The 246,406-nt window shown below is 44.4% G+C and overlaps 2 protein-coding genes across 6 annotated transcripts; both read right to left on the bottom strand.

Annotated features, from left to right (window-relative positions):
* Window positions 1-86,638: 86,638 nt before the first annotated feature.
* Window positions 86,639-239,600, bottom strand: LOC147621385 (uncharacterized). Of its 5 annotated transcripts, none has more exons than XM_086824139.1 (11): window positions 238,037-239,600; window positions 225,462-226,109; window positions 208,418-208,918; window positions 193,924-194,028; window positions 192,638-193,815; window positions 165,223-165,749; window positions 145,694-146,045; window positions 117,702-117,776; window positions 117,351-117,583; window positions 87,110-87,214; window positions 86,639-87,005 (listed from the first exon to the last, which is right to left on the bottom strand). In XM_086824139.1, the coding sequence occupies exons 1-11, from the start codon at window positions 239,210-239,212 to the stop codon at window positions 86,764-86,766; spliced, it is 5,142 nt and encodes a 1,713-aa protein (XP_086680265.1). In that variant the 5' UTR covers window positions 239,213-239,600; the 3' UTR covers window positions 86,639-86,763. The 5 variants fall into 5 exon arrangements, 4 of the variants coding, with proteins under 4 accessions (XP_086680265.1, XP_086680264.1, XP_086680266.1 ...); XM_086824138.1 differs by having other exon boundaries at window positions 193,903-194,028; XR_015269820.1 differs by lacking the exon at window positions 145,694-146,045 and having other exon boundaries at window positions 193,903-194,028.
* LOC147621386 (uncharacterized) lies at window positions 176,142-178,197 on the bottom strand. The gene has a single exon (XM_086824552.1). It carries the CDS (start codon window positions 178,050-178,052, stop codon window positions 176,364-176,366), a length of 1,689 nt encoding a protein of 562 aa, XP_086680678.1. The 5' UTR covers window positions 178,053-178,197; the 3' UTR covers window positions 176,142-176,363.
* Window positions 239,601-246,406: the final 6,806 nt, after the last annotated feature.

The raw sequence follows: 246,406 nt of genomic DNA on the forward strand, positions 1-246,406 counted from the left end.
CAGGTACCAAGAGTGCCACCAAAGCCTGCAACACCACAAGCCCCCTCTGCAAAGGGAGGGTCACTGGAGAGGAAAACGCAACAGTGAAAAGGTGCTATCCTGTAGAAAACAGGCCGCCTACAGTCCGTGCAGTCCAATCTCCAAGTGGGCAATGAAATGCTGATCAACAAGAGCTAGATGGCTGAATTGGTGAAGCCAATCTGAAAGAAAAGCGACCAGCAAGGAGCTGTCCAGAAAATGCAGCAGTAAAAGCTATGGATCTGGAAGAAAATGCAGAGGAGTAGGTGCTGAAAACAGGGCTGAATCTGGGACAACAGAAAGGTTGCTAAACCGGGAGCGATGATACCATCATGAAAGAGTACACAGAGCGGAAGCAAAGTGGCACTAGAGTGTGCTGAACAGAGAGTGCAAGAGAGAGAGAGATATGGAGCAAACTATGCTGAATATACTGAACCAAAACAGTCCCAAGCAAGAGACACTGTTAGTCTCATAAGTGAGGGAGCAAAATATGTACAAGGCTGAATGAGAAATGAGAGGCCAGCACCCACTATTTATAGTGGGGGAGTGCTGGCCGACTGGAGCTCATAAACAGGCCAACTGGAGCTGTTGGACATGGCCGACTGGAAAAATGCCAGAATGGCTGGGAAAAATCCCAGAAAAATAGTAAAAGGGGGTGGCCAGCCCACAAGCAAGGGCCATACAAAAGGGGACCAAATGGGCACCATAAAAGAGCAGAAACTGGGGATGAAAGTGCTAACATGTCATCTATAAACTCTGAATCAAGCGGCTCCTTCTGAGTGCAGAGGAGGAGACGTAGTCCCTGGGGATCCCGGTCTCCTGGGCTGAGAGAAAACAACTCATGGCCTCGGCGACAAATAGGACGAGGTAAGGTGCCAGAGGACAACCCTGCTCGGACCGAGCGAGAGAGGGGGAATATGTCACCATGGGCTCCTTGAATGAGAACTTGGCTGTGTGAGGTTGAGTAAAGTCCTGATACCCCACGAATGCACTCTGTGGGGAATCACATCCAGCTCATTGTGCCCTCCAGAAAGCTCCAATCCACCCTATCATAGGCTTTCTCAAAGTGGAGAAGAAGCACTATGAGGTCCTGTGCCGCATCTTGGCTGAAGCAGTCGCCTCCTAGAAGATGGAAGATGTTGTCTAGAATGCTCTGATCCTGAAGAAAGCCTGTTTGAGTGTCATGAATCAAATCAGGGAGGAAACGCTGAAGTTGCCCGTTGCTGCTCATGGCCTTGGCCAAGATCTTATAGGTGGTCCCTAGAAGAGTGATGGGTCTCCACTACTGGATCTCCAATCTGTCACCACCCTCCTTAGGAATCAAGTGTATCAAACCCTCTGAGAACCTCTCTGGCATGGTACCAATGAGCATAATCTCATTGAAGGCAGCACGAAGACCACCTTTCATGAGGTCCCAATGACGAAGAAAGAAAGAGACTGGAAGCCCATCGGCCCCCTAGCATTTTCCCTTGGGAAGAAGTGCCGTCAATGCCTCCACTAGCTCCTCAACAGAAAATGGAGTTAATAAGAAGGCCCGGAGAGAGGGAGGAACCACCTCTCTCGTGTGTCGCCAAACTCTCTCGCATGCGTCCATCACCTGCTGTGGGGATAATGGGGCACCAGTGAGCAGAGATTGAAAAAAATCGTGGCGATAGCTCTCACATGGGGAGATCAGAAACAATATTTGCAACCTAGCCATGCAGCCTACGAATGCCGTCTCTCCTCCTGGGGGGGCCAGCTATCTCTAAGAAATCTCCTGTGACTCTGTCTCGCTGACCTGGGTCCAAAAGGAAGCTCTGACATGGTACCTGAAGTCCACCCTCATCCCCTCTATGGATCTAAACTTCATGCGGGGGGTGGCTATCTGACTCTTAATCTATGGGCTATCTAGGAAACTCTCCTGAAGCCGTTGTAGAGAAGCCATACCCCTCCTCAGACTCCTCTCTTGCTCCCAAAATCCCTCCAATCTGCTCTGAGTTGCCTCCTGTAAAAAACAGTTGATCTCCTCCAGTTCCACATCCAGTGTGCATGGAGAAGAGCCTAAAACAAAGTCAAGTCCCGCCCATATCTTCTCTATCCTGCTATCTCAGGGTCCTGGATGAGGCTATCTGGAATCCTAGAGCTCGCATGCCTGTCCCAGGGGTCCTCCAAGAACAAAATAACTGGAGCTTGATCAGAGAAGGTAGTGTGTGCCAAGATGCGGATCATGCCCCCCATATCCAAAAGCCCACTCGTCAACATAAAACCTGTCTAATCTGGAGAGGTTGGGGCCGGTGCTCCTATCCTAGCGCGAGAAGCTAAGGCTTCCAGGGCTTCGCCCAAACTTTGGAAGATGCCAAGGGTCTTGTCCCCTAAGTGCCAGAATCATCTTCTCCCAAGTGGAGTACTCTACTCTTGAGACTGTGGCCGTGCCTCCTCCAAGTCTGCCTCTATCATGTTAAAATATCCACCCATGCACCAAAAGTCTACTTGGGGAAGGGCCTACCAAACAGTGCTTCAAAAAAGGGCTCTACTTGCAGCGATGTTTGGGGCATAAACATTGAGGTAGCCAATGCAATCCTCACCGATCAAAATGGTAACCCACTGTGCTCGCCTTGGAACTATGACTCCTTAGCGTGTCACTACCGGCAAAAGCTGCTCACTGACAGAAATACAAACTCCTCCCTGCGTCCCTAACGGGCTGAAGGATGGAGACTAGAAGTGTGACTCTTGCCTAGTAAGATCTTTCCACATTGGTAGGTGGTGCATCCCTCGGAAAGGTGGTGCTCCTGGAGGAAAAGAATGTTAATAGGTCCCCTAGCTAAGGCTCTCTGTAGCTCTCCTCTAAGGACACCTCGTCTTCGAAAGCACTGAGGTTCCCCTAAACCCTGAATGTTCCATGAGACTATCCGCATATCAATCTCTGTGGGAGGTGGAACTAGCAGAGTTGCCCTCTACTCGAAGAGTCTTGGGCGAGGGTTTAGACGGGGAATAATCACAATCCGTCCTCGGACGAAGGTGCGCCACGTGGGCGTGGATCCTGTCCTCCCATGTGACGCCACTCTGTCCGAGCGCGAGAGTATGCATACTCTGAACTCCATCGATCACAATGGAGTTACCTATAAAAAGGGGGGAGGGGTACTGCGAGGACTAAAATTTGCATGATCACAAAAAGCAACACCTCCAGGTTGGAAGCCACCATCTCTCCATCCTGATCTCTGTGGGTTGATCCTCCAAGCTCCATCCTAGCCAGTGGGCCATAGGTGGGTGAGTACATCGGTGATGCGAAGGTCGTGAGGTGGTGGGAGAGATCAACTGCCTATCCCTGGATGGTGGCAATCACCGACTCAGAGTCCCACTCCATCCTTGGGGTTGCACTCAAGGGGAAAGAGAAGCTCATTGCACCATTTTTTGGCATAGAGGGTCTGGAGTGGTGGAAAACCACACATATTCGGATAGGCGCTACTGTCTCCTCAAGCATATTTGTCCCTTACATTAGAAGACATCGGAAGAAACTATAATCCATAGGCTGTAGCCTGCCCCCGATCGAGTGATGCACTCCAGAAGATCATTAGTCTTTAAGACTGCTTCCACCATGACTTTCCAGATGTCGTAATTTGTGCCATCCAACTTAGCATTTGAAGGAAAAGTCAGAAGAGTGGGTATCTGGACTGCCCGAGGTTGGTGGATGAGTGCCATGATGTACCTCCTCTGAAAAACACAGCCACTAGGTGTGCATTGTCCTGCACATGAGTCCAAGGTCAGGTGTGCATTGTCCTGCACATGAAACAGTGCCAGTCCGTGCTATGAGTCTCCCTCTAGAATGATGTCAGTGATTCTGTGTATCTGGTATGGTATTGGATGCCAGATCATTGTGTAGATAGTTAGGGTTTGCTTTTAGGAAAGGGGTCAGTCCCCATAGGGCTACCCCAAGTCCTTGTGTGGGCATGGGGATAGGGTAAACCACCCCCATGAGGGCCAAGAAGGCCCTGGCTGTACCCACCAGCCATAGGAGGGCCATAGAAGTGCTTTAGGACAGTCCCAAGGCTCTTGCAAGGGTAACCAACTGGTTATCCAGCCCTACGGGACTACTGCCCAGGCTCCAAACAGCATTCAGATAGTGCCCCAGATCTGTTAGGAATCAAGCGCCTAGTGCCCAGCCACCATCAAGGGAGTGATGTGCCAGATCTGTTAGGAATCAAGCGCCTAGTGCCCAGCCACCATCAAGGGAGTGATGCACAACATTTATTTGATTTATTTCAGCATTTATTGCTAATTACAGTCGTGGGCTGAATTTTTGCCAGCCGACTGGATAATAGCTGGCCGACTGCTGTTATTTGGTAGTATAAATAGATGAGCCCACAATCCATTGCGTTATCTCATAATTCACCAAGAGCTAAGGCAAACAAGGGCCAGGACAGCCAAGGGCTTGCTAACGCAAAGGGGTGAAGGACTGCAGGTCAAGGGCAGAGTTATCTTAGCCAAGAAAGGTCAAGTTTCCTGTATTTTCTTTTCAGATTTACATAATTCTAATAAAGCAAATACACCATTCGTTGTGGGAGCCCTATAGAGGGTATTCGGGACCCAATACTGTGTCCTCTCCCTCTCTCCCTCTCTCTCTCTCTATTTTCTTCACAGTTTTGTGCGTTAATTCTGTCGCAAAAAGTCTGCTGATTTCTGAGCATTGAAGTTACCGATCTTCCCCGAAGCTTCCGCATATTACCGTGGTAGCAGAGCCTACTTCAAGTGCAAAGATTCAGCAAAGAAACTAGAATTTTTTCTCGCTCGTGTGGTTGGTTTTCAGACGCCAGTGGGACCACCCCTTTCGGAGTGACTCCTGTCCCTCGAAGGACGGTTGGTTTTTAGCCTCTGGAAGCCTCCGAATGTCTCCCACACACACAGTGGATGATCCGATTGCGCTCCGGAAAGGAAGTGCGTTTTCCTACTATGGCGAGCTTTGACGACAAGAGGGACCAAGAACCATGGGACGAGAGTGCATTGGGCAACCTAGCTAGGGCACCAGGCTTGAGTGTTACAGAGATGTTCCATCAGATGATGTGAGCAATCGCAGACCAGACAACCAAGTTGGAAGAGCAGAAGGTGCAAATTTTGGCTCTGAAAGAGCGTACTCGTTCTCCAACATCACGTTTTCCATCTCCTCCTCCCTCTCCTTCCGTATCCCAGATTCCAGATCCTCGACACAGGGACCCTCTCGGGGGGTCATGACCGCAGCTGAGATCTTTGCTTGAGTTGCAGATGTGTGCATTGGAGATCCGACCAACGAGAAGACGAAACCATGGGATGCGTGGAACATGAGCGTTAGCTCAAAGATTTGGACGCCAGATTGACACCAGCGGTGCCCTCGAATCATTTTCCTGAGAAAATGAATTTCAGCATGTTTGGGGTTCTACAAACACAACACAACTAACTACTTCTGACACAGCAAAGACACCCCCATTAGGTAACACTAACTTCAATTCCCACATCAGGCTAAACACAAACATCTTCCTCCATAGAGAACACAGATTGAACAAAGATTTGCTAAAGAAAATAGAGAATAACAGAACAGAACTGAAGTACCATGATTGATTGATCAAGATGATTCATACATTGCTTTCTCCTTCTTCTCTTACTACTTACTACTTGTTGTTGTAAAAGACGACTACAAAGCCCCTATAAATAGGCGACTTCAGACAGTTTTAGACGGTTGTAACTAGAATGTCACAAGACATTAACAGATAATATCCGACTAATCAGATCATAACAAACTCCGACTGATCAATAATCCGACTGAGTAGAACTCTGACTCTCTGAGATCCGACCCAGCAAAATCCGACTGAGTGGAATTCCGACTGAGTAGAATTCCGACTGAGCAAAGATACATATATCCGACTAAGCAACTATTAGGTAACTATTAGGTATTCTATCTGTAGTTCAACACATGGCACAGCCCGGTGGTTGATTTCAAGGAAATCGGACTTGAATTCACAATCCCTTGATCAGAAAATACTGGCCACATGACAAAATTTGATGCTGCTTCTTCAAATGTCAGGTACTACATCATTTTGCTGCTCAGCCTGCATCCCTTCAACAACTGGAACCTCCTTCAAAACTTCAGTCATCTCTGCTGATTTATCTTCCACTGAAGTCTCCACTGGCTGCTCACTCTGACTTGCTGTTTGTACACTTAAATTGATAATAGGTACTTCCACCTGAACTTCTGGTTCCTGAAACTGATCATACCAGGAATCCGACTCAGCAGCCTGAACTTCAAACAATGGGGCATCTGGTAGATCATCATCCACCCCACTTGGTGCTTCTCCAGTTTCCAACCTGCTAAAATAATCAGCAATAGCATGCTCTTTCCCTGGAGTATGGACAATCACAAAGTCAAACTCCTGTAACAAAAGCATCCACCTGGCTAATCTTCCTGTCAACAATGGCTTCTTAATCAGATACAGCAGGGCTTGGTGATCCACATGAAATATTACCCTGTTCCCCAACAAATAATGCCTGAATTTATTCAAGGAATATACCATCCCCAAAGCTTCTCTTTCAGTCACAGCATAATTCCTTTCTGCAGATGATAATATCCGACTGGCATAAAATACTGGCCTGTACCATCCTTACACCTTCTCCTGCATCAGAATTGCCCCTACTGCTACATCTGAGGCATCAACAAAAATATGGAAAGGTAGAGTCCAATCTGGTGGCTGCAAAACTGGTGCAACAGCTACCATCTTCTTCAACAATTGAAATGCCTTCTCTTGAGGCTCAGCCCACACAAAAGGTACATCCTTCTTAGTTAAATGGGTCAATGGTGCACAAATATTGGCTAAATATCTGAGGTACCTGGCATGCCATTTAATCTGACCCACAAACCTCATTACTTCCTTCACATTAGTAGGAGACTTTGCTGTTTGAATAGCCTCAACCTTCTTCACATCAATTGCCATGCCTTCCTGTGAGATCACATGACCCAACAAAATCCCACTCTTCACAGCAATCACACTCTTGAAAGGGTTCAAGACCAGTCTGAACTGCCTACACCTCTCCAAACACAACTTCAGATGCACCAGATGTAAGTCCTTCTTACCAAAAACAGAGAAATCATCAACAAATACTCTCATGAAGTCTTGTAAATGTGGCTCAAAAACCTTATGTGCCACATAATTGAAGGATGGTGGTCCATTTTTCAAACCAAAACTCATGACAGTAAAATCATATGCACCAAACTCAGTAATGAAAGCAGTCTTATGCTGATCCTCCTCAGCAACACTAATCTGATTGTAACCTGAAAATCCATCCAGAAAGCTATACATTTCATGACCTGCTACAGCATCTAACACTGCATCACAAAATGGCATTGGAAAAGGATCTGTTATGGTTGCTGCATTGAGTTTCCTATAATCAACACATACTCTCAGCTTCCCATTTTTCTTAGGCACCACAATGATTGGAGATAACCATGTCACCTGGCTCACAGGTTTAATGAACCCTACTGCTAACAACTTATCTATTTCTTCCTTGACCTGTAATGCAAAATTCGGATTCATCCTATACCTTTGCTGCACCACTGGAACTGCATCTGTTCTTAAATTAATCCGATGCTGATGTAATGCAGGATCTATACCCTTCACCTGAGAATACTCCCAAGCAAAGACATCTATATAGTCCTGTAACAACTGCAAAAGATCCTCCAAAAATTGTCCTTCCACCTGCACACTTACTTTCACCATCCTTGGTTCTTCATCTGTACCCAAATTCAATTCCTTAAGATCATCTTCTTTAACCCGACTGGACGTGCCATACTTCTTGTCATAAATCCTTACAGCCATCTCTCCTGCCTCCTTTTGCTCTTGTTCCATCTGTTCCTTGGTAGCAATCTCTGTTTGCTGTTCCAGCAACTGTCTGAACACTGTACCTTCAATCGCTTGACCTGGCAAGAACTCAGACTCTTCCTGATTCTGATATTCCACAGGCTGCAATATTCTTTCTACATCAACATCAAATAGTGGCACCACTGTTGGATTAGCCATTAAAAACTGTTCCTCCTCATCATCTTCTATTTCTGCAGCAAGATTAATTGTCTGTGCAAACAATGGCTTTTCTTTAAGAGACATATTTCTCTTACCCTGCATGGTTACAGTAATCTTCTTCTTCCCCTTGGTCAGAACCACCACATTCAATCCCCAATCCTGTTTAACTTTAGCCATTCTAAACCAAGGCCTACCCAGTAACATTTCATAAGGTGATAGTGATTCTGACATTCTGATTACCACAAAATTTACCAAGAATCCCATACCTGCAACTTCAATTTCCTGCTGCTTCAAAATTCCCAATGGTTGCACCCTGGTTTGATCTGCCATTTTCACCTGAAATGGTGCTGGGGCTAAACTTGCTGCACCCATTTCTTTGTATACACTTTCAGGAAGAATGTTAACCCCTGATCCTCCATCCAAAAGAACTTCATCAAAAACCCTGCCCTGGTACTCAACCTTAATGACAGGAACCACAAAGTCAACATCTGCTGGATCAATGCTATTAACTGCTGGAACCAAAGTCGGATTATCTCCTGACTGCTGATCCTGAAGTCTTTTAAGCAATCTTTCCTTAAATGCTGGAACCAAAGCTAACAACTGATCTAATGACAATTGCAAGGGAGAATTTATGAGTACCTCAAACCAATTTTTATCCCTTTCATCCTTCATCTGCACATTACTTTCTGACTGATGCAGAACTAACTCTTCTTCATCCTCCAACTCCGATTCTTCTTGCTTGTCCTGATGCTTCAAAATTCTTCTTTGTACCTGGTCCCTGATGCCTTTTTGTTCCTTCCAATCAATTGGTCCTTTCTGTTTAGACCTGGTAACAGCCAATACCTCAATATCCTCAATATCCTCAGTATGCTTTTTGCTTTGCTGCTCAGGTATGTTTTGACCTTGCTTGAGCTGTACGTGTTCATCTTGTAATTGAATCATGATTACATTTGCTTGAGCTGCTGGTTGATTCTGTGGTTGCTGCTGCCCTTGCTGGTTATTCTGATTGTATCTAAGCACTGGGACACCTCTTTCTTCTCTATGTTTCACCCATAAGGCACAATTTGGCCCTATCCAATGATCTGGTGCTGAACAATAAACACAAGGCATGACTCTTGCCTGTCTTCCTTCATTGTTTTCCTGTTCCCGTAATGGTGGTCTATCAGTTCTTGCTCTCTGAAATCCTCCTCTGCCCCGAATTGGAACAGCCTGGTTTACTGCAACCTCACCCCTGCCTCTTCCTGCATAAGGTGTAGTCTGACCCCTGTTCTTGGGATTATACCAACATAAAGCTGTCGTATGCCCATCCTTATCACAAATTTCACAGAACTTCTTTTCTTTTGGTGCTGCAACAGAATAACCTATCTTTCTCAATTTACTTACCAAATCCTCCTCTTTGGATGGTTTTGCTTTGGTCTTGTGCTTTTTCTTTGTCTTCACCTCTTCTTCCTCACTGTCGGATCTTGCTTCTGAATCCTCCTGCTCAGAATCTGATGCTGACTCTGGCTGGTCATCTGAATCCGAATCATTCTTTCTGGTGTGTTTGCCCTTGCCGCTTCCAAGTCTTTTCTCTACTCTAGCAGCTGCAATTACCAAATCATTAATTCCACCTGCAATATCAATGCTAGCCACTGCATTTTTCAGCCCACTTCTCAATCCTTTCAGAAAATAACCGGCCAGCATCTCATTGGTGGGTCTCTCATTTCCCTGTAACCTTTCAACCAGAATTCTGAATTTCTGAGCATAGTCCTCTACAAGCATCTTCTTTTGTCTGATGTCTCGGAGTTTTCTTAAAATGTCTGTTGGAGTCTTTTCCCTCCTGAATCTCTGTAAAAAGGCTATTCTAAGATCATCATATGTTGGGAAGTGTGGTATGCCATATTGGCTAAACCAACTCATGGCCTTCCCTTCTAGAGTTGCTGCAAATTGCTGCAATTTAACTGCATCATTGTACAACACAGTATAACCATTTGCTTCCCATTTTGTCTCAAACTGAGCTACATGACAATCAGCATCCTCCTTAGATCCTCCACTGAATTTAGCTGCTTTCACCCTAGGGTTGGGTAGTTGTTGAGCCATCGGATGTGGCTGAGGTGGTTTCCTAGGTCTTTGCCTGGTAGCCCCCCTTAATGGGTTGAACTGAAGACTCCTTCTAACTCCTGCAGACCTTCCTGTCAGGATTAGGGCGCCTAGAAGTCCCCCCACTAGCCTCCTCTCTGGTGCAACTGAACTTTCCCCCCCTTGGCCTACAACAATTTCTTCAGGGATTTGGTGTTCCTGATCATCTTCACCCTCGTCAGCATAATGAAACGGGTCAGGGTTACCAATTCGGGCCTGAGCCCTGGTATAGTAAACCCTTCCTACTCTTTTGTCCCCTTCTGACATTCATCTCCCTTCTCGTAACAGAACAGGACCAGCAGGATCGCCAATGTGTTTGGGGTTCTACAAACACAACACAACTAACTACTTCTGACACAGCAAAGACACCCCCATTAGGTAACACTAACTTCAATTCCCACATCAGGCTAAACACAAACATCTTCCTCCATAGAGAACACAGATTGAACAAAGATTTGCTAAAGAAAATAGAGAATAACAGAACAGAACTGAAGTACCATGATTGATTGATCAAGATGATTCATACATTGCTTTCTTCTTCTTCTCTTACTACTTACTACTTGTTGTTGTAAAAGACGACTACAAAGCCCCTATAAATAGGCGACTTCAGACAGTTTTAGACGGTTGTAACTAGAATGTCACAAGACATTAACAGATAATATCCGACTAATCAGATCATAACAAACTCCGACTGATCAATAATCCGACTGAGTAGAACTCTGACTCTCTGAGATCCGACCCAGCAAAATCCGACTGAGTGGAATTCCGACTGAGTAGAATTCCGACTGAGCAAAGATACATATATCCGACTAAGCAACTATTAGGTAACTATTAGGTATTCTATCTGTAGTTCAACACAGCACCACTCTTTATTCGTGGTTGCATCTGTTTGAAGCTTACTTTGCCCCGTAATTAGAAAGACAGATACTGATAGAGTGATCTTAGCTAGTTGGTACTTGGAAGGTGAGGCCATCCCTTGGTGGACTCAGTGGGCTCGTGCCCACACCTGATTAGGTATGGCAACTTATGTGTGGGACGAGTTTGTCTGCGACCTTAAGCAGCGGTTTCTACCGCCCCACTACCTTGAGCGACTCGAAGACGAGTTCAGGGGAGCACGTCAAAACGCGCAACTAGTCCTTCAGTTTACCAATAGAATTTTGACTTTATGTTTGCAATTAGGCTTATCTGATTCGGACAAGAAAGGGTAATTTTTGTATGGCCTTGACACGCAAATCCAATGGGAGGTGCGTATGTTTAGGCCAGCCACCCTTCGAAGACGCACTCTCGCTTGCGCAAAGTGCATAAATGAAGCATAATGGTGGCAAGCCTAAGACTTCCCAACCGGCTTCTCCCAAAGCTATGGCCTCGGGGGGGAAAGGCCAGAACCAGATGGGGTCTTCCCCAGGACAGAGCACGGGAGCCTCTGGCTCCAAGAACTCGAACAATGTATCTAAGCTTACTCCAGAGACCAGAAAGCCGGAGGCAAGCAAGACAGGTGGCAAGTTGAGTGTGCTGAGGAGCTTTCTCCAGTACAAGAAGGAGGGTAGATGTTTCTTTTGTCATACAAAAGGACATACTTCTCGGAGTGTCCTAAAAAGCCTCCAAAGCCCGCCACCACTGCCTCCACAACTTCCGTGCTGAGCACAGCTCCCACACAGACCCCAGTGGGGTTGCCCCTAGTCCTTCAAATCCCGGTGCTTCAGTTGGAGCAATTATTAGCTGGAAACTCGAAGATAAGCAGAAGGGCGCCCATGACCAGGAGTATGAGCACAACGAATTGCTGAAGTCCTTTGGTTACATAGGTGGCCAGAGAGTTGTCTTGTTTGACAGTGACAGTACGGAGGATGTGGTCACAGAACAGGCCGCTAGGCGTGCCCGTTTCATCCCGACTTCAGTGGACAAACAGGTTGAGGGTTTCAGCACAGGCATGACAACGAGCATCAAGTAGGTGCTAAATTAGTTATTCAGGGCATAGAATTTGTGTGTGATTTTATGGTTGCCCCTCTTGTATGAGCAGACATAATTTTGGGCATTCAGTGGTTTCACAAGTTTCTTCCTGATGTCAAGTGGGACAAGCACACGTTCCAGATTAATCGGAATGTGTCAGACGCCCCCCCAGTGTGTGAGCCAGGAATTTCAAACTTTTCGCTCATCATAAGCCACTTGTAGGCTAAGGGAGCAGTCATTCAGGAAAGGCGCACATTGTGCAATGATATACATCCAGACACCCCAAATGGTGGCCAATGCTGTCAAAATACGCAGCGGAGATGATAACCAAATCTAAGACCACAAGAGCAAGTAGAGTGCAGAAAACATCTGGCAAGCCAGCCACCATCTGGTCTCAGAAAGCTCGCGCAGTGCATCCACATTTAAGTGGCCAAAACGAAATTGCCACAGATCTCCGACCTGAGAACCTGTTAATGAGGAGAGTGCAGAGAGCTTGTAGATACCATTCTCCACACCGCCTTCCCAAACAACCTGGCTAGTCTCATGGTCCCATAGAGCAACTGAATGCTCCTCAAATTCCACCCGAAAGCCAGTCTTGCATACTTCATGCACTGACAGAAGATGAAAACCAAGAGCAGGGACGTAAAGAACACGGGAGGCATGCTTGGCTCCCTTGCCGTCGGGAATAATCTCCATCCGGCCCTCACGTGTATATCGAAATGGTGAAGTTGTCGCCAATGAAAATGCGACCTGATTGCCGTTTCAGATCCAAAAAGAAGTCACGGGATGGAGTCATGTGCCTGGAAGCACCATTGTCAAGAATCCATTCCCGGGGCGGTGAAGCCAACTGCCTCCTCGCTTGAAGACGATGAAGCATCGGAGTCCATCATCTCTAAGTGCACAAATGCAGGAGTGTTTGCAACAGCTGAGGCTGAAGAATCAGCACTCTTCCCCAATCCATTTAGGACACTTCCTCCCCCCAATAGTAGCCTTTCTTGCCACAATCATTGCAGGACCGCTCGGCCTTCAGCTTCTCTCATTCTTTGTTGGGCTTCTTCGCAGAAGACTTCTCCGGTGAAGCCTTCCCTTTGCCCTTGTTGATATTCCGGCCTTTCGGCTATTGTCCAGTTAAGGCCTCCGAACCTCCGCTGTGAGGAGGGTTCGTGAAATGTTCCTCCTGGTCCAAGACCATGGGCACAAGCTCATCCCAGGTAATGGTGCTAAGCCTGCCACTAGTAATCAAAGAGGAGTAGAAAGCGGAATACTGAGCAGGCAAGTGGGACACCAAAGTAATGGCCATATCTTCTGATGATATCTCCTTCCCAGCCTGGAGGACTTCATGCTGAAGGGCTTGTAGCTTGTTAATGTGCTCCCGCATCGTCGACGACTTTGTAGGGTTCATAACCCGCATTTGCACTTCCAAGGAAATCCTCTTCATGGGCGATACCCTGTTATAAAGAGAAGCCAAGTGCTGCCATATGCCTTTGGCTAGCGTCATATGCTTTACGTGATTGATTACTTGTGGTGTGCAGTTGAGGAAGATAAATGACTGGACCCTGGCGTTGACACGATCCCACATCTGTGTTTTTGCCTCGCGGTCCTTCTTCGTTGACAGTAACTCCCCTTCCTCTGCTTCCTGCCGTGGAACCCCGATAACGATGAAATCAGCAAGGTCATATGACTCCAGCACAGACTCCATCATAACCTTCCAGATGCCGTAATTGTTCCCGTCCAACTGACGGTCCACTGGGAACGTGGGGAGAGAAAAAGGGTGCGTGGGTGGGAAAAAAAACTTTAAACCTGCAAGTGGTTGTCCAGCAACTTAGCCCATCTTCCTCTTGCTACTTTTCTTCCCAAACAGTCCCTAACAGTCCACCAATCAGCAACGCAACAATCCCCCTCTTGCTCAGAAAACTCCCAAGATCTTTCAAGAGCCTAGGGCTCTGATACCATGTCAAAATATGCAGCGGAGATGATAACCAAATCTGAGACCACAAGAGCAAGTAGAGTGCAGAAAACAGACAGCACAAGAGAAGGAGAGAGATAGGCGTGTAACTCTTCTCTATACGCAAGATCCCAAATCTAAAAACTAGATACAATGATGTGGGGGCCATGGGGCCATTTTATATGGCCCCATATATGCAGTCAGCTAGTGGAGAAACAGGCCGCCAGCCTCACGGGTGGGTCTCCTCCAGTCGCAGCCAAAAACCTCCACGATGACCTCAACAGAAAGAAGTTGGCCAACTCAGTGCAGTGGGCCAGCTTCTGTGTGATCCTGCCAGCATCATAGGGCAGCCACCCACACCATGGAAAAATAGGAAAAAATAGGAAAAAAATACGGGGAGTGAGGAAAAATGAGAAAACACCTATACAGGGCGGGCACACCCACAACAGAGGCCCTGGTGTCTGATAAAGACAGGAGATGACTTCTAACAAGTGTTTCCAAGAAGTACTCGGCTCTCCATGAAAAGTTCCTAAAGATTTTTCTTCGGGATAGTCTCCCTTCCCAGCTCCCCCCATCCAGACCAGAGGACCACAAGATTGACCTCCTCCTAGGCTCGGAACCCCCGAGCAAGTTTCCGTATCGCCTTTCCAAGGCAATGGAATCGGAGTTGGCACCAATTCTAAGAATTGTTGCAATCCGGCTTCATCCGCCCAGCGTGTCGCCATTTGCAGCACCGATATTATTTGTCAAGAAGAAAGATGGATCTTCCCGTTTGTGTGTCGATTATCGTGCACTCAATAAGCTGACTATCAAGAGTAGATTCTCAATGCCTCGAATAGATTATATTCTTGAGAGGCTAAATGGAGCAAAGGTGTTCTCAAAAATCGATTTAAAGAGTGGGTACCACCAGGTGCGGATTGTAGAGAGGGACATCCCAAGACAGCCTTCCGTACGGAACAGGCCCACTATGAATTCATGGTCATGCCATTTGGCTTGACGAATGCCCTAGCTACTTTCAACCGCATGATAATGCGTGTTTTCTGGGATTTGATGCGTGTTTTCTGGGATTTGATTGGAAAGTGTGTGTTCATATTTCTGGGCGACATACTCGTATTTTCAGCTACTTTGAGTAGCATGACATTGATGTGGAGAAAGTTCTTAAGTTGCTGGAAAGCAACAAGCTCTACGTCAATGAGAAGAAGTCAGAATTTTATTTGTTCCAGGTGCATTACTTGGGATACATAATTAGTGCAGAAGGCATTCGACTTGATCCGGTTGAAGTGGCCGAGATTGTCAATTAGGAAGTACCTCAGACAGCCTATGACATTAGATCCTTTGTGGGTATATGCCAGGCATACTCCACCCACATAGACAAGTTTTCTCACCTCTCAGCGGATCTCACGGATCTGCTAAAAGGAGTGAAGACAAGAAGGCAACGGATTTGAATGACTCCATGAGCATTGGAGGCATTCAAGAACCTCAAGGTGGCTTTGTCAGAAGCGCCATGTTTAGCACTTGTTGCCTCATGGGACGAGCCATTTCAAGTGATCACCGATGCAAGTAACATCGCAATTGGAGGTGTGTTACAACAGAATGGTCATTCAGTAGCTTACATGTCTCGTAAGTTACTACCCGAAGAGAAAAATTACTCAGTCTACAATCGTGAACTCCTAGCAATTATATAGGCCTTGAAACATTGGAAACATTTTCTGTATGGCCGTGACTTTGAGGTTCACACTGACCATCAGGCATTACGCTGGATTCAGACAATGCCAAGTGCACAGTGGAGTGACCGACAACACCGCTGGAGCCAGATATTCCAGCCATTCGGTGGTATGATTGAGTACCTTCCAGGAAAGGCCAATCTAGTGGCCGATGCTTTGAGTAGGAAGGGGCAAGTGACTTCGATTCAGACCACTAGACTCGATCTTGTTGGTAAAGGACTAGATGACATGAAGGACACGTATGCGGATTCTGAGAAATTCGCTACATAGTGGGAACATGCATTGGATACCACAGGACCATGCCACTTTCTGAGAGTCCTTTGCTAATTCCTGAGTGTCCTTTCCAAGATATTTCAATGGACTTTGTCAACGAATCTGCCTCCCAGCCCGGGTAAGCGTAATACGCAGTGCTTAACTATAGTTGATAGATTTAGCAAATTTGTTATGCTTATTCCTTGTAGGGCCAATGTGACCGTCGAGGATGTTGCCCAGTTGTTCATTTGGCATTGGTACCCGATTGGCGGGATTCCTAGGACCATAGTGTCAAACCAAGATGCCAAGGTTACCAGTCATTTTTGGAGGGCATTGTTTGATAACTTTGGTACTGAATTGAATTTTTCCAGTGCATTCCACCCACAGACGGACAACCAGAAAGAGATATATAACCAGTTGGCCTTTGATGTGCTAAAGTGTTATGTCCACGATCAACAAGGTAAGTGGGAATCTTTTTTGCCTTTAGTTCAGGCTGTTTTAAATGATTCATTTTCTTCAGCTATTGGCAGGACTCCATATGAGGTAGCGTTTGGAAGACCTTTCCAGTTGTTGTTGACCAAGACCTCGTCTTCAGTAGCGAATAGAGTGATGGCATCTTACCAGGAGATTTTAGAGTCAGTAAAAGATAGGTTGACTAAATGGCAAGAGGCCTACACTCGACAAGCCAATAAAGACCGAAGGGATATGAAGTTTTCAAAAGGGGATTGGGATTATCTTCGGATTATGAAGCAAAGGTTGAAACAGGTTGGCAAGTGATGCCCAAAGTTGTCTTTCAGGAGCTTCAAACTTTTTCCCATCCAGAAGAAGATTAATGAGGTGTCTATGCAGTTAAAGCTACCTCCGAGTTGGACTATGCACGATGTGTTTCACGTCAGTTGGTTAAAGCCATATGCAGGTCCTATCCCTTCAAAAGTTAAAGACGAGGCGGAACTAGATATTGTTGATGAAGCAAAAGTTATGGTTCCAGAACAGATCCTTTTGCACCGTTTCAAGCATGGCTCAGGCCGAAGGCAAAGACAGTTCCTCACGAAGTTTCAAGACCGAGGGACCCATGAAGCGGTATGGCTTGACAAAGTTTTTTGAAGACTATCCCCGGCATTATTGACAGATTATTTGGAGGCTATGCAGCTTCCGTCGAGTTAAGCAAAAGGGGATGTCACGTGGATCCCGCACTTGGATGCCACGTCGACATATCTGTACAGAAGGTGTAGGACCTGGGATGGTAAACTGGTCCCATGTGAGCCCAATCTAGGATGAGTTAGCTAGAGATCCATCCCAGTCGTCCGAGGTCAGGTGTGCATTATCCACATGAGTCCAAGGTCAGGTGTGCACTGTTCTCCACATGAAATAGTGCCAGTCTGCACTATGAGTCTCCCTCTGGAATGATGTCAGTGATTTTGTGTATCTGGTATGGTACTGGATGCCAGATCATTGTGTAGATAGTTAGGGTTTGAATTTAGGAAAAGGGGCCAGCCCCCATAGGGCTACCCCAAGTCCTTGTGTGGGCATGGGCACAGGGTAAACCACCCCCATGAGGGCCAGGAAGGCCCTGGCTGTACCCACCTAGCCATGGGAGGGCCATAGAAGTGCTTTTTTTAGGACAGTCCCAGGGCTCTTGCAAGGGTAACCAACTGGTTATCTAGCCCTAGGGGACTACTGCCCAAGCTCCAAACAGCATTCAGACAGTACCCAGATCTATTAGGAATCAAGCATCTAGTGCCTAGCCATCAAGGGAGTGATGCGTAGCTTTTATTTGATTTATTTCAGCATTTATTGCTAATTATAGTCGTGGGCTGAATTTCTGCCAGTTGACTGGATAATAGCTGGCCGACTGCTGATATTTGGTAGTATAAATAGATGAGCCCACAATCCATTGTGTTATCTCATAATTCACCAGGGCAAACAAGGGCTTGCTAACGCAAAGGGGTGAAGGATAGCCAAGGGCTTGCTAACGCAAAGGGGTGAAGGACTGCAAGTCAAGGGCAGAGTTATCTCAGCCAAGAAAGGTCAAGTTTCCTGTATTTTCTTTTCAGATTTACATCATTCTAATAAAGCAAATACACCATTCGTGGTGGGGGCCCTACAGAGGGTATTTGGGACCCAATACTATGTCCTCTCCCTCTCTCTCTCCCTCCCTCTCTCTCTCTCTCTCTCTCTCTCTCTCTCTCTCTCTCTCTCTATTTTTAGCACATCTTCATTCAGTTTTGTGCATTAATTCCGTCGCAAAAAGTGTGCTGATTTCTGAGCATTGAAGTTACCAATCTTCCCCGAAGCTTCCACATATTATAGTGCTCTTGGAGGAAAAGAATGTCGATGGGTCCCCAACTATAGCTCTGTGAAGCTCTCCTCTAAGGATACCTCACCTCTAAAAGCACTGAGGCCCCCCTAAACCCTGAATGTTCCATGATGCTATCCACTTATCAATCTCTGTGGGAGGCAGAACTATTGGAATTGCTCTCCACTCCAAGAGGGTTTTGATGGGAAATAATTGTCGCAATCAGTCCTGGGGCAAAGGCTTGCCAAGTGGGCATGGATCCTATCCTCCATGTGTCGCCACTCTATTTGAGTGCGAGAGTAGACATACTCTGAACTCCATCGATCACAATGGAGGTATTTGTAAGAGGGGGGAAGGGGTACTTCAATTGAGATATAAAGGAACACAAAGAGCTGCACCTCAAGGTTGGAGGACACCACCTCCTTGTCCCGATCTCTATGGCTTGAGTCTCCTAGCTCCATCCTAGCCAGGGGCCATAGGTGGGTGAGCTGGTCGGTGATGCGTAGATCATGAAGATGCTATGAGAGCTCTTCTACTACCCCTGGATGGCAACAGCCACCGACTCCGAATCCCACTCTGTCCCCCTGCTGGGGCTGCACCATAGTCACAAGAAACATTTCGAGGTTTTTTTTGTTTCGAGGTTTTTCGGGTTTTGTTTCAAAAGGTTTCGTCTCTTTGCTAAGGAACTGGGAGGTTTCAAAAAATCAATAATTTCATAAAGTATAAATACTTAAGGAACTTATAGTAGCCATCTAAAAACATAGTGTAATGATGAAAAAATGGTGTCTTCTCACACATCTCTCTAGGAACCATCCTTATTTTGGTGAGGCATTATGGCAATTTTGCTTGATTAGATGTCACAAGTGGTTCAATCAAGGACTCTTAAGAAACTGAAGAAGAGAAGGTAGATATTGGAAAAGATTTAAGACATTGAAGGATGGTGTATGAATAAAAAGGGGATAGAAGAGAGGAGAAGAGCAAGGGAGAAGAGAAAGAAAGAAGAAGAAGAGGAGAGAAGAAGAGAATGAAGGAGTAGAGGTGAGAGAAGTAGCAAAAGATGGAAAAAGGAAGGAGGAAGGCAGGAGAAGAAGAGGGAAGGAAGGTGACGAGGAGGATCTTTAAAATTTGCGAATCCCTACGCACATACACATGATCTAATGCCCAATCATGCACTAATTTGGATTCCCTCATGAAGGGCTTCCCCAATATTATGTCATATGAGTCAGGTTGGCACCGGAAGTCCATTACCACAAATGTATGATGGTAGCGAAATGTAAAGAGTTTGAGTTTCACATTCTCCAGAAGTCTAATGGGCCTTGAAGATGTTCCGTCAGCCATTTTAACGATTAGATCTGCCCTTTTTAGATTGGGTTTTCCCCAGTTCTCCCAACAACATTTTGTGATGATGCTAACCCCCGCCCCACCACCCAGGATAGCTAGTACCTCGTACCTGCCGTGTGATGAATCGGGATTGTAACATTTGTGTCGTTGCTTTGGTAATAACGTCCCAGTTGATTAACTAGTATCTTAATGACTCAGGTTTTCCTCGTGTGTCTTCAGGTTCTTTCTGCGAGAGGTGGCAGAACCTCCCCTATAGTATCGGCTGGCTTAAGTCCACCTTCTACCCATTCCTTTATGTCTATCCATAGGGTTGGTGAACTGTGTAACAGTTGCCCTAATGGCATTTGTACAGGCGTGGACAATACCACTGCGAGACTTCCTATGTCTCTGGATTCTCTAGTGATTGAGGGTTCCCCCCCAAGTGTGTGTCTTGTATTCATCCATAGGGAAGGAATGGATGGACTCACCCATCGCATTTTCCTCAAACATTCTGGACATTGTGTTTTGCTGGAGATCCCTCTTTCGTTTCTTTTGGAATTGGAGTAGGTATGTCCAATTCCCTTTCCCTTGTTGGCTTGTTTCATTTGGATACATTGTATTTCTAACTCGGTTAGCCCCTTAGCTTGGCTTCATGAAGCCGTTGACATTCTTATACTAAGGCTCTGGCGTCCTCAAGCTTTCTTATCTCTTCGTTGGCATTTGGGTACCCACCGACTCCTTTAGGGATTGATGGTCTTCCCCTTTGCTCCTCTAGGTTAGGCTCCTTGTGGTTGATCCCTTGATCCCCTTCTTCTATCGATTGGGTGGATCTAATGTTGATAGTATCTTCTTCAAATCCATTAATGGATTGTGACCCTGGTGTCACCCTTACCCACTTTTTTCACTCTTCTCCTACGGACAATTTTGGAAATGGTCGCATCTGCTCGATTCTTCCCCTTGTCTCCCAATTGGGCTTGGGCTCGTGTCAGGACATTGAGTGGTGAAGCAGTCACTTGTGGGGTTGGTGCGTATGAACCACATTCTTGTTTGGGCACTCAACGATTCGATGTGGCCCTCCGTAGCCAAAACATTGTAGTGGTCCTCTCCTCATGTTCAAGTTCACGTCCTTGCCCTTCCACTATACTGTGGTTTGAAACACAGGTACTAGCGTGTTATTCTGTAGGACATAGAATTCTGGTGTGACCTCCGTAGCTTCTTTATAGTAATCTCTGCTAAGTTTTACTTCATGCACCATATCAATATCTTTAGATGGCTATTCAATCAATACTTGGTTAATTTTAGCTTCTTTATAGTAATCTCTGCTAAGTTTTACTTCATGCACCATATCAATATCTTTAGATGGCTATTCAATCAATACTTGGTTAATTTTAGCTTGTGGTGGTTGTGGTGGTAAAATAGGTGGTGGTAGAGGTGAAGTGTCCTGTACTCGAAACATCCCCCTAGGTAAATAGGAAGAGTTGGGTTATCCTGCAGCTGCAATGATTTGTCTAGGTGCTGCTGGTAGCCAATGGAGCTCTAGGTGTTGGTAGTTGTGCAACTATTTGGAACCTTGGATATCTGCACATTGAAGTGTTAGGATTTCCTAATTTTACACAGTGTGCACAATAGAGTAATACCATTGCTCTTAATTGTGGACATTCGGTGGTAGTGTGATCCAATTTGCACAGAGCACCACACTAATTCCTTGCGAGGATAAAGATGGTTATGCCCATGCCCAGATGTTTCTCTTCCCTCCTTTACCTTAAACTTCTCTAGTATTGTGTTAATGAGCTCGTCCACAGTCATATTTCCAACTTGCTTGCTCCGAGTTCCAATTTCTTAGTGACTCGAGACACGCGAAATCGTTGCTGCTGCTGCTGAAGATATTCTAACATCTTTTGGTTGCGGCAATTCTAGTATATTATCTTCATATTCAATTGCCAGTTTGCAACATGCATCTAGAGTGGATGGTCGGGCTAGTACCAGATAATCGTGCATCTGTGGTCTCTAACCCCTCTCCAGAAGAAGCAAGGCAATAACTGATCATCAGTTAACCTCTCCCGTAGTTTGCACCTTGAATTTAAGTGCTTAAGTCGAGACACATACTCTCTCATCAACTCCATTTTCTTTTGTTTGATATTGTGTAACTATGCCACAGGGCTCCAACGGTCACCACTTCTGGCAAAGCTGGGCACAAACACATTCTTGAGTCGTGTGAAGTTAACCTTGTCCTCGGGTTTGAGGGTTTGGAACCACTGATGCGCTTTCCATTCCAAGGTTAGTGAGAAAGCATATGAATCATTGCCACATCACTGACAGGTCCGCATGTTTCACATGTGGATTCAAAAATCTCTACATGTTGGATAGGATCTCCGTCTCCAGTGAATTTTTGGACGAGTTTGGAAATGATGTGTGGCTTCATCTGGGAGGGTCGAGATTATTGACTTAGGTTTGACTAAATTGATTCAGTTGTACTGACTCTTATTGACTCAGGTCTACTGACTAAACTGATTCAGTTGACTCAGTTGATTCAGATCTCCTTACCTCTGTGTCCTTTGACACTCACAAACCTTCAAACACTTCAAATCCTACAAAGATTGAACACTACAGTCTCTTACCTCACTTTAGTTGACCTTCAGCTATAATGACTACCTAAGTTCTATCTAGTTCAGCTAATTGATCTAACTCAGATCTTTCCACTTATGTATCCTCCAAGGCTTAAAAACCTTCCAAAATCTTAAATCTCATAAAGATTTAGCCTTATAACCCCTAAACCAATATCAACTATCTTCCAGCTGACTCTGTTAGATATCCTTCAGCCTACAAACTATTTGACTAACTTAGATTGACTTCTGACCCAAAAATAGCTTCCTCTTCCACACCCTTAGCTGACGGGTTTTGACACTCACCTAACCCTACCAAACACTGATGACTCTCAACTGATGCTATCTGACTCAAACCTGACTCAACATACTTCAGATCTTCACTCACAAGTGTTTTTACAATCTTACTGAGATTATTATAGTCTTACTGAGTTTTGAGAGTCTGTTTCAAATAGCAACATCTTATTGAAACCTACAAGGTTTAGCTCTAGGGGTGCTGCTCCTTAGAAATTGTATGTAGGTTTGCTAGTTACATAGCAATGAATACTTTGCTATCTTCGGCTCACTTGGTCTACTCTTACTGAGGGGATGTACACTCCCCTTTCACCTATTTGATCTGGTTCTGTTCAGGTCCTCCTTCTATATCTGTTAGAGCAGGATTTCAAGATTGATAAGTGACATAGGCTAGCTCATAAAAAATTCATAAGATATTATTGAACTTGCTAAATGGAGGTTCTTTCAACATAAATTTAATGGTGAGTGTTGGATAAACACATAACAACTGGATGTATCAGTACATGTGGTGTTAAGTGCTACATGGACTTACATAATTTCGCTTGATTAGGCTTTTTTGTTTTTAACTTGTGGAGATAGGGTGAAATCTATAACATGTGGATAGGTCCACTGACACTTGTAATACACATTCAGGCTAGCAAATTGTTTTGTCTGTTTGTATGGATGTAGGTAATAGGACCTACCTTCTCTTCTTTTGCGGTTAATTTCAAACAAGCTTCCCTTGCTATTTTAATTTTATTTCCACTAGATGCAACTTGTCATCATTGACCCTAAAGTGTACATGACTCATAATTGAACTTGTTTCATGTATAACATTTCTTTGAATCAAGATGGTATGGCTTCATGAATAGTTTTGTCTATTCATCTGTGGATATTGTATATGTTTTAAACTAGCAACACACACACATGCACATAGATGTGATCTTTAAACTAACAACACACATGCACATAGAGGTGATCTTCCTCCCCTCTTTGGTGTACTACAAAGCTCTGGGAAGAAGCATGCAAGAGGCGTGATCTTCCTATCTAGAGGAAAGTGTTTGAGGGCATGAATCACATCTCTCTTTATAGGTGGCAGAGGAGGGCACGAGGCAGCCATCATACATTGAAGGGGCTATAAGAGGGGCTCCAGCGAGGGGGTACCTTTCTGTTAATTAATGTTCACGTAAAAGATGGACATTAATTAATAGCAACATATTAAAACCATCAAAATAGGCAACCAAAATCGTTTTTTTAAAGTTTATATTAATTAATCAGCAGAGTTAAAAGGTTTTGGTGGGTTTATATGTTTTTAATGCCTATATTTTTTAGTAGTGAATCTGGATGAATCCTCCTTATTTGACATGCTTGACACTATCACATAGATGACATTTTTTTCTTATATTATTAGTAATTGATGCACTGCAGCCATCTACCTGTGGGCTTTCTCTTTTGACACATAGAGCTCTCTCTCTCTTTCTCTCTCTCTCTCTCTCTCTCTCTCTCTCTCTCTCTCTCTCTCTCTCCCTCTCTCTCTCTCTCTTACACAGACATTGTATCAGATCCACCAATTGTTGTAACCTTTTTGGTCTCATAGGTCATTTTGGCCTTCTGAAGACGTTAATATATCATTTCATTTCTCTCTCTTTCTCTCCCCTCCTCTCTCTCTCTCTCTCTCTCTCTCTCTCTCTCTCTCTCTCTCTCTCTCTCTCTCTCTCTCTCTCTCTCTCTCTCTCCGCCAGTGCGCCCCTTTCCGCCAATGCGCCCCAGTTCTCTCTCTCCTCTCTCTTCTCTCTTCTCTCTCTCCTCTCTCTTCTTCTCTCTCTATCTCTCCTCCTCCTCCTCCTCCTCTATCTCTCTCTCTCTCTCTCTCTCTCTCTCTCTCTCATATAGTAATTGCAAACACAAAACTCTCCTTAGTGTTTTTCCATATAAAGAGGATATTAGTAAACCATAGAGAGGGAGAACAAGACAGGACAACATTTACTGTTGATTGCAGTTCTACAATTTGATATTAAGCATTGAACATGAGAAGAATATGGTACAAACAAAAAATGAGAGAGAGAGAGAGAGAGAGAGAGAGAGAGAGAGAGAGAGAGAGAGAGAGAGAGAGAGAGAGAGAGATATTGAGAGAGAGAGTGGGAGAAAGGAGTGAGAGTGAGAGGAGAGCGATAGAGTGATAAAGAGAGGGTGGATGGGGGGGGAGAAATGAAATGTTATGTTAACGTCTTCAAAAGGTCAAAGTGACCTATGAGACCAAAGTTACAACCATGTGACATCTGATACACTGTCTGGAAAAGAAAAGAAAGAACTGAAGGTAAGTATCTAGCCCTACAATACATCAATAGTAGGGAGCATCCGGAAGTAGCAACTAGGGAGAGTGGGAAGCCAATGCTACTAGTCAAAATGGGGTACATGAGTACATGGATACATGAATACATGAATATGGGGGAGTACAAAAGTGACAGTGAGTACAACATTATATGGCTGGAGTGGTAATCATCCTAGGAGCTCTAGCATGGGTCTCTGCTGCATGGCCTGGATATCTGCCATAGTGAGATGCCTGGTCGGACGAGCCCAATGCCTTGCAATGATGCTCTGAATCCTCCGGTGTAGGCACCGTCTCCGCCGATGTGAGGATCCGCAAACCCTCGGGCATCTGGATCTGCCCAACTAGATAGCTCTCTCAACTAGAGTCCCACGGGGTGCCCACTGCTAGGTTGTCGGCTGTGTGTCCTCCTGGGTAGTCCCTCTAAAGAAGTCAGTAATGTGTCTCTGTGTGGACTCCCTGTGCCAGTCGGGCGTCTGCTCTCCTGATAATGGACTCTCTGAGCCTACGGATCTCCAGGAGATAAAAACCCAAGCATCACTGATCATAATAGTCCATGACTCTAGCCAGTGGTCCAAATCCCTCTCTCTGAAAAGGCAATGGTAGCACCCTTGAATCTCATAATATGCTGTGCAGTGAGACAGATGTAGTGCTCCTCCATCTCTGGCTCTATCCAACAAATCTGACAAATCCTGTCCCCTGGAGGTATGCCTCTAAATCTGCTTGTCTCTATCTCTAACTGATGTGAAGAGGTGTGGATCTGCCTAGAGGTATGCCTCTAAATCCTGTCCCCTGGAGGTATGCCTCTAAATCTGCCTGTCTCTATCTCTAACTGATGTGAAGAGGTGCGGATCTGCCCAATGGCGCACCTCAATCCATGAGACACATGGGTATCCATGTAGCTCGGTCTAAGTATAAAGCCATCCTCAGTGGTGCGGAGAAGATGGTCTCTATAGAAAGCCATCTTTGTCCCCAACTCTTGTGAGGGCTCTAGCCATGTCCTCCTAGTGTCCAACTGAATGAGGACATGGCTGATGACTCTACTAATCTCATAATGTGTTAAGGTGAGAGAGGGTGCCTCCAAAGAGTACTGGAAGGGTGGAAGTCTGTCTAAACTGAACCCGTGGAGCTCAAACCAAGATGCTATCTGCACCGCATACCAACATGAAGTGTCTCCCTCCATGTCTAGCTGATGAGAGGACTCTAAAGCAAGTCGTGCATACCGGGTGTCGCGGAAGCTCCCAAGTGCTATGAATGAAGGACACTGATTTGGCAAGAGCCTCGACTACGATCGGTGTGGTGCTCCCATCTCGGCTCTGATAATCTCATGGGGTACCAAGGCCTTAGCTCAAATCATCTTGGAGATCATGGACACAAGTGGTCTCTCCATTGATTTTTCCATCCATCGTATGTGCGTCCTGATTGACTGTGACGATCTAGGCTAGGCCCCCAGATCTGTACTCCATATAGCATAAGGGTATCAATAAGAAGAAAACCACTGTCTCGGGAATTCTGCACACTCTTGTTGCCTATGACGAGGGGACTGTGCTTCAAAGCTTTTTGGTCATCTGCTGCCTGCTCGTACCATGGAGGGAACTGTAAACTTAGGGCGCAAGAACCAGCTCTCAGCCTGACCACTCAGGGTCCCGCACCTAAGCCATCAACTCTGGACAAAACGCTAGATAAGGAAAAATCACAAAGTCAAGTGGCTACACCATCTTTGATTGTTTGCCACCCCTCTAACGCTTCAACGCCAAGAGTGGAGACAGGCAGTGTGGTCCCCAAGGCTCCGCTTACTTTACCGAAGAGTACATACAAATGGGTCCCAAAAGCTTCATTAACGGCTACCTCTACTGTTCAATCTCGTTCAGACAAGAAGCCTCGTAGTAGGAAAGTAGCTACCTGCCCTAGAAAAGGCAAGGTAACATCATGTTGGATTCCTAAAATATTATTAGTAGCCCAAGGGTACTACGAAGGGAATGACCAGATTTGGGTCCCTAAACATCCGCATCGCCTGTAAAATCTTATAAGCCAAATGTTGCCACCCCAACGACAATTCAAGACGGTGGTAAGGGAAAGGTAACAGAGTACTCCACACCACTTCTTCAAGAGCTAGTTTGGATTCCCAAACGATATCGATCGATACCACCTAGCTCAGGAAGGGGGGAGTCACAGGAAGCTTCTAGCTCCTCATGCCATTCACACGTTGATATAGAAGTTTCTGCACGCTCTATACCTACCCTTGTCAATACCCACCATGTAAGATCCCCCTGTTCCCACCGAGCAACAAATTCGGGATACTAGCAGTGGAAGTAGCACTTCTCGCGCGGGACAGGGGTCCCACATTCGGGGCCTCACCCACGGATATCTGGATAAGAGACTAATCCGTCGGTTGTTTTAAAAATCGAACCCGGAAAAACTTCCTTTACCGGAAGGCACGGGCGATTCCACCAGGATAACTTTTTACTCTAACGTAGTCAAGATCATTTCTAATCGAGTTGATCCAATTACATCTATAAGATACTTGGTCAGATCAAGGAAGAAACTTGCACTTGGATCATTGGGATCAACGCTTTTTTCCCCATTCAAGAGGCACAACCGTTGATTCCTATCCATAGAGTAGTTACTGTCCGGGATTTATTTTATCTATCGTAAAAACAAAAGTTTGAGTCTCGATTTACAGATCCATCAGTCCAGCCTATTCAATCCCATGGGTTAGCCAACCGCCCAACCACTGTAGTGATGGGATCCAATTAATAATTTGGTTAGGTTTTGTCCCGGGTACCAAGGAAAAGAGTTCCAAGGCCCCCTAGCCGGATGTTCATGCAAAATAAAACTAGTCACACCACTCACACACCCAATATGAAATTGCCTTTTCACAGATTCAACTAGTTTAAAACAATCCTTTAATAAAACCATAGTATCACTGATCACCATCTTCCAATTTATCCAGTTGATTCTTAATTTTTCCATCATTCCTTCATCAGAGTATTTATGGCATCATTGGCAACTAGGACGCTCACCACCTGTCCACTCATCAGGGGCCGTTTCCTAATCCCTAGCCCATAATACTCGGCAATATAATCACTTATCAAGATGGACTCTCGTTGAAGATCAGCAAGATCAACCAACAGATCCATATAAAGAGCCATGGACTCATCCATTGAAGACCAGCAAGGTCAATCAACCAGATCCATGCCCGATTTCAGAAAACAACTCCAACTCTGTTCCAATATCTTCCTCGACGCACGCGTGGGTATCCTAGGCGACCCAGAGCCCGAGCACCGTATGGTCAGCACCCTCTAGGATCCCTCGTCGCAAGTGACCTAGCGCTTCACTCATAGGCCGCTTCCTTGGCCCCTCATCCACCGTACCGGAAGCTCACCATTTTAATCGCACCGAGGCTGGTCAAGACCTCGGCCGACCTTGCTACGCGAGACGTCCTTCATTGACTCTCCGTCAGCAGTTGCAACTTTTTCAGTTAGGTCTCCACGACCTTAATCACAAGATGGTCACAATGCTTTCCCAGCAATCTTGACATAAAACAGTCATTTACAAACAGCATTTACAAACAGTCACAAAATACAGTTTCTATATTAACTCTCATTTTTCCACATTATCCCTCATCAATCCACATTGCTTATTCCACATTCCAGTTATATGTGTACTCATCCCATCACATCATTTTCCATCTCATCACTTCCGATTCCTTCACATCACATATCATATATTCACATCCATACATATATCTACATCCACATCCACATTCACATCCATACATCCACATCTACATCTATACATCTATTTTCACATCCACATCTACATGCACATTCATGCATCCACATCCATACATCCACATCTACATGCACATTCACATCCATACATCCACATCTATATGCGTACATTCACATCTACATGCATACATCCACATCTCTATGCATACATCCACATCCACATTCACATTCACCTCCATACATCTACATCTACATGCATACATCCACCTCCACATTTACATCCACATCTATACATCTACATCTACATGCATACATCCACCTCTACATCCACATCTACATCTATACACCTACATCTACATGCATACATCCACATCTCCATTCACATCTACATCTTTACATCTACATCTACATGCATCCATCCACATCCACATCCACATCTACATCTATGCATCTACATCTACATGTATACATCCACATCTCCATTCATATCTACATCTATACATCTACTTCTACATGCATCCATCCACCTCCACATCCACATCTACATCTATACACCTACATCTACATGCATCCATCCACCTCCACATCCACATCTACATCTATACATCTACATCTACATGTATACATCCACATCTCCATTCACATCTACATCTATACATCTACTTCTACATGCATCCATCCACATCTCCATTTACATCCTCATCTACACATCTATTTCTACATGCATACATCCACATCTCCATGCATACATCCACCTCCACATTCACACTCACATCCATACCTCTACATCTACATGCAAACATCCATATCTCCATGCATAATAATATTCTTTTAATTAATCTAGGATGATAGTTCCTAGAATATGGTAGGAAGTCCTCTTTTTATGCTTTGAATGAAATTATTTTATGCGTAATTTCTATAAAAAATTTGCCAGAGCTCCGCTACTATGACTGATAAATCTCAATTTTTTTCTAAGGGATAAGGCTCATTATTAAAGAAATAATTAGAATGGTCTCTAATTGGATCATCAATCCATAATGGTCTCTAATTCGATCATTAAGAAAATAATTAGAATGGTCTCTAATTGGATCATCAATCCATAATGGTCTCTAATTGGATCATTAAGAAAATAATTAGAATGGTCTCTAATTGGATTATCAATCCATAATGGATTGAATCATCAATATACATAAACTAAAAGCATAGAAAAAAGCCATTAGTTTGGCCTCAAGCATAGCTTAATCTTGGATTAAGGAAAAGCCTTATGAAAAGCTTCATTTGGATTGCAGAGGGTCACGAGTATGACCATTTCTTAAGTGAGAAAGAGAGAAAAACCATTAGAATTAAATATAAATAGAATTTTATGTAATTCTTTACTATCATTAATTAATTAACTTCAATAGCATTTCAAAAACCATACCAATTAAGCTTCTCAAGCTTGAGAGGGATTGAGAAGAGAGAATCATTGAGAAATTATAGAAAAGATCATAATTCACTATACTTATCTTATAATTTGCTTGATTCTTTGTTCACGGTAGAGGCCCCCAACCAATCAATTGGTTTAGTATGTTGATGGAGCCACCAATGGGGGTTGAAGAAAGAGAGAAGTATCAAAAACTAGTGAATTATTAAAGAATTCACAGTTCTTGGCTTAGGTAGAGTAGAGTAACAATGCATAAGACATTATATTTTTTTCAACAAGGGGAGGCTTCTATTTATAGGAAAATTTGAGCTCCTAACCAAACAAACTGATTCTAGAATTTTCCAAGTCAGTTAGGTCACTTTTTGACCATTCTTTGGTCAGTTAAGCTAACTTTTTGGAACTAGACTTGAATGAGGAGAGAGGAGAGATGAAATATCTCAATTCTTATGAGTTTAAAACTCATTCAAGCATGTGAAATATGCACCTCCTTTAAAGAACTCTCCTTCCTTACATATGTGTCATAGTTTTTTTTTACTAATAAACCTTGTACATTTTCAACTCTTCATCTTATGTGAAATATGCACCTCCTTTAAAGAACTCCCCTTCCTTACATATGTGTTTTTTTTAACTAATAAACCTTGTACATTTTCAACTCTTCATCTTATGTGAGCATTTACTCATTTTTGGATACCCAAAATATCTCATATTTTTAATATTTCTCATAGTTTTTTACTAATAAACCTTGTACATTTTCAACTCTTCATCTTATGTGAAATATGCACCTCCTTTAAAGAACTCCCCTTCCTTACATATGTGTTTTTTTTTTTACTAATAAACCTTGTACATTTTCAACTCTTCACCTTATGTGAGCATTTACTCATTTTTGGGTATCTTCTTTTTACAAATTGGATTTATCTCCTCCCTACACATGTATTGATGCTATTTGTCCATAGGAACCTTAATTGGACCATAGTCTAAAGATTTCTGAAAATCTAGACCCTTAGACTAAGGTTCTTTATACCTATTTCCAATTAATTCCAATTGCACATTTGAAAATTCTTTTTGAATTTCTGTTTCAGGGGAATTCATCTTAATTATATGAGATATTTTTCTATCCAAAAATATTCAAAATCTGAATATTCTCTCTCTAGAATATTTTCTCTCTCTAGGTTAAAACAGTTAGAAACAAGGTCTTTATATTTCTGAAGAGGGATTGATTACAGGGGAAGATACTAGACATCAAAAAGGGGGTTGGGGGAGGAATCTTACATTCTACCCCGCTTAAAAAACGCGAGATGTTCTCATCTCGCAACTTGTGATAATTTCGCAAGATGCACGAATATGAGACTTAGAGAAAAATTTTAATCAAGATTAACCACCAAGAAAAGTCTTAAAGAGAGCAAGATTCAAAATAAGAACAAGATTTAAACTTTATTCATTCTCGGAACTTATACAGTAAAGATAGAATAACTCTTTACACTTCCATAAGCCCGTCCATCATATGGTCACAAAAGCAGTCCTCACAAGCTGCACAAGTATAGGGTAACTCATCTATGGGAATGATTCTGCTGGTTATTGCCGCACCTATCTCAGTGGTATGAGGTGATCTAACAAAAGGACCTCTGAGAGGCAAGCCCAAAACGGGGTAAAGGCATATCTTCTCATGAGGAAGAAAACACGCCAGTAAGAAGACCCGCTCAGAAAACCCAAGATGCCTTGATCTCATGACGCAGTAGTATCGGGGACCCAAACCCAAGGCTTCAATAACCATGGCCAAGCGAACATTTTTACGAAAGTGCTGCTGACCCCAGGGTGTTACCCTAGTTATGTCTTGATAGGTCCGCCATTTGGTCTGCGCTACAGAAGTTCCCAAGTGAGGGAAAAGTGAGCGCTCATACTGTTCTATAAAATCTTTCTTCACAGACTCTCTTGCGTCTTGAAGGTGAGAAATCATCATGGATAAAACTAATTCCTGTTGCCAAGCCATGAAGGAGATTAAGAAAGAAAGGAGATTGATGGGAGTAAGATTACTGTGAGCGACAAGTAAAAGTTATGACTTATATAAAGGAAGGAGCTAGCGTAACCTAGAAGCCAACGGTAACTTGCCACTGAAGTTTTACCGTCTTTCCATGATTTGTGTTTGACACATTTTTCTATAGAAGGCATTAAGAATTTTGAGATGAGGAGATAAAAGAAGCTTGTAGGCTAAGTCACCTACTTTCATATTGAATTCAGATATAAGGGTCACAATATCTGGGGGATAACTTCTTATACTCCCCAAGAGATAAAGAACTTCTTTTGAGCCGTACTCGAATGAAAACCAAAACCTTGATATCCAAAACACCGATTCTCACTTCTGAACTCATTGTTCTAAATCCTTAAAACAGGTGGGACTCCTGAGAAGTATTCTAGGAAAAGGGTCTTCCTTTTTTTTAAACAGAAACTTTCTTTTATTTTAGAGAGGGAATAATTATAAGATCAGAAAGGGAGATTCTTACTCCTGTATACCTCGAAGGCTGGGGAGGAATCTTACATTCTACCCCACTTAAAAAGTGCGAGATGTCCTCATCTCGCAAGGTAGAGGACAGCTCTTTTTCTTAAGATCCAATTTTATTCTGGGGTTCCTTATATTCTGATCAACCCAGCAGAACACTGGGATAAATATCCCTTATATAGAACTCATCATTAAATAACAATTCATTCAGATTATATCATTCATATCTTTAACATGATAATGGTCCATTAGACTGAAAAGTTTCCTTCGGAACATTCCACGAAAATTTCAGTCAAGCAAGTTCTCAATTTGACATCCCTTAACTTGATCTACCGGTCAAGTATTAACAGTAGCAATCTCACAGCACAACCCACTAATCTCATAGTGATTTGCTGAATTCGTTATCATCATTCTAGTTATGAATATCATCACAGGGACTCGTCCCATTCCCCCTCATTGTGGTTTCATTATATTTCAACTAATTTTTTAAATCAACATTTTTCAATCAGCATTTTCAATCAGAATCCAAATCAATTCATCAATTCTCAAACAGAATTAAAAATCATATCAATCACATTCGAAATCATCATCTGGATAGCATTAACACTTATAATTTCAAGTCTTAGATTTACTCGTATATATTGTCAGTAAAGAGCTGCAGTATACTCTCGGTATATACGGGTAGTCACGGCCCTTGGGATTATAAGGTAAATACTATCATGTCTAGGCCTCAAGCAAGTCAGGGATTCTATATAATTGCGGTACTTCCATCTGAAGAACCAATTACCAAATTATGAATTTCAGTTTGAATATCAAATTGTATGAATTATATCACACAATTATAACCTTTTTGTGTTTCTTGATAAATTTTTGACATATTTGTCTTCTCAGTTGATCTTTATTAACCAAATGCTCTGATACCAACTGTAAGATTCCCCTGTTCCCATCGAGCAACAGATTCGGGATACTAGCAGCGGAAGTAGCACTTCTCGCGCGGGACAGGGGTCCCACATTCGGGGCCTCACCCACAGATATCCGGATAAGAGACTAATCCGTCGGTTGTTCCAAAACCGAGCCCGGAAAAACTTCCTTTACCGGAAAGCACGGGCGATTCCACTAGGATCACTTTTTACTCTAACGTAGTCAAGATCATTTTTGATCGAGTTGATCCAATTACATCTATAAGATACTTGGTCAGATCAAGGAAGAAACTTGCACTTGGATCATTGGGATCAACGCTTTTTTTCCCATTCAAGAGGCACAGCCGTTGATTCCTATCCATAGAACAGTTACTGTCCGGGATTTATTTTATCTATCGTAAAAACAAAAGTTTGAGTCTCGATTTACGGATCCATCAGTCCAGCCTAACCCCATCCGATCCCATGGGTTAGCCAACCGCCCAGCCAACCGCCCAACCACTGTAGTGATGGGATCCAATTAATAATTTGGTTAGGTTTTGTCCCGGGTACCAAGGAAAAGAGTTCCAAGGCCCCCTAGCCGGATGTTCATGCAAAATAAAACTAGTCACACCACTCACACACCCAATATGAAATTGCCTTTTCACAGATTCAACCAGTTTAAAACAATCCTTTAATAAAACCATAGTATCACTGATCACCATCTTCCAACTTATCCAGTTGATTCTTAATTTTTCCATCATTCCTTCATCAGAGTATCTATGGCATCATTGGCAACTAGGACGCTCACCACCTGTCCACTCATCAGGGGCCGTTTCCTAATCCCTAGCCCATAATACTCGGCAATATAATCACTTATCAAGATGGACTCTCGTTGAAGATCAGCAAGATCAACCAACAGATCCATATAAAGAGCCATGCACTCATCCATTGAAGACCAGCAAGGTCAATCAACCAGATCCATGCCCGATTTCAGAAAACAACTCCAACTCTGTTCCAATATCTTCCTCGATGCACGCGTGGGTATCCTAGGCGACCCAGAGCCCGAGCACCGTATGGTCAGCCCCCTCTAGGATCCTTCGTCTCGCAGGTGACCTAGCGCTTCACTCATAGGCCGCTTCCTTGGCCCCTCATCCACCGTACCGGAAGCTCACCATTTTAATCGCACCGAGGCTGGTCAAGACCTCGGCCGACCTTGCTACGCGAGACGTCCTTCATTGACTCTCCGTCAGCAGTTGCAACTTTTTCAGTTAGGTCTCCACGACCTTAATCACAAGATGGTCACAATGCTTTCCCAGCAATCTTGACATAAAACAGTCATTTACAAACAGCATTTACAAACAGTCACAAAATACAGTTTCTATATTAACTCTCATTTTTCCACATTATCCCTCATCAATTCACATTGCTTATTCCACATTCCAGTTATATGTGTACTCATCCCATCACATCATTTTCCATCTCATCACTTCCGATTCCTTCACATCACATATCATATATTCACATCCATACATATATCTACATCCACATCCACATCTACATCTATACATCTATTTTCACATCCACATCTACATGCACATTCATGCATCCACATCCATACATCCACATCTACATGCACATTCACATCCATACATCCACATCTATATGCGTACATTCACATCTACATGCATACATCCACATCTCTATGCATACATCCACATCCACATTCACATTCACCTCCATACATCTACATCTACATGCATACATCCACCTCCACATTCACATCCACATCTATACATCTACATCTACATGCATACATCCACCTCTACATCCACATCTACATCTACACACCTACATCTACATGCATACATCCACATCTCCATTCACATCTACATCTTTACATCTACATCTACATGCATCCATCTACATCTACATGTATACATCCACACAATTTGGCCTCAAGCATAGCTTAATCTTGGATTAAGGAAAAGCCTTATGAAAAGCTTCATTTGGATTGAAGAGGGTCACGAGTATGACCATTTCTTAAGTGAGAAAGAGAGAAAAACCATTAGAATTAAATATAAATAGAATTTTATGTAATTCTTTACTATCATTAATTAATTAACTTCAATAGCATTTCAAAAACCATACCAATTAAGCTTCTCAAGCTTGAGAGGGGTTGAGAAGAGAGAATCATTGAGAAATTATAGAAAAGATCATAATTCACTATACTTATCTTATAATTTGCTTGATTCTTTGTTCACGGTAGAGGCCCCCAACCAATCAATTGGTTTAGTATGTTGATGGAGCCACCAATGGGGGTTGAAGAAAGAGAGAAGTATCAAAAACTAGTGAATTATTAAAGAATTCACAGTTCTTGGCTTAGGTAGAGTAGAGTAACAATGCATAAGACATTATATTTTTTTCAACAAGGGGAGGCTTCTATTTATAGGAAAATTTGAGCTCCTAACCAAACAAATTGATTCTAGAAATTTCCAAGTCATTTAGGTCACTTTTTGACCATTTTTAGGTCAGTTAAGCTAACTTTTTGGAACTAGACTTGAATGAGGAGAGAGGAGAGATGAAATATCTCAATTTTTATGAGTTTAAAACTCATTCAAGCATGTGAAATATGCACCTCCTTTAAAGAATTCTCCTTCCTTAAATATGTGTCATAGTTTCTTTTACTAATAAACCTTGTACATTTTCAACTCTTCATCTTATGTGAAATATGCACCTCCTTTAAAGAACTCCCCTTCCTTACATATGTGTTTTTTTTAACTAATAAACCTTGTACATTTTCAACTCTTCATCTTATGTGAGCATTTACTCATTTTTGGATACCCAAAATATCTCATATTTTTAATATTGCTCATAGTTTTTTACTAATAAACCTTGTACATTTTCAACTCTTCATCTTATGTGAAATATGCACCTCCTTTAAAGAACTCCTCTTCCTTACATATGTGTCATAGTTTTTTTTTTACTAATAAACCTTGTACATTTTCAACTCTTCATCTTATGTGAAATATGCACCTCCTTTAAAGAACTCCCCTTCCTTACATATGTGTTTTTTTTAAACTAATAAACCTTGTACATTTTCAACTCTTCACCTTATGTGAGCATTTACTCATTTTTGGGTATCTTCTTTTTACAAATTGGATTTATCTCCTCCCTACACATGTATTGATGCTATTGGTCCATAGGAACCTTAATTGGACCATAGTCTAAAGATTTCTGAAAATCTAGACCCTTAGACTAAGATTCTTTATACCTATTTCCAATTAATTCCAATTGCACATTTGAAAATTCTTTTTGCATTTCTGTTTCAGGGGAATTCATCTTAATTATATGAGATATTTTTCTATCCAAAAATATTCAAAATCTGAATATTCTCTCTCTAGAATATTTTCTCTCTCTAGGTTAAAACAGTTAGAAACAAGGTCTTTATATTCCTGAAGAGGGATTGATTACAGGGGAAGATACTAGACATCAAAAAGGGGGTTGGGAGAGGAATCTTACATTCTACCCCGGTTAAAAAACGCGAGATGTCCTCATCTCGCAACTTGTGATAATTTCGCAAGATGCACGAATATGAGACTTAGAGAAAAATTTTAATCAAGATTAACCACCAAGAAAAGTCTTAAAGAGAGCAAGATTCAAAATAAGAACAAGATTTAAACTTTATTCATTCTCGGAACTTATACAATAAAGATAGAATAACTCTTTACACTTCCATAAGCCCGTCCATCATATGGTCACAAAAGCAGTCCTCACAAGCTGCACAAGTATAGGGTAACTCATCTATGGGAATGATTCTGCTGGTTATTGCCGCACCTATCTCAGTGGTATGAGGTGATCTAACAAAAGGACCTCTGAGAGGCAAGCCAAAAACGGGGTAAAGGCATATCTTCTCATGAGGAAGAAAACACGCCAGTAAGAAGACCCGCTCAGAAAACCCAAGATGCCTTGATCTCATGATGCAGTAGTATCGGGGACCCAAACCCAAGGCTTCAATAACCATGGCCAAGCGAACATTATTACGAAAGTGCTGCTGACCCCAGGGTGTTACCCTAGTTATGTCTTGATAGGTCCGCCATTTGGTCTGCGCTACAGAAGTTCCCAAGTAAGGGAAAAGTGAGCGCTCATACTGTTCTATAAAATCTTTCTTCACAGACTCTCTTGCGTCTTGAAGGTGAGAAATCATCATGGATAAAACTAATTCCTGTTGTTTGCCAAGCCATGAAGGAGATTAAGAAAGAAAGGAGATTGATGGGAGTAAGATTACTGTGAGCGACAAGTAAAAGTTATGACTTATATAAAGGAAGGAGCTAGCGTAACCTAGAAGCCAACGGTAACTTGCCACTGAAGTTTTACCGTCTTTCCATGATTTGTGTTTGACACATTTTTCTATAGAAGGCATTAAGAATTTTGAGATGAGGAGATAAAAGAAGCTTGTAGGCTAAGTCACCTACTTTCATATTGAATTCAGATATAAGGGTCACAATATCTGGGGGATAACTTCTTATACTCCCCAAGAGATAAAGAACTTCTTTTGAGCCGTACTCGAATGAAAACCAAAACCTTGATATCCAAAACACCGATTCTCACTTCTGAACTCATTGTTCTAAATCCTTAAAACAGGTGGGACTCCTAAGAAGTATTCTAGGAAAAGGGTCTTCCTTTTTTTTAAACAGAAACTTTCTTTTATTTTAGAGAGGGAATAATTATAAGATCAGAAAGGGAGATTCTTACTCCTGTATACCTCGAAGGCTGGGGAGGAATCTTACATTCTACCCCACTTAAAAAGTGCGAGATGTCCTCATCTCGCAAGGTAGAGGACAGCTCTCTTTCTTAAGATCCAATTTTATTCTGGGGTTCCTTATATTCTGATCAACCCAACAGAACACTGGGATAAATATCCCTTATATAGAACTCATCATTAAATAACAATTCATTCAGATTATATCATTCATATCTTTAACATGATAATGGTCCATTAGACTGAAAAGTTTCCTTCGGAACATTCCACGAAAATTTCAGTCAAGCAAGTTCTCAATTTGACATCCCTTAACTTGATCTACCGGTCAAGTATTAACAGTACCAATCTCACAGCACAACCCACTAATCTCATAGTGATTTGCTGAATTCGTTATCATCATTCTAGTTATGAATATCATCACAGGGACTCGTCCCATTCCCCCTCATTGTGGTTTCATTATATTTCAACTAATTTTTTAAATCAACATTTTTCAATCAGAATCCAAATCAATTCATCAATTCTCAAACAGAATTAAAAATCATATCAATCACATTCGAAATCATCATCTGGATAGCATTAACACTTATAATTTCAAGTCTTAGATTTACTCGTATATACTGTCAGTAAAGAGCTGCAGTATACTCTCGGTATATACGGGTAGTCACGGCCCTTGGGATTATAAGGTAAATACTATCATGTCTAGGCCTCAAGCAAGTCAGGGATTCTATATAATTGCGGTACTTCCATCTGAAGAACCAATTACCAAATTATGAATTTCAGTTTGAATATCAAATTGTATGAATTATATCACACAATTATAATCTTTTTGTGTTTCTTGATAAATTTTTGACATATTTGTCTTCTCAGTTGATCTTTATTAACCAAATGCTCTGATACCAACTGTAAGATCCCCCTGTTCCCATCGAGCAACAGATTCGGGATACTAGCAGCGGAAGTAGCACTTCTCGCGCGGGACAGGGGTCCCACATTCGTGGCCTCACCCACGGATATCCGGATAAGAGACTAATCCGTCGGTTGTTCCAAAACCGAACCCGAAAAAACTTCCTTTACCGGAAGGCACGGGCGATTCCACCAGGATCACTTTTTACTCTAACGTAGTCAAGATCATTTCTGATCGAGTTGATCCAATTACATCTATAAGATACTTGGTCAGATCAAGGAAGAAACTTGCACTTGGATCATTGGGATCAACGCTTTTTTTTCCATTCAAGAGGCACAGCCGTTGATTCCTATCCATAGAACAGTTACTGTCCGGGATTTATTTTATCTATCGTAAAAACAAAAGTTTGAGTCTCGATTTACGGATCCATCAGTCCAGCCTAACCCCATCCGATCCCATGGGTTAGCCAACCGCCCAGCCAACCGCCCAACCACTGTAGTGATGGGATCCAATTAATAATTTGGTTAGGTTTTGTCCCGGGTACCAAGGAAAAGAGTTCCAAGGCCCCCTAGCCGGATGTTCATGCAAAATAAGACTAGTCACACCACTCACACACCCAATATGAAATTGCCTTTTCACAGATTCAACCAGTTTAAAACAATCCTTTAATAAAACCATAGTATCACTGATCACCATCTTCCAATTTATCCAGTTGATTCTTAATTTTTTCATCATTCCTTCATCAGAGTATCTATGGCATCATTGGCAACTAGGACGCTCACCACCTGTCCACTCATCAGGGGCCGTTTCCTAATCCCTAGCCCATAATACTCGGCAATATAATCACTTATCAAGATGGACTCTCGTTGAAGATCAGCAAGATCAACCAACAGATCCATATAAAGAGCCATGCACTCATCCATTGAAGACCAGCAAGGTCAATCAACCAGATCCATGCCCGATTTCAGAAAACAACTCCAACTCTGTTCCAATATCTTCCTCGACGCACGCGTGGGTATCCTAGGCGACCCAGAGCCCGAGCACCGTATGGTCAGCCCCCTCTAGGATCCTTCGTCGTCGCAGGTGACCTAGCGCTTCACTCATAGGCCGCTTCCTTGGCCCCTCATCCACCGTACCAGAAGCTCACCATTTTAATCGCACCGAGGCTGGTCAAGACCTCGGCCGACCTTGCTACGCGAGACGTCCTTCATTGACTCTCCGTCAGTAGTTGCAACTTTTTCAGTTAGGTCTCCACGACCTTAATCACAAGATGGTCACAATGCTTTCCCAGCAATCTTGACATAAAACAGTCATTTACAAACAGCATTTACAAACAGTCACAAAATACAGTTTCTATATTAACTCTCATTTTTCCACATTATCCCTCATCAATCCACATTGCTTATTCCACATTCCAGTTATATGTGTACTCATCCCATCACATCATTTTCCATCTCATCACTTCCGATTCCTTCACATCACATATCATATATTCACATCCATACATATATCTACATCCACATCCACATCCACATCCATACATCCACATCTACATCTATACATCTATTTTCACATCCACATCTACATGCACATTCATGCATCCACATCCATACATCCACATCTACATGCACATTCACATCTATATGCGTACATTCACATCTACATGCATACATCCACATCTCTATGCATACATCCACATCCACATGCACATTCACCTCCATACATCTGCATCTACATGCATACATCCACCTCCACATTCACATCCACATCTATACATCTACATCTACATGCATACATCCACCTCTACATCCACATCTACATCTACACACCTACATCTACATGCATACATCCACATCTCCATTCACATCTACATCTTTACATCTACATCTACATGCATCCATCCACCTCCACATCCACATTTACATCTATGCATCTACATCTACATGTATACATCCACATCTCCATTCATATCTACATCTATACATCTACTTCTACATGCATCCATCCACCTCCACATCCACATCTACATCTATACACCTACATCTACATGCATCCATCCACCTCCACATCCACATCTACATCTATACATCTACATCTACATGTATACATCCACATCTCCATTCACATCTACATCTATACATCTACTTCTACATGCATCCATCCACATCTCCATTTACATCCTCATCTACACATCTATTTCTACATGCATACATCCACATCTCCATGCATACATCCACCTCCACATTCACACTCACATCCATACCTCTACATCTACATGCAAACATCCATATCTCCATGCATAATAATATTCTTTTAATTAATCTAGGATGATAGTTCCTAGAATATGGTAGGAAGTCCTCTTTTTATGCTTTGAATGAAATTATTTTATGCGTAATTTCTATAACAATTTTGCCATAGCTCCGCTACTATGAACTGACTGATAAATCTCAATTTTTTTCTAAGGGATAAGGCTCATTATTAAAGAAATAATTAGAATGGTCTCTAATTGGATCATCAATCCATAATGGTCTCTAATTGGATCATTAAGAAAATAATTAGAATGGTCTCTAATTGGAACATCAATCCATAATGGATTGAATCATCAATATACATAAACTAAAAGCATGGAAAAAAGCCATTAATTTGGCCTCAAGCATAGCTTAATCTTGGATTAAGGAAAAGCCTTATGAAAAGCGTCATTTGGATTGAAGAGGGTCACGAGTATGACCATTTCTTAAGTGAGAAAGAGAGAAAAACCATTAGAATTAAATATAAATAGAATTTTATGTAATTCTTTACTATCATTAATTAATTAACTTCAATAGCATTTCAAAAACCATACCAATTAAGCTTCTCAAGCTTGAGAGGGGTTGAGAAGAGAGAATCATTGAGAAATTATAGAAAAGATCATAATTCACTATACTTATCTTATAATTTGCTTGATTCTTTGTTCACGGTAGAGGCCCCCAACCAATCAATTGGTTTAGTATGTTGATGGAGCCACCAATGGGGGTTGAAGAAAGAGAGAAGTATCAAAAACTAGTGAATTATTAAAGAATTCACAGTTCTTGGCTTAGGTAGAGTAGAGTAACAATGCATAAGACATTATATTTTTTTCAACAAGGGGAGGCTTCTATTTATAGGAAAATTTGAGCTCCTAACCAAACAAACTGATTCTAGAATTTTCCAAGTCAGTTAGGTCACTTTTTGACAATTTTTAGGTCAGTTAAGCTAACTTTTTGGAACTAGACTTGAATGAGGAGAGAGGAGAGATGAAATATCTCAATTCTTATGAGTTTAAAACTCATTCAAGCATGTGAAATATGCACCTCCTTTAAAGAATTCTCCTTCCTTAAATATGTGTCATAGTTTTTTTTTTACTAATAAACCTTGTACATTTTCAACTCTTCATCTTATGTGAAATATGCACCTCCTTTAAAGAACTCCCCTTCCTTACATATGTGTTTTTTTTAACTAATAAACCTTGTACATTTTCAACTCTTCATCTTATGTGAGCATTTACTCATTTTTGGATACCCAAAATATGTCATATTTTTAATATTGCTCATAGTTTTTTACTAATAAACCTTGTACATTTTCAACTCTTCATCTTATGTGAAATATGCACCTCCTTTAAAGAACTCCTCTTCCATACATATGTGTCATAGTTTTTTTTAACTAATAAACCTTGTACATTTTCAATTCTTCATCTTATGTGAAATATGCACCTCCTTTAAAGAACTCCCCTTCCTTACATATGTGTTTTTTTTTTTTACTAATAAACCTTGTACATTTTCAACTCTTCACCTTATGTGAGCATTTACTCATTTTTGGGTATCTTCTTTTTACAAATTGGATTTATCTCCTCCCTACACATGTATTGATGCTATTGGTCCATAGGAACCTTAATTGGACCATAGTCTAAAGATTTCTGAAAATCCAGACCCTTAGACTAAGGTTCTTTATACCTATTTCCAATTAATGCCAATTGCACATTTGAAAATTCTTTTTGAATTTCTGTTTCAAGGGAATTCATCTTAATTATATGAGATATTTTTCTATCCAAAAATATTCAAAATCTGAATATTCTCTCTCTAGAATATTTTCTCTCTCTAGGTTAAAACAGTTAGAAACAAGGTCTTTATATTTCTGAAGAGGGATTGATTACAGGGAAAGATACTAGACATCAAAAAGGGGGTTGGGAGAGGAATCTTACATTCTACCCCGCTTAAAAAACGCGAGATGTCCTCATCTCGCAACTTGTGATAATTTCGCAAGATGCACGAATATGAGACTTAGAGAAAAATTTTAATCAAGATTAACCACCAAGAAAAGTCTTAAAGAGAGCAAGATTCAAAATAAGAACAAGATTTAAACTTTATTCATTCTCGGAACTTATACAGTAAAGATAGAATAACTCTTTACACTTCCATAAGCCCGTCCATCATATGGTCACAAAAGCAGTCCTCACAAGCTGCACAAGTATAGGGTAACTCATCTATGGGAATGATTCTGCTGGTTATTGCCGCACCTATCTCAGTGGTATGAGGTGATCTAACAAAAGGACCTCTGAGAGGCAAGCCAAAAACGCGGTAAAGGCATATCTTCTCATGAGGAAGAAAACACGCCAGTAAGAAGACCCGCTCAGAAAACCCAAGATGCCGTGATCTCATGACGCACTAGTATCGGGGACCCAAACCCAAGGCTTCAATAACCATGGCCAAGCGGACATTATTACGAAAGTGCTGCTGACCCCAGGGTGTTACCCTAGTTATGTCTTGATAGGTCCGCCATTTGGTCTGCGCTACAGAAGTTCCCAAGTGAGGGAAAAGTGAGCGCTCATACTGTTCTATAAAATCTTTCTTCACAGACTCTCTTGCGTCTTGAAGGTGAGAAATCATCATGGATAAAACTAATTCCTGTTGCCAAGCCATGAAGGAGATTAAGAAAGAAAGGAGATTGATGGGAGTAAGATTACTGTGAGCGACAAGTAAAAGTTATGACTTATATAAAGGAAGGAGCTAGCGTAACCTAGAAGCCAACGGTAACTTGCCACTGAAGTTTTACCGTCTTTCCATGATTTGTGTTTGACACATTTTTCTATAGAAGGCATTAAGAATTTTGAGATGAGGAGATAAAAGAAGCTTGTAGGCTAAGTCACCTACTTTCATATTGAATTCAGATATAAGGGTCACAATATCTGGGGGATAACTTCTTATACTCCCCAAGAGATAAAGAACTTCTTTTGAGCCGTACTCGAATGAAAACCAAAACCTTGATATCCAAAACACCGATTCTCACTTCTGAACTCATTGTTCTAAATCCTTAAAACAGGTGGGACTCCTGAGAAGTATTCTAGGAAAAGGGTCTTCCTTTTTTTTAAACAGAAACTTTCTTTTATTTTAGAGAGGGAATAATTATAAGATCAGAAAGGGAGATTCTTACTCCTGTATACCTCGAAGGCTGGGGAGGAATCTTACATTCTACCCCACTTAAAAAGTGCGAGATGTCCTCATCTCGCAAGGTAGAGGACAGCTCTTTTTCTTAAGATCCAATTTTATTCTGGGGTTCCTTATATTCTGATCAACCCAGCAGAACACTGGGATAAATATCCCTTATATAGAACTCATCATTAAATAACAATTCATTCAGATTATATCATTCATTCTTTAACATGATAATGGTCCATTAGACTGAAAAGTTTCCTTCGGAACATTCCACGAAAATTTCAGTCAAGCAAGTTCTCAATTTGACATCCCTTAACTTGATCTACCGGTCAAGTATTAACAGTAGCAATCTCACAGCACAACCCACTAATCTTATAGTGATTTGCTGAATTTGTTATCATCATTCTAGTTATGAATATCATCACAGGGACTCGTCCCATTCCCCCTCATTGTGGTTTCATTATATTTCAACTAATTTTTTAAATCAACATTTTTCAATCAGCATTTTCAATCAGAATCCAAATCAATTCATCAATTCTCAAACAGAATTAAAAATCATATCAATCACATTCGAAATCATCATCTGGATAGCATTAACACTTATAATTTCAAGTCTTAGATTTACTCGTATATACTGTCAGTAAAGAGCTGCAGTATACTCTCGGTATATACGGGTAGTCACGGCCCTTGGGATTATAAGGTAAATACTATCATGTCTAGGCCTCAAGCAAGTCAGGGATTCTATATAATTGCGGTACTTCCATCTGAAGAACCAATTACCAAATTATGAATTTCAGTTTGAATATCAAATTGTATGAATTATATCACACAATTATAACCTTTTTGTGTTTCTTGATAAATTTTTGACATATTTGTCTTCTCAGTTAATCTTTATTAACCAAATGCTCTGATACCAACTGTAAGATCCCCCTGTTCCCATCGAGCAACAGATTCGGGATACTAGCAGCGGAAGTAGCACTTCTCGCGCGGGATAGGGGTCCCACATTCGGGGCCTCACCCACGGATATGCGGATAAGAGACTAATCCGTCGGTTGTTCCAAAACCGAACCCAGAAAAACTTCCTTTACCGGAAGGCACGGGCGATTCCACCAGGATCACTTTTTACTCTAACGTAGTCAAGATCATTTCTGATCGAGTTGATCCAATTACATCTATAAGATACTTGGTCAGATCAAGGAAGAAACTTGCACTTGGATCATTGGGATGAACGCTTTTTTTCCCATTCAAGAGGCACAGCCGTTGATTCCTATCCATAGAACAGTTACTATTCGGGATTTAATTTATCTATCGTAAAAATAAAAGTTTGAGTCTCGATTTACAGATCCATCAGTCCAGCCTAACCCCATCCGATCCCATGGGTTAGCCAACCGCCCAACCACTGTAGTGATGGGATCCAATTAATAATTTGGTTAGGTTTTGTCCCGGGTACCAAGGAAAAGAGTTCCAAGGCCCCCTAGCCGGATGTTCATGCAAAATAAAACTAGTCACACCACTCACACACCCAATATGAAATTGCCTTTTCACAGATTCAACCAGTTTAAAACAATCCTTTAATAATACCATAGTATCACTGATCACCATCTTCCAATTTATCCAGTTGATTCTTAATTTTTCCATCATTCCTTCATTAGAGTATCTATGGCATCATTGGCAACTAGGACGCTCACCACCTGTCCACTCATCAGGGGCCGTTTCCTAATCCCTAGCCCATAATACTCGGCAATATAATCACTTATCAAGATGGACTCTCGTTGAAGATCAGCAAGATCAACCAACAGATCCATATAAAGAGCCATGCATGAAGACCAGCAAGGTCAATCAACCAGATCCATGCCCGATTTCAGAAAACAACTCCAACTCTGTTCCAATATCTTCCTCGACGCACGCGTGGGTATCCTAGGCGACCCAGAGCCCGAGCACCGTATGGTCAGCCCCCTCTAGGATCCTTCGCCGCAGGTGACCTGGCGCTTCACTCATAGGCCGCTTCCTTGGCCCCTCATCCACCGTACCGGAAGCTCACCATTTTAATCGCACCGAGGCTGGTCAAGACCTCGGCCGACCTTGCTACGCGAGACGTCCTTCATTGACTCTCCGTCAGCAGTTGCAACTTTTTCAGTTACGTCTCCACGACCTTAATCACAAGATGGTCACAATGCTTTCCCAGCAATCTTGACATAAAACAGTCATTTACAAACAGTCACAAAATACAGTTTCTATATTAACTCTCATTTTTCCACATTATCCCTCATCAATCCACATTGCTTATTCCACATTCCAGTTATATGTATACTCATCCCATCACATCATTTTCCATCTCATCACTTCCGATTCCTTCACATCACATATCATATATTCACATCCATACATATATCTACATCCACATCCACATCCACATCCATACATCCACATCTACATCTATACATCTATTTTCACATCCACATCTACATGCACATTCATGCATCCACATCCATACATCCACATCTACATGCACATTCACATCCATACATCCACATCTATATGCGTACATTCACATCTACATGCATACATCCACATCTCTATGCATACATCCACATCCACATTCACATTCACCTCCATACATCTACATCTACATGCATACATCCACCTCCACATTCACATCCACATCTATACATCTACATCTACATGCATACATCCACCTTTACATCCACATCTACATCTACACACCTACATCTACATGCATACATCCACATCTCCATTCACATCTACATCTTTACATCTACATCTACATGCATCCATCCACCTCCACATCCACATTTACATCTATGCATCTACATCTACATGTATACATCCACATCTCCATTCATATCTACATCTATACATCTACTTCTACATGCATCCATCCACCTCCACATCCACATCTACATCTATACACCTACACCTACATGCATCCATCCACCTCCACCTCCACATCTACATCTATACATCTACATCTACATGTATACATCCACATCTCCATTCACATCTACATCTATACATCTACTTCTACATGCATCCATCCACATCTCCATTTACATCCTCATCTACACATCTATTTCTACATGCATACATCCACATCTCCATGCATACATCCACCTCCACATTCACACTCACATCCATACCTCTACATCTACATGCAAACATCCATATCTCCATGCATAATAATATTCTTTTAATTAATCTAGGATGATAGTTCCTAGAATATGGTAGGAAGTCCTCTTTTTATGCTTTGAATGAAATTATTTTATGCGTAATTTCTATAACAATTTTGCCATAGCTCCGCTACTATGAACTGACTGATAAATCTCAATTTTTTTCTAAGGGATAAGGCTCATTATTAAAGAAATAATTAGAATGGTCTCTAATTGGATCATCAATCCATAATGGTCTCTAATTGGATCATTAAGAAAATAATTAGAATGGTCTCTAATTGGAACATCAATCCATAATGGATTGAATCATCAATATACATAAACTAAAAGCATGGAAAAAAGCCATTAATTTGGCCTCAAGCATAGCTTAATCTTGGATTAAGGAAAAGCCTTATGAAAAGCGTCATTTGGATTGAAGAGGGTCACGAGTATGACCATTTCTTAAGTGAGAAAGAGAGAAAAACCATTAGAATTAAATATAAATAGAATTTTATGTAATTCTTTACTATCATTAATTAATTAACTTCAATAGCATTTCAAAAACCATACCAATTAAGCTTCTCAAGCTTGAGAGGGGTTGAGAAGAGAGAATCATTGAGAAATTATAGAAAAGATCATAATTCACTATACTTATCTTATAATTTGCTTGATTCTTTGTTCACGGTAGAGGCCCCCAACCAATCAATTGGTTTAGTATGTTGATGGAGCCACCAATGGGGGTTGAAGAAAGAGAGAAGTATCAAAAACTAGTGAATTATTAAAGAATTCACAGTTCTTGGCTTAGGTAGAGTAGAGTAACAATGCATAAGACATTATATTTTTTTCAACAAGGGGAGGCTTCTATTTATAGGAAAATTTGAGCTCCTAACCAAACAAACTGATTCTAGAATTTTCCAAGTCAGTTAGGTCACTTTTTGACAATTTTTAGGTCAGTTAAGCTAACTTTTTGGAACTAGACTTGAATGAGGAGAGAGGAGAGATGAAATATCTCAATTCTTATGAGTTTAAAACTCATTCAAGCATGTGAAATATGCACCTCCTTTAAAGAATTCTCCTTCCTTAAATATGTGTCATAGTTTTTTTTTTACTAATAAACCTTGTACATTTTCAACTCTTCATCTTATGTGAAATATGCACCTCCTTTAAAGAACTCCCCTTCCTTACATATGTGTTTTTTTTAACTAATAAACCTTGTACATTTTCAACTCTTCATCTTATGTGAGCATTTACTCATTTTTGGATACCCAAAATATGTCATATTTTTAATATTGCTCATAGTTTTTTACTAATAAACCTTGTACATTTTCAACTCTTCATCTTATGTGAAATATGCACCTCCTTTAAAGAACTCCTCTTCCATACATATGTGTCATAGTTTTTTTTAACTAATAAACCTTGTACATTTTCAATTCTTCATCTTATGTGAAATATGCACCTCCTTTAAAGAACTCCCCTTCCTTACATATGTGTTTTTTTTTTTTACTAATAAACCTTGTACATTTTCAACTCTTCACCTTATGTGAGCATTTACTCATTTTTGGGTATCTTCTTTTTACAAATTGGATTTATCTCCTCCCTACACATGTATTGATGCTATTGGTCCATAGGAACCTTAATTGGACCATAGTCTAAAGATTTCTGAAAATCCAGACCCTTAGACTAAGGTTCTTTATACCTATTTCCAATTAATGCCAATTGCACATTTGAAAATTCTTTTTGAATTTCTGTTTCAAGGGAATTCATCTTAATTATATGAGATATTTTTCTATCCAAAAATATTCAAAATCTGAATATTCTCTCTCTAGAATATTTTCTCTCTCTAGGTTAAAACAGTTAGAAACAAGGTCTTTATATTTCTGAAGAGGGATTGATTACAGGGAAAGATACTAGACATCAAAAAGGGGGTTGGGAGAGGAATCTTACATTCTACCCCGCTTAAAAAACGCGAGATGTCCTCATCTCGCAACTTGTGATAATTTCGCAAGATGCACGAATATGAGACTTAGAGAAAAATTTTAATCAAGATTAACCACCAAGAAAAGTCTTAAAGAGAGCAAGATTCAAAATAAGAACAAGATTTAAACTTTATTCATTCTCGGAACTTATACAGTAAAGATAGAATAACTCTTTACACTTCCATAAGCCCGTCCATCATATGGTCACAAAAGCAGTCCTCACAAGCTGCACAAGTATAGGGTAACTCATCTATGGGAATGATTCTGCTGGTTATTGCCGCACCTATCTCAGTGGTATGAGGTGATCTAACAAAAGGACCTCTGAGAGGCAAGCCAAAAACGCGGTAAAGGCATATCTTCTCATGAGGAAGAAAACACGCCAGTAAGAAGACCCGCTCAGAAAACCCAAGATGCCGTGATCTCATGACGCACTAGTATCGGGGACCCAAACCCAAGGCTTCAATAACCATGGCCAAGCGGACATTATTACGAAAGTGCTGCTGACCCCAGGGTGTTACCCTAGTTATGTCTTGATAGGTCCGCCATTTGGTCTGCGCTACAGAAGTTCCCAAGTGAGGGAAAAGTGAGCGCTCATACTGTTCTATAAAATCTTTCTTCACAGACTCTCTTGCGTCTTGAAGGTGAGAAATCATCATGGATAAAACTAATTCCTGTTGCCAAGCCATGAAGGAGATTAAGAAAGAAAGGAGATTGATGGGAGTAAGATTACTGTGAGCGACAAGTAAAAGTTATGACTTATATAAAGGAAGGAGCTAGCGTAACCTAGAAGCCAACGGTAACTTGCCACTGAAGTTTTACCGTCTTTCCATGATTTGTGTTTGACACATTTTTCTATAGAAGGCATTAAGAATTTTGAGATGAGGAGATAAAAGAAGCTTGTAGGCTAAGTCACCTACTTTCATATTGAATTCAGATATAAGGGTCACAATATCTGGGGGATAACTTCTTATACTCCCCAAGAGATAAAGAACTTCTTTTGAGCCGTACTCGAATGAAAACCAAAACCTTGATATCCAAAACACCGATTCTCACTTCTGAACTCATTGTTCTAAATCCTTAAAACAGGTGGGACTCCTGAGAAGTATTCTAGGAAAAGGGTCTTCCTTTTTTTTAAACAGAAACTTTCTTTTATTTTAGAGAGGGAATAATTATAAGATCAGAAAGGGAGATTCTTACTCCTGTATACCTCGAAGGCTGGGGAGGAATCTTACATTCTACCCCACTTAAAAAGTGCGAGATGTCCTCATCTCGCAAGGTAGAGGACAGCTCTTTTTCTTAAGATCCAATTTTATTCTGGGGTTCCTTATATTCTGATCAACCCAGCAGAACACTGGGATAAATATCCCTTATATAGAACTCATCATTAAATAACAATTCATTCAGATTATATCATTCATTCTTTAACATGATAATGGTCCATTAGACTGAAAAGTTTCCTTCGGAACATTCCACGAAAATTTCAGTCAAGCAAGTTCTCAATTTGACATCCCTTAACTTGATCTACCGGTCAAGTATTAACAGTAGCAATCTCACAGCACAACCCACTAATCTTATAGTGATTTGCTGAATTTGTTATCATCATTCTAGTTATGAATATCATCACAGGGACTCGTCCCATTCCCCCTCATTGTGGTTTCATTATATTTCAACTAATTTTTTAAATCAACATTTTTCAATCAGCATTTTCAATCAGAATCCAAATCAATTCATCAATTCTCAAACAGAATTAAAAATCATATCAATCACATTCGAAATCATCATCTGGATAGCATTAACACTTATAATTTCAAGTCTTAGATTTACTCGTATATACTGTCAGTAAAGAGCTGCAGTATACTCTCGGTATATACGGGTAGTCACGGCCCTTGGGATTATAAGGTAAATACTATCATGTCTAGGCCTCAAGCAAGTCAGGGATTCTATATAATTGCGGTACTTCCATCTGAAGAACCAATTACCAAATTATGAATTTCAGTTTGAATATCAAATTGTATGAATTATATCACACAATTATAACCTTTTTGTGTTTCTTGATAAATTTTTGACATATTTGTCTTCTCAGTTAATCTTTATTAACCAAATGCTCTGATACCAACTGTAAGATCCCCCTGTTCCCATCGAGCAACAGATTCGGGATACTAGCAGCGGAAGTAGCACTTCTCGCGCGGGATAGGGGTCCCACATTCGGGGCCTCACCCACGGATATGCGGATAAGAGACTAATCCGTCGGTTGTTCCAAAACCGAACCCAGAAAAACTTCCTTTACCGGAAGGCACGGGCGATTCCACCAGGATCACTTTTTACTCTAACGTAGTCAAGATCATTTCTGATCGAGTTGATCCAATTACATCTATAAGATACTTGGTCAGATCAAGGAAGAAACTTGCACTTGGATCATTGGGATGAACGCTTTTTTTCCCATTCAAGAGGCACAGCCGTTGATTCCTATCCATAGAACAGTTACTATTCGGGATTTAATTTATCTATCGTAAAAATAAAAGTTTGAGTCTCGATTTACAGATCCATCAGTCCAGCCTAACCCCATCCGATCCCATGGGTTAGCCAACCGCCCAACCACTGTAGTGATGGGATCCAATTAATAATTTGGTTAGGTTTTGTCCCGGGTACCAAGGAAAAGAGTTCCAAGGCCCCCTAGCCGGATGTTCATGCAAAATAAAACTAGTCACACCACTCACACACCCAATATGAAATTGCCTTTTCACAGATTCAACCAGTTTAAAACAATCCTTTAATAATACCATAGTATCACTGATCACCATCTTCCAATTTATCCAGTTGATTCTTAATTTTTCCATCATTCCTTCATTAGAGTATCTATGGCATCATTGGCAACTAGGACGCTCACCACCTGTCCACTCATCAGGGGCCGTTTCCTAATCCCTAGCCCATAATACTCGGCAATATAATCACTTATCAAGATGGACTCTCGTTGAAGATCAGCAAGATCAACCAACAGATCCATATAAAGAGCCATGCATGAAGACCAGCAAGGTCAATCAACCAGATCCATGCCCGATTTCAGAAAACAACTCCAACTCTGTTCCAATATCTTCCTCGACGCACGCGTGGGTATCCTAGGCGACCCAGAGCCCGAGCACCGTATGGTCAGCCCCCTCTAGGATCCTTCGCCGCAGGTGACCTGGCGCTTCACTCATAGGCCGCTTCCTTGGCCCCTCATCCACCGTACCGGAAGCTCACCATTTTAATCGCACCGAGGCTGGTCAAGACCTCGGCCGACCTTGCTACGCGAGACGTCCTTCATTGACTCTCCGTCAGCAGTTGCAACTTTTTCAGTTACGTCTCCACGACCTTAATCACAAGATGGTCACAATGCTTTCCCAGCAATCTTGACATAAAACAGTCATTTACAAACAGTCACAAAATACAGTTTCTATATTAACTCTCATTTTTCCACATTATCCCTCATCAATCCACATTGCTTATTCCACATTCCAGTTATATGTATACTCATCCCATCACATCATTTTCCATCTCATCACTTCCGATTCCTTCACATCACATATCATATATTCACATCCATACATATATCTACATCCACATCCACATCCACATCCATACATCCACATCTACATCTATACATCTATTTTCACATCCACATCTACATGCACATTCATGCATCCACATCCATACATCCACATCTACATGCACATTCACATCCATACATCCACATCTATATGCGTACATTCACATCTACATGCATACATCCACATCTCTATGCATACATCCACATCCACATTCACATTCACCTCCATACATCTACATCTACATGCATACATCCACCTCCACATTCACATCCACATCTATACATCTACATCTACATGCATACATCCACCTTTACATCCACATCTACATCTACACACCTACATCTACATGCATACATCCACATCTCCATTCACATCTACATCTTTACATCTACATCTACATGCATCCATCCACCTCCACATCCACATTTACATCTATGCATCTACATCTACATGTATACATCCACATCTCCATTCATATCTACATCTATACATCTACTTCTACATGCATCCATCCACCTCCACATCCACATCTACATCTATACACCTACACCTACATGCATCCATCCACCTCCACCTCCACATCTACATCTATACATCTACATCTACATGTATACATCCACATCTCCATTCACATCTACATCTATACATCTACTTCTACATGCATCCATCCACATCTCCATTTACATCCTCATCTACACATCTATTTCTACATGCATACATCCACATCTCCATGCATACATCCACCTCCACATTCACACTCACATCCATACCTCTACATCTACATGCAAACATCCATATCTCCATGCATAATAATATTCTTTTAATTAATCTAGGATGATAGTTCCTAGAATATGGTAGGAAGTCCTCTTTTTATGCTTTGAATGAAATTATTTTATGCGTAATTTCTATAAAACTTTTGCCATAGCTCCGCTACTATGACTGATAAATCTCAATTTCTTTCTAAGGGATAAGGCTCATTATTAAAGAAATAATTAGAATGGTCTCTAATTGGATCATCAATCTATAATGGTCTCTAATTGGATCATTAAGAAAATAATTAGAATGGTCTCTAATTGGATCATCAATCCATAATGGTCTCTAATTGGATCATTAAGAAAATAATTAGAATGGTCTCTAATTGGATCATCAATCCATAATGGATTGAATCATCAATATACATAAACTAAAAGCATAGAAAAAAGCCATTAATTTGGCCTCAAGCATAGCTTAATCTTGGATTAAGGAAAAGCCTTATGAAAAGCTTCATTTGGATTGAAGAGGGTCACGAGTATGACCATTTCTTAAGTGAGAAAGAGAGAAAAACCATTAGAATTAAATATAAATGGAATTTTATGTAATTCTTTACTATCATTAATTAATTAACTTCAAGAGCATTTCAAAAACCATACCAATTAAGCTTCTCAAGCTTGAGAGGGGTTGAGAAGAGAGAATCATTGAGAAATTATAGAAAAGATCATAATTCACTATACTTATCTTATAATTTGCTTGATTCTTTGTTCACGGTAGAGGCTCCCAACCAATCAATTGGTTTAGTATGTTGATGGAGCCACCAATGGGGGTTGAAGAAAGAGAGAAGTATCAAAAACTAGTGAATTATTAAAGAATTCACAGTTCTTGGCTTAGGTAGAGTAGAGTAACAATGCATAAGACATTATATTTTTTTCAACAAGGGGAGGCTTCTATTTATAGGAAAATTTGAGCTCCTAACCAAACAAACTGATTCTAGAATTTTCCAAGTCAGTTAGGTCACTTTTTGACCATTTTTAGGTCAGTTAAGCTAACTTTTTGGAACTAGACTTGAATGAGGAGAGAGGAGAGATGAAATATCTCAAATTTTATGAGTTTAAAACTCATTCAAGCATGTGAAATATGCACCTCCTTTAAAGAATTCTCCTTCCTTAAATATGTGTCATAGTTTTTTTTTACTAATAAACCTTGTACATTTTCAATTCTTCATCTTATGTGAAATATGCACCTCCTTTAAAGAACTCCCCTTCCTTACATATGTGTTTTTTTTAACTAATAAACCTTGTACATTTTCAACTCTTCATCTTATGTGAGCATTTACTCATTTTTGGATACCCAAAATATCTCATATTTTTAATATTGCTCATAGTTTTTTACTAATAAACCTTGTACATTTTCAACTCTTCATCTTATGTGAAATATGCACCTCCTTTAAAGAACTCCTCTTCCTTACATATGTGTCATAGTTTTTTTTTACTAATAAACCTTGTACATTTTCAACTCTTCATCTTATGTGAAATATGCACCTCCTTTAAAGAACTCCCCTTCCTTACATATGTGTTTTTTTTTTACTAATAAACCTTGTACATTTTCAACTCTTCACCTTATGTGAGCATTTACTCATTTTTGGGTATCTTCTTTTTACAAATTGGATTTATCTCCTCCCTACACATGTATTGATGCTATTGTTCCATAGGAACCTTAATTGGACCATAGTCTAAAGATTTCTGAAAATCTAGACCCTTAGACTAAGGTTCTTTATACCTATTTCCAATTAATTCCAATTGCACATTTGAAAATTCTTTTTGAATTTCTGTTTCAGGGGAATTCATCTTAATTATATGAGATATATTTCTATCCAAAAATATTCAAAATCTGAATATTCTCTCTCTAGAATATTTTCTCTCTCTAGGTTAAAACAGTTAGAAACAAGGTCTTTATATTTCTGAAGAGGGATTGATTACAGGGGAAGATACTAGACATCAAAAAGGGGGTTGGGAGAGAAATCTTACATTCTACCCCGCTTAAAACACGCGAGATGTCCTCATCTCGCAACTTGTGATAATTTCGCAAGATGCACGAATATGAGACTTAGAGAAAAATTTTAATCAAGATTAACCACCAAGAAAAGTCTTAAAGAGAGCAAGATTCAAAATAAGAACAAGATTTAAACTTTATTCATTCTCGGAACTTATACAGTAAAGATAGAATAACTCTTTACACTTCCATAAGCCCGTCCATCATATGGTCACAAAAGCAGTCCTCACAAGCTGCACAAGTATAGGGTAACTCATCTATGGGAATGATTCTGCTGGTTATTGCCGCACCTATCTCAGTGGTATGAGGTGATCTAACAAAAGGACCTCTGAGAGGCAAGCCAAAAACGGGGTAAAGGCATATCTTCTCATGAGGAAGAAAACACGCCAGTAAGAAGACCCGCTCAGAAAACCCAAGATGCCTTGATCTCATGACGCAGTAGTATCGGGGACCGAAACCCAAGGCTTCAATAACCATGGCCAAGCGGACATTATTACGAAAGTGCTGTTGACCCCAGGGTGTTACCCTAGTTATGTCTTGATAGGTCCGCCATTTGGTCTGTGCTACAGAAGTTCCCAAGTGAGGGAAAAGCGAGTGCTCATACTGTTCTATAAAATCTTTCTTCACAGACTCTCTTGCGTCTTGAAGAAGACAAATCATCATGGATAAAACTAATTCCTGTTGCCAAGCCATGAAGGAGATTAAGAAAGAAAGGAGATTGATGGGAGTAAGATTACTGTGAGCGACAAGTAAAAGTTATGACTTATATAAAGGAAGGAGCTAGCGTAACCTAGAAGCCAACGGTAACTTGCCACTGAAGTTTTACCGTCTTTCCATGATTTGTGTTTGACACATTTTTCTATAGAAGGCATTAAGAATTTTGAGATGAGGAGATAAAAGAAGCTTGTAGGCTAAGTCACCTACTTTCATATTGAATTCAGATATAAGGGTCACAATATCTGGGGGATAACTTCTTATACTCCCCAAGAGATAAAGAACTTCTTTTGAGCCGTACTCGAATGAAAACCAAAACCTTGATATCCAAAACACCGATTCTCACTTCTGAACTCATTGTTCTAAATCCTTAAAACAGGTGGGACTCCTGAGAAGTATTCTAGGAAAAGGGTCTTCCTTTTTTTTAAACAGAAACTTTCTTTTATTTTAGAGAGGGAATAATTATAAGATCAGAAAGGGAGATTCTTACTCCTGTATACCTCGAAGGCTGGGGAGGAATCTTACATTCTACCCCACTTAAAAAGTGCGAGATGTCCTCATCTCGCAAGGTAGAGGACAGCTCTTTTTCTTAAGATCCAATTTTATTCTGGGGTTCCTTATATTCTGATCAACCCAGCAGAAAACTGGGATAAATATCCCTTATATAGAACTCATCATTAAATAACAATTCATTCAGATTATATCATTCATATCTTTAACATGATAATGGTCCATTAGACTGAAAAGTTTCCTTCGGAACATTCCATGAAAATTTCAGTCAAGCAAGTTCTCAATTTGACATCCCTTAACTTGATCTACCGGTCAAGTATTAACAGTAGCAATCTCACAGCACAACCCACTAATCTCATAGTGATTTGCTGAATTCGTTATCATCATTCTAGTTATGAATATCATCACAGGGACTCGTCCCATTCCCCCTCATTGTGGTTTCATTATATTTCAACTAATTTTTTAAATCAACATTTTTCAATCAGCATTTTCAATCAGAATCCAAATCAATTCATCAATTCTCAAACAGAATTAAAAATCATACCAATCACATTCGAAATCATCATCTGGATAGCATTAACACTTATTATTTCAAGTCTTAGATTTACTCGTATATACTGTCAGTAAAGAGCTGCAGTATACTCTCGGTATATACGGGTAGTCACGGCCCTTGGGATTATAAGGTAAATACTATCATGTCTAGGCCTCAAGCAAGTCAGGGATTCTATATAATTACGGTACTTCCATCTGAAGAACCAATTACCAAATTATGAATTTCAGTTTGAATATCAAATTGTATGAATTATATCACACAATTATAACCTTTTTGTGTTTCTTGATAAATTTTTGACATATTTGTCTTCTCAGTTGATCTTTATTAACCAAATGCTCTGATACCAACTGTAAGATCCCCCTGTTCCCATCGAGCAACAGATTCGGGATACTAGCAGTGGAAGTAGCACTTCTCGCGCGGGACAGGGGTCCCACATTCGGGGCCTCACCCACGGATATCCGGATAAGAGACTAATCCGTCGGTTGTTCCAAAACCGAACCCGGAAAAACTTCCTTTACGGGAAGGCACGGGCGATTCCACCAGGATCACTTTTTACTCTAACGTAGTCAAGATCATTTCTGATCGAGTTGATCCAATTACATCTATAAGATACTTGGTCAGATCAAGGAAGAAACTTGCACTTGGATCATTGGGATCAACGCTTTTTTTCCCATTCAAGAGGCACAGCCGTTGATTCCTATCCATAGAACAGTTACTGTCCGGGATTTATTTTATCTATCGTAAAAACAAAAGTTTGAGTCTCGATTTACGGATCCATCAGTCCAGCCTAACCCCATCCGATCCCATGGGTTAGCCAACCGCCCAACTGTTACCATATTATAGTAGTGATGTGTGTGAACACACTTAGGACCGCCGGGGCACTTTTTCCCTCACTAGGAGGTTTTTTCCCCCGTGCATTGTATATACGCCCATTATCTTCTAGGGCTTGTGATCTTTCATTTTTGGCACTCATAATACACTACTGTGTTGTGCTCAAGCTTCCTCATATTCTTGAAGTTGTGTGTGCATTCCTGCAACCCTAATTCCAACAATTGGTATCAGAGCAGGCTTCCTCCTCCCGGGCAGCATCACCGGCACCTGCCGCTTCATCTCCTCCGATTGCGACGAGATTTCACGAGCGTCTGCAGGTTAGTATATGCCGTGGGAGAGCCCATAGGGCTTGGTCGTTTCAGAATTTTGATCTGAGGTCATTTCGCCCTCCGTTTTTGCATTCCAAGTACTGCGCAGGCAAAATCGTCCTACTGTGCAGATTTTCTGTCAGGATTAAAATCTGCAGGACAGGTGCCCATTCGTCTGTTTTGGGCTGTGCTACATAGCACAGGTCGATTTTATACAGGTTTTCCTCTTACAGACAGCATTTACATCTAGTAGTACAGTCATTGGCCATGGCTGACAACAATGATGTATTCCGCATGTTGGCTGCTGAGGATAAGTTGGATGGCACCAACTATCCATTGTGGGCATATATGATGCGACATGTATTGGTAGCAAAGGGGTTATGGAACATTGTGCAGGGTATTGATGCACGTCCTATTGTGGTTGGGAATGCTGCAAACACATCAGAAACAGGTACTGTTGATGATGGTGCAGGCACAAGTGCTGTAGCAGCTGTTCGAGAACCACCACTTTCAGCAGAGCAGATTCGTTGGGATGGTAGAGATGCGCAGGCTCATGCCTTGATTGCGCTGTCTGTCAAACGTACCATTATCCCACATATTCGCTCCTGCAAGACTTCAAAGGATGCTTGGGATGTACTTGCCACATTGTATCAGGCAAGAAATGAGGCTCGTGTTGCTTACCTCCGAAAACAGTTGGAGAGTGAGCATATGAACGAAGGTGATTCTATGGATAGCTTTTTGACAAAGATCAAGGATTTCAAAGAGCAGCTCATTTCTGCAGATGAAATCCTGTCAGACAGTTCACTTGTGCAGACTGTTTTGAATGGTCTACCAGATTCTTATCAGGGTTTTGCTTCCACTCTTCGCTTGATGATGAAAGGCAATCCCAATGCCTTATCATTTGAGGAGTTAGTTTCTGTTTTGCTGCAAGAAGACCAGTCAAGGCAAAACAGGAATATTATGCGTGTCGCAGATCAAGCTTTCGTTGCTAGTCAGAGAAGCGGGAAAGGTAAAGCTGGCTTTTCTTCTAGTAAGCAGAAATCTGCAAATGCTGCGCAACCAAAGAAGGAAGACAAAGATGAGAAGAAGGGTGACAAACAGAAGACATTTTGCAAGTACTGTAAGGGAAATGATCATGTCATCAAAGCGTGTCCTAAGCTGGCTGCGAAAGAGGCTAAGAAGAAAGAGGCTGGTATGGCTGTTGCAGATGCCTCTCCTTCTAACAATGAATCTGCTAATGTTGTGCTAGATACAGAATGGGCATTCAATGCGCAGTGCAGTTATGACCCATCTTTGCATGACACATGTATGTCTGCAGTAGATTCAGATGTATGGTACTTTGACAGTGGTGCCACTAAGCATATCACCTCGCAGCGCAGTTTATTCACTTTTCTTGAGTCTGCTCCCACAGGGAATACTGTCACTTGTGCCAATAACTCCTCTTATCCCGTTAAAGGAGTTGGAAAGATTGTGCTGAATGTTGCAAATGGCAACACCTTTACACTTTTTGATGCATTGTATGTGCCAGGGATCAAAAAGAATCTGCTGTCAGTCTCCGCATTTGCCAAAACAGGTTTGGTTGTAAAATTTGTGGATGACAGATGTACTGTTCATGATCTCTCTTGTGGTGACATCATTGTAGCATCTGGTTCACTATGTCGAGGGCTGTATAAGCTCAATATGGATGGCAAATGTGTAGAGGATTCAGCATGTGCTATTATGGATACGCAGGCTATTTCAGATGCAAAACTGTGGCATGCACGTTTTGGTCATCTGAATTTTGCAAGTTTGCTGCGCCTACAGAAATCTGAAATGGTGTCTTCTTTGCCTAAGCTTGAGGCACCTGTCAAGCATGTTTGTGAGGGCTGCATATTGGGTAAAATGCAGCGTGCTTCCTTTCCCAAAGATGGATCAGTGAGAGCTGAACGCAGATTGCAGCTTGTTCACAGTGATGTTTGTGGTCCCATGCAAACTCCATCATTTGGAAACTACCTTTACTTCGTGACTTTCATTGATGATTTTACCAGGCATGCATGGGTATATCCTTTGAAGGCAAAGTCCGAAGTGTTTTTGTGCTTCAAGCAGTTTTTGGTTATGGCTGAAAATGTGTCAGAAAGTAAGATGGGCACCCTCCGTTCAGATCGAGGGGGGGAGTATATGTCTTCAGAATTTAATGCATTTCTGGCTGAGCGTGGGATAAAACACCAATGTACAGTGCCGTATACACCACAGCAAAATGGTGTGGCTGAGAGAAAAAACAGGTCTCTCATGGAAATGGCAAGATGTATGGTTAAGAGTCAAAGTCTACCACATGGTTTTTGGCTTGAGGCTGTCATGTGTGCCACTTATGTACTAAACAGGTGTCCCACCAAAGCATTACAGGTTGTCACTCCATATGAGGCTTGGCATAGCCGCAAGCCATCTGTTGGCCATTTACGTGTTTTTGGTTGCCTGGCATATGCATTAGTGCCTGTGCAACATCGCAGAAAATTGGATGACAAAGCTGTCAAATGTATTTTTGTTGGATATAGTGCTGAGAGCAAAGGCTATCGTTTGTATCATCCACAGACAAAGCGCATTTTGGTTAGCCGTGATGTTGTATTTGTGGAAGATGCAGTTCAGCCCTTGGTTTCATGTACTAAGGAGACAAATATCAGCTCACGTGATGTCTATGATACATTGTTGCCTCTTTTCAGTGGTGCACAGTCAAGTGCAATACCTCATGAGGCAGTTTTTCAGCCTATGCAGGTTTTAAATGATGGCACAGATCAGCCTATATCTGATGCAGATGTGCATGATGCACTTGAGGATGAGAGACAAGAGATTGAGGGCTCTAGGAATATGCCTAGATGGCTGGTGCAGACTTTGCGTGACAGCAAGTTGGATGCCCCTTTGTCTAGTCGCACTCGTTCTGGCTCTCATGGTGCCTCTTATGCGTCAGATTGTTATGCATTGGCTGTTTCTAGTATGTGCGATGAAAGTGAGCCTGTTTCATTTGATGAGGCACAAACTTCAGAAAATTGGATGGCTGCTATGCAAGCAGAATACGATGCTATTATGAAGAATGGTACATGGTCTTTATGTGACTTGCCCCCTGGCAAGAAGGCCATTGGCACTAAGTGGGTATACAAATTGAAGCGTAAGCCTGATGGCACAGTGGATCGCCATAAGGCTAGGCTTGTTGCAAAAGGTTATGCTCAAGAGAAGGGCATTGATTTTGATGAGACTTTTGCTCCCACATGTCGTATGACCACTGTTCGTAGCATTTGTGCATTAGCAGCTCATAATGGTTGGAATGTACATCAGCTGGACATAAAGACTGCGTTCTTAAATGGAGATTTGCATGAGGAGGTGTATGTATCGCAGCCTCGTGGTTTTGTTCAAAGAGGGCAGGAAAACAAAGTGTGCAGGTTAAAAAAGGCTTTATATGGTTTAAAGCAAGCTCCACGAGCTTGGTATGAAAAAATACATGCATATTTGACTGCACATGGGTTTCAGAATAGTCCAACAGAAAGCACTTTGTATGCTAAACGTGTGGATGGTGTACATCTAATCATTGCTCTCTATGTCGATGACATGCTGCTCACAGGACCAAATGAGAGTCATATTGCTGATTTTAAGGCTGATTTGAATGCCTCTTTTGAGATGTCAAATTTGGGGCATTTGCATCATTATTTGGGGATACAATTTAAGCAGTGTGATGGAGGTATTGCTTTGTGTCAGACAAAGTATATTGAAACATTGTTGCGGAGATTTGGCCTTGAAGACTGCAAGCCTATTGCTACTCCAATGGAGACAGGTTTGAAGTTGAGTCTTCATGATGCTGGAGATCACTTTGATGTCACACTCTATCAGACAGCTGTTGGTTGCCTCATTTATGTATGCATTACGAGGCCAGACATTCAGTTTGCAGTCTCACAGGTGAGCAGATTTATGCATAGCCCAGGCATTAAGCATTGGCAGGCAGTGAAGCGTATCTTTCGCTATTTGAGTGGTACTCGGCATCTTGGGTTGTTTTATCCCAAGGGGGGATCATTGCCGCCAGATTTACATGCTTTTTCAGATTCTGACTGGGCTGGTTGTTATGACACACGCGTGTCCACGAGTGGTTTTTGCTTCATGCTTGGAAGCTCATGCATATCATGGTTGAGCAAGAAGCAGCCTACTGTGGCCACTTCTAGTTGTGAAGCTGAGTACAGGGCAGCTTTCACAGCTACGGTTGAGTGTGTGTGGCTCAGACGCCTTATGGCTGATTTGGGTGTTGGGCAGCCATCTGCCACCACCATCTTCACTGACAGTCAGAGCGCATTGGCAGTTGCGCGGAACCCAGTGTTCCACGCTCGTACGAAGCACATTGAGGTGCACTACCATTATGTCAGGGAGAGACTCTCTGCAGGAGAGATCAGTTTGGCTTATGTGCCAACACAGGATAACCTTGCAGACCTTTTCACAAAGGCTCTGCCTCGTGAGAAGTTCGAAGCTTTTCGCAAAGCTTTGGGCTTACTCCCTTTTGTGGATTCGTCCACATAGCTAGACACTTCCCTATACATGAGTGCTAGCTCTTGTTCACCGCATCACTCCAGGGGGGATTTGTTACCATATTATAGTAGTGATGTGTGTGAACACACTTAGGACCGCCGGGGCACTTTTTCCCTCACTAGGAGGTTTTTTCCCCCGTGCATTGTATATACGCCCATTATCTTCTAGGGCTTGTGATCTTTCATTTTTGGCACTCATAATACACTACTGTGTTGTGCTCAAGCTTCCTCGTATTCTTGAAGTTGTGTGTGCATTCCTGCAACCCTAATTCCAACACCAACCACTGTAGTGATGGGATCCAATTAATAATTTGGTTAGGTTTTGTCCCGGGTACCAAGGAAAAGAGTTCCAAGGTCCCCTAGCCGGATGTTCATGCAAAATAAAACTAGTCACACCACTCACACACCCAATATGAAATTGCCTTTTCACAGATTTAACCAGTTTAAAACAATCCTTTAATAAAACCATAGTATCACTGATCACCATCTTCCAATTTATCCAGTTGATTCTTAATTTTTCCATCATTCCTTCATCAGAGTATCTATGGCATCATTGGCAACTAGGACGCTCACCACCTGTCCACTCATCAGGGGCCGTTTCCTAATCCCTAGCCCATAATACTCGGCAATATAATCACTTATCAAGATGGACTCTCGTTGAAGATCAGCAAGATCAACCAACAGATCCATATAAAGAGCCATGCATGAAGACCAGCAAGGTCAATCAACCAAATCCATGCCCGATTTCAGAAAACATCTCCAACTCTGTTCCAATATCTTCCTCGACGCACGCGTGGGTATCCTAGGCGACCCAGAGCCCGAGCACCGTATGGTCAGCCCCCTCTAGGATCCTTCGTCGCAGGTGACCTAGCGCTTCACTCATAGGCCGCTTCCTTGGCCCCTCATCCACTGTACCGGAAGCTCACCATTTTAATCGCACCGAGGCTGGTCAAGACCTCGGCCGACCTTGCTACGCGAGACGTCCTTCATTGACTCTCCGTCAGCAGTTGTAACTTTTTCAGTTAGGTCTCCACGACCTTAATCACAAGATGGTCACAATGCTTTCCCAGCAATCTTGACATAAAACAGTCATTTACAAACAGTCACAAAATACAGTTTCTATATTAACTCTCATTTTTCCACATTATCCCTCATCAATCCACATTGCTTATTCCACATTCCAGTTATATGTGTACTCATCCCATCACATCATTTTCCATCTCATCACTTCCGATTCCTTCACATCACATATCATATATTCACATCCATACATATATCTACATCCACATCCACATCCACATCTATACATCCACATCATATCTACATCTATACATCTACTTCTACATGCATCCATCCACCTCCACATACACATCTACATCTATACACCTACATCTATATGCATCCATCCACCTCCACATCCACATCTACATCTATACATCTACATCTACATGTATACATCCACATCTCCATTCACATCTACATCTATACATCTACTTCTACATGCATCCATCCACATCTCCATTTACATCCTCATCTACACATCTATTTCTACATGCATACATCCACATCTCCATGCATACATCCACCTCCACATTCACACTCACATCCATACCTCTACATCTACATGCAAACATCCATATCTCCATGCATAATAATATTCTTTTAATTAATCTAGGATGATAGTTCCTAGAATATGGTAGGAAGTCCTCTTTTTATGCTTTGAATGAAATTATTTTATGCGTAATTTCTATAAAAATTTTTCCATAGCTCCGCTACTATGACTGATAAATCTCAATTTTTTTCTAAGGGATAAGGCTCATTATTAAAGAAATAATTAGAATGGTCTCTAATTGGATCATCAATCCATAATGGTCTCTAATTGGATCATTAAGAAAATAATTAGAATGGTCTCTAATTGGATCATCAATACATAATGGTCTCTAATTGGATCATTAAGAAAATAATTAGAATGGTCTCTAATTGGATCATCAATCCATAATGGATTGAATCATCAATATACATAAACTAAAAGCATAGAAAAAAGCCATTAATTTGGCCTCAAGCATAGCTTAATCTTGGATTAAGGAAAAGCCTTATGAAAAGCTTCATTTGGATTGAAGAGGGTCACGAGTATGACCATTTCTTAAGTGAGAAAGAGAGAAAAACCATTAGAATTAAATATAAATAGAATTTTATGTAATTCTTTACTATCATTAATTAATTAACTTCAATAGCATTTCAAAAACCATACCAATTAAGCTTCTCAAGCTTGAGAGGGGTTGAGAAGAGAGAATCATTGAGAAATTATAGAAAAGATCATAATTCACTATACTTATCTTATAATTTGCTTGATTCTTTGTTCACGGTAGAGGCCCCCAACCAATCAATTGGTTTAGTATGTTGATGGAGCCACCAATGGGGGTTGAAGAAAGAGAGAAGTATCAAAAACTAGTGAATTATTAAAGAATTCACAGTTCTTGGCTTAGGTAGAGTAGAGTAACAATGCATAAGACATTATATTTTTTTCAACAAGGGGAGGCTTCTATTTATAGGAAAATTTGAGCTCCTAACCAAACAAACTGATTCTAGAATTTTCCAAGTCAGTTAGGTCACTTTTTGACCATTTTTAGGTCAATTAAGCTAACTTTTTGGAACTAGACTTGAATGAGGAGAGAGGAGAGATGAAATATCTCAATTTTTATGAGTTTAAAACTCATTCAAGCATGTGAAATATGCACCTCCTTTAAAGAATTCTCCTTCCTTAAATATGTGTCATAGTTTTTTTTTAACTAATAAACCTTGTACATTTTCAACTCTTCATCTTATGTGAAATATGCACCTCCTTTAAAGAACTCCCCTTCCTTACATATGTGTTTTTTTTAACTAATAAACCTTGTACATTTTCAACTCTTCATCTTATGTGAGCATTTACTCATTTTTGGATACCCAAAATATCTCATATTTTTAATATTGCTCATAGTTTTTTACTAATAAACCTTGTACATTTTCAACTCTTCATCTTATGTGAAATATGCACCTCCTTTAAAGAACTCCTCTTCCTTACATATGTGTCATAGTTTTTTTTTTACTAATAAACCTTGTACATTTTCAACTCTTCATCTTATGTGAAATATGCACCTCCTTTAAAGAACTCCCCTTCCTTACATATGTGTTTTTTTTTTACTAATAAACCTTGTACATTTTCAACTCTTCACCTTATGTGAGCATTTACTCATTTTTGGGTATCTTCTTTTTACAAATTGGATTTATCTCCTCCCTACACATGTATTGATGCTATTGGTCCATAGGAACCTTAATTGGACCATAGTCTAAAGATTTCTGAAAATCTAGACCCTTAGACTAAGGTTCTTTATACCTATTTCCAATTAATTCCAATTGCACATTTGAAAATTCTTTTTGAATTTCTGTTTCAGGGGAATTCATCTTAATTATATGAGATATATTTCTATCCAAAAATATTCAAAATCTGAATATTCTCTCTCTAGAATATTTTCTCTCTCTAGGTTAAAACAGTTAGAAACAAGGTCTTTATATTTCTGAAGAGGGATTGATTACAGGGGAAGATACTAGACATCAAAAAGGGGGTTGGGAGAGAAATCTTACATTCTACCCCGCTTAAAACACGCGAGATGTCCTCATCTCGCAACTTGTGATAATTTCGCAAGATGCACGAATATGAGACTTAGAGAAAAATTTTAATCAAGATTAACCACCAAGAAAAGTCTTAAAGAGAGCAAGATTCAAAATAAGAACAAGATTTAAACTTTATTCATTCTCGGAACTTATACAGTAAAGATAGAATAACTCTTTACACTTCCATAAGCCCGTCCATCATATGGTCACAAAAGCAGTCCTCACAAGCTGCACAAGTATAGGGTAACTCATCTATGGGAATGATTCTGCTGGTTATTGCCGCACCTATCTCAGTGGTATGAGGTGATCTAACAAAAGGACCTCTGAGAGGCAAGCCAAAAACGGGGTAAAGGCATATCTTCTCATGAGGAAGAAAACACGCCAGTAAGAAGACCCGCTCAGAAAACCCAAGATGCCTTGATCTCATGACGCAGTAGTATCGGGGACCCAAACCCAAGGCTTCAATAACCATGGCCAAGCGGACATTATTACGAAAGTGCTGCTGACCCCAGGGTGTTACCCTAGTTATGTCTTGATAGGTCCGCCATTTGGTCTGCGCTACAGAAGTTCCCAAGTGAAGGAAAAGTGAGCGCTCATACTGTTCTATAAAATCTTTCTTCACAGACTCTCTTGCGTCTTGAAGGTGAGAAATCATCATGGATAAAACTAATTCCTGTTGCCAAGCCATGAAGGAGATTAAGAAAGAAAGGAGATTGATGGGAGTAAGATTACTGTGAGCGACAAGTAAAAGTTATGACTTATATAAAGAAAGGAGCTAGCGTAACCTAGAAGCCAACGGTAACTTGCCACTGAAGTTTTACCGTCTTTCCATGATTTGTGTTTGACACATTTTTCTATAGAAGGCATTAAGAATTTTGAGATGAGGAGATAAAAGAAGCTTGTAGGCTAAGTCACCTACTTTCATATTGAATTCAGATATAAGGGTCACAATATCTGGGGGATAACTTCTTATACTCCCCAAGAGATAAAGAACTTCTTTTGAGCCGTACTCGAATGAAAACCAAAACCTTGATATCCAAAGCACCGATTCTCACTTCTGAACTCATTGTTCTAAATCCTTAAAACAGGTGGGACTCCTGAGAAGTATTCTAGGAAAAGGGTCTTCCTTTTTTTTAAACAGAAACTTTCTTTTATTTTAGAGAGGGAATAATTATAAGATCAGAAAGGGAGATTCTTACTTTTGTATACCTCGAAGGCTGGGGAGGAATCTTACATTCTACCCCACTTAAAAAGTGCGAGATGTCCTCATCTCGCAAGGTAGAGGACAGCTCTTTTTCTTAAGATCCAATTTTATTCTGGGGTTCCTTATATTCTGATCAACCCAGCAGAACACTGGGATAAATATCCCTTATATAGAACTCATCATTAAATAACAATTCATTCAGATTATATCATTCATATCTTTAACATGATAATGGTCCATTAGACTGAAAAGTTTCCTTCGGAACATTCCACGAAAATTTCAGTCAAGCAAGTTCTCAATTTGACATCCCTTAACTTGATCTACCGGTCAAGTATTAACAGTAGCAATCTCACAGCACAACCCACTAATCTCATAGTGATTTGCTGAATTCGTTATCATCATTCTAGTTATGAATATCATCACAGGGACTCGTCCCATTCCCCCTCATTGTGGTTTCATTATATTTCAACTAATTTTTTAAATCCACATTTTTCAATCAGCATTTTCAATCAGAATCCAAATCAATTCATCAATTCTCAAACTGAATTAAAAATCATATCAATCACATTCGAAATCATCATCTGGATAGCATTAACACTTATAATTTCAAGTCTTAGATTTACTCGTATATACTGTCAGTAAAGAGCTGCAGTATACTCTCGGTATATACGGGTAGTCACGGCCCTTGGGATTATAAGGTAAATACTATCATGTCTAGGCCTCAAGCAAGTCAGGGATTCTATATAATTGCGGTACTTCCATCTGAAGAACCAATTACCAAATTATGAATTTCAGTTTGAATATCAAATTGTATGAATTATATCACACAATTATAACCTTTTTGTGTTTCTTGATAAATTTTTGACATATTTGTCTTCTCAGTTGATCTTTATTAACCAAATGCTCTGATACCAACTGTAAGATCCCCCTGTTCCCATCGAGCAACAGATTCGGGATACTAGCAGCGGAAGTAGCACTTCTCGCACGGGACAGGGGTCCCACATTCGGGGCCTCACCCACGGATATCCGGATAAGAGACTAATCCGTCGGTTGTTCCAAAACCGAACCCGAAAAAACTTCCTTTACCGGAAGGCACGGGCGATTCCACCAGGATCACTTTTTACTCTAACGTAGTCAAGATCATTTCTGATCGAGTTGATCCAATTACATCTATAAGATACTTGGTCAGATCAAGGAAGAAACTTGCACTTGGATCATTGGGATCAACGCTTTTTTTCCCATTCAAGAGGCACAGCCGTTGATTCCTATCCATAGAACAGTTACTGTCCGGGATTTATTTTATCTATCGTAAAAACAAAAGTTTGAGTCTCGATTTACGGATCCATCAGTCCAGCCTAACCCTATCCGATCCCATGGGTTAGCCAACCGCCCAACCACTGTAGTGATGGGATCCAATTAATAATTTGGTTAGGTTTTGTCCCGGGTACCAAGGAAAAGAGTTCCAAGGCCTCCTAGCCGGATGTTCATGCAAAATAAAACTAGTCACACCACTCACACACCCAATATGAAATTGCCTTTTCACAGATTCAACCAGTTTAAAATAATCCTTTAATAAAACCATAGTATCACTGATCACCATCTTCCAATTTATCCAGTTGATTCTTAATTTTTCCATCATTCCTTCATCAGAGTATCTATGGCATCATTGGCAACTAGGACGCTCACCACCTGTCCACTCAGGGGCCGTTTCCTAATCCGTAGCCCATAATACTCTTCAATATAATCACTTATCAAGATGGACTCTCGTTGAAGATCAGCAAGATCAACCAACAGATCCATATAAAGAGCCATGGACTCATCCATTGAAGACCAGCAAGGTCAATCAACCAGATCCATGCCCGATTTCAGAAAACAACTCCAACTCTGTTCCAATATCTTCCTCGATGCACGCGTGGGTATCCTAGGCGACCCAGAGCCCGAGCACCGTATGGTCAGCCCCCTCTAGGATCCTTCGTCTCGCAGGTGACCTAGCGCTTCACTCATAGGCCGCTTCCTTGGCCCCTCATCCACCGTACCGGAAGCTCACCATTTTAATCGCACCGAGGCTGGTCAAGACCTCGGCCGACCTTGCTACGCGAGACGTCCTTCATTGACTCTCCGTCAGCAGTTGCAACTTTTTCAGTTAGGTCTCCACGACCTTCATCACAAGATGGTCACAATGCTTTCCCAGCAATCTTGACATAAAACAGTCATTTACAAACAGCATTTACAAACAGTCACAAAATACAGTTTCTATATTAACTCTCATTTTTCCACATTATCCCTCATCAATCCACATTGCTTATTCCACATTCCAGTTATATGTGTACTCATCCCATCACATCATTTTCCATCTCATCACTTCCGATTCCTTCACATCACATATCATATATTCACATCCATACATATATCTACATCCACATCCACATTCACATCCATACATCCACATCTACATCTATACATCTATTTTCACAGCCACATCTACATGCACATTCATGCATCCACATCCATACATCCTGCACATTCACATCCATACATCCACATCTACATGCGTACATTCACATCTACATGCATACATCCACATCTCTATGCATACATCCACATCCACATTCACATTCACCTCCATACATCTACATCTACATGCATACATCCACCTCCACATTCACATCCACATCTATACATCTACATCTACATGCATACATCCACCTCTACATCCACATCTACATCTATACACCTACATCTACATGCATACATCCACATCTCCATTCACATCTACATCTTTACATCTACATCTACATGCATCCATCCACCTCCACATCCACATTTACATCTATGCATCCATCCACCTCCACATCCACATTTACATCTATGCATCTACATCTACATGTATACATCCACATCTCCATTCATATCTACATCTATACATCTACTTCTACATGCATCCATCCACCTCCACATCCACATCCACATCTATACACCTACATCTACATGCATCCATCCACCTCCACATCCACATCTACATCTATACATCTACATCTACATGTATACATCCACATCTCCATTCACATCTACATCTATACATCTACTTCTACATGCATCCATCCACATCTCCATTTACATCCTCATCTACACATCTATTTCTACATGCATACATCCACATCTCCATGCATACATCCACCTCCACATTCACACTCACATCCATACCTCTACATCTACATGCAAACATCCATATCTCCATGCATAATAATATTCTTTTAATTAATCTAGGATGATAGTTCCTAGAATATGGTAGGAAGTCCTCTTTTTACGCTTTGAATGAAATTATTTTATGCGTAATTTCTATAAAAATTTTGCCATAGCTCCGCTACTATGACTGATAAATCTCAAATTTTTTCTAAGGGATAAGGCTCATTATTAAAGAAATAATTAGAATGGTCTCTAATTGGATCATCAATCCATAATGGTCTCTAATTGGATCATTAAGAAAATAATTAGAATGGTCTCTAATTGGATCATCAATCCATAATGGTCTCTAATTGGATCATTAAGAAAATAATTAGAATGGTCTCTAATTGGATCATCAATCCATAATGGATTGAATCATCAATATACATAAACTAAAAGCATAGAAAAAAGCCATTAATTTGGCCTCAAGCATAGCTTAATCTTGGATTAAGGAAAAGCCTTATGAAAAGCTTCATTTGGATTGAAGAGGGTCACGAGTATGACCATTTCTTAAGTGAGAAAGAGAGAAAAACCATTAGAATTAAATACAAATAGAATTTTATGTAATTCTTTACTATCATTAATTAATTAACTTCAATAGCATTTCAAAAACCATACCAATTAAGCTTCTCAAGCTTGAGAGGGATTGAGAAGAGAGAATCATTGAGAAATTATAGAAAAGATCATAATTCACTATACTTATCTTATAATTTGCTTGATTCTTTGTTCACGGTAGAGGCCCCCAACCAATCAATTAGTTTAGTATGTTGATGGAGCCACCAATGGGGGTTGAAGAAAGAGAGAAGTATCAAAAACTAGTGAATTATTAAAGAATTCACAGTTCTTGGCTTAGGTAGAGTAGAGTAACAATGCATAAGACATTATATTTTTTTCAACAAGGGGAGGCTTCTATTTATAGGAAAATTTGAGCTCCTAACCAAACAAACTGATTCTAGAATTTTCCAAGTCAGTTAGGTCACTTTTTGACCATTTTTAGTTCAGTTAAGCTAACTTTTTGGAACTAGACTTGAATGAGGAGAGAGGAGAGATGAAATATCTCAATTTTTATGAGTTTAAAACTCATTCAAGCATGTGAAATATGCACCTCCTTTAAAGAACTCTCCTTCCTTACATATGCGTCATAGTTTTTTTTTACTAATAAACCTTGTACATTTTCAACTCTTCATCTTATGTGAAATATGCACCTCCTTTAAAGAACTCCCCTTCCTTACATATGTGTTTTGTTTTACTAATAAACCTTGTACATTTTCAACTCTTCTTCTTATGTGAGCATTTACTCATTTTTGGATACCCAAAATATCTCATATTTTTAATATTGCTCATAGTTTTTTACTAATAAACCTTGTACATTTTCAACTCTTCATCTTATGTGAAATATGCACCTCCTTTAAAGAACTCCTCTTCCTTACATATGTGTCATAGTTTTTTTTTACTAATAAACCTTGTACATTTTCAACTCTTCATCTTATGTGAAATATGCACCTCCTTTAAAGAACTCCCCTTCCTTACATATGTGTTTTTTTTAAAACTAATAAACCTTGTACATTTTCAACTCTTCACCTTATGTGAGCATTTACTCATTTTTGGATATCTTCTTTTTACAAATTGGATTTATCTCCTCCCTACATATGTATTGATGCTATTGGTCCATAGAAACCTTAATTGGACCATAGTCTAAAGATTTCTGAAAATCTAGACCCTTAGACTAAGGTTCTTTATACCTATTTCCAATTAATTCCAATTGCACATTTGAAAATTCTTTTTGAATTTCTGTTTCAGAGGAATTCATCTTAATTATATGAGATATTTTTCTATCCAAAAATATTCAAAATCTGAATATTCTCTCTCTAGAATATTTTCTCTCTCTAGGTTAAAACAGTTAGAAACAAGGTCTTTATATTTCTGAAGAGGGATTGATTACAGGGGAAGATACTAGACATCAAAAAGGGGGTTGGGGGAGGAATCTTACATTCTACCCCGCTTAAAAAACGCGAGATGTCCGCATCTCGCAACTTGTGATAATTTCGCAAGATGCACGAATATGAGACTTAGAGAAAACTTTTAATCAAGATTAACCACCAAGAAAAGTCTTAAAGAGAGCAAGATTCAAAATAAGAACAAGATTTAAACTTTATTCATTCTCGGAACTTATACAGTAAAGATAGAATAACTCTTTACACTTCCATAAGCCCGTCCATCATATGGTCACAAAAGCAGTCCTCACAAGCTGCACAAGTATAGGGTAACTCATCTATGGGAATGATTCTGCTGGTTATTGCCGCACCTATCTCAGTGGTATGAGGTGATCTAACAAAAGGACCTCTGAGAGGCAAGCCAAAAACGAGGTAAAGGCATATCTTCTCATGAGGAAGAAAACATGCCAGTAAGAAGACCCGCTCAGAAAACCCAAGATGCCTTGATCTCATGACGCAGTAGTATCGGGGACCCAAACCCAAGGCTTCAATAACCATGGCCAAGCGGACATTATTACGAAAGTGCTGCTGACCCCAGGGTGTTACCCTAGTTATGTCTTGATAGGTCCGCCATTTGGTCTGTGCTACAGAAGTTCCCAAGTGAGGGAAAAGTGAGCGCTCATACTGTTCTATAAAATCTTTCTTCACAGACTCTCTTGCGTCTTGAAGGTGAGAAATCATCATGGATAAAACTAATTCCTGTTGCCAAGCCATGAAGGAGATTAAGAAAGAAAGGAGATTGATGGGAGTAAGATTACTGTGAGCGACAAGTAAAAGTTATGACTTATATAAAGGAAGGAGCTAGCGTAACCTAGAAGCCAACGGTAACTTGCCACTGAAGTTTTACCGTCTTTCCATGATTTGTGTTTGACACATTTTTCTATAGAAGGCATTAAGAATTTTGAGATGAGGAGATAAAAGAAGCTTGTAGGCTAAGTCACCTACTTTCATATTGAATTCAGATATAAGGGTCACAATATCTGGGGGATAACTTCTTGTACTCCCCAAGAGATAAAGAACTTCTTTTGAGCCGTACTCGAATGAAAACCAAAACCTTGATATCCAAAACACCGTAGCACCCCTTTTTATTCCAAAATTTCACAAGAATTTCATGAAAATTCAATTCCGTTTTTGGCAATGAATCATTGGTAATTTGAGTAAAAAGCATGGTTTTGAAACAACTAGTAGTACACACTTTCAAAAATTTTCACAAAAAAATACAAGTTCAATTAAAACCCTTCAAATGAAATTTGAATATAGGTGTGTGAATATGTGCATAACAAGACAACAATTGGGATGGTATAATCAAAGCTTGAAGCCTTTAAAAAAGGCACCTTTTACTAGAATTCATCCACGCTAATTGCTCTTACGCTGCATGGTTGCTCTTCCCAAGGGAAATATCCTCAGCCATGTATATATGTGTTGCACAGTAGCCACTCTCGCCAAATCCTTTTGTCTAAACCTCCCCTAATGCTTTTTGGGAATCCCTCTTTGATCATTTTCCTCTTTCTTTTGTTGCACTCTCTTGGGCTTTCCCTTCTTGCCCTCCTAGTGGATGAAAATTGTCCCTAGGGAGTAAACGCTCCTCACACCCATCATCATCTTCTATGAGTGTACCATCCAACCTCTTATTGGATGTAAATTATTCCCTAGACTAAGCATACACTCCTTTAACCCATCATCAACTTCTACTAGTGTACCATCCGAGCTCCTACTGGATGTAAGTTATTCCCTAGACTAAGCATACACTCCTTTAACCCATCGTCAACTTCTACTAGTGCACCATCCAAACTCTTCAACTCTAAGTTCCATTGCAAGTAAGAGGATACAACATTGTGGTGTAAATAGGAAAACCATGAAGTGCGAAAATATATGGCAAAGTCCCACACCCATGTGTAGGGAGTAAACTCACAGTGCTGATTGAGGAATTGTGTACAGAAGGGGTTGGTCGTGTTCAATGTTTGGAAATGATGCCACTAAAGGATCTTCATTGACATTGAGGGAGGGGGGTTCTTCCTCAACTTCTAGATCTTATCTATGTATGAGGTAAAAGTTATCATATTGGGTTGTCCCCCAAAATTTGAAAATTTTGGATGTTTTTTGGAGTTGTTGTAAGCCTTGATGCTATAAAAGGCATTCTTATTCCAATTAAGAAGGGGGGGGGAGGGGTGACTAAGAAACAATCTTAGCTTCAGTCACATAAGCTGATTGAGGGAATATCATGGCTAGTTTTCTTCTCTGTAATGATGTGGGGTTGGACGTTGGTTACTTCTTTTGCGTTTGGGTCTCACCACCTTCACTCGTGTGTGTGTGTGGGGGGGGGGTGTTGGAATAATCTTAGCTTCAGTCACATAAGTTGATTAAGGGAATATCATGGCTAGTTTGCTTCTCTATAATGATGTGGGGTTGGACGTTGGTTACTTCTTTTGCGTTTGGGTCTCACCACCTTCACTCGTGTGTGTGTGTGTGTGGGGGGGGGGGTGTCGGAATAATCAAAGACTTAGTGGTGTGAAAGGTTATTAAGTCTTCGTGGTGTGAACCCCCTATTATTAAGAGATTAAAGATAAGGGCACCCTAGTGCCTATAAAAGCAAGGTCTTGGGTTGTATTTCATACTTGCCAAAGTAATGAGTATCATGTGAGTTCTTGCAATCTTGTTTCCTTGTGTCTATTACATATATATATATATATCATCTCTCTCTCTCTCTCTCTCTCTCTCTCTCTCTCTCTCTCCTCTCTCTCCTCTCTCTCTCTCTCTCTCTCACACACACACACACACACACACAACACACACACACAACACACACATTACTTGTTGGCAAGTAATGAGAGAGAGAGAGAGAGAGAGAGAGAGAGAGAGAGAGAGAGAGAGAGAGAGAGAGAGAGAGAGAGAGAGAGAGAGAGAGATGTAATAGACATAAGGAAGTATATATATACACACACATTACTTGTTGGCAAGTAATGAGAGAGAGAGAGAGAGAGAGAGAGAGAGAGAGAGAGAGAGAGAGAGAGAGATGCAATAGACATAAGGAAGTATATATATATATATATATATCTCATTACTTGCCAAAGCCATGAGTATCACTTGAGTTCTTACAATCTTGCTTCCTTGTGTCTATTGCATCTCTCTCTCTTTTCTATATCCATGTCTATGGTTCCTTATACCATGGCTTGATCTCCCCACCTCTCCTTCCACTCTTACTCACTCCCTCTTGGACTTGGCCATGTTTCCAATGCTAACTCCGATTTTTGGATAGTGTAAATAGGTTGAATGATGACATGTGGTTCACTACTCCAACACAACTTTCAATCAACTTTCAAGTGATACTTCAACATAACTCTCAATTTGTTGACCATAATGTAGTCAAAGAAGTGTGTGTAAGAGCACTTTCATTTTATTTTAGCTTCACAAGTTCTTCTACTTATGCTAATTGCCACTAATGCTCAAGTGGCCTTGTAAGCTAGTCGATTGTGAACCTTTGTAGAAGATTAAAAATAATCCAAAGGCAAAGTCTATGCAAATGGGATGGTAAATCTAAAACACACAAATAGTTTCCCAATTAGTCTTTTTGGTCAGACTACCATAGCCTTACCTTTGATGATTTGGTGTTTGTTGTCTAATAAGACAATAGATGGACTAATATACTTACTAAAGTTCGCTATGGCGCCCCAACTAGAGAATTTATTGAAACATCATCAAATAATTTTTTGGCAAATAAATCATACTTCAAAGGACCATAGCTTGAGGGATGCATCATTGAACATGTATATTTAGTAGATGTACCACTCACCATTTAAACTCTTAACTCCATATGTAATGCTTGTGCAAGTATTATTATGCGAGATACACTTTGGTGGTCTGACTACCATAGCCTTACCTTTGATGATTTGGTGTTTGTTGTCTAACAAGATTATAGGTGGATTAATATACTTACTATGGTTGTGATGATGACACCCCAACCATAGAATTATCGAAACATCATCAAATACTTTTTTAGCAAATAAAGCATGCTTCAAAGAACCATAGCTTGAGGGATACATAACTAAACCGACTATGGTACATGTATATTTAGTATGGGTTGGTACCACTCACCATTTGAACTCTTAACTGGCAAGTATTATTATGGGAGATACACTTTTTCATATTCACTTCAATCACTCTTATGAGAGGACAAATATTTTGTCTCACGAATCTAGATTTAAATCTTAGAAAGAAGGTCCTATAAATACTTGGTCTAATATGATACTCTCAACATTTCTTGGTGAGGGGTAGTGCTACCACTTGTGGTGGCCTGCTGTCCCCACTTTGTGGTGTACCGGGCCGCCATACACCCGGTCACACACACACACACACACACACACACACACACACACACACTTCTTCACTTTGACTTTTACTTGCTTAGTGATGTTTATACTTATTTACCTTGCATTTTAAATGTTTTGTACCTTTAAAAAAGTTGTATTTAACAACACTTATATGTTTTTCTATATAAATACTTGTTTGCCTTAACATTTAATGCTTATAAGCTTTTCTGTTTAACAACATTTATGAATATATTATTTGACTTTTTTGAAATGGGTACCTAACAATTAATTGCCTGTGCACACATATACATATACAAATGTCCTTACTTATGTGTACATCTTTATGTGTATTCACTCACTCACACACATACAATAGAGAAGTGTATTCTCTCGCTCTCACACACATATACACTCACTTTATACTCTCACACACATATACACTCACTTATTTGACCTTTCTAATTGAAAAAATATGATACTTATGTATTTATGTGTAATAATTTGTATTTTCACTTTGATATTCTCTATCCCTCTCTCTCTCTCTCTCTCTCTCTCTCTCTCTCTCTCTCTCTCTCTCTCTTTAGGAGATGACCTCACCTTGGCATCTTTTTAGGAGATGACCTCACCTTGGCACAGCTAGCACATATGAGGGAGTGCATGCCGGAGATTAGGGCAGCCAGAGAAAAAGGGAAGCTAGCATTTTACAGAGGAGGCAGAGTGGTGATACTAGAGAGACGCACCACCTAACGGTGCGAGACATATGGGACCAGTCTGAGACTTGTAGTATGGAACTGCAACAACGGAGCATTGAGACTGGATGTGGGGGCCTTTGAGGACAGCTTCAGAGATAGGGACATCATCTTCTACTCGGAGACACATCAGGCCCCAGGCAGCACATTACCGAGAGTGGCGGGATACAGATGGGAGACGACTTGTAGATAGGAGGCCCGTTCGAAGCATGGTGGTAGCGAATCTGGAGAGGAGTTGCAGTTCTTTTTAGAAAGGAGCTTCAGCCACTCATCCATGTTATGCGCCGTGATGAGCGCACGAGGTACATGTGGGTCAGAGTGAGGGTAGACCCCTATACATTGCTATATGTTACTTTCCACCCAGCACATCTCATTATGCGCAGCGCCCAAGGGGCAATCTCCATATATGATTCTAGATGAGGACATATGGGAGTTCTCCAGGGAGGGAGATGTTATCATACTTGGGGACTTTAATGCTCGAACGGCTCAGTACCAGACCTCCTTCTTTGACACCTCGGAGGAGATGTTGAGAGAGATAGATGTGGAGGAGATGTGTTTGACCCAGAGATCACAGGATGAGGTGGAGTGTACTGAGTATGGGAGATACCTCTTGGAGATGGGGACTGCACATGGGCTGGCCATTTTAAATGGCCTAGAGAAGTAGCCACTTGCTAGTGGCTTTACTTGCTTTCCACACAGACATGGGGCCAGCACAGTGGATTGTGTTCTAGCCTCGCCAACCTTCATCCCGAGTATCTTGGATTTTGCGATTGGCCCTAGGCCCATCGGAGTTACGGTGGATCATGCACTTCTCTCCTTTACGGTGGATTTCCACTACAGTACCCGCCAGGTTGGGCAGTCCTCCTATCACCCAAGATATACCTTCTGTAGAGAGACTGATGGAGTATACACCGTAGAGATCTACAGCTTGTTGAGTGTAGAGGATCCACAGAGGCCATTAGCAAAGCTCACACAGATCCTAACAGAGGCTTTACATACAGCTGCAACGACGGTCTTCCCACACACGCAGCCCACAGTATGACCACGTCTTGGGAGCATGCCCCAGAATAGTTGGTATGATGATGACTGTAGGGAGCTCAGAGCTCGGCTCTACAGAGAGAGGTGGCCACAGGTGTTACTACATATAGACAGTCACGCATCATCTTCCGATCCCTCATTCGGCAGAAGAAGAGAGCATTCTTAGCTTGGCTGGAGAGAGACATCTATCAGTCGTTTTTGAGTCAGGATTCTAGGGGGAGGCCTGGAGATTACTTAGAGAGCACCCCCGCCTCCGGCCATTACCTCTCCAGATACATGGGGCGAGTATGCAGCCTCCCTCTACACAGTACCATGGCAGCACCACTACCGAACCCTCTAGAGCCTTGTCCACCCACTTCTACCTTCTTCACAGCAGAGATGGTGAGGAGGACCATCAACAGATTGCATACAGGGAGGGCACAGGATCATGAGGGCATTGCAGCCAAGCATTTCATACATGCTAGAGATATGATTGTAGACTTGCTAGCTCTCATGTTTAATAGAGCCATGTGTGAGGGGTTCCTGGGACTTGGAGTACTTCCACGATTGTGCCGGTACTCAAGTCTGGAGATCCAAGCCTGTCGACTAACTACCGCACCATTGTGATTGGTCACTCGTTGGACAAGCTATATGCCTCTATTCTTGAGAAGGAGTTGAGCAAATAGGCAGAGAGACAAGGGGTCCGGACAGGCCGATTTCAGGAGGAGATTCTCTACTTTGGATCATATCTTTACCCTCAGGGCTATCATTGAGGAGGGCAGAGCACATGGGAGGAGGATCTACTGTGGCTTTGTGGATTTCCGCAAGGCCTTTGACACAATGCCCAGAGCTAGATTGATGCGCAGGCTGCAAGACTTGGGGGTTCCATGTGAGCTCATTTGGGGTATTATGGCACTTTATGAGACAGAAGTTGGGCAGGTGCAGACTTCAGAGGGTCTCTCCCAGAGCGAGTGCACTCCACTATAGGGGTGAAACAGGGCTGCCCGCTCTCTCCGACTCTATTTGGACTATAAATTGATGAGATCTCTGATTATATTGGGACACGAGGGGACAGAGGAGCCCAGTTGGCTGGCACTTGGATACCTGTGCTCTTATATGCTGATGATATTGTGCTTATAGCAGACTCATGAGAGGGTATGCAGAGGCACTTGGATACTTCACATGCTTATGCACAGGATAGTGGGCTCTCAGTTAACCTTGGTAAGACCAAGGTTATGGTGTTTAACACTACAGCTCAGTGGGTTTGGAGATCAGCGCCTATTTTCACATATGGACAGCAGGAGACAGTGGAGTATGTTGACTCATACACATATCTTGGAGTGGTGTTCAACTGGGCCCACATTTTCCATGAGGGGGGCAGCAGAGGCCAGATTGACTAGAGGATATGTAGCACTAGGAGGTCTAGAGAGGATGTGCTCACAGGTACAGTTTCAAGAGCCATGCACTAAGCTGTGGCTTTTTGACACGCTGGTCACATCGGCTATGCTATATGGAGTACAGATCTGGGGGCCTAGCCTAGATCGTCACAGTCGATCAGGACGCACATACGATGGATGGAGATCGATGGAGAGACCACTTGTGTCCATAATCTCCAAGATGATTCGGGCTGCTAAGGCCTCGGTACCCCATGAGATTATTAGAGCCGAGATGGGAGCACCACCGACCGTAGTCGAGGCTCTTGCCATATCAGTGTCCTTCATTCATAGCACCTGGGAGCTTCCTCGACACCGGTATGCACGACTTGCTTTAGAGTCCTCTCATCAGCTAGCCATGGAGGGAGACACTTCATGTTGGTATGCGCAGATAGCATCTTGGTGACCTCCACGGGTTCAGTTTAGACAGACTTCCACCCTTCCAGTACTCTCTAGAGGCACCCTCTCTCACCTTGACACATTCTGAGATTAGTAGAGTCTTCAGACAGGACCTCATTCAGTTGGACACTAGAAGGACATGGCTAGAGCCCTCACAGGAGTTGGGGATGAAGATGGCTTTCTATAGAGACCATCTTCTCCGCACCATTGAGGATGGCTTTATACTTAGACCGAGCTACATGGATACCCATCTGTCTCATGGATTGAGGTGCGCCATTGGGCAGATCCGCACCTCTTCACATCAGTTAGAGATAGAGACAGGCAGATTTAGAGGCATACCTCCACGGGACAGGATTTGTCAGATTTGTTGGATAGAGCCAGAGACAGAGGAGCACTACATCTGTCTTGCACAGCATATTATGAAATTCGAGGGCGCTACCATTGCCTTTTGAGAGAGGGATTTGGACCACTGGCTAGAGTCATGGACTATTGTGATCAGTGATGCTTGGGTTTTTATCTCCTGGATATCCGCAGGCTCAGAGAGTCCATTATCAGGAGCAGACGCCCGACTGGTAGCAGGGAGCCCACACAGAGACAGATTACTGACTTCTTTATAGGGACTACCCGGGAGGACACACAGCCGACAACCCAATAGTTGGCACCCCGTGGGACTCTAGTTGAGAGAGCTATCCAGTTGGGCAGATCTAGACGCCCGAGGGTTCACGGATCCTCACATCGGAGACGCGGTGCCTACACCGGAGGATTCAGAGCATCATTGCGAGGCATCGGGCTCGTCCGACCAGGCATCTCACTATGGCAGATATCCAGGCCATCCGGTAGAGACCCATGCTAGAGCTCCTAGGATGATTACGACTCCAGCCATATACTGTTGTACTCACTGTCACTCACTTTTGTACTCCCCCATATTCATGTATTCATGTATCCATGTACTCATGTACCCCATTTTGACTAGTAGCATTAGCTTCCCCCCTACTGATATATTGTGGGGCTATCTCTTTTCTTTTCCAAACAGTGTATCAGATGTCATATGGTTGTAACTTTGGTTTCATAGGCCACTTTGGCCTTTTGAAGATGTTAATATAACATTTCATTTCATTTCATTTCTCTCTCTTTCTATATATATATATATATATATATATATATATATATATGTTTGTGTGCATGCGTGTGCATACATGCGTGTCTCCTTCAAATGACTGCTGTGAAGACAATGCCAAATCAACGAATTTTTTTTTGTCTTTGTAGCATTATGACATACTCCATATGTAGTGTATGCGTTTTGGTGGAGCCATCTTTTGTTAGGTACCAACCAATGTTGAAATTTGAAGCCTTTAGAGGGCATCAAAGCCCTTCAAACCTTGTAGAGAAGGCATCTTAGAAAATAAGAAGGATTTTCTCAGGTTAAGGTAGGCCTTCAAATTTCAACCCTGGTACCAAACCACAAGCTCTTTAAATGTGCATCATAAAATGTGCTATGTAGATTCAAACTGCAGCCCTGCTACTAGATTGGGTGTCGATGATGCCATCAACAAAGTGTTTAAGGCTCCTTACCCGCATGTATATGATTCATGTATACTTCTCACAACTTCTAGCAAGAGGGCTGATTTCCATGATGTGAGAGAACTAGCAACTACCAATTCGGAGCTCAACCTTTGAAAATCCTTTATGTCAACTTCACAACCACAAACAAGCTAAGAGTACTTTGTCTTCTTGTATTTATAATATCCCCAAATCTACAACCAATTGGCATGGCATGGAAACCAGCCTTCACCTCCTCTATCAATTTGATTCAAAGGAGTATAAGATCCTCTTCATTATCCAAATATAATATTTCTTCTGTCTCTTAGTACTTCCACATGTCTTGTCAAAACAAGTGTTGGGGAGCTTCATAAATTTATGTTCTAACGAATTTTCAATACCTTTAAGGCATATTATAATTTTGATTTTACCTTCCTTAAAACCTTAGCAAGGTCACAAATACGGTAAACTCAAGCTTACTAAAATATTTGGGGAGTTTTCTTATATACCTTATAAGGTATTTTCCTTGAGCCATATACAAGTGGCACTTTATACTCTTGTTGATCTTCTATGTGATAGTTCTTTAGGCATACTTACAGTGCCTCAATATTAACCAATAAGGGAGAACACTTATAAAGGTGGCACTTTATACTCTTGTTGATTTTCTATGTGACACTTCTTTAGGCATACTTACAATGCCTAAAGGAATCCTTAGAGTTCCTCAATATCAACTAATAAGGGAAAACCCTTGAGTATCGATACTTCAAATGTTATTAAACTAAGGGCGTGCTCTTAAGTTTATGACCCTTAGCTTTATTGCATGAAGAGACATCATAGATTTTAACATACAACATATGGACGTGTATAATTAATATCTTTTAAGGCTTATAATCCTTATTTTTGAAATCCAAAATCCTATAAAGCTCATATGCCCTAAATTTATTATATGACAAGATTTCATAGGGCTAAGATAAAATAAACTAGTGATCCATAAACGTGGATGTGATCATTTCTTTTTCATGGCCTAAAAATTGGTTATCGTCGAGCTTGTATTTGTGATGGTTACGATGTAACGACATGAGTCTTTTGAGTGTACATCTAAAGTTTGAAATAAGTATACAATATCCAAAAACCTGTGTCCACCCCATGTCTTTAAATGTTTGGTGCATTGCACGATGGAAGTCATCTGAGACAATGATGATAAAACATTACCACTTCTTTTGTTTGGCCTTTGTTTTCATGTCAAAGCATATAATTTTGGGATCACATCTTTGTCACCTTTCTTTTTGCTGATCTCTTAGTACCATGATTAGCTTCATGAATCTCCATGCTACAATTATGGCTAGATTGGATAGCCTCTTTACGCGATCTAGTCCATAACAATCATTTCTATATTTGTTTCTACAAAGTGTCAAAGACGGTTGGCTCTAGAAATTATAGCATATATGTAAGTCACTTAATTGCTCACCTTGAAACTCTAGAGGGCTAAACCATCTCTTCATTGGCATGTATGTCAGGTTTACCCTTAAGACTGTGATCTTGTGTACATAATTTTTAGCATATGCTTTAATGCATAAGAACTCTATTTGCATGAGACAGGCTGTATGTCAAATGCATCAATTGTTGCAGTTTCACACCATCATATACTATACTTATGTATCCTCCTCTTGTATGAATAAGATTCTTCTACTTCCATTTTTTATAGCTATACACAATAATGTATGTGACCATGCATATTTCTACTAAATCCTACAAACAATTGAGGGTTTGCTAACCTTGTATGCTTGGCCACATTTTCCCATAAAGTGCCTTCACTTGCCATGGGTATCAACTCTTCCCATTTTGGACGTGGTGCTTTAGATTGGATAGGCATCCTTTGAATGCTTTAGTGGATTATCAATGTAAGCGTCAAGGTATATCCTTGTTGTTAGGTTGAATGGAGTGACTTTCGTCAGTACTTTGCACATCAATTTTCGCTTCAACAAAGGATAACCTATTTTGATGATTTCCTCGTACTCTATATCTAGTTACATTACTAATTATGTGGGACCCTTCTTCATTTCACAAGGAACTTGCAATTGCCCATATTGCTTGCATTTTACTGATTGTGGAACCCCTTTTCATTTCCTAAGGAACTTTGGACTCACCACATTGGGTGGGCTATGCACTAGCTCCTAAGCTGGTAACTCCTCAAGGTTGAGAGGGTTAGAGAGAAAATCCAAGTGTGAAGGAGAGGAAGAAATGTTAGTATGTTTTATGTTAGTGCCATTGCTAGTAATAGAGGTAGGAGTGGGGTGAGAAGGGATTAGCCTAGTAGTTCAAGGGTAGCATGTGATGATAGTGGAGGTTGCATCTTCTCCATTTCCCCCATCATCTGCCTTTAGGTGGTGGTCGTGGTGGTAGTACAAGTATCATCAATGGATTTCTAGACAAACCTACATTACAACCTTACAAAGATGAACCTATATAACAACTTTGGGACCTCTCGTGGAAGAAGCAACATCTGTATAAACATTAATAAGCAACCCAAAAAGAAACTCAAAATATTAAATTATAGAAGAGGATTCTAATAAAAGAGCTTCATGAGATATCTTAACTAAAGTATTAATTCACTACTACAAAGACACAGAGAAAGCAATAGAGTGATTCATAAACCAGGTGGGATTCTCATGGGACATTCCTTGTATGTATATCACGAGATGCTGCAAGCTTTTGGTTGAAACTTGGCTCTTCTCAATATAACCCAACACCCCCCCCCCCCCCCCCCCCATCATCTACCTTTAGGTGGTGGTCGTGGTGGTAGTACAAGTATCATCGATGGATTTCTAGACAAACCTACATTACAACCTTACAAAGATGAACCTATATAACAACTTTGGGACCTCTCGTGGAAGAAGCAACATCTGTATAAATATTAATAAGCAACCCAAAAAGAAACTCAAAATATTAAATTATAGAAGAGGATTCTAATAAAAGAGCTTCATGAGATATCTTAACTAAAGTATTAATTCACTACTACAAAGACACAGAGAAAGCAATAGAGTGATTCATAAACCAGGTGGGATTCTCATGGGACATTCCTTGTATGTATATCATGAGATGCTGCAAGCTTTTGGTTGAAACTTGGCTCTTCTCAATATAACCCAACCCCCCCCCCCCCCCCCCATCATCTGCCTTTAGGTGGTGGTCGTGGTGGTAGTACAAGTATCATCAATGGATTTCTAGACAAACCTACATTACAACCTTACAAAGATGAACCTATATAACAACTTTGGGACCTCTCGTGGAAGAAGCAACATCTGTATAAATATTAATAAGCAACCCAAAAAGAAACTCAAAATATTAAATTATAGAAGAGGATTCTAATAAAAGAGCTTCATGAGATATCTTAACTAAAGTATTAATTCACTACTACAAAGACACAGAGAAAGCAATAGAGTGATTCATAAACCAGGTGGGATTCTCATGGGACATTCCTTGTATGTATATCACGAGATGCTGCAAGCTTTTGGTTGAAACTTGGCTCTTCTCAATATAACCCAACACCCCCCCCCCCGCAACCCCCCCCACCCCCCCACCCCCCCCCCCCCAAAAAAAAAAAAAAACAAAAACAAAAACAAAAAACACAAAACAAAAAAGATGATCTTTTAAATCCCATGCTGCTTGCTCTTAAAGAGTGAAGGTGCCTCAATGCTTCTGCCAAGCAGTGGCCCTTGAATAGTCATCTGGGAGCTGAGAGTGCTGTCATGCCAACTACACGATTTCGCCAGGATCAAAGTAACCAAGGCTTAACTCCCCCTCAGAGGAGCTTTGATGATGATCCTCTTGTTTAAAATGAGAGGCATCTGATGGACGTTTTTGTGATGTGATTTCGCCAAGCTCTACTAAGTCGTCGTGATTAGGCTCGTTAGTGGTCATTGCTACCATGCTTGGAATCTCAACAAGATCATGATGAGTCTCCATCTTGCTTGCTCGTGTGGTCACTACTATCTCCCCTGCAAAAAGAAGAAGAGAACATTGTAAGCAGAGAGGGCTTACCACATTGTGAGCATGGAAATTACATGCTTAAATTTTCAAAAAGCATGTAGAGGTGTTTTACCTTCTGATGTATCACCAGAATAGGCAGAATTTCCTGCAAGCACATGATCTTGCCCTCCTGTTCTTCCGAGTGTTGTAAAAGCAGACTGCCTCAAGATAGTCAATGCTGGTGAACATAGCCAATTAACCAATGAATGACTATAATAATGTACAGAGGGTCTCTCTCTCTCTCTTTTTTAAGAGCATCTTGGCCTTATTCACACGCAAAATCAGCCTCTATTTTTCTCTAAATTTTTGAGTTTCTGTTCCCCCCCCCCTCCCCCCCACTTTGAATCTCTGAGAGAGAGAGAGAGAGAGAGAGTTCTGTAATACTCTGGTAATCTGATTTTTGCAGGCAAAATTCAAATTTAGGACAACTTCGAATTTGGGGCAAATCAACTCCCTGGTCACAATAAAAATTAAAATGAAAATTTGGGGAAGGCAGAGCCCGCACAGCGCACAGCTGGGCCATGAGGTGCATAGAGGTAGGGCAACGGCGTTCAATGCGCACAGCGTGTAGGTGCACCAATTGGAGGGGCGGATGCGAAGCGTGCCCAGGTGTCCAACAAAGTGAAGGCTGGACCAACAGGCGTGACGATGGCATTAAGGGTCAAGTAGCATAGTAATGGCTGGGACAGAGTGAACACCTTATAAGGCCTTGTAGGATGTGTAGCAAGATATATGCCATGGTGCACCCATGCATTGCACACGTGTACAGAGACTGCAAAGTCTAGGACAGAGTGAACATGCTGACATTGGACTTTGCTCCAAGGATTACCCACTTCTACAGCATTACGAGAGGTGGGGCAAAACTATGGCCAAGCGGTTGCTTAGGTCCGTAATCAAAACCTCCTCTTTACCATGAGGATTATCTCATGGAATGTGCAGGGTCTAGGGAGCCTTCCCACGCGCAGAAGGAAGCGTCTTGTTAAGGATCAGCTCCACCCTACCATTACGGGTGGACCTATGGATGTGTTGCTTCTGCAGGAGCACAAATTGGATATGTTTCAGTGTGGTTAAACTCGTAAGATCCTTTTTGATTGATTAGCATGAAATGCAAACTCAGCCTGCCTATCCATGGCCACCTATAACTCAGCTCTAACAGTGGACAATAGGTCTGAGATCCAAAAGGACACAGGATGCTTCTTGTGTTCCCTCTGAAGCGCAACCAACCAACGTCTGAAAGCTTGCTCCTTGTCCAGAGCCTCTTCTTTCTTGGCCAAGACAAGAGAATGATAGTACTGGCTAGCCCTCTCCAGGTCCAAAGCAAGTCTCTCCTGGGTGTGAGAATCATCACAAAGCCTCCAAATCTCTCTACCCTCCAGGGAGGCCTCTGCATCCTGATAGAGAGAGTTTGGGATGCGAGCACAGGGTGCACTCTTCTGCCTCCCAAGTTCCTTGGTGCACAAGACAATGCCTGTCCAACAATCCCTGCCATAGAAGGAAGGTACAAATCTCTCCCAGGAAGCTCTCTCCAAGGGGTGTCTTCTACCTCACGGCCATCCTTTTTGTTCAATGGCTGCTCAACCATGTTGAAGTCTCCACCAACAATCCAATGATCAACGAGGGGAAGCAGTTCAGTGAGGTGCCCAAATGGGCCACCCTCTCTCCTCGTACATTAGGCGCATAGATATTCAAGATACCCAGCTTTAATCCCTCCTGCATAACCATAATCCACTGTACTCTAGCGGGTATGATAACACCGTGGCCAATAACATGAGGCAAAAGTGATGATGACACTGAAATGCATACCCGACCTTTGGTTCCTTGTGCACAGGACCAAAGTGGACCTATGCACAATAGGGACAGTTTGAGATGCTTGCAGGATTCTCAAGGAGAATGACATACTGATCCAAATAAGGTGAGGAGTATTGCCTCAGATTTTTATCAGACCTTGCTCTCTGCAGAGGCCCACTCTTTGGATAGAGATGTTGCACAAAAGAAAGTATGGGAGCGCATGCCTAGGCTTATTATAGAGGATGTGTGCCTCATTGGATGGCCCCCTTTTTAAAGGATGAGCTGAGACATGCTTTGAATGCCCTCTTGAAAGGAAAATGCCCGCGGGATGATGGCCTCTCACCATCCTTCTTTTTGCAGTTTTATGATTACTTTGGCGATGATGTTACTACTGCTTTGCAGGAGATGTGGTGTACTCGTATGATGCCCCCTTTTATCACGGAGGATCTTATCCACTTTGTCCCAAAAGGTAGGGACAAGATCAATATTAGATAGTGGAGGCCCGTAACTCTACTTGGGTTTGCTTACAAAATCTTAGCGAAGGCAGTGAGTATGAGGCTTCAACCTGTTCTTCGGAGAGTTATTCATGATGCATAGAATGGCTTCCTCCAAGGAAGGAGTACTTTGGATAACATCTTTTCATTCTAGGAAGCTGTGGAGTGGGCTAAATCTAGCTAACAACCCCTAGCCATTCTTTTGCTAGACTTTGAAAAAGCTTATGACAGAGTGGATTGGGTTTGTTACAAAATCTTAGCGAAGGCAGTGAGTATGAGGCTTCAGCCTGTTCTTCAAAGAGTTATTCATGATACACAGAATGGCTTCCCCCAAGGAAGGAGTATTTTTGATAACATCTTTTCATTCTGGGAAGCTGTGGAGTGGGCTAAATCTAGCAACCCCTGGCCATTCTTTTGCTACACTTTGAAAAGCTTATGTGACAGAGTGGATTGGGACTTCTTGAAAGCATAGTCACAGGAGACGGAAGGGACGGACTGTTGGAATGGAGGGACGCCGAGTCGGGGCAGTGCAGCGACGGGGACGGCAGGGGACGGTCGGACGTCCCCCTGGAGGCGTCCCTCACAAGGGACGAGTACGAGGACGGCAGCAGTAACGGGGACGGCTGTGGGGGACGGCACAGTGGGGGGACGCAGGGAGCCATTGTGCGCGCAGTCGGACTGTTTTTTTCCGCCCGTTTCTAGCCGTTTGTAGGGCCGTTTCTAGCCGTTTGGCTTGGCCGTTTGGGGAGGCCTTGAGCCTTTGAGGCTTGGGCCTTGGCCCTTGCCTCTCTCTTGCCTTGAGGCTTGGAAGTTGGGCTTTAGGCTTGAGCCTTGGGCCTTGGCCCTTGAGGCTTGGCCCTTGCCTCTCTCTCTTGCCTATCTAATATCTATATAAGAACAAGGCTTGGCCCTTGCCTCTCTCTCTCTCTCCTCATTTTGTATCTACTTAATTATTAATACAATCAATCGTGAACGCCTTCAATCTTTGATTGGCGTATTTTGTTAATATGACTCAAAAGCTTACCATTTTAGTGTAAATTTGTGCTCATTTTGATGTACTTCCAAAGTAGAATAAGTGTAGAGTAGAAAAACTTAAAAAAAAAGTATTTTTTGAGTGCCGTTCCCTCCCCCGTCCCCGTCCCCGTCCCCGTTCCCCGTCCCTTGTGACTATGCTTGAAAGGCACAATGGCACGGATGGGTTGTTGGGTTTTATGCTGTGTATGCACCTAGAGGAGTGCTAGTGATCATCAGTGGGTTACAAGGACACTTTTTACTTTAGATAGTGGAGGTTTTTTCCCCCAGTTTTAGCTTAGTTCCACTTATAATAGTTTATAAGTGATTTGGTCCACCTGACTGGCACACTTTATGGCCGGACCATGTGAACACACCTTTTAGGTCACTTCTTTATGTGGCTATTGTACTTCATTCTATCACAACTGAATACAAGAGAAGTTGTGTTCCTCTCTCTGGCACTCACGTTTCTTGCTGAAGTACCCTCCAAAACCCTAACCCTAACAGCTGAGCTCCTTCATTTGGTATCAGAGCAGGTTCGCCCAGGTCCGTACAGTTCGCCTGTTATCATTTCGTCTGTCAGCTGCAGCCACGTACACATAGCCGCACTCAGCTGCACAGTCAGCTGTTCGTACAGCCAAGTTTGCCAAGCTGAAAGTACAGATCTTCGCCTGTTTTGTACTATACCCGTCAGCTGCACGTACAGTCCATCTACTCCGTACAGGTGCCTGCTTTGCTCCTTCATTTGGTACACAGTCGCCTAGTACCCGTACAGTACCTGCAGGCGACTTACACTCGCCGTCAGCTGCTCGCCCAGTTCCGTACAGTACTCTGCTCGTACTGCAGCCGTACAGTCACGTACCTGCTCCGTACAGCAGTCCAGTACCTACTGCGCATACCTGAAGCCAACCTGTTGACTGCTGTTTCAGTACAGTACCTGTTGCGTGTACCTGCACTGTACAGTCGCCGTACATCCGCCGTGCAGTTGACCTGTACCTGCATTGTACTGTACACTAGTTCCGTACAGTCTACAGACGCCTGTACCTGCAAAATCACATTTGTGGTAAGCTTTACAAGTTCTGAAATTTGGGCATTTTCTCTGTGAAAATTTTCTGGCAGATACAGGCAGATTTTCTTGCAAAGAAATCTCTACAGGTTTTTTGCAAGGTTTTGGGTGCAGTAACTTTGGACATTTTGGCACTGTGTAAGCCATTTTTGCTGCTCTACTCAGTCAGTGGTGCATTGTGTTGCACATTCAGAGGATTGAGAGTGCAGGCATATTAGGGTTAGCTGTATTCAGTGGAGTACAGTTGCTTTTAGGGTTGCTATTGGGTTTTTTGATACACAGGTACAACATTGTGCATTGGTATAATGGCAAATCAACAGCAGAGTGATGTATTCACGTATTTGTCTAAGGAAGACAAGTTGGACGGCATGAACTACTCCTTGTGGAGTTTTATGCTGAGAAATGTGCTCGTGGCAAAAGGTCTTTGGGATTTTGTTAGTGGTGATGAACCATGTCCAGGTCCATTGGCTCCAGAGACTCCTCCCCAAGGGGGTGCTCGTGGACGAGGACAACAAGTACACGCACCAGGTCAGCCATTGCCTGTTCAAAGAACAAATGCTCAGAAGACATGGGATGCCAGAGATGCACAAGCCTTGTCACTTATTGCATTGTCAGTACAGAGGTCTATTATACCACATATTCGTTCGGCTGGCTCTTCACGGAATGCATGGGTGACTTTGGAGCAGATGTATGCTGCTTGTAATGAGGCTCGGATCTCGTTTTTGAAAAGAGAGCTGGAAAATCAGAAAATGCATGAAGGAGATGATATGTCTAGCCACTTGAACAAGCTGCAAGATTTGAGAGAGCAACTCATCAATGTGGATGAGATTATTCCTGAGACACAGCTTGTGTCCACCATCTTGAACTCTTTGCCAAGATCTTACTTGGCTTTTCATACCTCTTTGAACCTCAGCATGAGGAATGCTGTTGAACCCCTTAAGTATCAGGAACTTGTTGCTCTCTTGCTACAAGAAGAGCAAATCAGGAAGAACATGAATATGAATACAAGTGCTGAACAAGCATTTACGACAGGTCAAAAAGGGAAAGGCAAATCTCAGCCAAAGAGTTCAAATCAGAATTCAAGTGATGGTGGTTCATCTCAGGATACCAAGAAAAGTGATGGACAGCCCAAGAAGAAGGGCAAATGCCATTACTGTAAGAAGCTAGGTCACTACATCACAGAGTGTAGGAAGAGGATTGCCAAAGAGAAGGCAAAGGAATCTGGGATGTCTGTAAATGATGCCTCTAAAGCTCCTCCGGAGACTGCTTCTTTTGTTGAGGACATGGATTACTGTTTCTACACATGCAGCTATGATGCCTCTTGGTCTTCTCAGGCACTCAGTATGACAGAGCATGCATGTACTTGGTATTTTGATAGTGGTGCTTCAAAGCATATCACATCTCACAGGGATTTGTTTTGTCATGTAGGCCCTACCCCTGTTGGAAAAACTGTTCAGTGTGCCAATAATGCTTCATATCCAGTTCGTGGCATTGGGGAGATTCAGCTCATAGCCATTGATGGCTCTATTCTTCGCCTTACAGATGCCTTATATGTACCAGGGATAAAGAAGAATTTGTTGTCCATTTCTTCTTTAGCATAGTGTGGTATGCAAGTCCACTTTGATGATGACAAATGCATGGTCAGAGACAAAGCTAATGCTTTGACCTTGATACTTACTGGTACATTATGTCATGGACTTTATCAGTTGGATGCATTTCAGCCACTGGATCAGTCTGCTTATAATGCATTCACTCTTACTCCAGCTATGGTTGATGCGGAGTTATGGCATGCTCGCATGGGGCATGTAAATTTTGGTAGTCTTATGCTTATGCAGCGACATAACATGTTGACAGACCTACCTCTTATGGAGAAGCCTCCAGATCACATATGTGAAGGATGTATTTTGGGAAAAATGCATCGGTTTTCCTTCCCACGTGATCAGGCTCTACGAGCAACTGCAAAGTTGCAGCTTATACACAGTGATCTTTATGGTCCCATGCAGACGAAGTCATTAGGAGGTTGCCTCTATTTTGCTACATTTATTGATGACTTCTCTCGTATATGCCGGGTCTATCCGTTGACACAGAAATCACATGTATATGATGCATTTTTGGCCTTTGTAGCACTTGCTGAAACAGAGTCAGGATGCAAGGTTAAGACTCTCCGTTCTGACCGAGGGGGGGAATATGTGTCACACATGTTGAATTCCTTTCTTGAGAGTAGAGGTATCAAACATCAGTATACTACTCCTTATACTCCACAGCAGAATGGGGTTGCAGAAAGGAAGAATCGGTCACTCATGGAGATGGCCAGATGTATGTTAAAGGCAAAGAAGCTACCACATATCTTTTGGGTGGAAGCTGTTATGTGTGCTTGTCATATTTTGAATTGATGTCCCACAAAGGCATTGGTTTCCATTACTCCTTTTGAGGCTTGGCATGGCCGCAAGCCTTCGGTATCACATTTTCGTACTTTTGGGTGTCTTGCATATGCACACATACCCAAAGAGTTGAGGAAGAAGTTGGATGATAAAGCCACAAAATGTATTTTTGTTGGGTATAGCCGTGAGAGCAAGGGCTACCGGTTATATGACCCACTATCCAAGAAGATATTCACTAGTCGGGATGTGATTTTTGATGAAAAATCAGAAATATCCATGGCTGGTTATGATGCAAATCAGGCTGAAAATGATGTGTTTGAAGGTCTACTACCTATGGAGTTTCATTCCACAGATACAAGACAGCCAGCTAATCATGAAGATGGTGCAGAAATTCAGCAGGCTATTGAGCCAGAAGTTGAGCCAAATATGGGGCAGCAGGCTCCACAGGTCAGACACATACCTAGATGGTATTTGAGGACATTACAGGACAGCCATCTAAAGGGTCCTCTTGCTGGTCATACTCGTAGGGAGACACGGACCAATGAGCATGCACACATCATGGATTTGAATATGGTTATGGCAGCCAGTTTACAGGATGATGATGAGCCTGATTCATTTGTGGATGCACGAGACAATGTGCATTGGAATAAAGCCATGCAGGATGAGCTTGATTCTATTAAAAGGAATCAAACATGGGATTTGGTTGATCTGCCCAAAGGCAAGAAAGTCTATAAGTTGAAAAGACATGCAGATGGATCCATTGACAGGTACAAAGCCCGTCTAGTTGCAAAGGGCTATGCACAAAAGAAGGGCATTGATTATGAGGAGACATTTGCTCCTACATCCCATATGTCGACACTTAGGTGTGTCATTGCATTGGCTGCACATCGTGGCTGGGTTGTTCACCAGTTGGACATCAAGACTGCTTTCCTACATGGGGACCTCGAGGAGGAAGTTTATGTATATCAGCCCATAGGTTTTGCAGAACATGGTCATGAAGGGAAAGTATGCAGGCTGAAAAAGGCCTTGTATGGTTTGAAACAAGCTCCACGAGCTTGGTATGCAAAAATAGATGCTTTCCTGCTCACTCAAGGCTTTGTGAACGTCCATCAGAAGCCACTTTGTATGTAAAGAAAGAAAAGGAAGATCTGCTGGTCATCAGTCTTTATGTAGATGATCTTTTGCTCATGGGATCAAATGATGACAAAATTGCAGCTTTTAAATAGATACTGCAACAGACATTTGACATGTCTGATTTGGGACTAGTACACTACTATTTGGGCATACAGTTTGTGCAGGATAACAGAGGCATTATTGGGTTGTTGTGATCTCGGTATGTTGCTAAGCTTCTGGAGAAGTTTAAATTTCAGGATTGCAAGCCTATTAGCACTCCTATGGAGCCTGGGATGAAACTGTCACTACAAGATGACAGTATTTTATTTGATGCCACTACATATGCTCAGGCTGTTGGGTGCCTTATTTACTTGTGTACTACACGGCCAGATATTCAGTGTGCCGTATCTCAGTTGAGCAGATTCATGCACAGCCCGCGATTGTCACATTGGCAAGCTGTGAAGCGTGTATTTCGGTATTTGCAGGGTACCTTGTCTCTTGGATTGCTTTATCCTGAGGGGGGTGACATGCAGTTATATGCTTACAGCGATTTAGATTGGGCTGGTGATTTTGATACTAGACATTCCACTAGTGGAAATTGTTTCTTTCTTGGCTCTTCATGTATTTCTTGGCTAAGCAAGAAACAGACCACAGTGGCCACTTCGTCTTGTGAGGCAGAGTACAGAGCAGCCTACACTACTACCGTTGAGTGTGTCTGGCTGCGTCGTCTCATGACTGATATGGATATTTCAGTGGAGGAGCCTACACCTATCTATACTGATAGTCAGAGTGCCATTGCCGTGGCTAGGAATCTTGTGTTTCATGCTCACACGAAACACATTGAGATTCACTATCATTTTGTTCGGGAGAGACTCCAGGCAGGTGATATCAGTCTGATCTACTATCCTACAGATCAGAATGTGGCAGACATCTTCACCAAGGCATTACCACGTTGTTTCCTTTTGGTGGATGATGTACAGTGATCACATATCACTCTAGGGGGGTTTGTTGGGTTTTATGCTGTGTATGCACCCAGAGGAGTGCTAGTAATCATCAGTAGGTTACTGGGGCAGGTTTTTTCCCCCAGTTTTAGCTTAGTTCCACTTATAATAGTTTATAAGTGATTTGGTCCACCTGGCACACTTTATGGCCGGACCATGTGAACACACCTTTTAGGTCACTTCTTTATGTGGCTATTGTACTTCATTCTATCACAACTGAATACAAGAGAAGTCGTGTTCCTCTCTCTGGCACTCACATTTCTTGCTGAAGTACCCTCCAAAATCCTAACCATAACAGCTGAGCTCCTTCATGGGTTTCTCCCAGGAGTGGATTAGAGGGGTCTCTTGCATGTATAGGGAGGCCCACAACACAGTTTTAGCCTTTGGGGGGGGGGGGGGGGGGGTGTTGGGGGGTTGAGCGCTTTTTCAGATCTCCCATTCTGTGAGGCGGGATGCCCCTTAACTTCACTACTTTACCTTATAATAGCGGAGGCTATGAGCAGGTTTCTCAGAGCTAACCTAGGAGTTTTGCGCCTTAGGCTGCCACTTTGCACAGAGAAGCAGTTACTGGACTCTAAGTTAGCAGATGATATTGCTATGTTTTTGGAGGCTTAGCAGATGATATTGCTATGTTTTTGCAAGCATGCCTCTGTGCTTTCCGCACTGCTTTGGACATGTTTTCTTTGGTAGTAGGCGCCTCCATTAATTGGCACAAATCAATAGGATTCTGGATTAGTGACTCTCCATAGACAAATTGGGGTTTTGATGTGGGCTTTACTTGGATTGAACGAGCCTCAGATTGCATGAGGAGCTTCTTGGTTCATATTCCTCCGCAATCAATTGAGGCTTACAGGCAGCTCGTTGTTGGAATAACTTGATCTTGGAGAATTTGGTAAACCTATTGGAGCAGCCACGCATATCCAGTGGGCTGGCTTGGCGACTCTCCTCCCCTCAGTGTTGGATTGGAAGAGGCTCATGAGTCTCATGGAGGTGGAGAGAATGCTTCGCACCCAACACCAGAGGATTATGTAGATGAACGCAGCCATTCCTTTTCTTTTCTGGGAAAAAGATCCTTCTATTAGTTACTGAAAGAGCAGCCACAAAGGGCTAAATACAATCTCGCCTCATGTATAGGGCAGGAATCAAGTAATCAAAGGAGGGGGAAGAGACGCTTCTTCTCTGGCTGGCCGCTCTCTGAGGAGAAGGCTATCTCATGGGGGGGGGGGGGGGGGGGGGGGGACAACCACACAGGTGGTCTGTAATGCCAAGTGGGGTCACCACCTCTATCAGTGAGAAAAGGGCCAGGTTGCCAGAGCCTCAAGAAAGCTTCCCGCCGCTTCAGCATGTGGTCAAATCCTCCCTGCAACTTCCCCCATTGGCTGCGGAGGATATGTATGATATCGAGCCAAATGCTCTAGATAGACTCAGCTGGAGGAGTGTGGGTACTCTCAATGGCTTCACTGCACTTAGCTCGCCATATGTGCCAGGCTGCAATGCTACTGCAAATCTCCCATCTCTAGCATGAGCCTGGTCACCAGTGATCTGTAGGTGGGGTTATGACTGGTACTGCCGAAATGCGGTGGTGAGAGACCTGAAGCGCTAGCCCTCCCCCATCCTCCTCGTAAGCCTTGACCACCTCAGCCTCGGTGGCCCAAGCGACAATGCCCCATGTAATGATATGGGTCGATGCCCTGTCCATAGTGAAGATGTGGAGAATCCCCCACCAACCTGCTAAGCCTTTAGGAAATCCCAAAGACAATGTTGCTGAGACTCTTGGGGGTGGCTGCACCTCAGGCAAGCTGCTGGCCTACCTCCAACTCCCAACCAAGTGCCAACTGCCGCCAAGCTCCCGAGGAAGCACTATGAGAGGCCCTGTGATTGCCAATGTGCTGCTGCTGTCAGGGTGCCATCAATCTCTGGCAGCTGGATCCTGCGGCCTAGCCGTGCTGTGTATGCAAAGAAGGGGGCATCCAGAGTCTCCTCCCGATCAGCAGGGTCATGCCAAGTCCACTCGCCTGGGTCCCACTAAAGACGCATGAGAGGTCGGCACTCCCATATCCATAGTTGCCAGAATCTCTCCTTGGCCACCTTGGCAGGTCGTGGATCTATGTGCCACTCCCGAGCCTGAATTCCAATCACCCTCATCCTCTGTAAGGTGCAGCCACTGAAATCCTCTAAGGGGAGCTCGGATCTCTCTAATATGCCGTGGGATCCAATAGAAAAGGTGAGCAGACCACTACCCTCATCCGCTCCATGGACTTCCACAAGAATATTGTGCCTCATAAACACACCAAGCTACACAGGGGGAGTTGGGTTTGGGATAGGAGTCAACCACTCCTGAGGAATAGCTGAGTCGATGTCGATGCTGAGCTTGTCTCTACCCCAGATCCCTATCAGGTCTCTCTCCTGCACCTTTGGCGGTAACTGTCTGTGTGTGACTCAGTCTCCAAGAGACTTGGCAGGTCCTATGCTCAACGCTCCCTATGATACATGAGGTCGGGTCCCCAACATGCCGCCACTGGGTAAACGGATCAGGGGGTTCCAGACCAATGGCTGCTGAAGCCGCTCCTCTGAAGCTTCCGGAGCTATCTGCCTAAGGGCCGGCTTGAGGTGATCCCAAGCTCGAAGTAAATTGGCTACAAATCTGTCCTCAAAAGTTGGACTAAAACTGTGGGTCTGCATCTCTGTGAAGATCCATTTGGTACTTTGTGGCCAAGGGCCCCCTAGACTCGGGGTGCGGGCTGAAATCCGAGCCACCTTCCAAGGCTCACCACTGAGAAGGAGTCCTCAAACAATCAGCTTGCCCAACAAGGGACGGCTCTGAATAGCAGGGTCGATGAGGCCTAGCCCCCCTCTCCGTCGTAGCTGAATGGTCACTCTCCATGCGACCTTGGCCCTGGCAGGCCTTTGGTCTCACTACCGGCCCATAAGAAGTTCGGATCAACCGCCCGCTGTATCTGGCCAATACAAGCTCAAGAGAAGGCCCAACACGAAGTGATGTACCACATAGTGGTAAGAAGAACCTGGTTCGCCACCACCACTCTACTTGCTAGGGAGAGTCTCACATAACTCCAATATAAAAGCTTCTTCTGAATACTCAGAAGAAGAGAGGTGACCTGCTGCTCATGAGAAATATCAATGCCCACCTGGCATCCAAGATAGCAAACTTGAGTGCCTCTCGCGATCCACTGGAAAGCCTCAACTGGGTTGTCAGTGTCCGGTCGAGACCCGACACTTGCATGGTTCCATATCACCTAGTCGGCTCCGTAGGAGACATGACTAATGCAACTGTGCCCAATGCGATAAGCTAAGGCTAATGTGTTGCGTTTCCGATCTGCCTAGGCGGCTAAGAGAGTCAATCATGCCAGCGTAGAGGTCAGTTCTTGCATCTGACAGGATTCCTGATGTGGCTCCTGATCCTGTTTCTAGATAGGAGTCATATCCATATATGAATGACTCTGAATACAGATCCCAGTGAGAAGACATATCCAACCAAGAAAGTGCTTAACACAGACAAGGAATCAAATAGACTTATACAATACAGAAAATGGGGAATTGCACAAACAATTACTTGTATCACTAGAGCAAAGGCTTAGCCCAAAGTACAATGTCGTATCACACCTAGTTGTCCTCTCTACTCTCTTCTCTATCCTGTATCTCTCATCCCTTGATAGTTCCCCTTTACTCCTTTACATTTTCTCGTGTACTACCCATTGGCAAGATTCAGTTACAAGGTTGTTACAAGAAAGAAGATTCATGTCCCGAGAGTTTGTTGCCCAATGGATATACTGGGCGGAGGCCGAAGGTTGGATAGCCCCCAACACCTAGCGATCACGGTGGACGCTGCGCCAGTAGCGAAGCCCACAACGACTTATTGTCGTTGCCATCCAGTACCACTTCATTTTTGAAAAATCGAAACAAAAATTTCATCCCCGGAATCTGGGACTAAACTCTAAGGCCTATTCCAGCCTTCTTCATTCGGTCCTCCCTCTGTGGCGAGGCCTCCTGAGACAAACTTTATGGGCTTGTCCTGGGCATACCTAGGCTTGCAAGCCCTCTTCCTGCTTCTCACCCAAGCATGCCCAACTCCAGTCCTTTCATCACCCTGTCGAAACTACACATCAATGGGCTTGGTATATGGGTACTTTTGCCTGACCCTTTCCATTACATCAATGGGCATCACTACTGCAAAAGCATGTGGCTCTGTCTCCTATGGGATGATGGCATCAGTTTCGAACACAGTCTGCTCGGGCTCTCTTGGTCTCTTCCTTCCCCCTCGACTCCACTTCCACCCGTATGGTGGTCTTCCTGTCGGTTCTGATCTGGAGTGTGGCTTCTCTTCTTCTGCCAGGTAATTCCGTTGGCGAGGGGCACTGGCAGTCTTGCCTTGTGCACGGGCTATTGCCTCCTCACGCGGATCCTTGTGTCATAAGATCCCGCCACTTCCTTACAATGCTCGGGATCTGGATGAGGGGATTTTTCCTGGCGCTGATTCTGCTGCCTGGGAGCTACTTTGCCCTTGTTTTTCTGTTTGTGACACGTCTAACTGGTTCATGAATTTTGCAATTTCATCCTAGTTAGACGGTTGCCCAGCTTCTGTCTGCTTGGCAGCCTGAATCAAGCTCCTCATGTGATTGAGAGCTGTCTCTTTCTAGATAGTTGTGCCCTGTTGCATTTTTTTTCCGCCCTTCCATTATGTTTTGATGCATGAGCATATGCGTGGCAGCATGTGCATATTGAAGAGTGATGCCTTCACCTCGTACCCTCACTTGGTTTTGGCACACAAGCAATTTTTTTTTGCAGGCAAAACCTCCATCAAGGCGCCGCACTCAAGCATGTGTGGGACTAACCATGTGAAATATGTACCAAACATGATACATTGGCGAAGAGAGTTGTGGGTGCAAATGTGGCGGTTGAATAAGGGCATGACCCATTTTAATTTTTAAAGGCTTTAAACCTTAGCTTGCTGGGCTCGGCCCACTTTAATTTTTAAGGCTTTAAACCTTAATGGCTGGAAGTTGACATGCAGCAATGAAGCGAAACACCGCCATGCAGGTATAAGCGAAACACCGCCAGCGCATGCCTGCATCGAAGCGTCGCCTCCCGCACACGCGTTCGCTTGAAGAGAAGGAGAGTGCAGCCATTTCCTGTTGCCGGCCTTTGTGCTGCGAGCAAAAGAACTGAAGCAAGATTCGCTAGTCGCCGCTGCAACCCTATCGCACAGAGACTGTGAAGGGGAAGGAGACGAACTTGCACGTTCCCCACACGCGTAAAAAGAGAAAGAGACGTGCTTGTTCTGGTGCCCAGAAACGGAAGAGTGAACGGGAGAGAGAGAGCGATTCATCCCGGCCTCACCGCAGGGAAACGACCTGCATCGCTGAGAAACGACCTGCATCGCAGAGAAATTACCATCATATTATACATTTTTTCTAAGCTTTTCTTTATTAAAATTAAAAAAAAAGTATCATTAAAAAGAAGCTATCGCCTGTTTACACTTAACAAAGGGGTTTAAAAAAAAAGGAAAAAAGCATAATAACATTCATCTCTTTTCCTTGCATGTGAAGAGGGAAGCGGAAGAGGAGAAGATATTTGTAATAAAGAAGCAAGTGCGATTTTCAGCGACAAGCAATAGCATAGCTTCGCACTCACACACTAACATAGACACGTGTTAGCAAGCCTCGTAAGTTGTTTGTATTTAAAAATTGAAAGCATTGTAAAATCCAATCCTTGAGGGCCGTGAGGGCATTGTTTCTCGTGGAGGGCATCATCGGCAAGCGCGCAAAAGCTTCGTCAACACCAAGCAAGAAGTGGCTAGATAAGATCTCTCTCTTTTTCTCATATAAAAGCTACATAAATTTGCTTTATCAATCAAACACGCGCACATCAAATTCAATATACAAGGCACATTACACATTATATCTTGCCTCGTTCAGGTGTCGTGGTGTCATCTCGCTCTTTTGTCATTTAGCACAAAGCTTGTCATTTGTGTGCGTATACATCATCACCACTCCATTATTACAGCGCCGCATTTGTCGGAAAGATCCATAGCACACATTCCTATCTACTAGTGTCTTCTCCTTTAGGGTGTTGGGGGAGTGTAGCTCCATTCTTTGTTGGGTATCTGAGGGGGGTTGTCGGGTTTTGTCTTCTTTGCCTTGCTCGTCCAGATATTTCCCAGACAGTGGCACGCCCGGGTCACTGTCTAGGAAATACTCGTCCAAATATTTTCCAGACAGTGGCACGCTCGGACCACTGTCTGGAAAATATCTAGACGAGCAAGGCAAAGAGGACAAAACCCGACAACCCCCCCCCCTCCCAGATATCCAACAAGAATAATGCTACACTCCCCCAACACCCCAAAGGAGAAGGCACTAGTAGATAAGATTGTGTGCTTTGGATCTTTCCGACAAATGCGACGCTACAATGATGGAGTGGTGATGATGTATACACACACAAATGTTAAACAAACTTTGTGCTAAACGACAAAAGAGCGAGATGACACTACGACACAACCAAGCGAGGCAAAATGTAGTGTGAAATATGCTTTGTTTATTGAATTTCACATGCACGGTGCTTGATTTACAAGACAAATTATGTAGCTCTTTATGATAAGAAAAAGAGAGAAGAAATCTTATCTAGCCACTTTTTGCTTGATGTTGACAAAGTTTTTGCGCACTTACCGATGATGCCCTCCACGAGAAACAATGCCCTCACGGCCCTCAAGAATTGAATTTTACAATGCTTTCAATTTCTGAATACAAACAACTTACGAGGCTTGCTAACACGTGACTATGTGAGTGGGTGAGTGCGAAATTATGTTATTGCTTGTCACCGAAAATCACACTTGCTTCTTTGTTGCAAATATCTTCTCCTCTTCTGCTTCCCTCTCCACATGCAAGGAAAAGAGACAAAGTTATTATGCTTTTTTCTTTTTTACCCCTTTCTCCCCTTGGCCAAGTGAAAGTGGCGTTAGCCTCTTTTTAATAATACTCTTTTTTTTTTTAATAAAGAAAAGCTTAGAAAAATGCATAATATGAAAATTATTTCCCTGTGATGCAATCGGGATGAACCGCTTTCTCTCTCTCCTTCGCTCTTCCGCTTCTGGACGCCGGAATGAGCGCACTTCTTTTTCTTTTTACGCGTGTGAGGCGATTAGCAAAGCTTTATCTCACTTCCCTCCACGATCTCAACGTACGTGACAAGCTGCAGTGACGCCTAGCAAGCCTTGTCTCACTTCTCTTCTTGCTCGCAACACGAGGGCCGGCACCGAAAATGGTCGCATTATCTCTCTCTTCAAGTGAACGCATGCGCTCGTGTGCTGGCGACGCTTCGCTTCAGGCATGCGCTGGCGGTGTTTCATTTCATGCTGCATGGCGATGATTCATTTCATACACTGCATGGCACTTTTCTTAGCCATTAAGGTTTAAAGCCTTTTAATTTTAAATGGACCAAGCCCTTATTCAACTGCCGCATTTGCACCCACAACTCTCTTCGCCGATGTACCATGTTTGGTACATATTTCACATGGTTAGTCCCACACATGCTTGAGCGCGGTGCCTTGATGCTAGCTTCTTGCTTGCAAAAAAAAATGCTTGTGTGCCAAAACCAAGTGAGGGTACGAAGTGAAGGCAGGGTGAAAAAAAAATGCAAGCCACGCATATGCTCATGCATCAAAACATAGTGAAAAGGCGGAAAAAAATGCAACATGCCCTTTTGTACCCTTTCTTCTTGGAGCCTTTGCTGCAGGGCTTCCTTCTCTCTTTTTGCCCTTTTTGCCCAGCCTGGAAGTCTTCAATTTGTTAGAATCTAGGTGATCTAGCATCCATTGTGTGCATGTGTGCACATTAACATTGGGGACAACTTATTTGAGCCTAAGGATAGAATAATAGACATGATGTCTAAGGTTATTCTCTTGTGTAAGTGGCCAATTACTAAAGGGAAAAGTAAAGCCTAGATGGATCTAGATAAGGGCTAGGTGGCAAGCCCTTGACATCATTGCTTAGGTCATTGGGAGGGCTCTTAGAGCCTATATAAGTTGTATCTTTCTTTGTGAATAATGAGCAAGCTGGATAGGTCTTTGTGACCTTCCTTTGTGGAAACATTTGTCCCAAGCTTATCTCTTTGCTTGTCACTGTGTGTTAATCTCTTGCTTCACTTCTAGCTTTGTGCTAGTTATGTTTATCTTAATCTTCTTTGATTATGTTGATTAGAGTAGCATTAATCTTTGAGGTTAGGATTAAGCTTTGTGCTTGTGGCAATTAGGGTTTTACTCTCTAGTGCAATCCCTAATATTCCAATATGGTATCAGAGCCATCTTCCTTGGGAGCTCTATGTGAGGAGTTGTTTAGCTCTTTATTAAGCTCTTTGTGATGCTTGTTTTATGGAGGATTTAATCATCTTCTCTGTGAGGAGTTGTGTTTGTATGTCAGTTAGTTATGTGTTAATTAACACCCTAATAATTTTCATTGTAAAGGTTTTGGGTGGTGCTAATTGTGCGTTAGCGTCCTCATGATTACCAACATTACCTTCTTTGTGAAGAATATTATGTGTGGAACTAACTGTGTGTTGGAGTCCACATTATGCTTCTTGTCTCTCTAATCATGCTCTTTAATCCTATGTGGATTATATAATTAAAGGGGATAATCTTCTTTTGATCTTCTCTATTCTATTCTTTCTACTTATCATATCTAAGTGTAGTATCTCTTTAACCCTGGGGAGGTCGAGGGAGATGTTGCTACAATAGATTATGAGTATGTCAACAAGAGGGAGAATAGTTTGAGAGAAGTTGAGAAAAAGAGGGATTATTCCTTTCCTTATTCTCTTCCTTCTGGAATTCTCTTCTTGTGAACCCTTGTCTAGTTGAGCTATATACTACATAAGCTCATCTTAATTGGGAGATGGGTGATATATGGGCTTATCATGTGATTATCTATGTGTAGTTTTTCTTGTAAATCCATTTACTGATACTATGGAGAATGAGAAATTATTCTACAATAGAGAGAGACATGTGGAGCCATAGGCTCAATCTAGTGAGGGAGCAATTTGTTTGAGTGACTATATGTGAGGCATTCAACAATGAGAGAAAGAAAGAAAGAAAGAAAGAAAGATTTTATTAACGTCTTCCAAAAGACCGAACTCGGCCTATGAGACAAATCGGAGTACATGTATGGGGTATCCTCTGTCATCCCAACAAAATGAAAAAGTACTGAATAAAAAAAGCTGAATCTGGGTGTGCAGGGGATGGAGTTTCTCATTTTTGAGAGGAGAGAGGAGTTTCTCATTTTTGAGAGAGAGAGAAAGAAAGAAAGAAAGAAAGTTGTATTAACGTCTTCAAAAGGCCAAAATGACCTATGAGACCAAAAGGTTACATCATATCCATGAGGTACATAATCCTGGGTACAAAATAGTAATAAAGAAAGATAACAAAAATCTAGAACTTTAAAATCTGATCTAGGTACATGAGCAGAGAGTTCTCATATCACCCTAATACATCCCTCATGGGCCGCTGTGACATGGTGCTCAAGGTGGTAAAACTGAGCTGGCGCGAGAAGGGTCTTCAAGCCTCTGTAGTGAGATTTAAGCCTCTATGTGAAGCTTTTATATATACAATGGGCCTTCAACCACCATCGGAGTAGTTGAATTGCTGCTGCTAGCGGTAGCAGCATGTTCAGGCATCCTTGGCAACTCTACTGCAAGAAGATTGCTTGTGTGTGATTAAGCATTTTGTAAGCCGAACTGCTATGGCACCTCTAAGCGGTATATGAAGAAGACGGAGTAAAATCTCAGTTTTTGAGCATTGAACCTGAGCTGGGGATTATGCATCAAACTTAGTGATGATTTGTGCTACTGGCTATGAGTTGAAAAATTCAGCGAATGGTGCTGTTAAAATCCTTGGTGCATTTGACAGAGGCAAGGTGCTGCTCTTTTAAAATAGAGGCTACAATATCTAGCTGCTCGGGTGAGAATCCGATGCTGATGGCATGCATATCCCTGATGATGGCGTAGACTTGTGTGGTTTGCTTCTGCGACTTTGAAGGTGCTGAGGGTGTCGCACTACAGTGGTGAAGGTGCTGCTCCACGGTGCCAAGGGTATTGCGCTGCGCCACTGTACTGAAGGTGACTCTGTCTGGCCGAGGCCAAGAATGTGCTTCTGAGGAGGCTGTCAAGCTAACTGTCAAGGCAGTCGAGGGGGCGGTGCTGATGAGAATGGCAGCCATCTGCAATTCGCCGACTGACAGGGAGGTAGTGGAGCTGAGCTGGATCTCAGCACAGCAGGCACAACTTTGAAGTTTGATAGCATAGTGAGCGCATTCATAGAAGGTGCGCTATGCACGCTGCATGAGAGTGGTGGACAGTTGTGGCCATGGGAGAGTTTTTCATTGCTATCTACTGCAAATCAGGGCATTGATTGCGCAATGGGATAATGGCTGCTCAGTGCTGATTAGAAGACTGTTTTCAACGTTGTTTTGCGGTGGGCGGCAACGTGTCAATGTGACAAACTGGTAGGTGCACGTACGGTGCGCTGACAGGTGCTCACGTGCTGGTGTATGCAGAGCTGGCGTGTCAGTTGACGGCATGTGGGGTAGGTGCTGACGTGGATTTCCATCAAATTGCCAATAATAAGTTGGGCTACAATCTACCGTGCGAGGTTTACCTTTGTGATTTTAGACGGCGTTCCCGCATAAAGGTCATATCTGAATGGGCATTTTACAAGGTCTTGAGGCAAAGTATACACAATAACACTTTGAAGGTGGGTTATGCTCGAGTATTTTTGGCGTAGGGAGATCTTATAAGCATATGCTTGTGCGTATAAATGCTATGGATTCATAATACTCCTTGGTGGATTCTACATCAACTCTAGTGGTAAGAATCTTCAGTGGCCTCTTTACCTTGTGAGCTATAAGTGGCTTTGTCGATGCCAATTGTGGCTTCACTTTATTTGGTGCGATATTCTCAAATTTTGGGGAATCGCCCTGGATATTTGAAGTGCTTGGCGGTGGTCACTTCTTCTTTTACGACTGTGTGTCATCTATGACATGTTCTAAGGCATTTGTTTCTTGGAGGGATGGAAATTTGGTGTCATGGATGACCTAGTGCCTTCATCGACTTTATGTCAATATTTGACTCTGTGTCGAGTAGATGTTTGTTCTCAGCATGGCATGAGTAAGATATGCATGTGTGAGTTTTACATGAGATTACACGTGTGTGATTGGTCTTAACAAATGTTGTCAACATGGCATGCATGAAATGCATGTGTGACATTAGTGAGGGATTACATAAATTGCTTATGCGCATGTAACCTTTGTGGTTGATGTAATCTAACTTGGTTAAGCCAGTGGGCACTAACTATCACTGAGTGTGATATGTGAGTACTTGATAAGCACACCCTGCGTGGTATGGATGCTTGATCAAGAGGGAGTGTTAGAATCTAGGTGATCTAGCATCCATTGTGTGCATGTGTGCACATTAACATTGGGGACAACTTATTTGAGCCTAAGGATAGAATAATAGACATGATGTCTAAGGTTATTCTCTTGTGTAAGTGGCCAATTACTAAAGGGAAAAGTAAAGCCTAGATGGATCTAGATAAGGGCTAGGTGGCAAGCCCTTGACATCATTGCTTAGGTCATTGGGAGGGCTCTTGGAGCCTATATAAGTTGTATCTTTCTTTGTGAATAATGAGTAAGCTTGATGGGTCTTTGTGACCTTCCTTTGTGGAAACCCTTGTCCCAAGCTTATCTCTTTGCTTGTCACGATGTGTTAATCTCTTGCTTCACTTCTAGCTTTGTGCTAGTTATGTTTATCTTAATCTTCTTTGATTATGTTGATTAGAGTAGCATTAATCTTTGAGGTTAGGATTAAGCTTTGTGCTTGTCACGATGTGTTAATCTCTTGCTTCGCTTCTAGCTTTGTGCTAGTTATGTTTATCTTAATCTTCTTTGATTATGTTGATTAGAGTAGCATTAATCTTTGAGGTTAGGATTAAGCTTTGTGCTTGTGGCAATTAGAGTTTCACTCTCTAGTGTAATCCCTAATATTCCAATACAATTATCTTATCTTTGTTCTCCACCTTTGCAGCATGCGCTTTCCTTAAGGCCTGCACTTGCTCTTGTCTTTTCTTGAGTTCAGCTCTGGATGTTGTCAGCTCTTCCATGTGCGTTTTCCTTGTGGCATCCAGCTGATCCTGTCTGTTCTTTAGATCGGCATCGGCTGTCGTCAGAGCGACGTTTAGCTCATTGACCGTCATTTTACCTCCTCGTCCTCTTGTGTTCTTGGCAAGGGTTGTGGATTCAATTTCCTTCTTGAGAGCTTTTATCGTCAACCCGTCTTGCCTTTGTTGCTCCTTGTATTCTGCCACCAGACCATCCAGCTCTTCGATTTGGACTCTAAGAGCGGCCTCATCACTTGCCCTTTCTTCCAGCTTTTTCGTGGCTCGTAGCTTATCATTGGGGATTATATCCATTGATGATCCTTTGTACAATACTAGCTCCTTTCCCTTCCCCTTAGGCTGCTCCTTTGTCCTCTTCCCATCACCTTTTAGTTGAGTAAACCTTTTCTTCCATGTCTCCAATTCCATTTTTAGCTGCTCATTCAGTGCTTGCAGCTCTTTTTCTTTGCTGGTGCCTGCCCCGTTGTGTCCTGCCTCCTTGCTCCCTTGGCTGTGTGTAGCAGTTTCTAGGACTCTTGTAAGGTTGGTTCCTGTCAGCTTTCTTGTGTCCGGATTTTTGGATCCTCCATCCGAATTCTGATCTTGATCGTGTAATGAAACCATCTACCTCTGTAGGTAGGTGTGGGACTTGCATTGCCGCTGTTAGTTTCTTCAGATATTTCCCCCACACCTCCTTTAGGTCTTCCACTGTGTGCCTTTCCCATTGTTCCATCTTCTTTGCTTCCAGTTCGTATACTTCTGGGAACTCCTCGGTGTCCAGAACTGCTAGTCTAGCTTTCACCTTCACTAGCTCCACTTTGTCTTTATCCGCCTTGGCTTACACCTCTCTTATAATCTTGATATGGTCTTCTCTGATCAAGAGGATCTGGCCCTTAACCCTAGCTTGGTTTTCCTTGGCCATGTCTATCTCTTCTTTCAGCTGCTTGTTCGTCTCCTCATTACTCGCCAGAGTCCCTTTTATTACCACCATATCTCTTTTTGTCTCTTCATTCTCTTTCTGGAGTCCCCACAACTATCTTTGAATCTCCTCCATCCTGCCTGCTTCCCTCCTTTCTAGGGGTTCCTGCTGGCTCCTCATGGCCTGGATGATGCCCTCCTATTCCCTATCCACCGCATGCAGCTTGGTTATCCCCTTCATTCCGTCTGCCGTACACCTTTGTAAATAATTGAGGCATCCTTGCACCCAATGTGTGTCAAAGGATTCCGGAAAGCTTGCTAGGCGGGGTGTAGGGGACTCCGCTTGTGCTTGATCCAAGCATAGGGGTTCAGTGACCACAATTTCTTGTCGTGCCTGTCCTAGGTACAGGTGTTCTGTGTCTGCGGCCTCCTACAGTGCCTGTTCAGGATGCGGCTGTTCTGAGGCTGCTGTTTCTTGCTCTTCCAGCTTCTGTGTAAGAATTGCCGATATTGGCAAAGTCCTCCTTTAACTTCTTGCTGCTTTTCTCTTCTTGCCCCTCTTCTTTTCCTTGAACTCAAAAATTCTCTTCTTTCCGGACATTGACCTTCCGGAACTCCCTTCTTGCTGGGGTTTTACCTGTCTCCTCCCTACGCCCTGTGTCCACTTTGTTGCTTACTTCCTCCTTCTGGCTCTCCTCCTCTTTTGCAGCTTTTGGTTGTGCTTTGAAGAGTGCTATTAGATAGGGGCCGATCTTTGTCTTGGTGTTTGGGCGGGTGACCTTCCCAATCTGTTCTTTACGGTTGTTATAGAGCACCTCCGCCCAAGCCACCTTTGTCCCCGCGTCCGCTGCCTTCACCAGACCAAAGGCTCTTCTTGACATGCAGTATGGCTTGTGGGTGAGATTGATCATCTCAACCACAAAGCGCATACGCTTCTATTTGTCCTCGTCTAGAGTTCCTGTGATTTCAAATTCTTTGGCCTTTCCTTCCAAAGGGCCGAACTCCTTGATCAAATCTTCTTCATCGTCTGATTTGACCTCTCGTTCCCCTTCAAGTGCAGAGAACTTTCTTTTATGCTTGTTCCCCTGCTCGGTAACGGGTTTCGACTTGGAAGAGACCATTGTATCATCATAGATACGATCTGAATGAATGGCTTCGTCCAATGTTTTGCATTTGTTATTTTTAACTTGTAAACGGTATGAGTCTGGTAAACCGGCTACGAAGAACCCCAAAAGAATAGTGGGATCCATCTTTGTAGCTTTCATCTGCAAGTCCCTAAACTTCTGGAGGTAGACCTCATAAGTGAGGTGAGGCGAGGTCATGGTCAAAGCTGTAAACCGGGCAACAACATCATAATCATCCTCTTTCTTGAGGAATTCCTTCTTGAAGACGTCTTCGAATTGTGCCCAAGTTGTTGGCTTAGGGTTGAGTTCCTTCCACCAAAGCAAAGCTTTGCCTGAGAGGAAACCTACTGCTAACTGGATCTTTTTTCCATCATCATATGGATGAAACTGAAAATGGACCTGCCACTTATGTAGCCAAGTGTCCACGATCTCCTTGGTACGCTGCTTTTGCTCGCCCCCGAACGGTTCCGGAGTAATATTGGGGCCTAATGCAGAGGCCAAGGTATCCATACCCGAAAGAGTAGAGAGGGTAGTGGTCAAGACAGAGATGGAGTTCTGCAAGGCTTGCATCTGGGTGGCAATTTGTGCCTGACATTCCGAAGAAGAAGCTTCGAGAGCAACTTTGAACTCTTGGAAATCTGATTTTGACACATAATCGTCAAAAAGATCGGCATCGGTATCTTCCGTAGCCGGCAAGCCTTCGCGTTCGACAAGGGGCTCCAACTCCGATTCTTGGGTCAACATCGTAAAGAGGACAAGTGGAGAGAAAATTCGATCTCTGCACAATAAAAGTGCGAGAGAACTTGAGAGCTTGAAAACTTGAGAGATGTGTGGCAAGAAGCCCACTTAAGGGGTTTATATAACTGTCCCCAAAAGCTACTTGAGCTTTTGCTTTTGTGTTATATATATATATATATATATATATTCTGCTTTCTTAAAAAAAAAAAACACCTTTAAACCTTGGAGGGGCCTTTAACTCTTCTAAAAAAAAGTTTAATCTAAAAAAAAAACGAAAGCAAGCCCAAATCGGCGAATGCTTTCACTGTTTTTTTTTTTCTCTTCCCTCCTGGATTAGCGCCGCCGGCTGCCAGCGTGAGCCTGAAGTCGCCCACCTTGCTGCTGTTGCCTCACGTGCTGCCGGTGCCGCCTTCATGCGGGTGTGCGTGGCTGTCTGTGCCAGCCTGCTTGCGTAGGCGTGGCCCCTGCGTAGGCGTGGCCACAAGGCGGCGTAGGCCTGGGCGCCTGCCGGCCTGGCCTAGGCGCCTGCCTACGTAGGCTTGGCCGACTGCCTACGTAGGCCTGGCCTACTTCATGCGTGCGCCTCCAACAACTATACGACCAGCACGCGACCGCCCTCCAACAGCACACGACCAGCACACGCATGCGACCCCGCATAGCCAATCCATCACTTCTCTCGCTCTCTCGCTCTCTCTTTCGAGTTCAATCCAAAACAAACGAACATGCTTTTTTTTCTGTTTTCTCTCACCTGAAATTGTTTACACAGTTCAAAAACATCTTTCCTCTTCTTTGCAAAGCAAACAACCCTTCCATCTACCTACACCCTCATCACGGGTTTCCTATGATGAAAAAACAACATACTGAATCTGAAAAACAGCAGTATGCACAGAAAAAACAGCAAGCGTTTTGAACACATACCTTTCTTCGACCTCATCTTCTCTACCTACCGACTTGCTCATTCATGAGGCACGCTCTGATACCACTGTGAAATCCCAACTGGATCTCCTCGTGGAACGCTCCTGGTACCTGCAAACAACAAACAACATGGGGGTGCAGGCCTGACTCACCTCCCAACCATGACAGCCGTGGGCAAGCCCACAGTCTTGGCTGTCCCCACCGAGCCACGAGCAGAGGTAACTAGGTTGACGTACCGACCAATCTCCACCTCGCGACATCCCATACCGCCACGAAGCTACCCTCGCGGGCCTCGAGATTGCTGCCGGCCTCGGCTGCGTAAAGCAGGTGCACGTCTGCACTAGATCCAGGCTCCAGACCATAGAGCTCTCACAAATCACGCGAGACTCTATATGACTAATGACTAACCTTGGCCACCCTTTTATAGGCTCTTGGCCGGTCATCGGGCGTCCACACTTGGGCGCCCGCCCGTCCATACTTGGGTGCCCACCCGTTAGTCTATCCCTAACTCAGCTCGCCAATCAGCCTGCCTAGCTCCAAGCTTCCCCAAACCTCGAAGCTAGTCTTGTGTGCGTGTAGCACACGGTAGATACACACTGTGCACATGACAGGAGGATAGAGGCTCGAATTCTAGCACCATGGTTCCTGTTTCAAGTACGTAGGGGTTGAGCGTGAGAAGACGAGGAAAGCAAAGTTTAACAGAGAGGGAATCGAGCGAGTGCATAGAATTTTCGAAAGGCGATTTGGAAACTAGGCTTTCGATGGAGAAGGATTCGGCCGTTGTCTGCACCTTCCCCAAGGGTGGCCATAACTCCTTCATATTTTCATGATTGCTCCAGATCCTCCTCGCTATCCGACCATCATTGCTATGCACACTAGTTACAAGGTTATTAATGGCCGGACCAAGAATAGGTGATGGTGACGTGAAAAGGAACTTTTCACGTCCATGCACTCCTTTTTGTGGTGGCAACCTCGACTTTCCCGCCTACGCCATGCTGCTGCAAACAGGCTCCTCGGTATCTGTACATGCCATTATCATATTTACACACGAGGAGTCTAATTTTGGGCTATTTTCTTTACCATTTCTAATTTCTTCGGAATCTTGTCCTTCTTCTTGCTCCTGGCTGGGACTCGGATTCTGGTTCCTGAATCGTCTCCAGATCAGGATTCTGTTTCTCTTCTAGGCATCCTTTTCCTTCATCTGGCATCTTTTCATAATAGGGCTTCAACTTGTACCCATTTACCAACTTCCTAAGTTTTTCACTATCCAGACTTGCTAGCTCAAAAGTTCCTATTCCAAGTTTCTTGACAATCCTGTATGGGCCCGCCCATCTCATTTTCAATTTTCTCGAGTGGGGTCCCATTCTTGATGTGAATGGCAAGACAACATCTCCTTCCTCGAAGATCTTGAACTTAGCGTTCATGTCCACTTGCAGCTTTCTTCTCCTTTGCACAATTTCCATTGTCCAGGCACTGTGCAGTCTCTTTTCATCCAGCTTCAGGAGTTGTTCGATCCTATGTACCTCTGATTCTTTCGGAGAGATCCTTTCAGCCACTACTATCCTGAGACTCTGTGTCAGGAGGCACTACTGCTTCCAGTCCATACACCATGCTAAAGGGTTAAGTCGTGTTGCATTCTTATAAGCCGTTCAGAATGTCCATGATGCTGAATGCACCTTCGTGTCTCACTCGTTCCTATTCTCATTTACTCTCTTGATCAGGTTTCCCTTGAGGCCTCTTGAATACAAAGAGGCAACCTCAATCCAAAAATACCAATAGTGGGGCGGAGGAAGATGCCCATGGCCTCTGCAACTATGATATATAATAATGGGGCTAAAGGGCAACCTTGTCGTACTAAGTGAGAAATCTGAAACCACTCTCCTCTATCACCGCAAGCGAGCACACTTGTGTGGGCATCACGATACATGCATGAAACTCCCTTGATCCATCTTTGAGAGAAACCCATATGGCTAAGAGTACCCTCAAGGAAGTCCCAATCCACTCTATCATAGGCCTTCTCCAAATCCAAGAGCAGAATGGCTAAGGGCTGATTGCTTGCTTTGGCCCATTCCACGGCCTCCCAAAACGAGAAAATGTTATCAAAGATGCTCCTTCTGTGTAAGAATTCATTCTGAGTATCATGAATGACATCCTGCTGTGTAAGAATTCATTCTGAGTATCATGAATGACATCCTGCAAAATTGGCTGCAATCTGATGCTCACTGCCTTAGCAAGAATCTTATATGCAGTCCCAAGGTGATAGGTCTCCACTGGCTAATCAATGTCTTATCCCCACTCTTAGGGTTAAGATAGATAAGCCCCTCAATGAGAGAAGAAGGCTTAGAACCTATGTCCCAAATCTCTTGGAGAGCCAATGTGATCTCAGTCCCAATCTCATCCCAAAAAGTAATGAAAAAAAACAGAGGAGAGACCATCCTCCTTTGGACACTTACCGTGAGGTACCTCATAAGGCATGAAGAGCATGACTAAACTCTTGCATAGAAAAAGGGGCATCTAGAATGGCATGCATCTCCTCATTGATCAAATGTGGCAATGCATTCCAAAACTTCCTCCTTGCCATGTGTCTCAAATCAGAGTACGACTCAACACTAAGAAGCTAGAGATAGAAATCAATGGCAATCTGTCTAACCATAAGAGGATCTGAGTGAAGAGTGCCATGTAAATCCTGCAACTGCCTGACACTATCTCTGGCATGAGATGGGTCGTGAGTAGCAAAGAAATGTTTGTTGCATCTACCACCCATCTGGGTCCAAAACGATTCCTCGGCATGGTAACAGTACTCCGCACGATGCTCAAGAAAGTGATGAAGTTCTGCCCTAATAGTACCTAAAGAATCTCCAACCCATTGAGCATGAGGATGTTTCTTGTGCTCTTTCTATAAGGCAACCAGTCTACATCTAATAGCTCTTTCTAAATCCAAGGCCTCTTGCCTCTTAGAAAGGGCACATATGTGATAAAAGTCACTAATATCATAGAGAGCAGAGGCCAAGCTTTGCGAGGCATGCGAGAAATTAGGAGATCTCCAAATATCAAGAATACGACGTGATAGCTCTGCATCTGAAAACAAATGATCAGGGATGTGTACATGGAGTGTTGATCCATGGCAACTTGGATCTCTAATGCATAAAACCATTGGACAATGATACGATTTAGAGGTGCCTGCAGCAATAAAAGTATGCCCCCCTCTGTCGAGCACCCAATCATCCACATAAAATATGTCTAACCGTGCATAAATACATCCTGCATCCCTTCTCCTCCTGTTAGACCATGAATAAAGAAGAGTGGATGGTCTCCTCAAAATGTCATCCTCATGCCAACAATCTCTGCCATGAATGGAGAGTATAAACCTCTCCCAAGACGCTCTTTCAAGAGGATGCACCAAGCCCTCATGTCCACCTCTTTTATCCATTGGCATCTCAACCATGTTAAAATCCCCACCAATAATCTAATGGTTGGCAAGAGGCATCAACGAAGTGAGAGATTTCCAAAAGACAATCCTCTCACCTCTATGGTTAGGAGCATAGAGGTTGCGAATACCAATGCGTGTAGTACCCTGCATAAGAAGGATCCACTGAGCTCTTGTAGGCAAAATGACACCATGTTCAATGATGCAAGGCAAGATCAAAGCTGAAACAGAGATACAGACACCACCTTTGGTACCAATAGCTGGTGACCAAAAGGTGTGTCCCGAGAGAAGCTTGCCTGATCTGCCACATTGGCTAGCATCCAATTTATGCTCTTGCAAGAGCAATGCATCCATAGGTCCACCTATAGCTGCACAATGAAGCTGAGTTTTGACAATTTGTTTCTGCCGACGTGGAAAAAAGCCCCCAAGACCCTGAATGTTCCATGAGACAATCTTGATAAGGATTTAGAGTAGGAACGACCAGATCTCGTGGTCGACGAAGGACCCCCTTTAGAGACGGAAGTACGTCTCGCATAGGTAAGGGAGGAAAAATTTGATGATGTAAACCATACCTCTCATTCCCACTCTGGGGAAAAGCCAGGGCTGGAGAGGTACCATAATAATGGAACTATACAACATCATCCTTAAGGGTGCAATCATCCTGTAACTGTAACGCAACATCCTCTTGTGAGGGATCCAAATCCTGTGCCTGCAGAGCCTCATCCTCCAGAGAAGGATCAACATCCTGTGAGGCAAGAGCTCCATAAGGGTTGGGGTGCTCCACTAGGGGTGCGGGTAAAGGGGCAGGTATGGGGGCCCGAGGGCGCCTGCCTTCTCTAACCACAACCCAAAGCTGTGTGGTTTGTTGTGGCATAGGAGCAACTAGAGTCTATGCAACTACAGAAGGGATCTGATGGGTCCACGCCACCTCCTAGCATGGCCCCTCGATATAGGCCAATCTCTAGCAAAGCAGCCCTGTTGACGACAAATCCGACACCGGTCAGGTATGCCTGCAATCTCCATCCTCTAGCAGAAATGAGAGCCGTCAAGTCTCTGAAGCATAATAAGGTCATCAGTAATCGATGGATCAGGAACAAGCACAAGGACCCGGAGTACACCATCAGAAGTGGCGGTAACAGCCGCGGAAGCTGAGACGGGAGAGCCCGGAAGGGCCGGTACCTCTAGAACTTGGCCAAAGGATGCCCCTATGGAAGCTAAAAGCTTCCAATAAGACCGAGGAAGAGGAGGGAACCACAGTGAGACCGGGGTAAGGCATTGATCCTCTGCCACTGGATCAAAGCCCACCTGGTACTAAAAAAAGAAAATCTTCCTAGGGCCAAGAGGGAAGGGGCTGCTAGCAAAAACCTAAGAAGTAGCTTCTAAAGAATGAAAGTCCACCTGGAAGAAACCTCGACCAAGCAAACGAGTATCCTGGAAGAATCGGCAAGAATCTTTAGGTCCACATGTCCTACCCCCATAAAGGTGGGAAGTGTGTGGGTGATTACTTCATCGGTGCCTTGATCCTACAAATATTCGACTTTTACATCTATCCTCTGATGCGGGAAGCCAACCGTTCTAATGTCTTTCAACCTTACCAGTTTTGTCAGCCCACTACCACCACCACCTCAAATAGCCACATAAATCACTACCATTTCTCTCACGATCTTGATCAAAACCTGTCCAGCCTTCTTGCCCATATTGATAAGCTTTCTACATTGTTAGAGAAAGCCACAAAAATTAATGCCACACATCTTTGGTCATCACATGGAAAAGGGCCAAAACCGTCTCCAGAAAGTCAATGGAAATCAGCCTATCCTTTAATATGATGGACATCAAAGAATGATATGCTCCTCATTTTGAATCTGATCAATGTCGCATATTTGGTATGTCTATATCTCATGATCCTTGCATGTGATTGGAAACTCTCTCCATGTCGAAATGTGAGTATGTACTCAGACTAGGTATGTGACATGAGTTCCTAGGTACCTTGACATCTGGCTAAACCCATTTGTCATACTCACACAATAGTCTTGAAATGTAAGGTGGAAGTTGGAAAAACTTTCTTAACAGCAGGTAGGGAGCCAACAACAAGGCAGAAAATCAGCAGAAGAAAGATGCACGATGGGGGTGACAGCAAGGAAAAGTTGAAGAGTATATGAAAAGATTTCATGTAACATAAAGTAGGCATACCTTTTTGATGAAGTTCACCCAGCGAAGCTGATGAGTTTGTATCCGAAGTCAATACCTCTTCTGTGGTGGTTGACAAATTCTCCGAAGAAGAACTTGTCATCATGGGCCTCTTGATTTCTGACCAGCTAGGAACAATAGATCCTTTCAAGAAAGAAACTGAACTTGGTTTTGTTACTAGGGCCCAAGAAGGGATCTCTATATTAGCCAATGTTGTTCTTGCATTATTCTGAACACTGGAAAATGACCCAATGTAGCCAAGGTTGATTAAAACGTTGGAAAAATAGGGATGCTTTATCAATAGCTTCACGTCCATAATATGTGTTTACTTGAGTATTTACGTCAAGTATTCACCTTGGATAAATATGATCATTGAAGGGTATAAGGGATAGCCTCCTCTTGGTTTCCATCTTCTCCTCCACAAAGATCCTGGATTTCCAGCCACAGTTACACAGTGCAAAACTGTAAATACACCATCTTCTTAAGCTCTTTATGTTTGCTTGATAGAACTATTTTTTTATTTTTTTAATGCGTGCCATACATTTGGAACCATGCCCCAGCGAGTACAGCCAATGCCCCCTTGCTTATACGATCTTCAAATCACGCAGCTCTTTCTTACATTAATTTTTGAAAACCAAGAAGAAGGATTAATTTTATTCTATGACTTTCAGTAGCAATGCATTTATTCTATTCCAGTTGTATGCTTTTTTCATACTTAATAGAAGTCTCTTTCCTGAAGGAAAAAAAAAAACCACCATGACTCCACTATCATGATCCATAGAGGGATGGCCTAGAGCTAGAGCTACACACTTCAGGATATTCCTTGGTCACATTTCACACCCTCCCACCAGGAAGATCATTGCCAGCAGCATCATACCTGGCAAATATGGAGGGCCAGATGCACCAAGGCAATCGAGGGCACCCACATTTATCACACTGAGTGCATTTGTACCATTTGGGGGGGATACTATTCATACGCTTATGGCCAAAATCAGCGCAAGAAAAGTGTGTTCTCTTCATGAGGCAGCGGGATCATGGGATCTTCTTCTCTTCAACTCCCATTGGATTCTCTTGGCATCTCTGCGCCCCTCACTGGTTGCCTGTGATTACCTTACACTCTATGATGAGGATTTCCGGCTTCGAGCCATGATTTTGTTTGGGATTCTTTCATACTTAACAGAAGTGATTATGGGATTCGGAGTGATTGGAGCACTTGGGGGAATAGGTGGAGGGTCCTTGTGAGGACACTCTTCAATACAGTGTGGGCCTCTGCATCGAAAGCATTGCATCGGTGGCCTATGTACCATATTGTTGAGGCCCAAAATCCTCCTCAACCATACCACTTCACATGAAGCAAAGCATGTTGCTTTGTACTCAGCCTTTTGTAGACGAGTTGAAAGAACAAACGGCCATATTAGTGCTAGAGGTACAATGATACAATGCGAGGGGATCCAAGTGGATCCTTGGCATCTATGACTGGCTCTCTGTCAGATCCCCAAAGGATCACCTTGTAGAACGCTCCTGGTACAAGACTCGAAACCTGCATAACAAAGCCAAGCAACGTGAAGGGGGTGCAGGCCTGACTCACCTCCCAACCTTGACAACCGTGGGCAAAACCCACAAGTCTTGGCTGTCCCCACCGAGCCACGAGCTAAGCTAACTAGTTGGACGTACCGACCAATCTCTACCTCGTGACGTCCCATAACGCCACGAAGCTACCTTCGCGGGCCTCAAGACTGTTGCCGGTCTTGGCTGCATAAAGCAGGTGCACGTCTGCACTAGATCAAGGCTCTTGACCATAGAGCTCTCACAAAGACACGCGAGTCTCTATGAACTATTGACTAACCTTGGCCACCCTTTTATAGGCTCTTGGCCGGTCACCGGGCATCCACACTTGGACGCCCGCCCATCCATACTTGGGTGTCCGCCCGTTAGTCTATCCCTAGCCCACCTCGCCAGATTGGTAGCTTCTCCACCTTTCGACCCCATACTTGCCGACCCGCAGGTAGGCATACCTCATAGGTATGATCACTAGGTGTTGTGTCCAGACCCAATTTCTGCACAAGTTTGTAATTAACAAAGTTGTGTGAGCTGCCAGGGTCGAGAAGAATGTGGATTCTAAGGCCATGCACTTCTCCATAAACTCAGAGAAGCTCATGCAAGCCAAAAACTTTAGAGTTGAACATACAATCAGAACAGGAACTAGGGCGAGAAAGTACAGTGACTGAAGTACCTATTAAAGTCAACTGGTTAGCTGCCTTTGGCTTGGGTCCTGCGTTGGTCTTTGCACCCTTCTTCTTCGGGCACTCGTTATGCATATGTCCTTTTTCTTCGCAGATGAAGCAACGTCTCTCCTTTGCTGGGGTCGAAGTAGAATTCTTCGAAGGTTGGTTCGAAGACTTTCCTTCTGTCGTGCTAGCCATCGGTGCGGAGAACTTCCTTTTGTGCTTGTTTCCCTGCTTGATCGTGGGTTTAGATTTGGAAGAGACCATTGTATCGTCTCATAAATATGAGCAGAATGAATGGCCTCGTCCAAAGTTTTGCATTTGTTGTTTTTAACCTGTAAACGGTACGAGACAGGTAAACTGGCTACGAAGAAACCCAAAAGAGTAGTAGAATCTATCTTCGTAGCTTTCATCTGCAAGTCTCAAAATTTATGGAGGTGGACCTCATAAGTGAGGTTCTGCGAGATCATGGTTAAACTAGCAAACTGAGCAACGATATCGTAGTCATCCTCCTTCTTGAGAAATTCTTTTTGAAGACTTCTTCAAACTGTGCCCAAGTTGTTGGTTAAGGTTTGAGCTCTTTCCACCAAAGCAAAGCTTTGCCTGAGAGGAGAAATGGACCTGCCACTTATGTAGCCATGTGTCCACTATCTCCTTGGTGCGCTGCTTTTGCTCGCCCCCAAACTGTTCCGGAGTAATGTTGGAGCCTAAAGCAGATGCCAAGGTATCCATACCCGAGAGAGTAGACAGGGTAGTGGTCAATAAAGAGATGAAATTTTGTAAAGCCTGCATCTGTGCGGCGACTTGTGCCTGGCGTTCCGAGAAAGAAGCTTCGAAAGCAACTTTAAACTCCTGAAAATCAGATTTGGATACAAAATCGTCGGAAAGATCGCCTTCGGTGGCGTCCGTAGCCTGTAGGTCTTCACGTTCGGGAATGGGTTCCATCTCGAATTCTTGGGTCGACATCTTGAAGAGGGCAAGATGTGAGAAAAGCTTGGCTTTGAACAAGGAAGAGTGCTAGAGAGTTTAAAAAAACCATGCTTGAGGGCTTTTTTAAAAAAAAATACCCATAAAGCTTGGGTAAAAAAAAACTTTTAAAAAAAAAACACATAAGCTAGAGAAAATAAGTCACATAGAAGTTTTAAAAAAATCTAAATGCTTTGTTGTTCTAAAACAACACATGCTTATAGTGTTAAAAAAAATTGCTTTCGTTTATTTAAAACCCACACGAAGCGTGTAAAAAAAAACGCTGGGTTCGTTTAAAAGCATAAGGCCAAAAAAACGCAAGGCTAAAAACATCAAAAAAAGCATACGACGACTGCCACGCACACGTCAGCTAATCAACGAGCGCTTTCCGCTTTTCTCTGCAGTACGGCGATCGCCAATTCGCGAAACGTCTTACCTGCTCGCCGTCGACTGATTCGTGGAGATCCTATGGTCTGCGCAGGTTACACAGCCGCCAAACATGCTCAGCCGGATGCAATCACCTCATCTCTCTCTCTCTCTCTCTCACGCTGTTCACACAGCCGACATCTCTTTGCCTCTTGTCTCTCTTTCTCATGATGTTCACACAGCAGCCGACATCTTATGTTTCTATCCTTGCCAACAACTCTTCTTCTTGTTTAACAAGACAACCCTTTACAAGACCAAAATCCCCAACACGGGTTCCAACGATGCAAAAATAACATGATGAAATCTGAAAAAACAGCAGTATGTACGAAATAACAAGTCTACTCGAACTCATACCTTTTCTTTGATCTCGTTTTTCTCTACCTACCGACTTGCTCGTTCTCGAGGCTTGCTCTGATACCACTGACAAATCCCCAAAGGATCACCTCGTAGAACGCTCCTAGTACAAGACTCGAAACCTACAAAACAAAGCCAAGCAACGTGAAGGGGGTGCAGGCCTGACTCACCTCCCAACCTTGACAGCCGTGGGCAAAACCCACAAGTCTTGGCTGTCCCCACCGAGCCACGAGCTGAGCTGACTAGTTGGACGTACCGACCAATCTCTACCTCGTGACGTCCCATACCGCCACGAAGCTACCCTCGCCGGCCTCGAGACTGCTGCCGGCCTTGGCTGCATAACACAGGTGCACGTCTGCACTAGATCCAGGCTCCTGACAATAGAGCTCTCACAAAAACACGCGAGACTCTATGAACTATTGACTAACCTTGGCCACCCTTTTATAGGCTCTTGGCCGGTCATTGGGCGTCCACACTGGGCGCCCGCCTGTCCATACTTTGGTGCCCACCCGTTAGTCTATCCCTAGAGTAATCGGAAGATGGTTCCGGTCTTCCTCAACAGGGCTCAAAATAGCTGGAGTAGGGAAGAAAAAAAACTTTCTCGGGCTCAGTGGCAAAGGGTTGCCCTTCAAAACCTCTGAGGCTGCGTCCTTGGAATCAAAATCCACCTAGAAGAAACCTCTTCCAAGCAACCTGACATCTCGAAAGTGTGGAGCAAGGTCGGAAGGCAGAGCCGCCAGGACCCAATCCCGAGCCTGGAGACGGGAAGGGTGAGATCAAAAGATTCTGGCAATGAGGGTCGTTTTGGAGTCTTTCCCGATTTCGGCGAAGAGGACCGCGAGCTCGGCTTCGGAAAAAACAATGGTTCATTTGGCCAAGGGAGAATGATTAGCCATGATGCTAATCAAAGAAGAAGGCCGACTTGAACCCGGATGAGGAGCAATCCGAACCCGTACCTCTCCAGTTTTGAGGATTAGCCCTGGCTTTTCCCCGAAGTGGGAGACACAGGTAAGGTTTACATCGTCAGATTTTCCCTCCCTTACCTATGCGAGACGTACTTCCACCTCTAAAGGGGGTTCTTCGTCGACCACGAGATCTGGTCGTTCCTACTCTAAGTCCTTATGAGGATTGTCTCTTGGAACATTTAGGGTCTTGGGGGTTTTTTCTGCGTTCGCGGAGACAAATTGTAAAAACCCAGCTTCATTGTGCTGGACCTATGGATGTATTGCTCTTGCAAGAGCATAAACTAGATGCTAGCCAGTGTGGGAGATCAGGCAAGCTTCTCTTAGGACACACCTTTTGGTCACCAGCTGTTGGTACCAAGGGTGGTGTTTGTATCTCTGTTTCAGCTTTGATCTTGCCTTGCATCATTGGACATGGTGTCATTTTGCCTGCGAGAGCGAAGTGGATCCTTCTTATGGAGGGTACTACACGCATTGGTATTCTCACTACACTAATGTCTCTTGCCGACCATTGTATTATTGGTGGGGATTTTAACATGGTTGAGATGCCAACGGATAAAAGAGGTGGACATGAGGACTTGGTGCATCTTCTTGAAAGAGCGTCTTGGGAGAGGTTTATACTCTCCATTCATGGCAGATATTGTTGGCATGAGGATGACATTTCGAGGAGACCATCCACTCTTCTTTATTCATGGTCTAACAAGAGAAGGGATGTAGGATGTATTTATGCACGGTTAGACTGATTTTATGTGGATGATTAGGTGCTTGACAGAGAGGGGCATACTTTTATTGCTACAGGCACCTCTAAATCGGATCATTGCCCAGTGGTTTTATGTATTAGAGATCCGAATTGCCATGGATCAGCAGTGCATGTACGCATCCCAGATCATTTGTTTTCAGATGCAGAGCTATCACGTCGTATGCTTGATATTTGGAGATCTCATGATTTCTCACAGGCCTCTCAAAGCCTCGCCTCTGCTCTCTGTGATATTAGTGACTTTTATCACACATGTGCCCTGTCTAAGAGGAAAGAGGCCTTGGATTTAGAAAGGACTATTAGACGTAGTTTGGCTGCCTTAACAAGTTGTAGATTCTTTATGTATTGTTAGGGAAGAACTTCATCACTCTCTTGAGCAGCGCACGGAGTACCGTTTCCATACTGAGGAATCCTTTTGGACACAAATGGGTGGTAGATGCAACAAACATTTCTTTGCTACTCACGGCCCATCACATGCCAGAGATAGTGTCAAGCAGTTGCAGGATTCACATGGCACTCTTCACTCAAATCCTCTTATGGTTAGATAGATTGCCACTGATTTCTATAGCTAGCTTCTTAGTGTTGAGCCGCACTCTGATTTGAGACACCAGGCACAGAGAAAGGTTTGGAATGCATTGCCATATTTGATCACTGAGGAGATCACATCAGCTCTCCAAGAGATGTGTGCCGCTCTGGATCCCCTTTTTCTATGCAGGAGTTCAGTCATGCTCTTCATGCCTTATCTCATGGTAAGTTTCTAGGGGAGGATGGCCTCTCCCCTATTTTTTTCATTACTTTTTGGGATGAGATTGGGGCTGAGATCACATCGGCTCTCCAGGAGATGTGGGACACAGGTTCTATGCCTTCTTCTCTCACTGAGGGGCCTAGTTATCTTATTCCTAAGAGTGGGGATAAGACATTGATTGGCCAGTGGAGACCTGTCACCTTATTTGGGACTGCATATAAGATTCTTGCTAAGGCAGTGAGCATCAGATTGCAACCAATTTTGCAAGATGTCATTCATCAGAATGGATTCTTAAATGGCAGGAGCATCTTTGATAACATTTTCTCGTTTTGGGAGGCCGTCGAATGGGCTAAAGCGAGCAATCAGCCCTTAGCCATTCTGTTCTTGGATTTTGAGAAGGCCTATGATAGAGTGGATTGGGACTTCCTTGAGGGTACTCTTAGCCATATGGGCTTCTTTCGGAGATGGATCAAGGGAGTTTTATGCATGTATTGTGATGCCCACAGTAGAGTGCTCGCTTGGGGTGATAGAGAAGAGCGGTTTCAAATTTCTTGCTTAGTACGGTAGGGTTGCCCTTTAGCCCCATTATTATGTATCATAGTTGGAGAGGCCATGAGCATCTTTCTCCGCTCCACTGCTGGTATTTCTGGATTGAGGTTTCCTCTTCGTAGTCAAGAGGAATTGGTTGACTCTGAGTTAGCTGATGACACAACCATGTTCTTTGAGGCTTCACATATATGCTTATGTTCCTTCCGGGTAGCACTAGAGGAATTCTATTTGGCAGCAAGGACACTCATTAATTGGCACAAATCTGTTGGTTTTTGGGTTAGTGATTCACCGAGAGTTGCTTGGGGTGTAGAGCTTGGTTTTAGTTGGATTGGTAGAGGATGCATTGCTAGATATTTGGGATGCCAGGTTGGTATTGATATTTCTCCTGCACAACAGTTTGCTGTGGTACTTATGAGTATCCGTAAGAAGCTCCTTCATTGGAGCTCCAAGAGATTAGATTTAGCTTCCATAGCTTTGGTGGCTAATCAGGTATTGCTCGCCTCAGCTTGGTTTATTGCCTCTTGTTGGTGCTTCTCTCGTGCGTGCATTGGTCAATTGCGGAGATTGATCCACAATTTCCTCTGGTCGGGTTTGGATGGCACCTCAGACACTCATGCCAGGGTAGCTTGGCTCACAGTTATTCAGCCCAAACGAGAGGGGGGCTTGAATATTATCGATCTGGATGTTCAGTGCAGGGTGTTGCTCTGCAAACTTGTGGTCAGAGGTTTCCTACCAGGCATTGAGCCTTGGAAGGATTTTTTCTTGTCTCAGATTTCTAGATGTACACCCCAGGTTGGGAGAGACTGGGTGCCCAGCACACGATTTTTGTTCACAGAGGCTGATATCAGGGCATCATCTGCCCCTCTATTGCAGCCATTGTCAAAGCATGGAGAAACATGAGAGCTTTTTTGCGACAAAGGCTTCCTAGGTCTTTGGATGAGGCTGACCGACAACCTATTATGTGAAACGAGCTCATCACAGATGAGGCCGGTTGGCCACTTGGTGCATCTCGTTATATGCAGTGGTCAAGATGGGAGAGATGTGCATACACAGTTCTTGCTTGGAAGACCTTTAAGAGTCTTCCACAGGATCGGAGAGCTGCATCCATTTAGCATCTTAGGGGCTCTCGCATTTGTATTGATCAGATTGATGCAGCTATTCCACATGAGTGGCTCTTTGAGACCTTTCATGGAGACTATCATCCGAGTTGGCTGGGAGTTTTTTTGAGGGTAGGCATACCTCTGGAGGTCATTTCTCTCCTAGGCCAAGAGGCTACAGATTGCATCATTTACTCTATCATGCCTGGAGGGAGATTGAGGAGATGTAATATGGAGGAGATCATCCCAGATACTAGGCTTAGTCCAGTGAGAATTGTTGGTCGTTTGGGAAAGCATTTGTTCATTGACCCTTCTCCTCAGATAGTGGGGCTCTTGGTGTTTGTGGTTATATGGTGGCAGTCCTATCAAATATCTTCAGTGGGATCTAGGAGAGTGGCAGTGGATTGATGCCTTCGATCCTTTGAAAAGCCTTCCTTTTTTCAGTTTCACCGTCCGGAATGCGAGGCTTTTCCTCACTCGACAGATGCATAGGATCCCTACTCTCAGGCCTCATTGGGAGAGCTATGATATTTCTCCAGTGATACAACGCAGGAAAAGCACGTTGTATTTATGCGGGAGTGGGACCATGGCATCTTCTTTTCCTCTAGTACCACATGTCTTTCATGGCATCATGATGCTCCTTAGTGATTGAAATCACCTTACATATTGGGGTGATTCTATTCTTTTCCGGCTTATAGCTATGATTGTTGCATGTCTTTTTCATACTTAATAGAAGTCTCTTTCTGAAAAAAAAATAAAAAAATAAAAAAATAAAAAAATAAATGCCCTGTATGGGTTGAGGTTGTCGACTTTCCCTCCATGGGGAGACGCTTCCTAGAATTGTGGCAGGATTGGGCAAAGTAGTTTGCCCCCCCAGAATAAATGGAAACATGAATCAATTTTGCATCTTGTGGGATATTGACAAACTCACCCTTCTAGGCATTGTCATTGACTCAGGGGACCTATGATAGGAGGAAGGCCTTTCAAATTAAAATGGGGAAAATTTGCAGGCGCGTGTTTCCAACGTGGGAAATTTGGACATATGCAATTAGAATGTCCCGAACCGCAATTACAGCCACCTCTCTCGGCTATCCCTGTCACAACAAGGCACAATATCCAACAAAAGACTAAATTGCCAGATGTTACACAAACTCAAAAAAATGTAAATGAAAAAGGCAAAGGAAAGCAAGTCTCGGTATCTCAGCCAGTAACTCTAGCGTCTACCTTGAAAAAAAAGAGAAAAATACAGGTCTCAGAGGCTTTGGAGGATTGGACCTTGCCAAAAAAGCCTCTTAAAGCAAAGTGACCGATAATTGAAAGAAACTATATGGTTCCGCAGCCAAATGTCTACATGAACAAGGGAGATGATGGTACAACCATTGCTGATGCTTGGGCAAAAATTGCAAAAGGGACGTCCTCATAGTTTCAGGACAACAGTCCTATCTTGGGGAGCATTCTGATGCTTACTTTCAAGATGATCTTGGTAATGATGTTTTGGATCTGGGTGATGTTCCTATGAACACCGCCTGATGTCCTATAATTACAGTTTCATGGCCTTTTACGTACTCTGCATTGTATATACATGACTGCACCAATTAAATGCATGACATATAATGTCTGTGGGTTGTGCAAACCCGAAAATGGCGACTTTTATGGTCTTATGTTGCTAGCATGAAGCCAGATGTGATATCTTTGCAAGAGCACAATCAACATGAATTTACTGGTCAATTGGGTTACTTTGCGGGATATAGTATTTTTTATGCAAGCACAAGGGACTACTCCAGTGTGCTTATCATGGTCCGCAGTGAACTACACCCAACTCTTGTATTCAATGATCTAGCCAACTAGCTGGACGTTGGTTGGCTGTACAATGTTTGTTGCACGGGGAATTTTTTGAGTTTGCTGCAGTTGATGCACACAGCGTCAGCCAAGCAAGCTGCCTTATGGGCTGAAATTAGAGCTTATCCATGGTTGTACAATGCCTTTATCTGTGGTGATTTCAATAAAGTGCCCTTGTTGGGAGATAATTCCTCGGAGCACTCACATATGTTGGCTTTGGAAAAGGTTGCTTGGGTAAACATGGTTGATGAAATACATGCACTAGATTTATGGCCACATGTCAATAAAGTGCCCTTGTTGGGAGATAATTCCTCGGAGCACTCACATATGTTGGCTTTGGAAAAGGTTGCTTGGGTAAACATGGTTGATGAAATACATGCACTAGATTTATGGCCACATGTGAGACAAGGGATGCCTGGTTACACTTTCTCGCATTCGGCCATATTTTCTTACCGTGCTAGGTTGGACAGATGGTACTTGTTAAATTTTGAACTGCCAATAGATGATATGCCCTTGTATAACAAATGGGTGTTGCAAATAAACAATAGCTATCTCTTACATGACTACTTCCAACAAATGGTGAATCCCTCCGCTAGCTTCTTAGATGTTTCAAAATCCAAATGTTGCATGGTATAGATTTGTGACCCGTATGCAAGTTGTTATTCAAGATTATGGCAAAAACTTTTTGTATGAATGAAGGCAAATGGTAACAGAAGCCAAAGTCAAATGTCAAGTTGTGCAAGAATTGGCTAATGCACGCCCATTACAACTTGCTGAGGAAGAAGCTCTTTGTATTGCTAAAGAACAACTAGCTGCAAATGACAAGAGAAAACTAGAAAAATGGAAAGTGAGAGCCAGTGAGAAATGCTTGCGGGATAAGGGCTGCTCCTCTAAACAATTCTTCCGAGAGCTTTATCATGCCCGACAAAAAGATGACATTAAGAGGGTTAAAATGGACATAGGAAGATGGACATCCACAAAACGAGAACTTGCAGATGCATATGCAGCTCACTTTGGAGCATTCTTTGCTTCCCCGCAACCCTCTTCGCTACAAATGCAGGCCGCTAGGGAAGCCTTATTGGTTCATGTACATCCAATATTGTTCCTGGATGATGCCAATACTATGGAAATGCCCTTTGCTGAAGAAGAATTACAACAGGCTTTGCATGACATGGGGAGATGGAAAGCCCCCGGTTGGGATGGACTAACGGTGGAATTCTTCATGCAATTTTGGGACCAATTGAAAGTGTCTTTGCTACATATCATAAATCTTTCATAGAAAAATTGGGAATTGCCTTCCTCCTGGAAAGAAGGAATGTTAAAACTCTTTCCAAAAAAAAGCTTATGTGAGTCTTTTGTAGATTGGAGACCCATCACGCTGATGCTAGTGGTATACAAATTGGTTGCAAAAATGCTGGTTAACCGCCTCAAGGGCTCTCTCTATACGGGTTTGCATCCGACGCAATATGGGTTTGTGCCTTGCAAACACATTACGAACAACATTGTGAATGCGTACATGGCATTGGGTATGCTAAATACACAGAACAAGATGTGCTTCTAATGCAAATAGATATTAAAAAGGCCTTTGACACAATCCAATGTGACTTTGTGGCAGAAACCATGCACCATATGGGCCTTCATCGCAAAATGAGGAATATTGCCGCACATCCACTGCTTTTACATATGGATCACCTTCTTGCCACACATACTTTGCATGGGCTGGTTTTGCCATCAGGTGAACAATTTGTGGGATGAGCATATGCAAATGATTTCTTCTTTCTACCTAGAAATGATGCGGATGATCTCAAGTCGGAATGGAAGCACTTGACCTCTTCGCATGTGCGGCAGGCCTCAAAGTCAATTTCAGGAAATCCAAACTCTTGCCAATGAAAATTGAAGCTTTGCATGCTCATATATGGCCAGGGCAAATAATTGAGCCTTCAAAGATTGTGCATCATTTGGGATATCCGCTAGCATGGAACACTACTGCTAATTCACACACAGACTGGATATTACACCATATAAAAGGAAAATTGTACTACTGGAAGCTTTCCACTTGGCCTTTGCATGTGCACATGAGAATAGTGCAATCCATACTCATTCCATATATTCAGTTCTTTTTACCTCTTTTGTTTTGGCCAAGGGATTGGGTTGATGCCTTTATGTTGGAAATATTAGAGTTCTTTTGGAAATCAAAACACCATAAGAAAGCACTCATGCTATTGTCAATGGCCGTAGCAGGGCTGGTTGCCCGGCACACACTGTGGTGGCTCTTCTCTGGACAGTATGTTCGAAGTCCTACATGATCGTAGCGCAATGTAGAAGACACTATGTAGCGGAACACAACACAAGAAGAGACGAAGCTGCGGAAGGAACGAGAAAACTTGCACTACTCAGAGAACACTGATACATGTCCTTCATTGTACCGTGCACACTCAGCAGAGGTCACAATGAAGAGGACGACACAGCTCAAGCTGATGACAAAACACGGGGTACAAATGGTATGAGGGATCAGCATAAAGGATGTCCTCCAAGGTGAGGTAAGGATGCAGGCTCAAGATGTCCTCCAAGACGGATGAAGAGGATGTCCTTGTGGGATAAGGATCAAAAGGATGTCCTCCAACAAGATGAGTGAGAGACAAAGAATGAAGGATTTCACATATCCTTCAAGATGAGTCAAGGGACCATGTATGCCTGAGGTCTAGTCGGTGGCATCTCCTATCTTTGGTGGTGGATGCCATAAGGTGGTAGCGTAGCCTTTGGTAAAATCTCCTATCTCTAGAGATGCCATTGGAGTGTCAGCCGGTGCCATCAGTGCCGTTGGAGCCTTCAATGCTGCGGATGATTCCAATGCTTGGCACCTCCGTTGACTCTCTGTGACAGTGTGACACTGTTGCGGTGGACAGTCCGTGTTGGTGTGACACTGTTGTGGTGGACAGTCCATGTGCGGTGGGCACCCTTGGTGGCTACAAGTTGCCCACCACTAGAGTGCTCTCCGTCCTCGGTGAGGAAGATAGAAGTAGGTTGCCTGGAGAAGTACCCTAGGAGAGTTTCTTTATTTTTTTTAAAAAAATTTATCAACCACCAGGACATGAGAAGGTGGGGTCAGGCTTGTAACACCACAGACCAAAGTGTCCCCCCTATTACACCAACTCTCTGTCCCCTTGGCTCCTAAACTGATGCACCATGACACAGATGGCTCCTATACTTCTCATACATAGATGAATGACTTGGAGTTAATCCCATCTAACAACCACTAATCCTTGTACACATGATAAAAAGCTATACAAATGTAAGCATGGAAATACACCTAGGTTGTGAACGTGATAATGTGATCTAGAAGAGACATCATGAACTACTACATACGACAGGGTAGACAAAGCCTGGGGTAGACCAAGATGTTGCAGCCGCCTTGTGCTGCTGCATCAAGAGTCATCAAACACTCAACCATCTCAGATCTTCATCTTGCCAACATGGGACTTGGCAGCCTTCTAGCTGTATGCATGTGGGAATTGCTCTTTAAGAAATTTACCGTGCCTACTGCTGCACCACGACTTTGTTGCCAAAAGAGCAAGATGGGTGGTAGCAGGAGAATGGTGTGATAAGCAAGGTGTGAGGAAGGGCCATAAGCGAGGGGTGAGGCAGCTGAGAGGCAGCTGAGACACAGGTTATAGAGAAGCCTCAGGTGACACGTCACCAATGTGTAGCTTGTTTGCAAGGACGCCAATGTGTAGCTTGTTTGCAAGGACGCCAAGTAGTTTATGTGAAAGGGGCGAGATGCGAAACGACGGTCAGCAATGTGTAGCTTGTTGCAATGGCTAGGTGCACAGTGCACCGTTTGCATGGCCACCAGAGGCGCCAAACTGGCAAGCAGTGAGGAACTGGCAAGGGTAGGTGGGAGCCATAGGACACACGATGTGGGGACGAGTTGTTGGGAGGTGACTATGATGCACAAAGAGACAGGTAAACAAGTGGAGGCATGTGTGTGAAGGGGGCAAGGAGCTAGGAGCTGCATAGAGGGGTGGCAAGGGTAGAGGAGGCGAAGAGGGAGCGGGAACGTATAGTAGTTGAATAGATAGATGAGAGCAATGGCAGCACATTGCGAGCAGCGAACCACCACACAGTAGCATTGGGTGTCTGGACAAACACTCCTCCACATTGGTGATGACCCGTCAGTAGTGATGCAAGACACTCTCACGAAACCCTAAGCAAAAGTAACTGTTCTTATTGATGATGAAACCCCAAAGAATAGGAAATGGGGAAGGAAGCACGGCCATGCCAACCCATGAACCAGGACAACACCAACACTATGAGTGACCGAGAAAGGGGAGGGGGGTGGTGAGTCGACAAGGGGGAGGCAGGGAGTCGACAAGAGGGAGGGGGTGGATGGGTGAGTCAATGGAGAGATAAGGGGGGCCGGTTGATTGAAGTGACGAAGAGGTAAGGGGGAGGTGGAAGGTCGACGAAGAGGGAAAGGGGGAGGTGGAAGGTCGACGAAGAGGGAATGGGGTTGTGGCAGACGGCAACTTCGCGGGGGGGAGGGGGGGGGGGGGGGGTCGACAAGGGGTAGTGGTTGGGTGAGGTGAGTCGCCAAAAAAAAAAAAACAAGTTGGCCGTTGGGTGAGTGGACGAAGGGGTTGGGTCGGTTGGGTGAGTCGATGAAGGGGGAGGGCGCGGATAGTCAAGAAGAGATGAGGGGACCGGTGGTCGCCAAGAGGGGGGGTGAATGGGCAAGGGAGAGGGTGATGCGAATGGTCGAGAAGGGGGGGGGGGGGGGGGTAGTATATCCGGGCAAGAGGGGGGGTGCTGAGTGAGTCGACGAAGAGGGAGCGGTGGGTGGAGTTGACGAGAGGGGGAAGTCGAGCGGGGAGAGACGACAAGGGTTGAAGGGGGGATGGACAAACGAAGAGGGAGTTGGCAGATAGACAAAAGGAATTTTTGGCAGATGGCCCCAAGTGGAGAGTGAGGTGACGGATGGTCGAGAAGCAATGTTGGCGGACGGCTGGAGCGGGAGCTAACAGATGGTGCGGAGAGCCAGCAGACGGCCTACGGTTGCAAAAGCCGGCGCACGAGTGGAGATATGGGGTGGTTTGATGGAAGGTTTAAGGGGGGAGAGGAGTGGCGGACGGACCAACAAGGAAAGAAGGGGGTCCGAGTCCGAGAGGGGGGGCTGTTTGGACGAGCCGACAAGGAAAGGAGGGAGCTGTCCGATGAGTCCGTGAGGAGGGAAACTGTCCGTGAGGATGAACCGGGGGATGGCGGACAAACCAAGGGGTGAAGTTAATGGATGAACCAGAGCACAGTTGAGGGAATAGTTGGGATTTATTATTATTATATATATAAAAAGAGGCTAAGAGGGAAACTTGCCTACCAAGGTGGGTGGGGCTTGCATTGGTTTTCTGTGGGAGTTGATCTTGTTGCTGCGTCCGGACACAATGGCATTCCCAACTCGCAGAGTTGGTGATCGGTTGTTGAATGGGGGCTTGGAGTGAAAGGAAAGACTCCCACATGGTGGGGTGACAGGAGTTGTCTGCTTGTGGTGGCCTCGTGGTACTAGAATGGGATGAGGGTTATAGGCATGGCCGTTAGAGATAGGTGGCACTTGCCTACCAAAGTGGCCAATGGTGCTAGAGGTTGTAAGATGGTTGGGAAGATAGCTAGGAGATGGGTAAGTGTGCATGGCAAGGATCAAGTGCATCCGTGAGGGCGTGTGCAGAAGGGGAGGGAGATTCATTGTTGGACCTTGTGGTGTGGGTAGAAGAGGAGGTAAGGTTGAGGATGACCAAGATGAAATAAGGTGACCATGGAATAGATGGTGCGGAGCATAAGGGTAGCTAGGCCTGCTTAGCTGTGAAGTAGACGGGACAAGGAAATGGTGCCAGTAGGAACCCTGATGTCGACGAGGAAGTGAGGGTTGGAAGGGTGGTGGAACCATCGGCAGTTGTGAGTTGGGTAGAGGTGTGGAGGCCAAAGGAAACTTCTTCTTCCTGCGGTGATGCTTGGCTCGATTCGAGATGGATCCTCCCAAGTTGGGGACTTGGGTGGGCTGTTTTGGCCCGCCTTCTTGGGGGCTCTCCGCATTGACTTCCATCATGTAGGATGTGATGCTTTCTACTGCTTAGAGCCAGTCAAGGAGTTCCGACTCATCACCATGGGGAACAAGGCCTTCTATCGTCGGACAAGAAGTGGGCGTCAGAGAGTTGGGAGAAGAAATGGGGGCTACTGTGGCACCACGGATCCCTTGGTCCAGACCTTCCTCCAATTTGAGCTCCTGTGGGCCATGCTCGTGAGGAATCCACAATCGATCGGAATCCCAATTGTGTAGAACACCTGTACTCCAAAGCCATGGATGACCAATGAGTAAAGAGTAGGCCCCTCTGACATCAGGAAGCTGGATCACCACAAAGTCCAGTAGGAATGGTATCCCTTGGATTACTACAGTGACACCTTCTACTAGGCTGATAGGGGTCACCTCCCGTTGGTCGTCCATCCGAACATATAAGTTGGCTGGCCGCTTCACCTTGAGGCCTACTGCATGGAGTGAATTCCGACATGAGGTTCACTCCGGAACCAACGTCGACGATCGCCCCAAAAAGTGGCGTGCCATGAATCTCCATAGAGAGGGATTGGTACGGCTAATACCCATGCAACTGGCAACACTGGAGGGAAGGGGAAACCCACATACTGCCCACCACTAAAATTGGTGGTCGTACCATTGAATTGCTCCAATAGTGTACTGAGACATTGACGGACGTTTGGGCTAATTTGGAGCAGATCAAAGAGGTTCAGTAACATGGTATTTCCCTTGAGTAGATCCTCCACAGAGAAAGGTGTAAGCTGTGGTTTGAAATGTGGAAGAGAGGGGATAGGTGGTGTGTTCACCAACATGGAATGCTGGCTGTGGAGGTCCTTGAAGGCCTGCAAGAAGGACTGGTCTATGACTGTGTGGGGGACGGCAGAGCCTTATCATCTGGCTCATCCCGTTGTTTTTTTTAGGCATGGCCTTCCTTTGTGATTTGGTGACCACTGTCGTGGATGGCGGATCTTCATGGGTAGCTGTTGGGTGTGTGACGGACACTGGACAGGGAGGTTGGCAAGTGGACGGAGGATGTCCTATAGAGACTAAGTGGGTGGAAGGTAGGTCACCTGGGGACTGGGTGGGCAAGAAGGAGGCGTCACAGCATGGCAGGGTTGTAGAACGGCAATGGCAACTGTAGCATAATGGGCAAGGTTGGGGACTGCTGAGGCGGAATGAGGAGGTTAATGATGGAGTTGACGGAACCCCTTGACGTAGTAGTAGTCTTTATTTTCATGTCCTCCCTTTTCGGGAATTCCTGGACGGTGTGTCCAAGTGACTGGCACATAGCACACCACAACCCCTTCTTGACTTCATGCTGTCTTCCATTTTTCAGTCTCTCTTTTGAGTTGGAGAAAGGTACTTTCCTCGCTAGGAGGTTTCTGGCTCACTTTGAGTGCATGAAGCTCCCGCTTCAGCTGAGCCATCAAGTCATCTATTTGTGTCACTATTGGATGTATAGAGCTGACATCACGCCCAAACATGAGTTGTGCATTTTCAAGTTGGGAGGCTAGCTCCTGGAATTCCAACAATGTTGTTGGTGTGGGCCGACTCTCCTGAATCTTCTGCTGGGTGGACCTGGGTAAGGCTTGTGTCACCCAGTGACGCATCATGAAGTCGCCAGGATAAGTCAGTAAGCGGGACACCAGCACCGTGCTCTCTGTCATGAGTTCCGGCACTCTCTCCCCCTAATAGCAATTGGAGCTTCCCTAGCTCTTGGAGAATGCGGTCCTCATAGTTACCAAGACGAAAGGTCCAAAGGAAGGTGTCCTTTAGAGTGGTTCAATTTGCAAAGTGGTCGATTGGAAATTGACTGAACCACTTGTCTCCAGAACCTTCGAGAGTGGACGGAAAGAACACCAAGAAGGCATCCTCCCACTCAATGGCCCTAGTTCTTGCAAATGGAGATGAACCGTCGGATGTGGTCATCCACATCCTCAATGTACGATCCTTTGAACGTGGGAAGCTTGACATTGACTCCGCCCAACACCATGGAAAGGTGTTCTGCGCCAGGAGGATTGGCTGGACCAGGATGGTTGGATTGGCCTCCCGCATTGCCAAGGGTGGGGTTACCAAGGTTAGCCGCCATAGGAAGAGGTTCCCTAGGTGGTACGTAGTTGAACCTCTTCTAACTATGGCCGCGTATTGAGAGAGGACTCTTAGATGGGCTGACTGGACTACCACGGGAGCGTGTATTGGGCATGCAGAGAGGACGTAACACAGAAAGAGGACACAACGCAAAGGAAAGGGTGAGCTATAAGGACTCCTCGTTTTGAGAGTCCCACCGGGCATGCCAAATTTTAGTGTACCTGCAGCAGGGCTGGTTGCCCGGCACACTATGTGATGGCTCTTCTCTGGACAGTATGTCCGGAGTCCTAGATGCTCACAGCGCAACACAAAAGACACTATGTAGTGGAACACAACATAAGAAGAGACTAGACTGTGAAAGGAACGAGAACACTTGCACTACTCAGAGAACACTAATACATGTCCTTCACTGTACCGTGGACACTCAGCAAAGGTCACAGTGAAGAGGACGACACAGCTCAAGCTGATGACAAAACACAAGGTACAAGTGGTATTAGGGATGAGCATAAAGGATGTCCTCCAAGGTGAGATAAGGATGCAGGATCAGGATGTCCTCCAAGACGGATGAAGAGGATGTCCTCTTGGGATAAGGATCAAAAGGATGTCCTCCAAGGAGATGAGTGAGAGATGAAGAATGAAGGATGTCGCATATCCTTCAAGATGAGTCGAGGGACCATATATGCTTGAGGTCCAGTCGGTGGCATCTCCTATCTTTGGTGGATGCCATGAGGTGAGATAAGGGATGAGCCTAAAGGATGTCCTCCAAGGTGAGATAAGGATGCATGTCATGATGTCCTCCAAGACAAATGAAGAGGATGTCCTCCTGGGATAAGGATCAAAAGGATGTCCTCCAAGAGTATGAGTTAGAGATGAAGAATGAAGGGTGTTGGATATCCTTCAGGAGTGGAGGGACCATATATGCCTGAGGTCCAGTCGGTGGCATCTCCTATCTCTAGAGATGCCGTCGGAGTGTCAGTGAGTGCCGTCAGTGCCATTGGAGCCTTCAATGCTGCAGATGATCCCAATGCTTGGCACCTCTGTTGACTCTCTGTGACGGTGTGACTGTTGCGGTGGACAGTCCGTGTTGGTGTGACACTGTTGTGGTGGACAGTCTGTGTGGTGGGCACCCTTGGTGGCTACAATGGCAAAGCTATGTACTACTCGTATGCATGGTGTCAGGTAGGTGGAAGGTAGGTCACATGAGTGGTGGAAGGTAGGTCACATGAGGATTAGCTTGGCAAAGGTGTAGGAGTGTGGAAGGTTAGTGGAATGGTAAGGGAGGCTGTGGCGTAATGGACAAGGTTGGGGGCTATCAAGGTGGGGTGAGGGGCTTGCTGCTGATGAAGTTGACGGAACCCCTTCACATAGAAACAATCTTTGTCTTCATGTGCTCCCTTTTCACAGTAGGAGCAGTACCTCCTCTTTGGGCATTCCTGGTCGGTATGTCTTGTCACACAATGACTAGCATATGGCACAGCATCACCCCTTCTTGACTTCTTCTTGTGTCTTCAGTTCCTCAATCTCCTTAGTTGGGGTAGGGCACTTTCCTCACTCTGAGATTTCTGGCTCACTTTGAGTGCCTCCAGCTCCCGCTTCCACTGAGCCACCGGGTCATCCAAGTGTGTCACCGTTGGATGTACGGAACCCTCATCATGCTCAAACATGAGTCCTACATTTTCTAGTTGGGAGGCTAGCTCCTGGAATTCCAACAAGGTAGTTGGTAGGGGAAGACTCTCCCGAATCTTTTGTTGTGTGGTCCTAGGAAAGGTCTATGTCACCCATTAACGCACCATGAAGTCGCCAGGGTAAGTTGGTAGGCGAGCCACCAACACTGTGGTCTATGTCATAAGTTCTGCCGCGCTCTCCCCTGGTAACATCTGCAATTTCCCTAGCTCTTGGAGAAGGCGGTGATAGGATTTTTTGTGGCCAAAGCGATATGCTCAATGGAGATGCTCACCCCAACCCCATCCTATTAGATACCTGCATCGGGACCCCAGGAGTGGAAGGATGCTTTTAACCCCATGATGAAAAGCATGCCCTTCTTCAATTACACTATGCAGAATGCCAAACACTTGGATCTGGGACAAATCCAGAGAGTCCCTACTTTTAGACCGCATTATTGGGAGGCTTATGGGATCACCCTTGACATGCAAAGAGCTTTTTGGCTGAGGTTGTGGCACTCGTACAGAAAAATGAAGATGTCCTCTTTTATTTGACTTTCTCTACATGGTGGCCTTGCCACCAACCAGTGGAGATCGGTCATTGGTGCTAGCTCAACTTGTCCAAGATGTGCAGGAGCTTCAGAGGGAGACAGTCTGGCACAGAGGAATTGGATTGCAATAGCACACCTTTTTGGAAGGATGAGGAGGGACAGCCTGCCTCCTCTTTCTCACATATCTTTGATGCAAACCCAAAGTTTCAACATTTTGGTGCAGCAAACATCTTTAGGAGCATAGTAAATAAGATACCTTGTAGCCATGGCCTCTCGATTTCCTCTCTTGGCCACTAGTCAACTATCCAACTAGTAAATTTTATTCTTTTTCCAGAAAGGAGACTTCTATTAAGTATGAAAAAATTTTACAAAATGGAGATTTCGCACCAAGCAAGGTGGAGATCTCAACCAATCAGGAGCCCTCTGCTGCCAATAGGGTCCCGAATGAGAGGATGTGAAAAAGATACCAATGTCCCACACTATCATAAACTGGCCGCGCTTCCTCTCCGCAGCCCTCGAAGATCCATGGATTCTGGCCCAGGTAGCCATAATGGTGTGAATAATATCACTTCAAATCCTGCAAAGACACTGAGAAACAAGAACGGGAGTACCCCCTCAATGGCCTTGGTGCATCTAGCCTTCCAGATATTCCAGGCTGAGATGCTCGCAATAATCTCCCAAGAGCTGTCTAACCTCTGTGCCGGAGGGACAAAGTGTGAAAGTGGCAAATCCTGAAGACAACACTGCCGAGCAACTCCTTGCCTAACCATAATGGCCAAGCTCCTGTCAGTCCCCTCGAATCTCAGCTGAGGCCCAGACTGTGTCAACCAAATGATAGAACCAAAAGAAATGATAGCATCCCTCTTAATCCTACCAAAGAGGTGTGAAATCGCAGACCAAACCCTCTGTGCTTCCTTGCATCCCCATAAACAATGGTAAACTGACTCCGAAACTCCTGCACATCTAGGGCATGCTGGGCAAGCACCCGTAACAAACCTCCACTCATTGGTGGCCAGACCACCATGAAGAGAAACCCAGATAAAGGAGGAAATCTGTGGTTTCCTATAAGAATGCCACAATCTCCGCCAAAATACCCTCTGAATGTCAGTCGAAATGCCGTAAGATTCCCAATGGGGTCTAAGAGTAGGGACACTCTGAATGTGTCCCAACATAAGATGTCTGGCATTCCGCACCGTATAACTGAAAAAAGGCATGCTTTTCAAAGGGTTTCACGCATCCTTCCACTCCCACTCACCGGGGTCCCAATGCAAATGTCTAATAGGGTAGCCACCATACAACCAGAGGCTAACACTCTCTGTGATCATCCCTTTGGGGGGGGGGGTCGTCAACAAAGACGTGCTTCCCTAACCTACCAACAACTCTGACTGGACGAATCTGGGGGCCCTTCAATAAGGTCCTGCACGTCACATCTCTCCAGCTGCCATCCATCCTGTAGAGAAAAAAAAACGGTACATCATCCTCCCTAGGCAAGGGGAGAACCATAACCTGAAGAGGAACACCTGTCCGAGAAAAAACCCCAAAACAAGAATGATGACGGCCTTCCAAGAAAGATCCAGTAATCCAGTGGTTAGGAATGGTTGCATCAACCTGTGCAATCCTCCGGCTAGAGCCTCTCAAATGCTGCGTGAAATCCAATCTCTGTACCTTGGTGAGGCTCTGAAGTCTCTTCCAAGCCAGCACTGTGGGGCATAGGGTCTCCCAGCCAGCCCAAAGAAAATGCATAGCTGCCCCAAGAGGCCTACCATGCAAATCTAAGATCAAATCATTCCACAGAATGGGCTGCCGATTAACTTCCTCCACTGAACGCGCGGGAATGTGTACCAAAAAAACTCCTCAGGCAGTCCCTGGCCCGTGGGAGGGGCCTAACTAGAGGAGATGAAGGGGAGCGGTGAACTGCATCCGAAAAAATAAAGCGTGACCTGAGAGTCCAGTCGCCTCCGCAAGCAGGGACACACTTTGTGATCTGCTCCATGAGAAAGTCCTTCCACGAGGTTTGTAGGCATTGTGAGGGACTTTTGAAAAAGCATAGTTGCGACAGTCAGTGGACAACCGTGAGCTCCCCGAACCCTGAATCGCCTCATTCCTCCATCGCTGCGCCCCTCATTCCTCCTTCGCTGCACCCCTCTTCCTCCATCGCTGCCTGATTCGTTCCCTTCCGCCTCTGATCCTCTCTGCCTTTGCTTCCTTCCTTCCTCGCTGCCCCCTCCTCCTTCCTCGTTTCCTTCCTATCGCTTCCTTCGTCCTCGCAGCGCCCCTCATTCCTCCTTCACTGCGCCCCTCTTCCTCATTTGCTGCCTGCTCCTTTGCCCCCTTTCCTCCTCCGCCTCCCCTCCTTGCCTTTGCCTGCCCATTTCACCTCCCCTCCTCTTCTAGTCGCCTCCCATCCTTCCTCCGCCTCTTCCCTCAGCACAGCACTGCTATGCTGCCCCTCCCCCGCCCCTCTTCGCTTTGTGTCCAGCCTCTTCCCTTTTCTTTTTTTTGTTGTTCCTTTTTCCTCCCTCCTTTCCTTTCCTCCGCCTCATCGCCTTCCTCTTCCCCTTGGTTCGGATTGTTCCTCATCCGGGTTCAAGTCGACCTTTCTCTTCGATTAGCATCATGGCTAATCATTCTCCCTCGGCCGGGCGAACCATTGTTTTCTCCGACGCCGAGCTTGCGGTCCTCTACGCCGAAATTGAGAAAGACTCCAAAACGACCCTCATTGCCAGAATCTTTGGATCTCACCCTTCCCATCTCTAGGCTCGGGATTGGGTCCTGGGGCGGCTCTGCCCTCCGACCTCGCTCTACACTTTCAAGATGTCAAGTTGCTTGGAAGAGGTTTCTTCCAAGTGGATTTTGATTCTGAGGACGCAGCCTCAGAGGTTTTGAAGGGCAGCCCTTTGCCATTGGGCCCGAGGAAGATATTCTTGCCATTGCCCTTGTTGCCCCGCAGGGCGAACAGGTTTCTCGTACATATGCAGGCACGGTGCAGGGCCTCGGACAAGGGCCTGTCAGTGGACTTTGCCCTGTGGATTTTCCCATCCTCCAACATTATGAGTGGCATCCTCAGGCTGCCCATCGTCTTCTTAGATCGGGGGTCAAACTCTCTTCTCTTCCATGAGAATCGTCTCATGGAATGTTCAGGGCCTTGGAGGGCTTCCCACCCATGGTAGGCAGCGCCTTCTGAAGGACCAGCTTCACCCTGCTGTTACAGGAGGGTCTATAGATGTGCTTTTGTTGCAAGAACACAAATTGGATAGATCTCAGTGTGGCAAAACTGGTAAGATGCTTTCTGGCCACACCTTCTGGTCCTCGGCAGTTGGGACTAGAGGGGGTGTTTGTATTTCCGTGGCAACATCTATTATACCTCATGTTATTGGGCACAGTGTTATCATCCCTGCTAGAGCGCAATGGATCTTGATCATGCATGAGGGTCAGAAATTGGGAATCTTGAATATCTATGCACCTAATGTGAGAGGTCAAAGGGTGGCCTTTAGGGACACCATTACAAATGTCATTCCCCAGGTTGATCATTGGATAGTGGGAGGAGATTTTAATATGGTTAAGCAACCTTCTGACAAGAAGGGTGGATGCGAAGGGGGTTTACACCCTTTGGAGCGAGCCTCATGGGAGAGGTTCACGCTTTCGTTTTTTGGCAGGGATTGCTGGACTGAGGAAGACTTCCAAAGAAGGCCAAATTCCTTATCTTTCTCTTGGCATAACCGCAAGAGCGGGGATGAGAGCATCTTTGCATGTCTGGACAGGTTTTATGTGGATGATTGGTCCTTGGACAGAGGAGGCACCATTGCTAATATGCCTGGCACCACCAAATCCGATCATTGCCCCGTCGTTTTGTGTCTCGGGGAGCGTGCTGACTTCGCCTTTCATGCGAATGAGGCCTTTTGGACTCAGATGGGTGGCAGATGCAACAAAGAGTTTTTTTCAGCACACCGGCCTTCCCATAGCAGGGACTCTGTGAGGTACTTGCAGGATTCACAGGGTGAGGTTCAGATTGAACCTGATAAGGTGAGGGATATTGCTTCAGAATTTTATCGGTCTTTGTTGACTGCAGAGGTGCCCTCCCTTAAAGAGATGTGGCACGGTAGAAAGTTTGGGAGTGCATGCCCAAGCTCATTACAGATGCTATGTGTTCTTCCCTGGATGCCCCTTTCTCGAAGGATGAATTCCTTCACGCTCTGCATGCTCTTTCCAGTGGCTCATGCCCCGGGGATGATGGTCTTTCTCCCACCTTCTTTATTCTTTTTTGGGATCATATTGGAGATGCTATCACTGTTGCCCTTCAAGAAATGTGGGTGTCGGGTATGATGCCTCCATACCTCACGGAGGGGCTGATTCACCTTATCCCCAAGAGTGGGGACAAGACTGACATCAAGCAATGGAGGCCCTTCACCCTCTTTGGATCTGCATATAAAATCTGAGCTAAAGCCTTGAGTGTAAGGTTACAGCCGATTCTCCAAAGGACTATCCATGATACCCAGAATGGGTTCCTCCAAGGAAGGAGTATATTTGATAACATCTTTTCTTTCTGGGAAGCTGTCGAGTGGGCAAAGGCTAGTCAGCAGCCTCTTGCCACTCTTTTGCTTGATTTTGAAAAAGCTTATGACAGAGTGGATTGGGATTTTTTGGAGGGCACTATGTCACACATGGGGTTTTCCCAAAACTCGATCAGAGGTGTGTCTTGCCTATACAGGGAGGCTCATAGCACTGTTTTAGCCTGTGGGGGGCGTGGTGAGCGTTTTCAGATTTCCTGTTCAGTGAGGCAGGGCTGTCTCCTCGCCCCTTTACTTTACCTCATTGTAGCTGAGGCTATGAATAGGTTTCTTCGGGCTGCCCCAGGTGTTGTGGGTCTCAGGCTGCCTTTATGTACGAAGGAAGAGTTATTGGACTTTGAGTTCGCAGATGACACGGCGTTGTTCCTTGAGGCTTCACATGCTTGTTTATGTGCTTTCCAGACAGCCTTGGAGGCCTTTTGTTTGGCAGCACGAGCTACTATCAATTGGCATAAGTCAGTTGGTTTTTGGATCAGTGATTCTCCTCTTGCAGATTGGGGTACAGATGTTGGTTTTACTTGGATTGAGAGAGGATGCTCTGCTAGATACCTTGGTTGTCAGGTGGGTGTTGACATCTCCCCTGCACAACAGTTTGCTCCAGTGCTCTTAAGCATTAAAAGCAAACTTCATCACTGGAGTAGGAGGAAGCTCGACTTGGCCTCTAGAGATTTGGTGGTTAACCAAGTTTTGCTAGCCACGACTTGGTTTATCGCTTCGTGCTGGATTTTTCATAAGGGCTGCATTGGACAGCCTCGTCGCCTTATTCGGAACTTTCTTTGGTCAGGGCTTGATGGAAATGCACACACCAGGGCTAGAGTTGCTTGGGAAACCATTATCAGGCCTAAGCAGGAAGGGGGATTGAATATCATTGACCCTGAGGTGCAATGTAAGGCTTTGTTGTGTAAGCTGGTTGTCATAGGGTTTCTTCCAGGCTCTGAGCCGTGGAAGGACTTTCTCATGCAGCAGATCATGAAGTGTGTCCCTATTCGCGGAGGTGACTGGACTCTCAGCTCACGCTTTATTTTTTCGGATGCAATTCACTGCTCCCCTTCATCCCCCCCTGGTTAGGTCCCTCCTACAGGCCTGCGACTGCCTAAGGAGTTTTTTGGTACACATCCCCCCGCATTCAGCAGAGGAAGTTAACCGGCAGCCCATTCTGTGGAATGATTTGATCTTAGATGTGCATGGTAGGCTTCTTGGCGCAGCTATGCGTATTCTTTGGGATCGCTGGGAGACGCTTTGCCCCACAGTGTTGGCTTGGAAGAGGTTTCAGAGCCTCACCGAGGTACAAAGATTGGATCTCACGCAGCATTTGAGAGGCTCTAGTCGGAGGATTGCACAGATTGACGCATCCATTCCCCAACCACTGGATTACTGGATCTTTCTTGGAAGACCGTCATCATTCTTCGTTTGGGGTTTTTTCTAGGACAGGTGTTCCTCTTCAGGTTATGGGTCTCCCCTTGCCTAGGGAGGATGATGTACCGGTCTTTTTTTCTGTACAGGATGGATGGCAGTTGGAGAGATGTGACGTGCAGGACCTTATTGAGGGCCCCTAGATATGTCCTGTCAGAGTTGTTGGCAAGCTAGGGAAGCACATCTTTGTTGACCCCCCCCCCCCCCCCCCCCCCCCCCCCCCCCCAGGGATGATCACAGAGAGTGTTAGCCTTTAGTTGTATGGTGGCTAACCTATCAGACATTTGCATTGGGACCCCAGTGAGTGGGTGTGGAAGGATGCTTGTAACCCCTTGAAAAGCATGCCTTTTTTCAGTTATACGGTACGGAATGCCAGACATCTTATCTTGGGACACATTCAGAATGTCCCTACTCTTAGACCCCATTGGGAATCTTACGGCATTTCGACTGACATTCAGAGGGTTTTTTGGTGGAGATTGTGGAATTCTTATAGGAAGCCACAGATTTCCTCCTTTATCTGGGTTTCTCTTCATGGTGGTCTGGCCACCAATCAGTGGAGGTCAGTTATTTACTGGTGCTTGCCCAGCATGCCCTAGATGTGCAGGAGTTTCGGAGTCAGTTTACCATTGTTTATGGGGATTTAGGGAAGCACAGAGGGTTTGGTCTGCGATTGCACACCTCTTTGGTAGGATTAAGAGGGATGCTATCATTTCTTTTGGTTCTATCATTTGGTTGACACAGTCTGGGCCTCAGCTGAGATTCGAGGGGATTGACAGGAGCTTGGCCATTATGGTTAGGCAAGGAGTTGCTCGGCAGTGTTGTCTTCAGGATTTGCCACTTTCACACTTTGTCCCTCCGCACAGAGGTTAGACAGCTCTTGGGAGATTATTGCAAGCATCTCAGCCTGGAATATCTGGAAGGCTAGATGCACCAAGGCCATTGAGGGTACTCCCGTTCTTGTTTCTCAGTGTCTTTGCAGGATTTGGAGTGATATTATTCACACCATCATGGCTACCTAGGCCAGAATCCAGGGATCTTGGAGGGCTGCGAAGAGGAAGCGCGGCCAGTTTATGATAGTGTGGGACATTGGTATCTTTTTCACGTCCTCTCATTCGGGACCCTATTGGCAGCACAGGGCTCCTGATTGGTTGCGATCTCCACCTTACTTGGTGTGAAATCTCCATTTTGTAAAAAATTTTCATACTTAATAGAAGTCTCGTTTCGAAGAAAAAAAAATCTCTGTGCCGACAGGGCGTATCCTGAATCTGGCAAATCCTAAATACAACCCCGCTGAGCAACTCCTTGCCTGATCAAAATGATGTGACTCCTATCGTCCCCCTCATACCTAAGCTGGGGCCTGCTGACTGAGTCAACCAAATGATCTGGAAGGCTAGATGCACAGAGGCCATAGAGGGCACTATTGTCTTGGACACACAGTGCCTTAGGAGGATTTGGAGTGATATTATCCATACCCTTACGGCAACCTGAGCCAAAATCCAGGGATCTTCGAGGGCCACAAAGAGAAAGCACGGCCAGTTTATGAGAGAGTGGGATCATGGTCTATTCTTCATTTCCACTCATATGGGACCTTGTTAGCAACACAAGACACCCGATTGGTTGAGATCTCCACCTAGTTTGGTTTGAAATCTCCCTTTTGTATATTTTTTTCATACTTAATAGAAGTCTCTTCTCCGGAGGGAAAAAAAACACACAACACATGCCCAAAAATCCTACATGCACACTTTTCAAAGGTATTGAGTGTGCATGCTTGTGCACGTGCCTACACATATACACAGACAGGCAGACATCTGACAGAATAACTTTTCAAAGGTATTGAGCCTATCGCTTATACACAGACAAGCAGCCATCTGACAGACAAACAGATACATAGATAGATAGATACACACACACACAGTTTTTTTTTTGTAAGAAGCTTTGTACACACGCTTGCACGCATACACAGAACTTGTGTGTGTAGCTTAGAAATATGCAGGTTCACATTATATGATCGAAAGTTCTTAAATTGCATAATTATGTACGTAAACATCTATTGCAGCATTCTCCATTACCTTGAACGACGATCGGCAGTCCTGGGAGCTTGTGAGACCATGGCAAGCTCCATAGATTCTGGGTTCCAATGAAGCTGTGAGACCATAGGCAGCTCAGTCTGAGATGCTTTTTGCTCTTCTTTGTGGATCTCTTTGTGTATGTGCCTTTGCTCAGTTGTCTCTTTTTTTGAGAGGTGCTCAACTTTTCCATTAGGGTTCCATGTTTCACCTTCGTTTGTTACAGATAATTGTTGTGCTTGAGAAGGGTTTTCTTTTGGCTTCATAGTATTTATGGTTGTGTCTGTGTTTGTTCCCAAAATTGTTTGTGAGCTCTCTAGTCTGCAGTCTGATCCTTTCATAATATCTATGCTTCCTGTATACCAGCGGTGTAAATCGATGTTTTTTTTTAAAGAAAAAAACTGTATCATTAAAAGGGTACGTGAATATAGACACACGCAGCACAAGTGACCAGTAAGTATGTTTCTACATGTATACAATTTTGTAGTATCCTAGGAAGAGTGCGCTAGTGTATGATTCTTGCATACTATGCATAACAGGACAGCTGGAAGATGAGGTGCACTACATGCTTAGCTGCCAGACATCTAGAGAGCTCAATCTATTTTGTGGCCCAAACTTCCCCGACCCAGAGCATCACGGACAGATGCGGATCCAGGATCTCCTTCGATGCCATGATATGGTTTCATCACAAAAACCAAATACTCTCAAGGTCATCAGATCCATACTGGCTGAAGATGGCATCATTATTAATTGATGATAGCTAGTTTCTCCCGTACAGAGTCACATGCGGACATCACATCTGTATACGCTAGTGGTAGTTGCTTTCCCTTTTCTTATAGTTAATTTTTCCATGGCTCAGTATATCCATGGTATCATTGTGGTCTCATAGACCCTTTGGGTCTTTTAATATACCTTTCTATATCATGTAGCTGAGGGAGACCTCTCGGCCATACTCATTAGCACCATGCTTGATACTTTGGAGAGTGGTATACCATCTATTGGGGGCTGATGCTCCTCTCATGTTTCATGTTCATATTCTTGGTATTCCACAATGACATTTCCATGGACAGTTTTGTGTCACTCCAGTGAGATAGTTTTTGTTTGTTTTTGTTTTATTTTCCGTTCCATGATGAGATATGCCATGGACATTATTGTATCACTTTGGTCTCATAGGCCCATTGGGTCTTTAGTTGTTTTTCAGTTTATGCTTTTCAGTTTCTACTTAGGACATTTAGTTTCCTTGAGTTTTGGTTGTATTGGTACTTTAGTCTCATAGGCCACTTTGGCCTCTTGTAGACATTAATATACCTTTCTCTCTCTCTTTATTACTATTTTGTACCCAAGATTATGTACCTCATGGATATGATGCAACCTTTTGGTCTCATAGGTCATTTTGGCCTTTTGAAGACGTTAATACAACTTTCTTTCTTCTTTCTTCTTTCTTCTTTCTCTCTCTCTTCCGAGAGGGTTTTGGGCCGTTACGCAGGATCATGGAGTTTGAGGATCAGAGATGCATGGGATTGTTCCTACTTGAGCTCAGGAGACACATAGAGACCCTCTTGGCAGACAGGAGACCGAGCCATGATGTACCTAGACAGAGGACCCTAATAGATTTCTTCGGAACCAGCACTAGTAACCCAGCCCACACACCTCCAGATACCTCCTCCATTGGACCATCAAGGCACCGACCACACTCCCAGGGAGCCACCACTGATAGAGCAGTCATCTTATGCCATGCTCGTCGGCCACACCCACCAGGATCCCGACCACGACATCCTCACCATCGCCACATCAGAGCCATTATTGCTCGGCATCGGAGGCGCCTACCACGCTTCTACGACCTCTCCATTCTAGGCAGCCCCATGGCGGAGATATTTGATCTAAGGAGAGGGCAACACTTCAACTGATCAGCATACATGGATCTACCTGATATACATTTTTTAGTATTTTCCACTATTTTCTACTCAGTATCATCTTAGAGTCTTACAGTTCTATTCTTATAACTGTAGGACAATCAGTTTATTGTACTTTTTAGTCTCATTTAGTTGTTCTCTTTGATGAGACACCAACTTCAGATGTACTCTCAGTTTTGGTCTCATAGGCCACTATGGCCTCTTAGAGACGTTAATATATCATTTCATTTCTCTCTCCCTTGCGAGCCCGATGCTCCAGACTCCCTGGGCCTCGTCAGCAACACAGACATCAGCCCCAGCTTGAGGAGTTCTTGAAGAGGCACAGAGCCACCTCCCCACGCCCGGTGGATCTGCAGAGCCTTCTACAAGCTCACCCCATGCTCGATATCCTTGACGGCCCTCTCCCCCTACCAGGGACTTAGCTCCATACGTTGTACGATGATGATGGTCCGACTTTGTATCCACGCTCATAACTCTATTCTTTGTTTATTTTGTACCATGATGAGATTACATGGACATTATTGTATCACTTTTGGTCTCATAGACTCACTCGGTCTTTTGAAGACATTTAATATAACTCTCTCGAGGATACCAACCGGGTTATCCAGTTAGATCTTCTCAGCCTCTACACACATTGCACATGGATCACACCTCCAGAGCTCCCCACGAAGATGTACTTCTACACAGATCACTTCCTCACACTCACTGAGGATGGATTCATCTAGCAGCCGGGCTACTTGAGTGTTCACACGTCTCATGCCATGCGGCTTGCGATTGGCCAGATACAAGTTTCATCCCACCGCCTCACAATGGAGACAGGTAGAGCTAAGCGCATCTTCAGAGCCGGGAAGCTCATATGGAGACCCAAAGAGGAGAGGATCTGCTGACTATGGCACACAGAGGTTGAGACGGAGGAGCATCACATATGCTGCTGCCCTGTATACTATGAGATCCGTGGGAGGTTTCACTGTCTTTCGTGAGGGATTTGGTCCACTCTCCAGGATCATTGACTTCCAAGACAAACGTTGCCTAGGCCGCTTCCCTGCTTGAGGTCCGCACACACAGGGACACCTTCTTGAGAGAGCTTCGGCCCCAGCCACCCCACCCCCTCCCTCGCGTCTCCTCCGAGAGGGTTTTGGACCATTACCACATGTGATGGAGTTTGAGGATCAGAGGCGTTTGGGGCTTTTCTTATTGGAGCTCAGACGCCATCAAGAGGCTCTCCTATGAGCCAGGACAGCACACCAGGATCCACCCCGCTAGCGAGCCACGACAGATTTTTTTAAGGCCAAGACCACCCCAACAGATACGACCAGGACTTCCACTACCCCCTCGACGAGCCACACGTCCCATAGACGTCCTTCAGGAGGAGTCACCCTTGATAGAGCCATAGCACTTTGTCGAGCAAGACGCCCATGCTTACCAGGACCTCGTCCACGCCCGCTTCATCACCGGTGGATTAGAGCCATCATCACCCACCAAAGAAGACAACTCAGGAGAGGTTTCTCCACTCTTGACCATATCTTGACACTCAAAGCTATTATTGAGGAGGGCAGATTATATGGCAGGAGGATTTATTGTTGCTTTGTGGATTTCTGCAAAGCTTTTGACACAGTACCGAGAGCCAGACTGATGTGCAGACTATAGGAGATGGGAGTGCCCACAGAGCTGATTTGGGGAATCATGGCTTTATACAGGACAGTTGTGGGGCAGGTACGTACTACTCAGGGTATATCTGAGATGGTTCACTCCACTATTGGGGTGAAACAGGGCTGCCCCCTTTTTCCCACCTTATTTGGGATGTATGTGGATGAGGTTTCGGACTATGTAGAGCGGGAGGGTGACAGAGGAGCACAGCTAGCAGGGACATGGATTCCACTATTATTGTATGCTGATGATATTGTGCTGATCTCAGATTCTCCAGAGGGGATGCAGCGTCATTTGGATGCATTGCACATGTTTGCACAGGACATCGGATTGTCTGTTAACCTTGGTAAAACCAAGGTGATGGTGTTTAACACCACAGCACAGTGGGTTAGGAGGTTAGTACCCACCTTTACATATGGTCAGGAGACAGTGGAGTATACAGATGCATATACTTACCTTGGTGTGGTTTTTAGTGGCCCACTATTTTCCTTGAGGAGAGCAGCGGAGACCAGATTGACCAGAGCTTATGCAGCATTGGGGAGACTAGAGAGGCTGTGTTCGCAGGTTCATTTCAGGAACCTCGAACAAAGCTCTGGCTCTTTGACACTTTGGTCACTTCAACCATGCTGTATGGAGTGGAGATATGGGGACCCTCAGTGGATCACCACAGCCGAGCTGGTAGCACTGATGGATGGAGATGTACGGAGAGGCCCTTGGTTTCTATGATTTCTATGATTTCTATGATTTCCCAGATGATTAGGGCCAAGGCCTCCGTACCACATGATATTATCCGTGCAGAGATGGCTGCCCCCCCATTGGTAGTAGAGGCACTCACTCGATCAGTCTCCTTTATACATAGCACTTGGGCTCTCCCTAGAGACAAATATGCTCGCTTAGCCCTGGAGTCTTCACGACAGTTGGCATCACAGGGAGACGGATCATGTTGGTATGCACAGATGACAACTTGGTTCCAACTGCATGGCTTTAGTATGGACAGGCTACCTCCGTTTCAGTACTCCCTGGATGCACCCTCCCTCTCTCTCACACGGGCAGAGATTACCAGACTTATCACGCAGGACTTGACTCAGCTGGACACTAGGAGGACATGGATACAGCCGACACACGAGCTTGGTACGAAGATGGCTTTCTATAGAGATCATCTTCTCCAGCTCACGGAGGATGGGTTTGTGATTAGACCCAGCTACATGGATACTCATCTTTCTCATGGGGTACGGTGTGCTATTGGTCAGATGCGCACATCCTCACACAAGTTAGAGATTGAGACTGGCAGATTCAGAGGAGTACCAGCTAAGGTGAGGATTTGTCAGCTGTGCCAGAAGGAGCCAGCGACAGAGTTACATTACATATGTCACTGTCCAGTATATTATGAGATACGAGGCCATTTTCACTGCCTGTTCAGAGAGGGTTTCGGACCACTTTCTAGAGTCATGAGATACCATGATCAGAGATGCCTCGGATTATACTTGCTGGAGCTGCGTAGACATAGAGAGGGTCCCTTGAGAGGGAGGGGATCAGAGAGGGAGAGACACCTACAGAGGCAGATTACAGACTTCTTTCGACCAGAGATTGAGCAGTTAGGCCAGCAGGCATTGCAGCTAGCCCCAGAGTATAGCCGCACCAGAGGTACACTGATTGATTGGGCTATAGAGCTGGGGCGGTCCAGGCGCCCCAAGATGAGAGGCCCATCTCGACACCGGCGGAGACTACAACAGAGGATCAGGACCATACTAGCACGGCATGGGAGACGTCCAGTCAAAGTACTCACCATGGAGGACATTGAGGATATCCGCCATCAACCGATGAGAGACATCTTTGGATAGTGATGTATATGACATGGCTCTACCTGATATACATTTTCTAGTATTTCCTAGTATTTTCTACTCAGTATCATCTTGGCTCTTAGAGACGTTAATATATCATTTCTTTTGATTTCTCTCTCTTGTGGGAGTACTTTTTATTATAATTTTTAGTCTCATTTAGTTGTTCTCTTTGATGAGACACCAACTTCAGATGTACTCTCAGTTTTGGTCTCATAGGCCATTATGGCCTCTTAGAGACGTTAATATATCATTTCATTTCATTTCTCTCATATATGGATGCATGGAAAGCAAGTAAGGACACCACATGTGCCCATCCACTTCTCCTTGAATTCAAGGACACCACCAGCCCCCACAAGCATTCTTGGATAATAAAGCAGCCCTCACAGGTGAGAAAATTTATCTTGGTGATGATCTCACTCCCACACAGGTGAAGCATAGAAAAATGAGCATGCCACAGGTGCTTGAACCCTGTAAGGTAGATTGAAGTCCCCCAGTAAGAGGACCTCACGTAGTCCCAAGAAACCCGTGATATCCTCGGAGAGAGCTATGTATGGAGACTCCCTCCGCTCGTGGGGCATATCGTGATGAATTTGGGACGAAATAGCATTTTGCCACAAAGATGCATCTCGAGGTTGTGACGTGGTAATTGCACCTGCCAATACGAGAGGAGGTGGTAAAGGTAGGAATGCTGTCACTGAAACGAACCGAACAAATAGGGGTAATCTATGCATGGTCATTCCGGGTCCGCGCATATTGGGGATAGTGGTTATAAAATTAATGGAACCTAAAATAAGGAAAACACCTGATAAGTGGGGACTAGAAGTGGTTGAATCAACAGCTCCTCCGGAATGACTGGTTATACTACTCAAAGGGGGATAGCACATATGTTAAATAGCCTCAGCAACGTTGTGCTTGCCTAATGCTATACGCCATATGTCTCTGTATGGATCGGACTGTACCTTTATCTATCACCCTGTCATGAAGCCTTTCCCTTAGAGAATCTGTAATCTACAACCGCACCCACATGTAGCGGGCCACCTCATCCCTCCTAACTATGCTAACTATGGGCTATAATTATGTTCAAAATAAAATGGCTACTCCTCTTGATCCCCTCACCCCTCCTGTTGTTCGGGTCTCCCTCCGGTAAGCTGACTCCCACTGGTATCCTGATACATGTGGTAGTCCTCTCTCCTGGCTCTGGTGCATGTCTGTGTAGAAGATGGTGTCCCATCGTGTGAAAGCGTCTCCCTGAATCCCTCAATGTCTGACCACAAAGTCCCATTGCAGTTCCAAACTGCCATCCTCAAATGTGTGGTCCCATAGACCCCTATCCCTATTTGGGATGTCTTTCTGTGATGATGACCTTGCCATCTCTATAAACTACCCAGCACCAAGAGTGAGCAGAGTGACCCTATCAGGTTGCAGGTGATAGACCAGGATGGCACAGGGCTACAACGGATCACACAAGACCATGGAGCCATCACTTTAATGGGAGATGCCTCCTAGAGCTTGGCTCACGCCACAACCTCGCTATGTATAATGGGATGGCATGGTGGCCTGCATCAAGAGGGCTTCCTAGTTTTCCATACAAGGGGGGCACCATCATTGATACCTGACTTTACCATCCCACCATGCCGACTTTGTGCCGACCACAGCTACCTCGCCTTCACCCGTCCACTTCGTATCAGGGAGAGGTACCACCAGTCAGCAGGAGTCCAAAACAATTTTGGGAGTGATTTCCTGATTTGGGGGTATGCATGGCTCTCAGCAGGAAGAAGCAGAGAAGAAAAAACGACGAGGAGCAGGATTTGGAGATTGGGGGAATGACCATCAACCTGGAACAGAAGGGAATTGGACAGTAGATTTCTGTGTGAGAAGCTGTGAGAGAAGCTAGAGGGGAAGTGTGAATTGGATGACCAAGAAGCTATATACAGGGTTCAATTGAATGAACACGTGATTGATTTAGAGAATATGTGAGAAGGGTGATGGAGGATTTTGATCATCTTGAACTTTGGGATCAAAAGCTAGAGCAGATAAGACTAAGCAGGTAAGGGGCCAATTGGGATTTGACTTGGCTTAAGACCTCTGACAGTGTAGTTGTTGAAACTTGGCATTCTCCTCAAGTTACAAGGTGATTGAAGTTTGTTTCAGATAACAATTTGTGGCTTCTGGTTGGGAATTCATCCTTGGATGCTTCTGCCTTTATGCTTTCATAGAATTGTGCAGAATTAGGTGTGTCAGTTGTCATAGCTTTCATCTTACTGTTAAGGGCTCAATTGGGAAGGAATGGTTGTAAAATCTGTATATAACAGAGTGCAGTTTGGATGTCTAAAGCCTTTTGCATCTGATGATTGAATATTTGAGAAGACGCTGACTGATTGTTAACCCAGAGTTCTGGGCTTGTGTGTGTGTGTGTGTGTGTGTGTGTGTGTGTGTGTGTGTGTTGATCTAAAGCAGACAACATCTTGTTGCACAGGTTTAATTTCATCAATTGGGTGGGTTTGATTGAGTCTCAGAGATTGAGCACTAGTTGGTAACATAGATTGGGTCTCTGATTTGTAGGACTGTCCATTGGATCAAAAAGGCTCAAGGAGTATTAGTGGTAGATTTCTCAGGTTGTAAAGGAGGGATTTAATTTGAATTTGATCTGATGCTGTGATGACTGTGAAACAGGACAGATTTGGACTTGAATAGAGGGCTGATCTAGGATCAAAGGTGGTCAAGGTGTGAGCCATTAATATCGTTTTTTTTTTCTGAGGTATAAGGAGGATGAAAGTCCATTGATCTAGAGGACTAGTGAAGTGTAAGGGACTGGCTCCATCTCTTCAAGGGATAACAACAGTCAGTTTGAATCTTTTTTGATCAACAAAGGTTCAGGGGAGATCATTTGGGGTTGATAGGTGCTTTAACCATCACACAGAACCCTTATTACAACATCTTTTGTGTGAGTAAGCTACTGGGCCAAATCCAGAAGTGTGAAGCTGAACAGACTAACCGGTACCTTACTCGCGGCCAGAAACGAGCACATTGTCATAAACAACACAAGGACTTGTACCAATTCTTCTTGAGTGGGAATTCTAACGAGGCTTGGCATAGGATCCGGGACAATCCCCCATCACAGACGCACACATCGGGCACTCATATGCACATGCATTATACCCCTCCCACATCCACCTCATGCACGTCCCACCACATCCACCTTCTTCACGGGAGACACGGTGGTGAAGGCTATACACAGGCTTCAGAACGGCCAATCACATGATCACAAGGGGCTTATGACTGAGCACCTCTTTTATGCAGGACACCCTGGCACCCCTCCTAGCCTATATGTTTAATAGGTCCCTCTCAGAGGGATTCCCCCCCACCTGGTCATCGCCTATCCATAGGGCGGGAGACCCCATGGATCCTAATAACTACAGAACCATCATGATCGGCCATATCTTGGCAAAGCTCTATGGATCTATACTTGAATCTGAGCTCAACACACTATCAGAGAGAGGGATACAGAGCACCGGGGAAAGCAAGATTCAAGATGTCCTACTCCACTCTGGTTCACATATTCACGCTTCAGGCTATCATCGAGCAGGCCAAGGCATATGGCCACCAACTATACTGCTGCTTTGTGGACTTCCGCAAAGCTTTTGATACAATGCATCGGCCCCGTCTCCTACAGCACTTACAGCATCTTGGGGTCCCGTCATTTGACATGATCTGGGCTATCATTGCTATATGAATCAATAACTGCCAAGGTGAGATGCCTAGGAGGACTATCTGAGAAGGTCTCTAGCACCATCCGAGTGAAACAAGGATGCCCACAATCTCCGAACCTCTTTGGACTTTACATAGATGAGATCCCAGACGTCATTGACAGAACCAAAGACAAAGGAGCTTTTCTAGGCAGTATTCTTGTTTCCATCCTTTTATATCGTACTCATTGCAGATTCTAAGGAGGGGACCTGATGCTCTGGGTCGGGGACATCTAGCTCGCAGAATGGATCGAGCTCTCGCTAAGAACACCTCTGGGGCGTGGAGATGGAGTGTGGGTACGGGTGGTGGGCTCTGATGTCGTAGTAGAGGAACTATTGTGGGCAGTGGATTCCGATATGGATGTGTGTACCACAAAGAAATATGTGATGGCTCTCTGTGAGGTGTCCTTTCGAAGCTGGGGCTGTCTCTCAGCATGTTGCCTCAACACTACATCCCCATGTCGTCTAAGCTCCATCAAGTACATGCCCAAGCACCTCTGATCCTCAAACTATATCACCTGTGTGAGTGGTCCGAATCCCTCTCGGAAGAGGCAATAGAATCTCCCCCGTATCTAGTAGTAAGCCGGGCAACTGAACATATAATGGGCATCATCCTCTATTGCTCCTCTGGTGCATACTGTGCATGTCCTCTCCTCATGTAGGATATCCTCAGCTCTACGAGTCTCTACTCTGAGGCGGTGGGAGGATACCCTGAGCTTGTCGATCGTGATACGCATAGCATGTGACATGTGTATCTGTATGTATCCCGAGATCTCAAAGAATCCATCCTCGAAGAGTCTCAAGAAGTGATCTCTATAGAACTCACACTTCTTACCAATCTCTGACGGAGACACCCATGTCTGGTGTATGTGTAGCACGAGTAGATCTAACCGGATGATCCGGTTGATCTCTTGTTGTGAAAGATCAAGGTAGGAGGAATCCAAGCTATACTAAAACAAGGGGAGACAGTCCATTTGTATGCCATGTGCATGAAACCACTCGACTACCTCAAAGTACCATGCACGTGTCGGTAATGGTGGTGGTCGTGTCGCTGAGGAGGGCAGTCCAACTGGTCTCAATCGCTCCCTTTCCCTCTCGCAGTATAATTGCATAGAGGACTCTAGTGCTAGTCGTGCGAGGCGATCTCTGTCAAGCCTGTATACATGTTGAATATAAGTGACAGTCTAAAAAAGGGCATCAGTAAACCAGTGGGGCCACCCCAAACTCTGCAGAATAGCATGTGGTACAAATGGCTTACTCTTGATCATGCGTGACAACATCATCACCTGTAGCCTCTCTATGCTCCTCCAATGATCCTTCCCTAGGCCTGGCCTCCAAAAGTTTGCACCATACATAGCCGTTGGTCATACTAGAGTATCAAAGAACCAGCACTTAGTGCGAGGTTCTTGGCAATGTGCTTGGAGACAATGTCTCTCCATATTAGCTAGGGAGCTATGCCCCCTCGCAAGTCAATCAGTGGTCAATCAGTGGCAGCTATGGTCATGCAAAACAAAGGGCCTGTAAAAGTGACTCCTAGATACACGTACTTCTGCACAATCTCTACTCATGCATCTCTGTATATGAAAGAAAATCGTAAGGCGACTATGAAAGAAAATCGTGAGGCGCCTGCATAAGATGTGTTGAAGACCATGTAAAACAAAGGGCCTATAAAAGTGACTCCTAGATACACATACTTTTGCACAATCTCTACTCGGGCATCTCTGTATATGAAAGAAAATCGTGAGGCGACTGCATAAGATGTGTTCAAGACCATAACGTTGGTTTTGCCCAAATTGACCGTAAGGTCTCTCTCTCTCCCTGCAAAATCTGTCCAATGCATTTAAGTATTTCTGTAAACCCTCCGCCGAATCTAAGATCAAGACAATGTCGTTAGCATATAGCAATATGGGCACTACCATCTGAGCCCATATATTAAGCGTCTACTAAAGACCCAATGGGCCTATGAGACCAAAGTAATACAGTAATGTCTATTGCATATCTCATCATGGAACGGAAAATAAAATAGGAACAAACAAAACAGAGCTATCTCACTGGGGTCCTCTTGGGGGTGATACAAAACTGTCCAAGGAATCTCATCATGCAACATGAGAGGAGCATCAGCCCCCAATAAATGGTATACCACTTGTCACCAGCCTGGACATTTCCCAGTATGAAAGGAGTCTGGTGGACTCCAGGATGTCTAAATATTTGGAATGTACAAGCTTTGGGAATGGGGAATTATCCTAGAATACAAAGGACCACACTCCTAAAATTTAGGAGAGTTGCTATTTTTGGCCCGACTCCGATGGAAATTTTGTTCGCGTCATTACATCTGGAATTGAGCAGATACCAAGAGTTGGCAAAGTGCCTATGACAAAATGTCTACCAGTTGGGATATTTTTAGAGATAAAGTTTATGGAAGGACCCATCTCTTAGATTGCGACATGTGGCAAGAAAGTGGACCAAAGTGAGACAAGTGGCCTGACACTTGTTAGAAAGTGGATCAAAGTGAGACAAGTGGCCTCACACTTGTCACTTCAGCTATTGTGTGGCTCTCCACTTGTCATTGTAGCCTTCTCTTGCCATTTTAGCTCATGGGAGGCCCAAATCTAAAAATTGGAGCCCTCCCTCTTCATTAATGGAGGCTCTCCTCCTGCACACTAGCCTCTAGCACCGTTACAGGCTGCCCTAATGATGGCTACTCTCTTTCTCTCTCTCTTGAAGGCTGCCCATGAAGAATACCGGCTGTTGGGGACTGTTTATGAGGCTTCCATCGCGAAGAAATACTAAAGGCAAGGGTATTTAATCATTTATTATGATTTCTAGCCATTGTACTTGTTGTACCAACCCTTGTACCGGCTGTACCAGCTTTTGTACTACTTGTACCTACTGTACCAACCACCGTACCGATTATACCAACCACCGTACCTGCTGTACCAGCTCTATTGCATGAAGACCCGTGGTTTTTGGGGAAGAATCTGTACCCACACGGAGGTATATGGAATATATTGTTGGCTCGGCATTTCTACAGCCTGTGTTCCGGCTTGGTAGCCTGGTGTTGGGCTGTGTTATGGCATTTGTATATGGATAATCCGGCATCTCCCGTGGGGAGAGTAAGGCCCTCAAAGCTTGTACATGATATTATTCTCCTTGGGTAATAAAATACTCCAAGAAGGGGGGGGGGTCATTCCGGCCTCTATGCGGTGTCACACGTGCAAGCTCCATTTTCAACATTTGTGGATGTTTTATCGCTTTTATGTTTTATGCAAAGTGATGGTGGATATGTGTTAAGGCTGTGGCTATGTTTAAATGTTTTAATATGCATTGATGGTATCAACAAGTGTGTCAAAGGCCCTAGTCCCCCCAGCACCGCCGCGAGTTACATTGGTATCAGAGCATAGGCTTTCTTGGAAGCGGAGGCTTCCTTCTATCAATAAGGGAAAAAATCTCAAGTGGGGACCACACTTACCATCATTGCTGTTAAGCATGGCCAGCCGTTTCATAGCTTATGAAGCAAGAGCATGAGGAGTAGACAGCTTGTTAATCTAAAGATTTATGAATTCCCAAAATTTTATCTTGGAAGTGTGGAGTTGGCTTTATGTGCACACGTTTAGCACTCTTTCCATATGGATATTGTGGATTATATTATCAAGCTTACAAGCAAGCTATATGAAGATATATCTCGGGATATCTTAAAGATATGGTGAGGAGATATTTCTTTTGGCTTCATGATCAACCTCGCAAAGAAAAGCTAAGGAAACATTGTTCATGGCTCCTTTATTGGGATGGATTATATCTATGGAGATTTCTTTCTTGGACGAGATTTATATAGATATTTCTATGGACGAATCTGTCCGAGTTTATAGAGAAGAAATCTTTGGATATCTCATGGATATGATGCTTTTATGGATAAAGTCCACCTCTACTCCAAGGTGTGTGGTTAGCACAGAGTATGTGGTAAGAGGTATGGTATACAGGTCTGGATTTCTGGACTTCTTTTCTAGGGATTTGGATCTATCCTCAGATTTATGGATTATGTTTATGACTCCCTTTTACTGGGATGGATTATTCTTTATGGCTCCCTTTATTTGGGATGCATTGGACTTATGGAACTCATGGTTCACATACCTTGTGTAGTGTTCTCTTGTCCTACGTGCTCTCTTGAAGATTGTTTCTACCATGTGTGGGTGGAACAATAGAGGCAGATGGAAGGGAACATGGGCACTTCAGAGGGTAGTGTGGAGCACAACATACCATGTGTAGTGTTCTCTTGTCCTACGTGCTCTCTTGAAGATTGTTTCTACCATGTGTGGGTGGAACAATAGAGCACAGATGGAAGGGAACATGGGCAGTTGAGAGGGTAGTGTGAATTGGTGGCCGAAATGCCTATAAACTATGTGTAGCTGTGATATGCAACGGAAGTCTTTGTATTGGAAGATCCTGTCACACAGATGCTCACACCGTCTTCTGTATCCTGAGTTTCGTGAATTTAGCAATCCACTTTAATACTTCAAACTTTAAAGAGAGATGAGAGAGAGATATGAGAACTGTACACCAGATTGGGTCCCGAATTACCCACTGAAGGGCCCCCTATCCCGATAACGAGCTAGTATTTGCTTTATTTCTTTAGAGAGAATGACTGTGGACTGTAGATAAGCCAAACGCAAGATCTCGGAGGATCGGAGATTGGCTGAACCGTACACTGTTGTAGAAACACCTCGATGACCTGATCTCGAGCCTATGCACTCTTCCCAAGGGCATGAGGAAGGGCTGCACACCTGAGGCTGAGAAAAGAAGATGGTGGACTATTCTATGCTATGTTAGAATGCTGTAAATGCTTATGAATGCTATGTTACCTTCACCAGATGACTATTGCATGTATGGATGATGCGCAGAATGCTGGATACTGATGTAAACTGATGATTCAGGGCTGAGAACTGCTGTGGACTGAAACGCAGACCTGTAGGGATGATGCTGGACTGAAACGCAGGTGTGCTACTGCTGGACAGAAACGCAGATATGCTGTACGACTGCTTCACATGCAGAAAACGCAGGCTGTATGCTGAATCAGGGACTGAACTGATGCTCGTTGCAAGCGCCTAGGGCTGTAGGGACTAGGCGTTGGAGAACAAGGGTTGGCTGAAGCAAACTCAAGCACTCCAAGGGCTGGATGAGACTAGTCTAGTGCTAAAGGCAAGGGAACTCCTAGGGCTGAGGAGGAAAGCTCTTAGCACACTGAAGACTGAATGAGAAACTAAGCCCTATGCAAGCCTATTTATACTAACTGGAGGTTGGTCAAGTTGGCTGGTCATTTAATAAAGTTTATATTTATAAATGACAAATAATGCAAATAATGCAAATAATGCTAAAATACTATAAAATATGAAAAAAATACCAGATAAATCCTAGTAAATTCCCTGAGGCTTCTGGGATGTTCTAAATGATGCACAGGCATATGAATGCATATTATGCAGGATGCAGAGTGCTTTCTGATGCAAACCCTAAGGCTTCTACTGACTCGACATGCATAAATGATTCTCTCCAAGTGGGTTAAGGGACTTGACTGACTGACTGACCCGCTAAGGCTGAGGAATGACCTACGTAGCTCGTGCCTGACTTATCCTGGACTGAGGATGTACAATGGGGTCACGGCGTACGATAAATATCATCCTACTGGGTTCTAATACTGTACAATTGTTGCACTTCTGATGATGAGCCATCTTGTCACCATGCACTGAGTGCAGAGTGCATGTGACAGTAGCAGAAATGCTTATGAAACACCAGGTTATCTATGCCTGCGAGTGATTGTTTTATCTTGTTACTTGAGCCCACCTCTCATCCAAGGTGTGTGGTCAGAGTACCAACACGGAGTGCAAGTGGTAAAGTGGACATGACACCTGGTTGGCACAGGACTTATGTATACGCCAAGGGTCATGTGGATTGGCACATGTTTGTGTGCTTTGAGCTTGGATTATGATATCTAGACTTATTGGAATCATTATCTCCCCATACAGAGGCCAAGAGGTTCATTGTTCATCTCACCATGCATGTGGATTCATGTTGGGATTGTGAGAGGGCAATTCAGTGAACACTCCACCATACACGTGGATTCGTGTTGCGATTGTGGAGTGAGTGTTTCATTGTTTCCACACCATGCTTGTTGATCAGAGTTGGGATTGTATGGGAGAACACGGGAACTGTTGGGATTGGGAGAAAGGATTGCCAGAACTATGGAGAACCAGCTTTGCTGTCACCATGGTTTGTGCTCTTGAATGGCACCAGTTTGTGTGCATAGCACATGTTTCTGTGCGAGGCACTAGTTTCTTGTGCATGGCACTTATTTAAGTGTCTTAGCACTTGGTTGGTGATTTTCATTGGCATATGATTATCTCATTGATATTGGTGATTGAGACACAATTGGTTCTTGTGCTTGTGTCTAGCATGTCTTCCATGGAATTCTCGCCCATTTATCTTGGGACATGATTTTAATATTGGTATTATGGAGACGTACTTAGTCTCACCCATTTCTTTGGGACATGTTATATTGGATTTTTGAGACTGTCTCGTCTCGCCCACTTGATGGGACAAATATATGCCTTGAAGCTTAAAGTTGTGAACAACTTTTAAGAAGTTGGGAAGGATGTCACCAGCCTGGACATTTCCCAGTATGAAAGGGGTCTGGTGGACTCCAAGATGTCTAAATATTTGGAAAGTACAAGCTTTGCCATTAATAGGATGAAGACCGGGAGAGCATATGATCATGATGGATTGGTCGCTGAGCACTTTATTCATGCGCGAGACATGCTGGCAGAGCTTCTAGCAGTGATGTTCAATCGTGCTATGTGTGAAGGCTTACCCGAGACTTGGAGTATGTCCACCATCGTGCCTATCTTCAAGTCAGGGGACCCTATGGAGCCAGGGAATTATCGCACTATTATGATTGGTCACACACTAGCACGATTGTTTGCATCCATTCTTGAGCAGCAGTTGAGTAGATGGGCAGACAGAGATGGCATTCGAGCAGAGGGACAGGCAGGGTTCAGGAGAGGTTTCTCTACTCTTGACCACATCTTGACTCAGCGGGCCATTATTGAGGAGGGCAGGTTGCATGGGCGACGGATTTATTGTAGCTTTGTGGACTTCCGCAAAGCATTTGATACAGTGCCCAGAGCCAAATTGATGAGGCGATTACAGGAGATGGGGGTACCCACAGAGCTCATATGGGGGATTATGGCTTTATATAGATCAGTTTGCAGGACAGGTACGCATCCCAAAGGGGGTCTCTACTTTGGTTCACTCCACTATAGGAGTGAAGCAAGGTTGCCCGTTATCTCCTTCATTGTTTGGTATGTATGTGGATGAGGCTTCTGACTACATTGAGAGATTGAGGGACAGAGGAGCCCAGCTAGCAGGTACATGGATCCCACTATTGTTATATGCTGATGATATTGTGTTGATCCCTGACTCCCCTGAGGGTATGCAACGTCATCTGGATGCTTTAAATGAGTTTGCACATGATAGTGGATTGTCTGTCAACCTTGGCAAAACCAAGGTTATGGTGTTTAACACCACGCCACAGTGGGTTAGGCGATCAGCTCCCACATTTACATATGGGCAGGAGATTGTGGAGTATACAGATGCATATACATACCTTGGGGTAGTATTCAGTGGGCCATTGTTTTCGATGAGGAGAGCAGCAGAGACTAGATTGACTAGAGCACATGCAGCCCTGGGTGGTTTGGAGAGGATGTGTTCGCAGGTTCAGTTTCAGGAACCTCGAACGAAACTTTGGCTTTTTGACACTCTAGTGACATCAGCTATGCTTTATGGAGTGCAGATATGGGGACCTTCAGTGGGCCATCACAGCGCAGGCCGGTGGAGAGGTATGGAGAGGCCTTTGGTATCTATGATTGCTAGGATTATTAGAGCCAAGGCCTTTGTACCTCATGAGATTATTTGAGCAGAGCTGGCGGCTGCCCCTCTGGTGATTGAGGCTCTTACGAGGTCAGTCTCCTACATACATGGCTTGTGGGATCTCCCCCCAGACAGATATGCACGCCTCGCCCTTGAGTCCTCCCGACAGTTAGCTTTACAGGGAGACACGGCTTGTTGGTATGGACAGATGACATCTTGGTTCCAGGCACATGGTTTCAACATGGACAGATTGCCTCCCTTCCAGTATTCTCTGGAGGCACCCTCTCTCACTCTCACACGGACAGAGATTACCAGACTCATCCGTCAGGATTTAGTTCAGCTGGACATTATAAGGACATGGATACAGCCGACAGAGGAGCTGGACACGAAGATGGCTTTCTACAGAGAGCATTTTCTTCAGCTCACAGCAGATGGTTTTGTGATCAGACCCAGATGTACACTTGTCTCATGCAGTACGATGTGCTATTGGTCAGATTCGCACATCCTCACACCAGCTTGAGATTGAGATTGGCCGATATAGAGGTATACCAGCTGAGGCCAGGATATGTCGAGTATGCCATGGGGAACCAGAGACAGAGCTGCATTATATATGCCATCGTACTGCATACTATGAGATACATGGTCGTTTCCACTGTTTATTCAGAGAGGGTTTTGGACCACTTTCCAGAGTCATGGGGTACCAGGACCAGAGGTGTTTGGGATTGTTCTTGCTTGAGCTGCGGAGATATAGAGATAGCCTGCTTAGGCGCACAGAGAGCCAAACTCAGAGGCACATTACAGACTTCTTTAGTCCAGCCATCACTGCGCCAGATGGACCACAGCAGCAGGACATGGATACCGCCCACACCAGCGGTACACTGATTGATCGTGCGATTGAGCTTGGGTGGTCCAGACGCCCACGACTACAGAGGAGGGCATCCTAGCATAGACGGAGGTTGGAGCGACGGATTCGGATTATTCTTGCGAGACATGCGGGACACCCAGTCAGGGTGCTGACCACAGAGGATATTGAGGAGATCCGCCAGCGTCCGATGCGGCACATATTATGAGATGGAGGCACCTCCATAGTGTACCCCCCCGTCCCACATGATATTGTATCAGAATGGAGAGGTCATAGAAGCAAGGTAGGCGCCTCCGATGCCGACCAATAATGACTCTGATCTGGCGATGGTGAGGATGCCGTGGTTAGGATCCTGGTGGGCGTGGCTGACGAGCACGACATAAGACGACTGCTCTATCAATGGTGACTCCCTGGGAGCGTGGATGGTGTCTTGATGGCTCAATGGAGGAGGTATGTGGACTAGGGTGCTGGTGCTGGTGCTGGTGCTGGTGCTGGTGCTGGTGCTGGTGCTGGTGCTGAAGAAATCTGTCAAGATTCTCTCTCTAGGTACATCATGGCTCGGTCTCCTGTCTACCAAGAGGGTCTCTCTGTGTCTCCTGAGCTCAAGTAGGAAAAATCCTAGGCATCTCTGATCCTCAAACTCCATGACCCTGCGTAATGGCCCAAAACCCTCTCGGAAGAGGCAGTGATATATCCCTCGGATCTCATAATAGACTGTACATTGGCAAATGTAGTGCTCCTCTGTCTCTACCTTCTGGTAGCATAGCTGACAAATGCGGTCATCCCAGATCTGATGCACATATCACCCTGTCTCAATCCGCACAGCTGGTGTGATGAGGTTCGAATCTCTCCAATGGCACAACGTATCCCATGTGATAGGTGTACATCCATGTACGCCGGGCGGGTGATAAAACCATCTGGTGAGAGGTGCAGAAAATGGCTCTTGTAATGAGCTATTTTCATGCCAAAGGGATCAAGGGGACTAGTCCATGTCCTCTCTGTGTCCACTCTGAAGATATCCATCCTAATCACACGGTTCTGCTCTGAGCGGGTGAGATCCAAAAATGGACAATCCAAGCTGTACTGAAAGGGTGGGAGTGCCTCTATCCGCAAACCATGTAGGTCAAACCATGATCTCATCTGAGCATACCAGCAATGAGTATCTCCATCCTCTGCCAACTGTATGGATGAGGTCAATGCCAATCGGGAGTACCTTTGTTGAGGGAGCTCCCATAGCCGCTGTAAAAAGGTAACTGCCTGGAATAGGGCCTCGGTCACTACTGGTGTGGCACCCAACCCAACCTAAGCAATCCCGTGTGGTACCGATGATTTGTTCCGAATCATGTGGGCAATCATCATAATCAGTGGTCTGTGATGGATGCTGGGCCTCCAAATTGGAGCTCCGTACAGGAGGGTCGTGTGACAATTGGCGGCTCTTGACATCTAACATCTAACAAAAGGCCACATGGTATATGAGACAATGGTAGTTCATCAATATACATCCATCATGCATCGTGACATGCAACCATGAAAACAAAGTATAACAAAAGGTGAAACTATGTAAATACTACAAAGAACCCAAAAGAAGGAAGAGAGAGAGAGAGAGCACCTTGTACAGAAGAAAAGATTGCAGACAAGGGTTCATTTGTCTGATTCCACCCTGTTTCACACATGTCTTCAATTTCATGAATTGAAGCAGGTGAACTTGGTGGTGTTGTTGATGATGAGCTATCTTGATGCCTTGCAAAGACCCTTTTACGGCATTTGATGCCTTTTTGTATGTGCCTTTGAATCCTTTCTGACCTCCTAGTGGTGGGTGAACCTTCTTTTTTCTTTGACGGATCGGCCGCTGAAGTAGAGCACTGTACTTGCTCAGAAGTAATACATGGGTAGTTTCCATAAGAGTGAGGCATGTAAAACAATGAAGGGAGGGGGAACCTACTCCCATCTGGCATGAGGTAGGCTGGAAACAATGGGAATGGAGGAAACGCTACATTTGCTGGAGTGAAAGTGTTATGTTCTGTGGTCTGTACACTCTTGCAATCTTGTTTTCTCTCATGCCCATTTGTTTCAGACTCAACTTTGAGTGGACAAATGATGCTCGTAGGATCAGCATCATTCGTTGGGACACAAATTCTGCATGGACAGCACATTTTGTGAGCAAAAAGCTATAAAAATTGTTGCGTGTAAAAATTTAGACTTGTTTCTTTCTAACTTCAAAACACCATTAGAATATTTTCAATGCCTTAACTCAAACTCCTGTCTTATACTCCCTCTCTCAACTGTCCTGCCCGTGCACTGGGCTGCTTGCTTTCCCAATTCAGCACGCACCAACCCAATCTCTGCACTCTCTGTCAACTTCCCGCACACATATCCCCCTTCCTTGAGGGCAGTACACTGCTTCTACTAGCCATGATACCAGCACAGATAGTCACAACCCACATCTTAATTCTATCATTCTATTCCCTACAAATGGCATCCTTCTGTTTGAGGATCTGTTTGTAGTATAATCGTGGCCCACCCTTGTTCAGCTCACTCTACCAACCTTGCTCCCTTTAAGAGGTCCTTTTTTTCTCTTTCTTCTTTTTTTGACTGGCCTTAGACCCAAGATCCTCCCATAGTTGCCAATTTTTCAGCGCCCATAGGCGGCCTGTAGGCGCTTAATTATCTGCCCGTAGGCGATGCTGCCGAGGAAGCACCAAGGCCGGTTTCGAATCCAGGATCTCTTGGTCCTAGGCAAAACGCCTTCACCAGTGGAGCTATCACTTCATTGGATTTAAGAGGTCCTTCTATACTACAATCGCCACTCAATTAGCCAGCCAGGAAGCTAATAATGCCAGAAAATGAAGACATGAAAGAAAACTATGATCCAAAACCTTCACGAAGCCCATCCACTTGATCTCAGAAGCTTCAGAGGTACCCTCCCTCTCTGTTGCTCCCCATAGTGAAAACCAAGTAACTTGAACATGATAGGTACCCACAATAGCCTGTGTGTGTCTTGCTCTCCAAATGCACCATGTTATTAGACTAGTAATAATCTCCTAGATTGAGTCAATTGTTGAAGAATAAGGTGCATATGCTAGTCATCGTTTCAACATAAAAAGCACCATCCCACACGCATGCCCTAACTGTGATCTCAACTTTGATAACTCCATATCATGAAGTATAATTTTTTAGATGTTGGAAAAAAAGGCAATTCTCTCAGCCTCTTTGCATCTTTAATGCAATGTTGGATAGTCTCTCCTATCTACGAAGAGAGAGAAATTCTCAGTGATGACCAATTTCACATGGTTAGCAAAAGTTTGAAAAAGGGTGAGTTGACCTCTCCTCTTCAAAAGCCATTAGCTTGCTATAACATGCAACGGAATTATGCGTAGATGAAAGGATCCTGTCACACAAAGTCTCACACTACCTTCTGTATCCTGAGTTTCATCAGTCTTTAGCAATCCACTTAACACTTCAAACTTTAAGAGAGAGAGAGAGAGAGAGAGAGAGAGAGAGAGAGAGAGAGAGAGATCTGTACACAATATGGGGTCCCAATTACCCACTGAAGGGCTCCCTCATATTGCTAGGAGTATTTTCTTTATTTCTTTGAAGAAAATGACTGCCGAACTGACTTTGAGAGTGCAGATGACCCAAATGCAAGACCTTCAGAGACCAAGGGTAGGGATGATTGCACACTGTTGTAGAAGCACCAATGATGACCAATCTCAATGCCAATGCACTCTTCCAAGGGGTTGCAGGAGGACTGCAATCTTTGGCTGAGAGAAGGGCTGAATTGGAGACTGTTTCTATGGCTGTAAGGGGCAGAATATGCAAGCGATTGGCTGTATATACAGGCCGAGAGTGGATGACAGCAGAAGCTGCATTTTCTGCAAGAGAGAGGATGATAGAAGAAGCTGCATTTTCTGCAAGAGAGGAGTAGAGATGTATGTGTTGCAGCCTCGTGATGATCGATGCTTGATGCTGATGATGATTGAATGATTGATTTAGAGAAGCGCTAGGTATTTATATGCATGAGAGAGCTGGTCAGTTTGCGCAAGAGCAAGTCGTCTAGCTCTAATCATACACGACTAGATAAATAGGCTTTTATGTGAGGTTTATAATGCTTTAAGATTGCCGACTGGACTATAAGGCTGCCGACTGGGTCATATGCTCAAAGGGCAGAAAAGTTAAGGAAAGGTTCACATGCACATGAAATGAATGCTATGCAATGCAAACCATGACCTAATGCAAACCCTAAGGCTTCTAGACTGACTTCTACACGCATGAATGAATCTCTTCAAGAGGGTTAAGGGACTTGACTAGCTGACTGGCTGACTGACCTTCTATGGTTGAGGAAAGACCTATGTAGCTCATGCCTGACATATCCTGTACCAGGGCTTACAATGGGGTCACAACATACGAAAAAATCATATCCTAAAAGGGTTCCTACTAATATACAAGATGCACTCATGATGAGTCAACTTGTCACCATGCACTACAACGCAAAGTGCATGTGACATTCCCTCCTGCTTAGCTTGGCGGAAGTTCATGGCTTCCAAGTAGTCGAGGTACTCCTGAAAGAACTCCTTGTCTAGCCAAACTTCTTCACGGGTACCTCGATCCCAGAACTGACGGAGTCAAACGGAACCTTGCTTCCAACGATGAAGAAGGATCTCCTCATGCTCAATGACTTCTGCTTCATCAACCACGTCTGGTTGCTCTTCATCTAAAACATCAAAAACGTATGGACCAATACATGGTTGAAGCCAAGAAAAATGGAAAAAATCATGCATAGTCCAACTATTAGCCAACTTTAACTTCATAGAGACATCACTTAGCTTTTGAACTATAGAAAAGGGTCCAAAACTACAAAACTACCGAAAGAAAGCTTGGGACAACGCTTGCCCACTTGTTACAATCTCCGTTTTATGATACCCAAATAGACCCAATCCCCTTCCTTGAAGTGAACTTCTCGTCTAGACTTATTTGCATGTCATTTATAAGCTTCGTGGGCTTTGGTCAAGCGGTCTGTAACTGACTCGGTGATTTCGGAGAATGATTCCATTGTCATGTTAGCCTCTAGAGATGGAAACACCATTCTTGTCAAAAGAGGAGAAATGGCGACCAAAAACTACCTCATACAGAGTATGTCCGACACTAGATGAATGAGTATTGTTTAAGATGGCTTGGACCAATGGATTTCCATTTGGACCGCTGGTCATGACAGTATGACTTGAGAACATCGGAGTCCAAGTGGTTGTAGATTTCTGTCTTCCTGTCTATCAGTGGATAGAATGCACTAGACAACTGCAACTTGGTACCAAAGTTCTCGAATAATGCCCTCCAAAAATGCGAGGTGAACATGGAATCCTTGTCTGATGTGACAATGCTAGGCAAACAACAAATGGGGTACCAATGTTTGAGAAAAAGATGGGCTACGTCCTCGACTGTGGCCATCTGCTTACATGGGATGAGCATGCAGAACTTACTAAAGCGATCCACGATGGTAGAACACTCAGTGTTGTGAGATCCAGTGGATGCTGGTAGACGCCCTACAAAGTCCAGAGAAAAGTTGATAAAAGGTCCGTCGAGAATAGCCAAAGGTTGAAATAAACCAACCTTTTTCGTATGTGGAACCTTGACATTTTGACAAATCTTACAAGCTTGAGCATTTGAATAAACATCACACCTCATTTTTGGGCAACAAAAGGACCTTTCCAATTTCTCTAGGGTACTATTGATACCTCTATGGCTTCCAACTAAGGAGTCATAGGATTATGGAGAAGAGTTGCACGCTTTTCTCGAAGAACATAGAGACGGTTCTTGTAGAACAACCAACCGTTCTGCACTGAATAATGGCCAAGCTCAGAAGTGAGGGCCAAAATATATTGAGTACCAAACTCTGCGGAATCGACATACTGATCTTTCATGCTATCCAAGTCTTTTCCAAAGTTCTAGAGAATGGTAGACTCCTGCATGGTCTAGATGCTCGTGTTTCTGCTAAGAGAATCTACAACTGGGTTATGCTTACCAGGGATGTACTCGATTATTCCTCCAAACTGTTGGAAGATCTAACTCCATCTGTCTTGCAGATCACTTCACTGGGCACTTGGCATCGTCTTGAGCCACTTAAGTTCTTGGGAGCTTGTTTTGACTGTGAAAACCCATCCTTAAAGAAAAGGTTTCCAATGTTTGAGTGTTGTGATCACACCCAAAAGCTCTCTGTCATAAACCGCATAATTCCTTTCAGCAACATCCAACTGAGGGACTGAAGATGAAGATGAGACAACTTCTATCGATGGATAGAAGCCGTCTAAGCATGAACATAAATCAATGCTTCTTCCACTTCCTTGCAGATAGCTCGTCGGGCCTATAGATGAGAAATCAATGGAATACCAAGAATGCTTCTATCCCCGCGAATCATGACAAGCTTAAGAAAATCGTTACAGATAGTAAAAGTGTCTTGCTCCCAATTGGGAATGGATTCATACTGGCGAAACCACTGGATTCCTAAGATCATGTCACACCCCAAAAGAGGAGAGACAATGAAATCTCGCTGGAATAAAGCCTTTTAAACCTGAAAAAGAAAATTGTTGTCTTTTGAGATATGTGGGTGCGGAGAACAGGTGTAAACCTGTCCACCTCCAAATGATAGGGCACTAAGGTATAGCTCATTTTGGTAGCCAATCGGGAAGAGATTGCGTCCTCAGAGAACTGCCCATGTCAAAAAGGACTACAAACTAATGGCCCTTGGCAAAGCCATAAGCTTGGATAAGGCTTTTCTTTGTGGCTTCAGCCTCACCCTCCTGCTTAGCATCAAACACCATGGAGGGCATGGGATGCATAGAAGGTAAGAGCTGAACCGCATTGGTGATAGCAAGTGATGATGGAGGAGCGAAAGATGCTGTGGAAACTATGGCAGAAGACTGTTTGGAGGCTTGCTCCGCTTGCAATTTATGACTATCCTTCTTACCATGCCCAATGGTATGACAGTAGAAACATCGATTTTCTGACTACTTCCTTTGCTCCTCTAGGGAGGAAGATAGCCTCCAGTGATGCTGCTTTAGCCTTTTCCTGTGGGGGTCTTCTTAGGCTTGGATACATTACCCCCTGAGCTAGAGCTAGACGTGTTGTCCTTCTTAGCGTCTTTAGAAGACGGAGTACCCTTCCCCGGCTACGAAGAAGGCTGCTGTTGGGGTTTGGGACTAGACTGCGGTTGTTTTGGCTTGCCTCCGTTCATCTTCATTTCCTCATTTTGAGCGAGAGTCAAAGCCCTATCATAGATACTAGGCTCAAAGTTATGAACTGTGAACCAAATGTTAGGATCCAATCCACGAATGAATTGATCCATCTTGGCCCGCTCAAATAACCCTAACTGCTATCCTAAAGTGATAACCTTACCAGAAAACTGAAGCACGAGCAACCCGTTCTGTTTGAGTCCATAGAACTCATCTGCTAGGTTGGTAAAATATATGGGAGGGAGAAATCTGGTCTTCAGGTCATGGACAAAGGTGTCCCAGTGAAAAGTTGTGACACCTGTGGTCGGGTTTGTATGTAAACTAGACCAATGCTGCCACTAAGTGACTGCCTCGCCTGCGAAGTGGGGAGCCGCCTATGTGGACTTTCTCTTGCAGATCTGTCAACATAGCCAAAGGAAAATATGCATTAAACTGATGAATAAATTGATTGACAACTGAATGATCACACTTACCATCATACTTACTAAAGTTTGGCTGAGCCCGGATGACAGTCGTTGATGTTATGGGAGTCTAGCTGGGGGCACCTATGGGCAGAGAGAACGAAGAGAGAGAGTGTTGGAACTAAACTACAGATGCATGGCCTCCCTTTCCCGCTTGTGTTCAAGTAACATTCGCTCATGATCAAGCTCTCGTTGGTGCTCCCGGGCTGCAAGGTCAGCTTGATGTTGGTCTTCTTCAAGCCTGCGTTGGGCTATCTCATAATCCCGTCTGTCTGCTTTTTGTTGTTGCTTTCTTGCTTCTGCTTCAACTTTCTCTTCCCGCCGTCTGGCCACATTTTCTCATCTTTGTTGTTCCATCTGAAAGAAAAGAGAGATGAAGTCGGGGATAGCTAGAGTAGTTGGTTTTGTTGCGGTAGCCTCCAAGTGTTGGAGACGCTCCATGAGAAGTTGGTTCTGAGCTCTTAGTAGAGCTATGGTATCTTTTGTTGCTGGAAGAGAAGGAGCTCCTTTGGGAGAAGAAGGCTCCTCTTGATGATGTGTACTCTCCTATGTAGAGATGTTGCTGAAGTCAGTGGTCGTGTTGGCCCATCCAAGGATTCTCACACGCTAGGATGCAATGTGTATGGACAAGCTAAATCTATTATGCATAGATGAAAGGATCGTGTCACATGAAGTCTGACACCGCCTTTTGTATCCCGAGTCTCGTGAGTCTTTAGTAATCCACTTTATCACTTCAAACTTTAAGAGAGAGAGATCTGTACACAGTAGGGGTCCCAATTACCCACTGAAGGACCCCCTCCTATTTTTGGGAGTATTGGCTTTGTTTCTTTGAAGAGAATGACTGTAGGACTAGCTTTGAGACTATAGATGACCCGAGCGCAAGACCTTCAAAAGACCAAGATTAGACCTGACTGCACACTGTTGTAGAAGCACCAATGATGACCAATCTCAATGCCTGTAGGACTAGCTTTGAGACTGTAGATGACCCAAACGCAAGACCTTCAGAAGACCAAGATTAGACCTGACTGCACACTGTTGTAGAAGCACCAATGATGACCAATCTCAATGCCAATGCACTCTTCCAAAGGGGCTGTAGGAGGACTGCAATCTGTGGCTGAGAGAAGGGCTGAATTGGGGACTGTCTCTATGGCTGTGATGGGCTGAATATGCAAGCGATTGATGGCTGTACATGCAGGCTGAGAGTGCTGTGTTTTCTGCAAGAGAGGGGATGATAGAAGCAGCTGTGTTTTCTGCAAGAGAGGGGATGATAGAAGAAGCTGCCTTTTCTGCAAGGTATGCGTTTCAGCCTGGTGATGATCGATGCTTGATGCTGATGATGATTGAATTAGAGAAGCACTAGGTATTTATATGCATGAGAGGGCTGGTCGGTTTGCTCAAAAGCAAGTCGGCTGGCTCTAATCATACATGACAGGATAAATAGGCTTTTATGTGCTGTTTATAATGCTTTAAGGATGCCGATTGGACTATAAGGCTGCCGACTGTGTCATATGCTTATGCAAAGGGTAGAAAGGCTAAGGGAAGGTTTACATGCACATGAAATGAATGCTCTGCAATGCCTAATGCAAACCCTAAGGCTTCTAGACTGACTTCTACATGCATGAATGACTGACTTCTTCAAGTGGATTAAGGGACTTGACTGACTGACTGACCAACCGACCTTCTATGCCTGAGGAAAGACCTACGTAGCTTGTGCCTGACATATCCTAGATTGGGGCTTACAATGGGGTCGCAGCATACGACAAAATCATATCTTGAAAGGGTTGCTACTAATATATAATATGCACTGATGATAAGCCAGCTTATCACCATGCACTGCAGTGCAGAGTGCATTTGACACTATGTTTACTAGTGAGGGTCTCCTTGTCAAGATCCAAGTGGGGACAGTAAGCTGAATATATGTAGCCCACTGTTCCTCCTTGAAAAAATAAAAATAAAAATAAAACTCACTATATTCCTTGTGATGGATTTCATGGTAACCTATGAGATGGCTACTATAAAGAGAGAGACAAGGAGAAAGAAACAAAGAAAGATGTATTAAGTATCTACTAAAGACCCAGTGGGCCCATGGGACCAAAGTGATACAATAACGTCCATGGCATATCTCATCATGGAATGGAAAATAAAATAGAAACAAAACATAGCTATCTCACACTAGGGTGATACAAAACTGTCCATGGAAACTCATCAAGGAATACCACGAACATGGAACATGAGAGGAGCATCATCCCTTCTCCAAAATATCAAGCATGGGGCTAATGAGTGTGGCCGACAAGTCTACCTCAGCTACGTCACATGGAAAGGTGGTGGTGGAGCATGTCCTGGATCTGGAGCTGATGAGGGGATCGTGGCCAACGTCCAGGGGGCTGGGGCGTCGGGCACGCTGGAATGCGGAGGCTTGGCCCAAGGTAACTCCTCTCAGGAAAGGTGGGTTTGAAGCAGCCCGAAGTGGGTCCACAAGATCCCCTGTATGGGTGTCCTCCACCTCCTAGGTCCGGAAGAAACTGATAATGGTTGGCTGGCAAAGTAGAGGTTGGGGTGGCTAGGGCCGAAGCTCTCTCAAGAAAGTGTCTTTGTGTTTGCGGAGCTCAAGAAAGAAGAGGCCTAGGCAACGATGGTCCGGGAAGTCAATGATCCTGGATAGTGGACCGAATCCCTCATGAAAAAGATAGTGAAACCTCCCGCGGATTTCATAGTATACTGGGCAGCAACATATGAAATGCTCCTCTGTCTCAACCTCTGTGGGGCATAATCGGCAAATCCTCTCCTCTCTGGGTCTCCATATAAGCTCTCTGGCTCTAAGGCACGCTCATCTCTAACTATCTCCACTCTGAGGCAGTGGGATGAAACCCGTATGTGGCCAATTGCAATCCGCATGGCATGGGACATGTGAACACTCAAGTAGTCCGGCTACTGGATGAATCCATCCTCAATGAGCATGAGGAAGTGATCTCTATAGAAGTGCATCTTTGTTGGGAGCTCCGAAGGTGTGATCCATGTGCAATGGGTGTAGATGCTGAGAAGCTTTAACTAGATAACCCGGCTGGTGTCCTCGTGAGAGAGCTAGAGAAAAGGGGAGTCCAAATTGCACTACAGGGGTAGTAGGTGCCACCAAGGGTGCCCACACAGACTGTCCACCGCAACACCGATTGTCCACCACAACACGGACTGTCCACCGCAATAACGTGACGACCACACCGTCAGCATTAAGGCTCCAACGGCACGGACTGACACTCCGACGGCATCTCCTAGAGATTGGAGATTTTACCAAAGGCTACGCCGCCACCTCAAGGCATCCACCAAAGATAGGAGATGCCACCGACTTGGCCTTAAGCATATATGGCCCCTCGACCCATCTTGGAGGACATCCTTATCCTGCATCTTGGACGACATCCTTTATGCTCATCCTTCATACCACTTGTACCCTGTGTTTTGTCATCGGCTTGAGCTGTGTCATCCTCTTCACTCTGTGACCTCTACTAAGTGTGCATAGTATAGTGAAGGACACGTATCAGTGTTCTCTAAGTGTTACAAGTGTTCTCGTTCCTTCCACAGTCTTGTCTCTTCTTGTGTTGTGTTCTGCTACATAGTGTCTTCTCTGTTGCACTATGAGCATCAAGGACTCCAGACATACTGTCCAGAGAAGAGCCACCACGTAGTGTGCCAGGCAACCAGCCCTGCTACAATAGGCCGTCCATGTGGAGCCCATATACTAAGAACCAACTGGAAACTAAGGCATACCATACTTCAGAGTGGATCTCGAGTGCTAGTTGTCTCGAGGACTCTAGGGCAAGCCTAGGGTACATCCATGTAACTCATGCGATGGAGGTAAGTGACCATCTAGAAGAGTGCATCTTCTTCTTTCTTCTTCTTCACTCTCTCTCCCCCCCTCTTTAACACTCTTTAACATTTAAAATGCTTCAGTATCTATCTGGAAGATATATTTACGTCTTGCAAAAGACCCAACGGGTCTATGAGACAAAAGGGTTAGACAAATGTTTGTACTTGGAGTAAATACATGAGAGAGATGTTGCGCGACTCAATGATATTGATTGATTGATTGTGAAAGCTTCACCAAGTACAATGCTTTTATAGCCTTAGAGGCTCATCTGAATGACATCACTACTTATGTCAAACAGGTATAATATCTAGATCTTTATTCTAAGCACTCTAAGAGTGGGTTCATACACACTCACTCACCTACACACATATGCGAGTGTTCACACACACACATACAAGAGCAATAACCATTTAGGGACTATTCACACACAGATACAAGTGGATACACAAACAGGGACACGTACACGATGGGTACACACACACACATGGATACGCACATACAAGACTCCTAACCCCCCTTCCGAGTCAACGTGGTGTTCTAAGGATTGACCTTCGTATTTATGCCGATTTGGGCCCACACCTGCACGTGATTCAAAAGATCATAGTGGCCAACACCTGGACTCTCATGCTCGGCTTGATAAGGGGCTTGACCAAACATGATATATGTCTAAACTAGCCCCCCCCCCCCCCCCCCCCCCCCCAACCCCTAGCGGCGCGCGACCCAAAAGAGGGATAAATTAAAGAATTGGAGCCTTTTATAACACAAGGCAATCACAAACAAATATATTCATGTTCTAGGGGACATCGCGGATGGAGAAACCTTATTGACACTCTTTAACATTTAAAATGCTTCAGTATCTATCTCCAAAAGAGACAGATCAAAGAATGTGGCAGTGAAACATTTTTCAAGTGCTGAAGTAGAGGTTTTCGGCCTGGGTTGCAGGAAACGTTTCCTGGTAGGAAACGGCAAGACCAAGGAAACGTTTGGAAACGCCAAACTCAATTACTAGGAAACGTCGGGGGTAGGCTCAAGTTTAAGGTTAAAAAACAGAAGTACAAATATATCTTTTTACAAAAAAATTAAAGTACATGTACAAATTCAATTATTGATCGGTAAGCACCATTAAAAGATGAAAAACAAAGCAAAACAATGGAAGACCATCATGGCTGAATTTCATTAATCAATCATTCTACAAGATAGAACTTGTTTACATGGGAAGTACACCTTCATCTTCAAACTGATCCTCAAAACACTCATATATAGAATCCTCCTCTAATACATCCCATGCCTGGCATGGACCTGAAGAATACGAGGGCTCTTTCCGTGATATGAGCCTAAGATTAGTGTGCACAAAGACCAAGTCATCTGCCTTCGTATGACCCAGCCGGTTCCGCTTCATGGAATGTATGAAGCCATAGGTGGACCAATTTCTCTCACATGCTGAAGCGCTAGATACTTGAGATAAGACACGAATAGCCAATCTCTGTAACATAGGAGTACCTGTACCATAGTTCTCCCACCATGCAATAGGAGAAAGCTTTTGCATGTCCGCTAAAGCTGAAGACTCTGCAAAATCCCCCTGTAGTCCAATGTACTGTGACAATTGTGCTTTGTACTCTGTCTTCTCATCTTCATCTTTGCCCACCCTATCCAACGTCTTTCTCCACCCTTTCATCACATCCTTGTCCTTGTATGGTCGCTTCATAAACCACATTGGGTTGAGGACATAAGCTGTTGCATGAAGAGGAGAATGAAGCATTTCCCAACGCTCTTGTGCAAGTACCCGAATCTCCTCGTACTCTTCGTTGCCATCTATGTATTCTTTCAATATCTCCTTGATTTTCTCTAGCATCTGATCAATGCCCTCATAAACCGTACCCATGACCGGTTCATCTCTATCCACCATACGAAGCATTGCCATGACCGGCCACAAGACCTTGACATACTTCTCTATGTCCTCCCAAAAAGGAGTAGACAAGAGTTGCATCTCTATGTGCAAAGCATACTCGTTGTTTCTCTTCCATGCATCCCACTCCTCGCTTGTGACCAGCTGCTTCAAGGGACTCTTCACCTTCACCAATCTCTGCAACATCATGAAGTTTGAAGCAAATCGAGTATCACCTGGCCTAATGAGCTTGAGCTTGGAGTGTTTGCTGAACATGGCCCTTGTTGCATCATGATTCGAAATGAACTGCTGGACTTCTTTGCCTTGGGTGATAGCTCGATCCATCCACTCGATTAGGACCAAGTCCTTCAGTAGAAGATTCAAGCAATGAGTTGCACATGGTGTCCAAAAAATATGGGGATATGCTTGCTCCACCAAGTGACCTGCAAGCTTGCAATTGGCAGCACTATCCGTAATTACTTGCACCACATTGTCCACACCGACCTCCCTAATGATGTCCAAAAGAGCTTCTGCAATAAACTCCCCTGTTTTTTGGCTCCCGGATGTATCAATGGATCTCTTGAATACCACACCTCGAGCACTGGAGACAATAAAATTAATCAAGGGCCTCTTTGCGGTGTCTGTCCATCCATCAGACACAATGGAGCACCCAAAGTGTGGCCATGAAGCCTCTACCCCCGAGAGACGACTGCAAACCCTGTCTTTTTCCTTGTCCAAGAGTGTGGTGCGAAGCTTCTCATAGTTTGGGGCTTTGTAACCCTTACCAAAAGACGCTATTGCACCCACCATGTCATGAAAATAAGGAGACCGTGCATAATAAAACGGCATACCACATGCATAAAAGCATCGAGCAACGGCCTCATCTACTTCCTCTCGAGATGCATTCTTGAACATACCTTCCACGGACGGTTGCATTGTAGGCTTCTTGTTGACTAGATTGTTGCCAGTCTTTTGCTTCTTGATAGCGCTCTCATGGTCTTCTCGAGTCATGTTTGCTCGATTTTCAGTCGACACCTTGCAGCACACTTGGATGCCTTGGTTCTTGATGCCGAGTAAATGGGCCCGTACTCGTGGATAGGAGCCTGCAAAATTTGTTTTGCAAAAAGAACATTCCCATTTCTTGCTGCCCCCCTTTCCGAATGCTGCATTCTCAGTCACATACTTCCACAATGGCTCGGGAGCATGAGGTGCTTTAGGCTTGAAGGGCGTGATTAGGGGGACCACAGAAGAAGAAGAAGAGAACATGGTTGAAATTGGAAGTTAGCAAAAAAGAGGGGCTCTTCTCCTTCTAAGCCTGCAAGTTTGCTCCAATTGAAGCTGTTTCGAACAAAGCCACTCAGGGACAGAAACTGAATTGATGCATTTGCATTTTAAGGCTCTATGGCGAATAGCATCTGCGAGAGTAAGGTGGTATTTAGGATCAAGGGGACATTTGCAAGGCTCGAAAATGATCCTTCTTGGCGCACAGTTAAAGCAAATGCAAGGAGGTTGGGGTGCACAGTTTAAGCAAAGGCAAGGGGGCTCCTCCTGTGCTTGCATGAAAAGGGGTGGGAAGGGGGAAAAGAGAGAGAGATTGGGGGAAGGAGAGAGAGCTGTGTGCGCCTAAGTTTCTCACAGAGAGCAACGTAGTTAGCAGGCTGAGCTAACTTTTTTTTTTCTAATTTTATTAAAACGGTGCTTTTTTTAAAAAACCCACAAACGGGCTTTTTAAAAAAACGGGCTCCTCGTTTTCATTAACTCTGGCGTGGAATGCTCTGGCGCACTGTGGGCTTGTGGGTTCATTAACGCTGCGCAGAGTCTATGCAGGGAGGCGAATCGATTTTTATTAATATTGGGCCCCGTTCGTTTTTTTTTTTTAATTCGCAGCAGTTCTTTTCGCTTTTTGGCCTGCCACGTGTCTTATAAATAGAATCAAACGTTTCCCAGCCGTTTCCCCCTATAGGAAACGGCTGGCAGGTGGGGAAACGTGGAAACGACGTTTCCACCCCTTCATCCCACGTTTCCTGCAACTAAGTTTTCGGCTTCTCTGGAGCATCTTCAAACTCTTCATCTTCATCTACATTTTCAGCCACCAGGTTGGCATGATTCTTCCCTTGTTTCTTTACCATTCCTTTGAAGCAACAGTCTTCTACGTGACCTAGCTCCAAGGTGCACTTGACAACTTTCCCTTTGTTCCTGCCCTTCTATTTTGTGAAGAAACCCTATCCATGTCAAAAAGGATAGCCACCATGTTTTCATAGAGAATCTCCCTAGACACCCAAAGTATGGATAGCACTTCTTTGAGCTTCTCAATCTCTACTAGGCTAGAGAAGAGTACTGCCTTTTTGTCATCTTCATCAATGTTGGCCTTTAACGCACCCAATTGTTGCAAGAGAGAATCTATGGTGTTGAGGTGCTCTTGAAGGGAACGGTGCTCTTTCATTTTGAGATTGTAGTATTTTTTCTTGAGAAAGACCTGTTAATTTTATTCCCAAACAGATTCTAAAGCTTATCCCATACCTCTTTTTTAGTTTTGTCAAAGTCGAGGTGATATATAAGGTTATTTTCTAGTCCAAGGCCTATATGTGCCAGCAAGCGCCCTGTGAAAAAGAAATTGAAGTGACGTGCTACCCGGAATTGTGGTGGAATTGAAGTGATGTGCTGAAGTCGTGAACCTGCACTGCTACCCCCGCCTGCCCTCTGTTGCCTCCGCCTGCTCCTTTGCTGCTCCCGCCTGCCCAATTGCTGCCTTCACCTACCCTTCTACAGCCCCCCGCCTGTCCCTCTGCAGCCTTCGCTAGCCTTTCCTCAGTCACCGCCTGCCCTTCACTAGCCTTTCTTCAGTCCCCGCCTGCCCTTCAGCTGCCCCCGCAAGCCCCTTTGCTGCCCCCCACCTGCCTTTGCCTTCCCCTTTTGCTGCCCCCGCCAGCCCCTTTTGCTGCCCCGCCTCCCCCTTTGCTGCCCGCCCCCTGCCTTCTCCAGTCCCCGCCTGCCCCTCTGCTGCCCCCGCCTGCCCCTTTGCCCTTGCTTCCCCAGCTGCTCCCGCCTTTGCCCCCCTTCTTCTGCTCCCGTTTTCCCAACAGTTATTTTATCTGGATTCAACTCGGCCGCCCAGTTTTCTTGATTGGTCTTATGCCTTTTTCTGCCGCAACCAATCTCTCATCACCCCCACCGGCCAGGAGAATCATCAATTTTTCACAAGACGAGCTCACCTCTCTTCAGTACGACATTGACCTTGAGGTCCAAACTACCCTTGTTGCAAGAGTTTATGGTTCCCACCCCTCTCGTTCGCAGGCCCATGAATGGCTTCTAGCTGCTCTCCCTTAGATGATTGTGCACTTTCAGGATACTCATTTACTTGGTAGAGGCTTCTTCCAGGTGGACTTTCGTTCTTCAGAAGCTACTTCTCAAGCTTTTTTTTTTTTCCAGAAAGGAGACTTCTATTAAGTATGAAAAAATTTTACAAAATGGAGATTTCACAACAAGCAAGGTGGAGATCTCAACCAATCAGGAGCCCTGTGCTGCCAATAGGGTCCCGAATGAGAGGATGTGAAAAAGATACCAATGTCCCACTCTCTCATAAACTCGCCGCGCTTCCTCTCCGCAGCCCTCGAAGATCCATGGATTCTCGCCCAGGTAGCCATAATGGTGTGAATAATATCACTCCAAATCTTGCAAAGACACTGAGAAACAAGAACGGGAGTACCCTCAATGGCCTCGGTGCATCTAGCCTTCCAGATATTCCACGCTGAGATGCTAGCAATAATCTCCCAAGAGCTGTCTAACCTCTGTGCCGGAGGGACAAAGTGTGAGAGTGGCAAATCCTAAAGACAACACTGCCGAGCAACTCCCTGCCTAACCATAATGGCCAAGCTCCTGTCGGTCCCCTCGAATCTCAGCTGAGGCCTAGACTGTGTCAGCCAAATGATAGAACCAAAAGAAATGATAGCATCCCTCTTAATCCTACCAAAGAGGGGTGCAATCGCGCAGACCAAACCCTCTGTGCTTCCCTGCATTCCCATAAACAATGGTAAACTGACTCTGAAACTCCTGCACATCTAGGGCATGCTAGGCAAGCACCAGTAACAGACCTCCACTAATTGGTGGCCAGACCACCATGAAGAGAAACCCAGATAAGGGAGGAAATCTGTGCCTTCCTATAAGAAAGCCACAATCTCCACCAAAATGCCCTCTGAATGTCAGTCGAAATACCGTAAGATTCCGAATGGGGTCTAAGAGTAGGGACACTCTAATTGTGTCCCAAGATAAGATGTCTGGCATTCCGCACCATATAACTGAAAAAAGGCATGCTTTTCAAAGGGTTACAAGCATCCTTCCACTCCCACTCACTGGGGTCCCAATGCAAATGCCTGATAGGGAAGCCACCATACAACCAAAGGCTAACACTCTGTGATCATCCCTGGGGGAGAGGGGAAGACGTGCTTCCCTAACGTCCCAACAACTCTGACTGGACGAATCTGGGGGCCTTCAATAAGGTCTTCCACTTCACATCTCTCCAGCTGCCATCCATCCTGTACAGAAAAAAAGATCGGTACATCATCCTCCCTAGGCAAGGGGAGACCCATAACCTGAAGAGGAACACCTGTCCCAAAAAAAACCCCAAACCAAGAATGATGACGGCCATCCAAGAAAGATGCAGTAATCCAGTGGTTGGGAATGGCTGGCATCAATCTGTGCAATCCTCCGGCTAGAGCCTCTCAAATGCTGCGTGAAATCCAATCTCTATACCTCGGTGGGACTCTGAAGCCTCTTCCAAGCCAACACTGTGGGGCATAGGGTCTCCCAGGCAGCCCAAAGAATATGCATAGCTGCCCCAAGGGGCCTACCATGCACATCTAAGATCAAATCATTCCACAGAATGGGCTGCCGGTTAGCTTCCTCCACTGAACGCGGGAGGGGATGTGTACCAAAAAACTCCTCACCCAGTCCAAGGCCCGTAGGAGGGGGTGCGGTGAACTGCATCCGAAAAAATAAAGCGTGAGAGCTGAGAGTCCCATCACCTCCGCGAACAGGGACACACTTTGTGATCTGCTGAATGAGAAAGTCCTTCCACGGCTCAGTGCCTGGAAGAAAGCCCCTAACAACAAGCTTAGTAAGCAAAGCCTTACATTGCACCTCAGGGCAATGATATTCAATCCCCCTTCTGTTTACACCTGATAATGGTTTCCCAAGCAACTATGGCCCTGGTGTGTGCATTTCCATCAAGCCCTGACCAAAGAAAGTTCCGAATAAGGCGACGAAGCTGGCCAATGCAGCCCTTACGAAAAATCCAGCACGAAGCGATAAACCAAGCTGTGGCTAGCAAAACTTGGTTAACCACCAAAGCTCTAGAAGCCAAGTTGAGCTTCCTCCTACTCCAGTGATGAAGTTTGCTTTTAATACTTAAGAGCATTGGAGCAAACTGTTGTGCAGGGGAGATGTCAACGCCCACCTCACAACCAAGGTATCTGGCAGAGCATCCTCTCTCAATCCAAGTAAAACCAACATCTGTACCCCAATCTGCAAGAGGAGAATCACTGATCCAAAAACCAACTGACTTATGCCAATTGATAGCAGCTCCTACTCCAAAACAAAAGGCCTCCAAGACTGTCCGGAAAGCACATAAACAAGCATGTGAAGCCTCAAGGAACAACTCCGTATCATCTGCTAACTCAGAGTCCAAAAACTCTTCCTCAGTGCATAAAGGCAGCCTGAGACCCACAACACCAGGGGCAGCCCGAAGAAACCTGCTCATAGCCTCAGCTACAATCAGGTACAGTAAAGGGGCAAGGGGACAACCCTGCCTCACTGAACGGGACATCTAAAAACACTCGCCGCGCCCCCCACAAGCTAAAACAGTTCTATGAGCCTCCCTATATAGGCAAGACACCCCTCTCATCCAGTTTTGGGAAAACCCCATGTGTGCCACAGTGCCCTCCAAAAAATCCCAATCCACTCTGTCATAAGCTTTTTCAAAATCAAGCAAAAGAATGGCAAGAGGCTGCTGACTAGACTTTTCCCACTCGACAGCTCCCCAGAAAGAAAAGATGTTATCAAATATACTCCTTCCTTGGAGGAACCCATTCTGTGTATCATGGATAGTCCTTTGGAGAATCCGCTGCAACCTTATACTCAAGGCTTTAGCTAGGATTTTATATGCAGTTCCAAGGAGGGTGATGGGCCTCCATTGCTTGATGTCAGTCTTGTCCCCACTCTTGCGGATAAGGTGAATCAGCCCCTCCATGAAGTATGGCAGCATCATACCCGACAAGAACATTTCCTGAAGGGCAATAGTGATAGCATCTCCAATATGATCCCAAAAAAGAATAATGAAGGCGAGAGAAAGACCATCATCCCCTGGGCATGAACCACTGGAAAGAGCATGCAGTGCGTGAAGGAATTCATCCTTCGAGAAAGGGGCATCCAGGGAAGAACACATAACATCTGTAATGAGCCTAGACATGCACTCCCAAACGTTCTGCCGTGCCACATCTCTGTGAGGAGAGGGCACGTCTGCAGTCAACGAAGACCGATAAACATATGAAGCAATACCCCTCACCTTATCAGCCTCAATCTAAACCTCACCCTATGAATCCTGCAAGTACCTCACAGAATCCTTGCTATGGGAAGACCTGTGTGCTGAGAATAACTCTTTGTTGCATCTGCCACCCATCTGAGTCCAAAAAGCCTCGTTCGCATGAAATGCGATCTCAGCCCTCCTGTCCATGGCCAACTGCAGCTCTGTTCTTACTGTGGTCAAGAGGTATGTAATCCAAGACGCATGTGTATGCTTTTCATGTTCCCTCTGAACAGCAGCAATCCTACGCCTAATAGCTCTCTCCTTGTCCAGAGCCTCCTTCTTCTTGGACAAGGCAATGCTATGATAATGATGGCTCGTCCTCTCTCAAGAGCCAGCGCAATATTATCACGAGGATCTGGACCGTCACAAGATCTCCATATCTCTCTGATCTCAAGGGAGATGTTAGCATCTAGATAAAGAGAGTCAGGGATGCGGACACGGGGAGAGACAGAGCGAGCCCCAGGCTCCCTGAGACACAAAACAACGGGTCAATGATCGGATTTGGTGGTGCCAGGCATAATAGCAATGGTGCCTCCTTTGTCCAAGGACCAATCATCCACATAAAACCTGTCCAGACGTGCAAAGATGCTCTCATCCCCGCTCCTGCGGTTATGCCGAGAGAAAGATAAGGAGTTTGGCCTTCTCTGGAAGTCATCCTCAGTCCAGCGATCCCTGCCAAAAAAGGAAAGCGTGAACCTCTCCCATGAGGTTCGCTCCAAAGGGTGTAAACCCCCTTCGCGTCCACCCTTCTTGTTACAAGGTTGCTCAACCATATTTAAATCTCCTTTCACTATCCAATGATCAACTTGGGGAATGACATTTGTAATGGTGTCCCAAAAGGCCACCCTTTCACCTTTCACGTTAGGTGCATAGATATTCAAGATTCCCAATTTCTGACCCTCATGCATGATCAAGATCCATTGCGCTCTAGCAGGGATGATAACAACGTGCCCAATAACATGAGGCATGACAGATGCTGCCACTGAAATGCAAACACCCCCTCTAGTCCCAACTGCCGAGGACCAGAAGGTGTGGCGAGAAAGCATCTTACCAGTTTTGCCACACTGAGATCTATCCAATTTCTGTTCCTACAACAAAAGTACATCCATAGACCCTCCTGTAACAGCAGGGTGAAGCTGGTCCTTCAAGAGGCGCTTCCTACCACGGGTGGGAAGCCCTCCAAGGCCCTGAACATTCCATGAGACGATTCTCATGGAAGAGAAGAGGGTTTGACCCCCGATCTAAGAAGACGATGGGCAGCCTGAGGACGCCTCTCATAATGCTAGAGGACCGGATAATCCACGGGGCAAAGTCCACTGACATGCCCTTGTACGAGGCCCTGCACAGTACCTGCATATGTTAGAGAAACCTATTCGCCCTCTAGGGCATCAAGAGCAATGTTATCATGCTGAAAATCCTGCAATACATGATCCCCACTGCGCTAAACATCCTGATCTGAGATATCATCTCTCTGCAAAGATGCATCAACTGACACATCCCTCTGACCAGAAACATCATCTATCTGTACATGATACGAGGAGGCCTTCCCATCAATCGCACCAGGGCGTGAGAGACAGCTCGCCACACCTGGCGGACTGAAGGACGGGAAGGAACAAAGGGAGGTGGCGCCTGAGAAGCACCCTTGCGAGGCCTCCTGCGACCCGGAGCCCGAGAGCAATCTCGAGCAAAGTGACCCTATTGGTGACAAACCCCACACTAATCGGGTTTACCTGCAATCTCCATACGTTGCTTCAAAGGGCCACAAGGGTCCGAAAGCAAAACATAGTCCTCCAAGAGCTCAATGTCACAGGCAAGAACCATGACCTTGGGGACAGCATCCGCCGAGGCAGTGACCACCTGGGCAGAAGATGTCAGCAAGGCGTGGAGAGGGGGCACTTGAAGAACCAGCCCAAAGGCGGACCCGATGGCCTCTAACATAGGCCAATATGCGCCAGGAAGACCTGGGAATCTGAGAGTAATCGGGAAACGGTTCCAGTCTTCCTCAACAAGGTCAAAATAGCTAGAGTAGGGAAGAAAGAAAATCTTCCTCCGGCCCAATGGCAAAGGGCTGCCCTTCAAAACCTCTGAGGCTGCGTCCTCACAATCAAAATCCACTTGGAAGAAACCTGTTCCAAGCAGCCTGACATCTCGAAAGTGTGGGGCGAGGTCGGAGGGCAGAGCCGCCAGGACCCAATCCGAGCCTGGAGACGGGAAGGGTGAGATCCAAAGATTCTGGCAATGAGGGTCGTTTTGGAGTCTTTCTCGATTTCGGCGTAGAGAACGGCGAGCTCGTCTTCGGAAAAAATAATGCTTCGCCCGGCCGAGGGAGATTGATTAGCCATGATGCTAATCGAAGAAAAAGGCCGACCTGAACCCGGATGAGGAGCAATCCGAACCAAGGGGAAGCGACAGGCAAGGAGGCGGAGGAAAGGAAAGGAGGGTGGAAAAGGGGCAAAAAAACAAAACAAAACAAAAAAACAACAAAAAAAACAAAAACAACAAAAGAAAACCCACCCAAAAAAAAAAAAAATTAAAAAAAAACAAAAAAACAGGCGAAGAAGGGCAGCACAGCAAAGGCTTCGCAGAAAGGAGGCGGCGGAGGAAGGAGGGGAGGCGGAGAGAGAAGGGTACGCGAGCAAGGAGAGCAGGAGGGGAAGGGGCGCAGACTAGAGACAGCAGCGGGAGGAAGAGGGGCGGACAGAAGCAAGGGCGAACAGCCGGGGAGGAAGGAGGGGGGGCATAGGAAGGATGGGGGGGGGGCACAGTCGACAAAGAGGTTCGGGGAGCTCGAAGGTCGCCGCTACCGATCAGTTTCTCTACACTTCTCAGGCTTTGGCTAGCAGCCCCTTTCCTCTTGGTCCTAGGAAGATTTTCGTCTTTCAGTACCAGCTGGGCTTTGATCTAGCGGTGGAGGATCAGCGCCTTACCCCGGTCTCACTATGGTTCCCTGCTCTTCCTCGGTCCTATTGGAAGCTTTTAGCTTCCATAGGGTCATCCTTGGGCCAGGTTCTAGAGGTACCAATCCTCCCGAGCTCTCCTGCCTCAGCTTCCGCGGCCGTTACCGCCACTCTTGATGGTGTACCCCGGGTCCTTGTGCTTGTTCCTGATCAATCGATTACTAATGATCATGATATGCTTCAAAGACATGATGGATCTGATTTCCGCCAGAGGATGGAGATTGCAAGCATACCTGACCATTGTCGGATTTGTCGTCGACAGGGTCACATTGCTAGAGATTGTCCCAGATCGAGGAGCCATGCTAGGAGGCGGCATGGTCCTGCCCATCAGAGGCCTTCTGCAAATGCCGAGACTCCAGCTGCTCCTTTGCCATAGAAGACCACACAGCGTTGGGTTGTGGTTAGGGATGGCAGGCACCCTCGGACCCCCATACCTGCCCCTTCACCCACACCCCCTGTGGAGCACCCTATCCCCTATGCAACTCTTGCCTCACAAGATGTTGATCCTTTCTTGGAGGATAAGGCCTTGCACGCACATGATCTGGATCCCTCACAGGAGGATGCTGCATTACAGTTACAGGATGATTGTAACCTTGAGGATGATGTTGCACATTCGCATTGTCATGGTACCTCTCCAATTCTGAGGACTAGCCTTGGCTTTTCCCTGGAGTGGGAGAGAGAGGTAAGGTTTACATCGTCCGATTTTCCCTCCCTTACCTATGCCAGACATACTTCCGCCTCTAAAGGGGGTCCTTCGTCGACCAAGAGATCTGGTCGTTCCTGCTCTGAGTATTTATGAGAATTGTCTCTTGGAACATTCAGGGTCTTGGGGGTTTTTTTCCGCGTCGACGGAAACAAATTGTAAAAACCCAGCTTCATTGTGCCGTCAGGTGGACCTATGGATGTATTGCTCTTGCAAGAGCATAAACTGGATGCCAGTCAGTGTGGGAGATAAGGCAAGCTTCTCTCGGGACACACCTTTTGGTCACCGGCTGTTGGTACCAAGGGTGGTGTTTGTATCTTTGTTTCAGCTTTGATCTTGCCTTGCATCATTGGACATGTGTCATTTTGCCTGCGAGAGCGCAATGGATCCTTCTTATGCAGGGTACTACACGCATTGGTATTCTCAACCTCTATGCTCCTAACCATAGAGGTGAGAGAATTGCCTTTTGGAAATCCCTCACGACATTGATGCGTCTTACCGACCATTGGATTATTGGTGGGGATTTTAACATGGTTGAGATGCCAACGGATAAAAGAGGTGGACATGAGGGCTTGGTGCATCCTCTTGAAAGAGCGTCTTGGGAGAGGTTTATACTCTCCATTCATGGTAGAGATTGTTGGCATGAGGATGACATTTTGAGGAGTCCATCCACTCTTCTTTATTCATGGTCTAACAGGAGAAGAGATGTAGGCTGTATCTATGCACGATTAGACAGATTTTACGTGGATGATTGGGTGCTTGACAGAGGTGAACATACTTTTATTGCTATAGCCACCTCCAAATCAGATCATTCCCCAGTGGTTTTATGTATTAGAGATCCGAATTGCCATGGATCAACACTCCATGTACGCATCCCTGATCATTTGTTTTCAAATGCAGAGCTATCGCGTCGTATGCTTGATATTTGGAGATCTCATGACTTCTTACAGGCCTCTCAAAGCCTGGCCTCTGCTGTCTGTGATATTAGTGACTTTTATCACACATGTGCCCTGTCTAAGAGGCAAGAGGCCCTGGACTTAGAAAGGGCTATTAGTCGTAGATTGGCTGCCTTGCAGAAAGAGCACGAGAAACATCCTCACGCTCAATGGGTAGCAGATTGTTTATGTACTGTTAGAGCAAAACTTCATCACTCTCTTGAGCAACGCCCGGAGTACCGTTTCCATGCCCAGGAATCCTTTTGGACATAGATGGGTGGCAGATGTAACAAACATTTTTTTGCTTCTCACGGCCCATCTCATGCTGTCACCAACCTGGACATTTCCCAGTATGAAAGGGGTCTGGTGGACTCCAGGATGTCTAAATATTTGGAAAGTACAAGCTTTGGGAATGGGGAATTATCCTAGAATACAAAGGACCACACTCCTAAAATTTAGGAGAGTTGCTATTTTTGGCCCAACTCAGATGGAAATTCTGTTCGTGTCATTACATCTGGAATTGAGCAGAGACCAAGAGTTGGCAAAGTGCCTATGACAGAATGTCTACTAGTTGGGATACTTTTAGAGGTAAAGATTATGGAAGGACCCATCTCTTAGATTGGGACATGTGGCAAGAAGGTGGACCAAAGTGAGACAAGTGGCCTGACACTTGTTAGAAAGTGGATCAAAGTGAGACAAGTGGCCTCACACTTGTCACTTCAGCTATTGTGTGGCTCTCCACTTGTCATTGTAGCCTTCTCTTGCCATTTTAGCTCATGGGAGGCCCAAATCTATAAATTGGAGCCCTCTCTCTTCATTAATGGAGGCTCTCTTGCTGCACACTAGCCTCTACCACCGTTACAGGCTGCCCTAATAATGGCTACTCTCTTTCTTTCTCACTTGAAGGCTGCCCATGAAGAATACCGGCTGTTGGGGACTGTTTTGGAGGCTTCCATTGCGAAGAAATACTGAAGGCAAGAGTATTTAATCATTTATTATGATTTCTAGCCATTGTACTTGGTGCACCAGCCTTTGTACCTGCTGTACCAGCCATTGTACGGGCTGTACCAATCCTTGTACTTACTGTACCACCCATTGTACTAGCTGTACCAGCTTCTGTACTTGCTGTACTTGCTATGCTAGTCACTGTACATGCTGTACCAACATTTGTACTTGCTGTACCTGCTGTACCAACCACCATACCGGCTGTACCAACCATTGTACCTGCTGTACCAGCCATTGTACCGACTGTACCAGCCATTGTACCTGCTATACCGGCTGAATGGAGAGTTGTACTTGCTGCACCAGCTCTACTCCATGAAGACCCATGGTTTTTGGGGAAGAATCAGTACCCACACGGAGGTATATGGATTATGTTGTTGGCTCGGCATTTCTACAGCCTATGTTCCGGCTCAGTTGCCTTGTGTTGGGCTGTGTTATGGCATTTGTATATGGATAATCCGGCATCTCCCGTGGGGAGAGTAAGGCCCTCAAAGCTTGTACATGATATTATTCTCCTCGGGTAATAAAATACTCCAACGAGGGGGTCGGCCCATTCCGGCCTCTATGCGGTGTCACACGTGCAAGCTCCACTTTCAGCATTTGTGGATGTTTTGTCTAGCTTTTATGTTTCATGCAAAGTGATGATGATGGATATATGTTAAGGCAGTGGCCATGTTTAAATGTTTTAATATGCAATGATGGTATCAACAAGTGTGTCAAAGGCCCTAGTCCCCCGGGCACCCGCCGCGAGTTTCACATGCCAGAGATAGTGTCACGCAATTGCAAGATTCACATGGCACTTTTCACTCAGATCGTCTTGTGGTTAGACAGATTGCCACCGATTTCTATTGCCAGCTTCTTAGAGCTGAGCCGCATTTTGATTTGAGACACAGGGCACAGAGGAAGGTTTGGAATACATTGCCACATTTGATCATTGAGGAGATGTGTGCCGCTCTGGATGCCCCTTTTCTATGCAGGAGTTCCATCATGCTCTTCATGCCTTACCTCATGGTAAGTGTCCAGGGGAGGATGGCCTCTCCCCTATTTTTTTCTTTACTTTTTGGGATGAGATTGGGGCTGAGATCACATCGGCTTTGCACGAGATGTGGGACATAGGTTCTATGCCTTCTTCTCTCACTGAGGGGCTTATTTATCTTATTCCTAAGAGCGGGGATGAGACATTGATTGGCCAGTGGAGACCTATCACCTTACTTGGGACTGCCTATAAGATTCTTCCTAAGGCAGAGAGCATCAGGTTGCAGCCAATTTTGCAGGATGTTATTCATGATACCCAGAATGGATTCTTACACGACAGGAGCATCTGTGATAACGTTTTCTCGTTTTGGGAGGCCGTCGAATGGGCTAAAGCGAGCAATCAGCCCTTAGCCATTCTGCTCTTGGATTTTGAGAAGGCCTATGATAGAGTGGATTGGGACTTCCTTGAGGGTACTCTTAGTCATATGGGCTTCTCTCAGAGATGGATCAAGGAAGTTTCATGCATGTATCATGATGCCCACTGTAGAGTTCTTGCTTGCGGTGATAGAGGATAGCGGTTTCAGATTTCTCACTCAGTACGACAGGGCTGCCCATTAGCCCCTTTATTATATATCATAGTTGCAAAGGCCATGAGCATCTTTCTCCGCTCCACTGCTAGTATTTTAGGATTGAGATTGCCTCTTCGTAATCAAGAGGAGTTGGTTGACTCCTCTGAGTTAGCTAATGACACAGCCCTGTTTTTGGAGGCTTCACATATATGCTTATGTTCCTTCCGGGTAGCAATACAGGAGTTATGTTTGGCAACAGGGGCACTCATTAATTGGCACAAATCTGTTGGTTTTTGGGTTAGTGATTCACCAAGAGTTGATTGGGGTACAGAGCTTGGTTTTACTTGGATCAGCAGAGGATGCACTGCTAGATATTTGGGATGCCAAGTTGGGATTGATATTTCTCCTGGACAGCAGTTTGCTCCAGTACTTATGAGTATCCGGAAGAAGCTCCTCCAGAGCTTTGGTGGCTAATCAGGTTTTGCTTGCCTCAGTTTGGTTTATTGCCTCTTGTTGGTGCTTCTCTCGTGCGTGCATTGGCCAATTGCAGAGATTGATCCGCAATTTTCTCTGGTCAAGCTTGGATGGCACCTTAGACACTCGTGCCAGGGTAGCTTGGCTCACAGATATTCAGCCCAAACGAGAGGGGGGCTTGAATATTATCGATCCGGATGTTCAGTGCAGGGCGTTGCTTTGCAAACTTGTGGTTAGAGGTTTCCTACCAGGCACTGAGCCTTGGAAGGATTTTTTCTTGTCTCAGATTTCCAGATGTACACCCAAGGTTGGGAGAGACTGGATACCCAGCACACGTTTTTTGTTCACAGAGGCTGATATTAGGGCACCATCTTCCCCTCTTATTGCAGCCATTGTCAGAGCATGGAGAAGCATGAGATATTTTTTGCGACAACGGCTTCCTAGGTCTTTAGACGAGGCTGACCAACAACCTATTATATGGAACGAGTTCATTAGGGATGAGGCTGGTCGGCCACTTGGTGCATCTCATTATATGCAATGGCCAGGATAGGAGAGATGCGCATACACAGTTCTTGCTTGGAAGACCTTTAAGAGTCTTCCGGAGGATCGGAGAGTTGCATCCACTCAGCATCTTAGGGGCTCTCGCATTCGTATTGATAAGCCAAATGTGCCTACTATCATTGTTGGGTCATTAGAGAAAGGTATCCTTTGGTAATGGCCACAGCGCATCAAGCTACAAAATAACCTGATTGGGATTCTCATCACAGCAATCTGCTGAAATAGAGAAGGGGATGGCCTCCAAAAGTAAATTTTCATTCCAAAAAGGTGAGCCTCATAAGGTGCGAGCCATTTTTCTTATGGGAATGGCTGCCCAAGCCATTCCTGGCTCTCATGGTCTCAGAGAAGCGGCTACAAGATGCTCAACTTTGATTTGACATCAGATTTTTGCAAACCTGACACATCAGCTTGTGTGGAAAGCTCAATTCCCTATGCAACATGTGTGGTGAAAGGATGCTGACACTTCCCGAGGTTGTGGAAGGAATTACAGGATGCTTAGCTAGTGAGATCTTGTATAGATTCCATGATATTATTCCTTTCCAGATTGACAGCTGAGATTCACCCTCATAGAAACCATGAGAATGTAAGGATGTACACGGTTACACTTGGACAGCCAGAAAAGGCTCATGTTTCTGAGAAAATGCAGGAAGCCTATTAAATTGGAATAGTTTGTTCAAAGCATGCACACAAGAGCTGAGGGAAAGAAATGAGAAGCGATTTTTTATTTGAAGACAAATCTTTGTTACAAACATGCCATTTATTGGGATTTTACAAGAGCCAAACAAGAAGATTATTTCATCAAAATTTATATGGAGTGATGGCGCTGAATCGGGATTGAGATACCTGACTTCACCATCAGTGGTGGACTGATTGTTCAAGATACTTTGAAGAGTGATTGCTAGCAGGGCACCTTGGGTTACTTCATTTTCTAGCTGTTTCTTGTAATCATCCGTTAGAGTGTTATCGAGTGAGTTAGTGTCACATGAACTGCTATTGTGTGGCTTCATCCCACTCATGTCCAAGATAGATGATCTTTTCTCCCTTCTGTCTTCATCTTTTATGGGCGCTTCTAGCTTCTGCTCAGTAATCTCTCCTATAAGGCTTTTTAAAAAGCCTTTTTTAGCATCTTTGAATACATTGCTTGATGAAGCCTCACTTTGTTTAGGTCCTTTCTCAACCAAACCTGTTCCCTCTGCTTTTTGTATTGTTGACACGTCAGGCTTCTCATTTTTACCTCTTTTTCCATGATCGGTTCTGACTAGCTCATTATCTGCATTATCCCTGCATTCCGACTTACAAATTTTCCCTTCATTATGTCCAATAATGCCTACTTTCTGGAAAACTTTGCTTGAAGATCCCATCTTGTATGCAGGCTTGTTAGATCTTTTTACTTTGACCTTGGAGTATTCTTGACTCTCCTGTTTGCTTTTGTTTTTCTTTTGCAGGCTTGAATTGTCTAAAGTGGTAGGTTCAGCTGTCCATTGTATGGGAGTGCTAGTCTTGAATATGGACCCTGGAGGTCGTACACTTCTCCTTATGACAAGGTTTTTGGTTGCCAGTCTTCCAGCTGGCTCTCTCCTTTGAAATTCATTTAAGTCATGGCTTGGTCTGCCTCGTGTCATTCTTTCGGCCCAAACAGAAGGAACTGTATGTTTCTTTTTCACATCAACATGCAGTGAAGCTTGTAGACGGTAGGTACCCCTCTTACTTTGTTGCTGGCTTCGCATATGGGTATGGAGAGCCTTACTCTTATGTTCCTTGCTCGTGCCTGTGAGTATTTGTTGCTGATCTCCCCCATTAAAATTATCATGCAATGATATGTCAAGAGAAGAGATCAGAGTTGGCACATTATACTTATTTTCCACAAGATTATGTCTCCAAAGATTGGATTTGGGCAGCTTACTCCCAGCATCACGATTAGGGGACCTTGTTGTTCTTTGACGCTTGGCCCCTGAACCAGAAAATGAAGGATCGGCAGTGTCTGCTTTCCTCCTCAAGAAATGTTCACCATATAAATTATCCTGCTCCAAACAAATTCACCAATGACTAGGCTGAATCACAATAACAATACTTTTGCAATGGAAAAGCAATACACACAAGTCACTAACATGGTTGTAGGTTGATGAGACCTGCTTGATTAGACCTGGTAAATCCTTTGAAGCCGTTTGAAAATGAACTGTTGTTTTTGCACGCACCTCAAGTTTCCTTCGTTCAACTTGAAGTGTCTTTAAGTCCTGAAAACTCCAAAAGGATAGAAGTTCAATCAAATGCACATGAGTTGTGAGAAGCAGTAACATCTTGCAAATTCTTACATTAAAACATGGATGGCTTGTGTGCGCTTGAATAACTTAACACTGTGATTAGGAGTGAAATCCAAGAACAGTCGACCATTTACCTTCAAAATTATGAGACAAGCAACAGCATATGACATCTGCTCCTCCCTCTACAACTTTCCTTTTTTTGGACCCCGTCTCCGCTTCCGTATCTCAGAGCTGCAGAGCTCTCTGTCATCATCGACCCCGCACACCCATCCGCTCTTGGTGTTCGCTCTTCTAACCTCCATATGGGACTGTCTCTTACCCAATTAAGCAGTCACATCACTAACCTCCTCATAGGTAACCCCTCTTCAACCCAAACCTCTCGCATTCACCACCTTTATGCCCTCTTCCATTATTATTTCCTCTTCCATGAGCCGCCTCAACCACCGCGACCTCCCCAATCTGCCTCAGCCACCAAAGCTTTTTTCTGCCTCTGCACCATCCAGCCATATCCCTTGGCACACCTTCTCCACAACACCATCTGTACCAAATGCCGTCGTTTCCGTGCTCAGTAATGGCTCTCAGTTCTGCTTGCCAAGTGCCCACTTCCTCACCTGCCTTCTCAAGCACTTCCTAAACACTCCCCGTGCATCTCATGTCGGTACTCACACAACCTGTCAACACAGACCCCGGGTACTTCAGCATCCCTATCCTCCTTGTTCCCAACCTCAATCATCCACAGCCGGACCATCACCCCCCACAGCCGCATGCTCCGCCGTTCCGCCACAGGGACTCCTGCAGTCACTTTTGATGTCTTCTCCCACTACAGATACAACCTCCACCGCCTTTGCTTCTTGACTTTCCAGCCCGCCAGTGCCATCCTCCACCCTTTCCGCCTGTCCACCACCACCTTCCTACTCCACCTCCACCTCCTTCATTCCACCCCCTTCAGCCCCACCACAGCCACCATAGTCCACCACTACATCTTCCATCCCACCCCCGCCCAACACTACAATCATACCACCTACATCCACCTTTGAGAATCCCTCACTTCTGCCTACATCCACCTTTGGCTAGATGCACTGAGGCCATTGAGGGTACTCCCGTTCTTGTTTCTCAGTGTCTTTGCAGGATTTGGAGTGAGATTATTCACACCATTATGGCTACCTGGGCCAGAATCCAAGGATCTTCGAGGGATGCGGAGAGGAAGCACGGCCAGTTTATGAGAGAGTGGGACATTGGTATCTTTTTCACATCCTTTCATTCGGGACCCTATTGCCAGCAGCACAGGGTTCTTGATTGGTTGAGATCTCCACCTTGCTTGGTGTGAAATCCCCATTTTGTAAGAAAATTTCATACTTAATAGAAGTCTCCTTTCTGAAAAAAAAAAAGAATCCGTCACTTCCGCCGCATCCCTGCTCCACCAATCTGCAGCTTCCCACATCGAGCCCATCCATAGCCCCTCAAATGTCTGCGGGTCCTAACTTGGTTGATCCCCAAGGTTTCATCTCCCTCTCCAATCACCCCTCCTTCCTCACAAGGATCCCCATCTCGTGGTCACCACTAGAGTATCTGAGTTCACCAACGCCATGGACATTCTCCCTTCTCTCATCTTCCCAATACCCTACATGTTCGCAGTTTGCTCCGGTACTTATGAGTATCCAGAAGAAGCTCCTCCATTGGAGCTCCAAGAGATTAGATTTAGCCTCCAGAGCTTTGGTGGCTAATCAGGTTTTTTCTTTTTTCCGAGAAAAGATCCTTTCATTAGTTATATAAAAAACGCCCGAAGGGCTACAAAAGGCTCTCTCTTGCTCATAAGAAAACAGAGCAGAGATCAAAGCAAGGCAGCCAGGGAGACTCTCCCTAGGTGCTAACAAGTACAAGTATCAGTACAAAGAATGGAGAGGCTATATCATACAATAGGAGGGGGGGAAAGCCAAACAGGTGGCCTGTAGTGCCAGTGGGGGGGACCCCGCGGGAAGGGTATAGAAGGGGCCGCTACGCCAAGTGGTGTGAAAGGCCTGGCGCCGCAAGATCGCCTCATCCGAGTCGCCCCGGATGCGGTCATACTGTCCTCGCAGGGTGTGGATCAACTCCTGCCAAATCCCCTGAACAGTCTCTGCTGGTGGCTCCAATCTCCCCTCAAAGGCCCTGAAACACCGGGCCCTCCAGGTGAACCAGATGGTGAGGCTACTGAGGAGTTCCCATCGTAGATCCCTCTCCTATGTCCAGCTGGCGGACGAGAAATCCGGTGAAGGAACCTGGCCCCTAATGAATCTGATGGCCTGGCTGTCCTGCTCCGTCTCATAGCCCATAGCAGGCCCTGACGAAGTCAACCAAGCAGCGGCACCCCACGTATACATACCCTCTGGAGAGAGGGGGGCCAGAATGCGCAGCATCCGCAGCAAAATCTGCTGCGCCTGAGGGCAGTCCCATAGGCAATGTCTCTGAGTCTCCATAGGTTGGCCGCATCGGACGCAGGCCGCCGGAAAACCGCTGTAGACAAGCCAGGTGCCAACTGCAGAGCCCCTGGGGGCGACCAGCCACTGGAAAGTCGAGATCCTGCGTGCCTGTCGACTAGCCCAGAGCCTGGTCCAAAAATCCTCCAGGAACTCCTGTGAGAGTCCCTGTAGCCGCCAATGCCCCGATGCTACTGGAGAGACTATCCTCCGCGCCGTCAAAATCTGCCGCCCCAACCGAACAGTATACTGGAAAAAGGTGATCTCTGTGGCCTCCAGGGATGCATAAGGATCCTGCCACTCGTACTCGCCAGGGTCCCACTGGAGCCGGGCCAAGGGGCGCGCTGCATATGCCCATATGCGCCAATCGGAGTCCACATCTGCGAGGTCTGGGTCAATGTGCCACCTCCGAGAAGCGGCGGCCACTACCCGTATCCTCTGAAAAATGCACTCTGCAACCAAAGGCGACTCCACCTCCACTCTCTGCAGTCTGCCCTCATCCTGGATCTCATAGTAGAGGCATCTGCCATCCTCAGTGCAAGCTCTGACAGCAATCAGGATCTCCAACTGTGTAAAGGCTCCCATCCACCGTGGGGCCACTGGCTCGAGAGGCGTGAACCACTCCTCTGTGAGTGCCTCCTGAATGTCATCCCTCATAATCAGCCCCCCTCTGAAGTGACTCAGCCTCTCCACCTGGATCTCCTCTGGAAGACTGCAGAAGGCCTGCCAGTCTCCAAAACTACGTGCTGGGCCTGCCGCCAATGGTCCCCAGGCTAGACGAGGCCGAGAACCTAGCATATGACCCTGCTCTGTGTGAACCGCTGGGTTCCAGATGAGCGGCTGTCTAGCCCGCTCCTCATCACAAGAAGGCGGTCTCTGAGAGAGTCCCGGTCTCAGCAACTCCCAAGCTCTCAGGATGCTCAAGGCAAATCTGTCCTCCCAACCTCTACTGAGGCCTGTCCTCCTCATCTCTATGAAGATCCATCGTATCTCTGGTGCCCAAGTTCCCCCTGCTAGGGGAGCCCGAGCCTGCAACCGCTGCAAAAGGAGCTCTTTCCAAGGCTCAGCGCCTGGAAGCAGCCCCCGAACAATAAGCTTCCCCAATAAGACTCTACTCTGATCAACTGGATCTATAATGCCCAAGCCTCCCTGGGCCAACGGAAGTGTAATAACTGCCCAAGCAACCTTAGCCCAGGCTGACTGACCATCCCGCCCAGACCAAACAAAGTTCGTGATCAGCCTCTGTACCTGGCTGATGCAAGAGCTCGAGAAGATCCAGCAAGACGTGATGTACCACATGGTCGCTAAAAGCACCTGATTTGCCACCACCACCCTCCCAGCCAAGGAGAGCCGAGCTGTACTCTAATACAAAAGCTTCTTCCGAATGCTCAGAAGAAGCGGGGCAATCTGCTGCTCAGGTGACAAATCGAGTCCAATCTGGCATCCCAAATACCTCACTGCTGTGCCAGGAGGAATGCATCTAAAACCGGGGTCTGGGCTCCATGCCGGAGTGGGAGCGCTACTGATCCAAAAGGCCACAGTCTTGCGCCAATTGATCAATGCTCCCGAAGCTGCACTAAAAACCTGGAGCGACTGCTCTGCCCGCTGAAGATTGGCCTCATGGCCATGCAAAAATAAACCCGTGTCATCAGCAAACTCAGCATTGAGCAGGTCCTCCCCACGAACTGGGAGCTGTAGTCCTCTCAAACCAACCTCCTCTGCCGTCAGATACATGCTCATAGCCTCAGCAAAGAAGAGAAAAAGAAACGGGGCGAGAGGACACCCCTGACGGACTGATCTGGTCAACTCAAAACTCGGCCCCCGTCCTCCTGCAATCAGCACCTGGCTACAAGCTGTGGAGTATAGAGCCGCCACCCCTCAAATCCAAACTGGCTCAAAGCCCAGGCGAAGCATAGTGCCCTCTAAGAAACCCCAATCGACTCTATCGTATGCCTTCTCAAAATCGAGAAGCATCACGGCCAAGTCCTCACCAAGAAATCTAGCTCGGGCCGTCGCCTCCCAGAATGTGAAAATGTTGTCAAGGATACTACGCTCCTTAACGAATCCTGTCTGGGTAGCATGAATCAACTCCCCCAGGAAGGGCTGGATCCTCAAACTCAAGGCCTTTACTAAGACCTTGTAGACAGTGTTGAGGATCCTAATAGGTCTCCAATGCCGAATATCATCTGATACTCCCTCCCCCTTGGGGATAAGAAAGATCCAGCCCTCTGAAAAGCTCTGTGGCATCACCCCAATGTCCAAAACATACTGAAAGCCCCTACGGAGGCCTGGCCCCAAAAGGTCCCAATAGCGCATAAAAAAGGCAGGCGTCAGTCCGTCCTCCCCTGGGCAACTATGGCGCGGAAGGACCCTCAAGGCCTCAACAAGCTCTACCTCTAAAAGAGGCTCACCCAAAACTGTACGCATACGATCTGTGACCCTCCTCTGCACATGGGCCCACACAGTCTGTCTGCAAGCATCCCGAGCCTCGGTGGCTAATCAGGTTTTGCTTGCCTCAGCTTGGTTTATTGCCTCTTGTTGGTGCTTCTCTCGTGCGTGCATTGGCCAATTGCGGAGATTGATCCGCAATTTTCTCTGGTCAGGCTTGGATGGCACCTCAGACACACGTGCCAGGGTAGCTTGGCTCACAATTATTCAACCCAAAAGAGACGGGGGCTTGAATATTATCGATCCGGATGTTCAGTGCAGGGCGTTGCTTTGCAAACCTGTGGTCAGAGGTTTCCTACCAGGCACTGAGCCTTGGAAGGATTTTTTCTTGTCTCAGATTTCCAGAGGGTCGGGAGAGGCTGGATGCCCAACACACGTTTTTTGTTCACAGAGGCTGATATTAGGGCACCATCTTCCCCTCTTATTGCAGCCATTGTCAGAGCATGGAGAAGCATGAGATATTTTTGCGACAAAGGCTTCCTAGGTCTTTGGACGAGGTTGACCGACAACCTATTATGTGGAACGTGTTCATTAGGGATGACGCTGGTCGGCCACTTGGTGCATCTCGTTATATACAATGGTCAGGATGGGAGAGATGCACATACACAGTTCTTGCTTGGAAGACCTTTAAGAGTCTTCCGGAGGATCGGAGAGTTGCATCCACTCAGCATCTTAGGGGCTCTCACATTCGTATTGATCAGATTGATGCAGCTATTCCGCATGAGTGGCTTTCTGGGACCTTTCACAAAGACTATCATCCGAGTTGGCTGGGAGTTTTTTCGAGGATAGGCATACCTCTGCAGGTCATTTCTCTCCCAGGCCAGGAGGATACAGATTTCCTCATTTATTCTATCATGCCTGGTGGGAGATTGAGGAGATGTAGTATGGAGGAGATCATACCAAATACTAGGCTTAGTCCAGTGAGGATTGTTGGTCGCTCGGGGAAGCACTAGTTCATTGACCCTCTCCTCAGATAGCGACTCATGGCTCTTGATGTTTGTGACTGTATGGTGGCAGTCCGATCAGATATCTTCAGTGGGATCCAGGAGAGTGGGAGTGGATTGATGCCTTCGATCCTTTGAAAAGCCTTTCTTTTTTCAGTTTCACTGTTCGGAATGCCAGGCTACTCCTCACTCAACAGATGCATAGGATCCCTACTCTCAGGCCTCATTCGGAGAGCTATGATATCTCTCATTTCTTTTGGTTATTCTTACATGGTGGTCTCCCCACCAATCAGTGGAGATCAGTTTTCGGTGTAGCACCTTCCTATCTTAGATGTGCGGTTAGATGTGCGGCAGATTCTGAGTCCGTACAACATTGTCTACGGGGATGCAGCATTGCACAGCAGATTTGGAGTCCTATAGCCCAACTTATGGGCGAATTGAGTGGCCGAGCCATGCATGTGACTTGGGGGGCAGTTGCTTGGCTCTCCCACTCCGGTCCGCAACTTTTTTTTGAGGGCAGTGGTACAGATTCTGCTTTTTTCATTCGTAGAGGTATTGCCCAGCATGGTTTATTGCAAGATGTTCCTCACTCTGATTATACACCCCCTAGACAGAGGATTGACACTAGTTGGGAGATTATTGCCAGTATTACAACATGGCAGATCTGGAGAGCTAGATGCACGGAGGCTATTGAGGGTGTCCAGATTTTTGGGTCTCAGTGCATTAGTACTATATGGGGTGATATCATCCACAGTTTATGGCTACTTGGGCTCGCATTCAAGGGCCCTCTCATTTTGCGCAGGCGAAGCGTGTGATATTTATGCGGGAATGGGACCATGGCATCTTCTTTTCCTCTAGTACCACAGGTCTTACATGGCATCATGATGCTCCTTAGTGGTTGAAATCACCTTACATATTGGGGTGATTCTATTCTCTTCCGGCTTAAAGCTGTGATTGTTGTATGTTTTTCTCATACTTAATAGAAGTCTCTTTCTTTTCTTTTCTTTTTTAAATACCCTACATGTTCCTTGGCCGGCTTGTGCTCAAGGCTTGGTTCGAGCCTTGCATGATATATCTGTGGATATTCGGACACACTCTGAATACCACACTAACTACTTTTTTCTCCTCTCCCAGAAATGGTGACACATACAGTGAGCTCATGATCAAGCCGCTTCCACTGCCCAGCAGCCCCTCACTGCTCTCCAAATGTATATCACTCAGGCTAGATCATAGTCACAAGGAACGGGGGACGGTAACGGGGGACGGAGACGGGGACGGGACGGGGGACGGCCATAAGTAGGGGACGGGGACGGGGGAGGGAACGGCACTCAAAAAATACTTTTTTTTTTAAGTTTTTCCACCCTCAAGTAACTACGCAGGCACCGGCTAACTCTACTTTGTGAGTCCCCCCTATATGAGGAGAAGGCATTTATGAGTAGCACGGGTCACCTGATAGATCCCGGTTTAAACACCGGATGGTGGCTGATTGTGGCCAGATAGCATGAGACGATTCTAGAGAAGGTTGGCACACTGCCAACCAGGCTACATGCATATGCGGTGAGTTATTATACACCTACTGCATATGGGCTGTAAATTTTGAGTCCGTTGCGGCGCGCAGTTTCACACCAGCCTACTTGGGGGAAGGTGCGGAGGGGGGCGTGAGCCCCTCTCTGAAGGGCCGTTTACGCTAGACTCCATGTTTGTAGCCTTGTAGCCTTGTTCTATATATAGATATTAGATAGGCAAGAGAGAGGGAAGGGCAAGTGAGGGAGAGAGAGAGGCAAGGGCCAAGCCTCAAGGGCCAAGGCCCAAGGCCCAAGGCTCAAACTTAAGCCTCAAGGGCAAGAGAGAGAGAGAGGGCCAAACAAGCCTCAAAGAGCCAACAGCCAAAAACGGCTAGAAATGGGAAGCGCAACGGCCAAAAATGGCAGGCGTCTCTCTGCCGTCCCCTCACAGGTCCGTCCCTCACCGGCGTCCCCCGTCCCTGTGCCGTCCCCGTCGCCGTCCCCTGTGAGAAACGTGCCATGGGGGACGTCCGTCCGTCCCCGTCCGTCCCCGTTGCTGGTCCGTCCCGAATCGGCGTCCCCGCGTTCCAAGCTGCCGTCCCCTCCGTCCCCTGTGACTATGGGCTAGATCCTTCAAAAGTCACCTGCAACAGGAGGTCACAACACTGCAGCAACAACTCTCCTGGGCACATACCATTGAACTCAATCTTTGCCAACAAAATATTGAGCTGCAGACTGAGCTCGTGGCATCTCGGGACTGCCTTTCCTACCTTGAGGCCAACATCGCTGACTAGGTGGCACAGTTCAATGCCATCCATCACACTCCCGAGTCTGCTCTCGGCGGCCTCTTCACCCCTCCATCTCCCTCGCCAGGCGCCACTCTGAGTCACAACACCACTTCCAAGGGATTCTCCTCTGCTAAACATCCCTGCGAGCGCACTACTTCTATAGGACACTAGTGCAGTCCATTGCATTTCACTTTTTTGCCGTCTTTAGTGTTGTTCTCTTTGGGATAACCACCATTATCCTTGTAAATGCCATTATACTATGAAGAATTTCTCCTAAATCCTTATTTTATATCCATTTTTTTTAACACTCTATTACCACACCCTTTATTTCCATGCACGCGCCTAGGGTGGCTTCTTCCTACCTCTCCAATGGCTTGTCCTGAGGTGGCCTATCCTTTCTTTTCCAACAACCTCTTCTCATTTGCATTCATTTTGAGACGGTGAATCGTTTAGTGGTGGGAAACCTGTAGCCCACCAAACTGCCCTGACACGTGTTCAGGTGACAAGGATCCAACTGGCAGGTTTTCAGTTCACAGTTGACAAGTATTCAATTGACAGGTGTCCAACTGAAAGTGCCAACCATCCAAAGCTGTCAGGGTGACAATCGGCACTCCAAGCTAGTGATCTATTGATGGAAGTACCTACCTACAACCAACCTCTTCATCAGCCACGTGCACTCTGTGGCGTTTACTAGGTCTATCTCTTACCTTGGAGGACCCCCACTTGCACACCATCAGCAAGTGGGTGGTGCACCCCTAATATTGACAATGAGAGGTAGGTTGCATTGGAATCACACTCCACATTCAGTGCCGGGTACTTTTATAGCCCAAACGGTGCACCTACTCACCATGGATGGACCACTTGTATAAATGAGCAATCTTGGGACTGCCAAGGGATCAATCAGTTTTAGTGAATCGATGCAATTATTCTTATTTTTCACTGTCTGCATACTGTGTTTATGTCTCTTCTCTTCAAGTGTTCTATTGAAGTGTCATAGTTGCCAATGTCTCTTGAATGCACGCTAAGCATAGTGTCTTGTCAGAGTTGTGTGAGTGCGTAGTGGACCAGGGCAGTATAGCCACACGTCTCCTTCATCAAGTAGCTACTCCTAAAGGCATACTGCCATAGAGTGAACCCGTGACAAAGTCAGGTGTCACAAACCCCAGTGTCGTCCAAACTGAGTTGGCCATGCAACAAACCCCCAACTGATATGATCAATGGAGTGGGACAATCTACCAAGCAAAAAAAGAAATTGCGAACTAAAAGAGACTCACCAAGGAGGTACAGAGCTCCCCGTACTGCTGATCTGCACCCCCCTCTGATCTGCACCCTTCTCTTCTCCCTTGCTCCTTCGCCTGCTTTCTTTTTCTCTCTCCCGTCTGTCCTGTTGCTCTGTTTAGCCACCCATCCACTTCATTGCCCTCTTCTCCCCTTCTTGCTTTCCCCTCCACCTCCCTCCTCTTCGCTGCCTTTTCCTCCACCTTGCTCAAGTACGGATTACAATTAATCAAGGTTTAAGTCGGCCTTTTTTCCCAATTAGCATCATGGCTAATCAATCCCCTCCGTCCGAGCGAACCATCCAATTTTCTCAAGACAAACTTGCAGCCCTCTTCGCCGAAATCAAGAAAGACTCGAACCTCAGCTGAGGCCCAGACTGTGTCAGCCAAATGATAGAACCAAAAGAAATGATAGCATCCCTCTTAATCCTACCAAAGAGGTGTGCAATTGCAGACCAAACCCTCCGTGCTTCCTTGCATTCCCATAAACAATGGTAAACTGACTCCGAAACTCCTGCACATCTAGGGCATGCTGGGCAAGCACCAGTAATAGACCTCCACTGATTGGTGGCCAGACCACCATGAAGGGAAACCCAGATAAAGGAGGAAATCTGTGGCTTCCTATAAGAATGCCAAAATATCCGCCAAAATACCCTATGACTATCAATCGAAATGCCGTAAGACTCCCAATGGGCTCTAAGAGTAGGGACACTCTGAATGTGTCCCAAGATAAGATGTCTGGCATTCAACATCATATAACTTAAAAAAGGCATGCTTTTCAAAGGGTTACAAGCATCCTTCCATTCCCGCTCACCGGGTCCCAATGCAAATGTCTGATAGGGCAGCCACCAAACAACCAAAGGCTAACACTCTCTGTGATCATCCCTAGAGGGGGGGGGGGGGGGGGGTCAACAAAGACATGCTTCCCTAACCTACCAATAACTCTGATTGGACGAATCTGGGGGCCCTCAATAACGTCCTGCATCTCACATCTCTCCAGCTGCCATCCATCTTGAAAAAAAAAAAAAGACCGGTACATCATCCTCCCTAGGCAAGGAGATACCCATAACCTAAAGAGGAACACCTGTCCCAAAAAAAAAACCCAAACCAAGAATGATGACGACCTTCCAAAAAAGATCCAGTAATCCAATGGTTGGGAATGGCTCCATCAATCTGTGCAATCCTCCGACTAGAGCCTCTCAAATGCTGCGTGAAATCCAATCTCTGCACCTCTGTAAGGCTCTGAAACCTCTTCCAAGCCAGCACTGTGGGGCATAGGGTCTCCCAGCCAGCCCAGAGAATATGCATAGCTGCCCCAAGAGGCCTACCATGCACATCTAAGATCAAATCATTCCACAGAATGGGCTGCCTGTTACCTTCCTCCGCTGAACACAGGGGAATGTGTACCAAAAAAACTCCTCAGGCAGTCCCAGGCTTGTAGGAGGGACCTAACCAGGGGGGACGAAGGGGACCGGTGAACTGCATCTGAAAAAATAAAGCGTGAGCTGAGAGTCTAGTCACCTACGCGAACAGGGACACACTTCGGGTACCTCTTCAGGTCATGTGCCTTCCCATTTCGGGTGAGGAAGATGTACCGGTTTTTTACTCATTTCAGGATAGACGGCTCTTGGAGAGAAGTCTTGGGCAAGATATCATTGAGGTTCCAGCAGTCCGGCCGGTGAGAGTGGTGGGCAGCACAGGGAAGCACATCTATGCCGACTAGTCCACACTCTTTTGTTCTATTGTTCTTTTCCAATCCACAAAAAAAATGAAATAAAAGCACCTGCTCTCCCTCCCTCCCTCCTCTCAACCCATCATGCAGGGCATTCATCCCTCGTGTTCTTTCCTTGATTTTTGCAGGTGCAGGTTCACAGCAATGACAATATCCACAAAGTGCGATGGATAAGATCGGCAAGTGGAAGGGATTGCAGCGAAAATTGACAGAAACCTTGGGGAAACTAAATGCCCATGCAGACAATGGAAAGGTCATGCATGTGCTGGAAGTCTTTACTTGCATCAAGGATTTCTTGGGTCTCCAAGAGGATGCCATGGAAAGGGAGATTTAAGGAAAATTTAAGGAGACCCATGCACAGGAGATGGCTGCCCAAAGAATGCATTTTGAAGGAATAATTGAAGCCATGAGAGTGGATTGGCTGCCTGTAAGGAAAGCCTGGCCACCAATTAAGTGAGGCCAAACGTACAAAATGTAAACAGAAAGTGGGGAAACTCCAGCAGGAGTTTGAGGAACTTAAGACCTCTATGCAAGTACAGGGTTTGGAGAAAGGTGAAGAATATGTGCAGGCTGTTGTGAAGAAGCAAAAGACAACTATTCCCCAGCAAAATGCCATCATGACAGTAATATTGGAAGAGGGAAAGCGCAAGAAAGCAAAGGAGCTAAATATAAGGGTCATGGGATTTCTTAAAGGCCCCACACCTCATGAAGATGGAGTGGCATTATGCACACAAATGGGTGTCATGGAACTCCCTTTGTAGATGCATAGCGAGTTTGGAAGGACTTGTTGAGGGAACAACCCCTCATTCTTAAGTTTAGAGATCCCGAATAACGGGCTGCTTTTTTAAAAAAAAGAGTCAACTCTTAAAGCTACCAAGCTTTACTTAAAGGATGACCTCACATCCTTGCAAAGCAAAGCACAGAAAAGCTGGAATAGCTCATAGAAGCCGGCTGGGCAAGGAAGTGCCAGTTTACTGAGAGGGTAGGGTCATAATTACAGACAAACGCCCCGCGTGATGGCACGAGGTCAGTGAGACCATAGACAAAATTCACATGGTTATATATAGAATTGCAATGGAACTCTGGTAGCATGCTTGTTTCAGCTTTATACTGCAGGATGTTCACGGTGATTAAAAGGAATGATGAGGCCCGGTTTATGTATATGTTTAGTCAGGCCTAGCTTGAGGTTGATGTACATTGCAGTATGCTACTTCCCACCTGAGAAATCACCTTTTGCATGTGCCTTGATGCCAAAAGGCGAGTCCCCAAATACACCATTGTTTGCAAACATTGCAGAGTTATCCTTTTGTTTTTCTTTGTTTGCATATTGGTTGTAACTTGGAAAAACCAAGTGCAAGCCAAGGGTGAAATCCCAAGGCACCCATGATACAAGGAAGCAGACTCCTTTGGTAATATTAGCCTAAAGAGGGGGGGTCGTCCCATCTTCATCCCCTACTGTGGTGTACCTTATTTCTTTGTGGTTATGTGTTGTCGTATTTTATTGCTCATCATCTTGTTTACAGTTAATTTGATTCCCAAAAACATGCTTCCCCATCACAATTCCACTTAAGTTCTGCATGTCTGTCCAATCCTTATCTCATCCCCAGGGTGTGGGACAGACTCCTGCAAACCAGATCTAAGCCTACGCAATGCAATCATGATAGAATCCAAGAAAGGGATTATTGATCTCAGAAGAAGTTTTCACATGCATACAGAAAGGAAACTAATAAGAATGAATTCCTTTATGGCTGATGTCCTTGAGAAGACCATGTACAGCGAGATTGGCATTACTCCTCTATGCTGCACATCATAGAATCAATAATCCATACACAGCCTTCATGTTCTTTTTTTTTCCCCAACTAGAGATCATGCTGATGAGTATACTGTTTGCACCTCTCCTAGCTCAACCCACCGGGAGCAAGGGAGGGGCTCTTATTCACCCGTAGGCATGAAGGACCAAGGTGCCATCCGGGGAGCGCTACACGGGAATCGAACTTGGGTCCCCCCTTGCCGAAGTAGCGGACTCAAACCGCTGCACTATGCACCCGTCGCCTTCATGTTTAGATTATGATAGTCTTCCATGCAACATATACCCTAGCATCATGAGAACTATCAAGCTACGACAAAAGAAAAAAAGATTACCTCTATGTTGCCCTACAAAAGAATGTGAAAAGCACCAACCGTTACGCACCAAGCTGCAGCAAGGAGCACTAACATAACTTCAATAAATCAATTTCTTCTGAATAATCTCCATGAATGGTGCAAGCTGCTGCTGACTTAGAGCAATGTCTAAGCAACCTGACAGCCAAGTATCTTGCAATAGCTCCCAAAGTACCTCTCAGGCACCCAAATGCCCGAGGATGCCTTCGATAAAATTTTGAACCAAAACATGTCTTATCCCTGCTGAAATTTAAGGAGTAGCATGGCAAGGGGCTGATTGCTCTCCTTAGACCCCTCCAAACAAGAAGGTATCATTAAAATAATCATTCCACATGTGAACCATCCTGCAGCCTCTTTCAAAGAGAAAATGCTCCTCCCATGCATGTGACCAGTTTTAGAATCATATATCGTATCCCAAATCTCCAAAAAATCCCCTACAATGTCTAATCCAAAATGTTGAAAAATAGGAGAGAAGTCAGGGTGCCCTCCCGTGGACAAATGTCCTTTGGCGAGGTACAAATAGCTGGTCCAAGCTCGGATGAGGTGAAGGGTATATCAATGGCTGCCTATGTCTCTTCTGTGACAAGATGGGGGCATGGTTCCAGATCCCGCTGCTGGGATCTCAAGATCTGTCTTGAATTGCTCAACAGAGAAGCTGTTTCTTCCTGCTCACAAAGAGCCTTCAACATTATTTCTTCTTGGTGTCTATAATGTGTTGCCCTGCCATAAACCTGGCCATTAGCTGCATCCCACCTATCTTCAGACTGCTCCCACATCCAGTCCTTAAGAATATAACATTAATAAGAATCGTCAAGATAAGTAATCATTTTTAGATACACGCTTGATATCAAATAAATAGGGAAAAAACATGTTCCAGCTATCAAGCTCCACCATGCAATGTGAACACGAGACAACTTTTTGAAGCGTTCTCACTTTTGTTACGTTCTAGAGTGAGACTTGAAAGATCGAGCATTCACTAATGGACCCATAGAAACTGCGTTCCCTGAAGGCAGATCAATCTACTGAGCAGTGAGAGCATTAATGAGCATTACCTGGTACATGGAGCTGTAATCAAATCCCTCTCCTATCAACCCCTGCACAGCCTTGGTTGCAGATGTTGTTCTCTCATGCTGAGCACTAGCTACCTGCTGTGCATTGCCTCTCCAGATGTTGGGTGTTACACTTAGAGAAAGATTCTTTGCAAGCTCATTAGCAGCCTGAACTGCAGCTTCCACTGGGAAATCCAAAACAGATCTGCATGACGTTATCTGCTCATTCGGAACTTCTCCATGATTTGCATCAAATACAACTGACTTGATTTCTTTTACAGGTCCATGTGATGCAAAAGCTCCATGTGGTTGCTTGAGATCATCAATAGAGTTCACATCTTGATTAGAGGTCCCTGGCAAAAGCCCATCAAGGAGGTTGATGTTGTGAACCAATGAAGACTCTGCCTCAAGATTTGCCATCCTTCGTGTGTTTGACAAGCTTTGCAAATCTGAATGATCATGCCCATTGGTTGCAATTCTCTCTTCAATGATTGGCCCTTGTGTCTGCAACTAAGAATGAATATGTAAAGATCGAGACTAGAAACTGTCCTGCCTAAATGAACGTGACTTTGGTTAAAGCATCCCAGGTGCAAGCATATCTCCAGTCCTTTGTTTTCCTATGCATCAAGCAGCTACAATCACCATAGTTTTCATGCACAAAATGCTTAAAAACAAACTTCAAGCTCATATAACAGTTGCACAAAAGATGGTGCTTTGCACTTCATATTTGGAAGATGTGTATACGAATACAAGCTTAAGAAAAAATGGTTGCCTATCCATTTAAAAATACATATTACAAACAAAAGCTAGCGTCCAATCTATGCATCTGCTGTTGATGTAATGTAGGGATTTTTGGGTACCCCCTTGAGGATACCTAAAATCATTTCATTAGGAACGACATGACTATTTACAATCAAGAGGACAACAGCAATCCTTACATCTTCTACCAACTCATGTTGTCAAACACTAAGAAGAGCACATACTTTTTCTTCTTCTTCTTCTTCTTTTTTAGTGAAGATGTGTTTTTATTAATAATAAGAAAAGAGTACATATAAACTGTGGGATAGTCTTCTCAAACAATCAAGAGAAGAACTACCCACAGAAACTGAAACTGCTCAATCCAAAATCCTCTTAGTGAGTAGTTTCATGGCATCTGACTCCGGTCTGTTTATACTCACCAGACTAGCAATGTTAGCTTTCACTAAACAAATAACTTTGCATGCCATCATTAACAAAGACCAGAGTGTTCCTCGTAGACCATATCTCCCACAGGCATGTAAATCTTGCAAATCCAAAAAGGCTATTACTCTCCTCTGCAATGTACATGGTCCCATTGGGTTTTCTTCTTCTTTTTTTAAGAAAGAGACTTCTATTAAGTATGAAAAAGTCATACAACAATCATAGCTATAAGCCGGAATAGAATAGAATCACCCCAATATGTAAGGTGATTTCAACCACTAAGGAGAATCATGATGCCATGAGAGACTTGTGGGACTAGAGGAAAAGAAAATGCCATGGTCCCACTCCCGCATAAATATAACACACTCTACCTGCATGGAACGAGAGGACACCTGAATACGAGCCCAAGTAGCCATGAGAGTATGGATTATATCACCCCATATAGTACTAATGCACTAAGACCCAAAGATTTGGACACCCTCAATAGCCTCAGTGCATCTAGCTCTCCAGATCTGCCATGCTTTAGGCAATACCTCTATGAACAAAAGTAGTAGAGTCTCTACCGCTGCCCTCGTAAAAAAGTTGCGGACTGGATTGGGAGAGCCAAGCAACTGCCCCCCAAGTCACATGCATGGCGTGGCCACTCAATTTGCCCTTAAGTTGGGCTATAGAACCCCAAATCTGCTGTGCAGTGCTACATCCCCATAAACAATGTTGTACAGTCTCAGAATCTGCCGCACATCTCGGGCAGGTAGGTGCTACACAGAAGACCGATCTCCCCTGATTGGTGGGAAGACCACCATGTAAAAAAAACCAAAAGAAATGAGAGAACCTTCTTTATGAATGCCAAAGCCTATGCCAATATCTGCGTTGTATCGCTGGAGAGATATCATAATTCTCCCAATGAGGCCTGAGAGTAGGGATCCTATGCATCTGTCGAGTGAGGAGAATCTTGGCGTTCCAGACCGTGAAACTAAAAAAAGGAAGGCTTTAAAATGGATCAAAGGCATCAATCCACTCCCACTCTCCTAGATCCCACTGAAGATATTTGATAGGACTGCCACCATATAGCCACAAACACCAAGAGCCATGAGTCACTATCTGAGGAGAAGAGTCAATGAACCAATGCTTCTCCGAACAACCTACAATCCTCACTAGACTAAGCTTAGTATCTGGGATGATCCCCTCCATGCTACATCTCCTCAATCTCCCTCGAGGCATGATAGAATAAACGATGCAATCTGTAGCCTCCGAGTCCGGGAGAGCAATGACCTGCAAAGGTATGCCTATCTTGGAAAAGACTCCCAGTCAACTCCGATGATAGTCTCCATGAAATGTCCCAAAAAGCCACTCACATCAAATCAGTCCATATATGGCAAAAATCAGCATCCAAATGATACAAATCTCTCATAGCAGATAAGTCTCCATGAGAGGCCACTGAGACTAGAGCTATATAAGGCCTCTTGGATAGTGCATCGGCCACCACATTTTTCTTTCTTGGAGTATGCACAATCTGAAAATGAAACATGGAAAGAAAGTTTGCCATTCTCATCTGCTTCTCTAAAAGCTTCGTTTGAGATAAAAAGTATCTCAAGCTTTGATGATCTGTCTTGACTACAAATTCAGCCCCAAGAAGATAATGTTTCCATATCTTTAAGGCGTGAATTACAGCCAAGAGCTCTTTCTCATAGATATCCATATGAAGCTCGGCATCATGCAAAACAACGGCTCTCGTATGCAACTGCATGCCCTTCTTGATTTAGGACAGCTCCTATACAATCACCACAAGCATCACATTCAACCACGAATGACTTGTGCAAGTCAGGAACAATCAAAACTGGACCACATATGATAGCATGCTTGAGCTGCAAGAAAGCATCCTGTTCCTTTGAAGTCCATTTGAAAGCAGTTTTCTTCTTTGTGAGATCATGTAGAGGAGTGGCAATCATAGCAAAATGCCTTATGAAACGCCTGTAATACGAACATAATCCTAGAAAGCTACGTACTTGATGTACGTTTTGCAATTCAGGCCAATTCCGAATGGTCTCTATCTTTGCAGGATCCATTGTAACTCCATCCTTGGATACAATATGACCCAGATAGTGAATCTCTGAAAGGAAAAACTCACTTTTCTTGGCATTGATGAAAAGTTTATGCTTCCGCAACTCTTCGAACACTGTGACCAAATGAGTTCTGTGTTCGTGCTCATTCTTGGTAAAAACCAAGATATCATCAAAGAAGACTCCTGTGAACTTACGATGGGGTCGGAATATCCTATCCATCATACGATTAAAAGTAGCAGGAGCATTGGTGAGACCAAAAGGCATTACCAAAAAATCATATAATCCGAAGGCTGTCCTGAATGCAGTCTTATGGACATCTTGTGGCACCACGCGTATCTGGTGATAACCACTCTTCAAATCAAGTCTGCTAAAGCAAGCCGAACCATCAAGCTTATCCAAAATATCATCAATACGCGGAATTGGAAATCTGTTCTTGATGGTAAGCTTGTTTAATGCTCTATAGTCTACACACATACGGAATGATCCGTCCTTCTTTTGAACAAGAAGTACAGGAGAGCAGTAAGGTGAGGAACTGGGCTGAACCAAACCTTTCTCTAAAAGCTCGTTTACCTGCTTCATGATTTCTTCTTGTTGTGCAGCACTCACTCGGTATGCGGGTTTGTTAGGTGGAGAACTACCTGGCACAAGATATATGCGGTGATCTTCGAGCCTTTGGGGAGGTAATTCACCTGGCAACGAGTCAGCAAAACAGTCGTTGAATGCATGAAGAAAATTCAGCCTATCATTAGACATAGCATCCACATTTTGATGATTTGGTACAAGGCTATCACGAACAAAAACCAAGTACGCAGAAAGACTCTTTTTCATTGCTTTATTAATTTGGATGTGTGATACAAGTGGGATGGAATCCCCTTCTTTGCCAGCATCAATAAAATGCATGCGGCCTTTATGCATAAAAGAAATCATATTGGACTTGTAGTCTTTGCGGGGCTCAAGCCTATGGTGCCACGGCTTGCCCAACAATACATCACATCCATTCAATGGAGCAACTAGGAAATGTTCATTATCAAGGTAGCCCTGGATATGGATGCGCAACTTCCCTATCAATGGGGTAACCTGCACAGTTGCACAGTCATCAAACATGAATAAGGCGGGCTGATCCTTGATTTGCTCCCAAGCCTTGCAAACCATTCGCTCTTTTGCATCACGACTTGTATTTCCTTGCACATCAAGAACTGCATGTACATTAGCTTTGGTGTGCTTGTCCTCGTGCTTAGGTTTGCGATCTGGGCATTGTCGAAACATGTGGTCTTTGCTACTACAAGAAAAGCATTTTCCATCCTTGGCATATTGCTCTCTTTGCTCCGGGGTTAAGCCGAATTTGTTCTTCCTTGGGCCCTGATCTTTAGATGTGTTATTTTCAGCTTTACCACCCTTGTGAGTCTCCCGGAAGTTCTTTTTAGGTGGCTGTCCACCCTTTTGCAGATTTGGGACAGCCTTGTCTTTCCCCTTGGAACCTCCTTGATCCTGCTTAATCTTGAGCACCAATTGCTCCGTAGCAAGAGCAGAAGCTGTGAGTTGTTGCGAAGTATGTTTCGGGTGCAATTCAATGCCCGATTGATATGCTGGTTGCAGTCCAGAACGAAACTTCCTCTTTCTTTCATCCTCAGTGATTTGCATAAAGGGAGTCACTTCCAGCAACACTTTCCAGAATTTGTTGAGATACTGTTGCACGCTTTCATGATCTCTTTGTTCCAGCCTATCCCGCTTTTGAGTGAGAGTTTGCTCCGCATTTGGTTGAGAGTATGACAAATGACAAATGGTTGACAACAAGTTTATAAGAGAAGGGTGAAGGCTTTCAGCTGTTAGGGTTAGGGTTTGGAGGTGCTGCAAATACAAACGTGGAGAGGCAGAGAGAGAACACGACTCTTGTTGTGTATTCAGTTGATAATGTGAAGTACAATAGCCACATAATAAAGTGACCTAAAAGATGTGTTCACATGTCCGGCCATAAAATGTGCCGGGTGGACCAAAACACTTATAAAGTGTTTATAAGTGAAACTAAGCTAAACTGGGGGAAAAAACCTCCACTAGCTGAAGTAAAAAGTACCCCAGTAAACTACTGATGATCACTAGCACTCCTCTGGGTGCATACACAGCATAAAACCCAACAAACCCCCCTGGAGTGATATGTGATCACTGTACATCATCCACCAAAAGGAAACAAATTCAAAGCAGTGCGGAATGCTTCGAATTTCGGACGTGGTAATGCCTTGGTGAAGATGTCTGCCACATTCTGATCTGTAGGACAGTAGATCAGACTGATATCACCTGCCTGGAGTCTCTCCCGAACAAAATGATAGTGAATCTCAATGTGTTTCGTGCGAGCATGAAACACAGGATTCCTGGCCACAGCAATGGCACTCTGACTATCAGTATAGATAGGTGTAGGCTCCTCCACTGAAATATCCATATCAGTCATGAGACGACGCAGCCAAACACACTCAACAGTAGTAGTGTAGGCTGCTCTGTACTTTGCCTCACAAGACGAAGTGGCCACTGTGGTCTGTTTCTTGCTTAGCCAAGAAATGCATGAAGAGCCAAGAAAGAAACAATTTCCACTAGTGGAATGTCTGGTATCAAAATCACCAGCCCAATCTGAATCACTGTAAGCGTATAACTGCATGTCACCCCCCTCAGGATAAAGCAATCCAAGGGACAAGGTACCCTGCTAATATCGGAATACACGCTTCACAGCTTGCCAATGTGACAACCGCGGGCTGTGCATGAATCTGCTCAACTGAGAGACTGCATACTGAATATCTGGCCGTGTAGTACACAAGTAAATAAGGCACCCAACAGCCTGAGCATATGTAGTGGCATCAAAGGAAATACTGTCATCTTGTAGTGACAGTTTCATCCCTGGCTCCATAGGAGTGCTAATAGGCTTGCAATCCTGAAATTTAAACTTCTCCAGAAGTTTAGCAACATACCGAGATTGCAACAACCCAATGCATCTGCTATCCTGCACAAACTGTATGCCCAAATAGTAGTGTACAAGCCCCAAATCAGACATGTCAAATGTCTGTCGCAGTATCTCTTTAAAAGCTGCAATTTTGTCATCATTAAAACCCATGAGCAAGAGATCATCTACATAAAGACTGATGACCAGCAGATCTGTCTCTTCTTTCTTTACATACAAGGTGGCTTCTGATGGACTGTTCACAAATCCTTGAGTGAGTAGGAAAGCATCTATCTTTGCATACCAAGCTCGTGGAGCTTGTTTCAAACCATACAAGGCCTTTTTCAGCCTGCATACTTTCCCTTCATGACCATGTTCTGCAAAACCTATGGGCTGATATACATAAACTTCCTCCTCGAGGTCCCCATGTAGGAAAGCAGTCTTTATGTCCAACTAGTGAACAACCCAACCACGATGTGCAGCCAATGCAATGACACACCTAAGTGTCGACATACGGGATGTAGGAGCAAATGTCACCTCATAATCAATGCCCTTCTTCTGTGCATAGCCCTTTGCAACTAGACGGGCTTTGTACCTGTCAATGGATCCATCTGCATGTCTTTTCAACTTATAGACCCACTTAGTACCAATGGCTTTCTTGCCTTTGGGCAAATCAACCAAATCCCATGTTTGATTCCTTTTAATAGAATCAAGCTCATCCTGCATGGCTTTATTCCAATGCACATTGTCTCGTGCATCCACAAATGAATCAGGCTCATCATCATCCTGTAAACTGGCTGCCATAACCATATTCAAATCCATGATGTGTGCATGCTCATTGGTCCGTGTCTCCCTACGAGTACGACCAGCAAGAGGACCCTCTAGATGGCTGTCCTGTAATGTCCTCAAATACCATCTAGGTATGTGTCTGACCTGTGGAGCCTGCTGCCCCATATTTGGCTCAACTTCTGGATCAATAGCCTGCTGAATTTCTCCACCATCTTCATGATTAGCTGGCTGTCCTGTACCCTCATGGGTTGGATCACCAACTGTGGAATGAAACTCCATAGGTAGTAGACCTTCAAACACATCATTTTCAGCCTGATTTGCATCATAACCAGCCATGGATATTTCTGATTTTTCATCAAAAATCACATCCCGACTAGTGAATATCTTCCTGGATAGTGGGTCATATAACCGGTAGCCCTTGCTCTCACGGCTATACCCAACAAAAATGCATTTTGTGGCTTTATCATCCAACTTCCTCCTCAACTCTTTGGGTATGTGTGCATATGCAAGACACCCAAAGATACGAAAATGTGATACCGAAGGCTTGCGGCCATGCCAAGCCTCAAAAGGAGTAATAGAAACCAATGCCTTTGTGGGACATCGATTCAAAATATGACAAGCACACATGACAGCTTCCACCCAAAAGATATGTGGTAGCCTTTTTGCCTTTAGCATACATCTGGCCATCTCCACCATGAGTGACCGATTCTTCCTTTCTGCAACCCCATTCTGCTGTGGAGTATAAGGAGTAGTATGTTTTATACCTCTACTCTCAAAAAAGGAATTCAACATGTGTGACATATATTCCCCCCCTCGGTCAGAACGGAGAGTCTTAACCTTGCATCCTGACTCTGTTTCAGCAAGTGCTACAAAGGCCAAAAATGCATCATATACCTAAGATTTCTGTGTCAAAGGATAGACCCAGCATATACGAGAGAAGTCATCAATAAATGTAGCAAAATAGAAGCAACCACCTAATGACTTCGTCTGCATGGGACCACAAAGATCACTGTGTATAAGCTGCAACTTTGCAGTTGCTCGTAGAGCCTAATCACGTGGGAAGAAAAACCTATGCATTTTTCCCAAAATACATCCTTCACAAATGTGATCTGGAGGCTTCTCCATGAGAGGTAGGTCTGTAAACATGTTATGTCGCTGCATAAGCATAAGACTACCAAAATTTACATGCCCCATGCGAGCATGCCATAACTCCGCATCAACATAGCTGGAGTAAGAGTGAATGCATTATAAGCAGATTGATCCACTGGCTGAAATGCATCCAACTGATAAAGTCCATGACATAATGTACCAGTAAGCATCAAGGTCAAAGCATTAGCTTTGTCTCTGACCATGCATTTGTCATCATCAAAGTGAACTTGCATACCACAATGTGCTAAAGAAGAAATGGACAACAAATTCTTCTTTATCCCTGGTACATATAAGGCATCTGTAAGGCGAAGAATCGAGCCATCAATGGCTGTGAGCTGAATCTCCCCAATGCCACGAACTGGATATGAAGCATTGTTGGCACACTGAACAGTTTTGCCAACAGGGGTAGGCCTACATGACAAAACAAATCCCTGCGAGATGTGATATGCTTTGAGGCACCACTATCAAAATACCAAGTACATGCATGCTCTGTCATACTGAGTGCCTGTGAAGACCAAGAGGCATCATAGCTGCATGTATAGAAACAGTAATCCCTGTCCTCAACAAAAGAAGCAGTCTCTGGAGGAGCTTTAGAGGCATCATTTACAGACATACCAAATTCTTTTGCCTTCTCTTTGGCAATCCTCTTTCTACACTCTGTGATGTAGTGACCTGGCTTCTTACAGTAATGACATTTGCCCTTCTTCTTGGGCTGTCCATCACCTTTCTTGGTATCCTGAGATGAACCACCATCACCTGAATTTTGATTTGAACTCTTTGGCTGAGATTTTCCTTTCCCCTTTTGACCTGTAGTAAATGCTTGTTCAGCACTTGTGTTCATATTCATATTCTTCCTCATTTGCTCTTCTTGTAGCAAGAGAGCAACAAGTTCCTGATACTTAAGGGGTTCAGCAGCATTCCTCATGCTGAGGTTCAAAGAGGTATGAAAAGCCAAGTAAGATCTTGGCAAAGAGTGCAAGATGGTGGACACAAGCTGTCTCAGGAATAATCTCATCCACATTGATGAGTTGCTCTCTCAAATCCTGCAGCTTGTTTAAGTGGTTAGACATATCATCTCCTTCATGCATTTTCTGATTTTCCAGCTCTCTTTTCAAAAACGAGATCCAAGCCTCATTACGAGCAGCATACATCTGCTCCAAAGTCACCCATGCATTCTGTGAAGAGCCAGCTGAACGAATATGAGGTATAATAGACCTCTGTACTGACAATGCAATGAGTGACAAGGCTTGTGCATCTCTGGCATCCCATGTCTTCTGAGCATTTGTTCTTTGAACAGGCAATGGCTCACCTGGAGCCTGTACCTGTTGTCCTCGTCCACGAGCACCCCCTTGGGGAGGAGTCTCTGGAGCCAATGGACCTGGACGTGGTTCATCACCACTAACAAAATCCCAAAGACCTTTTGCCACAAGCACATTTTTCAGCATAAAACTCCACAAGGAGTAATTCGTGCCGTCCAATTTGTCTTCCTTAGACAAATACGTGAATACATCACTCTGCTGTTGATTTGCCATTATGCCTATGCACAATGTTGTACCTGTATATCAAAAAACCCAATAGCAAGAACCCTGAAAGCAACTGTACTCCACTAAATACAGTGAACCCAAATATGCCTGCACTCTCAATCCTCTGAATGTGCAATTCAATGCACCATTGACTGAGTATAGCAGCAAAAATGGCTTACACAGTGCCAAAATGCCCAAAAATTGCCCAAAGTTACTGCACCAAAACCTTGCAAGAAATTTGTAGAGTTTTCTTTGCAAGAAAGTCTGCCTGTATCTGCCTGTAGATTTTCACAGAGAAAATAAAAATGCCCAAAATTCAAAACTTGTAATGCTTACCACAGTTGTACTAAGTAGGTTGTGGTAGTTGTAATGAACAAGTACAGTTGACTGTACTGTGCAGGTACAATCGACTGGTACTGTACAGAAGCAGTACAGAAGCTGGGCGAGCAGGTACAGTACGGAAGCAGCAGGCGAAACTGCAGTCGACTGTAGCAGGTTTTGGTCAACTGTACTGTGCAGGTACGTTGACTGTGCGGCTACAGTCGTGTTCTGTACGGAGCACTGTACGGAGCAGGGCGACCAGTTACAGAGCAGGTCGCCTGTACGGCTGTCTGCGCAGATCACAGCAGGGCGACCACAGTACAGTACTGTCCTGCGCAGGTTTGTACAAAGGCGCAGTCTGCGTAGATAGGGAACAGTATGGGTACTGCACAGGTGTACGGAGCAGGACAGTAGCTGTCGGCGAAGTTGTACGAGCAGCTACTGTGTACGGACTGTTGTTGCAGGCGAAGCTTTACTTATACGGGCAGTTGCAGACAGAGCTACTGAACAGTACGGATACCAGTGTTGAAGAGTACGGGCAGGGCAAGGGCAACCTGGAGGCTCTGATACCAAATGAAGGCTTTCAGCTGTTAGGGTTAGGGTTAGGGTTAGGGTTTGGAGGTGCTGCAAATACAAACGTGGAGAGGCACAGAGAGAACACAACTCTTGTTGTGTATTCAGTTGATAATGTGAAGTACAATAGCCACATAATAAAGTGACCTAAAAGATGTGTTCACATGTCTGGCCATAAAATGTGCCAGGTGGACCAAAACACTTATAAAGTGTTTATAAGTGAAACTAAGCTAAACTGGGGAAAAAACCTCTACTAGTTGAAGTAAAAAGTGCCCCAGTAAACTACTGATGATCACTAGCACTCCTCTGGGTGCATACACAGCATAAAACCCAACAAAGGGGAACTTGAAAGGGTTTTGGATCTGTCTTTAAATTCCTTCCAAGTGGAGATGGGATCCTTGGTGATCTTTTCAGTGATCCACCAATGAGCAGCAGTCCCTTTCAAAAACATGCTAGCATGGCGTACTTTAGACTTTTCTGTAAAGTCCTCATCGCTAAAAGCAATGTCGAACTGTGCCACAAATGCTAGCACTTTAGAAGCATCATGTTCACCATGAAAGACATCAAACTTAACAGATTTGTCACCTGCTTTGAATTCCTTGAGCTTTCTGCCATGAGGCTCATGGTCTTCTCTTTTTCTTTTCCCCTTATCCAACGGGGCAGCCCTATCTGCACGGGCTCCATGGGCCATCTTATAAATCAAAGGGCACTCTGCGCAAGCGAGAGTGCGTCTTCAAAGGTGGCTGGCCTAAACATACGCACCTGTGTCCAGGCCATACAAAAACTGCCCTTTCTTGTCCGTATCAGATAAGCCTAATTGCAGACATAAAGTCGAAATTTTATTGGCTTACTGAAGGACTGGTTGCGCGGTTCTGACGCGCTCCCCTAAACTTGTCTTTGAGTCGCTCAAGGTAGTGGGGCGGTAGAAACCGCTGCTTAAGGTCGCGGACAAACTCGTCCCACACATAAGCTGCCATACCTGCTCTGGTGTGTTTCTTTGCTGAATCTTTGTACTTGAAGTAGGCTCTGATACCACTGTAATATGCGGAAGCTTCGGAGAAGAATCGGTAACTTCAATACTCAGAATTCAGTACTCTTTTCGCGACGGAAATTAACGCACAAACTGAAAGGAGAAGTGCAGAAAATAGAGAGAGAGAGAGAGAGAGAGAGAGAGGGAGAGGTGGAGAGGACACAGTATTGGGTCCCAATTACCCTCTGTAGGGCCCCCACCACGGATGGTGTATTTGCTTTATTAGAATGATGAGAAATCTGAAAGAAAATACAGCAATCTTGGACCTTTTCTTGGCTGGGAATACCCTGCCCTTGACCTGAATCCTTCACCCCTTTGCTCAGCACCCTCTTGGCTTTGTCTAGCCTCTTATGCTTGAGCTCTTGGTGGAGAAATGAGATAAATGAATGGGATTGTGGCCTCCACTATTTATACTACTTCCCAACAGCAGTCGGCCAGTAGATAAACAGGCAGCCAGCACAAATGTCCCACGACTGGTAAAAATTCAACAATAAATGCTGAAAATATTCACATAAAATGCTGCTTTTTTTCCTTAAAAGGCTGGACATGATGCGCCTGCTTCTGATTGGCTGGACACAGCTTTTGCCCACAATCCAAGGACTGGGCAGCCTGTATAGGCTGCCCCATACATGCCCTACAGCCATATAAAGGCTGTAAACTCCTGGAAATTGCCTTATCTTTGCCCTAGGGCTGTCCTACAGCCCCTCCATGGCTGGTGGGTTTCAGCCTGGGCCTTCGTGGCTCTCATGGGGTTGGTTCCACACCATTCCCATGCCCACACTAAGATTTGGGGTAGCCCTGTGGGCTGGCCCCTTGTCCTAAACACTAACTACTCAGTGATCTGGCATCCGGTACCATACCAGATACACAGAATCACTGACATCATTCTAGAGGGAGACTCACAGCGCGGACTGGCACTGTTTCATGTGCAGGACAGTGCACACCTGACCGTAGACTCCTGTGCAGGACAATGCACACCTGACCTCGGACATTTGAGATGGATCCCTGGCTGACTCGTCCCGGACTGGGCTCACATGGGACCAGTTCACCATCCCAGGACAGTGCACACCTGACCTTAGACTCCTGTGCAGGACAATGCACACCTGACCTCGGACATCTGAGATGCATCCCTGGCTGACTCGTCGCGGACTGGGCTCACATGGGACCAGTTCACCATCCCAGGTCCTGCACCTTCTGTACAGAAATGTCTACGTGGCATCCAAGTGCAGGATGCACGTGACACCAGAAGCGGCTAGCTCAGTTACACTCACACCCGGAGATCATGCTCCGAGGTATTTTTGCCTCGCCGTCGCCTATGTATCACATATTACACTCCCATTATGGTACTGGTTGGAGCTAGACAGATTTGCATTGCATTCTTGTATACCCTACGCATATGGGTTGCATCTAGCAATAGTGCTCCATCCATCACACCCCCCCACTAGCTCAGTACTTTCATAGTTTATTTCATGTTCATTTTGTCCTTTTTTATTCTGGACATCCAGAAGACGTTGACAGTTGTACATTGATTTGTCTCATAGGTCGAGTTCGGCCTCTAGTAGACGTTAATACAACTTTCTTTCTTTCTTTCTTTCTCTCTCTATCTCTATCCCTTAGCCCTCGGCGGGGCTCATGGGCTAGCCATCTATAATGGCCTGGCTAGATGGCCTAGATCCGACGGACATGGAGCCAATACAATGGACTATCTAATGGGATCCCTCTCTCTGATCCCACTCATTCCGAAAGGAGGCCTGGAGGATCTTCCGGGATCATCGCCTTCCGACTCCAATTACTTTACCCAGCACCTGGCACACCTATGCCACCTCTCTCTACCATGCCCCCGAGCAACCACCTCTCCCCCATCCACCCACACTCTTCCTTCTTTCACATCAGCATGGTGAGAGATCATGATAGACTCCTCACTGAGTATTTCTCCCATGCTAGGGACACACTAGCCCCTTTACTGGTTCACATGTTTAACAGGGCTTTATGTGAGGGCTTCCCCATCAGCTGGCTATCGAATACTATTGTACCTATCTTGAAAGCAGGTGACCCCATGGACCCCAACAACTACAGGACTATCATGATTGGTCACACCTTGGCCAAGATTTATGGTTCGATTTTAGAGAATGAGCTTAGTAGATGGTCCGAGGAGCAGAGACTCAGAGCACCGGGGCAAGCAGGCTTCAAGAGAGGGCACTCCACACTAAATCATATCTTTACACTACGGGGGATCATTGAGGAGGGGAGAGCTCACGGGCATCGGATATACTGCTACTTTGTGGATTTCCGCAAAGCTTTTGATACCGTCCCACGGGCTAGACTGATGAGGAGACTGTAGGATATGGCAGATCATTACACTCTGAGTCAGTCAACAGGCAGAGTACGGGCTCCAAGAGGTGACTTAGAGATCATACACAGCACTATCGGGGCAAAGCAGGGCTGCCCCTTGTCTCCTACTCTATTTGGTCTATACATTGACAAGATATCGGATTACATAGACAGACAGGGAGGACCAGGAGCACATTTGGTAGGAGTCCTGATACCGATCCTCTTGTATGTAGATGATATTGTTCTTATTTCTTATTCACCAGAGGGGCTGCAGAGGCATTTGGATGCATTACGGGCCTTTTGTGAGGATTGGGACCTCACTGTGAACCTTGGAAAGACCAAGGTCATGATCTTTAACACCTCCTCACAGTGGATATAGATCTGCAGTATAGTTTACATACAGTGGAGAGCCTGTGGAGTATGTTACCTCATATGTATACCTTGGGATCACTTTTTCTGGACCTCAGTTCTCGATGCGGAAGGCAGCCGAAGCTAGATTGATGAGGGTGCAACTCTTGGCTTGCTAGAGAGGCAATGCTCACAGATACAGTTTCAGGAGCCAAGGACGAAGCTTTGGCTATTTGATACTCTAGTTACACCTACACTACTGTATGGTGCCCCTATCTGGGGTCCTAGATTATACCACAGGAGGAGACAAAGGAGAGGGCTGGCCGCGACAGATATAAAGGAGGTATATGATGGGTGGAAGCCGATGGAGAGGGCCCCAGTGGCGATGATCTCACGCATGATTAGGAGTAAGCCATCAGTGCCACATGAGATCGTGCGAGCAGAGATGGGGGTTGCACCGATATTGACAGAGGCTCTATTCCAAACAGTGACATACTGGCACAAGCTATGGGAGCTTCCACTTGATAGATACCCCCGGCTAGCCCTGGAGTCCTCGAGACAGTTGACACTTGAGGGAGATACAGAGTGCTGGTATGCACAGGTAGGCACTTGGTTTGGCATGCACGGTATGCAGATGGAGGCACTCCCCCTGTTCCAGAACATCATAGAGGCCCCGTCATTTTCTCTCAGCCGCACAGAGCGGAACAGGGTTATCAGGAAGGACATTGTCAGACTGGATACTCAGAGGACATCGAGTTCACCTAGTCGTCCACTGGGGACGAAGATGGCCTTCTACAGAGATCACCTCCTATGCTTGACAGAGGATGGGTTCATCATCCGCCCACGCTACATGGACACACACCTATCCTTTGGGGTGAGATGTGCGATCGGCAAGATCCACACCTCGTCCCACCAGTTGAGAGTGGAGACTGCTAGATATGGGCCTAGGGCGGCCGCACCAGAGGATAGGATATGCCAGCTCTGTCACACAGAACCCGAAACAGAGGATTATTATTTATGCCAATGCCCTGTATACTATGAGATTCGAGGGAGTTTCCATTGCCTCTCGAGCTGGGTTCAGACCACTTTCCAAGATCATGGACTTCCCGGATCAAAGATGCCTGGGACTTTTTCTTCTAGAGCTCCGTAGACACAGGGAGTCCTTAGTGAGATCCAGATCAGCTGTACTTGCTCGAGGACCAGCACAGAGAGCTCCCACTGACCTCTTCCATACCAGCACTCCAAGGGCCAACCCACCCATCATACCCAAACCACAATCCTTATCCTCGTGCCCATTCTTCTCACAGAAAGGAGCAGTCTTTCCGCTTGGAACATTCTGAGCTGGCGTGCCTAGGAGATTGACACAGTGCACACCAAAGACCTTTAGGCTTTCCTAGACTCTTGCTGAGACTTGAGATCCTCAATCTCCTTTAAGTTGTGCCAAAGTGCTTTCTTCCTTCTGAGACTTCTGACTCAGCTTCAGTGCCTCCAGCTTAAGCCTAAGCTGAGCTACTGGGTCGTCCACGGGTAGAATGGTAAGAGTTGGGGAACCTGCCTAAGAGCTGAGCTATGTCACTCCATATCATCTGGGCAACTCTGCAACCCCAGAGACAATGCTGCAGTCTCAGAGGCTATTGAACATCTAGGACATGCTGGATTCGCAATAAAGACGGCTCTCCACAAGGAGACCACCGTGTAGCAATAACCAGAAGAAATGGGAAATTTGGCTCCTCCTGTAAGAGTTTAAAAGCCGATGCCAAAACCTCTTCTGAATCAATGGAGTAATCCCAAAACTCTCACAGTGTGGCATTAGGGTAGGAATCCTCTGAATCTGCACAACCTCTAGTTAAACCCTTATAGACCAGAGAAAGCTTATGATCAGTCACTTGATTACCCGAATGAGCTCCATCACAATGGTTCGTTGCAGATGCTCATATAAAACGTGGCTTTATCTTATCGTTTAAAACATCTATTGCCTGGCTTTGTCTTATCATTTAAAACATCTATTGCTCCCCATGATCCACGTTTCAATGGTTTGGAAAAGAGCTCATTATGTTGGCTACAAAAGGTAGCACAAAAGTGCAAGCAAAAGCCTTGACAAAAATACATGACAGCTGAAAAGTGCCCCTTTAGAGCCCTAAATGGGAATAAAGCTATCGGCTGAATGAGGCAACAATACTTACCCTACTCTCACAAAAGCCCATCTGCCTTGGTGTATCATTATAGAAAATCTATATCAACCTCAACTTACACCTTCTTACTGAAATAGGTTCGACCTTGTTTAGACCATGCCATTCTTTTACTTTATTTATTTATTATTCAGAAAAGAGACTTCCACTAATTATTACCTTGTTCCGCTCAGTACTCTCCATAATCATTCCATATGCGTACAGTACATACCATACTTAGCATTCCTAACCACCTTGCTCTGTCCATGAAAGGGTCTGACATATTCACAATCTTATGCTGTTGAAAGTAGTATTCAATGCCAATCAAGGCTCTAGAGGACTGCATTTAAGAAAAAATGAGACCATAGAATATTCTTCTCTTCCTCTTCTACTGGACTTCAATGGCACTGTCAAGTTCCTCATTCTTGTAAGTTGTGCCAATTATGGTTTTCGGTTGTGCCTTCCATTCAAATGCTATTTGTAGGTGTACACCTTTAAAGCCAAAGGTGGTTTAAGTAATATAAAGATCCTAATAGGGAGAAAACTTCAGAAAAGATAGCAATCAAACTGTGTGAAGGCAAAAATAAAATTGTAAGCATGTACAAATCATTGGCTTTTCATGGTATAGCACATCAGAGAAACCCATATACCTGGATCTCATTCGTGGTTGATCCCTCCAAAGCCAATGTCTTCTGAGTAGCCTCCACCATGTTTAGTTGTTTTTCTAGTAATAAATTTCCTTCAAGAAGGTTGCTAACCTTTTGTCGGCAGTTTCGCAAAAAGGTGTCATTTGGATTATCTCTGACCTCACTATTACTGTCTTTGGCCAATAAATGATCATTAGTATCAGCACAAGGATCTCTTTCTTGAACTGATGTATTCTTGCTTGAAACTGACGATTGTTCAGGCAAGATTTCTTCCAGTTTACTCGGTTCAATACTGAAAGATTTATCTTTTCCTGAGGTACACTTAGCAAAACATTCAGGTTCAATAGGCAGATCTGCTTCAGACTTTGTAAGAAGTTTGTAACCCAAATCACCAGAAGCCAGGTTATGCTCACACTGTGTCACTGTTTTCTGGTCAACAGCCTCATCTTCAAAAGCTGGATATCTCTGGAAACGGAGTGCTGAAACGACATCTTCCAGGTAAGACTCTGGATCAGGAACCCCTATGACCTTTGTTTGGTTTGAATGTGGAGGACTTTCACAATGACCTTCGCTTTGCCTTGAAGTAACCCCATAGTTTGAGTTTCTATGTTGCAAAGGGTCATGGATAACTCGTCTATTTAAGTCCAGACTCTGCACAAAATCCACCAAGTGGTGATGATTTAGCAGCATAGAATCAAAAAAAACCCATTGACAAATTCTGATAAATCAAATACACACTTGAATGGTCTAAGACAAATTCTAATAAATCAAATACACAGTTAAATGTTCTAAGTGATAACCCTAGGGTAATACGTAAGTCTGGAAGCCAGTCAATATACATTAAACACTATCCAAATAAATCTGAGTAGTTCAGAGGACTTTACATCCTGATATTTCTGGAATCTGCTGGCGAATCTCCAAAAAAACCTGTTTGCACCTGTAGCAGGTCGGGTTGCCCAGGTACACTAAGAGGATATGGTGGTTCACTCTTGGACAATATTTCCACAGGGGTCACCGGATGAACAGTAGGATGGAGCAATGGCACAGCCCACAACATGCTTACTTAATCAACACTTAATTAACTGGACAGCAAGAAACACCAAAATGCTGTACTCGACTTGTATTAATACAAACCAGCAGTTACAAACACCACTCACTGCACCCTGCACACTTAGCAGTGGCCACAGTGAGGGATAACACACTCTGCTTGGAAGAAATGACACAAAGGACACAAGATCAAGCAGCATTGCAATGGATAGCACAGAGTAGCCTTGCAATGGACAAGGTGGAACTACAGGATAGCCTATATCCCCTTTGAATGGGGTAGAATGCCTTATAACTCTGGAAGTCACAAAAGACTGTTGGTGAGCATCTTCTATCTTTGGAAGGTGCCAGAGAAGTACGTAGTTGTAGAGCGGCACACATCCATCTCCTTTCTTGGCTGCAGTGCCTTAATTACCTTGAAGAGTTGTGCTCCGGAATCTTCACGCTGACCACTGGACAGTCCACTTGGAGTGTCTTGGACTGTAACACCATTACACTGCAACACCGTAACACTGCAACACTGTGGGCGCCCATCATGGCTCCCGGTCGCCCACCACTAGAGTGTTCACCGTCCTCTCAGTGAAGCCAAGAAGAAGCACATATTATAAACAGATAACAAAATGCTCACACCCTGAAGAGAGAGAGAAATATCATTGTAAGGACAGAGAAGAGTCATTACATGTTGGAGGGGCCACCTCCACTGTTCTGGGTGCTTCCCCACTATTTCTGCACCTCTGGAGGACCTCCCCCAGCCTAGAAAATTTTCCCATGTTTTTCTGGATTTTTTCCACATTTTTGGCACCTTTTTCTGGCATGTTCCATTTTATGCTCCAATCGGCCTGCTTTATGCTGGCCGACTGGGCTCTCTAGGTGCTATATAAGCATGGGCTTTGCCCTCAGTTGTATCATACTCATTTCCCGCATATTTTGGGCTCTTGGCTGAACCTATAGCCCTCTTTGCCCGGCATGCCTGGACTAGGACGGTGTACACCACAGTGAACGCAGGGTCCCCTCTAGGGCAGTATGCCCTCAGGAGTTGTCACAAGCTATAGGAGGAACGTGAGCTATGGGGCGCACGCATAGCTCACTAGCACACATAACACACACACATGAGCAAGAACACAAATAAGCAAGAGCACGCAGATGAGCAAGAACAATAAGAATGGCGAGAACGGGAGACCACGAAATAGATGAGACTAGTATTGCTAGAATTATCCCCATCACACAATCCCATATCCCTTTGTACAATGCCGCTTGGCCTTTGGGCTGGACCTACACAGTGGACAGCAGCGCCTAGTTCATCGCCTCCCAGCCTTGTCACTATCCATCTCGACTCTCCAAGCAGCATGGTTTCAAAGTGGTGGGACGAGGTTGATCGCAGCAGCAAATTTTCCAACAAAGCAGGGAAGTGGAAGTGCCACTATTATGGCAGCGAGAAGAATGGAGGAACGGATAGAGTCCATTCGGCGTGGCCATCTCATTGGAGAGAAAGGCCACAGCATCAACTTTTTCCCTCTCATTCCGAATGCAAAGAAGGCTGCTCTTACCGCATTCGTAACTTCATTGGATGCACCTAAACCGGGGAGGCCACTAGCACCTATGGCATGAGTTGTTTCTTCATCATTAGGCTCAGGAGGAGATGGAGCCCCCTCTTCCACTCCTTCCAGGGCTTCTCATGTAGGGCCCTCTACAGTTCCTTCTCGCTCTCTCATTCCATTAGGCGAGCCTTGCAACTACATGGCATCCAGGTAGGAGGGCACATGTAGAAGCAACTGTTGCTCATTTCTTTTGTAGTTGTGGCATATCTTTCAATGCCGCAAGATCTCCTTATTACAAGGAGATGGTTCAAGAGATTGCAAGGTTTGGTTCCACTTATGAGCCACCAAGCTTTGAGGCTTTGAAGACCAAGCTTTTACACGATGAGAAGGCATCCATTGAGCTAGCATTGGAGACCATCCAGGAGGGGTGGCAGAAGCATGGGGTCACTCTCATTGGAGATGGTTGGAGCGTCACAAGGTCCCACTCCATTCAGGGCATCGTTGCATACTCAAGGGGTAAGTCATACTTTGTGAGTTCCATTGACAACTCCGAGGAAGGGAAGCCCACAAAGAGACTTGCTGATATTTGGAGTTGCTGGGGAGTTCATGGAGGAGCGCTTCATTGGCTTCATGTCTCATAGCAACAATGACTCAGTTGGTAGTCACAAAGCAGAGGGAGATGCAATTGATGCAGATTCTGCAAATGCCACATATGCAGACTTGTCATTCCCATGATTGATCACTGTACTATGTAACTATGGCCAAATTTCCAATGACATCCATGCATATGAAAACATCTTCAAACAAGTTGTGTCATTGAAGAGGTTGAATCCACAGCTTCTTTCAAAGAAAAATCTCACTCCCAAATCTCAATATCTTGCCACAAGCAGCTATGCTCCACTGGCATTGTAACACGCGGAAGCTCTGAGGGTCTTCTTTCAGCCCTAAACACTCCTGGAAACATGCTGATGCAAAACGCAGATATGAAGAGAGAGTAGAGAGAGAGAGAGATATGCTGGAAATTCAGTATATTCATATAGTACAAAAAGGTACTCCTAATCTACAGCCCTTGGTTGCCTTCATAAAAGGTGAACATCACCAAAATTTGGTCCTAAAGCTGGACCTTAAGGACCCAACTCCTAGAGAGTTGAATGATTACAACTATGAGCACTCATGCCTTTATACAGGCTTCTTGAACCAAAGATGAGCTGGCCGACCCAGCCGACTGGACACTTTTTCCCATAAATTGTAACGCCTGCAGCCGCCTTGCTCTTCAATTCGGTCGACCACTCTTGTAAGCAGCCGACAGCTTCTTGCTTAATTCTGGTACAGCCGACAAGCCTTCCTCTTCATGCCCTCCAGCCTTGCTCCAAGTCCACACTGGCCTTGTGCTCCAAAATCCTAGCTCTACTTGTCCTTTTCTGGCTGCCCCTTCTCGATTAGCCCTGAGAAGGTACACGAGCATGTCATGCACATGACATCCTCCTCTGCTAAACTTGATGACGGGATTCCAACTTGTTCTTGGATGACTGTCATCATCCCAATCTTTTCCCGAAGTCCATCTGTCATCCATCCATCCCTGGCAAACCCTTTTCTCTGAAAACCCAGCCCGGTCTCCAAAACCACTCTGTCTCAAAATAAGATCTATGCATCTGTTCCATCTAGTCCCCAATCCATTCCTGCCCTGACTCTGAACATTGTCTTGGTCTTCATTCCTGAGAAATGAGTCTGGCACTCTCACATCACTCCTTGGATGATAAACCTCCCTTGGGACTGTTGCCTGAGAACCTATCTAGCTCACAGGACTGCCATCCCCTTTGGCTTTGTGGAACACCACCGACCAACCTCTTGGGAGCTCTTCCCGATTCTGTGTTCCTTGCCTTGGGCTTCGTACTCATGTACTTTCCTGTACCTTGAAACTGTACACCATCATACGGGACTGAATCAATGTCTAGCTTTGCTGAGCCTGATGCTTTGATACCAATGTAACACGCGGAAGCTCTGAGGGTCTTCTTTCAGCCCTAAACACTCCTAGAAACATGCTGATGCAAAACACAGATACGACGAGAGAGAGAGAGAGAGAGAGAGAGAGAGAGAGAGAGAGAGAGAGATGCTGGAAATTCAGTATATTCATATAGTACAAAAAGGTACTCCTAATCTACAGCCCTTGGCTGCCTTCATAAAAGGTGAACATCACCAAAATCTGGTCCTAAAGCTGGACCCTAAGGATCAAACTCCTAGAGAGTTGAATGAATACAACTATGAGCATTCATGCCTTTATAATATAGGCTTCTTGAACCAGAGATGAGCTGGCCGACTGCTGTCGGACCAGTCGACTGGGCACTTTTTCCCATAAATTGTAACGCCTGCAGCCGCCTTGCTCTCCAATTCGGTCGACCACTCCTGTAAGCAGCCGACAACTTCTTGCTTAATTCTGGTACAGCCGACAGGCCTTCCTCTTCATGCCCTCCAACCTTGCTCCAAGTCCACACTGACCTTGTGCTCCAAAATCCTAGCTCTAATTGTCCTTTTCTGGCTGCCCCTTCTGGATTAGCCCTGAGAAGGTACATGAGCATGTCATGCACATGACAGGCATCCATACACATGAAAATGAGTGTCCCAGGCCGAGACATAGGAGACCTTAATGGCCAAGAATGCAGATGTATAGTAGATTAGAGAACACAAAGAAGTTGTTACCCAAAAACGGTTGCCAAATGCAGACTCCTTCCAGCTTTAGGTTAAAGTAGTGATAAAAGAAGGGGTTTCTACAAATTAGGGTTTTTAAAAATTAGGGTTTCACATAGACGCAAATCTAATGAGAGAGAGAGAGTGAGAGAGAATGAGCCTTGGCCCAATTCTGGCAAAATATTATCATTGGGCCACCTCCCAAGTGCCCATAACTCTCCCAACAGTGGGAGGGTAACCAAGTCTTGGCTAGTCACCCAAACTCACTTATAAGCTGTCTACCCATACTTTAATGAAGTGTGAACGAAAGTCATTTATAACTTGCCCGCCCACACTTCAATGAGGTGTGGACTTGCAAAACAACAAATTTAGCCATAACTCTTAAATAAGGAAACATAGAGTTTAGGGGAACACCTACCACCTATCTACAGTCCACAAGCTAGGTCAAAATATAGATTCACGTGCACAGTTCACAGGCAGGCATCCCCTGCCCGTAAACTATACATATAGATCTTGCAGGCAGTAAAACAATGCACGTAAAAACAATTTCGTACATGCAAGTATGCCATGCATAAGAATGTCTTGGACAATCTCCCTTTCATTTAGCTTGTAAGAAATGGTCATTCTGGGTGTAGATATTACATCCCCAAGCCAACCGGAATACCATAATCTGGACATGGGCACGGACGAAAATCCCCAATATCTCATGTCCAGCCTACTGGTTCCTGGTGTAGACATCAGTCTCCTACCATGAGGTGCCAGTCCACATGACCCTTGGCGTAGACGTAAATCCCTTGCCGTGTCATGTCCGCACTATGGAGCCCGTCCATTGGTCCGAAAGCATAGAGAAGGCTGCCACAACACCCCCCCCCCCCCCCGGGCGCAACTTCTAAGTAGTTGATCGCATCTGAAAAGTTTCCAAGTAAGCTGCGGATATCCATCCATTTAGCATCCATGGGTGAATAATTTTTGAACTTCACAAGGTAGCGTCTTTGAAGTTTGCCACCTGCAAGCTTACGCTCCTTGTAAAACACAATCTGATCTGGCTGTAACACCTCTTCCAGCTCATCCACTTCAGGTGGATCTTCCATAACCGGCTCTTTAGGCTCCAGTCCCCATAGTACTGGTAGAGAGCTTAGGACACATCCCCTCTTTTCCAGGCCGTCTTCTAAGTCTGGCTTTCTCGAATTTCAACAATACCCAATCATTCTCTTTGATGTCCAATTGTCTTCTATGCTTATCTGCAGCCTTTTTATGCTTCTCTTGAGAACGCTCAATGGTTGTCCACACATGTGCAAAGGCAATATCAAGGTCCTTGATAAATTCATTGGCGGAAAATATCTCATCCTTTATACGAAGGATGGGTGGCAATACCACTTTGCCATACATGATCTCAAATGGGACCTTTCCTGTAGAAGCATGCACTGTGTTATTATATGCAAATTCCACAAGTGGCAAATACTTCTCCCAAGAACTTTTCTGATCAGCCACATAGCATTTAAGCAAATCTAATACGGCTGAATTTGCAGCTTCACTTTGTCCATCCGTTTGAGGATGATATGCTGATGAAAAATTCAGCTTAGTGCCCATATTGTCAAAAAGAGCTCTCCAAAAGAGACTCGTTGTCTTGGGATCTCTGTCCCCCACAACTAATTTGGGCATACCATGGTGCTTAAACACCTGTGACATAAACATTCTAACCACATGCTCAGCTTTTATGGTCTTTTTGACAGGCAAGAAGTGAGCTTGCTTGCTAAACTTGTCCACAATAGTCCATATTGCATCATTGCCATACTATGTACGTGCATGTGCCTCTATGTCCTTCCGTATACCTGGCCAAAAAAAATACCGCTCAAATCATGTGTGTGGTAGGCATTATGCCTCTATGACCAGCATATGGAGGAGCATGGTACTCATCCAAAACCTTTTGCCTCATGTCTGACACCACACAGGCAATTATCTTTCATAAGATAACCCTCTTTGATCACATATGAGGCATGTGCATGACCAACCATCAAATCAGCCCAAATAGTGACAAAATCAACATCTGTATGATACAAATCACACATGGCAGACAAATTCCCATGGGAGACAACCGAAATGGCTGCTATACACGACTTTTGTGACAATAATGCATCTACCACTACATTCTTCTTTCCTAGGGTGTGCAAAATCTGAAAATGAAACATAGAGAGAAAATTGGCAGGCAATCATTGCAAAGTGAAATATGAACCTCCTGTAGTATGAGCATAAACCAAGAAAATTGTAAATCTCATGCACAGATTTAAGTTCCGACCAATCCTTAATGGCTTGGATCTTTGCAAGATCCATTCACATGCCATCTTGTGACAGTGTGTGTCCAAGATAGTGAATCTCCGAGAGGAAAAATTCACTCTTTTTGCCATTAATCATGAGCTTATGTTTCCTCGATTCATCAAAGACCACTTTCAAGTGCGTCTTATGTTGTTTCTCATCTTTCTATCGTTCAGGAGCTTCGGACCTTTTCCTATCCAAAGAAAGATCAACGAGGTGTCAATGAAATTGAAGCCACCTCCAAGTTGGACTATGCATGATGTGTTCCATGTCAGTTGGCTAAAACCATATGCAAGTCCAATCCCTTCAGAAAATAAAGAAGAAGCGGAACCAAACATAGTTGATGAAGCTGAAGTGATGGTTCCCGAACAGATCCTTTTGCACCATTTCTGTAAACCGGTCTCGGTCTTCAAACAAAACCAAAGGACAATGCAAAAACAAACTTGCACACAAAACACTTCAACACCATTGAGGACCTAGAAAAGGAAAACAAACAGGGGGAGCTAGAGTGCTCTTGCAAACAGTACACGGACACCGATTGGCCCTAAAACGCAGTGGCGCCCCTTGCGGTATTTCTTTAATTGATTATAAGAGCTTGGATTACAAAAAGGCTGGAAACTCAGGCGGCCGTCACAGTAGAACTCCTAAAGCTTGCAAAGACCCTACATCATGGCTTCATATCCACTCGGTATCCACAAACAAGTCCAACCATTGTTCACATCAAAAGACTCTCACACATTGAGTCTGCATACAGAAGCTTTCTCCCATGATCAGGGCTGCCACAACCATCCATAGCCTCTCACCCTGTGAACAGCATCACACCCTCACAACACAGACTCCCAAACTGTCTCCCAAAAGAGAACTCGCATCACAACACAGCATACCATACAGTCGACACACCTATACCAACCCTCTCTACCTTCCAAGGGTACTATCCATCTCTGTCATGGATTCCCTGTCCCCTGTCCAATCAGTAGCAATGTTATACCAAACATGTGTCCATTCCTGTACCTTCTACCTGCATATGACCTATCTCCTGGAGAACCATAAACATGTTTCCTCGAGAAACCTACGAACTGTTTCCACGTGAAACCCTTAGGCTTGTTTCCCTTTGGAACCTTTGTTCTGTTTCCATACAGAACCATTCAAAGCACCATTCAACAACAGTGCCAACAACAGCATACATCTAGTTACCTGTTCCCTCATGAAACATCTGGAAACGTAGAGATGCCCATAACTGTAGGTCCCTCTGTTCCTTTCCACCACCAGCAGGAAGAAAACAATCTCCTCCATGAGCATGCAGCCATGCGAGCTTGCATCACTCCCATGCCAAGGAACACATTCAATTGACCTGTACTTGCAGCCGGAAACCCAAGCACATAGCTGAATTTTCTGCCAAACAAAAATAGTCCATAAACAATCTCGGAATTGCTCATGTTCGTAGGCACATGCACTACCATGAAACAATCCATAAACCCTTTCCAAAACAGTCCCGAACCAAAGCAAAGAGAAGCTGAAAGTTCCTTCAGTTGAACGCCATCGAAATGATGTCTATGTTCATGTGGAACCAGCCCCTAGCTGCCTGTATGTCCAAAGAAACCACCCCCCTGGCCGCCTGCAAAAACACGCCTCCAAAAAGCACCCGTGCTGCTGGGCGTTTCATAGCAAGCAAGAGAGGGAAAGAGAAAGTACATCCGCCTGGCTGCCTCAGCCCGACACACACACACTTCTCTGCTGCAACCCGACTCCTGTTGTTCAGCCAATAGAGAAGCGCATCCAGCCCTCTGCTTTCCGCAGTCCAGCCAGGCAGCGTGTAAGTGTTGTCCCGCGTGTAAGTGTTGTCCAGCCATCAAGAGGCACTCTGTTTTCTGCAGTCCAATGCTCTGCTTTTTCACCAATCAAAAGGCGCCTAGCTGCCATGCCATCTGCTCGCCCTTCTCCAAGTGAGAGAAAAAGCCCTAGCGCATGTGTACCAATAGAGAGGCGCCTCCTTTCTACCCGCCAACCCCTCTTTTTTTTTTAAAGCACACGTGGCCCCAATAATAGCATATGGGCCACGTTTACTTTCATAAAAGGTATTATCAAGTTTTTAAAGGCTTTTGAAATCTTTTGTCCCCTCCCCCCACATGGGGTTGTGAAAAAGGGACCTTTATAAAACCTTGAGTCCGTTTTGACTTCCGAACCGATGCCATTCACACTGTCCACCATGTCCCCGAGCACACCTGCATACTGTCCAGAGAAAAACACGGTCGTGACAGTTTCAAGCACGGCTCCAACCGAAGACAAAGACAATTCCTCATGAAGTTTCAAGACCGAGGGACACACAAAGCAGTTTGACTTGACAAAGACTTCTTTGAAGACTATCAGGTTTCCGTCAAGCTAAGTAGAAGGGGATTTCAAGTGTATGCCGCACTTGGATGCCACATGGACATATCTGAATAGAAGGTACAGAACCAAGAGTGGAAATTGGTCCCATGTGATGTCACATGCACACCCAGTTGGTGTACAGGTGACATGGCATTCTTAGCATTCATGAGCATTGATCAGAGCATTCTTAGCATTAAGCATGGCATTCAAGCATTAGGCAACATTGTAGGCAGCCAACAGGAATATTCAGCAGCAGACTTGAGTATTCAGCAGGCCAACAGGGCACTATAGCCAGCCGATTGGCATTAATTCCAGCCGTGGACACATTCCCTCAACCGACTGCAGTAGGCACAGCCCAACCAGCATCTAGTTCACATATAAAAGGCAAAGCGCATCATTCAGTCCAATATCTCCATCGTTTTGGTGGTCTTCAGCCCAAGGTCCTAGGAAGGTGTGGAGTTCAACATTCAGAAGTAAGATAGTCAGCATTCAATTCATCTCCTGCCTCCTACATAGAGGAAAGCCAGCATCCAAAGGGTGGACCTCAGCATTGGAGAAGGACACAGTCAGTCATCATCATCATTCAACGTCTCTCTCTCTTCCGAGAAGGATACTCATTTAGGACAGGCATAGATCTATTCATAGATCTCATTGTAACCATCGCATTTAATATAGCTGCATTGCATTTGCATTGAAACCATTATATACCTAGATGAATCCAGGTCCCAAGAACATGCCCAAATTCACCTTATAAGAAAGTGCAATTTATAACCTCATGGTAGTCATCCACAAGACAATAAACCATCAACTCCATCATGCATAGTATGGACTAGATACTACGACATCCCCACTAATGTCATCAATGCCCAATAGTGGGTGTAGAACTTGGTATCAATATATGCTCCCACACACACACCCCCCACGCACACACAGCATACGTTCATACAAAGTCTGTGTACTGAGTTTCTGTCAGAGCTCCGAAGATAGAGGGCAGACTCAGTCATAATGAAGCCTAGCACCAAGGATCATAACAAATAGAAAGAATTATTACAACAAAAAAATAGTTGATAGGGAATATGCACCACTAAAGATAGAAAGAATTAACACAATATCAATTAATTGCAACTTGAACGAAAACTTCACAATGTGAAATTTGCATGTCCGCTAATACAGCATAAAGATATACCTAGATGAAACCAAGAACATGCCCAAATTCACCTTATAAGAAAGTGCAATTTATAACCTCATGGTAGTCATCCACAAGACAATAAACCATCAACTCCATCATGCATTGAAACCATTCTCTTTCTCTTAAGTGTTTCTAAATGAAGTTTAGTTAAGCCTAAGGTTGTTTTACTACGATCATTCCCTCACATGTCACATTGGTATCAGAGCGTTATAAGGTAACCAGCCTTAGTTCATCCCTTAAGTCATTCAGCACAAGACCTGGTCGTGGGGTATTTTCAGAGCAGGCCGACTCCTCTAAGAGCCAGCCGACCAGCACCTTGCCAAACCAGAATTCAGTTATAGCATCTCATAATTCACAAAGGGTTGTTGTGTTCCAAGGGCCAAGACAGCCGAGGGGAGCTCTCAGCCAAGGTGAAGAGTGCAGATCAAGAACCACATTTTTATTTGCAGAATTTGCATCATTCTAATAAAGCAAATAGACCATTCATGGTGGGGGCCCTACAAAGGGTATTCAGGACCCAATACGGTGTCCGACTCTCCCCCCCCCACACCGCCCCTCTCTCTCTCTCTCTCTCCATATCTCTGTCTATATTGTGTGTTATCTTCGTCAGCAAAAGATTGCTGAATTCTGAACATTGAAGTTACCGATTCTATCCACCGAGCTTCCGCATGTTACATTTCTCTCTCTTCTCTCTCTTTTACATGTCAAAAATCTTTATTTCTTTCTCTCATTAATGCAACCGGGAGATTTCCATCAATGACTTGAGAGACCAGGTCACTTGCAGAGGCAAATAGTCACTTGCAGAGGCAAATAGTCACATGCTACAAGAAAAGCCATAGGTCAGATTAGAGTCTGTTCACATCGTTAGAGATGAAAATAAACCTTGTATAGGGTTTCCCAATCACAGATTGCTTGCAACACCTGCAACCTAGGTGAGACAGGAAAGACCCAGATGGAGGAGCATTATATTTGTAAACTTATTCTCTACTATCACATCTTCTTCAGTAACCCAATCTTGGGGAGTACTCTTCTATTTCCCAGAGCCAAATCATTGAGTATTATCTTCCATTTCAAAGAAGTGTATCAGGCAGCTATGCACCTGAGACCACCTGTAGTCTGCTCCTCAAATCCACTATACATCTGAACTAGAAATCCTTATGAAAACCTTCAGTTTGTAGGCTTTGCTTGAGAAACTTCAAAGACCCACCCCATGGGTACTGTAAACCATGACTCAGCATACCCTCTGGTTGGTTGAAAACTCTTGCCAAAAACTTGTTGCAATTAGACATTTATTTTACAGCAACATGATGTAATTAATGAACTTGATGTAGTGTTGTATATGTGTACACCACATGTGTGGCTAAACTTCCATAAAGAAGAATTAAAGACCTACTACAGTGCATGTAAACCGAGCTATCCACTCATTTGGAAAGAATGCGTACCTGCAGGATGAACTTGATTCTTGAGGCCATCCTTTTTGCCAAAATACTGTCCTTGCCTGTTCCAATGGCTTCCTTTAGTTTCATGTTTTTTGCAGAGTAATGTGCGTTAGGAGCACACATCAATAATTCGGACTTCTTGGTATCAGATTCATCCACATTCTCTGGTTCATGAAAAAGCACTCTGCTATTACTACACTCTTCCAAGCTTCTCTGTGTGTGATTCCCTACAACACGTTGGTCTTTCAACATATCAACTTGGCATGCTGTAGGGTCAGATGAGTCGGAGGAAGACAAGTGGGTGCAAGCACTAGCTTCGAAATCTTTCTTTTGTTCCAAAGGATTGTGTTCAGAGATCAGTGACTCTGTGCAAACATGAGCTGAATCATTTCCAAATGATACAGTGGTTGTGCTTCTCCATCCTGTTCGACACTCTCCAAATACTGGCCAATTGATTTTACTGGCACCAATTACAATTTCAGGTTCACGTGGCTTTTGTTCCTGAAGCTCTCCAGCTTGTAAAGCCTCAGGTATATGAGACCGCATGCCTGCCTTACTCAAATCAGGTAGCATAGAACTCTGTGTTGATTGTTTGGCTTCAACTTGAAAGGATCTAGGTGCTGTGAGAACTAGGTTGCCCCCATTTGCAGTGAAAACAGTGGTGGCAGTGATACGGATGACATCTTTTCTGACAGAATCATGGTGATCTATGATGGCAGTGCCATTGTGGGTGATCTCTTGACCACATGGGCCATATGAAGCCGAGCAGATTGGCCCTGTGGAGCCATGTAAGCACGGCCTAAAGCTCTGATGGTCAATGGAGTTAGGGCTACACACAGAGTACTCTTCTGAATTGTAGGGCTGGTATGTTGAAACATGATCTAGAACATCCGGCCTGGTGTATTTTCCAATAGGGCTTGCTTGAACGGATGCATCGCTCAGAGTGATGCATTTGCCACCCTTGTTTGAGCTGGTAACTAGCTGTTTTAGGGTTTGGGGAGAGTCCCAGGCAGAGTTTTCTGAGCTTTCTTCTGATGAATCAACATGGTGATGATGGTGAGGGCAACAGAGAGAGGAGCGGATGCACCTGAGTTCGTCTTGAAACCTGCGAGACTCGGCACGAAGGCGAGCTAGGCCCTCATTCTTACCCTGGTGGCACATGGTGTGGCATTTCTTCATCTCTCCGGCATCGCCGTAGCTGGAGCTTAGCTTAATCTTTCTGTGTTGTATTTTTTCATCTCTCAGACATGGCAATAGCTGGATCTTAGCTTGATTTTTCTGTCATGTGGGTGACATTGTTCAGAACCCCATCTTAGTTCAATCTTATTGTGTACTAATCTCTCATCTCTCCGGGATCACCATAGCTCGACCTTCTGCCAGAGACACCGCCGTAGCTCGACCTTCTGCATACATCATAGAGGTTTTTGCAGAAAGAACCCTGGTGGGCTTACAGAACGTAGGAACGGAGATATAAGGGTTTGGCCAGAACTAGGCATGAAGGCTTCGCCATAGCTCGTTATGCAGACGTGACCAACAAAGAGCAAGACTTCGCATATTGCCTAAGGTGGCAAAGGATACAATAAAGAAAGAACGTTCTTGCCATGAGCTCTAAGATTATTTAAATTCAAGCTAAGTTTATCAAAACAAAAATGTAGCACACATATAAATAGTGCAAAAGAGGACTCTACTATTTAAATTGAAGCTACATTTCTCAAAACAAAAGTGTAGCACACATATAAATAGTGCAAAAGACAACTCTACTAGTATAGTAGATTGTCGTGTGTATAGCACGAAAGTAACACTCAACCTCTTGGAAAGCTTTCAAAGAAACTACAAGTCAACCACTATGCATCCTTTGTTCTGTGATTCAGTGATACCAACTCTCAAAGTTAAAAATCCTAAGGAAAAATCAACACGCATGTAGAGACAGAGAAGAGAAAGAGAGAGAGGAAGAGAAGGAGTGTGAGGATGGGCGCTCAACACATCATGGGAAGAAGTAAAGTCCCCCTCCTCCGAGAGGAATTGTTTCTTATATTACATTAAGTAGTGGGCTCACCCATAGGAGAAGGATCCATTTGACAAAACCAAAAAAAAAAACTATTAGGCCAATCTAAAGCCGAACTTTAATGATTGATCAATGACATTGCCCTCTCAGTACTTTTCATTCCCTTGTACATGAGGTGTATGAAGCAATTATTGATCTTCTTAGTATTAATGTCACCCTAAAGAAGCTAGATTTAAGTAATCATCTTTTTGTATGTTAAATGTAGGTACGTGATGATTGACACCATAACTTTTTGAATTATGACATCTCCAGCAAGACAAAGATTGATGTCAGAACGTCTCTGTTGAGAGTTGTTTCATCGGCAAATACGGCCATGTTGGCCAAAAGATGTTGATGATGATGATGTATTAGACCTATAACTTCGAATGATGTCCATGGTTGCAGTATGGTAGTTATGATGGAGAAATTGGATAAATTCTCATGCCAAGCCTAGTGGATTTAGAGCAGTTATGATGGAGAAATTGGATAAATTAGACCTATAACTTCGAATGATGTCCATGGTTGCAGTATGGTAGTTATGATGGAGAAATTGGATAAATTCTCATGCCAAGCCTAGTGGATTTAGAGCAAATGGACCTATAACTTCTAATGATGTCCATGGTTGCAGTATGGTAATTATGATGGAGAAATTGGATCAATTCTCATGCCAAGCCTAGAGGATTTAGTCTGGCCATTTCCTTCTGGATGGAAAGCGGATGTAAATTCCATTTTAGAACCTAAGTTCTTGAATAAAGCAACCCAAAAATGATTACAAAAAAGGCCATCTTGGTTAGAGAGAATGACTTTGGGAAAGCCATGGTGAGGATAGATAGTCTTAATGAATAGCTTTGCAACTTGAGGGGCAGACAAGGTCTTCTTGCAAGGTACAAAGTATGCTTGCTTGCTAAATCTATCAACTATGGTCCATATCATGTCATTATGAGAGGACAGTCGGCAAACCAGTAAATAAAGTCCATTGAAATCTCTTCCCATGGACCTTTGGGAAAAGGTAGGGGCATTAAAAGACCAAAAGATTCACCATGATGGCGTTTAATTCTTTGACACATAAATTTTGCAATGTCATGTTTCATGTCAGGCCAAAAGAAATATTCTTTACATGTAGCTAATGTGGATTGAATTCCTATATGTCCCATATAGCAGGAGCATGCATCTCAATTATGGCTAGTTCTCTAAATGGTACAGTGATGCAAAGTCTCTTTTGAAAGAACAAAAATCTATTTGCATAAGAGTAATCATTTAGTTGCAAAGAATTGTTAGCATGTATGGCATTCCATGGAGGGGAAAAATCAGGATCGTCGCCATATGAGTCAATCATAGCATCGAAAGATTGCACTTGAATAGCAGACACATTATTTAAATAAGCTCGTCAAATGAATTAGAATTGTAAACAGAACTTTGGTTATCATCAAGAGGTCTGCGACTAAGAGCATCTACAACTACATTAATGCGACGTGGTTGATATTGGATCATAGGGTGAAAATTTTGGATAAAAGAAGCCCATTTGATGTGGCGATCCGATATTAAAGATAGGGAGAAAATTTTGGATAAAAGAAGCCCATTTGATGTGGCGATCCAATATTAAAGATTGGGTCAACAAGTGCTTGATAGCTTGTTGATCTGTCTTTATTAGTACTTCAGATCCCATGAAATAATGCTTCCATATGTTGAGGGCATAGACAACAGCCAAAAGTTCCTTGTCATAGGTACTATACTTGGCTTCATTGGGTTTAAGCTTACGGCTCTCATAAGCTATGGGATGGTCATCTTGCATAAGGACTGCGCCTATGCCAGATCCACTAGCATCTGTGATAACTAAAAAGAAAGGACAGTCAAAAAATGGGAATTGTAGGACAAGTGCATAGGTTAATAAGTACTTCAAAGTTTTGAAGGACTTTCGCTGATTGTCACCCCATCGAAAAATTATCTTCTTGCAAAGCAAGATAGTCATGGGGGGAGAGCAATGAGTGAGAAATTCTTTACGAACTTGCGGTAAAAACCTGCTAGATTTAGAAAAGATCTAACTTCATGTGCGTTTTTAGGAGTACGCCAGTCTTAAATGGTCTGGACTTTCTTAGGGTCTACTCGAATACCATCGGGCCGATACAATATGGCCTAGATATTTTATCTCAGTTTGAAAGAAAGAACATTTATTAGGGTTAGCATATAATTGATTTTCTCGTAAATAAATCAAAGACATACTTAAGTGATCCTTGTGTTCCTCTTCAGAGTTACTATAAACGAGAATATCATCAAAGAAAACAATCACAAAGTTTTGATAATCTATAAAAATTTTGTTCATCATGCATGTAAATGTGGCAGGGGCATTAGTGAGACCGAAGGGCATGACAACGAACTCATAATCTCCTGATTGTGTATGAAAAGCGGTCTTGAAGATATCAGCAGGATCCATACGAATTTGATGATACCCAGACTTTAAGTCAATTTTACTAAATACACTTGCACCTTTCAATTTATCTAATAGGTCATCAATTCTAGGGATTGGTGGGTAGTGGTTCTTAACAATCACTTTATTTAGTGCTCTATAGTCTATGCACATCCTAAGGTTTTATTCTTTTTCTGCACAAGCAAGACATGCACACCAAACGAGGAGCTACTAGGGTTTCAGAGATGAAGTCATGTGAACTACCATCGTCATGTAAAACACATACTTCAGAATCATTTATATGACCTTTCATTCACAATAAAGCATGTAGCGAGGGAGGCATACTTCGATCAATAGATTCTGTGTTGTTCACCTTGGATTAAAAAGTGTCTTCACTCCAATCTAAAGAGAAATCAAGATCCTCAATAGCACTATCCTCTTTAATATAGTGGAGTTTTGCCAATGAAGGATTGTCCTTTGGAAGCTTAGCATGGCACTGAGACTGTTTATGGCCCAATTTATGACATTTATAACAAAAGATAGGATATTTGTGCTGCAAATCAGCATGTGGTGTGCACACGCTATTGTGGTTAAGCTGGGGCTTTGAATTTACATCATTTGGCTTGGAAATAGCCACATTAGATACATTTCTATTTGGAAAAGTGGATGCACAAGTGTTGTTAAAAGTGTTAGTGCATGGGGTTGGCGAAATTGAGTAGCTTTTTGAGAAGAGCGAACCATCGAGGCAATAGATTGAAACTCTTTCTCCACGTTGTGAGCGAAAGAAATTGCTTCATAGAATGAAGAGGCCTTCAAAGTGGTTATTTTCACTTATATAACACATTGAAGACCATCTTTGTATTTGCGTTGAAGTGAATCTTCATGCACATCTTCGAGCATGTGAAGGAATAAGAGGCATTGCCAAAAACGCTTAGTATATTGACTCATGTTTTCACCTTCAATCCATGAGAAATTTGACCATGCGCGGTATGCGTGAAGATGAAACTGAGGTGGTAAGAATGATTCTTTGACCTTCTCTTGGAATGAGGCCCAAGTGGTAGGACAATCAGTGCTATTGCGGAGCACGTTCCACCATAAAGCAGCTTTATCATTCATGTGGTTGGTGGCGCAGTTGATTTTGTCACACTCGAAAAAATGTTCTTCGGCAAAGTAGTCATCAAATAGACTCAACTGTGACAAAACAGTTTTTCCACCTTTGTGTGACCATCAAAGCGAGAAAATGTAAAGGAGCGATGACTTAACGTTTTTTCTTTGCGATTTTGTTGAGTGTCAAACGCGGCTCGCAAAATTTTAGCAATTCGGTCGTCCTCTGCGTCTGTGTCCCGCATTCACTTGTCGTCGCACGGTCTTGTAATTGGCATTCAACATCTTGAAGTTGTTGTTGCAACAAATAAATTTGTTGTTCGAGAGAGTAGCATTAGGCAAAGGGGCATCCATGTCGGAGTTGTGTTGCAACGAGTTCTCTTGATGACGGCATGATGAAGAAAATTGAAAGCTATCTGTGTTTGTGCTTTAACTTTCTCTATGCTGCAAGCGGAATGTTGCAGAGAGCGAAGCCGCTTGCAGAGAGCTTCGCTCTTGATGATGTGGCCTAGAGGTTGTGACAAAACCTTTCTAATCGGCGCTGATGGTGAAGGCGTCTTCAAAAGCCTTTTTAATAAGGTTTTTAGTAAGGCTTTAATATGCCTTACTATTTAATTAAAACACAGGCGCTAGAGCAGAGGATTGTAGTTGGCGTAGTTGGAAATCCTTAGGTCTCTAGTTCGAAGATGGCGGCGGTTTAATCCGGACGCGGTGCCTATCTGGGTGGCTCGCTACAGACGTTGACGACCTTGCTATTTATAAGCCCTGACACGGTGCTTATCTTGGCGCAGGCTGCTTTCCCACTACTTACCCCAACCTATAAGCCTCCATCATCTCTACCCTCCTCCACCCCACTTATAACATTCAACTCACCAATAGCCTCTCATATCTATTTGCAAGTCCTCATCTTGTTCATCCCCTCTCTCCCACTCTCTCCATTCAGCCCGCCTCCCCTCCTTCTCCTCCCCAAGATCCCCATCTTGTGGTCATCGTTGGAGTGCATCTCCATTCACACTTATGCCAGCCCCAAACCACTATGGGACATCCTTCCCATCGCTTTGGCACCTTGATACTCTGTATCATCCTTGGCCAATTCATGCATGCTTGGTTTGGGCATTGGATGAGATATTTCTGAATATCACCATGCACTCTGAGTACCTCACAAAATACTTCTTAGTGCTCTCCCAAGAATAGCAGCACTTGCAAAGTGAGCTTATGATCAACCCATATCCACCATCGAGTAGAATCATGCCACCTCCATCCCTGCCCTCCAACTAGAAGCAAGATCTTGCGAGAGTTATTTACAATAAGAGGTCGCCACAGTCTAGGAACAACTCTCCCACAAATATCGATTGTATTGAGCTTATGATCAAGCCATGTCCACCATCGAGTAGCATTATACCACCTCCATCCCTGCCCTCCAACAACTAGAAATTAGCCAGGCAAGATCTTGCAAGAGCCACCTAGAAAATAAGAGGCCACCACACTCTAGGAACAACTCTCCCAAATTGCATACCATTGAGGTTGCTCTTTGCCAACAAGTTATTGATTTGTAGACTGAACTCATAGCATCGTGGAACTTCCTTTCTTCCCTTGACGTTGATGTCACTGATCTTTGCCAACAAGTTATTGATTTGTAGACTGAACTCATAGCATCGTGGAACTTCCTTTCTTCCCTTGACGTTGATGTCACTGATCTTCCCACCCTCTATGACCAGGCAACCTAGCACAATGTTGTCGTCCGCCGATCTTCAATCTTGCTCTTGGCGACCTCTTCATGCTTCCATCCCCCATGCCAAGCACTCTGAAAGGTTATACCATCTCTAAGGATTCTCCTTTACTGAACATTTTGGTTTCAGACGCTCCCCCTCCTTCTTACAGCCAACTTCTTTGTCAGTTACATGCGCTCCATGGCATCTAGGTCCATCTCCTACCTTGGAGGGCCACCACTTGCACACCATCAACAAAAAGTGGGTGGAAAGCGGGTGGTGTGTTCCTAATATTGGCAAATCAATGGTGGCAGGTTGCACTGGCACGTTCCTAATATTGGTAAACAATGAGTGGGAGGTTGCACAAGGAATCATGCTAAAGGTTTAGAGGCAGGCACTTCATGTCCCAAACGGTGCATCTACTCGCACAGTGGTTGGACCACTTACAACCTTGGGACATCTAAGGGGATGAATCAAACAGTTTAGTGAATGAATGCAGTTATTCTTATTCTTCATTATCTTTGTGTGTGTCTCTTTCCTTCAAGAAGTGTGTTCTACTGAAGTGTTACCTTGTCAATAAGTGTGTTCTTGTCAATTACTTGTTATCTCTTGGGTGCACGTTAAACATAGTGTCTTGCTAGTGTGTGTGAGTGTATAGTGGAGTGGGGCAAGGTAACTCCACATCCCCCTAGCCAAGTAGTAACTACTGGAAACATATTGCCACACAGTGAACCCGTGACACAGTCAAAGCCACAAATTTGGGGCAACAAAAGTTCTACTACAACGAGATCATACATTTTTTTAAGTGACACTTGTTGGGGTCATGATGAGTTGTTGCAAAGCCATGTATTTTGGTTTTTTTAAACTCCTAGATTATCCTTTCAATCAAATGATATGTTGATTTAATAAAGGTGAAATTATGCTTATAATATGAATAAGCTCACATTGCTATTTACATTTTCCAATCACAACAAGGCCTATCACAATGTCTAACTTTTCTTAGCAATTAACGTTAATTTTGAAAGAAAAAAGAGGTAGAAAAAGACACATAGAGATCATGTTACCAGCAATTCTAATCAAATACAATATTTGAGACCCAAAAAATGATGGTT

Source organism: Cibotium barometz, chromosome 30 (assembly GCF_041138505.1).
Source record: "Cibotium barometz isolate CiBa-2024 chromosome 30, ASM4113850v1, whole genome shotgun sequence".
NCBI lineage: Eukaryota > Viridiplantae > Streptophyta > Polypodiopsida > Cyatheales > Cibotiaceae > Cibotium > Cibotium barometz.

Coding starts and splice junctions, on each gene's coding strand:
- LOC147621386 (XM_086824552.1), bottom strand. CDS start 178,052: ATGACTCGAGAAGACCATGAGAGCGCTATCAAGAAGCAAAAGACTGGC.
- LOC147621385 (XM_086824138.1), bottom strand. CDS start 239,212: ATGAAGAAATGCCACACCATGTGCCACCAGGGTAAGAATGAGGGCCTA. Junction 117,777..145,693: donor ACTGCCGATCGTCGTTCAAG/GTAATGGAGAAT, acceptor CTGGAAATCCAG/GATCTTTGTGGAGGAGAAGA. Junction 87,215..117,350: donor GGGTGAACTTCATCAAAAAG/GTATGCCTACTT, acceptor TATGTTCACCAG/CATTGACTATCTTGAGGCAG.